The sequence below is a fragment of the Ptychodera flava genome, chromosome 4 (assembly GCF_041260155.1).
Source record: "Ptychodera flava strain L36383 chromosome 4, AS_Pfla_20210202, whole genome shotgun sequence".
In the NCBI taxonomy this organism is placed as follows: Eukaryota; Metazoa; Hemichordata; class Enteropneusta; family Ptychoderidae; genus Ptychodera; species Ptychodera flava.
Genome location: NC_091931.1, coordinates 45,841,289 through 46,129,646, shown reverse-complemented (window position 1 = coordinate 46,129,646; position 288,358 = coordinate 45,841,289). Strand labels below are relative to the sequence as shown.

Sequence of the window (288,358 nt, the reverse complement as noted above, 5' to 3'; positions counted from 1 at the left end):
GAATTTCTCTCTGTCACTTAAATATTCAAAGTTCTCAAAATGTGATTTCATACTAGTGAAAAGAGTATTTCTATTATGAACATATTTGTCACACTTAATAATATAATGAAACTCATCTTCTACAGAAGACTTACAAAAAGTACAAAATCTCTTATTTAACGGGATTCTTGGGACTGACCTGCCAATCTCAATTTGTAAATTATGATCAGAAATACGAAACTTGGTAATCAATTTCCTGCAGTTAATATTTGTAATATCCATCAAGTATTCCTCAAAAGTAAATAAAGTTTTAAATTTTCTGTACGTTCTTAGTTTATTTTTGTCCACACTCTGAGTCCTTACATCATTATGTAAATCATTAATCCATGAGACACAATATCCTTCTTTCAGTTCTCTGTGAACTGTTTTAAGGTAGCGGTAAAGGCTATTTTTGCACCAATTCTTTTCTCAGAGTTAATGTCAAGTTTCAAGTGTTAGAATCAAGATATTTAGTTCAAATTTTCAGGATAACTCCCTTAGTTAATACTTTCTCCAAAGAATATAATAATTGTATATTTGTAGCCATGATTTTGAAATATGACACCAATCAATATTAAAATTTAATTTTTCATATTTTTTTACATCTTTGAATTTAATAATAAATTAATATTACCAAATTAGTTATAAATATGTTGACACTATTAATTGTAAGATTTGTACGGCAGGATTTGTAAATAAAATTTGTTTTTATGATTTTACATGAGTTTACATATCAAAAAATTATTAAAAATTCTTTCAAATTTCAAAATGTGATTTTTCAAAAAGTACTTCAAATACAGAAAAAATGTGCCGTTCAAATCTTATCTGTAACCTTGTTAATAGGCTGTAAAAATTCCATGTCCATATCTCATTTCAAAGGTTGGATTAAATTGGTATAAAATTATGTAGGAAAACTGTTATTCTCTCAAAAATGTTGAAAACAAGCCATATTTGCACCCCTCTTTTGAAGTCACAGAGCAGTCTTTTTGGTTAATCTCAGTTTTGACACCTCTTTGACACTCAAAGAATCTAAAAATGCTTTTATAATAGCAGTCACGCATTCTGAATGCAAGCACTGCCTTGTCAAACTTTCCTGAAAAACAGTAAAAAATGACTTTCCCTTTTCAAACATTTTTTTAAAAGCTAGGGGACCTCTACCATAGTTAATACACTAAGGACTCCCCAACTTCCTCTTATTTGGTCAGTTTTTCAGAAGTTTCAACGGGCTATAACTCTGCAATGCATTTGTGCCCAAATGTCTAGTTTTTTTTATTCCACAGAGAATGTTGACTACTTTTATATTTTAATAGTTTTATTGAAGTTTATAACTGACGCTCTAGCCTTTACCGCTACCTTAACAGTGAAATTAATGTTACAGATATTTGACCAGATAGATCTACCACTATAATTATCCAGAATATACTGAATATACTCAAACCACTGGGAGTGGTGCTTAGCAGTTGTATATGCAGCACGTAGTAGAATATCATCTGATAAAACCAATCTATGCCAATATTTTATCATATGTAGTATAACAGTGAACTGAATGGGGTATCTACCCAATTCACCAACAATACCAGCTCGTGGAGCTTGTTTAGAAACACCAAGTAAAAACCTGTAAAAGGAAATACTTACATCATTCATAAAATTCTTCAAGTGATTAGTGTTCCTGCAAAGCTTATTTGTGCGCCAGTTGCGCAGTGGAATTTCATGTTTTGCGCAACTTAAGCTTCAGTCATTTTGATTGGTATTACTATTAGTTTTGGTAATAATAAACATTGAAACTCTGGCAAAAGGTGCATTCTCAGTGCTGATTTTACTTCCACGTTCTGAGTTTAAGCGCTGGTTGGTGGCGCAGTTGCTACCAACACACTTCGCATGCACGTTCAGGGTGCGTTGTGACTATGTGACTGGATTTACATAACTCAATAAAAATAGCATATATAGAGAAGATGCAACATGGCTGCCTCTGTGGCTGCCGAGCCTTTTGGGCACCAAACCGTAAGTTACTAACTCAGTCAAAAACTTAGAGGTAACACTACACCTGATAACGTAATGATATTTTTTGTACTGTATATCGATGAGATTTGTAGCTCTTATTTCCAGCCCTATTTTCATAAGCAGACTATAATTTTCTTTACCTTTTTATTTTTTTTATTTGTAAAATACCTTTATTCAGGGTATCTCAATAAGCCAGCAAACTAGATTGGTCGGCCTCTTTCCATTGAGGCCCTCACACAATAAAAACAACATACACTCCAGTCAATATACATGTACAGACAAATCACAAAAACAAACCAAACAAAATTACAAAACTGTCACAACAATAGCACCATGTTGTCAACTATTCACAAGAATCTGTGTAAGAGGTTTTAAAATGTCTCAAAGTTTTGGCCTGTTTTACATATTCTGGCAATGAGTTCCATAGGTTTCCACCTCTGTAAGTGAATTTACGTGTTGCATAATTATTATGAACTGGTTGAATGTATACACTGTTAGAATTGCTGAAACGTTTTTTGTACTTGTGAATATTGGAAACCCGTGTAAAGCAATCTAATAGTGGGGCTAGAGTATATTGTGGTAAGATTTATACACCATGGAACAGATATGAAAATTCTATCTACAAGCGAATACCAATCTAAAGTTTGCCTTACTTTACATGACGGGGTGTGTTGGTGACAATTTAGAATTAATTTACCTGCTCTATTATCTAGTATTTGAAGTTTTGACAGTAGCTTACTAGTACAGTTTGACCTGATGATATCCCCATAATCAAATATTGGCAATACCATAAATGTAACTAACATTTTGGCAGTTTTCTGGGGTAAAGCAGACCTGATTCTGCGAATTATACCAAGCCTCTGTGATATATTTTGCACTTATTTTGGCAGTGTTGCGACTCCCAGGTGAAAAGCTGGTCAAACCATGTACCAAAGTATTTAAAAGTGTCAGCCTGTGCCAATGTTTCATCACTGACTTTGATATTCAAATTATTTGTAACGCCATTCATTCTTCTCCTGGCCCCAACATCATACACTTTGTTTTCTTAACATTTAATTTCAATTTGTTTTCACTTAACCAATCACTGATTGACATGATGTCCTCTTGCAATTTAATTTCAATTTCTTTGATGTCCTTTGATGCATAGAACAGAGCTATATAAACTTATACAGTTATGGTGCGTTATGCAAAAAGGGCATTTCTCTATCTTTATATCTGTGTGTCTGTGTGTCTTACTGTCTCTTTCCCTCCATACCTACCCAGCTATCTACCTAAACCCAAACATATACTGATTACAATGTTTAATAATGTGTTTTCTTGACAGGTAAGAGATTATTCTTTGGGAACTGCATTACCAGTTTTCAAAAATGCTACACTGTTGAAAGCAAAACCATCTGATATGGAACAAGTGCCTGAGGTAATCATTATTGTAGATTAAAATAAACACAGAAATCATTTGAAGTTTTCTTAATGAATAATAATATTGCATGTTGTTATACATCTACTATGAAGAACAATATAATTTTGCATGCTAAAAAGCTGTACGTAACACCTGTTCTATAACATTTATTGTTTCCCACTTCCCATCCCCATTGTTGTATCTACACTTTCACTGTTGAATGGTTTCAAGGGATCCATTGGGCAAGTGCCAGAACGTCTTGTGCTCTGTAAGTGTAGTGCACAAACTATCCAAAAACGCGTCAATGATAGAGTTCCACACTTGTACCATAAATTGGGAAGAAAAATTGTTGACATTGCATGAAAAACTGTGAATACTTTGACAATTTGATGCCCCACACAGTACAATAAATTACCCACAATTCTCTTTGATTTGTATCGTCGAAGGTTACTCGTCTAATAATTTTTCAGTTCTGCATGTAAGCACTAATGTGCAGCATCAGAATAATTGTTAAATTATATCTAGTAAAAGTGCATTTAGATATATCAGTGAAAGTTTCAAAATAAACACTAAACAACCATAAAAGTCACATTCTTTAGGTACTACACATGCCACTCTTTTTGGGCAGCAAGCTATGAAGAACTGAAGGAGTCATTCTCTGAGAAAGTTTAGCATGCAAATTTCTTTTGTCACTTCCATTGAAAAAAATCAATATCTGTTTATTTCGTAAAACAGGTGCAACTAGTCTCCCTACTTTGCATCACATTGTTCTATATGGCTGAAGACACAATCAGTGGAAAATTTTACAAAAATGCTATCTCCTCTCGCAATTATGCATAATTTTCCAAATCATTTAAAATGAGAATTGAGAAGAATGGTGTGCTTAAAAATACGGTATTCATCTGTGAATCTGTGAATTTGTCTACACATGGGAGACATGGGAGACTTCACTGAAGAATCTCCGAGGATACTAATCATAATGAATTATGGGAAATCTACAGTACTGTGCCCCCCGTCATGAATGCAAGATAAATATGTAATAATAAGGTTATAACAAAAATACCGCAATGGATTCACTCTGAAATTGGTGCCACGCATTGCCCTCCACTTCGCATTGGACGATACACTGCCCCAGTGTCATCATGCATCGTTTGCGGTATTTTTGTAAAATTAACCTCATAATCTATCAAGCAAATATTGCCACATAAACACTTACTGGAGTTCAAGAAACATATTTCCATGATTTAAGTCTGTGATAGTAAATCCGTTTCCGCGCTTGTTATACCCTCGATGAGGAACAATGAGTTGTATAATCCAAATTAACGCCAAGCAATGTGTGTGAGACACCGTGACCGTATGTCAGTACAGCATAGCAGTGGTGATTACTTTGCCAAATTTCAGCACTGAAATCTCAAAGAAAGGTGCACACAAGTTGTGCAAAGTTGTTCTGACATGAGTAGTACCTTCATTCAAGTTCAAAGAGAAACTTTAATAATCCTGGTTGGAATGGATTTTGAAAGAATGAGCATTTACTGTAAACTGAAACAAAAGAGGTCATATAGTTTTCAGAATGCAGACCATCATAGCTCACTTTAAATATGCTCTGCATTTTTGTAAAAATAGTGAACGTACAGCTAGGACTGATGCTCTTGCATCAGACTTGATGAATAAGAATAAAACTTTAGAAAGCTGAGCCCCTATGTACAAGCGCCTTTTTTCCACACTTATTGTTATGATTGGTTCTGTTCCTACTCCATTGACAGCTTCAATTGTTGCAGTTGGACTGATTCTTTCTGGCATATTTATAAGAGTGACATTAAGTTTTGGAAGCATCTAGGACAAACCATCGTTTGGCCACCAGTTTGTTACAAATAGCTCATTCAGTCCAATTCAAGTACTTGTAATTGATGCATTATGATAGTGAAATGGAACCCAGAAGTTGAAGTAAAAGGAACAGCAAGTTTCTTGTTTTGAGATGAGAGATAAATCTTTATTGAACATTTTTTGACCAAAATATCAAATAAAGATTTCACTGTCATCCGCAAACCAGACTTCCAAAAAGAATCACAAAAGAAGTTGAAATCAAGAAGAAGTACTGGTATACCGTACTGGTGCTGTAAACATCATCAACACTGAATGAATTGTGACAAGCCCTATTATTACCTCCAATTTGCTATAGGAATATATGGCAATAGGAGCTTATCTGATCATATGGTGTCCATCTTCTGTACATACATCTATGTGTACTTATTGATGTTTATACATGTATGCGTGTGTGTACAGTGTACAATGACTGTACAAATGTGAATATGATAAAAAAGCTTCTAGTTCTACCTCCAAAACTGCAACAGATGGCCTTGATATTTGACACATGTAAAATCTTCTGTGAAATAAAACATCTGATAGGTTTGAAATTGGGTTTACAGGATCACTTGGATTATGTTTATACAGTCCAGTTTGTTAAAATTTATGACAAAATTAGTAGGATTACGTATATGAGGCAATTTTTGCAATTTTTTGTAAACAACATATTCTTCTCTGAAACCGCGAGTCAGATGTCTTTCAAATTTGCCCAACATGTCCCAATGGATATAACATGTTTGTCCAATGTGTTGCAAAATTAGCACAGCCCCCTAGGTTGTTCTAATGAACTGTAAATATGAGAGCATTAACTCAATTATGTCATAAAGCCAGCAAGTTGGTAGTGCTTGTTCCAATAGTCCTTGTCAAGTAGATACAAGTAGATAATGGATTTTAGACTACAATATGTAATTGGCTGCATTCCATCATGCACACTCATGAGGACTGTCACAGATTGTTGCAGAAGTCAAAAGATGAAATTTGTTCTTTTACTGGTAAAGGGGGTTGGACTTCCATTCAATTTGTGAACTTTGTTTGAAATTCACACTTTGATTTCAGGATCACAGGTTCTCTTCACATTGTGTATAAAATAAGCAAGAACTGTTTACTTGTACCAACAAATTTTACAGTCACTGTTTCCAACTGGTATGTGTCATGCAATTGTGTTTCCTCCCAAACACAATTTATATTGGTAACATGACATCCTAAACTTTTCTTTAATTCAAATTACAAAGATTGAAAGTATCATATATTCAATTTGCGAAGTGTCTGCCTGCTTTAACCACATATACACTTTGTCATTCATGCTCACTGTGTCAAAACAGCACTGAATACTGCAGTCTTCAAGTGGCCTTCAATTCCCAGTAAAAGTTTGTAAAAGAACACCTAAAACCTAAAAAACCCAACCCATATACATCAGGACAAATGGCAGTCCATATGGTAAGCCAGTTCCCGAGTCAAAGCCTCTCTCAAAAAATATCAAATGACCACGGAAAGTGTGGAAAGCTAACATGTTTCTACATCAGGGCAACTTATCAACAGCTGAAAAAGCACTGAGATATGAAAAGGGCAAGTAAAATTTGATAGAATTACTTGACCATGTAATATGGCCAGGGGATACTTATTCCTCAGTAGGTGTTGCAAAATTTATATTGTACTGCCCCATTTGCACCTCGAAATTATCTGTATAGAAAATAAGAATAGTTGCTTGTTTCTAGAAGTTATTATTTCTGTTGTACGTTCATCTAGATACTTGCACCATTTTATGTTGGTTTTAGAAAACATATGTCAATAAAATGTCAACAAAAAGGACTAAAGAACACTGATCTTTGATAACAGGAAATTGACATAAGTCTTGAAGTGGAATATAATGGTGGCTTTCGATTGGCAGTGGATGCAGATCTGGTTTTTGGAAGAACAGCATTTGTCAGTATTACATTGAAACATTTACAAGGGAAAGGCAGGTTACAGTTCACTAGACATCCATACACTCACTGGTCATTTGCATTCTACACGGTAAGTGATGCTTCTTGCGAATATTTTGTGTTCTTCAGAATGTTTGTTTGTTTACCTCGAAGAAACAAATATTTTTTTGTTTACATCCATGAAGCAATTTTTTTTGTCTTTACCTCTAAGGAAAATTTTTTTTGTGTGTTTGCCTCCATGAGAAATAAACGTTTTTGAGTTTACCTCCGTAAAATATATAAGTTTTTGAGTTTACCTCCATGAAAAATATAAGTTTTTGAGTTTACCTCTCAGAAATAAATGTTTCTATGTTTACGTTCATAAACAAATCTTTTTTGTTCATCACTATGAAACAAATGTTTTTGTGTTTATCTCTATGAAACAATTGCTTTTTGTTTACCTCTATGAAACAAACGTTTTTGTGTTTATCTCTAAAAGGAATCGGAATAATGAAAAAAATATTTGTTGTATGACACTTTGATTATAATCTGCTGTATTCATTTACTATGCCAGTGTGTCCTATGTCAGTAATACATTCATGCTTTTAATTATTAGCTCACATTTGGTTATACCAATGTGAGTTTATCGTATAGGCTGAAGTCGATGGCGTCTGTATGTATGTATGTGTGTATGTATGTATGTATGTATGTATGTATGTATGTATGTATGTATGTATGTATGTACAGTATGTCCGTCAACATCAAAAACATGCAAACCGCTGCACGTTTCAGCTTGATATTTGGTGTGTGGATGCATCCTGGGCTATAGATGGGATTTTGTTCAAATGAAGTCTGCATTGCCAAAATTATGCAAATGAGCTTACAAAATGTGAAAATGGTTAAGAATAAATAACTCAAGAACTGCTTTTTTGATTGCTTTGAAAATTTGTGTGCAAGTACCTTAGGTGAACCTTATACAGTTTTATGAATATTGTGAAGATATCCTTAATTTTGTATTTTTGCTGAATTTTTTGGTGATTTTTCTCATTTTCAGTAAAAATTCTTCTTCTCTGAAACCGCCAGCCCAATCGCTCTCAAATTTGGGTTGTCTCTTCACAAGGGTGTTACTCTTGTAATTTGTTGAAATTATGACAAAATTGGGAAAATTACTATTTTTATAATCTTAAACAGTATTTCCTTTTTAAAACCCCTGGACAGACAGCTTTCATATTTGGTACGCAGACGTACAGAGATGACAATAGTTAGATATGTGGAAATTCTCCTGAAATATAAAAATTTGTATTTTTAAGACAATATTGTCATTTTTGGTCAAGAAAACTTTATCTCAAAATTACTTGTTTGATAGCTTTGTAATTTGGTATGAAGTCCCTTGTTTGATAGCTTTGTAATTTGGTATAAAGTCCCGAAATATGTTATTAGATAAATTTTCTGCTCAAAGTGTTGGGAAACCCCAAAATTTGTATATTTTAGGTACTTTTCTCAGTTTGTGACCTTAAATGACCTACACCAACCCAGGATATGTTGTGAGACAATTTTGAAGGCTGTGAACATAATGTTGTCATATTTGGTATCAATTTGTAGGAAAATTTGATCCAGAAAATAAAGCTGAGGTGATTTTTTAGCTCCCATAGCCATATGTATATATGGCAATGGAAGCTATTCTTATAGGCTAGGGAAATGTCTGTATGTATGTATGTCTGTATGTCTGTATGTCTGTACGTCTGTATGTCTGTATGTCTGTATGTCTGTATGTCTGTATGTCTGTCCGTCAACATCAAAAACTCCAAAACCGCTGCACATTTCATCTTGATATTTGGTGTGTACATGGATGATGGGCTGTAGATGAGATTTTGTTCAAATGAAGTTGTCATTGCCAAAAATATGCAAATTAAGTGAAAAAATGTAAAAACAGTCAAAATTGAAAAAACTCAATAACCACTGAGCAGATTACATGAAAAATTAGTATGTAAGTACTTTGGGCTGACATGAAATGATTGTGCACATCTTGGGTCAGTATCTTGGACTTGCTATTTTTCATGAATTTTTTTGTAATTTTCTCCCATTTTTGGTCAAAAAATCTCCTGCTCTGAAACCACAAGTCTGATTGATTTGAAACTTGGTATGGAAGTGCATAGGAGTGACCTTTCCCAAATTTGGACAAATCGTGGTGAAATTTGCATATTTTTAGTTTACAGGTCCATAGACTCCCATGTATAAGGCAGATCTCCATAGACTCCCATGTATAAGGCCACGAAAAATAAAAATTTAGTTTCTCATCGTATTCATATTGCAAAAAGGATGCAGTGACACAATTTTTAGTCCCCACGGATGAAGTCCAGTGAGCTTATAGATTGGGTCATGTCCGTCTGTTGGTCCATCTGTGAGTCCATCCGTTTACGCAGATATCTCGGATATTTTGACAAAATGTCATGTGACCTTGATGACCTTTGATCTCAAATATACATATTTGTCCATAACTCAGTAACCACAAGTGCTACAACCCTTCATATATGGTATGATGGGACAGCTTATGACGCCACATATTGTACCTCATTAATTATGCACATATCTAATTTTGAGCGAGCCAATAGAGCTAGAGGTCTGATTTTTGGTATATAGGGATAACTTAGCAATACAATTTTTTTGACAAAATGTCACGTGACCTCGGTGACCTTTGACCTCAAATATACATATTTGTTCATAACTCAGTAACCACAAGTGCTACAGCCTTCATGTATGGTATGATGGGGACACCTTATGATGCCACATATTGTACCTCATTAATTATGTGCATATCTAATTTTGAGCGAGCCAATAGAGCTGGAGGTCTGATTTTTGGTATATAGGGATAACTTAGCGATACAATTTTTTTGACAAAATGTCACGTGACCTCGGTGAACTTTGACCTCAAATATACATATTTGTCCATAACTCAGTAACCACAAGTGCTACACCCTTCATGTATGGTATGATGGGACACCTTATGACGCCACATACTGTACCTCATTAATTATGCACATATCTAATTTTGAGCGAGCAAATAGAGCTAGAGGTCTGATTTTTGGTATATAGGGATAACTTAGCAAAACAATTTTTTTGACAAAATGTCATGTGACCTCGGTGACCTTTGACCTCAAATATACATATTTGTCCATAACTCAGTAACCACAAGTGCTACACCCTTCATGTTTGGTATGATTGGACACCTTATGACGCCACATATTGTACCTCATTAATTATGTGCATATCTAATTTTGAGCGAGCCAATAGAGCTGGAGGTCTGATTTTTGGTATATAGGGATAACTTAGCGATATAATTTTTTTGACAAAATGTCACGTGACCTCGGTGACCTTTGACCTCAAATATACATATTTGTCCATAACTCAGTAACCACAAGTGCTACACCCTTCACATATGGTATGATGGGACAGCTTATGACGCCACATATTGTACCTCATTAATTATGCACATATCTAATTTTGAGCGAGCCAATAGAGCTAGAGGTCTGATTTTTGGTATATAGAGATAACTTAGCAAAACAATTTTTTTGACAAAATGTCACGTGACCTCGGTGACCTTTGACCTCAAATATACATATTTTTCCATAACTCGGTAAACACAAGTGCTACATCCTTCATGTTTGGTATGATTGGACACCTTATGACGCCACATACTGTACCTCAATAATTATGCGCATATCTCATTCTGAGCGAGCCAATAGAGCTGGATGTCTGATTTTTGGTATATAGGGATAACTATAGGAAACAAATTATTTGACCAAATGTCATGTGACCTCGATGACCTTTTACCTAAAATATATGTTTATGTCAATAAATAAGTAACCACAAGTGCTATGTCCTTTGTATTTAGTAGGATGGGAGACCTTATGACAACACACGCTTTACCTCATTAATTATGTACACATCTAATTCTGGGCAAGCGAATAGAGCTAGAGATCTGATTTTTTGGCATACAGGGATTAATTAGCAATATAATTTTTTTTTTCAAAATGTCATGTAACCTCGATGACCTTTGACCTTGATTATACATATATATGCATATTTCAGTAACCACAAGTTCTATACCCTCCAATTTTGATAGGATATTAGACCTTAAGATGTCACATCTTATACCTCATTTATAATGCGCATATGTATTTCTTGGCTGGCCAATACTGCTAGAGGTCTGATCTTTTTTCCCGATTTAGAACCATAACTTAGACATGCCTCATGTGTTTCAAATTGGGAACAACAACATAGACCTATGTGCCCATAGATCTCAACATATACACTCCAGTGATACTTCTTAATGACCACATTTTCCTGCCCCATCAAGACTAATACTCCTATTACAAGTGGGGACTATGTCATTGTAAATGACTTGTTGAGTTAATGGTTGTATCACAGTATTCGATATATCTAATTCTGTATTTTTTTCCATTTTATATTCTGAATAATCACATTAAACATATTTCACTGTCTCCAGTACATTTCATTTAAGTATTTTCACTTCATGCACTTTATCCCTTTCACACATGTTCAAATATCTGACCAGAGAACAAACACTAAATAGTCCAGGATGGGAGCTACAGTGTCATTGACGCTATTTTTTCATTTTGGACCAATTTTTGCAACTTTTCTTTGTAAGACATACAAGAACTGATGAGAAATTTGGATCCAGGATAATTCCAGATGTTGTAATCACCGCCCACAGTGGAAGGCATTTCACTATCTTTAACTACCTTAAGTGCTGTTTACATTAGAATGATAACACTCATGGCATTAATTAAAAAATCTCCAAGGTTGTAAATGTACTTCCTGTCATTTGGTCTTATGTAATACCAAGGGGTGGAACATTTGATATTCAGGAGGGGGTAGGGTCTAGAAGATTGATGATGTAGCATTACTTTTTTACCAGATCCCTTGTGCATTTTTTGCCCACTCCCACCTTTTGGACACTGTGGTGCGAAGCACCAAAGGTGTCCTATGTCGCCACAATGTCTGTGTGTGTGTCCGTCTGTCCGTCCGTCCATCCGTCCGTAGACAGATTTTGTTCCACTCATAACTTAAGAACCCTTAGGTCCGATGTCATGCAATTTGGTATTTGGTATTATCATGATGAGACTTAGATCTGATTAGATTTTGGTGGGTGTGGCTTATTAATTAATTGCTCATTTGCATATTTTATGATTTTTTTCATTCACGCAGATATCTCAGAGACGCCTGGAGCGATTTCGTTCAAACTTGGTACAAAGATAGTACTCTACCTCACACAGATGCACGTTGATTTGTTTCACAATGCGATCAAATTTGGCCGTGTTAGAGGACTTTTTAGTTTTCACCTCCATAGACTCCCATGTATAAGGCAGTCCATAGACTCCCATGTTTAAGGTAGTCCATAGACTCCCATGTATAAGGCAGTCCATAGACTCCCATGTATAAGGAAGTCCATTGACTCCCATGTATAAGGCAGTCCATAGACTCCCATGTATAAGGCAGTCCATACACTCCCATGTATAAGGCAGTCCATAGACTCCCATGTATAAGGCCAAGAAAAATAAAAATTTAGTTTCTCATCGTATTCATATTGCAAAAAGGATGCAGTGACACAGTTTTTAGTCCCCACAGATAAAGTCCAGGGGGCTCATAGATTGGGTCATGTCAGTCTGTTAGTCCATCCATGTGAGTCCATCCGTTCACGCAGATATCTCAGACGCTTTGAAAAAATGTCATGTGACCTTTGACCTCAAATATACATATTTGTCCATAACTCGGTAACCACAAGTGCTAAACCTTTCATATATGGTATGATGGGACACCCTATGACGCCACATATTGTACCTCATTAATTATGTGCATATCTAATTTTGAGCGAGCCAATAGAGCTAGAGGTCTGATTTTTGGTATATAGGGATAACTTAGCAATACAATTTTTTTTGACAAAATGTCATGTGACCTTGGTGACCTTTGACCTCAAATATACATATTTGTCCATAACTCAGTAATCACTAATGCTACACCCTTCATATTTGGTATGATGGGACACCTTATGACGCCACATATTGTTCCTCATTAATTATGTGCATATCTAATTTTGAGCGAGCCAATAGAGCCAGAGGTCTGATTTTTGGTATGTACGGATAACTTAGCAATGCAATTTTTTTGACAAAATGTCACGTGACCTCAATTACCTTTGACCTCAAATATACATATTTGTGCATAACTCAGTAACCACAAGTGCTACACTCTTCATATTTGGTATGATGGGACACCTTATGACGCCACATATTGTACCTCATTAATTATGCACATATCTAATTTTGAGCGAGCCAATAGAGCTAGAGGTCTGATTTTTGGTATATAGGGATAACTTAGCAATACAATTATTTTGACAAAATGTCACGTGACCTCGGTGACCTTTGACCTCAAATATACATATTTGTCCGTAACTAAGTAACCACAAGTGCTACACCCTTCATATTTGGTATGATGGGACACCTTATGACGCCACATATTGTACCTCATTAATTATGCACATATCTAATTTTGAGCGAGCCAATAGAGCTAGAGGTCTGATTTTTGGTATATAGGGATAACTTAGCAATACAATTATTTTGACAAAATGTCACGTGACCTCGGTGACCTTTGACCTCAAATATACATATTTGTCCAAAACTCAGTATCCACAAGTGCTACACCCTTCATATTTGGTATGATGGGACACCTTATGACGCCACATATTGTACCTCATTAATTATGCACATATCTAATTTTGAGCGAGCCAATAGAGCTAGAGGTCTGATTTTTGGTATATAGGGATAACTTAGCAATACAATTATTTTGACAAAATGTCACGTGACCTCGGTGACCTTTGACCTCAAATATACATATTTGTCCAAAACTCAGTATCCACAAGTGCTACACCCTTCATATTTGGTATGATGGGACACCTTATGACGCCACATGATATTATTCCTCATTAATTATGCACATATCTAATTTTGAGCAAGCCAATAGAGCTAGAGGTCTGATTTTTGGTTTCTGTGTGTCGCTACGAGATTCAGTTCCTGCTACGTCTATCTACAGTCACATCATTGGAGCCAGTACGACATTCGGTAAGAGGTTTATTTTTGTATCTGTATTTAGAGCATGTGTTAACTTTGCGTGTACCGATAATATCTGTGAGTGAATGAGAGTTGAGAAGCTGTGTGCAGAAAGAAACGGCCTCGAAAGTTATCCAAAGCACGTCACTGATAAGTCGTGTCAAAACGTGTGGCAACATCTCACCACACATCGAGTATACAATATGGGCCCTAATTATGGTCTAGTTTATGGTTTAATTATGGTCTAATTATGGTATAGTTATGGTCAAGATCTGTTTCAAAAATTACATCTATTAAAACTTTCGATTTTTCCACATTGTATACCACAATACCACATGATAAATTGAAAGAGCGCTTGAAAAACATCATCAACCAAGCATTTTTCTACAAAAACGGTTCACGCCGTTACAAATATGTGGTATTGGGGTATAATTCTACATATTTTGTTAAAAATACAACTAACGCTAAAGTGTTTTATACCGAGAAAGACATTATCAGTATGCTTGATTTCCTCATTGACAACATATTTGTTGAATTTGGAGGACACATTTTCCAACAGTGTATAGGAATTCCCATGGGCACTAACTGTGCTCCCTTACTTGCCGACTTATTTCTGTTCTCATACGAGGCAGAATTTATCCAGAACCTTATCAAGCAGAAAAAGGTCTCTGTAGCTCGTACTTTCAACCTTACATTTAGATACATAGACGATGTTATTTCATTGAATAACTCTGAATTCAGTAAATATCTCGCTATGATTTATCCTCCAGAATTGGAGATTAAAGAGACTACAGAAACGGCCTCTTCTGCTTCATATCTGGACATTTTACTTGAATTTGACTCTAATGGTCACCTTTCTACTAGGCTATATGACAAGAGAGATGATTTCAACTTTAGTATAATTTAACCTCATCAGTAATATTCCACTCTCACCTGCTTATGGGGTATACATTTCCCAGCTTATTCGATATGCAAGAGCATGCAGTTCATATGGTGATTTTGTAGAGAGACATGGCCATCTCTCTTTCAAACTGTTAAATCAAGGTTACACCAGAGCAAGACTTGTCTCTACATTCAAACGCTTTTTTGGCAGGTATCGCAAGCTGGTTGATAAATACGATATCTCTCTTCGACAAATGATCACTGATGGCATCGGTGACATGGGGCCTTAGTTAGTGACCAATACCTATCTGACTTACAGATTGATATATGGCGGGTGCCACATGTGGGGCAGGATGCGCTTACTATTTTCGAAACACCTGACATCACTTCTTGGTCTTCTGGCCAGAGGTCAATATATCTTTCTTTCATGAATATGACTTTGTTTGTGTACCGTCTATTTACTGTCTGTTCTGTGCTGTTTTGTGTCTATGTTTACAACTATTGTCTTACAAATTTTGACCTAGTGTTATTGGATTATGGATTGGTATGATTGCGATTATTTTAAAAAGAGTATCTAAATTTAAGAGGGATCGACTGTAATTGTGTTTTCAATATTCACGGAGTTCATTCCATAAATGTTAGTCGCGTGATGACGACGCCATTGTTTTACAATTAGGGCTTGGGCGTGCATTAAAAACAACCGTTCCCCTGATTTCTACCACACTTGGGATAAAGTGTGTATGTGCGATGTATGATAGTGAGCATGCGTGCGTGAGTGCTTCACGAATTCTACAACGTGTTGAAAGGTCTCAGTCAGAAAAATGTAACAACTTAGCCGGCTATTGAACCACTCTTTTTTGGGAGTGGAGATTTAGCAGAGTGGTTCTGTCTCAGGCCTCTCAGCTAGGCGACTGATGCCGTATGTTGTGGGTTCGAATCCGATTGAAAACTATCCGTATTTTCTATCCTGGGTCGGTAACACTGCTGGTGGACAGAATTGTCCCCGAGGTTATCGTTCGCCCAGTTAAAGCGATGAAATTCGTTTCTTCGCTTCGATAAAGTGTGTATGTGCGATGTATGATAGTGAGCATGCGTGCGTGAGTGCTTCACGATTTCTACAACGTGTTGAAAGGTCTCAGTCAGAAAAATGTAACAACTTAGCCGGCTATTGAACCACTCTTTTTTGGGAGTGGAGATTTAGCCGAGTGGTTCTGTCTCAGGCCTCTCAGCTAGGCGACTGATGCCGTATGTTGTGGGTTCGAATCCGATTGAAAACTATCCATATGTTCTACCACACTTGGGATTCTTATAGTGGAAACTGAAAGTTCAATCCCGATTTGCGAGAATTTTTGGTTGTTTTTGGGCATCGTAACTTTTGTGGAGTACGAGTCGGGGGCCCCTGTAAGGTTGTGCCGTCACGGACATAGCGGAGTAAGCGAAATGTGGTGTTTACATGGTTCAAACTAGGATATATTTTCATTTTAGCATACCAAGTCTGAAAACAAATGACCCTCCTGGTTTCACTTTAGTAAATTACTATATCTTGTATTTTCACTGATATCGTGAAACTTGCCAAAATGTCCCGATAGAACTTGTAGACCACGCCGTTTTCCCATTGAACACAATTCCCCGAATGGCGTCATTTGTTATGCCCAATCAGATTGAGTGTTCTTCCGCACGCTTTCCAATACATTCGACATTACATATATACAAGATATCGTAAGACGTAATCGTTACTATGATTGGTGGAAGCGTTTTCATGCCCTTCGGCATGTCGATAGGGGCCATTAGGTAAATTTTCTCAGTAAACGCAATATCAAGAGAAATACGAGCGTGCGGAAGTGGGGCAAAGAATATGTAAAGACATTTAACACTTCTAAATAAACAACAATTATCAAACGTTTATAACCCATGTGTTGCAAAATGTAACTGGCGCATTTTTCTTTCCGACCATTGTACGGCGGTGCACGGACAGTGGGCTATCGCCACCGGAAATATTCACAATATAGCAAGGCATTTCTGTGTTCAAGATATGACGGTCCATGAATTTCATTCGGTTGTAAAAGGAATTTTAAAATTACCCCTCTGTGTCATAGTGTGGCGTTCAAATTATGGCTAAACATTTCAGTTTAAAATGTTGAAAAATAAAGTGTAGTCCACAGTTTGTTTCAACATATGCATATTTATTACTGGTATGTTATTTCATTTCAATAATTTAGCCCATCTTTAGTATGTATTTTTAGCTGCTATAGACTATAGTCTATAGAAGCATTTGGGATGGGTATCCGTCCAGCGTCCGTCGTCAGTCTGTATGTATGTATGTATGTATGTATGTATGTATGTATGTATGTATGTATGTATGTATGTCCGTTTGTGAGGCGTCCGTCCACTCAAATATCTTGAGAACCGCAGTACTTACTGATTTGATATTTGTTGTGTAGATGAAAAATATGATTTTGAGAAACTTTTTTTTTAAATTTTTTGATATTGTTGAAAATAGGCAAATTAATGCCAAAAAAGGTGTTTTTGGTAAAAAATCTTCTTCTTCATAACCGCTGGTCAGACAGCTTTGTTATTTGGTATACAGGTCCCTAGGGATAACCCAACTTAGATTTGTTCAAATTGTGATGAAATATGCAAATGTGTATTTTTAAGGAATTTTTTTGTCATTTTTGGTCAAAATTTGACTTACATTGTATGTAATTCTTGTACTGTATAAACCCTATCAATTCTCCTAGAAAAAAATAATTAATATGATTTTAAATAATTGAATTAATTAGGAAATCATCAAAGCCAAAATAATTTTAGTGTGGAATTATCAGAAAGTTCAACTTTTTTTGACAGTTCATAGCTTACCATCTTGGAGGATTAAAACATGTAAAGGCAACTTTCCTGAATCCCAACTTTGACATATTCTGAACCACCATTTATGTTATCTAAAAGAAATTGCTCATAATAGTTTGTCATGATAGGGTGGTCAAATAAATAGAGATAGAGAAAGTTCTAATTTCCATTTATGGTTGACTTGGTAAGGATAAAAAGATTACTTTTTGAGGAAAAAAATAGAGTGGTCAATTAAAAGAGTGGTCAAAGTGATAGGGTTTTTATGGTAAAGCTGGGCTGTAAGATTCCTCGTGCTATTTATAGCAATTATGCAATCTGTGTAAACAGTGCAATGAAAGTGTAACATGATTCTTTATAATGCTTTTGATGACCTTGAACTTCGTAAGTTACAAACATTTGTCTCTTCAGTGTGCTTTCTCTGAGTAGGTACAGTCTCAACTTATTAAACAGAACTTACTTACAATGTTAATTTGAAAGTTAAAATGTGCTTGGTTAATAGGATGAAAATACTGATATTAAAAGATAACCAGCTGAAGATTCTTTATAACCTGACAGATATGCTGTTTTTTCATGACGTAAATCTTTATTTAAGCAAGTCTTGTTTACTTTAATTTGAATGTAATTAACTCTCGTTTATTTGCTATTATAGACTAATATAGTCTGATGAAATATGCAAATCTGTAATTTTACAGAATTTTTTTCCATTTTTGGTCAGGCCATCCTGAAATGAGCTATCAAAGATATCCACCTTCTTCATCAATACATGTGTCACAAAAGGTTATTCTCTACATAACACAGCAGAGCTCTGTCAACTGTTGAGTCGCTTGTTTTTTTCAAAACCGCTGGTCAGACAGCTTTAATATTTGGTTTACATGTCCCTAGGATGACCTTAGTGAGATAATTTCATACAGTCAGGAAATACTTAATTTTGTATCCATGTCTATCGTAGCTTCAGGGACTTTGGCCCTATGTTTGTATTTCTTTAGTCCATATTTGTTTAGCAGTGTTCTAAAATTTCTGAACAATTTGCAAATTATTCTGATGATATTTCAGATGCATATATTTGTGGTGATGATAACATAGTTGGTACTTTGTACAAAGATTGTAAATTTTGTGCAGTCAAGCTGCAATTGAAACATCAACTGATAATGGTGTATTAGTTTCCTATTGGATTTTTATGTCAGAATTGCACAAATCTGTGCTGAATTAGAATAATGACACTGATCAAGAATCCCATCTGATTTCAGTTTTACAGTGGCTATTGGGAGAATGTTGTTCGCAGAGGAATGCATAATGTGCATTGAATGTAAAATCAAAATATTTAATATGAAATTTAAATCATTTTAGTGAATCATAGCTAGACAACCTATCTCTGACATATTTTTCTTTCTTTTGCAGTACTGGTATTCACTGTGTCTTTACTGCAGCTGCTTATTAAAAAAAGAGCCAAAATAAATCAGAATACACACACTTAGTACACAGACATTTGACAACAACATCCAACAGTGACATTGACAATACATACTAACAAGCAGAGCTTGTTAGTTCGAGAATATACAGAATATTATCTCACATAGTGAGTGTCTGAATATTATTCTGAATTGTATTCCAAAGCACATTCTGAAAGGACTCTTCTGGAATATACAGAATATTATCTCACATAGTGAGTGTCTGAATGTTATTCTGACTTGTATTCCTAAGCACATTCTGAAAGTAACTCTTCTGAAAATTTCACATTCTTTGCCACTGCACCATCTCCCTAATACATACTGATGACCCACGGTGTCCACTCAAGTCTCACTTTGATTTTTTTATCAAGCCGCCTCTGTTTTTTGTTGTTGACATTTGCTCCCATTGCTATAGAAGTTGATATGCATGTTCCTAAAGATGACCTCCAGTACCTAAGTTGGAGACTTATTTGCTTTTGTGGTTCTCGTTTTTCCTGGTTTAAATATTTCTCAAATGGACCAATTCAAACCGAATGTGAGCACATAGTGTCCTTGACGGTATTTTTTTTTAACACCAGGAACCTGAAATGGACTTTGAAGTTGAGTCACAATTTGAAGGACGCATTGTCAGTCAACTTGGATCTCTGATTGTCAATCAAGTAAGGAGATTGGTTCCTTCGTGTGAATTCTCTAATTTTATTTATTTTAACAACATCCAAGCAAGTAGGTGCTTGTAATGTGTTTGCCTCTTTAATCCTTTAACGAAATCAAACTGAAAAAATTTTCTTTCAATCATAATGAAAAGTTTTTGTTGATACTGCCTTCATACTCTTTATTTCCCATGTGCAGCATTTTGTTGTCACCAGTATTTCATATATAGCACCTGCTGTACATTGTCAAACACCACCACTGTGATGATTTTAAATGTACTAAGTACTAGCACAGTCAGGCGGTATCTTTTGTACTATGATGGGCCAAAAAAACCATGGTTGTTTCTGGTCAGTGTGCACATCACATAGAAACCTTCACGTCAACCCCTTTTTTGATGATAAAGAAAATGAAGTATTAAAGTTGCAAGACGATGTGCTTTTATATACAATCTACCTCTCACCCTGACAGTGAAAGATGTAAACTTTTGCTCAAACTTTCTTTAAGAGAACATTGAACTATTCTCTTTCAAAATCAAAAATAAACTCGGGGTCACTGTGCAAAATTTGGCACTAGAGAAATAAGCTACCTCCTAATGGCCACAATCCTCTCTCTTATTGTGAGATGTAAAAAATATATTGATTTTTTACATAAAAAGCTTCAAAATTAGCCCCACAAATGATAGCCCAAAACATATTCTAAAATTTTAGAGTCCAAATATCTGTGCATGAGGTGCACTCTACATTATAGGTAGTTCGTACCTTGAAAGTAAAAGACTTAAATTTTTGCTCAAACTTTCCTCAGTGAAACTTTCAACTATTCTCTTACCAAGTCAATAAAATCATGTGTCACCATGCAAAGTTTGTCATCAAAAAACAAATTACCTAACATTTACTGATATTTGAATGTCTAAATGGCTGCTACCTCTGTGTTAACTCCATTTCAAAAAATAAAATTCTCAATTTCCCCAAAATTAAGATGGTGAAAATTATTCTCACACTAAGAGCGTTAAAATGACCTCAACAACAACTGGTAGATCAGATAAAAATTATGAAAGTTTGAGAGTCTGAATGTCTGTCCTTTAGGTACATTCTACCTTAACACAAAAAATGAAAATCAATTGTATGTTTGGAAAGCAGTCTGACTAGAACAAAAAAATGAAAATACAAAACATTGTCATTCATATTTTGAAAGTCAGCCATCATCAGAAACAATTTTTTTTTTTCTAGGCCAAATAGTAAACGTACTTTTAATGACATCAGAAAATCTAAGATATTTCAGCTTATCTGAACTATTGGGAAATTAAGTATCACTGCATTGAAATTTGATTTCAGCACAATAAGATACGATTGACATGTTTGTACAATATTTTATTACAATACTTTAGTAATTCCTTACTCAATGAAAATTTATGCTAGATATTTGCATGTAAACATGTGAAAATGATGTTGGCTGATAAGAATTACACTTTTCTTTTTCTACATGTATAATGATGTTTTCGACAGATTCGAAGATCAATTCGTAAGAAGCACACATTGCCCAATTACAAGATCCGATACAAACCATTCTTCATAAAACCTGATCCTCCTCATCTTATTGATGATGTTTTAGTCAACGATATGAAAGTTACTGTAGGCAGATTACAGGTCACAGTTGTGGAATGTTCTAGACTTCCACCCCTGCCTGCTGAATCAGAGGTATTTTGTACAGTTGCTGTTGGTGAGTATCAAGTTTGAAAAACTAATCTAAATTTTTAATTTCTATTTGAATGCACATCCATTAATATGAATAAAGCAAGTCAACAAAATTACAGCCATGTTGCTCACCCTACAGCCTCATGAAATAGACTGTTTTGGGCCAACTGTCAGGCCTTCAAGCAACAAACGCATGCAGTTACCCTCATGGCCAGTCAATATGACAATAATTGTGTATACTGTTACGTGATACGGCTTGATGTGTTGAAAAGCTCTCTTCCCTCTTTACTACCAGTAGGATGGCAGCTTGCTTTGTTAACTATGGCTTCATAGCATATGCATGTTGTCCGCATCTATCCAAAGTCAGACTGTTTCAAGCACTGTGACTAACTCTTTGAAAATAGAAATCAAATGCGTGTAATGAGAGTCTTGTCATTCTCGAGTGTACAAGTCCATGATGGTGTTTGAAGTACTGCAAGACCCAAGATGTACTTGTACATGCAGGTGTCAAAATGACCTGAGATGTACATGCAGGTGACAAAATGACCTGAGATGTACATGCAGGTGTCAAAATGACCTGAGATGTACATGCAGGTGTCAAAATGACCTCGGATGTACATGCAGGTGTCAACATGACCTCAGATGTACATGCAGGTGTCAAAGTGTTATTTTGACGAAATTATATGGACACTTCCGTCAAAAATTTGTAAGAAGGTGCATGTAGTTCAGTAGAAGGCAATAGAAAATCTGAAACCACTTTCTGCTTAGTGTGAACCATTCATTGAAACTTTTCCTAATACCTCTCAAATTTCATTCCCAAGTTTGTAGGGATGAACTGAGTTTTGTTACATGATCATGAAATTTAAATTTCTGTTCGTTTGAGCGTAGCGAATTAGAACAGAAATGTTTTCTTATCGTTGACATGCAGTAGATTTTTCGTTCACACCTGTGATGCCTTGTATGCTAATGAGAGTATATAATAGAGAGTGAATGGAAGATTGTCACATTCTCTCGGGCGTCTACACCGTACCTAGCTTGCTTCCCCTCAATTTTTTCCGAACTAGTGATGCATATATGTTGTATTTTGTTCATTCACGAGAAGTATCATCAGAAAAGTAGATTTTGAATCAAAGAATTGACCATGTACAACAGATTTATATCAAGATAAAAGTACATATTAGATATCGTTCATCTCTTCATGAATTTTGTGTATATTATAACATGTGCGTTATGGTTGTGTAAAATTTTTCTTTACAAAGGCCATTAAATCTCGGGGGCTGTCGGGTAGACGCGCCACCCCAAGTGTAAAAAAGTGTTTTTTGTTTTCTTGGTCTTAGACCAGAATTGGCATTCACATATATTTTCAGCTCCCATATATGCATATGTATATATGCAAATGGGAGGTATTCTTATAAGGTGGCAAAATGGCGTCTGTATGTATGTATGTATGTATGTCTGTTAGTCCGTCCACATCAAAAACTCCTAAACCGTAGCACCTACTGTCTTAGTATTTGGTGTACAGGTGCACCTAGGGGTGGAGATGTGAATTTGTTCAAATGAACATGTCAGTGCCAAAAATATGCAAATGAGGGGAAAAAGGAAAAATCCTGCAAATGGCTAAAACTCAGTTAGCATTGGTCAGATTAAGTTAAAACTTAATATGCAGATTGCTTTAGGTATTCTAAATGATGCGTGAACAAATTAGGGTGAAATTTGCATGTTTGTATTTTTAAGATATTTTTTCCGTTTTAGTCAATAAATCTTGTTCTCTGAAATCCCTCGTCTGATGGCTCTGAAAGTTAATATTCATGTTCCTCAGGATGACCTTAGTTAAGTTTGTACAAATTGTATTGATATTATCATATTTGTAATTTTGGGGCAATTTTCCCAATTTTTTGTCAAAATTTTTTTTCCAAAAACTACATTTGATATTGTAAACTGTATTTGGTGTTGAAATGCAGTAAAAAATCATTAGAAAATGTAGCTGAGGTTATTTTAGCAGGTTTGGTTTCCAACAAATATATTCCAACAAATATATTCCAAAATTTTTTCAATGCTTAAGAGTATCAAGGTTGTAAATAGTTGACACACTTCCTGCCATCTGGTCATCGTATATTTCATGCAAAGATGGTCAAAACAAAGGGGAGGACCATTTGATATTCCAGGGGGATTCCTGGTAGTTTTTGAAAAAAATTCCAAACAAATGTCAATAAAAAAATCAGCCAGAGAAGGTTTGACAAAAAGAAAAGGTGGGAGAGTGGGAAAAAAGAATGTACAATGGATCGGATAAAAAAGATAATGTACCTCATCAATCTTCCAGACACCCCCTTATCAAATGGTCCACCCCTGATGTACCAGTATTTTTGCGCGCAATTAACCATGCAGTGTATTTTAGTTTGAAGATGTCAAGTTAGGTAAGGATTTGAAAGGAATAGTCAAGTTCACCACAGTTAAATTTGTTAACTTTATCTCTTGTGTCATCACCATGTGTAATTGGTTAAGTTTGTAAGTTGTTCCAGGTGTGGATGCACCAGTTGTTCTGGAAGAAAACAATGTTTACTTTTCCCTGTAGGGTTTCTGTATGTTGAAATCTCTCCATGTATCTGGTGTATGGATAAAATGTAGACATTGGTTGCATGTTATGTATTTCAGTCTATGTCATATATTGTAAATGAAAAATCAAGAACAGTTTGTTGTGTGCTTGGGAAAGATAACTTTTTTATTTGTCAATACATAAACTGCCTTGCAGATTGATTGTCTTAAAAATTATCACAGAAGTAGAAAAGGGAAAGAAACTAATCAAATTGCTGTAACATATTCACCCTTAGTGCCTGTAGGCCTATATTTAACTATTTTATCATTACATTCAGCTGTTTGTTATATCTTTATCACTCTCCATGGGCCAAGGCACACTGTGCCAGTCTGTATATGTCAGTCTGTCTGTATGTATGTCCATGTTTCATACAATTGGCTTGTTTTGATAACTAATTGGAGCGAGCAGTGACATTGTCACCATTTTTCGCTATGCTGTCAGCAACGCGGAGCTTATCAAATAGGTTGATTTTCCGTCGTCGTCCGTCGTTGTCCGTCAACAATTGCCTTCTCCTCTGAATTCGCAAGTCCAATTGCTTTGAAATTTTATATGCAGTTCACTTAGGGCGACCTCACTTCAGTATCTTCAAATCGTGGTGAAACTTGCATATTTGTATTTTTGGGGCATTTTTTGGTGTTTTTGGTAAAAAAATCTTCTTCTCTGAAACCGCTCGTCCGATTGCTTTGAAATTTGATATGCAGTTTACATAGGGTGACTTCAGTCAGATTTGTTCAAATCATGGTGAAATTTGCATATTTGTATTTTTAAGGCAATTTTTGTCATTTTTGGTAAAAAAATCTGTAAAAATGTTCTTCTTCAAAACTATTAGTCAGATAGCTTTCAAATTGATATTTGGTACATAGGTCCCCAGGGATGATCTATTTCAGATTTGTTCAAATTGTGCAGAAATATGCAAATTTGCATTTTTAATACAATTTTTGCCATTTTTGGTCAAAAAATGTATTTCTCAAAAAGAACTGGTGTGATAGTTTTGAAATTTGGTATACAGGTTTCTATAGATGAACTAAGTAATCTATATTGAATTTCTGATGAAATCTGTAATTTTGTATTTCTGGGGCAATTTTTGCCATTTTTGGTCAAAAAATGTGTACTTCCAAAACTTCTCATCTGATATTTGGTATACAGGTTCCTACAGATGAACTTAATGATATTTATTGAAATCATGATGAAATCTGCAATTTTGAATTTTTGGGCAATTTTTCCATTTTTGGTCAAAAAATGTGTTTCTCAAAAAGTACTGGTCTAACAGCTTTGAAATTGGTATACAGGTTTCAATAGATGAACTAAATTTGATCTTTAGAAATTGTGATGAAATCTGCAATTTTTATTTTTGGGGGCAATTGTTGCCATTTTTGGTCAGAAAATTTTATTCTCAAAAAACTACTCATCAGATAGCTTTGGTTGACATGTATGTTCTTAGGGATGACCCGATGTGATATATTCAAAGTATGATGAAATCTTCAGTTGTGTATTTTTGCAGCTATTTTAGCCACTTTTCTGGCCACTGCATTGAGCTATCATAGATTTCTACCTTCTTCATCAACATATGTCAAAAATAGATATTCTCTACATAAACACAGCGGAGCTATATCGGCCGCTAGGTCGCTTGTTACAGATTGTTTTTGCATCATCCTTAACTGTCCGCTGCATACAATGTGAATCTGACTTTTGGCACCCCCATTGCCTTTTGTTAGCTCCACTGTCAGCAACGCAGAGCTTATCAGATAGGCTGATTTTCTGTCGTTGTCCGTCCGTCCGTCCATCCGTTGTCTGTCAACAATTACCTTCTCGAAAACTGCAAGTCGGATTGCTTTGAAATTTGATATGCTGTTCACTTTGGGTAACCTCACTGAAGTTTGTTATTAAAATCATAGTGAATTTCGCATATTTGTATTATTGAGGTATTTTTTGCTTCTGAAACTGCATGTCCAATTGCTTTGAAATTTGATATGCAGTTTACTTAGGGTGACTTCAGTAAGATTTGTTCAGATTGTGGTGAAATTGGTATTTTTAAGGCAATTTTTGTCATTTTTGGTCAAAAAATCTTTAAAAATCTTCTTCTTCAAAATTGTAGGTTGGAGAGCTTTGATATTTGCTACATAGGTCCCTAAGGATGATCTATTTAATATTTGTTCAAGTTGTGCAGAAATCTTCAATTGTGTATTTTTGCATTAAGTTTTGCCATATTTTGTCTTGCCACTGAAATAAGCTATCAGTGATTTCCACCTTCTTCATCAACACATGTGCCAAAAATAGTTATTCTCTACATTATACAGGGGAGCTATATCAGCCGCTAGGTCGCTTTCTTTGGAACATTTTCAAAAGAGTTAATTAGGTTAGTCAAGTATAGGTTGCACCATTCTCACAATATCAGTTGTCCTAGTATATCATAATATAGGTTATCCCAGTCTCACAATATAAGTTATCCCAGTATCATAATATGTATAGGTTATCCCAGTCTCACAACATAGGTTATCCCAGTATCATAATATAGCAGTGTTGCACCCAGGAATTGTAAATCAGATGACACCGTGTCCCACTATCGTTTATTTTTGGGGACAATTTGCACATTTTTGGGACAACATGCAGCAGTTGTCAATCAAATTTTTATATCATTTTGTAACAAATTAGTTTCACACAAAAACAGGAAAGTTATCAAGACTGTGTCATTATGCTTGAATTTCAGGCAAGTATACCAAATCTGCCACAATAAGAGCTCAGTCAGACTAAAAGCAAGTTATTATATCAAGTGCAGGGTTCTAATTACTTACTTCTAATTACTTTTATCATAATATGGGATGTCCCAGTATCATACCATGCAATTAATGAGGTTCCCTTTGTCATGTATTGTTGAGCAAGCAGCTACATGACGTAATGCATAAGCATCACTGTAGTTCCCCTAGCAGTGTGCATGATGTTTCTAAAATGATAAAAAATCTTTCCAAAACTTTGCATGTCAGAGAGGTCATCTCTTTGGCGTAGGCAGTCATATCATGCATACTGGTCTAACTTGACTCCTAGGTGTTCTTTCAACTGAAAACATCAAGATTAGAGTCAATGAGGATACTACTCATGGCTTAGCAAAAATTGTATCATGATAATAAGCTTCCTTTTAGTACTTGCTCAAATTAAAACATGATACAAAACAAAAATATCCGCATCACAAAAAAAAGACAGGAAATAAAGAAAAAAAATTATTTCTTGAGTTGAGAGAAAGAAAAGCTATATATAACTAGAAAAACATTAAAAAATTTAAAAACAGTGTGGAAAAGTCTTGCTTTCAAAAGACACTTTTCCATACAACATCCATAGATAGAGCTACTTTATTCAAGGTATTTGTGCTTTTGTTCAATCTAACATAGAATTTAGAATGAACCATGCATTGTTTGCTACCAAATGTCATAATATGATTCCTCACAAAGTTCAGAAATACTTAAGCCCCAACAGTTGCAAATTTTATGCATTACTTTCATATTGTTTTCAAACCAAAGTTTGTATGTATAAATATGCTAACTTAAGGACATGTATACCGGTAGAAGTATCGCTGCTCGCTAATTTTGACCATGCCTACACATTTTAACAGGTTAAATAATAAACGGGTGCTGCACTCCTAAAATGGTAGCCCACAGAAAATTACAAGAAAAACAGTATTTTGTGCAATACACATCGTGATCATCCAAGAAACACGCATGATGCCATTTACTTGAATGCACAACACAATAGGCAACATTTTGTCGTCATAATCTTTTTCTCTGTCACATGATTAGTCTTTGAAAATGGCAGGAAATCTAAAATTATGTTAAAACATTTGAATTTACATTTTAAATATTTGACAGTGTTCTCCACTTTTCAATCTTTTGTGGGGCTTATTCAAGGAAACCTGGAAAACTGAGGATATTTTAGATCGGGTTATAGCACATTTGCAGCTCTTGTGGCTTTAAGTGATGTTTGTTATCAAGTAGGATTCTGAACAGTTATTATATGACACCTGAACATCATTCATACATTTCTGAGTACTGTATATTCACTCCACAAATGTGCACAGTGCATGGTTGTTAGTACATCAGTATGCCTTAAATAAATGAATTTTGAGAGAAAAGGAGCAGTTGTAAGACCTAGTTATTAAGGTGGCTGGAAAGGCTATTTTTGCACCAATTCTTTTCTCAGAGTTAATGTCAAGTTTCAAGTGTTAGAATCAAGACATTTAGTTCAAATTTTCAGGATAACTCCCTTAGTTAATACTTTCTGCAAAGAATATGAAAATTGTATATTTGCAGCCATGATTTTGAAATATGACACCAGTAAATATTAAAATTTAATTTTTCATATTTTTTTACATATTTGAATTTAATAATAATTGGATAGTATTAATATTACCAAATTAGTTATAAATATGTTGACACCATTAATTGTATGATTTGTACGGCAGGATTTGTAAATAAAATTTGTTTTTATGATTTTACATGGGTTTACATATCAAAAGATTATTAAAAATTCTTTCAAATTTCAAAATGTGATTTTTCAAAAAGTACTTCAAATACAGGAAAATTGTGCCATACAAATCTTTTCTGTAACCTTGTTTATAGGCTGTAAAAATTCCATGTCCATATCTCATTTCAAAGGTTGGATTAAATTGATATACAATTATGTAGGAAAACTTATTCTGTCAAAAATGTTGAAAACAAGCCATATTTGCACCACTCTTTTGAAGTCACAGAGCAGTTTTTTTGGTTAATCTCACTTTTGACACCTCTTTGACACTCAAAGAATCTAAAAATGCATTTACAATAGCAGTCACTCACTCTGAATGCCAGCACCGCCCTGTCAAACTTTCCTGAAAAACAGCAAATAATGACTTTCCCTTTTCAAACATTTTATTAAAAGCTAGGGGACCTCTACCATAGTTAATACACTAAGGACTCCCCAACTTCTTCTTATTTGGTCAGTTTTTCAGAAGTTTCAACAGGCTATAACTCTGCAATGCCTTTGTGCCCAAATGTCTAGTTTTTTTTATTCCACAGAAAATGTTGACTACTTTTATATTTTAATAGTTTTATTGAAGTTTATAACTGACGCTCTAGCCTTTCCAACCACCTTAAAGAGATTGCATTAGCATCAAAGCTGTCATTACCAAAATAAGTTATAACAAATCCGAGATGTTAGTGTTTTCTTACAAATGAAAAGGTAGAATTGTTCATAGACGTGTAGCATACAAGTTATTTTGCAGTATTTTGTTAAGTAAAGAGACACTTGGATTTGTTTGCATTGAAAACAATGTTATCAGAAAGTGTAATGACTGCAGGTTTCCAAACCTTCACAGATGATCAAATTAAGATAATATCATCAGTATAAAGAAAATGTTTAACGCATTTCCCCTGATGTGACAACCAATTTATGTTTTACTAAGCAAATCACTCAATTTATCCATACAAACACTGAATAAACAAGCCTAGGATATAAAGTTCCTCCTGTTCAAACACCATTATTAGCAGTGAAACTGTAAGAAATAATGGTACCCCATCTACACTAAATTTTTGTTTGCGATACTAAAATACTAAATCTCGAATAATATACATAGGAACACACCTGTCAATCAGCGTGTGAAGCAGAGTCCAATGATTGACCCTGTGGAATGCTAAAGTGGCATCTAAAAAGCAGATGAAAACCAGACTATTCTTACAGTTATAAAAATCAATGATTTCTTTTACCAGAAAAATACATGTTAGTCAAATGACCAGCTTTAAATCCAAACTGTTGATTGCATGAATTAAGATAATGCAAACATCTATCAAGCAGCAAAATATAACTTTGAAATGGCTGTAGCTATGGCAATATGCCGATAATGTTTGGCACTAGTTTTATGGAGCATAGATTGCCAATTTTTGAGCTGACTTGCTGAATGTTTGCAAAAACATATTTGTGTTTCTTCCAGCTGTCAAAGAGGACTGCTAATTTGAATTATATTGTCACTTTATGAGTTGTCTCACAAAGAAACGAGAACTACAAATTTGATAATTTTGTGTCATACATATTTTTAAGTATCAATTGGAAGGGAGACAGGCACGAAAACAAAGCAAAAATTATACTTTACATTTACTTTGTAATTGTAAGATTTTGCACAATATAATATATTTGTATGCAAAGAGCTCAAATTTCTTCTAAATGAAAGCATTTCACAGGGAAATATCACTTTATCACATGCACAATATATAGCAGACCCACTTTGAAAATGTTAATGCAATATCTATATTTTTACTATTGAAACAAATCTCCTTGTTCATGTATTTGTAAAGAGTATGGACATAAAACATCCTTGACAACCACCTTAACTCTACTAGTATTTCATTTTAGTACTAAAAGCATTACTTGTGTAATGTCATGATAATAGTAAGCAATAAACAAGCACACAGTGTTTTCAAACTATACATATTGTGATATTTTGTTGACAGATTCTTCTCCATACAAACAGAAGAGATCCAGCAATAAAACTATGAAAATTCCATATGATACTGTGGAAGTTGAAATTCAACGCAGTAGTCAATCACAACCTCTTGGCACTTCATTTAAACAAGATATTATAGGAGAAGACACAGATGAATTGGTTATACTTGATTCAGTGACCCAAAACTCTCCGGCCAGTTCAACTGATTTGAAGAAGGTAATTAGTAAATTATTTAGGAAGTGTAATCCACTGTTTCATCCAGATTGCTTGTGAATCATACTCCCAATAACGATGTCAAGGGCTTTTGAAAGATGTCTCATAATGTGAAAGCTGCATGATTTAGTGTCGTCCTGTCATAGGACTCATCCCCTTTCAGTGTTTGACAGGTGAGGCATGGCTTGTCAATTCTAGGAACCCTACTGCCAAAATGAAACACTGTTCATCTCAAGCTAGATCAATTTAGTGTATGAAGTAGAATCTCCATGCTTCCAAACTCTTGTATATGCTCTCCATTTACCAATATTAAGTTCTTACATCCCATTTCACCACTTCTGTTCAGATATTGAAGGATTAGGTGAGCTACAAAACATTTTAACGTAAGCAAAGTCCAGCGCCGTAGGCACACAATAGGCAACGTGGTAGTGACGTTGGTTGTTGAATGTTGGCAAACACTGGGCGGGATGGTCAAACACTTGCTTAGTCATTGACTTATCAGAGAAACATAAACTATCTGTTACACCAGGGCCTACCGATTATCACCTTTGCCTGAATATTACTGAAGTGTGCAGGGTTCACACAATTCGAGCCTAGCTTATAACTAGGGTTTGTGGGGTGGCCGAGGGCCTGCCGCGCCTGTGGTCTGGCCGACAGACCTTCCTCGACTGTGATGTCTTCGCTAGGTGACCAGATGCCGTACGTTCTGAGTTCAAATCCCATCGAAAATTTACTGAATTCAAATCACATTTGTTCGTGGTTCGATAGACAGCGATGGCCGCTATGGTATGCAATAGAAATATAGGAAGTTATGAAACAGAATGGCCACGCACATATCGCCGAGTTCGGAGACGAATTTCCCTCATACAATTTACTCAATAAAACAGCAACAATGCATGGCTTTCAATACATCTCTGAATTTCTGCTAATTTTTTCTGTCTAAGTAGGTGTGTGCATATTCTGTTGCGATTTCCAACGGCAGCCGGTTTTCAACCCCGGCTTTCGAATATGGAATGGCTACTTTCTCACAACAGCAGTGGGTGATTTGAATGTGAAGGCGCTGTGATGGAAGCCAGTTGTCGAAAATGGACATATTACGAGCTTCGGAAGGAAGATACAAAATCAAAGTCTTGACTTCATAGTTCAGGAGAGAATTTCCTCAGGCACTGTATTGAGTTCAAATCTGAGCCAGCAAATCTAGCTCTGAACGTCTCGTGTTCGATACAAGCGTGCACACTAGACATAAACAATAAGGGGAAAGGGAAAATCTAGCAAATAAATTATGGTCTCTAAGGACGGCAGCAGATTGTGATCGTAAGCAATCATGAGTTAGAACCTTCTACTGTTTGTTGCTTTATGGCTTTTTTTGTAGGCAGTGATGTAGATAATAGCCAGTCACCCGTAAAAACGCCCCAGCTTGCAATCGGCTATAAGACGCATGGAAAAAAATAACAAGAAGACATGCAAAAAACTTATGAATTTGAATAAAAAATCTTCCCCCATTCGTATTTTCAGTGTAAGTTTAGGTATTTCGAAACAAATCACAGAAAAGGGTGAAGAAATTTTGAGTAAAACTGATCTAAAACGTTTCGATCCCCAGGTAGAGCTTGGTATGCAATGGCATGACCCGAAGTATAGTAAGCACAGGCTGCATATCCGGTTACCTGGAAAACATTGACAAATGTTCGTAATATGCAAATGGCATGTGACTGAGACGCAGTGGAAAAGTTGTCCGTATTTCCATAAATGAGCATGCATATTTGAGTACCATACCGTATATGCTGCTTTTCACGATATGTAAGCCAGAAAACTTCAACAAAAGGAAACTTCTAGTAATCTGTAGCAATTGGTCAGCCAAGTATTTTTAAATACATTGGTATAGAAAGTTAATGAGGCTGATGAGTCCCCTAGGATAGCTGTGCAGGGCCGCAGTTGTCGTCGATGAATGTGGATGATCAATGAAACAACGCAATGTTGACGTAGCCGGTGACAGTGGTAACGAAGTGATCAACGCTGAAATTTCAAGTCAACTCAGCTCAACTGAATTGAATCAACTGATATAAACAATGACCAAACTTGTCACAATGCCAAAGGTAATTCCTAAAAATGTGAGAGAAAAGATTCAGTTTCGATGTCTGAAGGAAGAAATTGAATTTTGATTGCCTTCCAAACGACGTGACTCTCAATGTTCGTAACTTTTACAGGACGACATACAAAAAGGTTCTTTTCAGGACCACCAATCACTCCAAAAAGAGAATGCCGTTTCTTGTGTGTTCATTACATGTGTCTTATCTTGTACTTTGTATGTGGCTGTGTATGCGTATGTTTTATAGGTACAAAACGGTGATTTTAGTGATAAGTCAGTACACTTTGTTAGTCGTGCTCCACAGGGATCAAGATTGCCCAGGCCACAATTGGAATTTAGTAATCATGATTGGCAGCATACATTGACATTTAGAACAGAGGTCAAATGGACGTTCTGGAGCCACGCTTTGTGAAGATATGCATTCTCTGTATTAAATAAGTGTTTTTCAACAGCAGTCGCTATACATTCACTGGTGTCATGCATGAGATTGGACGAAAATTAACGCCGTTCACACATGGAATTTCTGGAAATCTCAGAGAAAATGCGTTTTACCCATAGCGTGGCTTTTTCACATTTGCAAAGTCTTACCATAATCCCCTTTTGTAGGGGACTTTGACGTTTAAGTAGCTTTGTCAAAACTACTAGTGACATGACTCTTTGTCAAGAGTGGCATGGCTCTTTTTCAAGAGTGACATGACTCAAACATTTCAACAACTCATTGAATGTAAGGAGTTGTACAGTATGATTCAAATATTTTAGGAAGTCTGGCTTTGTTTGGAGTTATGTTATTCTAATATTTTGTTAAGTATGGCTTTGTTTGGAGATGCGTGATTCAAGAGATTTATGATTTACTCATTTCCACTTTAAGGAGATCTTTACCATTGCAGGTGCTATTGATTTGACTCTGTCTTACAGTTTTTGAATAATTTAGTTGCTTTTGCCATGACTTTAAAAGTTGATCTTCCTATAAGGACTTTAACATAGCAATAATGACCATTTTTGGAAACACCTCCAATTTTACTAATTAATGACACAATCTTTTATTCTTGAAGGGTGATGTTTTGGTTTCCATTGATGGCGGCAAGGTAACATCAGTCAAACAGGCAGCTAAACTTGTTAAACAAGCTGGAGAGAAGTAAGTAAACATATTCAGGCCAAAATATAATTTATGTTACCAATAATGTAGTGAGAAAAATAGCAGTAGGCCTGATAATTAGACAATTTGTAGCACATATTTGGTATGTATATTAATACCAAAAAGAGCTTATACCATATGGTGAGTCGGTGGCGTTTGTATGTCTGTATGTATGTATGTGCGGATGTACGTCCGTCCGACGCAAAAGCTCTCAAACCACCATACTGCCATCTTAGTATTTGGAGTACAGGTAGACCCAGGGGTTGAGATGTGATGTTGTTCAAATGAACATGTCAGTGTCAAAAATATGCAAATGATCGAGGTAAGAGAAAGGGGAAATCCTGCAAATGTGCAGGAATTGTGGTAGTAACTGAAATAGCCTACACATCTGAGTCAGAGCGTCTATGATCTCTATCCAATTTGTATGCAGTTTACCTATTATGTGTAGGAGTGGTGGCAGTAACTTAAACAGCTTATGAGTCATTTCCTGTCATTGTTCATGAACTGTTACATATTGGCAGACCTACTCAAGAGGGACTGTGTTGAAGCATTCCTCTGCTATGCATGTTGCTAAAGTTTACCTGCAGTACCTAAAGTTTCAGACCTTATTTACTTTTGTCATTCTTGTCTTTCTGGTTTAAATATTTCTTGAATGGACCAATTCAAGCCAAATATGAGCACACTGTCCTTGACGGTATTTGATAGTAGATGGTATTACCATACTCGTCCGAGTATAAGCCCCTGCTCATGTATAAGCCCCCTGCTGATTTCGGAGGATTTTTGAAAGTGCATTACATCTGTGTTAAGCCCCTACCCTAGTGTAACTCAAAGACAGATAGGTTAGGATAGTATATTTGGTCATTAAACTTGGTAAAATTACTTTTAGATAATAAAGAAACTTGTAAAAGATGCTAAAATAATGGGAAACTGGAGTTCCCTTGACAGCATTGTAAGGAAAATGACATTTTTCCAGTACTTTCTTGATTCTTTGACCTTGCTCACCCTTGTCGCCTAAATAGAATAGTCTCACTCCATCCGCCATTGTTTATTTTCACGATCACGATGTTTTCATCTTCTAAACATGCAGTTTCTTTTGTTTGAAGCAATTATCCTTTCATTTGTGAAGACTTTTTCCTGGTGACTATTACAATTTTCACTACTATGTTGTTGTTTTCACAAGATGTATACAGTTTGATACTGAAATATTGAGTTGCCTTTCCGTGTAGGCAATGCATGCCAGTTGACATTACTGTTGATCAGTAGCATACATGATGTCTTTGTTTCAAGTTTGGGGTTTTTTTGATGCTGAAATTTCACCAAAATGTCACTTCTGTATTCAGAGATCGTGTAATCAATTTCTTTGGATGTGTAAGTCGATTTTGAAAGAGATAGAAAGATCGAGTGGTGTTGAAATTTTTTTGCATAAAATGAGCATAAATTAAGCGTCCATGGCAGATAACATGGATTTGCTCGAGTATAAGCCCCTCCCCGAGTTTTACTGCCATTTAGTGTTGCCGAATCTGGGGCTTATACTCTGACGAGTATGGTAATGAGACAACAGAGCAAAGGTTTATTGTTAAGGCAGCTCAATTTCATTTTACATTGGCATTAAACAAAACCTGTTCAATCATTTGAGCTCAATTCATTCCTGCCATTGCTAAAGATGCAAAATACATTTTGAAGATATTTAGGTAAAAGACCTAATGTTATTCAAATAATTCTTCTGAAGCTGTGCTGCTTTATCTAATCCTAATCCATTGAAAGGAATCCTGATGTGAATGAATATGTAGTCTGGTGTGCAATGACTTGATAATGTGAATAAAGTGCACTAATGATCAGTGATAATGAGAATGAAATGTATTGATGATCAACAACAAAATGGTCAATGAGAATGAAATTTATTTATGGGTAATGATAATGAGAATGAAGTGTATTATTGAACAATGAGAATGAAATGTATTGATTAATGATAATGAGAATGAAATGCATTGATGATTGACGACAATGAGATGTATTGATCATTAACAATAAGATAAGATACTTTATTAAAACCCTTGAGGGTAATTGAATGAGGATGCATTATTGATGATGAACTACTTTTTTCAATGAGCAGAGTTATGATGAAGGTTAGAAGACCACATGTCACTTTGCCAGATGATGGAAGTTTCTCAGAGACAATACAGAACCAAACCATGTATGCAGAGGAATCAGTAAATCTGAGATCTGATAATGATGCGAAGCAACAGGACAACAAGGAGGATGATGATTATGTAAACATCACCATCAAAAAGATTGACTCTACTTCAACTATAGATAGTCAAGCTGTAGCATCAGCTTCCATCAATGCTCCAGATATTGAAGATGGCAATGCCAAACAGAAAGCCACCAGTTCTCCTATGTTAATCAAACGAAAACTACAGACTGCAGTTGGAGCTGGAGTGCGGGCATTCAGTGGCAAAGGCGATGATGGCAAATCAACAGATTGCAAACCTGTGAAAAATGATGTTATAAAAACTGAAGATAGTGAAATAATCAAAGAAAGTAAGAGAAAATCAAGTCTTGAAGTTCCATCAGGTGATGGTAATGAGGTTATTAGTAAGAAGGAGTGTGATCAAAACAAACTGGACAGTACTCTCCAGGTGACAGATAATGCAGAAAATCTTAGTAGAAGAGGAAGTACGCAATCATTGAAAGATGTAGTTGGAGACGCTGACTGTTTGGAGTCATCAAAGGACATCGCTGATGGTGCTTCTCTGAGCTCTCTGATGACTAAGTTAGAAGACTTGAATGATATTGAAACTAGGATGACATCACATGTTCCAGCAATGCTAGTAAGTTATTTATTGACACCAAGATGAAATCACATGTTCTAGCAATGCTAGTAAGTTATACAATTATACTAAGATGACGTCACATGTCCTAGCAATACTAGTAAGTTATACATAAAATACTAAGATGACATCACATGTCCCAACAATGCTAGAAAGTTAAACATTGATATCAGAATGACATCACATGTCTCAGCAATGCTAGTAAGTTGCAGGAGGTGCAGACCATTGTTGGTTTCCTCTTAAATATTTCAAGGTCATGTTTAGAGAGGTACACTGAGACAGAAAGATTGAAAGAAAGGTACTCATAGACTGTCAGCGATTCACCAATCATAGATTGTCAGTGATTCACCAATCATAGATTGTCAGTGATTTACCAATCATAGACTGTCAGTGATTCACCAATCATAGACTGTCAGTGATTCACCAATCAGAGACTGTCAGCGATTCACCAATCATAGACTGTCAGTGATTCACCAATCATAAACTGTCAGTGATTCACCAATCATAGACTGTCAGTGATTCACCAATCATACATTGTTATTGATTCACCAATCATAGATTGTCATTGATTCACCAATCATACATTGTCATTGATTCACCAATCATAGACTGTCAGTGATTCACCAATCATAGACTGTCAGTGATTCACCAATCATAGACTGTCAGTGATTCACCAATCATAGACTGTCAGTGATTCACCAATCATAGACTGTCAGTGATTCACCAATCGTAGACTGTCAGTGATTCACCAATCGTAGACTGTCAGTGATTCACCAATCATACATTGTTATTGATTCACCAATCATAGATTGTTATCGATTCACCAATCATACATTGTCATTGATTCACCAATCATAGATTGTCAGAGATTCACCAATCATAGATTGTCAGTGATTCGCCAATCATAGATTGTCATTGATTCACCAATCATAAACTGTCAGTGATTCACCAATCATAGATTGTCAGCGATTCACCAATCATAGATTGTAAGTGATTCACCAATCATAGATTGTCATTGATTCACCAATCATAGATTGTCAGTGATTCACCAATCATAGATTGTAAGTGATTCACCAATCATAGATTGTAAGTGATTCACCAATCATAGATTGTCATTGATTCACCAATCATAGATTGTCAGTGATTCACCAATCATAGATTGTATGTGATTCACCAATCGTACACTGTCATTGATTCACCAATCATAGATTGTAAGTGATTCACCAATCATAGATTGTAAGTGATTCACCAATCGTACACTGTCATTGATTCACCAATCATAGATTGTCAGTGATTCACCAATCATAGATTGTAAGTGATTTACCAATCATACATTGTCAGTGATTCACCAATCATAGATTGTAAGTGATTCACCAATCGTACACTGTCATTGATTCACCAATCATAGATTGTCAGTGATTCACCAATCATAGATTGTATGTGATTCACCAATCGTACACTGTCATTGATTCACCAATCATAGATTGTAAGTGATTCACCAACCATAGATTGTAAGTGATTCACCAATCGTACACTGTCATTGATTCACCAATCATAGATTGTCAGTGATTCACCAATCATAGATTGTCAGTGATTCGCCAATCATAGATTGTCATTGATTCACCAATCATAGATTGTCAGTGATTCACCAATCATAGATTGTAAGTGATTCACCAATCGTACACTGTCATTGATTCACCAATCATAGATTGTCAGTGATTCACCAATCATAGATTGTAAGTGATTCACCAATCGTACACTGTCATTGATTCACCAATCATAGATCGTAGGTGATCCACCAATCGTACACTGTCATTGATTCACCAATCATAGATTGTCAGTGATTCACCAATCATAGATTGTCAGTGATTCACCAATCGTACACTGTCATTGATTCACCAATCATAGATCGTAGGTGATCCACCAATCGTACACTGTCATTGATTCACCAATCATAGATTGTCAGTGATTCACCAATCATAGATTGTAAGTGATTCACCAATCTTACACTGTCATTGATTCACCAATCATAGATTGTCAGTGATTCACCAATCGTGCATTGTCAGTGATTCACTAATCATATATTATCAATGATTCACAAATCATAAATTGTCAGTGATTCACCAATCATAAATCATTTTATTGGAGATTTACCAATCATAAACATATACTGTAATGATCCTTACAGGAATCAATAGTTTTCACAAATGGATGATCCAGAGCCTAGTGGGAATTTAATATTTATGATGACTTGTTTTCCAAACAATTTTATTAAATGCTTCGATTATAATTAGTGACAAATATTACAAGTAATATGCATTTACTGTCATGTAGACCACTGAGGATGCTTTCAATACGATTTGTTGGTAGGATCCTGCGTGGGATGAGACATTCCAATTTGATGTGTTTGAATCAGACCAGTATTTGCATGTCTGTGTTTGGTGTAAAGGCTTTATTCCTGCAAAACCAGACAAGGAAACCTTGATCAGTTTCACAAGTGTTCCACTCATGAATGTTGCACTACAATGTCTAACCACAGCATCAGGAGAACTACTGCAGACATTTCATCTTCAACCTCCAGAAAGAAGAGCAGGGTCAAGGTAGGTTTTAAAATTTTATTAAAGACCGGATAGAAATATTATTTGTTCGGTATTTGGGGCATGCCATACTGAATATAATCTCATTAACATTTCTATTACAGTCATGATTTTCATATGTAATGCATAAAGACAGAGAAGACTTTTCTTGTACGGTAGTTGTGAAGTGGTTTGAAGTTAGTGATTTTTAGCTCCATTGTGAACAATGTGTAGCTATTTAGAAAGGTTAATTGTCCATTGTCATCTGCATCTGCATCTGCAATCAACTTTGCAGTTCCTCTCCTAAATCCACTGCTCAAAAGTCTGATTTTTGTGTACAAGTCATTCAGGATGACTGAAATTTGATTTGTCTTGTCAAAATGATGAGGAAATTTCATATCCAAATCATTTTGTTTTTAGGTTTTCCCATTTTTTGTTCAAATAGCTTCTCCTTTGATACTGCTGATATTCACCCTGATTTATAACAGCACAGATTCCTGTTGTTGCTGGCTATGTCACCCATGTGTACAGAAACTCCTAGACTTTTTTAACTGTCTACTTTGAATTATTCTTTCTTATTGATTGATTGAGTGAGGAATGTAAATACAGAGGCTATATGCAGTAGATGACAGGGAAAAAAAGCAATAGCAATGTGAAGTTTAGCAAATAAAACAAAATATTGATTTTTTTCTCGAACATAACAAATATACTGGTTTATATTAACGGAGGATGACCACCTCCATTGGTCATTGCTTGTCACCTGAAAGAAGGGCATTTATAGAACCTAGAAAACTTGATTTTCAGCCATTTAGTTGCAATGTTGATGCTTTTTACTACAATCTAAACATATTTTATAGAATATTTTGCAAAATTAATGAATGGAAAAAATTATTAGAAAATTAAAAATGCAATGGTGCAAATCAAATATTGTCCTATGTTTCCTAAACAAACAAACAAACAAACAAACAAATAAACAAACAAACAATTCTTTTTGATCATCTGTGACAATATTATTCTGAGAAAGTACCTAAGGATCAGATCAATCTGGTTAAGTACATCTAAATGTGCACATTAATTGTGATATGAATAAGTTTTTAAAATGGCAAAGTCATTCCATGATTTCTACTTGATGCGTAATATGGAACAAAAGTCAATGGAAAACCAAAATAATCTGCATTTAAGCAAGCTTGCACTAACCATAAAATTTTACCGTTTTTCTTTAAGTCGACGAGGTCTACATCCCGAATTAGCAGCTCATCGTGGCTTTGATGAAAGGCTGTGTTACGGTGATGTTACCCTCCTGTTCCATCATTTGCCAGATCCAGCGTTGCAAAATCAGATCAAAGAAGAAATGGAAGTCAAGATACAAACTCATTCATCACCAGAAGTAGAACGTCAACCGAAGAAGAGCACAACCTCTGTGTCTTCATACCAGAATAAAATCACACAAGATGCATGTACTTCAACAAAGAAAATACCAGCTCCTCAAGATACATTTGAGAAGAAAGAGCAAGCAGCAAATTCAACACCTCAGGCAGCAGAAATTAGGTTAGTCAAGTTTTGTTGTTTGTTGAGCACTGTATAGTAATTTTTCAACACAGACATATTTCAAATTTAGACAACTTTTAGAAAAAAGACAGATTTTTGAAGTGCAGACAACAGGCAATTGTCTGTTGTGAAATCGGTGAAATTAGAACACACTCCCTTTTCAAATAGTGTTCATGCATATAATTAGTAGGTTAGGCACTATAGAAAACCAGATTAAGATTTTACAAATATTGCAAGACAAGAGTCATTTGCTTGAAACTATCTCATGCATTAGTGCAGTGCATTATTGAAGTACACTGTTAGCACTCAAAAGATTTCATTTCTCATGGTAATGTGTCAGATTACAGTCACAATAACACGAAATCAAAATTCGGTCAATTAATTACTATTGAACAGATCTATACGTGTTCCTGATATTACGTACACATATACTGGGTAATTTATTCTTAGTGTATTCATAAAAATGATAGTGCATGGTATTTAGAGATTTTTTAAGCAATAAAACACACCCAGCAACAGTATACCACGAAATTTTGACCTGTTGACCAGTGCATATATGAAGTGAAGTGGTTAAAACCTAGTGGTATACCGGTACCGTCACTAGGTGTTATTTATTAATCCACATGGACATCGTCCTCGGATACTTATAGGTTTGGTCATGTCCATACATGTGTGTGTGCATTCATTCAAGCAGATATCTCAGACTTCAGCAATTTCATTCAAACTTGGTACAAGGATTACTCCTTATGTCATACATATGCACATCAATTTGTTTTGTGATACGATCCAATATGGCCGCCGTACAGCCATTTTGTTACGATTTTTTCATGTCCTGAGCGATAACGCAGGCATGTCTCAACTGATTTTATTCAAATAATCACAATCATACCAATCCATAATCTGATAACACTAGGTCAGAATTCGTAATACAATAGTTGTACACATAGACACAAAACAGCACAGAACAGACAGTAAATAGATGGTACACAAACAAAGTCAAATTCATGAAAGAAAGATATATGGACCTCTGGCCAAAAGACCAAGAAGTGATGTCAGGTGTTTCAAAAATAGTAAGTGCATCCTGCCCCACATGTGGCACCCACCATATATCAATCTGTAAGTCAGATAGGTAGTGGTCACTAACTAAGGCCCTATGTCACCGATGCCATCAGCGATCATTTGTCGAAGAGAGATATTGTATTTATCTACCAGCTTGCGGTACCTGCCAAAAAAGTGTTTGAATGTAGAGACAAGTCTTGCTCTGGTGTAACCTTGATTTAACAGTTTGTTTCAAAGTTGGTACAAGGACATTGACCTATGTCATACATATGCACGTCAATTTGTTTCATGATATGATCCAATATGGCCGCATGGCCGCCATTTTGTTACAATTTTATTCTTGTTTTTCTGGTTTAAATATTTCTTGAATGGACCAATTCAAACCGAATGTAAGCACATAGTGTCCTTGACGTTATTTTTACATAAGTGCAAGCTTTGTGGTCTCTTATTCCGGAAAAGCCATTTTGCCATTTATAAATGCAATTTCTTACTAAAACGGATAAAATAGCGCCAGAAGTTGTATGTTAGGGTTTCATCAACTCCATGTAATTTGAATCATGTGTAAAAAGCGCCAAGCTTGGTGCTTTTATCAGGTGATATGGAAGGGACCATCTTCCGATGGGTATGGCATTGTGCAATCACCCACATTCACACTAGGCTGTGCAATATTCTAAAAAAAACCTGTAAAATATACCATGTCTATCACTCAGAGGGAAGTAGCTTGTCATAACATAATCGTCTTCCATGTTTATGGCATGGTAATAGACATCAAATCAGGTCCAATAATCGTTATCATTCAAGGTAAACTATGAAATTTACCAGGTCCAAGGAACATATAGATGATGACAAATTTAAAGGCAATGGGGCCATCTTGAACCACGAAATAGTGGTGGTACCAGGTGTCCGGAATGGGTAAGCGTACCCTGCCAGCTAGCCGCACTCGTCAAGATTGACCAAAAGCGACAAATTCATTGTTATTTGGTGAATTCACCAAATTACTTTTGTGAGTCAAAATTTGGTATGCTGTCACTCATCATTTGAGAAACAGACAGGTCATATTTGGATACAACATCTCCGTATCTACCGTAGAACTTCTTAAATGATTTCACTAATCTACTTTCTGAGAATCCTTGCCTCACTAACTTTTGAGCTAATAGGCTGTGTCTAACTCGAAAGTCTTCATATGAATGGCATGCTCTACTGAATCTGAGGAGTTGTGAAATATACACACCATAAGCTGGAGATGATGGTATATTGCTCGACAAAAAGGGAAAGTTTATGATTTCAAAATTGAAATCGTCTCTTTTGTCATACAGCTTAGTATATAGAGTATATGTCTAATTTCAAACAATACATCTAGGTATGATGCCGAGTCCACACTTTCAGTTGTTTCTTTATTTCTAAATCATCTGGGTAGATGTGGTGTAGATAATTGGATATACCAGGATTGTTTAAACTGATGAGATCATCAATATATCTGTGGGTGTTGTTAAATCGCTTGGCAATCCTTTTACACCCAGATTTCTGAAGTGATTGCATGAACTCTGCTTCATACGAATATAAAAATAAGTCTGCAAGAAGTGGGGCGCAGTTTGTGCCCATGGGAATGCCTATGGTTTGCCTGAATGTCATGCCAGCAAACTTGATAAATATGTTGTCAATTAGGAAATATAGCATTTGAATCACCTCAACATCACTGTATTTGAGTTTGGCATCACTGTTGTTGGTGAAATAGCCTAAGTTGCGCTTGATGGCAATGTATTCATACCTACGACTACCATTCTTGTAAAAGAAGGCTTTCTTCACGAGAGATGATAGCCTGTCTTTAAGTTTGTTATGTGGGATGGTTGTGTACAATGTTGAAAAATCAAATGTGTGGATTGAATTGTACATGTTTTTGTTATTTTGTAAAATATGTAACAATTCTTTGGAGTTCTTTAATATCCACATTTGATTGACCCCACTAGTTTCATAAATTTTGTCACAATACCGTACCAAACCAGATTTAATGGTTGATAAAATGATGGTTAAAAGTTGTGACAAGCGTTTTGTTGTACACTTACTGGAACCAGCTATGAAATGTTGTTTATAGGGATTCTTATGGATCTTAGGAATCCAATATAGATTAGGTAATACCTTGTCATCTTGTGCTAACTCGATGCCAAACTCACTCAAAACTGTTGAATGGTTCTGCAATATTTCCTCTTCAGATAAGGTTGAAAGAGAGTATGTTGTGCTACTCTCATCATCTGAGTTAATCTGAAGTTCGTTATTTAAACATTGAATGTAATATTGCTTGCAGACAAAAATGATGTTGTTTGATGCTTTGTCTGCAGGCACAACAACATATTTATCGTGTAAAGCATCTAGACATTCCCGTACAGAAGGGTCATCGAAGGCAGAAGCGTGTTTCGTTCAGTGCACTGTGTCCATATCTGTGTATGGGCGAAACTACAGACCTGATTGAATATTAATGACAACCATTTACCTGTTTACAGAAAGTTTGCATAAATTACGAGAAATTTTTATCATTAGGCTACATGATGTCATTATTTTAGTCCTTATATGGTACTAAACTGGGTTCAAAGGGTCAGGAATAGCCTTCTGGCTGAGTTCGGCAATGCATGACGGGTCAGTCACAATCAGGGTGCGCTAGAGTGTGTCACTTAGGTCAAAATTTCAAGTTCATGATTACTGTCCAGTTAAATAATATGTTGAAAGGTTATGGTATGGGGCATATCTTCCTAAAATTTGGTGAAGCAAACGTCATTAGTTTTACCACAGTGCACATGTTTTATATGGTCGACGCAGTGTCACGGACGCTACAGAAATGTTGTACATGAAACACAAATGTCATAATAAAATTTTAAACAATGATTTGTTAATGCTTTCTTATGTTATTACAATATAAAAGATGCATATTGGCATTAAAATAAGCTATACTTGGTATGATTTACTTAATTTTTCCATGAATAAACACAACCTCAAGTTTAGTGAGAAATACAACAATATTGATCATATTTTTTAATAGGACTTTCAACTTCTCTATGTCCTTCCACTGGTATGCTGTACTTAAAAAGTTTTATTGTCATGAATTAACCATGCTATAGCAACAATATTAATACCATTTAGTGTAATCAAAATGAACTTCTTTCTAAAATATTTTCTGTTTAGTATGACATGTAATTTTGTCACGGACGCTACCAAAATCAAACTTGAAAGTTAGGCAATTTGAAATATAAAAAGCAATCAACAATCTGGTTTTTTCTTTCTCTTTTCTCCAAAACCTTTCTCTATCAAACATTTAAATTGTGAAAATTGTGTCAAAACATTGACGATTTCTTTAAATTGAACAAGAAAGCTATAGCAACTACTGCAAAAATCAGTTGGAGTATGTGAAAAATGTCTATACCAGTAATAAACTTTCAATACATCAAAAAACACAGAAGTTAACATTGCTTGTGCCTTACTTAAAGTGTAAAACCAAGATAAAACTAGACACCAAGATCAGGCTAGAGCCACAGGTTGTTAAACTTTGACCTGTGGTCCCACAATAAAATTTGCTACAATGTATCTGACACACCACCCAAGAAATCCAAATGGCTGGCAGCTGTTCTAACACCTGTCAGGATGGGGCGCACACACACCTAGGTGAGGCTGGAGATCAGAGACGTAGTCTGCCAACCTTTGACCTCTGTTCTATAATATATCTGTACTCTCTGACGAGCGTAAAGTTGGCGTCATACTCATCCTCATCCTCAGCATCAGGGGTCACGCAAAAATGAGGATGAGGATGACGCTACAGCGTCAGCTCCACCGGCGTCAGATCCGATTATTCCCAAATGCGTCTGATGGAATGATAAGTGTAAAAATGTCTTTAAAAATGTGCTCCAAGTTTCATATCACTGTAAATGTTAATTAAAACACAGTGGGATTTGCATTTCATAATATTTAGTTACCTCTCCTCTCAATATCCGTTTCTCACGTTGTAGTTATAACGCAACACATTCTTAGCCCTTAATTTCCTTAAAGTTCAAAGGTTTTATGTTTAATACATTGACTTTTCAGGCCTCAAGTCATAGTTATACAAGTTAATAGTTTTATATGTCTTTTGAATAATTAGGGCTTTCATATCACCTCTCATGGTGGCGATTTTTACACATTTCGGACCATGTCTACCTTTTTTGCACCAATGTTTGGAAAATCTTAACGCAAGAATTAAGAGGATACCAACAAACACATCCGCGGATCAATGGACTGAAAATTACGAACATTTCCAAAAAACTATTCCATATGAGATATTCAAACGATAAAATATTACCTGCAAACCAGTTTTAGGATTCAAAAGAAAGTTTAGAAAGAATGGAGTTGTTATTTTCTTAAGTTATGGGCGAATTTATCATTTATCCATCATCAGGTAGCGTAACTTCGGCAATCTTTGGATACGACGCTGAAGCTGATGCTGAGTAGCGTCATTTTAGCGTCAGCTAGAAAGGTCACCTGAGGATGAGGATGAGGATGATGCCAACTTTACGTTCGTACTCTCTGCCTTCATAATATGTGAAAGTGGTGGAGACAGAGTTAACACAAATGTCATTTCTTACCCCCTTGATTTTTTAAAATTCAAAATGTAATAACAAAACAATAAAATGTGGTGGTTATTTCACATTCAGATTGGCTTATAATCTGAAAAACAATGTTTGCATTTTATTGTAGCATCCGTGACATAATGAATTGAAATGGAATACACAATAATAAATGCATATACAGCACAGAATTCATTGTTCTTTCACTAGAATTCTAATAACATATTCAATATAATTACTGCATTCTTAAAAAACACCAATCTAAGTGTTACAGTTGAGGCTCAACATAATTTTTGAGTGTTTTATTACTTTTTAAAAAATCAATTTTGTGCAAATTTACAGTTTTATGCCTTGAAGACATTTTGTAACACAACTCCATGTATGTACACCCAATACACACTAGTATTTATGTTTCAGTGGATTAACTGCTTTAAAATGTTTTAAATATAGTTATTAATTATGACTATGTAGTAAACACCGTCACGGACGCTACACCGTCACGGATGCTACATTTCCATATTTTTGGAATATTAATAGTGAATGCAAGGGACAGTAATTATATAATTTGTTTATTTAAGGTAGGCACCTATTGACACTTAGGCCTGTGACATCAGATCTTTTATACTCCTGTTGTCCTTAAGATATGAGTGAGTCACGGACGCTACAAGAAATTCCGACCACAACAATCTCCATTTTCATTTATTCACAAAACAATACAATATGCAATTTTATTTTAATTTTGGTGTATAAACTGCTTGCCATGGATGTTGAGGTTGGAATTAAATTCAATATTACAATATTTTACCCATTTTTCTACATAAAAAGTAAAGGTATATGTACTTATGGTCATAAAACACAAAAAACATAACGATGTTACAGTTTTGGTAAAAATACCACAGTTTCTGTTCCGATGCACATAATCACATGAAATAACTTGTGAAAGAAAGATTAGGTATTCTGCAATAACATATGTAAGCTAAAAATTCCACAATTTTAACACTGTGTTCCAAAAAACATTTTGAAATTAAGTACATTTTGAAGTGAAACAGCATAACGCTACTTTTTACAGTTTTTAAAGGCATTTTTGTGGATGTACAACCAAACCTGCACAATATATGCAATATTTCTTTATGTGACCAAGTTAGATACAACTATTACTATTTATTAGAAACAAATAAGCAATATAATATCAGTCTGAATAGCAGATATATGTCCATAACAAATGAAAATCATCTAGCGCACCCTGATTGTGACTGACCCGATATCTAAGTTAGGCATAATGCATAGAATGCAACCACTGTCAGTTTATATACCGACATGGCGCTGAGAGTGAGAATGCCATGTCGGTTTATAAACCGACACGGCGCTAATAGCGAAAAAAAAATCAAAAGAAATTTCCTACTTTCTTTCTTTCTCGTCGTCTTTTCCGAATTCTTTCCATCCCCTGTTGATTGAAATTTGCTGACTCTTTCTGTTTGTGAATCCAGCTCAATATTTTCTCATCAATATTCTTCCTAATTTTACAGATATTATGTTCTAAACCACATGTTACTTGTTCCTAACACACGTAGACAGATGTGCCCCATGCACTAAAAGGATTAGTTGGCGGTATCTTTTGCAAAATGCTGAAAAATAGCTGAAGAAATATAGATGTGTCGGCTAGTACGGCCGATGCAAAACCCCGGCATTTTTTCCTACTTGGGACAGAGTATTTTCATACAAAAATGAGAGTGTCAAGGAAAGGCGATGACTTATTTTTTGAAGTTGAAGAAAATGCTCATTCTGGTTGTGTTAGTGAATCAATTGAATATTTTTCTTCCCAAGTAAATCTTAGACAATGTTGACTCTTGATCTCATTGTCAGTACACATTGATCAACTGGCGTTGTGATACGATATATCAGAATGCAATGAAATTTATTTGTATCTCAAAATATCGAGAAAAACATGTACTCTAGGAAAAATAGCTTTCAGCAGTCTAGTATCAGTTGAGACTGACTTGATCGCTTTTGGTCACTTTTTACTGTGGGATCCAGTTTTAGTGTAATGTAGTTTGCACCGCTCCTCATTCAATGCAACTCTGTTCTTCAGATCATGCCAAAAACTTTCAGCAGTACAATATTAGGGGGTCGAATTAAGCCGCTAGCAGCTTATAACTACTTTTGTAGGCAAGAGAACGAAAACTCAAAAGTATATGCGTGTTGAATCCCAGTTTTTGTGGATCGCTTGGGTTGATCGCTAAGAAAAGTTGTTCTAACTTATTGCAGTCACTACCTGGCAGATTCTAACAATATTATGATATTTCAACAAATGTGCTGGCTACTTAAATCTAGCTGAAAACAGAAACCTTCATAAAACAGGCAAATTTAGTTCCAACTTCATAAAATCAATGCTCCAATTGACACTTTCTAAAGCACGATTTCCGGAAATGGTCTGGTGGGCTTGCCATCTCACTAATGTGAATATTCACTACACACTTGAACATATGTAACATGTTGCAGTTACGCGTTGATGGGCTTGTTTTCCCTGTCAGCTGTATTTTGATGACAAGTTATGCTGAGATTATGAAAGTTCAATTGAAAGTGATGTGACAGCACTAAAACTGCTTCTGATACTTGATTGGATTGTAGTAAAATTTATCATTATATTCATGGGATATTTTGACAGATGAAGACAACATCAGCAGACACATTAGCAGCACTAGGCAGTAGAGCACAGACAAGGAGTCTGTGAGTGGAGGAAACGTGTTCAAACCTTTGAGTATGTATTTATGGGTTGCGGCCCTTGGGGTTTGTGAGCACTAAGCGAGTACACATTGAATTTGATTGAGTACAGAGAAATGTCTTGATAAAAGTTCAGTAGCAAAATGCAACTAACCTAAATCCTTTAGTCGCAATCTTGTAGAATTTGGTTGCCTGTGCAACTAAAATGGTTGCAACTTTTAGCTCTGGGCTGTTGTACCAACCACTGGTGTACAAAAATAGACATCCATGTACGAACAGTCATTGTCTTTCTCAACAATGTAATGCATATAATTGCCTTACAATATTTTACGCAAGAAGTTGCCTGTGCATTTCAATATGTCCATTTGGAAGCAAAATTAAAAAGTTTAAGACATTCAATGGCGATAACTTTCACCAGGCCGTGACATGTCACCAGTTACAAACTTTACTGGCTTTCTATACGAAAGATGTGATATATTATCAGCATTGTTTGTGTTGTTTTTTGAATCTGATATGGAATATGACAGGAAAAAATGAATATTATTAGGGTGATGACAGAGAGTATACCTGATACAGGAAAGTGACACCACCGTTGCATGGAGCAGTGACCCGAACCTGTTGGATAAATGTCGACAAAATAAAACAATGATATGCCAGAGAGAGAGAGAGAGAGAGAGAGAGAGAGAGAGACGCTGTTGAGAACTGATCATAGTCTTTTGGATATGGCCATGTCAACTTACACGTTGTCCATCCAGTGGCCAGTGTCACAGATCACTCCATTTGTAATTGCGGTCACTTTGATTTTGACATGATACCCAATTGCGATTTTTCTTGTTTTTTATTCGTAACATACAGCATACAACTGTTGAATGGTGAATTTGTTGACCTACAAAATGTCATGTCCATGCTTTGAAGCAGTCTCCACATAACAAACATGTCTTGCACGAATTTCATCTTCCTTCCAATTAATTTGACCACTAAATTATTTCAGCCATGTTAATTTCCAATTATCAACGGTATCAAATCATGATTATTTTTTCCTGTCATATTGATCGAGTACTGACAACCATTTCTTCTTTTGAAGTGTTGAGAACACAGTTGAATGCATTTTGGACTCTGTATGTCTCTTTTTTCTATATTACTGAATCAGATTTTCCGTCTCTCCCTGTCTTGAGGAATCAGTAAAATGTGACATTGCTTTGTTTGATATTGCTTTGTAACTGGGCACAAAACAACAGCGCTTGACAACAGTTCAAAACTGTGACCTAAAAATTGTCGTGGCCAAATATACTAATAATAAGAAGAGATCGAGTAATCACACAGGCAAACATGCACCGAGCATTACATGTGACCTGGCTACAATTTTGAAATGAAAATGTTTTTTACTGTCCCATTTCCATAAAATTTGACCGATCCAAAATCTTTTCGCAAACTTTATAGGCAATACTACCTAGATGCTATATATGAAATTTCAAGGAAATTGACCTGGCGGTTTTTGAGAAGAAGATTTTTAAAGTATTATTTTTCTGATTTTTCAATGACCTTTGACCTCCCCTATACTTCTGCAGCTAAGCTATATCAATGGCTTATTCTGGCCTATGTAAGAGTCATATCTAATTCTCAGCAATCCAATAGAGCCAGAAAACTGATTTTTGGTATATAGGGATAACAACGGAAAACAATTTTTTTAATAAAATGTCACATGACTTCCATGACCTTTGACCTCAAACATACATATATGTCCGTAACTCAGTAACCACAAGAGCTACATCATTCATTTTTGGCCTGATGGGACACCTTATGATGACACATCATGCACCTCATTAAATATGCACATATGACCTTCATGACCTTTGACCTTGAATATAAGTATATGTCCATAACTAAGTACCCACAAGTGCTACAGCCTTCATATTTGGTATGATGGGAGACCTTATGACACCACATCCTGTACCTCATTAATTATGCGCATATCTAATTCTGAGCCAGCCAATAGAGCTAGAGGTCTGATTTTTGGTATATAGGGATAACTTAGCATTACGATTTTTTTGAAAAAATGTCACGTGACCTTCATGACCTTTGACCTTGAATATACGTATATGTCCATAACTCAGTAACCACAAGTGCTACACCCCTGATATTTGGTATGATGGGAGACCTTATGACACCACATCCTGTACCTCATTAATTACGCGCATATCTAATTCTGAGCCAGCCAATAGAGCTAAAAGTCTGATTTTTGGTATATAGGGATAACTTAGCAATACAATTTTTTTGACAAAATGTCACGTGACCTTCATGACCTTTGACCTTGAATATAAGTATATGTCCATAACTAAGTAACCACAAGTGCTACACCCTTCATATTTGGTATGATGGGAGACCTTATGACACCACATTCTGTACCTCATTAAATATGCGCATATCTAATTCTGAGCCAGCCAATAGAGCTAGAGTTCTGATTTTTGGTATATAGGGATAACTTAGCATTACAATTTTTTTGGCAAAATGTCATGTGACCCCGATGACCTTTGACTTTGAATATACGTATATGTCCATAACTCAGTAACCACAAGTGCTACATGCTTCATATTTGGTATGATGGGAGACCTTATGACACCACATCCTGTACCTCATTAATTATGCGCATATCTAATTCTGAGCCAGCCAATAGAGCTAGCGGTCTAATTTTTGGTATATAGGGATAACTTAGCATTACAATTTTTTTAACAAAATGTCATGTGACCTCGATGACCTTTGACCTTGGATATACATATTTGTCCATAACTCAGTAACCACAAGAGCTACATCATTCATTTTTGGCATGATAGGAGACCATATGATGACACATCATGCACCTCATTAAATATGCACATATCTAATTCTGAGCCAGCCAATAGAGCTAGAGGTCTGATTTTTGGTATATAGGCATAACTTAGCAATACAATTTTTTTGACAAAACGTCATGTGACCTTCATGACCTTTGCCCTTGAAAATACGTATATGTCCATAACTCAGTAACCACAAGTGCTACACCCTTCATATTTGGTATGATGGGAGACCTTATGACACCATATCCTGTACCTCATTAATTATGTGCATATCTAATTCTGAGCCAGCCAATAGAGCTAGAGGTCTGATTTTTGGTATATAGGCATAACTTAGCAATACAATTTTTTTTGACAAACGTCATGTGACCTTCATGACCTTTGACCTTGAATATACGTATATGTCCATAACTCAGTAACCACAAGTGCTACACCCTTCATATTTGGTATGATGGGAGACCTTATGACACCACATCCTGTACCTCATTAATTATGCACATATCTAATTCTGAGCCAGCCAATAGAGCTAGAGGTCTGATTTTTGGTATATAGGGATTACTTAGCAATACAATTTTTTTGACAAAATGTCACATGACATCGATGACCTTTGACCTTGAATATACGTATATGTCCATAACTCAGTAACCACAAGTGCTACAGCCTTCATATTTGGTATGATGGGAGACCTTATGACACCACATCCTGTACCTCATTAATTATGCGCATATCTAATTCTGAGCAAGCCAATAGAGCTAGAGGTCTGATTTGTGGTATATAGGGATAACTTAGCATTACAATTTTTTTGACAAAATGTAACGTGACCTCGATGACCTTTGACCTTGGATATACATATTTGTCCATAACTCAGTAACCACAAGTGCTACAGCCTTCATATTTGGTATGATGGGAGACCTTATGACACCACATCCTGTACCTCATTAATTATGCGCATATCTAATTCTGAGCCAGCCAATAGTGCTAGAGGTCTGATTTTTGGTATATAGGGATAACTTAGCATTACAATTTTTTTGACAAAATGTCACGTGACCTCGATGACCTTTGACCTTGGATATACATATTTGGCCATAACTCAGTAACCACAAGTGCTACAGCCTTCATATTTGGTATGATTGGAGACCATATGGTGCCATATCTTGTACCTCATTAAATATGCACATATCTAATTTGGGCAAGCCAACAGAGCTAGAGGCCTGATTTTTTGGTATATTGGGATGGGTATGGGTTAGAAACTTTTTGACAAAATGCCATGTGACCTCAATGACCTTTGACCTCAAATATACATATACGTCCATAACTTAGGAACCACAAGTGCTACATCCTCCATATTTAGTATGATTGGAGACCTTATGATGCCATATCCGCCTTATTGGATTTTCCAAAAAATACCAATTTCATCATGAAAAATTTTCTTCTGCAGAACTAAAACACTGATTGAGCTGAAATTTTACTCATGTCATCCTCAGAGTTATCTCTTTCAAGTTTGTGAAAGACATTTGGATCGGTCACGTGACTTGTCCGCCATTTTGGATTTGTGAAAAATACCAATTTAATCTTCAAAAATCTACTTTTCCAAAACTAAACTACCGAATGAGTCAAAATTTTACCCATGTCATTCTTGCAGTGATACATGACGAGTACTATAAGATAAAAATCTTTTCTCAAATACCCAATTTCAAGGTCAATTTTGTGTGTATATGTAATATTAGGCTTGGGCACCGCCAACGCTGCTTGCAGCTTTAATCTTCTTCTTCCTCATCTTCTTCTTCTACTGTCCCTTTTTTTGCCCCTCTTGATCTCAGGAACCGCTTAACGTTAACTTCTCAAACTTACAGGGCTAATAGGTACTAATGGGTACTAGTGCATATTATCCTTAAAATTTTGATTGGTCACGTGACCTGGCGGTCATATTGCATTTTCCAAAAACCTAAAAGTGCCTTTTCCTGCTGACCTAGGGGTCTAGTCAGCTTCAAATTTTTTATATAGCAAGCATGACCTAAGGTCATAAGAATTGGCAAATAAAATCGCGTGCGGTCACGTGACCTTGGCCGCCATATTGGATTTTCGAAAAATACCATTTTAATCTTTAAAAATCTTCTTCTCAAGAACCAACACACTGATTGAGCTGAAATTTTGCTCATGTCATCCTTAGAGTGTTCTCTTTCAAGTTTGCGAAAGGCGTTTCGATCAATCGCGTTGTTTGGCCGCCATATTGGATTTTGAGAAAATCGTGATTTAATCTTTAAAAATCTTCTTCTCCAGAACCAACATACGGATTCGACTGAAATTTGACATGTAATATCTTAAGTGTGATCTCTTTCAAGTTTGCAAAAGGTGTTTCGATCGGTCACGTGGTTTGGCCGCCATATTGGATTTTGAGAAAATCGTGATTTAATCTTTAAAATCTCCTTCTCCAGAACCAACGCACCGATTCGACTGAAATTTGACACGTAACATCTTAAGTGTGATCTCTTTCAAGTTTGCGAAAGGCGTTTTGATCGGTCTCGTGATTTGGCCGCCATATTGGATTTTCGAAAACTACCAATTTAATCTTCAAAAATCTTCTGCTCCAGAACTAACACACTGATTGAGCTGAAATTTTACTCATGTCATCCTTAGAGTGGTCTCTTTCAAGGTTGCAAAAAACATTTGGATCGGTCACGTGATTTTGCCACCATCTTGGATTTTGCGAAAATCGCAATTTAATCTTCAAACATCTTCTTCTCCAGAACGAAAACACTGATTAGGCTGAAATTTTACACATGTCTTCCTTAAAGTGATCTCTTTGAAGTTTGCACAAGACATTTGGATCGGTCACGTGATTTGGCCGCCATATTGGATTTTCAAAAAATAGCAATTTAACCTTTAAAAATCTTCTTCTCCAGAAAAAGATCACCGATTGATCTGAAATTTTACTCGTGTCATCCTTCGAGTGATTTCTTTCAAGTTTGCGAAAAACATTAAGATCGGTAACGTGATTTGGCCGCCATCTTGGATTTTGCGAATCGCAATTTAATCTTTAAAAATCTTCTTCTCAAGAACCAACACACCGATTGAACTGAAATTTCACTCGTATCTTTTTAAGTATGATCTCTTTCAAGTTTGGGAAAGACATTTAGATCGGTCACGTGGTTTGGCCGCCATATTGGATTTTGCGAAATTCGCAATTTAATCTTTAAAAATCTTCTTCTCCAGAACCAACACACCGAATAAAATGACATTTTACGTATATCTTTCTTAGTTTGAGCACTTTAAAGTTCCTGATAGGCAATTGGATCGGTGAAGTACTTTGGCCGCCATATTGGATTTTCCGTAAAACATGCAATTCCAGGTGAAATGTACAGTAACTATGACATGATGTTCAAAATCCTACTTTTCCAAGCTCGAATTTTGCACATAATATCATTAGTCCAAGAACTTTCAACCATGTTAACCGCTTGGGCCCCGCCAACGCTGCTTGCAGCTTTAATTTTATCTGTTTTTGTAAAAAAATTAGGCGAGTTATAAATAGTGAAAATGGCTTTTTCGGAATAAGCGACCACAAAGCTAGCACATGTGTAAAAATCATCCTTGGTGAACTTCCCCTTTAATAGAAGTCTGTGCATCACACTTAGGCATTCCTGATGGCACAGTGATAATTGTAGGACAGTTCAGTCACACAAATATACCAATTTGAAAGGTTGTTCCGGGAGTAAGATTTAAACATAAAATTGATTCATTCTGATCCATTCTAACAGAAGAACAGATGAGCATGATTGGATTGGAACTCAATTTTACTCACCGACCAGGTGTGATTTCTGCACTAAAAAGGTAAGCGCATTAACCTGCCAGAGGTATCACTTCCTCTTCTGCCTTGCCGGTAAAAATGATTGTGTATTATTTCATGCTACCATGTTCCATTCTGATTGGACGAGAGCGCATTCCACCGATGCTAAAATACTGTTTTAGCAATGGTTAAACAGACCCCTAAACCAGCATTTTCGAAAATTGCACAGTCAGTGCATTTGAAAGTACTGATCTAAACTTAACCTGAAACAGTCCGCTTTGTTTCAAAGACCGAAATCCGAATTTCGATACACAGATAAAAGTAACTCTCGGTGAAAATAAGTTGGGGTCAATGATGAAAGATACCTGTGAAGAGCACATTTGATTTGATGTACACAAATCATTGCATTATGGCAACGGCACACCATGCACTTTTGCTTGATTCAGCGGGAGTTGAGACGCGACATAACTCTTAAAAATGAAGCTAGCATTTGTTCATACCAAGTAAATTGACACTTCCTCACAGTAACTGTATCAGATATTCTTTGCCAAAGTTTGGGCTGTAACAGATGAGGATGTTCTGACGATGTACCGGTAGACCAAGAAGTTCGAAATAACAATAGGATTACTCCTGGTGACTGCAACGATAGTTGACATAAAATGCAACAAGCAATGTCAACGTCAGCTCTCGCTGAATTGGGCAGCACATTCTGCAAAACTGTATCACAGTTGCTGTCATTCCAAGTCTGGATTATTTCAAAACTGCTTGTATATATATTGGTACAATTAATAACGTCCAAATTATCCATCATTCAAAAAAAGCGCCTGTAACCTCAGTGTACCAAAACTGAATGTTGTGATGGTCGACGGATCGGTACAAAATGAGACAAATCTATTTTTAGTATACAAAAACAGCCAGGACTATTGTTCTTATGTAAATTTATGAAAAAAATTGTTACTGTCTCTTGTGATTTGATCTCTTGACCCATTTTCTGTGTCTGTAGCAAGTTAGTGTTTGCGTTGCAAGTGAATAAAATGCAATGTTGATGAACAATTTGTATGTTATCACAGGATACTGTGTGCACATCTGTTGTCACAGTGTCAATGTAATCCAAACTTATAAAAATGCTTGGTCTTTGGTGCTGAATGATCTCTCGTACGTCCGTTTTCTGCATTTGCGACGTAAAGTGATGAAAATATCCACTGCAAGCAAGACAACAAAGACACACAAGTTGATATAATATAATAGCAATAACCCCTGCCGCAGTTGATTATGGTACAATTCGCTCCATATAGCACTCGCCTGTCAGCTCGTGCTATGTTGCGCATTGTACCAAAATATCGTGTATACCCTCGGCTGGGGTTATTGCTTATCTATTGATAGTGTCCAATACTATAAGATATTTTTTAGTGCAACATTCCAACTTGTAGTGTATGCCACAGTGTGGTGTAAGTTTTGTTAAATCAACACAACTGCTGGTCAAGTTTTGGAACTGCTGTGAACTTAAACTTGCGCTACTGTTAAATATGGCTGGAAAGTTGTTTTGATATTAGACGTTTTTTAGAACTTCCATCTTTTTTGAGTTACACTTTGTAACATCACTGTGACGTGAACAACTTGCATTCTACAATCATGACAGTATTGATCTCTAATTTATGTTAGATAAAATTGAAATGTAATTTCCTGAAAACAATGACGCTGCAATCTTTTAATCTCGCAAATTCCATGCTTATTTATCGATCAAAAAAATTTTCAGGTTAACATTTTAGTTTTATCATACAACAATTGGGTCTATGGTATTATTTCTGTTTCACAGTCCATGTCATTCGATAGTTAAGCTAATAGCAAATTCCCTTTTAAGTTTCACTATTTACAGTGGTTTGTTTTGGCGTGTGCTCCCCGTTATCCATTGTACTGAAGGTTGTATGAAGGTTACAGGCTCACGCACTCTTCCAAACGATGATATGAAGTACCGGTAGTGTGCACATTAAGTCATTATGTGATGGGGTTCAACTATGACAGTTAATTCAAATCGCTTGGACGCCAAGGCAAACATTGAACATTGCTGTAAAGAATAAGAAGGCGCTTTCCATGAAGCCATCTGCAGTCACTATTTGGGTCCAATGTTGATTTAACTGAGGAATTTTGCTATCGAAAGAAGATGAAAGCGAACCCAGAACACTCATCCAAGAAGTAAAGGTTGCAATGACTGTTCAGTCAACCAGTACCTGAACTTCAATGACGCATTGCCTACCAAAGCAACCTACGATGGGGAATGGGAAGATCAGATCGTGCAGAATTTTCTCACCAACAAAGACAGCAAAAGCAGGGAATCAGAAGAAAAGGAAGCAGAAGAGAATGACAACTCTGAAAACATCAGCCAGAATGATGGCTCAGAGTTATCCTAGAGGGAAGTCTTGACTATACTGCAGAAGTTACAGAATTTCGCACTGAACAGAGATGCTCATTACCTCACCAAAGTCCAGAACTTGAAATTGATCACCGAACGCCATATTGTGCAGACGCGATGCTCTTTGAAGCAGTCATCACTGGACACTTTTCTGAAGCCATAGATAGGACATTTTTAAGGAAAAGCTTGTTAGGAGACACAGTTTAGATTTCGCCACACTTTAAAATCGACCGAATGAAATCACCAAACTTTCACTGCTTACACAGTTACATTTTCAAAATGGCCGCCAATTAAGCTTCGCGTCCGCGTCAAATCCACGATGTCGGATCATGTATCTTTCAATAATTGCATGTATGAACAATAGACTGAGAGACCGTATTCATTTCCCTCTGTGAACAACATTTTAATATGCGGTGATACGGTAATTTTTAGCTCCCATATATGCACATGTATATATGCAAATGGGAGGTATTCTTTCAAGGTGGCAAAATGGCGTCTTTGTGTATGTATGTATGTATGTATGTATGTATGTATGTACATGTATGTATGTCTGTTAGTCCGTCCAGATCAAAAACTCCTAAATCGCAATGGCTGCTGTCTCAGTATTTGGTGTACAGGTGCACATAGGAGTGGAGATGTTAATTTGTTCAAATGAACATGTCAGTGCCAAAAATATGCAAATGAGGGGAAAAAAGGAAAATCCTGCAAATGGCTAAAACTCAGTAAGCATTGGTCAGATTGGGTTGAAACTTAGTATGCAGATCCTTTAGGTACTCTAAATTATATATGCACAAATTGGGATGAAATTTGCATGTTTGTATTTTTAGGGTATTTTTAGCTCCGCTGTCAGCGACGCGGAGCTTATCAAATAGGTTGATTTTCCGTGGCGTCCGGCGTCGTCCGTCATCCGTCAAACAATTGCCTTCTCCCCTGAAACCACAAGTCCAATTGCTTTGAAATTTCACATGCAGTTCACTTGGGGTAACCTCACTTAAGTTTGTGCAAATCGTGGTGAAATTTGCATACTTCTATTTTTGAGGCATTTTTTGCTGTTTTTTGGTAAAAAAATCTTCTCTGAAACGGCTTGTCTGATAACTTTGAAATTTGATATGCGGTTTACTTAAGGTGACTTCAGTTAAATTTGTTCAAATCGTGGTGAAATTTGCATATTTGTATTTTTAAGGCAATTTTTTTTCGTTTTTAATAAAAAATCTTTAATAATCTTCTTCTTCAAAACTACCAGTCAGATAGCTTTGATATTTGGTACATAGATCCCTAGGAATGATCTATTTCAGATTTCTTCAAATTGTGCAGAATATGCAAATTTGCATTTTTAAGGCAATTTTTGCCATTTTTGGTCAAAAATGTGTTTCTCAAAAAGTACTGGTCTGATAGCTTTGAAATTTGGTATACAGGTTTCTATAGATGAACTTAGTAATATACGTTGAATTTCTGATGAAAGCTGTAATTTTTTGCTCACATGTTCACACACGTGAGCATATGGTTTAGCAATGTCTGTGTGTGTGTGTGTGTGTGTGTGTGTGTGTGTGTGTGTGTGTGTCCGTTTGTCTGTATCCCCATTATCTCAAAAACGGCTGAACGTATTTCAGTCAAATTTGGTAGACATCTTCAGAATTCAAATGGCTATAACTGGAAAGGTTTTGGTGGGCGTGGCTTGCATAGTAATGAAGTTATCACAGTTTTAATTTTTCTGATACATGGTAGTCTATGGGAAGCCGGTATCTGTGGTTTGAGGGCGCTATCCCCACGTTACACTCTGGCTAGACGATGCTGAAATTAGACTCGGTTTCGGATTCGGTTTCGGATTCAGTTTCGGATTCGGTTTCGGATTCGAGAGACTGAAAGAAATTTTATATTTTCAGCCAATTGTTACACTGTGGAATACTGGATTTTCCTTACTTTCCCTGGACCCTTTTTTCAGCTAAAATAATATCTAATCACACTAAAAAAAGTGAAAATAAGTATATAGGGATAACTTAGCAATACAAATTTTTTGACAAAATGTCATGTGCTCTCGATGACCTTTGACCTTAAATATGAGTATATGTCCATAACTCAGTAACCACAAGTGCTACACCCTTCATATTTGGTATGATGGGAGACCTTATGACATCACATCCTGTACCTCATTAATTATGCGCATATCTAATTCTGAGCCAGCCAATACAGGGTTTGCTCTGGCTACTCAAGCTGATTAGCCTTTTTGGCTAATACAGTGTGAACACAAGTAGCCAGATTTTTCTTTTGAGAGGTGAGGTCAAGGGTCACACACATTCATCTCAAAGGGTCAAAGGTGATATCATTTAACACTCAAGAGTAATGATAAACCAAATATTTCAGAAGTCTGCCACTTTCTCATGATCATATGTATAATCCTCAGTACTGCTTTAATAGTTCAATAAAAAAAAATACTTTGTATCAAAACTCATGCATGACTATTGATCACCACTTGAACTTTCAAACGTCAACCAAAGAAATTGTGAAGTACAAAAAAATACAGAAAAGAGTAACATCCTCAAGATCTTCATGAACGTGGCATGGCATGCCATGATCACACTAATACTGATAAACGTCCGTGCATGGCCAAAAGACAGCAAAACTCAGTAACAATTTCCGAGCTAAGTAAAGAGTGTTTTACAAAGCTGTTTCAAATCAAACTGGTTTGCACAATCCCTCGATATAAAAGTGACATTTTGGTGACATTTCAGCTTGAATCATACCTTGAAATAAAATATAAACATGAAACAAAGACATGTATGCTGCCGTTCACGTTCAAGAGCATGGTGTGAACCCGTGAACTGGCATGTGCATTGGCTGCACGTAAAAGCAACTCTACTTTCCAAGATCAAACAGTCCGTGTCTTGTGAAAACAACAGCATAACAGTGAAAATTGTAATGGTCACCGGTAAAAGCTCTTCACAGATGAAAGGATGATCGCTAAAAAAACGACTGAAATTGCATGTTTAGACTATGACAACCTCCCGGGAAAACAGGACAGCATGAACCTGAACAATGGCGGACGTCACCAGAGTGGGACTATTCTATTTAGGTAACAGGGATATTTCGGAGGGGCACAAGTACATGTACTGGGAGGGTATACGTGCCATTTTCCTCACGATACTATCACGGGAACTTCGATGTCCCATTAATCAATCAATCTTTTATTACTCAACACACACTGACAGAGAGTGTGGTATGGTACATTTCAGATGAAAGAACAACATGTCCAAAACTGAACACCATCAAATGGATATTAAAATCCAAGTAAATTGAATTGAAGTACAATTTATAACTCTGACTGTAAACAGCTAACTGTAGGTAGCTACTGGAGGGGTCAGCAAACACCAGAATTCCTTATAAATATAGCAAGGTTTAGAAAATTCTGTTCCATAATCTTTTTCATCTCTTCTACTTTTTCTTCGACACTCATAGTGATAGAAAATCTGTTCCGCTTTTCTGGCACAAAATCAATCTCTCAGAAATATGACACTTGCATGTGAATAAAAAGTGAAACTCATCATCTATTACATTACTATCACATCTCAAGCAAATTCTTTCAGTTAAAGGTAAATGAGGTTTACATTTCCTACCAATTTCAACACGCAAATTATGATCACTCAGTCTATATTTTGTTAAACTTCTACGTAACCTGAAATCTGAAATATCTCTTAAATATTTTTCAAAACCAAACTTGGTCTTGAAGATTCTATAAGTGCGCAGTTTGTTACCACTTCCATTCTTCCTTGAATCATTGAAAAGGGTTCTCTTCCAAGTTTCTAAGTATTGATTTTCATACTCATGTTTTAACTTTTTACATAACTGAGAATAAGAATTTACTCTAAATTCACTGAAAACACGACTGTGATTGTAACTTCCCAAAACGTGATGAACAAATTTTGCCCATGGAGAATTGATGTTAGTTAGTTACCATTAGTTTCTTTGATCTGAAAAGTAATTTTACCAACTTGTACGACCCATTATACTCTGAAAACAGTGGCGGGGCTTATACTTAGATGAGTACGGTAGTACTATGGCGAAAGACTTCCCAAGAAGTAAAACAAAACACCGCAATGCAACAGAACATCGTAGAACAAAGTGACCGAACGTACAAATTTTGAGTCGCCAGTCTGGCGATTGTTCTGACCGTCTGAGTCGCCAATGAGTGAATCAATTCGCCATTTTGCCGTCTGGCGAGCGGTAGCGCGAACACTGCAATAGAGCTGGAGGTCTGATTTTTGGTATGTAGAGATAACTTAGCAATAGCATTTTTTTGACAAAATGACATGTGACCTTGATGACCTTTGACCTCAAATATACATATATGGCAATAACTAAGTAACCACAAGTGCTACACCCTTCTTATTTGATATGATGGGAGACCTTACGACATCACATCCTGTACCTTATTAATTATGTGCATATCTAATTCTGAGCCAGCCAATAGAGCTGGAGGTCTGATTTTTGGTATATAGGTATAACTTAGCAATACAATTTTTTTGACAAAATGTCATGTGACCTTGATGACCTTTGACCTCAAATATACATATATGGCCATAACTAAGTAACCACAAGTGCTACACCCTTCATATTTGGTATGATGGGAGACCTTATGACATCACATCCTGTACCTCATTAATTATGTGCATATCTAATTCTGAGCCAGCCAATAGAGCTAGAGGTCTGATTTTTGGTATATAGGGATAACTTAGCAATACAATTTTTTTGACAAAATGTCATGTGACCCCGATGACCTTTGACCTCAAATATACATATATGGCCATAACTAAGTAACCACAAGTGCTACACCCTTCATATTTGGTATGATGGGAGACCTTATGACATCACATCCTGTACCTAATTAATTATGCACATATCTAATTCTGAGCCAGCCAATAGAGCTAGAGGTCTGATTTTTGGTATATAGGGATAACTTAGCAACACAATTTAACTTGATTTTAGTCATTGAAACTTGCTATATACATCAAAGATACTGTGATATAACATTATTGAAAGTCAAAAGACATTTTTATTTCAGCCAATTCCTAATTTGCATATTAAATGAATTTTCATACTTAGGGATATTCATCTGAATTGACTTGATCAAAATTGATGTAACTTGCTATGTACATTTCAGACACTGTAATACAATATTATTGAAAGTCATTAAACATTTTCTCTTCAGCAAATTCCTAATTTGCATGTTTAATGAACTTTTCTAATTAGAGATATATATCTGAATTGACTTGACCAAAGTTGACAACACTTGCTACATATATTGCAGATACCATGATACAACATTATTGACAATCATTAAGCATTTTTACTTAAGTCAATTCCTAATTTACATATTTAATGAACTTTGCTTTTTAGGGATATATACTGGGATTTACTTGATCAAAGTTGGCAAAACATGACAACATTGATGATTATACCTGGTTAAAACAATATCGAAAGTCATTTCACATTTTCATGTCAGCTAATTTACAATTTGCATATCTAATGAGCTTTCACAGCTCGGCATGTATGGCTTGAAGGACTTGGCCAACGGTAATTACACTTGCTATATAAAATGGTGATACAATGACAGCAGTCAAAGAACTTTAATATTTTTATTTCAGCTAATTACATATTTGTATACTTCATGACCTTTGAGAATTAATCGGCGGTGATTATTGTTCATTATGTTGATCATAATACTTTCAATGAAGTTGCAAACATGTGGCTAAGGTTCAAATTTACACATAACTGTATGAAACACGTGAGCATTTTCAGTTCATATCTGGTGTATATTTGGGTTAATTTTTGCCATTTTTGGTCAAAAAATGTGTATTTCCAAAACTACTCATCTGATAGCTTTGAAATTTGGTACACAGGTTCCTATAGATAAACTAAACGATATTTATTGATATTATGATGAAATCTGCAATTTGAATTTTTGAGGCAATTTTTGCCATTTTTGGTCAAAAAATGTGTTTCTCAAAAAGTACTGGTCTGATAGCTTTGAAATTCGATATGCAGGTTCCTACAGATGAACTGAATTTATTTGTTTATTTACTGGCTGGGAACAACGGGCTTTTGCCCAATTACAGTTCCAGCAAAAGAAAAAGAAACTAACAAAGAGCACAACAACGAAACAAAGACAGTAACAACATAGTTAAAAAAAATCAATCATTGGTAAAAAATACAGATCTAAAAAGAATATGACAGAACTCCATGGCCTGTAATTGCAAGCGCGCCGTACTAGCGGTATTTGCACGAGTGCTGCGGTGTATTCGGCGGCAGTCCGCTCGTGAAAGGACAGCCGAATACACCGCAGCACGAGTGCAAATACCGCTAGTACGGCGCGCTTGCACTCACAGGCCATGGGGTTCTGTTATTATTACATATGTTCTGTCTTTTATTTGCATCATTTATCGAGAGAATCAACGATTAGTCGTGCGTACTACTTGTCTGTCAAAGCTTCAGGGCGACCCTGCGGAGTTATATAACATTGACATCACTGTAATGAGGCATCAAATCAGATTTCACTTTTCATTGGTCAACGCCGCCACACCCTCCATTTTGATTGGCTAAACTATTGTTTACTTGTTTATCAAGGATGACGTAAGAGGAACATCGGAGGGCTTGAACTCTGCTTGCGATCGCTCACACATACGTAGCAACATCCATAGATAGCCAAACGAAGGTAACTTTGAACGTGGAATGCTTTTGATTTTTTCACATTTTGAGCTTGAAATTCTTCTAAATGATCGATACAAATAACAGTTCGAAGATTTTTACGGGAAGTTTAAGAGTAAGATACGGCAAACGTAACTTGTCAAACGATCAAATTTCAGTGTTCACCATGGCACACAAGCGCTCACTGAGTCTCTGTTATCAAAAGCGTGTATGACACACAAGCACAGAATAAACTGCATGCAAAAGTGACTTTCTATTGTAAACAGGGAATGTCCGGTGAGAAAACTACTGGCAAAAATGTCTCTGAAAATGTTAACTGTTTACATGTAATTGGCTCCAGTTACATGTGTTTCGATCCGTGTATCCATGGAGCTAGATGCGTGCTTCGATGCAAGTAAACTGTGGTACATATGTAATAATAAACATTATTAAATAAAAATCTGCGAAATTGCCCATAGTTACAATTAAAAATATCAAAAGTCTCATTGTTTAAAATACTATTCAAATTTTTCATAGTTCTTTGTAAAAATGCTGAAGAATGAGCAATGACTCTTGCACAGTAAGTGAGGCTACCCACAATTCTCCATGATCCGTACACACGGAGATCACTCACTGAACTGAAGCAAATTTCTTCTGTACACAGAACAACTCGGTCCATATTTCAAAATTCTGGCAACATAGTTCTGATAATCATAATTTTCTGATTTCTCACTGCGAATAATGAGGAGATCAACCCCTTTTCCGCGGAGGAGATAGCAATTTTGTAATTTTATCGACATAGATTTTTGACAGCCATACATAATATTTTCAAGGAAACTAAGGGAATAAGTTGCATCTGTGTTGGCAAAAGAAAGGGTATTGATTTTATTTAATGTTCGTAACAAAGGAAATTTGCATGTCTGACAGGTGGTATGATGAGACCATCTTAGTTGCTGATAACTTTATCTTGACAAGTGTGCAATTTTTAGCACCTCCAAACATCGACTTCTCATTCAATTTACTCTTGAATTTTAACCATAATCAATAATTTTGGAACATAGTTCTAACAAATAATCCTGAACTTAAATTGTAAGTTAAAAACTGTTAAGAAACTGATACAATTGAAAAAGCCTTTAGCAAAAAATGTCTGAGTGAACAAATCAAGGGGATTTGTGGGTTGCCTCACTTACTGTGTCTTGATACATTAGGTTTAACCCTTTCACCACCATGGTTTGTCCCAAATCCATTGTTTTCTATGGTAAAGTTGGACCTGTATACAGGGAACTGGGGGCGAAAGGGTTAAAATGTTGTTTTGAGCGCAGAGTGCGAGAAGGCACATGCAGACAGATACGTGCTAGAATTTCGGAGTTGTTATAAAAGAGAACATACATTTGTAAAGAGAACATACATTTGTAAATGTGATATTTTGAATCTATGATGAAATCTGTAATTTTCTATCTTTGGGGCAATTTTTGCCATTTTTGGTCAAAAAATTTGTTTCTCAAAAACTGCAAGTTGATAGCTTTGAAATTTGGTGTACAGGTTCCAAGGGATTATTTTAATATATGATATATTGAAATTATGGTGAAATCTGCAATTTTTATTTTTGGGGGCAATTTTTGCCATTTTTGGTAAGAAAATTTCATTCTCATAAAACTACTCGTCAGATAGCTTTGGTTGACATGTTCTTAGGGATGATCCAATGTGATATATTCTAATTAAAATGAAATCTTCAATTGTGTATTTTTGCAGCCATTTTAACCACTTTTTTTCTGGCCACTGAAATGAGCTGTCAAAGATTTCCACCTTCTTCATCAACATGTGTCAAAATAGTTATTCTCTACATAACACAGCAGAGCTATATCAGTCGTTAGGTCACTTGTTTCCCGTTTTTAGTCAAAAAATCTTGTTCTCTGAAATTGCTTGTCTGATCACTTTGAAAGTTGGTGTTCATTGTATTGATATGATCATACTTGTAATTTTGGGGCAATTTTCCCAATTTTTGGTCAACAACTTTTTATCCAAAAACTACTGATCTGATAGCTTTGATATTTGGTATACAGGTGTCTAAGATTTATCTCGATATAATGTATTGAAGTTAGGTTGAAAATGGCAGTTTTTTTTATTTTTGGGGCAATTTTTACCTTTTTTGGTAAAAAAATTTCTCCTAAATCTTCTGATCTGGAAGCTTTGATATTTGGTTTACAGGTTCCTAGGGTTTATGTTAACAAGATGTATTGAAATTAGGATGAAACCTGCAATTTTGTATTTTGGGGCAATTTTTCTCATATTTGGTCAAAAAATTTGCTTCTCAAAATGTACCAGTCTGATTGCTTTGATATTTAGTAAACAGGTTCCTAGGGTTTATGTTAATATGCTATATTGAAATTAGGTTGAAATCTGGAATTTTGAATTTTTTGGGCAATTTTTGCCATTTTTGGTCAAAAATTTGTTTCTCAAAAACCACTTGTCTGATAGCTTTGATGTTTAGTAGACATGTTCTTACAGATGATGTTACTACCCGTAACACAAAAGCGGAGCATTTCGACTGTTTGCAATAGTGGTTTCTTTTGTATGCAGTGAGTGTAAAAGTATCAACGTTTGGTTGTTTTGACGTCAGTGCAAAGGCATTGATATGCATGTTGTAACATTTTACTCCGTGCTTTGCTGTCAATCAAGTCGTTTCCCGCAAACAAAAAAATTGTCACTATCGTCTTTTACCATTCGCGGGAAAACACTTCCGACCCACTGTCCAATGAAAATTCTGTCATATTCCACTTGACCACCCGACATATTGTAATAGTCGAGACTACTGTTGGTGAAAACTTTTCTAGCTGCTGTTTTGTGGCTTTGTACGTGATTGACGGGTCTTCCGTCTTTGGATTCTACAGGAAAGTGATGTCATTTTCCAGAAGTTCCTGATGTCGTCTGACTTGTTTCTTCATGGCAGTGCAAGTTCCATTTTCTACATAGTGATCCCAGATCCTTTTTACACTGTACCTGGAAAACATGAATTTTTTGGCGGTATCCTGAATCTCCTCGGCACAGTACCATTAAATTTGTTGCCACCATTTTATCTGATGTGGTTCACAAGGAGGTTACCTACTATCTAGATCTTCACTGACAGGTTTCCCTGAGCAGTATTACCTACGCTGCAAATTTACCTGCAGCATTTTGTCGGATTATGTGTAAACGTGTTTGTTAGAACTCGAGTGAGGGGCCTTGGTATCGTGAACAGCGTTTTGATGGAAACTGTCATTGTAGCAACTTTTGTCGCCACTCACTGTGCTAACCGTCAAAACAACTAAAACGTTGATACTTTTACACTCACTGTGACTTCAAGTTATGATTGTTGCAAACAGTCAAAACGCTCCGCTTTCGTGTTATGGGTAATAATTAAATATGCTCAAAATATGATAAAATCTTTAATTACCATCGGTATTTTTGCAGCTATTTTTGCCATTTTGGTCAGGCCGACCTTTAGTGGACTTACAAAGATTCCTCCGTCATCAACACATGCGTCACAAAAAGATTTTCTCTGCATAACATAAATCAAGCTCTATCAACTGCTAGGTTGCTTATTTTAAATTTTCAAAGAAATGTCTAAAATTTTGTGTTTTGGTAAAGTTTTTAGCTCCCATAAATGAAGAATCAAGAACAGTTTGCTGTGTGCTTGTAAAAGATAACTTTTTTATCTGTCGATACATAAACTGCCTTGCAGATTGATTGTCTTAAAAATTATCACAGAAATACTAATAGAAAAGGAAAAGAAACTAATCAAATTGCTGTAACATATTCACCCTGAGTGCCTTTATCCTTACATTCAGCTTTTTGTTATATCTTTATCACTCTCCATGGGCCAAGGCACACTTGTTGAGGGCCAATGTCATCACTGTGTGCCAGTCTGTGTATGTCAGTCTGTCTGTATGTATGTATCCATGTTTCATACAATTGTTGGCTTATTTTGATAACTATATGGGAGTGAAAAGTGACATTGTCACTATATTTTTTAAAGTTTTAATCTCCATTTCAGCATTTTCCGACCATGGTTGTGGACATGATGTACAGTACACAGCATTTCCATTTTACTAAGTGCGTGGCAAGATCCGACTTTACCACCTTACTTTTTATTAGCTCACATTTGGTTATACCAATGTGAGTTTATCGTATAAGCTGAAGTCGATGGCGTCTGTATGTATGTGTGTATGTATGTATGTATGTATGTATGTATGTATGTATGTATGTATGTATGTATGTATGTATGTATGTACAGTATGTCCGTCAACATCAAAAACACACAAACTGCTACACATTTCAGCTTGATATTTGGTGTGTGGTTGCATCCTGGGGTATAGATGGGATTTTGTTCAAATGAAGTGTGCATTGCCAAAATTATGCAAATGAGCTAACAAAAGGTGAAAATGGTCAAGAATTAATGTCTCGAGAACCACTGTTTTGATTGCTTTGAAAATTTGTGTTCAAGTACCTTAGGTGAACCTTATACAGTTTTATGAATATTGTTAAGTTCTCCTTAATTTTGTATTTTTGCTGAATTTTTTTGTGATTTTTCTCATTTTCAGTAAAATTTCTTCTTCTCCGAAACCGCCTGCCCAATCGCTCTCAAATTTGGGTTGGATCTTTGCAAGGGTGTTACTTTTCTAATTTGTTAGTCCCCACGGACACCGTCCGGGGGGACTTATAGGTTTGGTCATGTCCGTGCGTGTGTGCGTGCGTCCGTGCGTGCGTGCGTCCGTGCGTCCGTCCGTCCGTTCACGCAGATATCTCAGAGATGCCTGAAGCGATTTCATTCAAACTTGGTACAAGGATTACTTCATATGTCATACAGATGCACGTCGATTTGTTTTGTGATATGATCCAATATGGCTGCCAGGCGGCCATTTTATTACGATTTTTTCATGTACAGAGCCATAATTCAGGCATGTTTCAACTGATTTTATTCAAAGTTGGTACAAGGACATTGACCAGTGTCATAGATATGCATGTCGATTCTTTTTGTGATACGATCCAATATGGCCGCCGTGCGGCCATTTTGTTACGATTTTTTCATGTACAGAGCCATAACTCAGGCATATCTCAACCAATTTCATTCAAAATTGGTACAAGGACATTGACCTATGTCATACATATGCACATCAATTTGTTTTGTGATACGATCCAATATGGCTGCCAGGCGGTTATTTTATTATGATTTTTTCATGTACAGAGCCATAACTCAGGCATGTTTCTACAGATTTTATTCAAAGTTGGTACAAGGATATTGACCAATGTCATAGCTATGCACATCAATTTGTTTTGTGATATGATCCAATATGGCCGCCAGGCGGCCATTTTGTTACGATTGTTTCATGTACAGAGCCATAACTCAGGCATATCTCAACCAATTTCATTCAAAATTGGTACAAGGACATTGACCTATGTCATACATATGCACGTCAATTTGTTTTGTGATACGATCCAATATGGCCGCCAGGCGGCCATTTTATTACGATTTTTTCATGTACAGAGCCATAACTCAGGCATGTTTCTACAGATTTTATTCAAAGTTGGTACAAGGACATTGACCAATGTCATAGCTATGCACATCAATTTGTTTTGTGATACAATCCAATATGGCCGCCAGGCGGCCATTTTGTTACGATTGTTTCATGTACAGAGCCATAACTCAGGCATATTTCAACCAATTTCATTCAAAATTGGTACAAGGACATTGACCTATGTCATACATATGCACATTGATTTGTTTTGTGATACGATCCACTATGGCCGCCAGCAGGCGGCCATTTTATTACGATTTTTTCATGTACAGAGTCATAACTCAGGCATGTTTCTACAGATTTTATTCAAAGTTGGTACAAGGACATTGACCAATGTCATAGCTAAACACATCAATTTGTTTTGTGATACGATCCAATATGGCCGCCATGCGGCCATTTTGTTACGATTTTTTCATGTGCAGAGCCATAACTCAGGCAGATCTCAACCAATTTTATTCAAACTTGGTACAAGGACATTGACCTATGTCATACATATGCACATTGATTTGTTTTGTGATTCGATCCAATATGTTTCACGATTTTTTCATCTCCTGAACTACAACTCAGACATGTATCAAGCGAATTTATTCAAAAGTATTTTTATCACAGACCTAATGAAGAGGACTCTATCCTCTCTGAGGACCTGTAATCAAAGCACCTATTAACAAGTGGGGACTGTGTCATCAACGATGACTTGTTGAAATTATGACAAAATTGGGAAAATTACTATTTTGGAGCAATTATGTCATTTTTGGTCAAAAAATCTTATACAGTATTTTCTTTTTAAAACCCCTGGACAGACAGCTTTTATATTTGGTACACAGACGTACAGAGGTGACAATAGTTAGATATGTGGAAATTGTCCTGAAATATACAAATTTGTATTTTTAAGGCAATATTGTCATTTTTGGTCCAAAAAACTTGTTCTCAAAATTACTTGTTTGATAGCTTTGTAATTTGGTATAAAGTCACGAGGAATGTTATAAGATAAATTTTCTCCTCAAAGTGTTGGGAAACCCCAAAATTTGTATATTTTAGGTAATTTTCTCAGTTTGTGACCTTAAATGACCTACAACAACCCAGGATATGTTGTGAGACAGTTTTGAAGACTGTGAACCTAATTTTGTCATATTGGGTATCAAATTGTAGGAAAATTTGATCCAGAAAACAAAGCTGAGGTGAATTTTTTCATTGTGGACCAATTTTTGCAACTTTTCTATGTAAGACATACAAGAACTGATGAGAAATTTGGATCCAGGATAATTCCAGATGTTGTAATCACCGCCCACAGTGGAAGGCATTTCACCATCTGTAACTAACTTAAGTGCTGTCTACATTAGAATGATAACACTCATCGCATTAATTAAAAACTCCCCAAGGTTGCAGTGTTCTCCCTGAATAAGGTAACAGGGGCGTGACGCCCTCTTGTAAATTCCGAGCGCCCCCTTGCCAGAAATGAAAAATATTTTATTTTTTTGAAAAATAAAACAATAAAATGTACGGGAAAAAAATGTGATTTACAAGCAAAATGCAAGCTTGAGCATTGATCCTGCAGGCTGCAAACGTAATTCTCATCCATCTTGCAAATCTCGCGAGTTTGTGATGTCATCCGAGATCATAAGCCCATGTGCAACTCATTCATTGATGCACCGTCCCTCCTCCCTCGTGGGTGGAGGGACGGTGATTGATGGCAGCCATATTTGCATGGCACAGGCCGTAACGTTCATAGCCACGGTCAGTCCCTCCATAGGGGCCGTGCATTAGGTAACCGACTTAGCTGTATAAACATGCCTAGGAACTTGAGGGTAACCAAGGACAGCATAGTACTCTGAAGTTTTTATAGGAGGGTAGAATTTCGCTTGTGTATTCCTTCCCAAAGCAAAACGACCTATTGTTAGACTCGGTCGGACGTGTACGTGTATCAGGCTGAGAACAAATAAGCGTAAGTGTTATGGTGATTATTTTGACATCGATGAATAAATGTATGTCTGTCGCTATGTTTTTGTTTTCAAAAAATATAATCTTCATTGAAATCAGTGAACTGGAATAAAAGTTATGGAACACTGTCTCAGATTTCTTTTCCTTTGAGCTTTTTTATATGAAAAAAATCTGAAAAAGTACTCCCCAAGTGCCACCAAATAACACTATTTTAATCTCTGTTTTTCAAAAGCTCCAATGGCAGGAGGGGGGACACCCCCCTCCTGACCTCCCCCCGCGACCGCTTACGCGGTCGCTTGTGGTGCTTCGCACCACATCTTCACCCTCTTTTAACAAAATCCTGGGGAGGACACTGGGTTGTAAATACATTTCCTGGCGTTATGTAATACCAAGGGATGGAACATTTGATATTCAGGAGGGGGTAAGGTCTAGAAGATTGATGAGGTAGCATTGCTTTTTACCAGATCCCTCGTACATTTTTTTACCCACTCTCACCTTTTCTTTTTATCAAACCTTCTCTGTCTATTTTTTGTTGTTGACATTTGCTTATGTATTTAGGATCTGCTTGTCCCATTGCTATAGAAGTTGATATGCATGTTCCTAAAGATGACCTCCAGTACCTAAGTTGCAGACCTTATTTGCTTTTGTCATTCTTGTTTTTCCTGGTTTAAATATTTCTCGAATGGACCAATTCAAACCGAATGTGAGCACACTGTCCTTGACGGTATTTTTTATTCTGTATTATTAATTCTCTATACTTTGTCCAACAAAATGTCACACAAAAGAAATAAAGTTTGGTTTTTACAAAGTAATTTTTTATTTGTAATAAATACCGAAAGTCTGAGATGTGTGTCATATGATCATGATGTGTGTGTGTGTGTGTTCGTGTGTGTGCATGTTTCCTGTGTGTATGGGAGTGTAAGCCAACGGGTTCATTTTAGGGCAGCCATGCCCACACTGAATAAACCGAGCCTCTGTTAAAACCGACCAAAATTTGTGGTCCGATATGAGATCAGTTTTGCCAGGTTTCACTGTATATCATACACTTTGGTTTATTATTAACTAAACATGTAATTTTTCTTTATTTTGTCTGTAAGGTTTGGACTAAGTATGCCTTTCAATGCAGGGTATGTGCTATGATATGCCATAAAAAATGTCAAGAGAAAGCTCAACTACATACCTATTGTACAAAGTAAGTCAGTCACCTTGTCTGTTGTGAATCATGTTGCATGATTTTTAGCGCACATTTGTATGTATATATACCAAAGAGAGCTTATCTTTTGTGGCGAATCAGTCTTATTTGCATGTCTGTGTGTATGTATGTATGTATGTATGTATGTATGTATGTATGTATGTATGTATGAATGTATGAATGAATGTATGTATGTATGTATGTATGTATGTATGTATGTATGTATGTATGTATGTATGTATGTATGTATGAATGTATGTATGTATGTATGTATGTATGTATGTATGTATGAATGTATGAATAAATGTATGTATGTATGTATGTATCTATATAGTTATGTGTGTATGTATGTATGTATGTATGTATGTATATATGTATGTATGAATGTATGAATAAATGTATGTATGTATGTATGTATCTATATAGTTATGTGTGTATGTTTGTTAGTCCGCCCATATCAAAAACTCAGAAACCGCAGCACCTACCATCTTAATATTTGGTGTAGAGGAGATGTGACTTTGTTCAAATGAACAGGTCAGTGTCAAAAATAAGCAAATTAGGTAAAAAAATGAAAATCCTGCAAAGTGCTAAAACTCCGTAACCGTAGGTAAGATGTAGTTGAAACTTGGTATGCAGGTTCCTTTAGGCCTTCTCAATTAAATGTACACAAAGTTTGGTGAAATCTGCATGTTTATATTTTTGGTGTAATTTTTTCAGTTTTTAGTCAAAAAATCTTTTACTCTCAAACAGCTTGTCCAATTCTTTTGAAAGTTGGTACCAATGTTCCGTGGGATATATCAGTCAGCGGACCATCCTGCTTGCATTCAGATGGTGGCATCGCTTCTGGGACAAATGCCACATAGTGGTATACACGGACAATACGACCACCATGTACATAGTGGTATACACGGACAATACGACCACCATGTACATAATTAACTCTGGCATGTCATGTAATACAACCGCCATGGAGTGGCTGCGCAAACTCTTTTGGCCGTCGGCAATCTCCAACATTCAGATTACCACCAGACACGTCAAAACCAATGATAGCGACACGGACTCCTTGTCACACCTGCACAAAACTAAACATTACTTCAGAGCTTTAGACACCTGCAAACTCGTGAGACACACCCCTTACGGGACTGGCTCGATCATATATCTGTTTCCACGCACTCCTTGTGCTCCAGGACCTTTGCAGTAAGAAGTTTACAAACCAATTAAAAAACATGGACTTACCCAGCGACAATGACGATACTTCCAGGGCACCGGAGGGCTAGTGCCTAACACTACTGTGTTTCCTCTGGCTTCTGAAAATTCTCAGTAAATTTATGAACTGAGTCTCAACATTAAGTTTTGGTAAATTTCAAAATTTGTTCGTGTACTGGGTTGCATGGTATTGTGTAAGTGTATGTAATCAACAGTTGCAAGTTGCCAACCATTTCATACTTCAATGGATGGTGCATCAAAATTTGTTCAAATGCACTTGACTATGAATATGACAAAATAACGTACAGAGAAGCTATTAAAGGGGAAATTTACCCTGAAAATTAATTTTGGAATATTAAACTGATATGGTCATTGAAAGGCTTTCGAGTCAATTTTATTCACTTTCACTCACTGGCTAACAAACAGCGGTGTACTAAAATACCGGAAGTGACGTTGTAAACTTGGTCATTGAAGCAGTCGACATGTGCAACTGTAAGCTTTTCCACTAATACAGTGTATAGGATGGCTACAGAATATAGGGGCCAAGCACTCGGTGTCGATGTTTAAGTCAAGCAGAAATAAAGTTTTCTGCGAATACCACTTTGAGAAGGGCTGCTTTTACCGAAAGTTGCAAGTCCAACTACTGAACTACTAGCCTAAAAGAAAACTGCCCGGGGCATATCCAGTCCCAAGTGTTTTGCTTGTACATATAGATAGGACTGAGCATACGCTCAGGCACTAGAAACGGAACGGCGTAGACAGGACCGCTGGTTCTAGACTAATCATGGCTTCATCAGGGTGTTCTGTAACACATTAAAAATGTTTGCACTTTTAGAATTAATGTCGGTCTCTTTAGAGCATTGGCATTACTTCGGTGTCGGCATGATTTCACAGCGATTGGGCTGACAATGACAGGCATGATTGATCGCCGCGCCAAGAGTAATTTGAACTTAGTCATCGGAGCTAGAATAGTCACTTTCCGAACTCGAGTCGCTGTAACTTTCTGACGATGTCAGTCTTGGATCATCGATTGCTGGTTCAGGTTTGAAGTTATTACCGATTATCTTCGCCATTATGATTTTCAGTCGAGCGCTGAGGTTTGCGTACCGCGTACGCGTACTCTACTTGGTGTAGAAGAGCTTGGTCATAAGTGAACCTGCTGTGACTAGCAAGTTTGATACGTCACTTCCGGTTTCCGTGCGTTCAGCTTTTGGCCACTGCCCTAATACGCGCAAGTGAAAGTGAATGAAACCAATGCTATTTTGTTTATTTTTCACTAAATAACGACCTGATTACCTAAGAAAGTCTTGGTAAATTTCCCCTTTAAATATCGTTGTATACACACATTCTGGCTTGCTGTATGTAACCAAATGTGAGCAAAGTGTCATTGAGGCTATTTTTAATGTATTCTGATATCATGGATGGATGGAAAATATTGCTGTTTTAGAGAGAGGCTTGTTGTTCATCTGGGAGCTCATCACGGTCTAGTCACATGCCATTGCTTCAAAGCTGCAGACAATACTACACATGGTCATGTGACCATGCTCTTTTCCAAATTTGGCAAAAATCCATTTTCCTAGGGCAATAGTCTGTCAAAAATACCCTCTGACATAACTTTAAAGATTCAGTTGGGACTAGACATACATGCATCTATTTTCTTGTCACGCAACACATTCTGAAATCACAAAAAAGAATGAGCATGTGGCGTGTATTAACAATTTCCATGAAACATGAACTGACCAATCTAGAATTTATATATTTTGTCATTTTTTTGTAGGCAAGGTCCACGTAGAAGTTCCACCAGTAAGCCACTTGTAGATGCTAATAAATCTTTGAAAGATGACACTTCTGTAAAAGTTGGGACAAATGCACCACCAGTGTCAACCAAACCTGCTAAATCATCAAAACTCTTACCTCGTGCTTTGCACTTGACATCTAGACTACCTCATAGAGGTCAAAGCAGTAAAGGTGCAACTATGCCGGATGTGATATCTGATACTGAAGGTAGTGACAGTGATAGTTTAACTGGAAATGCCAGGTCACTCAAAACTCAATTGCTTCAGACTTGTGGGCCACGCACTAAACCAGGTGATGCTGATGCATTGGTAGTATCTGCAGCAAAAGAGGTGAGACCATAAGATAAAATTGTGTCATATATATATCATATATTGCAACCCTATTGCAAATGATATGGCAGTGTTTCTTTTCTACGTAAACTGTAGTATATATTGCATTTGGATGAAAAACTATTCATGTAACTTTGCCATTTGCATTTTGACCATATTTTGGGTTACCATTATTTGTTCTGTAATTGATACATAATAGTAGTATATGTTTGGTCAATTTCAGATGGGCAAGGAACTCTTCAGTCACCTTGAGATTCATGAAAGGAAGGAAAAGTTGGATGCCATGGTAAGTTTTATTTGTCCCTGTGGACAAAGTCCATGGGATTTACAGATTGGGTGCCATCTGTGCGTCTTTGCATCCATGGAGATATCTCAGACAAACTCAGGCTGATTTCTTTGATACTTGGATAATACACTATGGTGTACATGTGCATCTTAAGGTGGAGCTGCATGTTGCCAACACAGATTTGTTCAAAGCAATATTTCTCATAAAAGATGACAAGGAAACCCCCTCATACTATATATTAGTCCTTTGTGCCCTGTGGGCACAAAGCACTAATGTGATGACGCGGCCTCTGTTGTTGCATACAGTGGGCCGTATGCTGTGGACGCAGGTATCTCAGAAACGCTTCAGGAACTTTTTCTGAAATTTGGTCTGGTGGTCACTTGGGCATGTATCTCATACGGTCTTTTTTCTTTCTTTGATTGAATCATTTTAAAGTCACTTTTTTAGCTTTTTTCTGAAAACCACTATTTTCAATTTTTCCTCAAAACCACTGATTTGATTATTGTGATATTTGGCATGGGTGTTCGTATAGTTGCAATGCCGTCAGAAATGTTCAAAATTTGGTGATACATGCCTTGTATTATTTTTAAACAATATTTTTATCCATTTTTATTTTATATTTACTTGATTTTGCCTCGCTTTCGTTAAAGCTACCGTCTGCGCATGCGCACAACTCTAGAACAATTCTGAGTTGAAGAATCGAATCGGACGCCATCTTGTTTCTCGTTCTGGGTACATTTTTTACGTCGTGATCGTTTCACTGTGTATTTCAACATATTCTATAGTTATGAAGTTGACAGTGATGCACTTTTGCGGCTGTCGTGTATTTTTTGGTACGAAAGGCGCTTTTGATCGACTGAAGAATGATGGCCTCCGTAGGCGATAAACACCGGTACCGGCAGGCATATCAGTTCTACTGAGGAAGCAATCCACTGGCCCGTATAGGTCAGGGGCTCACTTAGGGGAGAACCACATGATTTCCGGGGGGGGGGGGGGTTATGGAGGATTTTGAGAAAAAAAAATGTCACCAGGTGAAATAAAGAAAAAATTAAGCCTGTAATGGCTTGCGAAAAAAAAATTCTCATAACAGACAGAAATAAAAAAGGAATTGTCACAATGCAGTTGAAATGAGCAAAATTTTGGAAACTTCATCCTCATGTATTCTTTGCTGGCATGCTGCCATAGGCAGCGCAAATGTGTTTACCACAAGCAATTCTTATGTGTTTTTTTCCAGCGCTTACGATATAAGCATTCACTACTTTACACCTCAGTGCACTCGATGTTTCCCTTCCCTTTTCTGACCCAAGAAATCATATTTCAGGATTTCTGTTGCAATATCTCAATGGTATAGGCAATATCTAGATGGGACTATTTGACTTCTGTAAATTGTGAAAATTTAAAACACAAGACAGGAGTCAATAAACTAGTGTTAAAACCAATACATTATTCTCTCAATATAAATATGTTAGAAAGATTACAAGTTGACAATGAAAAATTGAGGAACAACAAATATAAAGAAATACAATGTGTGAGCCTTGTTTCTCTGACCACAAAAGATAACATCCCCCCTGAGAACTTAAAAGGAATTGACTATTTTAAAGAAAAGCAGGCATAGTAATGATCACAGTTGATTTGCCAAAAAAGTGTTCTACAATTGAAAGTTGTATATATACTAGACTTTCCATTTTGTTTTCATTTGTTGGAATGTAAAATGAATACATAAAACCATCCTGTGATATGTGAAACAGTGGCTTAAATTTGAAAATTCACTGCTACTCCATTTGAAAAAAAAATTGATGCAGGTCTGACAGTAGAAATAAAAAAAATGCTGTCTCTCTGACCAAAAAAAGTTCCCATACCCACTTCCTGCATACCCCCCCCCGAAATCAAATGGGTCTCCCCTTAATATGCGCGTGCGCATATAACAAGTTAGCATTGTTTTGCAAGTACTTACGCCATCTTGTTTCTCGCGTCTGGTGCGAATCTTGACGTTTTTTGGGGGTTTTAGCGTGTATTTGATGATGTTTTGTAAATATGGAGTTCACAGTGATGGTACTTTTGTTGCTGTCATGTATTTTTTGGCACGAAACGCTCCTTCGATAGACTGAAGAATGATGGCCTCCGTACTCGGTACTCCCCAGTACCATTGCTTCAGCGAGGCAATCCCACCGACGGCCCGTACTAATAGCTGGGTGAGAGCGAGGGAACGCTCTGTCCTTCTACCTCCATGTCATAACAAACTAGCGTCGTTTTATGTTGATGTACTGTCCTTTCGACATAGCTATAACTTTTAGTTTTCTGTTGCTTATTAGTCCCCACGGACACCGTCCGGGGGGACTTATAGGTTTGGTCATGTCCGTGCGTGCGTCCGTGCGTGCGTCCGTCCGTGCGTGCGTCCGTCCGTCCGTCCGTTCACGCAGATATCTCAGAGATGCCTGGAGCGATTTCATTCAAACTTGGTACAAGGATTACTTCATATGTCATACAGATGCACGTCGATTTGTTTTGTGATGCGATCCAATATGGCTGCCAGGCGGCCATTTTATTACGATTTTTTCATGTACAGAGCCATAACTCAGGCATGTTTCAACTGATTTTATTCAAAGTTTGTACAAGGACATTGACCAATGTCATAGATATGCACATCAATTTTTTTTGAGATACGATCGAATATGGCCGCCAGGCGGCCATTTTATCACGATTTTTTCATGTACAGAGCCATAACTCAGACACGTCCCAACCGATTTTATTCAAAGTTGGTACAAGGACATTGACCAATGCCATAGATATGCACGTCAATTTGTTTTGTGATACGATCCAATATGGCTGCAAGGCGGCCATTTTGTTACGATTTTTTCATGTACAGAGCCATAACTCAGGCATAACTCAACCGATTTTATTCAAACTTGGTACAAGGATATTGACCTATGTCATGCACATGCACATTGATTTGTTATGTGATACGATCCAATATGGCCGCCGTGTGGCCATTTTATCACATTTTTTCATGTCCAGAACCATAACTCAGACATGTATCAAGTGAATTTATTCAAAGTTGGTACAAGGAGATTCACCAATGTCATACATATGCACATTAATTTTTTTTGTGATATGATCCAATATGGCTGCTGTGCGGCCATTTTGTTATGATTTTTTCATGTACAAGCCATAACTCAGGCATATCTCAACCAATTTTAATCAAATTTGCTACAAGGACATTGACCAATGTCATACATATGCACATATATTTGTTTTGTGATACGATCCAATATGGCCACCGTGTGGCCATTTTATTACGATTTTTCCATGTCCTGAACTACAACTCACACATGTATCAAGCAAATTTATTCAAAAGTATTTTTATCACAGACCTAATGAAGAGGACTCTATCCTGTCTGAGGACCTGTAATCAAAGTACCCATTAACAAGTGGGGACTGTGTCATCAACGATGACTTGTTTTGGGTAATTTCGACAGTTGTGCATTGATTTTGACATCATTGTTGACTCCGATCGCTATTACAGTGTGTGCATGCTTATATTGACCTTGCTGCGAATCCGTAGCCTCTACCACTCGGGTAGGTTGGTCATTGGAGTGACACTCCCAGCAGAACACGTCAAGGAGTGGCAGGGCTCGTTTTCGCAGCAAATATTGACCTAGCCCTGCGTACGATGCTGTGTGTTCCGCTACAGCTAATCGCCCCGCTCACCACAGCCCTGCAAAGACCCGTACGTAGGGTGAGCGGGGCGATTAGCTGTAGCGGAACACACAGCATCGTACGCAGGGATGTTGACCGATTTACTAAGGAAGTACGCGCACTTTAGAATCACGGCATAATCCGACATGGTATAAATTTGGCATGATCATCAGATCATACATGATCCGAGATTGCACTTCAGCAAGGTCACGATAACTAATGTTGTTTGTTTCACTGTCGTTTAATACCTATATTTCCACTAAAAGACCATTAGAATTTCATCCTTGCTACTTTGAAATCGTGCACTGGCATGCATGTAGTTGTCAACATCACTATGCTTGAATGTAGTAGACTCTTACTATGAACATATCGACTGTCACTGCATATTGCATATGTGTGGAAGTCACTCCATATCATATCAAAAAATGTAGTATTGCGACGTTTGAGCTGCCAGAAGCCAGAATTTACAGTTTACGAGAAAGTTATCTTACATGTAAAACTCAGTTCTACTGTGAACAAAATGCAAGCTATGTTGTATAACTATCGTGAATAGCATAATATTTTGTACCTATCACCGTGTCAGAAAATCAGAAGGAAACAACCAGTCAGACAAACTGTGGTCAGGATGATACTGTCCAATTTTAATATTTGTCTCTCGGCACACACCAGATACTCATGACTGTAAAACAACATTTCCATATAATTGTATATTCAGTTTTTATATTTAATTTGCTTTTCACCATATTGTATGTCCTTCCCTGCACTACATAATTCAAAATTAAATATTGTCTTTGGCCTATACATACTTGAGGGGTAAGCTTATTTAGTCTCACACATTAAAGATGCACTGTTGACCTACAGAGTCCAAACTTTTTATCATTGTATTGTAGATAGGTGTACACTCCAAATACTAAGTACAAGTGTGGTGAGTGTAACAAGCAAATGTTTTTTAGTCAATGGCCCAAATTTATTTTCTATATGATGGACAGTAAATACATGTGTAATCAATGCCAACAGTCCAGTTTAAGTAATTTGGTTTAGATTAGCCATTGGCTAAATTTTCTCCCCTTCTGTATTATATAAGTTCACCGTTTCCTGTTTTAGATATTGTTGATCCTATTGAGTCCCATCTCTAATTCTTAATTCACTTTCATATCAGGGTTGTTGATACTTAGAATCCACACTTGAACTTATGCTGGAGCAGTTACCAACCAGTTCAAATAACTTTCATTTATGTCCAAACAATTTGACTTTTTGCCAAATTTCACATTTATGGCAAATAATAAACAGTAAGGAGGTACAAAGGACGTCGGTGCCCCCGGGCCCCATGTTTTTAAAAGGTAGAGACTCTATAGTTTAGTATGGTAGAAACAGTTTGCTCAATTGATGAATTGGGTGTGTATTTGGGGTAAAAACCTCAATTTTTTGTATTAATGATAAAAATTAATAAGTCAAAAACTTGATTTTATTTTCTGAAATGCAATATTTCATTTGAAAGAAGAGTATGTGTAGAAAAAATTATTTTATTTTGCATTATCTATCCTCATTCTAAAATGGCTGGGGTTGAAAGACTGACACTCCAAAAAAGTGATTAAAATCATGATTATCAAAATTAGAATGCCTACTATTCAAAATGTGAGAACTTTATCACCAAACAAAATTGTCTTTTTGTTATATAGTATTTAAAGAACATAATGTGAAAATTTCAGAAAATTTGACCCAGCCTGAGTGGAGTTATAAATTCTTTGGAAATCTTGAAATTGGGAGAAAAAAGAGGCCAGGAAATAGGGTGATTTGCATACATTTACATAAATTAACACTTTTGTATCACACAACTTACGACTGCTTGTCAACCTAAAAGGTGAATCCAACCAATATTCTAATCTTGGGTTAAAAAATTAATTAAAATGAAATGAATACTTGCAAAAAAGTGATTTTTGAGCAAAATACATTGTGTTGGGTGCAGCGCCCCTTAATGAGTTTTTTAGCTACTATAGACTATAGTCTATAGAAGCTATTGGGATGGGTATCCGTCCGGCATCTGGCGTCAGTCTGTATGTATGTATGTATGTATGTATGTATGTATGTATGTCCGTTTGTGAGGCGTCCGTCCACTCAAATATCTTGAGAACCACAGTACTTACTGATTTGATATTTGTTGTGTAGATGAAAAATATGATTTTGAGAAACTTTTTTTTTTAATTTTTTGATATTGTTGAAAATAGGCAAATTAATGCCAAAAAAGACGTTTTTGGTAAAAAATCTTCTACTTCATAACCGCTGGTCAGACAGCTTTGTTATTTGGTAGACAGGTCCCTAGGGATAACCCAACCTAGATTTGTTAAAATTGTGATGAAATATCCAAATGTGTATTTTTAGGGAATTTTTTTGTCATTTTTGGTCAAAATTTGACTTACATTGTATGTAATTCTTGTACTGTATAAACCCTATCAATTCACCCAGAAAAAAATAATTAATATGATTTTAAATAATTGAATTAATTAGGAAATCATCAAAGACAAAATAATTTTAGTGTAGAATTATCAGAAAGTTCAACTTTTTTTGACAGTTCATAGTGAAATGCTTACCATCTTGGAGGATTAAAACATGTAAAGGTAACTTTCCTGAATCCCAACTTTGACATATTCCGAACCATCATTTATTGTGCCCTGTATGTTATCTAATAGTTTGTCATGATAGGGTGGTCAAATAAATAGAGATAGAGAAAGTTCTAATTTCCATTTATGGTTGACTTAGTAAGGATAAAATAAAATTACTTTTTGAGGAAAAAAATAGAGTGGTCAATCAAAAGAGTGGTCAAAGTGATAGGGTTTTTATGGTAAAGCTGAGCTGTAAGATTCCTCATGTGCTATTTATAGCAGTTATGCAATCTGTGTAAACAGTGCAATGAAAGTGTTACATGATTCCTTACAATGCTTTTGATGACCTTGAACTTCCTAAGTTTCAAACATTTGTCTCTTCAGTGTGCTTTCTCTGAGTACGTACAGTCTCAACTTATTCAACAGAACTTACTTACAATGTTAATTTGAAAGTTAAAATGTGCTTGGCTAATAGGATGAAAATACTTTTAATATAAAGATAAGCAGCTTAAGGTAAAGGGCGACGAATTCGGACGCGCACACACTTTAGAACGTTTCTGCGCAGATTTAACTCCAGCCTGTCGCAAATGGGTTACTTTGTAGCATGTATTTAACATCACCTGTCATTGTTGAAATTGTGCTTTTACCTAATTTTTTGAGCAAGTCTCTTAGCAATACATGTGACCTATAAACTTGTCATATTTTGACCCCCTAGGAAGCTGGTTTTTATTCAATATGAGCGAAAAATTAACATTTCTCTCCCATTTACATGGCGCATATTACCCATTCACCTGGAGATATTGTAAAAAGTAGCGTGGTGACACCCTTTTATGAAAAGTGTAAACTAAAAGGTATTATGTCAGGATTTTATTCGCCAAGTTTGGTCAAAATGACACCATTCAAAGCGACAGGAAGAAAGTTCGAAAATTATGTAGCGATATAATTTCGATATCGTCATTTTGTAATCGATACTTATGTAAAAATTTCTTTACAAACATCATGAAAACTATACATTCGATAGATATGGATCTTAAGTCTTGGTATTTATTAAAATTAACTCATTTGCTAAGCTTTTTATAATTGCTTTCTTTAGTTTAAGTGAATTATATCATTTTTATTTATTTCTAACGACGCCATTTTAACGTCCGTTTCCATGGAAACGAGCGTGGTGACCCCCATTTTTTATTTTATTTTTGCACTTGCACAACTTCCAAGAATATTTGTGCAAAGTTTCAAGAAAATGACACCACAACTTAATTTTGACGTAATTCGTAGTACTTCACCTTAAGATTCTTTATAACCTGACAGATATGCTGTTTTTTCATGACGTAAATCTTGATTTAAGCAAGTCTTGTTTACTTTAATTAGAATGTAATTAACTCTCATTTATTAGCTACTATAGACGGATATAGTCTATAGAAACTATTGTGTTGGGTATCCATCCAGCGTCCACCATCAGTCTGTATGACGGTATGTATGTATGTATGTATGTATGTATGTATGTATGTATGTCCGTTTGTGAGGCGTCCGTCCACCCAAATATCTTGAAAACTGCAGTACTTACTGATTTGATATTTGTTGTGTGGATAAAATGTATGATTTTGAGAAAGTGTTTTTATTAATTTTTTGATATTGTTGAAAATATGCAAATTAGCGCCAAAAAGGTGTTTTTGATAAAAAATCGTCTTCTTCATAACCACTGGTCTGACAGCTTTGTTATTTGGTATACAGGTCCCTAGGGATAACCCAACTTAGATTTGTTAAAATTGTGATGAAATATGCAAATCTGTATTTTTACTGAATTTTTTTTTCCATTTTTGGTCAGGCCATCCTGAAATGAGCTATCAAAGATATCCACCTTCTTTATCAATACATGTGTCACAAAAGGTTATTCTCTACATAACACAGCAGAGCTCTCTCGACTGTTGAGTCGCTTGTTTTTTCAAACCGCTGGTCAGACAGCTTTAATATTTGGTTTACAAGTCCCTAGGATGACCTTAGTGAGATAATTTCATACAGTCAGGAAATACTTAATTTTGTATCCATGTCTATAGTAGCTTCAGGGACTTTGGCCCTATGTTTGATAAGATCCAATATGGCCAAAAGATGGCTGTTTTGTTTTCATTTTTTTCACATCCACAGCCATCATGCAGAAGTGTCTCAGCTGAGGTCATTCAACCTTAGCACAAGGACAACACACTATGACTGAGACTTGCATGTCAAATCATTCTGTGATATAATCCAATATGTCTATCACATGGCCATTTTGTTCTGATATTTTTCATGTCCACAGCTGTTACTCAGACTTTACTCGGCTGATTTGTTATAAATTGGCGACAAGAACAACACCTTATGACCTACATATGGATGTAAAATTATTGTATAATATGATCCAATATGCAAATTTTTTTGTCAGTCTGTTGGTGCGTCTTTCAAAGCATCTGTTTTTATGTCCAGGCATTTACATGTATCTCCCACTATCCCCGGTGAATTTCTTTCCAACTTGGCACAAAGATTAATCACTCTAGCATACATATGTTGGTCAATTTGTTTTTCGATATTACCCAATATTTCTGCCAGACAGCCATTTTGTTTTCATTTTCCTAAAGCCATTACTTGGACACATCTTGACTGATTTCTTTCAAACTTGGCATAATGACACTATACTGTGACTTAGATATGCACATAGTATTATTTCATGGTACTTTCAAATATGACTACCAGGTGGCCATTTTGTTCTGATCTTTATATGTCTCAAGCACATCAGACATGTCTTCTTTCGAATTTCCTACAAGGATATCACACCACAACATACACTTGCATGTCTAATATTTTCTGCAATAAGGTTGCCATGTAGTTCATTTTGTTCTAATTTTTCAATGTCCAAAGCCATTGCTCACACATACTGGGACCAATTTCATTTGAACTTGGCACAAGGACAACACATTATAACTTTACATATGCATGTCAAATGTCTTGAAGTTCGTGATACAATCTAATATGCTTTACCTACTCTCATTGTATATATCCACATCAATTACCCAACGATTGCACATATTTAGCTATGCTTTAATTTAATCAACAGTGCACATGCATGTAAATATAAGATCAACACTTTCTCAGCTGTTCTTCTGATATGCATCGATCAATTTAAATTCACTTCGTGATTTCCATCAATGGTCTCCAAATTTATCACCCAAGCATGCAGGCACTATGTCATTTACAATGTCTTGTTACTTCTTATATCAGCATTGTATATCTGTTTTTGGACTTCATGGGCCAGAGGCCAAAACGATGTCCCATGTTGCTGCAATGTCTATCCATGTATCTGTCTACGTGTGTCTGTCTCTCCATCCATTTGTCTATCAATTAATTTTGTTTTCATCACAACTTAAAAATTATCAGACATAAATGTCATGGAATTATTAGGTACATAGCATCATCATGGGAAGATGTATATCTGATCAGACTTTGGTTGATGTGGTCTGCATAACTAATTGATGGTCATTTGCATATTTAACAGTTGAAGCCATTATTCTTCGGTGGGGCAAGTTGGTAATTACCTAGCAATTTAGGTAGGGATATTGCAATATACCAAGGGAACTTCCTAAGCCAAACTCTGTTTTCCTATCTGGAGCAGCAAGATGAGATCTAAACAAACACAGCGGGTAATGAATTTTAAAGCCACCAATGCATGGTGATCGGATACCAGAATGAAGCATAATATACTCCACTGTCCGCTTTATGTTTCAGTAATTTAGCTGGTCAGAGGGAACTTTGGTGGTGATTTTGTATGTGGGGCTCAGTTCATTGTGTAGTAAGTTGAACACTGTTCTGATCGCCGGCTGGTTTTTCACAGTACAAGTATTCTAAAAAAGGTATTTTGTCAATATTTTACTGGCTGCTATCAAAGGTTTCTTCACCCACAAAAAATTAAGCAACTAGTTGTGCAGTTCACGTCAAACTTTTTGATTGTGGCCCTCCAGTATGTTTTGGGCAATGGTACTGAGAGTGAGATGGGCGATGACATGCTGAAGTGCCATCTGTGGTGCATTATTCTCTGATGATATGTACCAAAGTTTCAACTTCATGTAGCTTTGAACGATTATTTTCCTTGTTAAAATATCTACAGATTTTGTCATCTTGTCTCAAATTTTGATGGAGCTTTCAAGACAGACTGTAAAGTTGACTTTTTATGGGTCGTTGAGTGCTTTTGAATTAGACTCCTGTGAACCACACCATAAAGACTGGCTTTTGAAAGATCAATGCACATGGGGTGATCTCAAACTTTTGTACAAAATACCATGTTCTGTAATGATGTTACTTCATACAGCTTTTTCAAACCTAGTTGTGTGTAATATTTATCAAAAAGAAGACAAGGCACGATGTGATCTCTTAAGATCGTGTTTTATTCCTTGTAGTTTACATTCCATAATCCAGTCCCCTTATAACAAACCTACATGAAAATGGTTCATCCCAGTTATCAGATCACCGTTGCTGGCTGTAAAATCTCATTACCCGCTGTGTTTGTTTAGATATCATCTTGCCGCTCCAGATAGGAAAACAGAGTTTGGCTTAGGAAGTTCCGTTGGTATATTGGTATATGCCTAGCTAACTTGGTAGGTAATTACCAACTTGCCCCACCGAAGAATAATGGCCTCAACTGTAAGCTTATCTCAAGAATTATTCTACCAAATTTTTGATTAACAGCAAAAAACGGAGTCAGCATGGACTCTTTTGTGCTGCGCAACAATATAAACGCAGTCATTGACATTTTTAGCTCCGCTGTCAGCGACGCGGAGGTTATCAAATAGGTTGAATTTCTGTCGTCATCCGGCATCCGTCAACAATTGCCTTCTTCTCTGAAACCGCAAATCTATTGCTTTGAAATTTTATATGCAGTTCACTTGGGGTAACCTCACTTAAGTTTGTTCAAATCATGTGAAATTTGCATATTTGTATTTTTGGGGCATTTTTTACTGTTTTTGTTAAAAAAATGTTCTTCTCTGAAACTGCTCGTCTGATTGCTTTGAAATTTGATATGCAGTTTACTAAGGGTGACCTCAGTTAAATTTGTTCAAATCATGGTGAAATTTGCATATTTGTATTTTTAAGGCAATTTTTGTCGTTTTTGGTAAAAAAAAACTTTAAAAATCTTCTTCTTCAAAACTACCAGTCAGATAGCTTTGATATTTGGTACATAGGTCCCTAGGGATGATATATTTCAGATTTGTTCAAATTGTGCAGAAATATGCAAATTTGCATTTTTAAGGCAATTTTTGCCATTTTGGTCAAAAAATGTGTTTCTCAAAAAGTACTGGTCTGATAGCTTTGAAATTTGGTATACAGGTTTCTACAGATGAACTAAGTAATATATAGTGAATTTCTGATGAAATCTGTAATTTTGTATTTTGGGGGCAATTTTTGCCGAAACTACTCATCTGATAACTTTGGAATTTGGTGTACAGGTTCCTACAGATGAACTAAATGATATTTCTGGAAATTATGATGAAATCTGCAATTTTGTATTTTTGGGACAATTTTTGTCATTTTTGGTCAAGAAATGTGTATTTCCAAAATTACACATCTTATAGCTTTGCAATTTGATATACAGGTTTCTACAGATCACCTTAATGATATTTATTGAAATTATGATGAAATCTGCAAGTTTTTAATTTTGGGGCAATTTTTTCCATTTTTGGTCAAAAAATGTGTTTCTCAAAAAGTACTGGTATGATAGCTTTGAAATTTGGTATACATGTTTCTACAGATGAGCTAGGTAATATATATTGAATTTCTGATGAAATCTGTAATTTTGTATTTTTGGGGCAATTTTTGCCATTTTTGGTCAAAAAATGTTTTTCTCAAAAAGTACTGGTCTAATAGCTTTGAAATTTGGTATACAGGTTTCTATAGATGAACTAAATTTGATCTTTTGAAATTACGATGAAATCTGCAATTTTTATTTTTGGGGGCAATTGTTGCCATTTTTGGTAAGAAAATCTTATTCTCAAAAAACTACTCATCAGATAGCTTTGGTTGACATGTTCTTAGGGATGATCCGATATGATATATTCAAAGTATGATGAAATCTTCAATTGTGTATTTTTGCAGCTTATTTTGGCCACTTTTTTCTTGCCACTGCATGGAGCTATCAAAGATTTCCACCTTCTTCATCAACATGTGTCAAAAATAGTTATTCTCTACATAAACACAGCGGAGCTACCGTATATCGGCCGCTAGGTCGCTTGTTTATTTTTTGATCTTGTTGAGAATATGCAAATTAGTGTAAAAAAGGGTGTTTTTGGTAAAAATCTTCTTCTTCATAACCACTGGTCTGACAGTTTTGATATTTGATATCCAGGTCCCTAGGGATAACCGAACTTGTTCAAAATATGCAAATCTGTATTTTTTAAGGATTTTTTTGGTCATGTTTGGTCAAAACTTTATTTTATCAAAACCGCTTGTCTGACAGCTTTGATATTTGGTATACAGGTTCATAGGGATGATCAAAATATGATATATTCAATGATGATGAAATCTACAATTTTGTATTTTTGGGGCAATTTTTTGCCATTTTTAATAAAAAATATTATTTTTCAAAAAGTATACTCATCTGATGGCTTTGATATTTGGTATACAGGTTCATACAAGATGAACTAAATATGATATTTTGGAATGATGATGAAATCTGCAATTTTGTATTTTTGGCACAGTTTTTGCCATTTTTTGTCAAAAAAATTGTTTCTCAAAAACTACTTGTCTGATACCTTTGATATTTGGTTTACAGGTTCCTTGGGATTGTCTTAGTGTAATATTATAGAAATAAAAGATGACGCGCTGACCATTAATGTTTATTATGGGCAAGGGCGAGAGGAAAGCCAAAAATTAATGGGCGTGGCTTGCCGAGCCCGTTAGTTTTGGCTTTCCTCCCACCTGTGCCAATAAATAAATGTTAATGGTCAGCGCAGAGTCTGTAATTCCATTATATTATCAACGAACCCCCAGAACCATCAAAATTTACGAAAATTTCCCGCGCGAATGATAGCGGGGCCCCAGAACTTGTCAGTGAGTAGTGCACGCGCTGCAAAAATTTTGCAAATCCGGAGATTTTTTTTTAAAAAGTGTCTAAACTTGGCCCACAAGTACTCCAGTTTATTTTGTGATTGACTATGATCTTTGCACAAATCACAATTTTCATATTAGCTGTAAAGTTACAGTAACTATGTTTACAATATTCTTTTTCTTCATGGACATGTAAACAGCTAGACCATTACTGTGTAATTGTGGTCAGTCATGTGGTTTAGCTTGACCAGTAACTATGTTTACAATATTGTTCTTCTTCATGGGCATGTAAACAGCTAGACCATTACTGTGTATTTGTGGTCAGTCACGTGGTTCAGCTTGACCAATCAAAATGTGACGGGCAGGGCAATGATTGGTAATATAAATTGAAATTTCGTTAAAATCTTCTATTTTTGTATTTCTGGATCACTTTTTGCCATTTTTGGTCAAATTATTTGTTTCTCAAATGTTACTCATCTGATAGCTTTGATATTTGGTATACAGGTTCCTAGGCTTTATCTTAATGTAATATATTGAAATTATGATGAAAACTTCAATTTTGTATTTTTGCAATTAATTTTGCCATTTTTAGTCAGGCCATCCTGAAATGAGCTATCAGAGATATCCACCTTCGTCATCAACACATGTTATTCTCTACATAACACAGTGGAGACCTGTCAACTGTTATGTCGCTTGTTTTTTCAAAACCACTGGTCAGACAGCTTTAATATGTGGTATATGTCCCCTAGGATGACCTTAGTAAGATAATTTCATATAGTCTGTGAATACTTAATTTTGTATCCATGTCTATAGTAGTTTCAGGGACATTGGCCCTATGTTTTACAGAATATGAATTTTAAAATGGCATTTTTTGGGATGTGAAATATCCTAACTGGAAAGTTATGGTACAGTTACATTCAGTATTATAGTAACATTAATATCTGGTGAGAAAATTTGAAATTAAAAGGAAATTCTGAAATTAGTTTGGAATGTGTTTAAAAAAATAAGTAAAACTCTAAGAACACCCCAGGGGGAGAGCACCAAAAATTTTGAGAAATTGATGTGTGTAAATTTACAATCTGAGAGGTGTTTCAATTTATTTTGCACTCAGTAAAATTGTTCGAAAATACCATTGAACACTGATATTTTTATCCCTTTTTTTTGCATGATGAGTGTTTGAGTCACAATATTCAACAACCAAACAATGACAATACATTTTGTAAAAAACAGTTGTCAGTTTGCCAGAGACTGAAGATCAAAGAAAATGCAGCAGATGGAAAATCTGTGAATTACTTGACAATGTGTCATTTTTCCAGCTGCCAGCTTCTAATGAAAAGCCTGAATACAGGTTATTGAACTGAAGTCAATGAAATATGTTTCTTTGATAATAAAGGATGAATTCACAAAAGTTCAGTTTTGTTAGCTCACATTTGGTATACCCATGTGAGGGTATCCGTATAAGCTGAAGTTGGTGGCGTCTGTACGGTATGTATGTGTGTATGTATGTACGTACATACAGTATGTCCGTCAACATCAGAACTCACGAACCGTTGCACTTTTTAGCTTTGTATTTGATGTGTGGATGCATCCTGGGCTACAGATGGGATTTTGTTCAAATTAAGTTTGCATCGCCCAAATTATGCAAATGAGCTTAAACATATGAAAATGGTCAAATTAGTGTGCACGTATCCTAGGTTAACCTTTTACAGTTTTATGTATATCGTAAAGATATCATGAATTTTGTATTTTGCTGAATTTTTGGTTGTTTTTCGCCTTTTAAGTAAAAATTCTTCTCCAAAATCGCTGGCCTGATTGCTCTTAAATTTGGGTTGGATATTTGCAAGGGTGTCACCCTTCTAATTTATTGAAATTATGACAGTGGAAGGCATTTCACTATCTGTAACTAACTTACGTGCTGTTTACATTTGAATGACAGCACTGATAGCATTTAAAAATCCCCAATGTTTGGTTACTACCATCTGACCATTGTAACTCTTTATGGAAACATTGTCAATACCAACGGGTTGGAAAAATTTAATATCCAGGGGGGGGGGGGGGGGGGGGTGTAGAAGATTTATGAGGTAGCATTAATTGTTTTTACCTGATCCTTTGCACGTTATCTTTTCCCAACTTTCACACCTTTTCTTTTTCTCAAGCCTTCTCTGGCTGATTTTTTATTAACATTTGCCAATGTATGTAATATCTGCTTGTCCCATTGCTATAGAAGTTGATATGCATGTTTCTAAAGTTGACCCCAGTACGTAAGTTGCAGACCTTATGTGCTATTTGTAATTCTTATTTTTCTGGTTGTACTGTGTAGAAATCATTGTCATAACATTAACATAGAATTTTGCTGCCTTGAACAGATAGAAACAACATTCATTGTTGATCTTTGGTACCAATACTAGTATGTACCAATTCTGATCAAATAAGAGCAACACTGTATCATTGGCGGTATTTTTATAGATCCTGTGAAAAATTTGAGAAATTGATGCATTACGATGGTGCAGTCTAGCTGGGGCAATCTGAAATGTGTTTCTTGATTTGTCTTTTACTAGTAAAACTCAATACCCCAAGGGGGAGTTCACGAGAGAGGGGTGTCCCCCTTGCATAAAAAATTTTGAGAAATTCATTTGGGGAATGGTGCAATCTGAGAGGTGTTTCAATTTATTTCTCACAAAAAAATTGAATAACCCTATTTCTTCCTCTCCACAATTTGAGCAATCCCCCTCTAAGTTTTCAATTTTTTTTAGTGACCCCCCTCACATTACTTCAACCCCCAGGCCATAAATAATGACGGCTCTCTTAGTGCACTAGCATAGTTACAAATGACTTGCTGTATATATGCCACATATCAAAGCTGAATACTCTGAATTTTGAACAATTACAATGATAAATATTGAATGACCTAGGTTTACCTCTAACATTACAATCATGATAAGGAGCATCAAGTTTATGTATAGCATAAATATACACAAATATGTATGAACACCAATATTTTTTGTTATTTTTGCTTCTATACCGTGATTCTATTGCATTTCTTTTGGCACATAGTGTCCACATAAATTTTTACTGTGATTTTAAAAAGAAATCATTCCTTGTAATGGATGTACAATAACATTTTATTTGATAGTGCATGCAGTGATACACGCAGTGATAGTGTGTGCATATACTGGTCAAAAACTGAGTTGTATACCTGTTACCAGTGTAGTTTTTTGTTATTATATTGTAACAGCATGTTGAAATTTTGATGTGGAGCATGAACAAAGGGATTCTTCCCCAAATGAGCACTGTGTTCACTGGTCAAGTGGTATATCATGAATATGGCACTGGTAGTTTTATATCTTAGACAATGTCTTATGCATGTGTGATGATGCTAATCAAATGGAAGCACAGTATCATTAATACTATTTTTGTTAAACTGTAAATTGCAGATTAGTAAATTGCAACAAGAAATTGACCAGGAATCTGAATCCAGAACTGATTTGTTTAAAGAAGAGAAGCAATGTACTGACGTCAAAGAGAAAGCACGACTCAATACACAAATCAACAAAAGTGATGAAAGGTTACAAGCACTTGCCCTTCTTATGTTACATTACTGTGCTGGACTTCATGACTGCACTGAACAAGAAGAAAGAGAAAAACTCAAGTCAGAGCTGGCAACAAAAAGAGAAGATCAAAAAGATGTTGAGGGACAAGTCAGTCCTGAACAACATGAAGAAGAACAGATCACAGAGAGAGGGGAAATTAGTTCATTTGGAGAGGAAGCTAAAGAGAATGAAGTGGCTAATGGCAGTGAAGAAACTGTGTCACAAGACAGAAATAGAGTTAAAAATGTTGAGAGCAGTGATAGTGAATTGGATGAAGAGGACCAAGACAGAATTGACAGAACTCAAACAGATGAGGATAATATGACTGAATATAGAAATCCCATAGACAGGGAATCACCAACTGAAGGGATGCAGGATTGCATCCAAACAGCTGTGGAAACATTTTTGGATGAGGATGAGGAGGGTGTTGATGATGAGGATAGAGAAGTTGATGAAGAAGAAGACGGAGAAGAAGAAGAAGAAGAAGAAGAAAAAGAAGAAGAAGAGGAAGGAGTTGAAGATGTTTTTTCTGATGAACTTGTTGAAGAAGAAAATGAATTATCTGTATCATTAACAGAAAGAACAGCAAAAGGAGATGCAAACAGAGATGCAGATGACAAAGATGAGAATGTTGGAAAACTTTCTGATGATACAGAATTCGGAAAAAGTGAAGACTGACAAAACTGAGTGTTTCCCATTGTAGTAGTGAGAATGTGATAATGAAATATGCTTTTTGTTAGTTTAAATTCATTGCCAACTAAATCATTCAGTGAATTGATGGTGCCATTCAGGTGAAAAGATAGATTTTAGCTCACATTTGGTATACCAATGTGAGGTTATCATATCAGCTGAAGTTGGTGGCGTCTGTATGTATGTGTGTCTGTATCTATGTGTGTATGTATGTATGTACGTACGTACGTATGTACAGTATGTTCTTCAACATCAAAAACAAGCGAAATGCTGCACATTTCAGCTTGGTATTTGGTGTGTGGATGCATCCTGGGCTATAGATGGGATTTTGTTCAAATGAAGTCTGCATTGCCAAAATTATGCCAATGAGCTTACAAAATGTGAAAATGGTCAAAAATTAATAACTCAAGAACCACTTTTTTGATTGCTTTGAAAATTAGTGGGCAAGTACTTTAGGCAGATCTTATACAGTTATATGTATATTGTGAAGATATCTTGAATTTTGTATTTTTGCTGAATTTTTTGGTGATTTTTCTAATTTTAAGTAAAAATTCTTCTTCTCTGAAACCGCCAGCCCAATTGCTCTCAACTTTGGGTTGGATGTTTCCAAGGGTGTTACTCTTTTAATTTGTTGAAATTATGACAAAATTGGGAAAATTACTATTTTTGGGCAATTTTTGTCATTTTTGGTCAAAAAATCTTAAAAAGTATTTTCTTTTAAAGCCCTTGAACAGACAACTTTTATATCTGGTACACAGATATCCAGAAATGACAATAGTTAGATATGTGGAAATATGTCTTTAAATTATTACAAATTTAAATTTTTAAGACAATTTTGTCATTTTTGGTCAAGAAAACTGTTCTCAAAATTACTTGTCTGATAGCTTTGTAATTTGGTATAAAAGTCCCGAGGGATGTTATTAGATACATTTTCTGCTCAAATTGTTGGAAAACCCCTAAATTTGTATATTTTAGGTAATTTTCTCAGTTTGTGACCGTAAATGACCTACACCAACCCATGATATGTTGTGAGACAGTTTTGAAGGCTGTGAACAAAATTTTGTCATATTTGGTATCAATTTGTAGGAAAATTTGATACAGAAAACAAAGCTGAGGTGTATTTTTTCATTGCAGATCAATTTTTGCAACTTTTCCATGTAAGACACACAAAAATTGTTGAGAAATTTTCATCCAGGATAATTCCAGATGTCATAATCACCCCCACAGTGGAAGGCATTTCACTATCTGTAACTAACTTAAGTGCTGTTTACATTCAAATGATAGCACTCATAGCAATAATTAAAAAATCCCCAAGGTTGTAAATATATTTCCTGCCATCTGGCCTTATGTATTACCAAGAGGTGGAACATTTGATATTCAGGAGGGGGTAGGGTCTAGAAGATTGATGAGGTAGCATTACTTTTTTACCAGTTCCCTTGTACATTTTTCTCGACATTTGCTTAATTAGGATCTGCTTGTCCCATTGCTATAGAAGTTGATATACATGTTCCTAAAGATGACCTCAAGTACCTAAGTTGGAGACCTTATTTGCTTTTGTCATTCTTGTTTTTCTGGTTTAAATATTTCTTGAATGGACCAAACCAAGTGTGAGCACATAGTGTCCTTGATGGTATTTTTTAAAGCGCAGTGGTCGTCGCACAGCGCGTGTGCGATTGTTTTGTTGATAAACATAAATGTTTGTAAACATAAGTCTTCTAACCTGCAATGGGACTGAGATTGGAGCGGTCCCTCACTTTGTTAACACCTTTGTAAGACTCAACATCATGCAATAGTAAAATATTAAAGATCAGAAATGAACTTCAGTGGTGTATTTCTATCTATAAACTCATGTAAGGCTACGAACATTGAGACACCACACTTCCCACATTATGTCGCTGAGTTTACTGCACGCAGTCACAGTGAACAAATGGGTTTGATCGCGCGCGGCCACGCTGGTTGTACACAATGCCATGTACAGCACAGTGCAAATACATCACTAAACTGATCAACATTGTATATTAAATATATATATATATATATATATATATATATATATATATATATATATATATATATATATATATATATATATATATATATATATATATATATATATATATATATATATATATATATATATATATATATATATATATGTAGACCAGCAACAAGCACAATGCCTAACACAAAAATTACACTCAAGACCATGATCGGCAAGCCAGAGCAGGACACGGGAGATGCTGTTGCTTCGATATTCGATAAGGGAGAAGGTCACCGCGTTGACGTAAACGGATATAAGTCCCACAACTTACCAGCCCCGCGACGACTTGGCCCACGACCCACTGTTGATCACCATTTCTTACTTCTTCTACATGTAGTAATACGTGGCAAGAAATAGTCAAATGACAGGACACAATAGACAAAACGAGCAGGTTTTCGCGGCATTTGGCAGGAAAATTGCACGGCTACACATAGGGACGTAATGAGAGATCCTGTGCACGATCATGGCAGTGATCCAACGGCTAGCTAGTGTAGGCCTACCGGTGCTACGCAAACTTCGTTGTCGTACCTCCTGATTGCTGGGTAGGTCTGAATCCTCTTTCAAATGAGATAACCCCAACATAACAAGAAGACCTATGAAAGGTCCTTCACTTGACTTGATACCTGTACTCTGAATTCTCGTTTGCACCCCTCCAACGGTGTAAACTTCCTAGTGGAGTTGGATTCTCCACAGCCGAGTGTAGCGCGCCATAAGCTTATACCCTGTTCTCTTGACACCGACGTTCATGCAGACCACGGAACAGATGCTTCTTGCTGCAGCGGGCATTGCTCTGCGAGCTGTATATTCTGTAGCTTGCGTTTTTGTCAACTGTACTCCTGTTGGGCCTCTTGAAATGAAAGTTCTCATCCTCGCTAGCGATGTCGTAGACCAGAGCCCGGTCATTGATAGTCTGTTGGCATATACACTTGATGGGTAAGTGTTTAGCTCCATGGCTCGAGCAAGCCCCATTCAACTGATTCAAGAAAATCATGATCAAATGTGATCTCAATCCAGCGTGTAATTACCGTTCAATATTCAGCAAATTTTTAACTTAGATTAATTGACCTTTTATTGCGTGTTAGATTTAATAAGTTGGTATGCTTGTGACAGATCAGCCGCCATTTTAACAAGCGGCAATATTGCAAACATAATAATCAACCCGTAACCTCATGCGGCATTCTCGGATATGTTGTCAACAAGGGGCGGACCCCCTCAGGGGCATGCGCAGCGCGACGACCACTGTGCTTTAATTGTTGTTGAAAAATAGATTTGCACTAAAACTTGATGTGAAATCCATCATCTTGATTGACTTTCACTTGCTGGTTTTAGTGGCAACAACTGTTATCCAAGGTGACCAATAGGCAGAAGTGATGTTACAGTGGTAGTCTAGTACCTAAGATTGTTTGTAATTAGGTCAAAGTTCATGAAAAGCTAGTCATTGTTTGAGAGAGTACTGGAACTGTGGGCTGCCTTGTCTACCTTACATGTAATGTTGAGAATTCATGGAACAGCAATAGTAAAGTTGATTATATGCTCGAGCCTTATTATGATAGCAGGGAAATCAATTCTGACTCAACCAACAGTAATTGTGACCACCAGCCTGAGTCTGAAAGTTCTAATGTAGTATGAAAGCAAGGCTGCATGGCAGATAGCAATGGCATGCTGCCAAAAATTCATCCTGCAAAATATTCTCATTTATCATCATTACCAGGGTGCGACTGTGGTCAATGTGAAATCTTGTGGAAGCAACATTCATAAAAAGTGTTATTCACAATACATGGCAGTGAGTGCCGTTATTATTATGGGGGACTGGCAATGAGAGAGAGAAACAATAATCTGTACTCTTAGATCGGAGGTAGTGGTCACTCACTTTCAAATCTTTGAGATTTTCATCTATTATCACTCTCCTTGTGATAGGAATTTTCACATCTCTTCAGGAGAGGTTACAGGGCAGTATATTATTGATTTTAATTTTCCAACATTGAAGGGTGGTTATATTCACATTGGTTGATTGGAGTTCAAAGACCGTCCAGCTTGGCCTTAGCCAAACACGGCAGTAAAGGTGAAATGCTGATCCTTAGGACTCATTGTCCAGTTGTCACACTTTAATCAAACTCAGTACAAGAGAAGAGTAACTTTTTGTCACTTCATTAATCTAAATTCCTTCAAGGCTTGTGGTTATTGAAATGCATTTTTTTCAAACTATTCAATGAAAGTCAAAACTTTGATTGGGATTAAAATTGTGGACCATAAAAACGAAGGGAACATCAGAGTGAACCATCTCCCTGTTTTAAGTGCTTCTTCTAATCTCAACTGGTGTCACATAGGTCTCTACATCTCTTTGCTATCTATGCCTCCCAGGAACAAGCAAAACTAAGGCGCTATTGGCCAGTGAAAGTTTAGAACTCTGACACAATTGACCACGTTTTTCATAATATTATGATTGTTTAATGAACAGATATATTCATGGTGTCCTTCTCCATTCAATGCTAGACAAAAATGATAGTACAATTAAAAGCAAAACAGATAGGTGTTTACATATACATGTTCTCTTCTTCAAAGGTGTTAAGTTGAGAATATTCTTTTTGAGATGAATGTAATTTGCTGTTTTCTGAGTGTTTTCCCAACTTTGGAAATTCAAAGGGAGATCATATCTTTCAACATTCTATCACCATGTACTTCCCTGTTATTCTTGTACAAGTGCAGTGTATTTTACTGTGTTTAAAGTGAGTTGTTTTAGTCTTACCTGAACACAAACACCGCCAAGTCTATTAATAGAGCAGTAGGATTTTCAAAAGGGTCTCTTCCATAGGTTTTGGACTGGACCCTTATCAATTTCATGAATTTGTGAAATTGCCCCGTATAGGCCTAGTGGTCGTCTCATCAATGTTGCTATGTTTTTAAATAACAAGTGTTGCAAAGTATACATAACTGATCACCAATTGATCATGATGGTAATCACATGTAAAAGATCAGATGTCAACATGACAGTGATAACCTGCAGTTACACTCTTAAAAATGTAATCCAAATCTTGCTTTAAGTATTTCTTCCTTTCACACTATGTGATATATTTCAAGTGCTGATAGGAGTCAAAATGGTAACAGGACTTACCCCCGGGACATTTAGTCCCCAGACATTTGCCACCTACCATTTACCACCTGGCTATTTACCACCGGACACTTACCACACAAGACATTTACCGCCCGGACAATTACGGCTCTTAAAAATTAATTTTAAAAGACGTCTGATTCGTTATCTTTATTTTCACAAAGTTTCAACTTTGTTTTGACATGGCGTAGACACTGTCTATGATTTAAACAGCCTAATATGGAGTGTATTTTATATGTTGGTAATGAAGGAATTAGTAAATATTTATGAAACATCTAACACACATTCTACCCTTAAAACATGAAACTGAAGACGTGCAACTTGCGATGCAACCCGGTTTTGACTAAAAAAGACAAAAATGGAAAAAGAGACAAATATTATTAGTTGCCTAGTGTCAGGGTCAAGGTTAGGTTTAGTGTAAGCCACTAAAATTATTTTAGTTCATTAACACCATATAGTTTTTATTTTAATGTCATATATAGTATTCATTTCTTAATAAATGCATGGTTAGACATACAGTACTGCCAAGTTCAAGATTAAAATTTCAACTGACAGGTGCAGACAACTCCGTGTGGCATAGTAGAGAGGGGTCTTTAGTTCAGGTGTCTGGGGTTTGATTCCCTGATAAGCATTGGGAAAATTTAGAATGTGTAGTAACACTTGCAAGGCAAAGTAAAAGGTAAATCATGTGGCACCCAGCAGTGGACAGTACTAGAAAAGATGCACATGCAGTCTTCACGATTGTTTGGGAACTTTTTTTAATCATTTCCCATTTGACATCATTTTAGACAAAGCAATATTGTTTTTATATATAGTGTTAGGGGGTAAATATCCGGATGGTAAATGTCTTTGGGGGTAAATGTCTCGTTGGTAAATGGTTGGTGGTAATTAGCTGGGGGGTAAATGTGTGGTGGTGATTGTCCAGAGGGTATTTGTCTGGTTGGTAACTGTCCTAGAACTGTCAAAACAGGGTGAACACTTGAAAATGGTGTTAAAGATACCAAAATGTAAAATTTCATTTAAAATGGTATTTAAGATTATGTTGAAGACTGTTTGCATTGAATCCTATCTTTTTTTTTTCGATTGTGTATTGTCATGATCATGTTTCCACTGCATTTACTCTGTATGTACATGTATGTATTCCAAGATACATTGTATGCAGCAATACTTAAGTCAATTCCCTGTGGTCAGACTTGTTTAAAACCTTATTAAAATTGGTTGTGCTTTATGTAGTTCATGTGCTCAATAGCGGAGGTTTTAACTTCCATTTTGTGGTGACTGTGGAAGCTTTTTAGCTGGGATGTCCATCTGTGTGCCTTTGTATCTGTATATATGAGTATAATGCAGAAAGTGTTTTGCCATGACAGCTGGAGCTTATATGGTATGTCAACATAGTTAATACCTAATGTGCATGTTTGTATGTATCAGTGAAACCTTTCCTTATGGACACATCTCTAATCAGGACACCTCTTTAATAAGGACGGATTTATCAAACCAAAAGATACACTTTGAATAGAATTTCACCTGTCTATTAAGGTTCCAAGACAAGAAATTGACCTTTTTAATCTAACAATTCTCTGGTGGTAAATAAGCTCAGAACCCCCTTAAATTATACATTTTCTGAAAGCCTAGATATAGCGGAACAATTTGGTAACCACAGTGTCACCATTGTTTACATAACTATCACATGACAGGTAATTTGCATAACCTTTCAAAAATCGGTTTTCCCTATGTTTTGTCTCAATACTTCAAAATATCTGACTCAAACTTGCTGGAATACAAACTGTCACAACGCTCTTCGAAAATGTGTCTCAGATTTTTTATATCTTTCTTAGTTTTTTTTTAGCACAATTTAAGGAAAGTAACTAGGGTTAAATTCGCTGCTCTGGAAGTTTTTCTGGCATAAAAATTGTTTAAAAAGGTTTAAAAAAATTCTGAGACACACTTTTAAAGATTCTTGGGACAGCTTGCACTTACACAAATTTCATCCATATATCTCAAAGCATTGAAACAAAACATAGGGAAAACCGATTTTTGAAAGGTTATGAAAATTACCTATCACGTGATAGTTATGTAAATAATGGTGACACTATGGTAACAAAAATGTTCCCCTACATCTAGGCTTTTGAAAAATATATAATTTACTGGGGTTCAGAGGTTATTAACCATTTGAACCCTGCTCGGACATAAATGTCCGATTACATCATAGAGTACCAGGGGGTCAGGGTGCAAAGGGTTAACCAATAGAGAATCATTAGCTTTGAAAGGTCGATTTCTTGTCTGGAACCTTAAGGACACTTCTTTATTTATTTAGGACACTTTTCCATCCCTGCAGGTGTCCTTAATAGACAAGTTTCACTGTATATGCAGAAAGTGTTGTATGTGACAGTTGGACCTCATTAGCTGGTTATTTCTAACTGTGTGCCTGTGTATGAGTGTATGCACTGAGTCTTTCATTGTGACATTTTGACCTTATTAGCTGGGTATGTCTACCTATGTGCCTGTCTATATGTCTATATGTATGATTGTATGCAGAAAGTGTATACCGGTAATACTGGTATGTCAACCATTCGCAACAATGGCACTTCTTGGTACAGCTATAAAAACAAGCAATATCTTTGCAAGATGACAAAACTTATGCACCTTACATACATGCATATCTAAATATACATGTATGTAAACATGGCCTAAGGGGGTTTTAAACAAATGCAAATACCGGTATATCTCTTAAATCTCACTACTTTAAAAAAGTGAAGAACATTTTGGAAGACTTTACATTTGGTCAAGAGATTTTGATGATGTATGTTAATATTCCAATTACTATAGGTACACTGGTATCTGTGCAGGAGGTATCACTACCCATAGGCAAATCATGTTTGTTGTTCGTAGGTATCAAGAGATCTTGCTACTTAAGGTGAAGGGCGACGAATTCGGACGCGCACGCGTTTTAGATCGTTTCTGCACAGATTTAACTCCAGCCTGCCGCAAATGGGTTATTTTGTAGCGCATGTATTTAACATCACCTGTCATTGTTGAAATTGCGCTTTTACCTAATTTTTTGACCCAGTCTCTTAGAAATACCTGTGACCTATAGCCTTGTCATATTTTGACCCCCTAGGAAGCTGGTTTTTATTCAATATGAGCGAAAAATTAACATTTCTCTCCCATTTACATGGCGCATATTACCCATTCACCTGGAGATATTGTAAAAAGTAGCGTGGTGACACCCTTTTATTAAAAGTGTAAACTAAATGGTATTATGTCAGGATTTTATTCGCCAAGTTTGGTCAAAATGACACCATTAAAAGAGACAGGAAGAAAGTTCAAAAATTATGTAGTGATATAATTTCGATATCGTCATTTTGTAATCGATACTTAAAATTTCTTTACAAACATCATGAAAACTATAAATTCGATAGATATGGATCTTAAGTCTTGGTATTTATTAAAATTAACTGATTTGCTATGCGTTTAATAATTGCTTTCTTTAGTTTAAGTGAATTATATCATTTTTATTTCTAACGACGCTATTTTAACGTCCGTTACCATGGAAACGAGCATGGTGACCCCCATTTTTTATTTCATTTTTGCACTTTCACAACTTCCAAGAATATTTGTGCAAAGTTTCAAGAAAATGACACCACAACCTAATTTAGACCTCATTCGTAGTACTTCACCTTAAAAAATGTCAAACTGTACATCTAGCATCATAATAAGGCATAAAGTAAACCAGTTCATTTTTAACACAACTGACTGAAGATCAATTTGTTATTGTGGTAGGGTTGATCATGTTGGACAGTGAGAAATTTTTCCATAAACAACAAAGAGTCAAAAACCGCTGAACAGACTACCTTGATATTTGGTACAGATGTTTCGACCATGTTGAAGGCTCCAATTTTTTAAATGAGCCAAATGTAGCACTTAGATAGTTATGAGAAATTGTTAACTTATTGACTTTTAGGGGCCTTCAATTATGTATTTTTGGAAGGTACACCAATCCTGCATTTTGGACTGTTTCATGAGTTTTGGAGCAGAAATGTTTCTTTGATGAATGCTAGAAATATGCAGGACAGACTGAATGGAAGTATCAGAGATTTCCACGTTCTTTTGGCGATAAAACAACATATTTCATGTTTTAGATTTCTCCCAATCTTTGTTATGACCCGTAACATTTGTCACCTGACTTAGTCCAGGGGTACCTAAGAAATTGTAGTTTTGACAGTCAATGAGATGCCATGACTATGCACGCAGTAGTGTTGACCCAGGGTCTAGGTAGTCGCTTCGGGAAAAGTGATGCCGTGCCGGATTATCCAGAAGCCGTGACAAAAAACCAAAGGTTTTGACTAGAATCCCACCGTTGGTGGCGCTAACAACATGGCAGCTAACAAGTCAGATGCTAGCGACGGTAAGAATTTTATGCCATATCTCTACTATCTTGGTGTTGAAGATGGTTTAAAGTAGCTCATACAGTGTAGAGGATGTTAAAAAGTGTACCAGGAAAGTTTCTGTGTTCAATTTTGAATAATGGCCAAGAATTCAGTGTTCCTGCATCATAGTTGGTGCAGTGTAGGTTCACAGGGCAGGCGCTAGCTAGGCCATTCATACACATGATCATGAGACAGAATGCAGGGCACTTCAGTTTATCCAAAGTCATTTTATCAATATCTGTACTACTTCGGATAGCCTGTTTTGAAAGTGTGTAGTGTTTCACCCAGGATTGCATCAACAGGAGGATTTCCTCCTTTACCCGAAAATTACGGGGGTGGGGGCGGTTACCAATTCATGTGTTATGCTTGTGGTCAGGTCTGGCAGCAAAGAAAGTATTCTTACTGATTTCATGAATACTGATACACCGCTAGTAAAATTGTCAACTTTTTAATTTGTCCTGGGCAGGCTCTATATGTATCATATGCAATGGCTGCATGATTGTAGCTAAGACAAGGGTTTGCATATGGTTCTGAGAACACAAATTTGTGCATGTTTTGCCCAAGTGTGCATCAATGTATTGCACAGTAAGTGAGGCTACCCACAATTCTCCATGATCCGTACACACAGAGATCACTCACTGAACTGAAGCAAATTTCTTCTGTACACAGAGAAGCTCGGTCCATATTTCAAAATTCTGGGACCATAGTTTTGATAATCATAATTCTCTAATTTCTCACTGTGAATAATGAGATCAACCCCTTTTCCGCAGAGGATATAGCAATTTGTGATTTTGTCAACATAGATTTTTGACAGCCATATGCAATATTTTCAAGGAGACTAAGGGAGTAAGTTGCATCTGTGTCGGCATAACAAAGGGTATTGATTTTCTTGAATGTTTGTAACAAAGGAAATTAACATGTCTGACAGGTGGTATGATGAGACCATCTTAGTTGCTGATTACTTTACCTTGACAAGTGTACAATTTTTAGCACCTTCAAACATCGAATTCTTATTCAATTTACTGCTGAACTTTAAACAAAATCTGATTTTTGGAACACAGTTTTAACCAATAATCCTTAAACTAAATTCTAAGTTTCAAATTGTTCAGAAACTGATAAAATTGAAGAAGCCTTTAGCAAATAATGTCTGAGCACACAAATCAAGGGGAATTGTGGGTAGTCTCACTTACTGTGTATTGTCACATCTTTGATAAGAGCCAGATAAAGCTGTGGAACTTTGGCAAATTTACTGACCGTGCAATAGACCTTGTGACTCATAAGAATTATTATTATTTGTGTAAATTCCTTATATCCACATTGTCTGTTAAAGAAATTGAACCAAACTTAAATTAACATCTGGGCTGAATTAGTTATTGCGAATTACTTATTATGTAATCCTTTAAATTCATTTAGGATCATCCATTTGATACGTGTATCAGAAAATGTAAAGCTCGATGAAAGTTGCAAGGATTGACAAATCTTCATGAGCCAGCCAGGGGAGTCACTAGTGTCAGGGTATTCCATAGAGTCAATGAAGGACGGCTTAATGCCCTCATAAGACATGGGCAAAAGTGGCAAGATAGAGTAAGCAATTTTGATGACCCCAGCAAGACCATACTACCTGGTGTCATTTTGTTACTTTTTTGAGAAGTTTATAACATGTGACAAGATCAGAAAGCTTTGTCTATGATATGTATAATTTCAAATTATGTGATTGTTGGATATTCCTCTCACCATTCTATATGTATCTTGCCTAAATTGTCTGTGTTTCAGTGTGTAAAAAGAAATATGGACACAGTTAAACTGTATAGTTTTTTAACAATGTACAAATTTAGTATATAGTACACATATATATTATGTGTAATAAATAAATCGATAACTCAAAAATATTTTCACTTTGAACAAACAACAATAAATATTTACTGCCAGTGTATCGTATAAACTCTACATAACAGATGACATATGAGGTAGAGTTTTTCATAAGTGAACATTGCAACAGGAAGAAGGCTAATCTTCTCACTGGCCATTGTGCTATGTTATGATGGAGCTTTGAGGCAATCTTGTATTCAAAGGTTACAAGTGACAATGCTTTTCACACATATATGTATATGTACTCTTGAGTCAGCAGTTCTGCACTTTTTATGATTTTTAATCAACCATTTTGTTTCAGTGTCAAATACACTCTATTGATTAACTCCCCAAAGCATGTAGACACCATCTGATATAATCTGGCTTGTCAACATGAGGTGTCAATATGTGTAAACTGTACTGGGTTTTTGATTGCATTCTAGCCCAGACTAGAATTCAAATTTCAACAACAACAATACAGTCTCAGTACACACCGAGTTGAAAAGATGGATAGTGCTTGTAGGTGTTCAACATGCATTGCAGAGAAGAACTAAGAAAGTGAATTTGACATAAAAATATCAAAAGTGGTGAAATGTTACTGGAACTTTAAAACACCAAATATTGGGCATGTAAACATCCATAGCAAAAAGTTTAAGATATTTTACTCAATAAAGAGAATAGAAAAAGAAAGAAAAAACAGGATAGTGTGAATTTGAGATCCAACAGTACTCTTGAAATATCACACTGTAAAATATTGTTTATTAATCATCATGATAAATTTGAATCAAGTAATTCACGTCATTGACATACAATATTACTCAATATTCTGTTCTTCAAGTTCAAATGAAATAAACATGTATACAGTGATTCATATGCAGTGTAAAAGACAACAGTTACTGTCAGGTTGGCTAAGATTTGTATATCATTCTTATCATTGAAACAGCTTAATAAAATGTACATGTTAAGATATTGTGTCTTAAATGTTCTTTATACTGGACTTTTGAATATATCTGAAATACCTTGTCAATCAGTTCCAATAAACATATCGCCAATGACACTTGGCTCTGTTGGCTCACATCAATGGTTCAACTTGGCAAACCGGAGTGAGTATACTTAACTAAGTTTACACCTGGGAACATGCATACCAAGAGATACTCTCTTGTCTTCCCCCTCAACTCTTTCTGCCAAATTCATGTTTTCACTTGTTCCAGCAACTGCCTCATCTGAAAAAACTCCACACCGGGTCTACTTCTGAAGAGTGCACGGGGCTCCACAGCAACACCTTCAATGTCAGCAAATAATTTCATGGCATCTGATATAACATGACAAGAAAAAAACGAAAGTAATCTAATTATACAACTGAAAACAATCCTTGGAATTTTGGGTCATGTACATGTAGTGCTGCATCTTGCACTGCATATTGAGATGGAAATTTCAGTACAAAACATCAAAATATTATCAACGATTTACACAAATTTGCTAAACATGTTTGTTACACTGTAAAAAATTGACACACAATTAATGGTAGGAGAAAAGATAATAAAAGTGATAAATTGGTCAGTGATTATTGATTCACCTGCGATGGTAACGATTGTTGGCAGTAGTGAATATATAAAGTGCAAATGCAATGTGTATTACAAGTTCGCACAGGGAAATTAGCAGAGGAGTAGTGGGTTTTACACGGACTATAGACATGAAATTCCTCTTTCTCTTCAGTTCTACATGTCATCATCATTATTATTCAAAAAGTAGCCAAAGATAATGAAATTTGGAAGCAAGGTTGAGTAACATGTTGAAAAAATCATCCGCATTGTACCTTTATTGGACTACATGTACTCAGTACTGTAATGCTTGAATGCTGCACATTAGCAGTAATGCATGTAAGGTATAGGAGGTTTACCATTCAGTCATTTGTTGAAATACTGATGAAATATACATATTTGTATGTTTGGGGGCAATCTTCTTTTTTTTCGTTGTTGAAACTCATTTTTAGCTCCCATAGCCATATGTATATATGGCAATGGAAGCTATTCTTATAGGCTAGGAAATGTCTGTATGTATGTATGTCTGTCCGTCAACATCAAAAACTCCAAAACCGCTGTACATTTCATCTTGATATTTGGTGTGTACATGGATGATGGGCTGTAGATGAGATTTTGTTCAAATGAAGTTGTCATTGCCAAAAATATGCAAATTAAGTGAAAAAATGTAAAAACAGTCAAAATTGAAAAAACTCAATAACCACTGAGCAGATTACATGAAAAATTAGCATGTAAGTACTTTGGGCTGACATGAAATGATTGTGCACATCTTGGGTCAGTATCTTGGACTTGCTATTTTTCATGAATTTTTTTGTAATTTTCTCCCATTTTTGGTCAAAAAATCTTCTGCTCTGAAACCACAAGTCCGATTGATTTGAAACTTGGTATGGAAGTGCATAGGAGTGTATAAAGTGTGAAAGAGGCTGCCCACCTAACTATCCAAAATGTTTTTGTGTCGAGTTTGTGTTTAGTTCGTTTCGAAAATGTGTTCCTACATTCTTATCCGATTGTTTGTGTTAATAAAAAATGTTTGTTTCGCCTCGGATATTTGTAGGGAAGTTTGGATTAGTGTGTACGGTAATGTTTTGTTTGTGTGGGGAAAGCTTATGGCGAGACGCAGCCGGACCTATGGTGTTACAATGTTGATAGAGTGGCCCTTTGACGCTAGCGTTTCGAAACCCGAGTGTGGTTTCTCATCAGTCGCAGTGTAGATTCTTTCCTTTGTTTGGTTTGTGAAAAATTATTTTAATGGGTTTTAGTGATCTTGCTCATCGAATAGCGAGGCAAGAATATCAATGTTTGGGTCTCGTTGTGAGTCCATTTGGTGGTCTGGTTTGTTTGTTTTTTGTTTCTCCACTTCTGTGAATTTTGTTTTGACTAGTGTGTCTTTTAGGTTTTTGTTTCTCTTGTAGGCAATGATTGGTGATTCTGGAAATAGATTCCTTAGAGTTGAGTCTTTCTCAAGTTCGGCCCAATGTTTCAAAAGAATTGCTTTAAGATCTTTTGTTTTTATGTAGGGGCTGTATGTTGTACTGAAGATGAGTTTGTTTGATGTTTCTTTACGTGTAATTGTACGGTTTGTTAGTGTATTACGAATACTGTGGTTTATTTTGTTTGTTATATTCGTAATTTCGTTGTTTGTGTATTCTCTGTCGAGTAGTTTGTTTCTGAAGAGAGCGACTTTTTTTAGTAAAGTCGTCATTGTTGTTACAAGTGCGAGCGTATCGAAGGATTTCACCTTTGATAAAGCCATTAAATGTTGCTGTCGGGTGACACGATTCTCTATGTAGAAATTGGAATGTGTCTGTTGGTTTAGTATGTGTTTTGATGTCGAGGATATTTTCTTTGTGGTATCTTGCACCTTTGAAAACTACTACATCTAGGAATGTAATTTCTTGTGTTGAGTTTTCGTATGAAAACTTAAACGTTGGGTGCATTGTGTTGATTTGTTGAATGAAATTAGTGAGTTCGGTTTGTGTTCCCAGAAAGATTGCAAAGACATCATCTCTGAATCTTTTCCAGAAGTGAATGTTGTTGTTGTTGTTTACGATTATTTTCTTTTCAAGTTCATGAAAAGCAATGTCGGCAATTTCCGGCGACGCATTCGATCCCGTGCTACAGCCGCGGGTTTGACGGAAGTATTGCTTGTTGAATTCAAAACTGTTGTGTTTTAGAATTAGTGAAAGCATTTCTATTAAGTCTTCCGTTGGTGGTTTTTTGATACCGTAGTTTGTTTGAAGCGAGGTTTGTGAGTTTAATGTTTCACTGACTAGCCGAATCGCTTCGTCGTGAATTGTGTTTGTGTACATCGATACTACGTCAAGTGTTACAAGAAATGCATGTTGGGGGACATTTGTTTTTTCTATTTCTTGTATGAAATTTGTTGTGTCTTTTAAATACGTTGGTTGTTGCTGGACCAATGGTTGTATGAAGTAATCCAAGAATTCTGAGATTCTGTTAGTGGGACTGGAGCAGCCGCTAATTATTGGTCTTCCTGCAAACGTTGAGTTTTCGGGCGGCGGTTTGTGAATTTTAGGTAGTAAGTACCATTGCGGGGTACGGATTTTTATGTTTTTTGGATCGAGATACTTATAAGTATCATGGTCGATGTGTTTTTTCTCGTACATTTTGTTTAATAGTTCGTGTACTTTGTTTACTGTTTGTTCTGTGTCGTCACTGTCTATTTGTGTATAATACTGAGTGTTGCGTAATTGTCTTTCGCATTCGTGTACGTAATCTTTTGTGTTTACAATGACGATGCCTCGACCCTTGTCGAAGGATTTTATTGTAATTAGCCTATTGTTTGCAAGCTTGTTTATCGCGATTCTTTGAGCACGCGACATGTTCTGTTTCCTTGTTTGAAAGGGTATCTCTAGAAGTGCGAGTTTTGTCGCTTCCAGATAGCTTTCGAGTTTTGTGTTTTCTGTTGTTCGAGGAGTCCAGTTTGATTTTTCTTTGAATGGTTGTTGTTGCGATTGTTTGTGTCTCATGATATAGCGTAGTCTCATTATGCGACTATATTTGTTGAAATCATGGAGTAGTTTTATTCTGTTTGGTTTCGTTGGCGTCGGAATAAATTTTAGGCCTTTGCCTAGTGCTATTATTTCGGTGTTTGTTAGTTTGAGTGATGAGAGATTTTTGATGAATTTCATGTTGTTGTCGGCATTTCTTTGGATGATAGCCGATTTATTTCTGCGGCTCTTTTGTCTGTTCCGGTGTTTATTCATTTTGTTTTTAGTTTTTTTCGTGTTGTATTTCTTTCTTATGTTGTTACGGTTTTTGTTATTTCTTTTATGTGTTTGTGTGTTTTCTTGCATTTTGTTGGTTTTTTGGTAGTTCTCTTTTTGGAGTAGTTGTTGGCCCTGAAAAGGGCCGTTTGGTATGGGTTTTTTGTTTTAACGCTTAGAGCGTTTGTTGTTTCGATGTATCTTCTTTATGGTTCTCTTCGATGATTCAATGTGTTTTGTGAGTAGTTGTTTTGCTCTCTTTTTCTCCCCAGCGTCGCTGATTTCACTGATGCGTTCGTTGGCTGCCTTGATTATGTCTTCAATTCTTGTGTTATTTTCTTCTTGGTGCAGTGGGAGGTAATTGTTGATGAGTTCGACAAATTTTAACCCACTGTGTCGTTCCAGTTCGCGCCACTTTGATTTGAACGCTTGATCTGGTCTATGGCCTGGTACTTGAGCTTTCAGGTTGATTTGTAGACTACGTGGGACTACTTTGTCGTGCAGGCATCGATTGATTGAAGACTGTTGTTGTTCTATGTTGTGTTGATTGGTGTAGAGTTGTTGTAGTTGGTTTCTGGTTTTCTTCAAGTAGCCGAACACTTCGTTGCTTATGCGATCTGAACTGGGTTGAGAGGTTGAAAAAGTGAGATCTGGTGACTTACTTTTTCCGTTTCTTGAGTTAGGTTGTGTTGCTGGTATGAGAGTCGGGTCTTCGTCGTCTGATGACTGGAAAGGTCTCTCTACGAGCTTCAGTGCCATTCTATCGAATGTATGTTGGAGAAGGCAAATCATTGCCCAATTTATGGTAGATAGACAGGAAGTCTATTGTTATAGGAGTGTTTTGTGATTGGACGGTTGTCTTAAATAGACTGTCTGTGATTGGTTGTTATTTCAAACGATTTGATTGGTTCCTGTGTCGGATTCGATGATCCTGATTTTTGTTTTTTGTTCAAGGGAAAGATAGGTGACTCGGGTTTTGTAAGACCATAGCATGTTTTCCCGCCACTTTTTGTATTGTTGTAATGATGGTTTGTTATTGCGTTCGTGATGATAGATGAGGGATACTGAAGGGTATTCTCGGGTTTGCCCACTTTCGACTTAAATCTGCTAGGCAGAGATAAGTAGTAAAATCGAATGTATAAAGTGTGAAAGAGGCTGCCCACCTAACTATCCAAAATGTTTTTGTGTCGAGTTTGTGTTTAGTTCGTTTCAAAAATGTGTTCCTACATTCTTATCCGATTGTTTGTGTTAATAAAAAATGTTTGTTTCGCCTCGGATATTTGTAGGGAAGTTTGGATTAGTGTGTACGGTAATGTTTTGTTTGTGTGGGGAAAGCTTATGGCGAGACGCAGCCGGACCTATGGTGTTACAATGTTGATAGAGTGGCCCTTTGACGCTAGCGTTTCGAAACCCGAGTGTGGTTTCTCATCAGTCGCAGTGTAGATTCTTTCCTTTCCCAAATTTGGGCAAATCGTGGTGAAATTTGCATATTTTTAGTTTACAGGTCCATAGACTCCCATGTATAAGGCAGATCTCCATAGACTCCCATGTATAAGGCCACGAAAAATAAAAATTTAGTTTCTCATCGTATTCATATTGCAAAAAGGATGCAGTGACACAATTTTTAGTCCCCACGGATGAAGTCCAGTGAGCTTATAGATTGGGTCATGTCCGTCTGTTCGTCCATCCGTGAGTCCATCCGTTCACGCAGATATCTCGGATATTTGACAAAATGTCATGTGACCTTGATGACCTTTGACCTCAAATATACATATTTGTCCATAACTCAGTAACCACAAGTGCTACTGCCTTCATGTATGGTATGATGGGACACCTTATGACGCCACATATTGTACCTCATTAATTATGCGCATATCTAATTTTGAGCGAGCCAATAGAGCTAGAGGTCTGATTTTTGGTATATAGGGATGACTTAGCAAAACAATTTTTTTGACAAAATGTCACGTGACCTCGGTGACCTTTGACCTCAAATATACATATTTGTCCATAACTCAGTAACCACAAGTGCTACAGCCTTCATGTTTGGTATGATGGGACACCTCATGACACCACATATTGTACCTCATTAATTATGCGCATATCTAATTTTGAGCGAGCCAATAGAGCTAGAGGTCTGATTTTTGGTATATAGGGATAACTTAGCAATACAATTTTTTTGACACAATGTCACGTGACCTCGATGACCTTTGACCTCAAATATACATATTTGTCCATAACTCAGTAACCACAAGTGCTACAGCCTTCATGTATGGTATGATTGGACACCTTATGACGCCACATGTTGTACCTCATTAATTATGCGCATATCTAATTTTGAGCGAGCCAATAGAGCTAGAGGTCTGATTTTTGGTATAGAGGGATAACTTAGCAAAACAATTTTTTTGACAAAATGTCACGTGACCTCGGTGACCTTTGACCTCAAATATACATATTTGTCCATAACTCAGTAACCACAAGTGCTACACCCTTCATGTATGGTATGATGGGACAGCTTATGACGCCACATATTGTACCTCATAATTATGCACATATCTAATTTTGAGCGAGCCAATAGAGCTAGAGGTCTGATTTTTGGTATATAGAGATAACTTAGCAAAACATTTTTTTTGACAAAATGTCACGTGACCTCGGTGACCTTTGACCTCAAATATACATATTTTTCCATAACTCGGTAACCACAAGTGCTACACCCTTCATGTTTGGTATGATTGGACACCTTATGACGCCACATTCTGTACCTCAATAATTATGCGCATATCTCATTCTGAGCGAGCCAATAGAGCTGGATGTCTGATTTTTGGTATATAGGGATAACTATAGGAGAGAAATTTTTTGACCAAATGTCATGTGACCTCGATGACCTTTTACCTAAAATATATGTTTATGTCAATAAATAAGTAACCACAAGTGCTATGTCCTTTGTATTTAGTAGGATAGAGACCTTATGACAACACACGCTTTACCTCATTAATTATGTACACATCTAATTCTGGGCAAGCGAATAGAGCTACAGATCTGATTTTTTGGCATATAGGGATTAATTAGCAACATAATTTTTTTTTTCAAAATGTCATGTGACCTCAATGACCTTTGACCTTGATTATACATATATATGCATATTTCAGTAACCACAAGTTCTGTACCCTCCAATTTTGATAGGATATTAGACCTTAAGATGTCACATCTTGTACCTCATTTATAATGTGCATATGTATTTCTTGGCTGGCCAATACTGCTGGAGGTCTGATCTTTTTTCCCGATTTAGAACCATAACTTAGACATGCCTCATGTGTTTCAAATTGGGAACAACGACATAGACCTATGTGCCCATAGATCTCAGCATATACACTCCAGTGATACTTCTTAATGACCACATTTTCCTGCCCCATCAAGACTAATACTCCTATTACAAGTGGGGACTATGTCATTGTAAATGACTTGTTGAGTTAATGGTTGTATCACAGTATTCGATATATCTAATTCTGTATCTTTTCCATTTTATATTCTGAATAATTACATTAAACATATTTCACTGTCTCCAGTACATTTCATTTAAGTATTTTCACTTCATGCACTTTATCCCTTTCACACATGTTCAAATATCTGACCAGAGAACAAACACTAAATAGTCCAGGATGGGAGCTACAGTGTCATTGACGCTATTTTTTCTGAAACTGCTCGTTAGATTAAATTTCGTTTTGCAGTTTCCTAGGGGTAAGAGGCCTACTCCTAAGATATAAGCAAGTGGTGCAGATACATGCCAAATGTTTGTTTTGGGGCAATTTTCACCAATTTTGGTCAAAAATGTTAAAAAATATTGTTTTCTGACAAAAATCATACTAAACCTGTATGGGGTTAAATTTTGTTAAAATAGGGTTGATTGTTACAAATAGGGGTAATGTGTCAACCCTATTTGTAACAATCAACCCTATTTGTAACAAAAGTTAACCTAATTTGTAACAAAACCTAATTTTCAAAAAAAACTTGGCCGTATTTGTTGAAATATTGATGAAATATACATATTTGTATGTTTGGGGGCAATTTTCTCGTTTTTCCTTGTCGAAACTCATTTTTTCCGAAACTGCTCGTTAGATTAAATTTCGTTGAGCAGGTTCCTGGGGATAAGATAGACTTTTTTCAACAAAATTGAAATGCTCAAAAAAGGTTTGACTCCTGTGATTAATCACTCGGTTTTAACGAGACCTTTGATATGTTCATTGCCATCTTTTAATCCATCCTGTAAACGAAAATGATGTTTTAAACTTAGTAATGAAATTCTCTTCTAAATCGTGTATTTTAGATATTTTACCCACTGAAATTTTTAGCTCACATTTGGTATACCAATGTGAGGTAATCGTATAAGCTGAATCAGTTCATTTGCATCCGATTTGCATGTATGTATGTATGTATGTATGTATGTATGTATGTATGTATGTATGTATGTATGTATGTATGTATGTATGTATGTATGTATGTATGTATGTATGTATGTATGTATGTATGTATGTATGTATGTATGTATGTATGTATGTATGTATGTATGTATGTATGTATGTATGTATGTATGTATGTATGTATGTATGTATGTCCGTCCACATCAAAAACACCTAAACCACAGCATCTACTCTCTTAGTATTTGGTGTACAGGTGCACCTAGGGGTGTAGATGTGAATTTGTTCAAATGAACTTGTCAGTGTCAAAAATATGCAAATGAGGGGAAAAATGGAAAAACCCTGCAAATTGCTAAAAGTCTGTAACTGTTGGTCAGATAGGGTTGAAACCTGGTGTGCAGGTTCCTTTGGGCATTCTAAATTAGGTATTTAAAATTTGGGATGAAATTTGCATGTTGCTATTTTGGGGTATTTTTTTCAGTTTTTAGTCAAAAATTGTTTTTCTCTGAAACCACTCATCTGATTGCTTTGAAAGTTGGTATACATGTTCCTCAGGATGACGTCAGTCAAGTTTATACAAGTTGAATTGAAATTTTCATATTTGTAATTTTGGGGCAATTTTCCGAATTTTTGGTCAAAAATTTTTTTATTCAAAAACTACTAATCTGATAGCTTTGATATTTGGTATGCAGGTTCCTAAGGTTGATCAAAATCAGTTTTATGAATATCGTGAAGATATCTCAAATTTTGTATTTTTGCTGAATTTTTTGGTTAATTTTCTCATTTTAAGTAAAATTTCTTCTTCTCTGAAACCACTAGCCCAATTGCTCTCAAATTTGGATTGGGTGTTTGCAAGGGTGTTACCCTTCTAATTGTTGAAATTACGACAAAATATTACTGTTTTGGAGCAATTTTTGTCATTTTTGGTCAACAAATCTTAAAAAAATGTTTACTTTTTAAAGCCCCTGAACAGACAGCTTTTATATTTGGTGTACATATGTCCAGGGACGACAATAGCTAGATATGTGGAAATTGTCCTGAAATATAAAAATTTGTATTTTTAAGACAATTTTGTCATTTTTGGTAAAGAAAACTTGTTCTCAAAATTACTTGATAGCTTTGTAATTTGCTACAAAATGTTCTCAAAATTACTTGATAGCTTTGTAATTTGCTACAAAAGTCCCGAGGGATGTTATTAGATAGATTTTCTGCTCAAAGTGTTTGGAAACCCCCAAAGTTTTATATTTTCGGTAATTTTCTCAGTTTGTGACCTTAAATGACCTACACCAACCCAGGATATGTTGTGAGACAGTTTCAAAGGCTGTGAACATAATTTTGTCATATTTGGTATCAATTTGTCGTAAAATTTGATCCAGACAAAGCAGAGGTAAATTTTTTTAGATGCGAACCAATTTTTGCAACTTTTATATGTAAGACACTCAAGAACTGATGAGAAATTTGGATCCAGGATAATTCCAGATGTCGCAATCACACCCTACAGTGGAAGGCATTTCACTATCTGTAACTAATTTAAGTGCTGTTCACATTTGAATGGAAGCTCTCATAGCATTAATTAAAATATCCCCAAGGTTGTAAATATATTTCCTGTCAGCTGGTCTTATGTAAACATTGTCTACCAAGGGGTGGAACATTTGATATCCAGGAGGGTGTAGGGTCTAGGAGATTGATGAAGTAGCATTACTTTTTACCAGATCCCTTGTACATGTTTTTCTCACTCTTTATTTTTTCCCCACTCTCCCACCTCTTCTTTTTATCAGGCGTTCTCTGGCTAATTTTTTGTTGACATTTGCTTATGTATGTAGTATCTGCTTGTCCCATTGCTATAGAAGTTGATATGCATGTTCCTCAAGATGACCTCCAGTGCCTAAGTTGCAGACCTTATTTGCTTTTGTCATTCTTGTTTTTCTGGTTTAAATATTTCTTGATTTTACCAATTCAAACCGAATGTGATGTGAGCACACTGTCCTTGACGGTATTTTTAAATCTGGTATTCATGATCTTGTACCTTTTACACACCTTTTTAATTCTTCACTCTCGACAGGCATTGTTCCGGAGGTTTTTAAAACTGCAATTATCCGACCTTTGATAAAGAACCCTGGTCTAGATCATAATGATTAATATACTTAAGAACTACATACCTGTGTCGAATCGGTGTTTTATGTCAGAGTGTTTAGAGCGCATTGTCGCCAAACAGTTGAAAAACCATTTTGCAGACAACTATTTATGTTCAAAGTGTCAATCCGCCTATCGCCCGCACCACAGTACTGAAACAGCCCTTCTACGAGTGAATAATGATATAATGATTGCGTTCGACTCGAAAAAAGATGTAGTTATGGTTATGCTAGATTTGTCAGCTGCGCTCGATACTCTCGACCATGACATTTTGATTCACAGATTGCGATCTCGTTTCGAAGTAACAGGAGTAGTTCTGAAGTGGCTACGTTCATATCTATCAAATCGTGCACAACGTGTATCTGTCGACACAACAACTTCAAAAGATGCCGTTTATACTATGGTGTTCCACAAGGTTCGGTACTTGGACCCATCCTTTTTACACTGTACACTGCACCTCTTGATGATATAATTTCTGCTCATGGTTTGGAATACATGTTGTACGCAGATGATTCTCAGATTTATGTTGTGTTTGCAATAGCCCCGTAGATGTTAGATCAGTTCTTGAATTATGTGTTCAAAATATTCGTCAATGGATGATGTCAAATATGCTGATTCAAGTAATATTCCATCTGCACCTGCTTATGGTGTGTATGTGTCTCAACTTCTCAGATATTGTAGGGCTTGTGATTCCTACGCGGATTTTCAAATGAGACACAGCTTATTAGTATCAAAACTAGTGAGACAGAGATATACATCCAAAAGACTCGTGAGGACTTTCAAAAAGTTCTACGGTCGATATGATGACATTGTGGCCAAATATGACACCTTGGTCACTCAAATGATTAGCGACAGCCTATCGCTTCATACAATATTAGACAATTTGGGACCAATCCTGACGGGTGTAGCATGCTAGCAGGATACGCTTACCCATTCCGGACACCTGGTACCACCACTAACTATCAGTGGTTCAGGATGGTCCTTAAATTTGTAAATCTCAAATGTCCCATGGACCTGGTAATGTATTACCTTGAATGAAAATGATTATTGGACCAGTTTAATGTCATATTAATGATGGCAAGACTGAAGTCTTTCAGTTTTCATCGCGTTTCAGAAGAGGTGCGATGAAGTTGAATTCCCTAAGAATTGGCACATTTGACATCAGTCCGTCTGCATCGGTAAAAAATCTTGGAGTACGTTTAGAGTCTGATGGTTTCATGACGAATCAAGTAAATAGTATTTGCAAATCTGCTTTCTTCACTTTGTACAGAATTAGTAAAATTCTTTGTTCGATTGACAAGAAATCCACAGAAAAACTTATACATGCTTTCGTGACATCGCGCCTTTGACTATTGAAATCGTCTCCTGTGTTCAAAAATACCGACTTGAAAAATTGCAGTCTGTTCAAAATGCTGCACGCTTAATTAGTCGTACACGGAAATGTGAACACATCACGCCTGTTTTAATGGACTTGTTTTGGTTACCTGTAAAAGAAAGATTCAAATTTAAAATTCTTCTCCTCACTTTCAAAAACTTAACTGGTAAATGTCCAGAGTATTTGAAGTCACTGATAGATATTCAGGTTCAACGACGTGTTCTCCGTTCCTCCGATAAACTATTGTTAATTCGGCATGATACGAGGAACACTACTGTAAACTATGGTTAATTTCCCGTGCTTTTCCAGTTGCTGCTCCAATATTATGGAATGAACTAGCGTTTACTAATGCTATTTTAAACTGTTCGGTTCAATCTTTTAAGGGCCAGTTGAAAACTTATCTTTTTAAGGAATGTTACTGTGTTTAATGATATGTATTGATTTTCTTTCATTTGTCATTCTTATTTCATTGTTTGTGTACAGAGCACTGAGATGAAGTGTAGTACGCTTTTTAAGAAATAAATAATAATTAATATAAGTATTATATAGAAATAATAACGCGAATAATAATAGGTTCAATTTCAGTGAATATTTCACCATAAGGGTATTTTGGGTCGAAAAGACCAAATATGATATCGATTTCACTGCCCATGTTTCCATGGTAACCATTTTAGGGGTTGAAAATGTCAGTTTTTCTAATATCCCATGAAAAGTTACTTTGATTGATATGAAAATTACGTAGTGAGGGAGTTCGGGTCAGAGAACACAAAAACCAGACTTATCTTAATGTTTCGAGTTGCCATGGTAACTATTTTGGGATTGAAAATGTTACTTTTTCCCCAATACCTATTAAAGAACTATTGATTGATGTGAAAAATTGATAATAAGGGTTTTTCTTGTTAGCACACCAAAGAAATCACACTCATTTTAATGTGAGATGTTTCCATGGTAACCATTCAGGAGTAAAAATTACCAGTTTTTCAAAGATTCCACCTAAAATCCGGTAACCAACAGAATATGTTATATCAAAGGGATATTTTGGGTTAGCAAGACCAAATATCCAGTGTAAAAATCCAGTAATTAACAGAAATATTATACCAAAGGATTATTTTGGGTTAGAAAGACAAAACATGATATCCATTTTTACTGCCCTGTGTTTCCATAGTAACCTATTCGCGTTTTAAAATTTCAAAGTTTTTCCAAAGTCTATTAAAAGTAATCCCAGTTACTATGCAAATGCTCTCCTAAGTGTATTTATCACAGCATAACTCCATGTTCATTTTTGTTTCATGTTGCTATGGTAACCATTTAGGTAACCACAGTTTTTTTATTTAAAACCATGCATATTTTAGATCAGGGGTATCTTTTTTCGTTAACCTGACAAGAAAAGGCTATTTTACGAGATTCTGCCCATGAAGTGAATTTTCTAGTCTTTTGATGTGTATACTTGCACACCTTTAATACCCAAGGAAACAGGTATAATGGACGACAGTGGGGCTCAAAAGTTTTGTGACCTATTAATGACCCGTTTCACTCTCAGAGTTGTATGCAAATTTTAAAAGTCGCCATGACAACCTGACAACAGCATGGCCTTTTCAGCACTGAGACATACTGTAGCAGGGTTAAAAATTGACCATGGCCCTTCTGCCGGGAGGAGGCATAATTTCTGTGTCATTGTGATTGATATATTATTATCAAAATGCAACGAGAATGCGTCTTTATTGGCCATCGTTTCCTGTGCCTGTCATTCAAGTACGTCAGTTCAAATATTGAAACTTTGTTGCAAAGTTCCACCGCACGGCCGGTCGTCTTCGTAATTTCCAGAACAAAGTCACATTATGTGCCAAGCTGGGTTTGACTGCATTTATCTACCTCGTCCCAAAGTGACGGACGGACCTTTCAACCTTTCAGCTTGGTGAAAAACGCATTAATTGATTCGCCAAAGGCCTGTGGATTCGCTTATTTTTGCACAAGTGCTACATGGACATAGGAAAAAAGTTCGACTCACCCTAGCCCTCTCGATTGTTGAATACAACCACAGTCCATGATGAGAGTTCTCGAATCAAAAACTGTAGCCGTGCTCGAAAACAAATGTCTATTCATAAATTACGCCATTGATATAGAAGAGTTAGCATTCCAAATCTTTCACCCTGTTTTTTTCAAAGTTTGGAGAAGGGCGGCATTTCCATCTGAATGATTGAACGACGTGAAATTCCATTGCATATTCCGGCAATATGTACACTGTACAGTAGAAATACTGTATACGCTCCAGGTACGTATAACTATAAGCTTATACTCCACAAAATGGCCACAGGCGGCCTGAACTTTCTGAAAGGATTTCCTAAACGTCCTACTTGTTACCTTAGAGACTCACATGTGATGTCCTGAAAAGTATTCTCTGCAGTTATTCCAGTTTCTGTCAACATGCAAAGCTGAACGACATGATTATAGCACGAGACGTAGTGTACAGACTACACATTCACGCGCATGTTCACTCAATTGCGCATGCTCATATTGGCAGACTACACTGGCAAAAGAGTGCGCATGCGTAAAGTTATATTTGTAGCACAGATCTCGCGAAAACTCATGCCTTTGCTCTATTTCCATCCCAAAACTTCCTTGATTGCTTACATTAATGCACATGAACAAAATAAAACCAACAACATCAGCATAGGGAGAGGGTTTATGGTTTTCGCCACAACTACAAATGCCACGCTGAAGATACATTTACAAGGCCAATAACACTGGCATAGACTCTTCACAGTCGCTGTGCCTTGTTTTGTGCACGCCCAGAACTGCCACGATGGGCCTGCATTCGAAGGCTACGCTGTGCAGCTCAGCAGCTGTGAGCACGCGCTGTCAGACACAGCGACTGTCAGTTTTTGCAAGTATATGAATATTCATAAGGGTAGTGATGTCAAAAGGGACACCTAACTGGGCAGAGAGAATATACGTACGACAATTAGAAGTCACCCCTATTGACAAAATTAAAATAAACAACACCTCTTTATCAGAATTCCCTTAGCTACAATGAACTGTTATTAGATTTCTATATAATACTTATAGCCCCTAAACTTGTAATAATAATAATAATAATAATAATAATAATAATAATAATAACAAGTCATCGTTGATGACACAGTCCCCACTTGTTAATAGGTACTTTGATTACAGGTCCTCAGAGATGATAGAGTCCTCTTCATTAGGTCTGTGATAAAAATACTTTTGAATAAATTCGCTTAATACATGTCTGAGCTGTAGTTCAGGGAATGAAAAAATCGTAATAAAATGGCCACATGGCGGCCTTATTGGATCGTATCACAAAACAAATTGACGTGCATATGTATGACATAGGTCAATGTCCTTGTTACAACTTTGAATAAAATCGGTTGAGATATGCCTGACTTATGGCTCTGTACATGAAAAAATCGTAAAAAAATGGCCGCACGGTGGCCATATTGGATTGTATCACAAAACAAATTGATGTGCATAGCTATGACATTGGTCAATGTCCTTGTACCAACTTTGAATAAAATCGGTTGAAACATGCCTGAGTAATGGCTCTGTACATGAAAACATCGTAATAAAATAGCCACACGGCAGTCATATTGGATCATATCACAAAACAAATCAACATGCATCTATATGACATATGAAGTAATCCTTGTACCAAGTTTGAATGAAATCGCTTAAGGCATCTCTGAGATATCTGCGTGAACGGACGGATGGACGGACGGACACACGGACCCACACACGGACATGATCAAACCTATAAGTCCCCCCAGATGGTGTCTGTGGGGACTAAAACCATCCGCACAAAGTTTCATCAAATTTGGTACAGTTGTACCAGAAAGAGCGCTCTAATCTCGAATTATGCAAATTAGACCTAATTATGCATGCCACACTAATATAAATAGACCTGCATATGTATGCCATAGTGTAGTATCCTTGTACCAAGTTTAAAAAGAATTGGCACAGGAATATCTCAAATATCTGCATTCATGAGCCCTTATGCATGGACACAGCATTAATATTAATTTCATCCTGGAACGCCTGTGGATCATTCCTGGGGACCCTGTGGAAGGATATCAAATACAGGAAAGAAAACGGCCGTCACACAGCCATTTATGATCGAATCATTACAAAAATCGGCGTACATATATGTGATAGGGATTAATATAGGTACCAACTTTCAATGCAATCGCGCCCGGCATCGCTGAGAAATTTACGTGAACGAACGCACAGTCGTAAAATATAGGAAACAAAATTGCCGCCACACAGCCATTTAAGACCAGATCAAAACAAAAATCAATGTGCATATGTATAACATATAGAGTAATCTATGTACCAAGTTTGAATGGAATCACTCCTAGCATCACTGAGAAATTTGCGTTAACATACGCACCGATATCAAATACAGGAAACAAAATGGCTGCCAGACGGCCATATTGAATCTGATCGTAAAACAAATGGACGTGCATATGTATGGCATAGGTGATAATCCTTGTACCAAGTTTGAATGAAATCGCTTCAGGCGTCTCTGAGATACCTGCGTGAACGGACGCACGGACGCACGTACGGACATGACCAAACCTATAAGTCCCCCTGGACGGTGTCCGTGGGGACTAATAAAGAGGCCTACTCGTAAGATATAATCATGTCGTGCAGATACATGCAAAAAGTTTGTTTTGGAGCAATTTTCACCAATTGTAACAAAAGTTAACGCTATTTGTAACAGTAAAAACTAAAAATATAAAGTTTGCTCTTCCGATAACATGTTTTCAAAATAGGGCAGGTAGGTCGGCTGGGTTTTTTTCCAAAATATTTTTATTTTTAAATATGCACTTTTCAGGGGTTCAGGGCGATCAAATACTGACCACAACATTTCTAGAAAAAGTGTATCATACATATTAAAGGACTAAATACATAAAAGACGTCAATGTCCTCGTTAGAGCAAAAATCAAATATCAGGTGACGAACACGTGATTTTACAGGGTTTTTCTTTCTTTTTTTACTTCCGTGTTTACGTTGCTCTAAAAAGTTCAGGGTCGGCAGGCCAAAAAATAGGGTAGGTCGGGTTATCGGAACAGCACAACTTTTTTCTTTGACCTAACCAATCCTCCTGCAGGCCACCGAGACTTTGGTCGGCCTCTGTAAAGGATGCTTCATAGTAACTAAAATCATCATCGAACAAAATTTTAAAAACCTCGCCGCCCTGGAGTTCGATATTTCTCCTCCTTCCGTCGTATTTTTCTCTGTATTACTCCAATAACAATGCCGTTAAATCGATAATTTTATCAAGCTTCAGCAGCCGAAAACCACATGGAATTAAGGCAGAAAGGACCATCATGTAGTCAGGCTAGGCACAGATAGGTGAGACACTACACATACGGTGACCAAAGTTAGAGAGTGGAGTAGTTTATGTTTCAGATACCTTCGATCTGGTTTTTGGCCTGATGGTATCAGGCCATGTAACCGAGTGGTTCAAAACGTCGCAAAAACATAATCAAGTGCATTGTTTTAGAATTCGAGGGACAGATACTTCTCGATCTGAGTAATCATAATTTTATTGAATGTTATCGTGATCCCTGTGAACATGAAAAGGAGAGATGATACGTGATTCTGAAGAGTATTCAGAACGAAAATCTCCGAATCTAAGAAGTGGTGCGGCCAATGCAATATAAAACGAAATATGCCATGCACTTGACTCATACCTTCATCAAAGGTCATATGGTTACTTATCCATCAGCGCTCGGCAGCAACATCGAGTGGGAAATTACCCTTGCGTCTCGGTTTCCCAGTTAATTGTCAGTGAAAATCTCCCTACAGCAGGTTATACAAATTGACGAATATTCAATTTGGATATGAAAATGGTGGTAGACTTCATGACACTGTCGTGACACTGGCAAGTGACACAGCTGGGCACTGTAACCTCCTTAAATGTAATAATCTCCACAAATGTAATATCAACCACAATTGTGATAAAATCAACCACAAATGTAATAAAACAGTCAACCATTAATGTAAGAACCCGCAACCACAAATGTAATAAACAAATTAACCAGAAATGTAATAAAACTCAACCATAAATGTAATAAACTTGAACTTGTATGTGATCATTTGTTTATCAATGCCCTGAGTAAATAATAACTTTAATAAGACTAGTGTCATGTTATTGCATACTTTCATGAAACTAGGTTTCCTTTCCGAAACACAGAATAGCATACTTTGAGAACACTATGAGAAGACGGCAAGGTACCGATCAAACCGTTAGATAAAGGAAGTGGAACGCAATTCAAGACACTGATAATTACATAATAAGGAAGCGTCAAAATAACTCGTCAACCGGTGATACCACACAAAGTGTATGACAGACGACTCAGATCAAATAACAGAGAAATATACAACCTTATAACAGAAACTTACGACATAAAACATGTTGACGAGAACACATATTACATTTCAATCTAGTAAAAACAATACGAACACTACCTTGTTGAACAGAGTAGCACAAATTAGACATTATAACATCTCCAGTGAGGAACAAACTTCAAATGGGACAACATAGGAATACAGACAATCGATGGATTATTCCACACACTTTATCCCCTGAAGACGAATTTGAGGCGACTGATAAAGAAATCACCGCAAATTTTCGAAAAAACGGCGTTAAAGGATCGTTATGTTATGCAGTCTCTTCCACTCTGGAGTAGAGACTGCACTGACATTCAGATTGCAGCTGTGTCTCGCCGTGGCCAATCAGTTCGATACACAAAACAGCGAAACGTAAATACACTTTCAAATATACAAACACACTAAAACGCAAACAATCAAGATATGAATAATGTGTGTAGTTGCTTTCCTTAGTACATAGATAAATATTTAAGGGATAATTCCTCAATTCCTCAATTGCAACGACAAAAATGGTTGATTTTTGTTACATTTATGGGTGATATTACATTTATGGGTGCACTTTATTACAATTATTATATTATATTACAACCCATTTAATTAATAAGCCGGACTCAATTATCAATGAAAATGCCAATGTGCCATGTTGTAGCATAGGAAGTAAATTATTACTCTTTTCCAAAAAAAAACAAACCAGAATCTGTCAGAGCTGATCACAGAACTGTACGTAAATCCATTCATTGAATCTCTTTCTGTGTACCATTGAGGGGATCGTGAATAAAACATCCGCATTTTCTGTATGAATCATGTTGCATGGTATTTTGCAGAAGATAAGGATTGTTGTGAAATTAACGTGGACGAAGTTGATTATGTAAAGGATAAAGTCTACTTTTCTATTGATCCCGTATATTGATTGAATTTATGAAATTGGAAAAGGTGTAATTAATTACACAAGGGATGGCATGCAACTTTAATTTCGGAAAAAGATAGGCCCTGGCATCAGTGAAGGATGGCGGCGATATACGTATTGAAGCCGTCCACAATGATAAATTATTTGCTGCAGGTTTATGTTATCAGCGATGCAATAGTCTCTGTCGGGAGTAATCGACTAAAGTCGATACTGTTTTAGTTCAGGGCATGGATAGAGTATGTTGTCGGCTGTCGCCTCTGGATGGATGCGTGGTAATCGCCATATGAGTAGAGTATAGAAGATACTTTATTGTCCATTAAAAACTATCTACTGTTGATTGATCAATCAGAGTGCTCAATTCAGGGTGTTATTACTCGAAAAGCCTTGGTCACCAAATTCCAGAAACGAATGACAGCGCCGTAGTGAAGTACTGTCCAATCAAAAGTGAACATGTCATATTCTGTAGACATCTGGTACGTTTTAATATTCAAATTTGGTAACACAGCGGAAACCAGCTGCAACACAAAATCTGCTGTGCCCCAGGGCATTTATATAATGTGCCCTATGGCATTTATAGGATGTTCCATTACATTGGAAGGCTATTTCACAAATAAAAGTTTTAATTCATATCCTAAACATGTTACATTGACAAAGGGGACGGTTGACGTAAACACATTGAAAACGAAAATATATCAGTTAGGGGCGATGGTTTTTAAGTCGGATAAAACCCTCGTACTCGGGCTCTTCTGGTATATAAAATCCAACCCTACGATAAATGTGCGGCCTCGACATTTTATCTTTGGGTTGGACTTTATATACCAGAAGAGCCTTCGTACTCGGGCTTTATCCTATACTAAAAACATGGAAAATTGTCTTTAAACATCAGGACCTCTATGGAAACACCAAATACGGACAACACCATACAATACAATACAATAGTTACAGGCAAACACAGCACTAGATTAAAAGTTCCTACTTAAAATGGTGTTCTCCGGACAGACATATCCATATTTAAAACAGCAACTGCTGACGGTATAAATGACTTCTTAAAAAGATTCTTCCTAGCCCTGGGCACAAGTAGACGGCGTCTCGAAGGCAGATATTGAAACTTGTCATTCAATGGGTGAGATTTTAAATCTCACCAAGAATGGATAAACCTTCCTACGAAGGGCATGAGTGTACAGTTCTCCAAGATCTTTTAACTTTGTCCTGACAAGTCGACTAATAATAATAATAATAATAATAATAATAATAATAATAATAATTAATATAATATAAGTATTATATAGAGATAATAAGGCGGATAATAATAGGTTCAATTTCCGTGAAAATTTCACCATAAGGGTATTTTGGGTCGAAAAGACCAAATATGATATCGATTTCACTGCCCCATGTTTCTATGGTAACCATTTTAGGGGTTGAAAAATTCAGTTTTTCTAATATCCCATGAAAAGTTACTTTGATTGATATGAAAATTACCTAGTGGGGGAGTTCGGGTCAGAGAACACAACAACCAGACTTATCTTAATGTTTCGAGTTGCCATGGTAACTATTTTGAGATTGAAAATGTTACTTTTTCCCTAATTCCTATTAAAGAGCTATTGATTGATGTAAAAAATTGATAATAAGGGTTTTTCTTGTTAGCACACCAAAAAAGTCACACTCATTTTAATGTGAGATGTTTCCATAGTAACCATTCAGGAGTAAAAATTACCAGTTTTTCAAAGATTCCACCTAAAATCCAGTAACCAACAGAATATGTTATATCAAACGGATATTTTGGGTTAGAAAGACAAAATATCCAGTGTAAAAATCCAGTAATTAACAGAAATATTATACCAAAGAGTTATACTGGGTTAGAAAGACAAAACATGATATCCCTTTCTACTGCCCTGTGTTTCCATAGTAAGCTATTTGCGTTTTAAAATTTCAAAGTTTTTCCAAATTCCATTAAAGGGCCATTATTTGTAACTTTTGACCATTTTTGACCTCGGAAAATTCCATGTTTGAGGCTCATATTTGTTGCAAAATGTTATTTTACGAAGAAACAAACATGATTAGTGATGTTATAGCCACATAAAACTGCTAATTTTTGTTCAAACGTGTTGCCCTTCCGAGCTCGTTTGTTGACGTCTGGCATGCTCAGCGTGCTGGGGAGAACGCAGATGTGGTGACGCCGCGATCACGCGAGATGTACAAGTTTACGTTTATTGCGTCGTGGATTGCCAGACATCTGGCTACGCAACGTGCACGGACAATGGACTACAAGCTCGGACAATGGACTACGACGTAACTACCGGGCATAAGTAATGAATATTTATTTTGAAATTGCTGTAAATGGCTCGCGCAGGTGCAGAAGAATGCCAACGTTGCAATCCGCGTGTCAACAGAGTTTGTATTTCTGTCCGGACAAAAATTGAAATTTTCGTTGTAAAATCACATGTTATTTAGTTGTAGGGCACGTAATGTTTCCGAATAATATGCGATTCTCTGTTATTTGACAGGCTATTCAACATGAGCCAGTGATCATTTCAATCGAAACTAACGGAAAAATCGCCAAAAGATACAGCTAATGGAACTTTAAAAGTAATCCCAGTTACTATGCAAATGCTCTCCTAAGTGTATTTATCACAGCATGAACTCCATGTTCATTTTTGTTTCATGTTGCCATGGTAACCATTTAAGTAATCACAGTTTTTTTATTTAAAACCATGCATATTTTAGATGAGGGGTATCTTTTTTCGTTGACCTGACAAGAAAAGGCTATTTTACGAGATTCTGCCCATGAAGTGAATTTTCTAGTCTTTTGATGTGTATACTTGCACACCTTTAATACCCAAGGAAACAGGTATAATGGACGACAGTGGGACTCAAAGTTTTGTGACCTATTAACAACCCGTTTCACTCTCAGAGTTATATGCAAATTTTAAAAGTCGCCATGAGAACCTGACAACAACATGGCCTTTTCAGCACTGAGACATACTGTAGCAGGGCTACAATTGGCCATGGCCCTCCTGCCGGGAGGAGGCATAATTTCTGTGTCGTTGTGATTGATACATTATTATCAAAATGCACCGAGAATGCGTTTTTATTGGCCATCGTTTCCTGTGCCTGTCATTCAAGTACGTCAGTTCAGATATTGAAACTTTGTTGCAAAGTTCCACCGCACGGCGGTCGTCTTCGTAATTTCAAGAACAAAGTCACATTATGTGCCCAGCTGGGTTTTACTGCATTTATCTACCTCGTCCCAAAGTGACGAACGGATCTTTCAACCTTTCAGCTTGGTGAAAAACGCATTAATAGATTCGCCAAATGCCTGTGGATTCGCTTATTTTTGCACAAGTGCTACATGGACATAGGAAAAAGTTCGACTCACCCTAGCCCCCTCGATTGTTGAATACAACCATGGTCCATGATGAGAGTTCTCGAATCAAAAACTGTAGCCGTGCTCGAATACAAATGTCTTCTCAATAAATTACGTCATTCTTGATATACAAGAGTTAGCATTCCAAATCTTTCACCCTGTATTTTTCAAAGTTTGGAGAAGGGCGGCATTTCCATCTGAATGATTGAACGACGTGAAATGCAAAATTCCATCGCATATTATCCGGCAATATGTACACTGTACAGTAGAAATACTGTATCCGCTCCAGGTACGTATAAATAAGGAATTGTGTGTTAACACAAATCTAGTTTGTAAGTCCACGGAGCTAGGCTGCCTGCAGAACAACATGTCCTGAAGTCACTTTCTGAAAGGATTTCCTAAACGTCCTACTTGTTACCTTAGAGACTCACATGTGATGTCCTGTAAAGTATTCTCTGCAGTAATTCCAGTTTCTGTCAACATGCAAAGCTGAACGACATGATTATAGCACGAGACATAGTGTACAGACTACACATTCACGCGCACGTTCACTCACTTGCGCATACTCATATTGGCAGACTACACTGGCAAAAGAGTGCGCATGCGGAAAGTTATATTTGTAGCACAGATCTCGCAGAAACTCATGCCTTTGCTCTATTTCCATTCCAAAACTTCTTTGATTGCTGACATTTAATGCACATGAACAAAATAAAACCAACAACGTCAGCTTAGGGAGAGGGTTTATGGTTTTCGCCACAAATGCCACGCTGAAGATACGTTTACAAGGCCAATTACACTGGCATAGACTCTCCACAGTCGCTGTGCCTTGTTTTGTGCACGCCCACGACTGCCACGATGGGCCTGCATCCGAAGGCTACGCTGTGCAGCTCTGCAGCTGTGAGCACGCGCTGCCAGACACAGAGACTGTCAGTTTTTGCAAGTACATGAATATTCATAGGGGTAGTGATGTCAAAAGGAACACCTAACTGGGCGGAGAGAATATACGAACGACAATTAGAAGTCACCCCTATTGACAAAATTGAAATAAACAACACGTCTTTTTCAGAATTCCCACAGCTTAAATGAACTGTTATTAGATTTCTATTTAATACTTATAGCCCCTAAACTTGTAATAATAATAATAATAATAATAATAATAATAATAATAATAATAATCTTTATTACCCTTAATCATATTAATATTACAATTCAGTAATGAATGTACATCTGAGTTGTGCTACGATAAAGAGTAAACGGAAACGGAAAATAGCAAATGCAAGTCAAGTCCATTCCCAAAGCCATTTGATGTTAAAGCAAGAAAAAGAAGAAGAAACAAGAAAACTGGCGTATATCGTGGGTAGTGTACGCGAAAGTAGCTGGACTGCAAAGTAACCTAATAGTAACAAAGTAACTAAGTGAATAAAAGAACAACTACATATATAAATATATAACTAAATAGATACATTACGAGTAAGTAGAAATCCGTAAAAAAGAAAACCATAACAAAATAAACGTATAGAAAATATATATATATATATTAAATATAATATACATATATGTAAAGTTGAATATAACTCTTCATCACTTAAAACACTAATCGTGTAAGAATAGACTTGAAAGTGCTAAGTAACTAATAAGTGAATAAGAACAACTACATAAATAAAATATAAGCTCTTTTTTGTATTTATATATAAAACCAAATATGAGCTAATAAATATATTAGTAAATAAATACATTACGAGTAAGTAGAAAATACGTAAAATAAAACAAAACAAAACAAAACAAAAAACACAATGTATAGAGAAAAATATATATTTGTATGATATACATATTTTTTGTAAAGTTAAATATAACTCTTCATCACTTAAAACACTAACCGTGTATAAGGAGACTTGAAAGGGAGTGTCTGAACAAACTTCTACTAGTTTTTGTTTCAATTTGTTTACTAGGTAATGTATTCCATAGATGCAACCAGTATATGATATTGAGAATATACCCAAGGAAGTGTTGACACTTGGGACATAAAGGTTACCATTAATTTTATGACGTGTACTGTAGCAATGAGAAGGCAACTGACAGTATGTTGTAAGACTATGTGGCAAGTTATTATTTATAAGATCATACATGTACTGATATGTAATTTATGTAATTTGTATATATCGAGAATATTTAGTTGTTTGAACAGAGTAGCTGAGTTTGCTGTGAAGTCACTGAAAGTAATAGCTCTGACTGCCATGTTTTGTGAAAGAAAGATACTATTGAGATGTGAGGGATATGTTGAACCCCAAACTTCAAGACCATAATTGATGTGTGGTAGGATGAAAGTTTTGTATAGAAGAATAAGGATATTGCGTGGTAAAAACTGTCGTAATTTGAATAGGATGCCAACCTTTTTTCTGATAATAGAATTAATCATTTTAATGTGCCTTGACAATTTGAGATGTCTGTCCATGTGAATACCTACAAATGATGTCACTTCAACCTCATCGATAACTGTATTATTGATGTGTAGAGTACCATTCAAGAAAATATTTTTGGTATGATTTCTGAAGACAATGTAATTTGTTTTGAGGTGGTTTACAGTAATTTTGTTAGCCAACAGTATTGAGGTGAATGTCGACAGTATTTAAATTTATATTAACTTGGTTAGCAGGGAACGTATGAAATAGATTGGTATCGTCAGCAAACAATCTAAAATTGAAGTATGTGGAGGAACGGGCAATGTCATTGATAAATTGTAAAAATAGGGTAGGTCTAAGGACAGATCCTTGTGGTACTCCACATGTAACATTAAGGTATGATGAGGTATTATTATTGACAGAGACTAGTTGGGATCTATTGTGTAAGTAATTTCTAAACCAAAGTAAAGGAAGACCTCGAATACCATAATGAGCAAGCTTAGAAAGGAGAATTTCATGATTGATTGTATCAAAAGCTTTAGAGAAGTCAAGGAAAATACCAAGTGTAACTTTGCCATTATCAAGTTGTTTGATAAGATAATTGATTAGAATTACAATTGAAAGTTTTGTGCTGTATTTATGACGAAATCCATATTGATGCTCATATAAAATAGTGTTTTTTTCTATGTACTGAATTAAGCGTGCATTGACATTTTTTCTAGAATCTTACTTAACAGGGGCAATACTGATATAGGTCTGTAAATTCTGGGATCATATGTTGTGCCTTTTTTAAAGATTGGTGTGACTTTGGCTATTTTTAGAGATTGGGGGAAAATTCCAGTCTGAAATGACAGATTGAATATCTGATATTATAGCTGCCCCATCAATTATAAGTCTGGCTGGCATTTTGTCATGGCCACATGCCTTTTTTGGATTCAGGGTGCAAATTTTGTTATGAACTTCAGATTGTGTAGTGGAGGACATAAAAAGGAATGTGTTGTGGGTTCAGTGAGGTAACTATAAAGTTTTTATGAGGAAAATTGATTTTGTTGGCAAGGTCAGGTCCAATGTTGACGAAATAATTATTGAATGCATTTACTATGTCAGGTTTTGCTGACAATGTATTATGCACTCCATTTGACTCTTTTCCTCATGACTTCCGAGGACTTGTTTGATAGTTTTCCAAATAACATTGGTATTACCCTTATTTTCTATAAAAATACTGTTGTAATACATTTGTTTAGCTTTTCTAAGAACAGTAGACAACACATTTCTAAATTTCTTATATCTATCAACAACAATGACATCAAAGTTTGATTTGAGCACTTTACTATACAATTTGTGTTTTGTATTAATTGATTTTTTAATTGCCTTAGTGACCCATGGTTTTCGGTTTTTCTTTGTACTGCGAATTTGTACATTAATGGGAGCATGTCTATTGCACAATTCATCGAAAACACTCTGAAAATCATTATATGCTTCATTTGCATCCTTACAGTTATAAACTCGATCCCACGGAGCATGTTAGATCTTCACAGAAGCGAGTAGAATTGTAGAATTTGTAATTTTTACATATCTTTATATTTTTCATTAGTCGCATTCTCTCTGTAACAGAGATATGACCAAACCATGTGACAATGTTGAAAGTTAGAATGCTTTCAACCACTCTTTTTTGGGAGTGGAGATTTAGCCGAGCGGTTCTCTCTGTGGCCTCTCCGCTAGGCGACTGATGCCGTATGTTGTGGGTTCGAACCAGATTGAAAACTAGCCGTATATTCAATACAGCACTGATACACAGAAACAAGGATGTGACTAATAACATTCAAACTCTTTAGTTCCTCAGAATAAATATCCGTTGGTGAACTTTCCTATAAATTTTGTCTGCATTCCCTTTGAAACTTAACTTCTGGTCTACTATGGACCCTGATATGGATGATACTATTTCAACCTGTTGGTTGTCAATGGGAACATATTCTACTTCATGTTGCACTGATAGAGTATGAATGCAGGTAATCGACCTAGGGAACCAAAATGTTGTTTGACCTTTGACCATATCCGAAATACCGGATTATAGTTTACCTTGCCACTTCAATTCTTTCCTAGATACACATGGACACTGGCACTGTACTCTACTATCTTTTTGACAACTTAAAACCTTGGAAGCTCTACTTTTATTATTTTCTGTGAAAGTTATGTAGAAGGTTAACGGTACAAACGAATCAACAAAAGAAAATAGTAGTGTTCTTCAATTTTATTACCAAATAACAAAGTAAACAACAGCAAAAACAACATTAAAAACCAAGATTACTCTTTTCCCTGTGGCCAGCCTCGCGGCGATTATTCGGGCTGGGGCCTGCCTGAGCACGTACACTGGCGTTTGGAATACACAGAGATTAGAAAATAAGCTGAATTATCCCCAAAGGGTAGAAATAGTTTTATTTTTTTCGCAAGGTTTCTGGGGAGAGGGTGTAGGAGAAATGTTCTACAGGTCCTCTTACCGTTAATGCTAATAAGTCACAACAACGCATATAAGCAGATTATGAGTGACAACAACAAGATGTATCATACTTTGCACAATAGCGAATGTTTTGCTCAGTGCTCAAAATAAAAAAAAATGACTTGATCTTCACAACAACATTTAGGCTCAACATACATCAAAATAAAAGATAAAAAAGAAGGCCAGTCATATATTTGAAAGAACTTCAGAAGGGAGGAGCAATTGAAAACCCTTTTGCCGAACCATCCAACAGGAGCCTTCAATAAAACAAGAGTATGAATTATAGCAACGGCATTGAGGGTTCAAATGAATCCCAACAAATGCCAAGGCCGTATCCGTAACGAATTATCGGAAATTACGTAAAACGTCACCACAAGGAACCTTCATACAAAATTTCAAAGCAATTGGATGAGTAGTTTCCAAGAAGAAGATTTTTGACCTGTTTTTTAGCAAAAATGGCGAAATTGCCCAAAAAGAGTCGTGCATATATCAGCACAATTCGTTACGTCTCGCAGGAATTATCTCTAGAAACCTGTATACCAAATTTCAAAACAAACTGCCTCGCAATTTTAAAGAAAACATTTTTTTCAAAAAACGACATATTTCCCCGTGATATAAATACGCATATTTCTTCAAAATTTAAACAAATACGGCCAAGTTTTTTAAAAATACGGTTACAAATAGGGTTAACTTTTGTTACAAATTTGGTTAGTGTTACAAATAGGGTTAACTCTTGTTACAAATAGGGTTAGTGTAATTTCTGTCAGAAAACAAGATTTTTTTTCACATAAATGACAGAAATTGGTAAAAGATGCCCCAAAATAAAGTTTTGGCATGTATTTGCACAACTTGATTATCTCTTACGAGTAGGCATATTATCCCTAGGAACCTGCAAAACGAAATTTAATCTGAGGAGCAGTTACGAAAAACTGAGTTTCGACTAGAAAAAAAAAGAAAATCGTCCCTAACATACAAATATGCAGATTTCATCAAAATTGAAACAAATACGGCAAAGTTTTTTTGAGGTTTTGTTACAAATAGGGTTAACTTTTGCTACAAATAGGGTTAGTGTGATTTCTGTCAGAAGACAAGATTTTTTCACATTTTTGACCGAAATTGATGAAAGTTACCCCAAAATATACTTTTTGCATATATGTGCACAACTTGAGTATCTCTTACGAGTAGGCCTATTATGCCAAGGAATTGCAAAACGAAAGTTAATCTGACGAGCAATTTCGGAAAAAATGAGATTCGACAAGGAAGAAAAAGAAAATCGCCCCAAAACATACCATACAAATATGCATATTTTATCAAGATTTCAATAAATACAGTCAAGGTTTTATTTTAAAATTAGGTTTTGTTACAAATTGGGTTAACTTTTATTACAAATAGGGTTGATTGTTACAAATAGGGTTGATTGTTACAAAAAGGGGTTGACATGTCACCCCTATTTGTAACAATCAACCCAATTTGCAAACAAAAGCAGTTGCCGAAAAAATGAGTTTTGACAAGGAAAAAAAGAAAATTGCCCCCAAACATGCAAATATGCATATTACATCAATATTTCAACAAATACGGCCAAGTTTTTTTTTAAAATTAGGTTTTGTCACAAATTGGGTTAACGTTTGTTACAAATAGGCTTGATTGTTACAAATAGGGGTGATACAGAGGTAATGTGCGGTGTGCGGTGGTCGTCAACCCCATGAGCGTACTGTGTACCCTCGAAAAACTCACTATGTTTACTACATTTCCCCCTCTTGAGCTTACAACGTATTGTCAAAAGACAGAGGACTTACAAGACTTACAAAACTTCATTACAAGATTTAGAGAATATACACAAAAATTACAGGTGCCGACATCGTGGAGTTGAAGATAAAATAATCGCAATCATACCAATCCATAATCCAATAACACTAGGTCAAAATTTGTAAGACAATAGTTGTAAACATAGACACAAAACAGCACAGAACAGACAATAAATAGACGGTACACAAACAAAGTCAAATTCATGAAAGAAAGATATATGGACCTCTGGCCAAAAGACCAAGAAGTTATGTCAGGTGTTTCGAAAATAGTAAGCGCATCCTGCCCACATGTGGCACCCGCCATATATCAAACTGTAAGTCAGATAGGTAGTGGTCACTTACTAAGGCCCCATGTCACCGATGCCATCAGTGATCATTTGTCGAAGAGAGATATTGTATTTATCTACCAGCTTGCGATACCTGCCAAAAAAGCGTTTGAATGTAGAGACAAATCTTGCTCTGGTGTAACCTTGATTTAACAGTTTGTAAGAGAGATGGCCATGTCTATCTACAAAATCACCATATGAACTGCCATATGAAAGACATTGACACCAAAATATACGCATTCAACACTTATCATACAAACGGGGAAACTTGGCGGGCAACTCGAATTGCTCATCGGGTTTCTCATTGAGTTCTCTCGTGTAACGCCATTAAGGTGCGGAATTGTGTTTTATCGTTTCTATATAATTTTGCTAGAAGTTTGAAAATCTAAACCAAACAGATAGACAGTAGTAATTTGGTTACAGTTAGACCTGTAGCTCTGGTTTTGTCGTCCGACCCAAATACGGGCCAGGCAAAACCTCGAGCTACAGTACTGCAGCTAAGTCCCATACAACTCTCATTCGAGGCCATGTTTCCAAATACATCGTGGCATAGATATAAGGTGACTCCCTATAGCTTGCTGGAAAAGGTAGCCTTATTCAAAGTTTCGACTCCTCATCCTGCATCGCATAACCTCATGTCCGCATTCTGCATGGCATAATGGCATGTCCGCATTCTGCATCGCATAATAGCATTTGCACCTCATCATGTCATATCGTAATTATGGATGTCAAGTCTTCATGTCCAAATGATTGCATTTTGCATCTCATCATTCCATGTCGTAATTACGAAAGGCATGTCGTAATTATAAATGGCGTAGTGTAATTTTGGCTGGGATCCAACGCCATACTCTCACCAACCGGCTGTCTATTCCACATCCCCCTGAAACAAAGATTTTCGAGTATCTCAAGGGAAAAGAAAACAAAAAAGCGATAGTTTTTGTAAGAGCTTATTACTTTTTGTGCACGTGACTTCAAATAAAATACAATCTCCTTTTCTGTCAGTGGGTAAGTATGCGGGCTCTATCTACAGTAAATAAACTGTACGCCCATATATAATTGATTTCTCGCAAAATCGAAAAACAAGCACAGGACTCACACCGATATTGAACCCAACACACCTGTTTAGGGACTGTTCAGTTTCTTCGGCCTGGGGGGGGGGGGTGGATTGTTTTTGCCGACGTCAAAAAATGGCTGACACCGCCATTCAAACTTTCCAACCCCCGCGCGTAACAAAGGTAAATGTTTCTAGTTATATATATATATATATATATATATATATATATATATATATATATATATATATATATATATATATATATATATATCTCGAAGTATTCAGATGTCCTCGTTGGAAATTACAGTGCTCGATGCTATATATATATATATATATATATATATATATATATATATATATATATATATTATATATATATATATAAGGGATGCTGGAGAATTGATTTTACAATGTCATCTCTACAACGTTGTTTCGTGAGTCGCGAAACTCACTCATCAGGAGACTAGACTGGAGTGAATCTACATGGGCTAAACATCGCTGGTTACACAGGTGGTGGAATTTTGGTTGAGATTGACAGTTGTTGCATAACAATATATTGCTGCTGCTATGAATATTCATGTTTACGGAGAGGACTGATTTACTTCGATGGATATACCGGGAGTTACTAGTTGTTGCATAACAATGTCTTGCTTCTGTGACGGCATGATGACACAAGTTCATTTCTTTTATTGAGTGTGGAACATTCTGGATGGCGGATGATAATAAATTTTTCTGTTAAACAAAGGTTGCACCGCTTGTTAGTACTGTCATATGGCTTGGCTTTGGCTAGGACCTTCCATGAGATAGTGTGCGTGATATTGTTGTTCTTTAGCGTCCAAATGTGTTTACTGAGTTCGGTGGAGTTTCTGGAGCGTTCATGTCGGAATGATGTGATGTGGTTTCTGTATCTTGTCTTGAAGTTGTTCTCTGTAAGCCCAACGTACGTTTCGGAGGTGTTGTTGTCTGACCGTGTGACTGTGGCTTGGTAGACGATGGAGGCTTGAAGGCAGTTACCGTCGAGTGGGCATGTGTCTTTTTGCCGGCAGTTGCATGTCTTGCTGTTATTGGTCTCAGTGGTATTGTTGTTGCTTTGAGGCCTCAAAGTGCGTTGTTGTGGCTGTCGATAATCTGCTTCGTGTTGTCATGGTGCTGTAGCTGATCTTTATGGTGTTTCTGTTGAATATTTTTCTGAGCTTGTGATTTACCGGAAAACATTTGTCTACTAAGGAAAGGAATCTCTGTCCGATGTTGGTGCTTACATTTTTGCTAAATGGTGGGTTGTACCAGATGATGTTGTTTCTTTGCCTGTTTCTTCTTTTGTTTGTGGTTGTCGGTTCGTATCGTAGAGTGTATTGGTATCCACTCTCGTCAAGTGCTTTTTGATATGGTGGGGTAGATTGGTCGAAGGAGGCTTGGTCGGATGATAGGTTGGAGAGGCGTTTGTTGATTCCGGCTGGTATATTCCTTATAGTGCTAATAGGGTGGTTGCTTTCACGGTGAACGTACTGGAGTGTGGTATTAGGCTTCGTGTAGGGTTGATATGTATTTGCGGCTAAGTTGAATGTGACATCGAGGAAGTTGATAACTTGTTTGTTAGCTTCGATTGTGATTTTCAGCCCGTTGTTTTTGAAGATGCGGCAGATTTCTTTTTTGATGTTTTCTGTTATATATATATATATATATATATATATATATATATATATATATATATATATATATACTGAGAATCTAGGAACTTGTAGTTGTCACTCTATAGGCTGTTTCATGCGCTGAGCAATCATCAGGAGTGAGTATTTGGCGGGAATGGGACTGTTTATATTGTGTTGCAGGTGACTGTGCATATTCAAATAAGCGGTTGCGGCCAATGGCAAGTCAGTTATTGATGAGGAGGAATTTGCTGCGGTGTCTGCATTTTGAGAGGAATTCTGTTCGTTTGTTAAGAGTTGATTTGCTGTCTGAATAAATTATATGGAGTTTTTCTGTTATGCAAAGGTTGCAGCGTTTGGTTTTATTTGAATAGGGGGGAGCTCTGTCGATGATTGACCATTTGATATCGTAGTTTATGTTGTTGTCTTTGAGTTTCCATATGAATTTTGAGAGTTCTGCTATTTCTGTGCTTGGGTGTTTTGAATGTGTACTTGTGATACGTGTATCGTTGTTTGAAGGTTGAGTCCGTGAGTCCAATGTAGTATTTCTGATCGTTGTTTGTGGTTACAATGGCTTTATATACTACTGAAGAGGTGAGGCAGTTTCCTGAAAGTGGACAATCGTCTTTTTTTCGGCAGTTGCACAACTTCTCTTGTTCCCTGTCTTTATGCAGTATTTGGTTGTTGTGGGCTTTGATTATACTTCCCATGTTTCTGGAGCAACTGTAGCTTACTTTCACGTTGTTTTTGTTGAAGAGCTTGTGTAGACGGTGGCCTTCTGGAAAGTGGGTCTTAATCAAGTTCAGGAATGTTCTGCCGATGTTAGTTTTCACTGCCTTGCTGAACGGGGGGTTGTACCAAATGATTTGTCTGCTTCGTTTTCTTTTGTTTTCGTTGCTTGGTGACGGGGGCTCGAACTTCATTTTGTATGTGTGTCCATTTTGTTTCAGCGCCTTTTCGAAGTCGGGGGCTGCTTTCTTGAATGTTGCTTCACAATCTGAGATGTTTGATATTCTGCTGTTGACTGAGGTAGGTATTTGTTCCAGGATTGTCGGGGGGTGGTTGGATCGCCTGTCGACGTAGAGAAGCTGATTGTTTGGTTTGCTGTATGGCTGATAAGAAGCATTTTCCAGGTTGAATGTTACGTCAAGGAAGTTAGTGGTCTTGATGTTCGCTTGGATAGTTATGCGGAGATCGAATGCGTGGAAAATGGAAGTGAGTTCCTTTTTCAGTTTTTCGCATTGTCTTGCTGATTTACTGCTTGTGATGGCGAGCCCGTCGTCTCGGTAAGGGAGCGTTCAGTTTTTACGGCCTGGGGGGGGGGGAGCGGCAAAATCTTGTCGCCGGTGTTCAAAAAAATATAGACCCCCCCTGCATTTTTTGTGAAAAAAAGATGACCCCCCCCCTTTGTCAGACGAAAAAAATTGATGACCCCCCCCTGAAAAATAACCAAAACCCATATGTCAAATTTACCCGCATGGTTTGGATTTGAACTCCGGTACGCGGCGCACTTTATTCGATGCCAGTGCACAAACTTCTCAGCCACATCCATTGAAACGTCTGTTAATTAGGACGACTGTAAGGCAATTTTTAACTTCATTTCCATAGACAACTCATGTCCATAGACATTGTATAAAGTAAACTTTATTGGAGTGGTAAAGAGGGTCAATCATGGCCATTGCATGAAGTAAACCTAATTGGAGTGGGCCGCCAAAGGCGTCTGCCTGTTAAGAGGGTCATGGGTAATACATAATGTATATTTATTGTAGTGGGCCGCCGAAGGCGGCCCGCCGGTAAAGAGGGTCGATCATGGCCATGGCATAAAGTGAACTTTATTGTTGGTATTATGTTTTTGAAAATGTGGTGACCCCCCCTTTCCTACCAGTGAAAAAGCGATGACCCCCCCTTTGCGGATTCCAAAATTATGATGACCCCCCCTGGATTTTGCCGGCCCCCCCCGGCCGTAAAAACTGAACGGTACCTAAAGGCCGGTGTTTTCTTTGCCGGGTTTCTTGCTGAGGTGGGAGAGGATGTACGATCCGACGAGCTCACATCTCAACTCCGTCAAAACTTCCCATGGTTATGTCAAACATGTCTTCTGAGTTTCTCTTGGTCCATACGGAATCATTGTTGAACAGTACTGATTTTCTTGAGTGCATTATGATTTCTTCTTCTTCGTCGGAGATGTCGGTGTGTTTCCGTGCGTGATGGATGGCTTCTGTTAGCAATTTCTTTGTGATTGACGGGTAGAATTCTATAATGTCAAATGCGATGAAACTTTTGCTTGCTTTCCGTTGGATGCTTTTGAACCAGTTTATGGCATTTGACGTGTTTTTCCATTGATTTAGATTTGTTTTGGAGAGTACATCTTGGTTTATGCGGTCAAGAATTGTCTTGCTTATGGTGCCGATTTCTGTTTAGATGGATTGATGAGTCTGCAGGTTGGCTTGTTTATGAAATTGTCCTTGTGGTCTTTTAGGGTGATGAAGGCTTCTTTCTTTGCTATTGTTTCAACCCTGTCTTCAATGTGTAGCTTTTCGGTGATGGATTTGGCCTCCTTGTTGATTTCATAGATGCTATCATCGTTCACTTTTTTGTATGATTTAGTGATGTTGTCATGTAGGAGTTTATCGTAATGTTGCTTGGATGTTTTGTAGAAGTTTGTGGTTTTGTCGGCCGGTATGATAAGTTTATCAACATTTCTTATCGTTTTCAAGTCTTGTTGTACTTGGGCCTCAGCCCAAGTACATTTGTTTTCATTCCGTGGGAAAAAACTCTGTAAGGTATAACCATTTCTTGCTGAGACCAGGGAGGGCAAAATGTCTTGGCTTCATCTTTCTTGGCATAATAAATGGCGTAATGATGCTAACTTAATGGAAGTGCTGCTCTCAGCCAGTCATGAATAAGTGAGATGTGAATATAAATGCTTCTCTATCTGAGTTTTTGCCACAAAATCTTCTGAATATAATCAAAATGTGCATCGAAATGCAACAATTAATGCACCCTCCGTTTCCTAAGCGATGGCACGACCCTTGCTACACCCACTGGACGAGCCAAAGTGGGAGGGGTAATTTCAGTTGGTCGAACAGGAGGGCTCGAGACCAGAATTTAACATTTAAACTTGAAACATGTTTAATCACTGACAAGATGTGGACTAGTGTTAATCAAAGTGAAAGTTTGAAAAGGAAAGGTTTTATATCCCGGACACAATGAAAAACATTACGACTGGAAACTGTACCCCCAGTTGAGAATAGTAATGCCCACAGCGATGGAGAACACTTATCCTTGAGCTGAGAAAACCAGACCATCATTTCGAAATAGAGCTGCAGATTCGAGAAGCTCGTTCAAAATAGCTAGGTACACCCCATAAAGGGGTGGTTTCGAGTTTTGAGGGCAAATTTCGCCTCCTTCATATAGAAATCGTACGTTTGTTTTTCCAGGAGAACACACCATTTGACACAAAATTTGCATGTAGAGGGGTCGCCAGTAAGTACGTGGTCAAATCTGGCATAAGGGACCGTCTCAGATTGTCGCAGAAGTTCAAGAAACGAAATTTCTTCGTTTAGATCAAAACCCCCTCCCCCCTCCCCCTAAACGAAACTTCAAAAGTGCGAAATGTTCATGTCTGCCTGAGAGTGCAATGTTGCATTTTGCTATAGCTACTAAAGACGTATTCCCCTTGCCACATTACAACATTAAACAAACCGAGGCTTGGTCTGCAATGCCCTAATGCAGTAACATCCGAGTAATCGTCATACGGTTCAGGCGATTTACCCATATACGGATATCCCTCACTTGTTATAGGAAACCCTGTCCAGTTCTGGCCGTTCCAGTATGCATTGACTGTTTGATTGCGTTGTGTTCAATCATATTAAAACGACTATGACCAGGTGCATAACAAGTGAGAATAAAGACATCTAGTTTAGAGCAGACGCTTATAAATAGCACATTTTTAAAAATGATACTTTTTGTCTTTGAATAATTTGATGAATGAAAGGTTTAGGATACAATGTTACTATCGGTAAGGCCAAAGTAATTAAATTCTTTGTTTTGCGTCCCCACCCGCGTAGGTTTTTAAGGTTTTCGTGAAAAACACACACAATGTATTTGAATAGGAAATTTTAGGACATGACCGCTTAGCTTTTCTGAACTAAAATTTTGTTACAATTTTTTATTTGCTGCAATCAAATTACATTGTGTTAATTTTCTTGTGTGTGTTTTTCAGCCGCTTAGACGCGTACCTTTTCCCATTTTGAGTGGACGCAAAACAAAGATTTTAATTACTTTGGCCTAAATTGTGTTTTGGGAACGAACGAGATGGAAACAGTTACAAAGTTGTTGGCACGAGTGAGCATTTTTTCTTTAATTTAAAATAAACACACGAAAACTTGTGATCACAAAATAAAAGTGCGAAAGTGAAGTTCACTAATTGAAAGGAGGTCAAACCCCCTCCCCCCCTAAACGAATGAATTTCGCTTTTTGAACTTCTGCGACAATCTGAGACGGTCCCTTAATTACTTTGGCCTAAATTGTGTTTTGGGAACGAACGAGATGGAAACAGTTACAAAGTTGTTGGCACGAGTGAGCATTTTTTCTTTAATTTAAAATAAACACACGAAAACTTGTGATCACAAAATAAAAGTGCGAAAGTGAAGTTCACTAATTGAAAGGAGGTCAAACCCCCTCCCCCCCTAAACGAATGAATTTCGCTTTTTGAACTTCTGCGACAATCTGAGACGGTCCCTAAGAAACAATATGAAATGTTGGGTAAAGCCAGTCCAAAATAAACTGATTTGAACTTTTGTGTTTTGTAATTTATACCACTGCAGTAACACTACCTTTTTTTGACAATATCACACAATGTAATACGTTTTGAAACTGAATACTCCGACGTATTCTGTGTCTCCTTTGCTAACAAATACGGTATGCCGATTACCATGTAAGGAGATGATAACGTCAAGACAGATTTGTAGTGCATTTGGTCCTGGATGGTGCACGAAGTTTTGTCGAGGTAGCTTGTGTATTTATTTCCTAAATGGAGAGATTAGGGTCGATCTAAACGAAGGCCGAAGAATGTTATGATACTCTAAGCGAGCTGAACTCTAACGCGAATGGTTGGATAATTTGGAGGATGTCTAGAACCGGGGTCTAGAATGATCTCGTCTCATTAAGATTATTTGGCGGTCAGTATTGAATTTCAACTGCGTCACAAGTTTGCGAAATGAGTATTCCGTCGAACGGTCAACGAACGATGTGTTTTAGAAATCTGGAGACATGGCACATCGCATTTTTATTTTAGTATTTTATATTTTACAAAAGATTTAAGAAGCAATGATTTTGTCGAAAATTCTGAAAAAAATATAGGAAGATTTGATCGCGAACACATTTTCACTTGGGGTCAACTAGCCCTGCGTACGATGCTGTGTGTTCCGCTACAGCTAATCGCCCCGCTCACCACAGCCCTGCAAAGACCCGTACGTAGGGTCGGTGACTTCAAATCCATTTTGGGACTTCACGTAAAAAGCCAAATTACTGCCGAAATTCAGCGTTCTTGGGCCCAAGTCGTATCCCAGCCTACCTCAGCTACTCGATCGCTTCCAAAAATGACAGTCTTTTATTCACTTCTCGTAAATAACCGTCGATGTCGGCAACTCTCTCGCTAGCCCTGCGTACGATGCGTGTTAGCTGTAGCACATAGCATCGTACGCAGGGCTAGGCAGGGTCAACCGGATGCGCTATTTTGCGGGTTGCGGGCATGAAAAATGTGTGTTTTTGATATCATTTTCGCCCTTCTCACACTTCAGATTAGTTCAACCGCCGATAGAAGCACAATTTTCAAAATCGTTTTCAACGCCGTTTCAAATAATTTTATTGTGGTGAACACGATTATAGTCCTAGGAAACTTTTCAAAGTCACGCTGGATCAAATGCTTGAAGGGGGCATACCGGCATGGAGCGACTATCATACTGCAGGTGCAAGTCATACGTTCATGATATTAGGAGATAAATTATGAGAGCTGCAGAACACAAACTCATCCAAAAATATTCCAATTAGATCGATTCCTGAAAATAAGGCAACGCACCGGCGTGTTTTTCCCACTGAAATTCTCGCGTAAAATGTTAGCAGAATGTCGTTCTCTGAGGTCGCGACCTCGCTTGAACCGAAACGGCAAAGTAAACTAAGTCCTTTGTTGTACGTCTTTTTCTTTTTAAAGATTTCATGAAAAATTCACGGCATTTACAATACACATCACTTCTACGCTTTTTTAAGTCAAATCTTTCCTTATGCATTGCATTTAACTAGGCATTGTTTAATTTTCTGTATGAGTTGCCCTGGAACCGAATTGTGAATGGATGCATTACAGAGAATTTACTTCCTATGGCCTGATACTAGAAATGTAACAATTTTCATTCCGCGATAAGTGGCGACATTTCCGAGGCGCGATTTTTTTTGTCAGTCTGGTATTACGTATATTTCTCACTCACATCCATGGCAAGAAAGAAAAGTGATTCAGATCCCTAATTATTTGTAATGGCCAGGCAGCTCGGAATAAATAAATTGGTCCTCGGAATCGACGCTTTTAGTTTAGCAGATTTTGATTTTTTTCAGAAACATGACGTATTTTCACCCATTTGGTTTGGTCTGTTATAGCATCTTTAGTCCAAAAAATCAAGTTTACAGCATTGATGTTTTCAACAGCCTTCAAATATACACTATTACGTTAAAATACACCATATAGTAGTGTTTCATTAATTTTAACCATCTTGACCTGATGGTGAAATATGGACTTCGCAGGAAAAGGGATACTGTACGATAGACCTGATCATCATTATTGATAATAGACACATTCTAAAGGTTTTATTTCTTATATACTAACTGCCATATTACATATATTAGAAATCTAGCCATAATTCTAAAAACCCGAAGCCCGCAGCCCGCAACCCGCACTTTAGCAGATACCGGGGTCAACATGGGGTCGCAGCCATGTTAAATGTTAAAATGTTAAATCTTTATTTACTCGACACATACTAACAGAGAGTATGGTATGGTACATCAAGATGTGTTACAAATGTAAGTGAACAATACAGAGAAAGAAAAACAACCATTCATCTCTGTAATACGAAAACATGCAATAATTACATTCATTGGAGCTGCTTCAGCTCAGTATAAACATGTGCTCTTTAAGAAAACAGTAAAAGTCTGAACAACAAATGAACAACAGTTACCAGGACATTTTTCAGCCCGGAGCTGCTGGAGGGTTCAGCATACATTTGTATTCTTTAGAAATACAGCTAGATCAAGAACATTTTGTTCCATTAACTTTTTAACAACTTCTTCTTTTTCTAAGAGACTATAACATTTACAAAAATCTGTACCACTACTTTGTCCCAATAAAATTCTTTCTGAGGTATGATTTTTACATGAAAATAATAAATGAAACTCATCATCAATTTCATTATAATCACATCTCTGACAGATTCTTTCATTCAAAGGTAATCTAGGTTTACTTTTTCTTCCCATTTCAATACCCAAGTTATGGTCACTCAATCTGAATTTGGACAAATGTTTACGGAGTGTAAAGTCAGACAAGCATTCTAAGTAATTTTCGAAGACAAACTGAGTTTTGAAAATTCTATATGTACGTAATTTGTTACCATTTCCATTTTTTCTTACATCATCAAACAGATTTCTCCTCCATGAACCCAAATATTCACTTGTAAGATTTTCTTTTATTTTCTTCTTCAGTTGACAATATGATTTCACTCCCAATGAACTGAAAACATGCATATGATTACAATCCCCCAAATTGCGATTAATAAATTTCACCCAAGGAGATTGAATTTTTCTGTTTTCTGTGAGTGCCTTTTTAAGAATGTGATTTGAAGGCAAACTGTTCAGTCTACACCAATATCTTATAACAGACATATAAAGTGAGATCTTCAATGGTAGTCTACCCAACTCAGCTCTTATGCCTTCCAAAGGAGTACGTTTACTGACTCCTAGAATAAATCTGTAAAACGACATACAAAGACTTTCAGGACAATTATCAGTACTAGTGATGTCTGTTGCCCAAATTTCAGAAGCATATGAAAGAATTGGAACAATCAATGTGTCAAAAAGTTTTAAGCAAAGTCTAGGATTTAACATTCTTTCACATAAAATTGACTTTTTTATGCTGAATAAAGCTTTCATTGCTTTGTTTTTAAGATTATTCTGGTTTTGTTTGAATTTTCCATTAGGTGTAAAAAGAACACCAACATATGTAAAATGTTTCACTGTTTCAATCAAATTGTTTTCAAAGTAAAATTGCACATTGTTTATGAAATGATTACTCTTGTTAAATACCATTGTTTTTGTCTTATCTACATTAACTGTGAGACCCCATAATTTACTATAAGAAAGTAACTTATTCAGACAATTCTGTAAACCTTCTGCAGATTTTGACATAAGTATTAAGTCATCAGCATACAAAATACAACTCATTTTCAGGTCTCCAATTTCTATTGGGAAATCAGACATATCACCAAAAATACCTGGGAGATCATTCAGAAAAACATTGAATAAAGTTGGTGAAAGGTTACAACCTTGTTTAACAAGGTTGTAACCTTTCACCAACTTGTTGGCTCAAAACTTATTTCTGTCTGCACTCAAAACTCAAAAATGTCGGATATGAACCTGAAAAATCGATGCAATTTCGTCAAAATTCGGCGAAATTTCAGCCTATAGACAAAATTTCATCTAGGTAAGGTAAATTTACTGAAATTTGATCGACAAATAATCCTGAGCTTGAACGTGACAGCTCGCCTTCTCCGGGAAGTCAAGCATCCAGCTGCCCATACACAGTTGCCCATATGGCCAGGTTTATGAGATTGTTTTCAAGCGAGCGAGCCAATAGAGCTAGAGGTCTGATTTTTGGTATATAGGAATAACTTAGCAATACAATTATTTTGACAAAATGTCACGTGACCTCAATGACCTTTGACCTCAAATAGATATATTTGTCCACAACTCAGTAACCACAAGTGCTACACCCTTCATATTTGGTATGATGGGACACCTTATGACACCACATATTGTACCTCATTAATTATGCGCATATCTAATTCTGAGCAAGCCAATAGAGCTGGATGTCCGATTTTTGGTATATAGGGATAACTATAGGGTAGAAATCTAAATATGCCCATCTAAATATTAGACATCTACCATCGAGAACAAAAGAAATTTGCTGTAATTTGAATATTTAAGGAGTTTAAGCAATTTCCACTATAAATAAAGAACCCCTGCCTCAAACTCCACAAAAGTTGCTAGACATATTTTGCCGTTGTCATGCCATTGATTCGTTTAATAACCAGTTAATCAAATGCCTAATTGACAGGAGGAAATTCAAGACCATATTTGAATAGTAGTATATATTGTCCTCAAAATTACTCTATCACGGCCCAAGTACTCATTGCCTTCAGCAATACTGCCTTGTTTGAGTTGTTTTTGGAAATCACACTTGACATCACGGAATTCTACAGTTTCTATCATTTTCTGGACGTCGTCTTCAAATGCCTTCATCTCGTCGATTTGGGGTGGGTACTTACTGGTTTTGAAGCCGAATGTTTCCCTCCTCTCTTCGGTGTCTTCTGTTTTTTTGAGGAAGTGCAGTACTTTCCATCTCAGCAAATCAAGACAGCAAATCAACTCTTAACAAACGAACAGAATTCCTCTCAAAATGCAGACATCGCAGCAAATTCCTCCTCATCAATAACTGACTTGCCATTGGCCGCAACCGCTAATTTGAATATGCACAGTCACCTGCAACACAATATAAACAGTCCCATTCCCGCCAAATACTCACTCCTGATGATTGCTTAGCGCATGAAACAGCCTGTAGAGTGACAACTACAAGTTCCTAGATTCTCAGTATTACCGCCCTGCAGAAATGCATTGAGCACTATACTTTGCCTGTATTGACAAGCAAACCATTTTCGTATATATATATATATATATATATATATATATATATATATATATATATATATATATATATACACACAATATCAGACACGTACACAATATCAGACACATACACAATATCAACAAAAGATGTGGCATCTGTTATCACGAACAACATTGCAGTATGTGACAGATTTTGACTTAAAGTATCAGAGAAAGAACAAAAACTATCACTAATGTACTTGATGCCCAAGATGCATAAGAACCCATCCGGAGCTCGCTTTATTGTAGCATCAAGCACTTGCAGCACTAAACTACTCAGTAAAGCGGTTTCTAGTGTCTTTAAATTAATTTTTGAACAGGTACACAGATTCCATCTAAAAAGTAAATTTTACAGCAACATCAAAACTTTCTGGGTTGTGAAAAATTCTTTTCCAGTAATTGAAAAGTTGAACGTCATCAACACTAGGAAAAAGGCCAAATGCATCTAAACATTCGATTTCAGTACACTATACACCAAAATTGAACTTAAGGATCTACTGAAAGAATTGTACAACGTAGTTGACTTTGTATTTGAGGGTGGAACTAAACGATATATTGATTTCTTTTCTTCCAAGGCATTTTGGCGCAAAGAGAAACAAAGCCTTTGTTTTTCTCAGGCATCACTAAAATCTGTTATAAAACATCTCATAGTTGAAAGCTATTTCCAGATAGGTAACATACTCCTTTTACAAAACACAGGCATTCCTATCGGTATTGAACCAGCACCATTTTGGTCAAATTTATATCTACACAGGCATGAGTGTAGATTCATGTCAAAACTCATTCATACCGATATAGCTCGTGCTCGGAAATTTCATGGATGCGCATGATTCATCGATGACATATGTCTTCTAAATGATGGTGGAGAGTTTTGTAGATCATATGCATACGAGCAAATATATCCTGCAGAGCTCTCGTTGAAGTGTGAGCATAATGGACAAGATGCTACATTTCTCGAATTGGACATATCCATAGTAGATGGAATATTCGTCTATAAACTCTTTGACAAGCGCGATGATTTCAAGTTTTCTATAGTGCGAATGCCAGATCGCGAAAGTAACATCCCTTGGTATATTTTTTATGGCACTGTATTGTCAGAATATCTTCGCATTGCTCGCGAAACACTTCTAATAGAAGATTTTCTTCCAAGAGTTGCCAGCCTGTACAACAGGATGTTGTCTCAAGGAGGAAAACAGCCAAAAATTATCAGAAAGTTTCATAAAGCTATGTCAAGACATCCTCAACTTTTTTGAAAAATTTAATGTAACACCGAAAGACATCATATATAACATAAGACTCAGACAGAGTTCGCGTTTACGCAAAAATCGTGCGTATTTACGCATTGAAATTGACTCTCTACGCATTTTTTTCATTGTTATGCGTTTTCTATACGCAAAGGATAACACCGAAAGCACTCCCCACGACTGAGCTTTGGCGACAACCAGACGAAATTTGTTGCAACACATTTCTGTCAATCACTCATTTTGTGTGGAAAGTTTCTGATTCTCTGGGCGTTGTCTGAAAAATCGGCATCGTAGTTCATACGTTATCACGTTAGGCACGTTATCTTGTCAGCTGTGCCTATGAATTACGATGCTAATTTTCAGGCGAGCGATAGTTTCTGAAACTTATGACACAAAGTGTGATTGACAGAAATGTTGCGACAAATTATATAAATGCCAACCGTGCACGATCATCGCGTCTCCCTGTTCCCAAATTTTGATCAAGCACATATGCAGCATGGCGTCTAAGCAGACAAATTCTGTTTTCTTTCAACTTTGCTCTACGAGTCCGTGAAAAAAATGATTCATCGGTAGAGCTCGTCGGAATCCCAATAAATTTTGAACACTGCAGAAGTGTCTGGATAAGCTGCCATAACTCTAACTTTTGGGTTACCCGATGTGTTTTGACGGTCGCATGTATACCCTTCGCCGTTACGTTTCAAGATTGTTCAAGTTATTCGTTAAACTGTTTTCATTAAAATAATGTTACATCGTAAAATCCGAATATGTAGTGTAGGTTTATTCAACGGCACATTGTATTTTGCAGTCAGTTTTTCCATCAATCGAGTGCGGAAGTGAAATTACGCACTCAAATCCAGCCAATACGCAATTTTAGCAGACTAATGCGTATGCCGTACGCGATGAGAAAAAAGTCACCGCGAACACTGCTCAGAATATCTTAAGGTGTGGTGGTACCTGATCAGTACTGCTTGGGGAGCCAAGGCAGTTGACTGTATTGTTTTCAAATCCCCGAAACAGTCGTCTTGGTAAATAACTGATGAACACCTAGGAGATTTTGATGATGTTATTTATTTGCTGTATATTAATTGTTATAAACTAATCCTGCTGATGTCATATCTTCATCATTCATATGACACAATCATAGAGAACCCATAATGATCTATTGTTTGCACTTGCATGACGTTACTTTAGATTTGCTGTATTTATTTCGATCCAAGTGATTTTAAACTGTTTAACTACTTTTGACTATATATAACATATATATATATATATATATATATATATATATATATATATATATACATATATATATATATATATTGTATAGTTTGAATAGAGTATTCCACACTTTCTATCCATAACCAGATGTCTAGAACTGTTGTAAGAAAAATGTGATTGTGAAATGAAAACAGAAAAGTATCAGGAAGTTCATATGAACTGCAGATTTCATAATTAATACACTTTGCAAAAGAGACTTTCACTATACAGACATCAAGATATTTCTGACATTCATCTGTAATATATTAAATTACCGCGCCCGAAGGGCGCTTTGAAAAATGCAAGTGAATGATGAAATTTGTGGCTGGCACGATGCATTTTTAGGCAAGTATGAGTCCGTACCAAAATTCAAAAACACATGCACTGACCCCCTTCTTATTGGAAGTTCCAAAAACATTGTGACCCCCCTTCACTGAAGTCAAAAACAGGGTGACACCCTGCCCCCATTTATCCACCACCCCCGGGCCGAAGAAAGTGACCAGTCCCTTGTCTACATTATGATTTCTCCAGGGCTAACTCCTTTTCGTTTTCTACATGTTTTTGTAATTGAGACAGTTTTGTATTATCTTTTCGCTTTTTTGGGTTTATTTTGTCTCACTTTTAAATACTTTTTGCCATGTATTAACCTTTGCCCTGCTACCCACAGTGGATACCACGAGGTGACCCCGGGTGAGGTGACAACTGTTGTGACAGTAAAGTTCAAAGTTCATAGGACCGGAAGAGCGCTCTGTCTCAGGTGATTGCTTCGCGAGTGGTCCTCACCGCTCTCGCTGTAACGTTTATGGAAATCACAGCATGAATTTCTGCAACAATAGCACAGAAGGCGCTATTTTCACCACAAACAGGATTCATAGAAAGTTTTAAAACAGGAAAAATTTAACTCAACACTAGGGAGTGTTCAGAATTTACTTCCACGGGACCTTGAGGATTTTCTATTTTCCTGGTGGTTTTTTTCCATGTCCCTCCTGCTAAATTATGAAGAAAATTTATGGCCCCCCTCATATTTCCTGTTTTTTTCCATGACCCCTTTCCAATATATACATGCATGCTTGCGCACTAAAACATATAGAGTCTGACAAGTTTATTACACTTTGCAGGAACAATACAGTGGTCATTTAATCAATGATATAACAAAAATTTCCAGAGTTACAATTAAGTGGCCATAAAAAGCATATTTTGCAGGGACTGCAAGTGGCACACTTTTGGGAAGGCTAGTAATAAAGAAATCAGGTTGTAAATTTCTCAAGAAAATTTAATTATTAAACGCGAATATTTCTTTCATAATGTCCACTATAAATAATCCATTTTATCGCCCGTTTCTTGATTATTTTGACAATTACTTTATCCCAGATGTTGTTATATCAGTGGTCTACATCAAACACTATGGTTGTAAATTTTGCCAAGTTGTTTTTAACATGACATATTAGTAGCAAGTACTCTGAGGAAGAATTTGTATACTAATAATACACAAAGTAAGGTCTGTTCACTATCTACACAACTTGTCTCATTTTTTTCATAAGTACTCTCCCATAGGTGGATATGAATTGAACAACTTGCAATGGCAAATGTTTGACTGTGGCAGGTACAGACTTTTAAAGTGGGGGACTACCCAATACCAAGAATATAGCCATTTTCTAGAAATCACAAATATTGTAGCTTGTAAAATGGGTGTTCCCAATCTACTTTTTGAGATAGTTTACATCCAATCAACCATTACACCATGATTTTGAGCTCCACACATGAATTAACTGAAAATTTGACCCGTTCAAAGAAAACAATAGCCATGATGGATAAAAATATTATTTCATTACCCTCTTGATTCTTAAGTACAGTATCCTCTACAAGTAGTATTTCCGATATAAACATCATGTATGAACAGCATCATCCTGATGCTGTTAAGTGCTTGAATGATATCCATGACAAATATGTTGTCGTTCCTGCTGATAAAGCTGCCAATAACATTGTATTTGTCTGTAAGAAGTATTATTTTGAATGTCTTATAGACGAACTTGGTGTAACTAAGACCTCCACCAACTCCACTTACAGACAATCAATGTTCAGCAAATCTGAAATTTTGGCAAACCATAAGTCATTCATGGATAATTTTAATGTTGCAATAAAGGATGACCATAATAAGTTGCCTAGCTTATACTGGATACCAAAGCTCCACAAAACACCTTACAAAGCTAGGTTTATTGCAGGATCTTCAAAATGTTCAACTACAGAGTTATCGAAGATACTGACTTCTGTTCTTTGTACTGTTAAACGGGGACTTCAAGCATACTGTGATGTTGTCTTTTCTCGAAGTGGTATAAATCAAATGTGGATATTAAAAAATTCGAAGGAACTCTTGGAAAATTTGAAATCAAGATCTGTTTCAAAAATAAGATCTATTAAAACTTTCGATTTTTCCACATTGTATACCACAATACCACATAATAAATTGAAATAACGCTTGAAAAACATCATCAACCAAGCATTTTTCTACAAAAACGGTTCACGCCGTTACAAATATGTGGTATTAGGGTATAATTCTACATATTTTGTTAAAAATACAACTAACGCTAAAGTGTTTTATACCGAGAAAGACATTATCAGTATGATTGATTTCCTCATCGACAACATATTTGTAGAATTTGGAGGGCACATTTCCAACAGTGTATAGGAATTCCTATGGGCACTAACTGTGCTCCCTTGCTTGCAGACTTATTTCTGTTCTCATATGAGGCAGAATTTATCCAGAACTTAATTAAACAGAAAAAGGTCTCTGTAGCTCGAACTTTCAATCTAACATATAGATACATAGACGATGTTATTTCTATGAATAACTCTGAATTCAGTAGATATCTCGCTATGATTTATCCTCCAGAATTGGAGATTAAAGAAACTACAGAAACGGCCTTTTCTGCTTCATATCTGGATATTTTACTTGAATTTGACTCTAATGGTCACCTTTCTACTAGGCTATATGACAAGAGAGATGATTTCAACTTTAGTATCATCAATTTTCCACACCTCATAAGTAATATTCCACTCTCACCAGCTTATGGGGTATACATTTCCCAGCTTATTCGATATGCTAGAGCATGCAGTTCATATGGTGATTTTGTAGAGAGACATGGCCATCTCTCTTACAAACTATTAAAACACCAGAGCAAGACTTGTCTCTACATTCAAACGCTTTTTTGGCAGGTATCGCAAGCTGGTAGATAAATACAATATCTCTCTTCGACAAATGATCACTGATGGCATCGGTGACATTGGGCCTTAGTTAGTGACCACTACCTATCTGACTTATAGACTGATATATGGCGGGTGCCACATGTGGGGCAGGATGCGCTTACTATTTTCGAAACACCTGACATCACTTCTTGGTCTTCTGGCCAGAGGTCCATATATCTTTCTTTCATGAATATGACTTTGTTTGTGTACCGTCTATTTACTGTCTGTTCTGTGCTGTTTTGTGTCTATGTTTACAACTATTGTCTTGCGAATTCCGACCTACTGTCATTGGATTATGGATTGGTATGATTGCGATTATTTTACTTATTCAATAACAAAGATGCCACCTTGTTTAATGTAATAAAAATTGTGGAAAAATGCTGAGTCAGCATTTTTTCATCAGTGATTTTACAAAGAAAAACTTACAATATCAAGCACAGTGACGTGGTATTTGTTATATATTTTTCAATAAAGCATCTTTCAGTGAATTATTTGTAAAAGTTTCATGAAATTGACAATATTCCTAGTATGTTTTCGACATTTCTATATTGTATGCAATCCAATGCAATGACTAACTTTGCATAGCCCCTGGGTAGTCTGCTACCTTATGCCAAGAAAAATTGCTATTTGCATCAAACCTAGAATTATTTATCTCATTGCAAGGCAAAACCAGTCATGCATTCTGGAGTACCATGCAAATCATCTCTGTACTTTAACAGTGCAATATTTGTACTTAAACATGACTACAATGCAAGTTTTCTCACTGATAGGCATGATACACACAAAAACAAGCTATTAAAGCACGCATAATTCAGTTAGAAATTGTAGGAGAACATAATTGACAAAGTGATATTTATCTTTGAAGTTTAATGGTACACAATTTGTAGGTCTCTAGATATTTATGGAAAGTGAGATGTTACATGCTCGAGTCCAGCATACATTTTTATCTGATGATGCTGAATAACTTACAGACTCAGTGTGAAAATTGGGGAACCCAACTAGTTTTTACCTTCTCGTGTCTATTTATAGACAGAGAAGGTATTAGAGTTGAAAACCAGTATGCTGCTGTCAAGTACTTCCGTCTGTCAAGACTTCCGTCTGTCAAGATCCGTTGACGTCATGCCATTGTGATTGGTCATATCATAAACTGGTGGGGGTGTTCATGGCTCAGGTTGAGGTGTGGGAGAACGATTTTGAGTTATGACAAAAATCAAAAGGGACTTAGCGGCATAGCCACAGTGTTAAGCCTTTCTCTAAGGTTTCTTAGTTGACTACAATCTATTACAGACTACTGAGCTGACGTTAGGGGTACTCACTTTGTGTTTGCTCACTCTGTGAGCGCTAGTGTTTGGTACTGAGTTGCGTGGATATCCCCTCATGGCCTCACGTGATCTTGGCCTGTTGCATAATCTGCAGAGATGATCATATGCCTCCTCCGAGTCTGAAAACTGTCATTGTGTAAGCCTGTCGCTCTGTCGGCATTTTCCTTGCATTTTTTCTCATTTAATTTTGCAAAATATCGGCGAGTACCTCAATATTTCAAGATAACCCTTTCTTCCCAATCGTTTCCTGGAGTTTCAGAGTCATATGAACGAAAATGAGTGAAAGTTTTAGACAGGAAAATCGGACGTCGGCCATGTTCAATGTTTACAGTACAATCAGAAGTTTACGTGGAGGAATTAACCAACAAACACTATTCATGATGCCCGCCCTCTAGAGGCAGACCCTCCTATATGAAGTACCACATTTGATGCTTGTGGAAAGCTTGACCACACAATGGAGCATTTAAACTTTAGAAAATGACAAACTGAATAAGAAGGTATTCAGAAAATGTCAAATACTGCGGAAAAATGCGCAAATATTCAATATAAACAGGTTAACTGACTGGTCAGCTATAAAAAACAATGAAAATGTTTATGATCAAAAGTTTTTGAGATGCGCACATTTTAACAAATACAGAAATTATTAATATTATAAATATAAGACCAAACTATTTTTTCAGGGATGGGACAGGTTGGAAATGAGGGGTGAGAGACAAAGGCACTCCTATTGCTGCATGTGGATGCAGCCACACCATTTCATTTACAGCATACTTATTCACTGTGTTGTGTTCAAGTTCCATATTGTACTGACTGTCATACAAGGATAACATGAGCAAATCAAATCAAATTAGAAAAGGATCAATGCTGTTGTGTGGATTTTGCTGAACATGGCTGATTTAATATTTCGCCCTATATATTTGGTATCCAGCAAAGCATATTTTGATGTAAAGTCAAAATTAACACTACATTGCTGACAATATATTTTACCGTTTCTGCATGAACTTTTCTTTTTTAAATTATAGTATATTAGTACTTCAAACAGATTAACAGTTATCTTGATGTCAACCCATAATTTTACATCACAAAGACTGTAATTCTGCCAATTTTTTTGATTTTCGGTCATTTTATAAATTTGCACTGCACAAGATGATTGAACAAATTGCAATGTTTGAATTTGTAAACTCAAAGAATAAAAATCCTTTGGTCACAGATTAAATTATTTTTTAAAAAGAAATTTACTCTTAAACACTTTTAGCATATATTCTTTACACGGTCATGTATTTCAAGGAAAATATGCCTATTAAAAACAGTAATTTCTTCACTTTCAATTTTTTTTCAATACTATGACAATTATCAGCCATGAGGTTATACAAACACAAGACCAGATAAGCGTTTTTCATCATTTTCACAGGACTCTTTGGAAAATCCATTAAAAACAGTTAAAAGTGACTTTAAATGATCACTTGGTATACATTTAATTTACAGATGCCAGGTTGTGTATTTCACATGCACTCAGGTCAGTAAGGAAGTGCGTCATTACTATTTTGGACTGTGAATTCTTATTTCTGAATTATTTAACTTTTTCCCACATTGAACTATCTTTAGGCAGTTTATACTGTAGCTTAGAATTTTTTTGATTGATGTATTTAATCATCTTTTGGGTTCTTTGGGTCCATATCCCACCTCATGCCCCCACATCATCAACTATTTACCAACAACTCCATGCCAACAACCAATTACCTGACCTGGCCACACATTAGAGAAGGTACAGCGTCATTGACGGTATTTTTTCTTTTCTCTTATTTTCAAATTTGGTTGCCATAAAACAAAGTGGCTGCCACTGAAAGCAACTATTCTGAGAAATGTTTCAGAACCTTTGTTGAAAAGAACACCTTATCCATAACATGAATTCACATAATGTATATGTTATATTTCCGCTTGTTCCATTCACAATTTAATGTTCATAAATGCAGAGAACCCTGGATACGTCAAAGTTCACAGTTTGTCAGCAGTACATTTTTTTTCAAAGTTGTAAGGGCATGCATATTTCGATTTTTTTTCTAAACTTTAAAATAGTCATGATGCGCATGTTTTCAGATGACAGGAAACAAAACATGTTACATTATAATTTGTCTTTTGGCCTTTCCTGCCAGCTGTCACTGAGAAATCCTTGATCATACAAATCAGAATGAATGGGATTCTAAAGTATTAGTATCATTTCACAATTGTGTGAGCCTACCCACAATTCTCCGTGATTCATACATTATAACTGAGATCACTTCTTGAACAACAGCAAATTTCTTGTGTACACAGGATGCTATGGTCAATATTGCAACAATCTGGCACCTTGGTATTGATGCACACGATCTGGATGCACACACAGAAGTGTTGGAAAATCAACTTTTTTTCCACGGAGGAGCTAGCAAATTTGTAAATTTTTCGCCGGATGTTTTTGACGGCCCTGCGTAATTTTATCGATCAGGACTTCTTGATAAATAATTAATTGATGTGTTCTCTTCCTTAGCCCCCCTAAAAGATTGTGGTATTTTTGTTTGCCCCCCCCCTAATTTTTCTTGGGGAAAATGGGTGCCCCCCTCGAAGTAAACTCTAAACACTCCCCTAGGCCAAGTTGCGGTCGAGCCGCATCGTATGTTGACCTGCGCATGCGTAGTGAGTGAGCCCATTGCGCGACGTGTACTCACACGACCTATGTACTGTTGTCTGGGTATCACTGCTTGTCCTGAGTCTGTGTAAAATTGTCTGCGTACTGTTCTGTTGGTGGTTGTAACCCCTGTGTCCTGTAGTCCAGGAGCGACTGGCGGGATCGCATAATGATTGCCGTAGCTGTTCTAGCAGTGGTGGCCCTGGCCACAATCATTGTATTCTTTTATTTGAAGGCTCTGATATGGCCACAGCAGGTAAGAGCAGTCGAACCATAGAGCTGATCTTTTTTAGCTCCACCCATGGTCGAACCAAGGATTTTGTTCCGGTGTTTAATGGTACAAGGAATCTCCCGATCGGGAGAAAAATTGACCTCCTGATCCACAGGCGAACTAGACATTAAAAATATGATGTTATTTTCCTAATTAATAAAAATAATAAATCGTAATTATGAAACATTGATATCACTGTAACCGCGTTCGCGAGTTAGTATTTCATCCGGATTGAGCTTCCTTTCTGAGGAGCAGCAGTCGATAAAACGCTGTATGTCTATGGGTTGTATATGACAATATAAATACAGCGCTGTTCACAGTTACAGGTTTGTTACTAAATATAGCTGTACGTGCGCGACATCGGGCACGCAGCTTGAATTTGAATGTTGCATACATGGCTGTTTTTGCAGCTTGTACTGTCAGTCGTACGTGAAGATGCCTTTATACTACTAAAAAAGTAAATTCTTTTCCTGGTGCACGATTGTAATCTCGTTTCTTATTTTGCCCCGTTCTCACGCTATAGGTCAAAAAAACGGCGTGATTTTTGGGCTAAAGGTTCTCGACGATTTCAGGAATATGATGGTATACAAATTGTGTGATAAAAATCCCGAAATTTGACTAAAAATGCGATTCTTTAAACTCCCGTTTTAGTCTCGGGAGAGAGTTAAACGTTTATTTATTCCATCAGTCGTCGGCACCCCCGTTAGAGGTCCCGGTGGTAAATGGTTAATTAAAGTGATTTTTGCAAAAAAAAAAAATTAGAGTCGGTAACCCCTAATTTGTGTGTCATTAAATTTAGAATATTTTTATGCGCTAATTTCTTCGATTTTTGGCAGAAATTGCTCTTTTCTGTATTTTTTACTCGGTCGGTCGAGCGCGTGAGTGACGCTCTTCCATTTACTACCTGACACCATTTTCGAACGCCATTCATACGTGACCCCCGTCGCTTACCCTATGCAGTTCTGTGCTTTTATGGTGCAGAAGGAAAACAAACAAATGGCTTAGAATTGGCACATCTTGATTGATTTAACCTCTAAGGTATATTTCAAATTTATATGTTTATCGATATTTCGCAGTTTTAATGAAGAATTACCTGCGCCTAACGACGAAAAGTATAAAACTCGACATGTTACGAGTGTATCGGTGTGCGCCCCCCTGACGTGGTATTACCATAGGAGTCATCATCATAAGGTCCGTCTACTACCTTATGAGCTGCTAACGAGGTATTTGGTCAGGGCGATAAGCCCCCGCGTTGGCGATCGGCAGAACAAATTAATGAAGGGGATTAGGGAGGGCAATTAACATATATAGACTGTTTTCTTTGAAATACTATCCACAGATAGCTAGGGTAAAGTAATAGGCACACACTAGACACAGGTAAGGCTTGTATAATGAAAACAAAGTTTAATACAAGACATTTATTGATCATATTCATAATTTCTAGACAAATATTGCTCGCCAGACCCTGTGATGCGTACCTGTGGTCCCGATAACATTGATGGACAACTTTTGTTGCCAATGCCAAAGAAATGAGTCCTGAGAATGGTCGGCCGATATCGTTTTTGTAGTTTTGATATACAATCTATCAAACTTGCTTCCTGATTTAGGGACGATTCAGAATTTACTTCCAGGGGGAGGGTGGAGGATTTTCTATTTTCTCGGTGATTTTTTTCCATGGCCCCCCCCCCTAGTAAATTATAGAAAAAATGTATGGCCCCCCCTCATCTTTCCTGTTTTTTTCCATGGCCCCCCCCTAATATATACATGCATGCTTATACATTATAGACATATCCAGTCTAACAAGTTGCAGGAACTGTAGGGGACATTTAATCGATGATATAACAAATCATTTCAGGGTTATGTGACTATAAAAAGAATGATTTGCAGGGACTGCAAGTTGCACACTTTTGGAAAGGGTAGCAATAAACATATCTGGTTGTAAATTTCTGAAGAAAAGTTAATTACTAAATATGAATACTTTTTTCGGTATGTCTCACTGATACATATGATGCACACAAAGACAAGCAAAGATGTCAGTTAGAAATGGTGAACAGAAAATCAGAGGAGCAGATAATTGGCAAAGTGATATATATCTTGAAGTTTAATGGTACATCATTTGCAGATATCCAGATATTTCTGGAAAGTGAGATGTACATGTACATGCACATGTTCAGCATACATTTTCATTTGATGATGCTGAATATTTGCAGACTCACGGTGAAAGTTTTAAACATTAGGAATTAAAATTGGTGAAAGCCAACTTGTTTTTAATTTTCTCTTTTTTTCTAATTTGGTTGTCATAAAACCAAGTAGCTGCCACTGAAAGCAACAATGCTGAGGAATATTTTAGAACATTTCTTGGACAAAACACCTTATCCAAAACATGAATTCACATGTTATTCTGCTCATTCCATTCACGATCCAATGTTCATATTAAAATGCAGACAACTCTGTGTAAGTCAAAATTCACATTTTTGTCAGCAGTATTTTTCAAAATTGACAGAGCATTCATATTTCAAATTTTTTTAACAAACTTTAATTTTAAAATAGTCATGATGCGCATGTTTTCAGATGACACGAAAAAATTATACATGTTAATTTGTTTTTTTGCCTTTTCTGCCAGCCGCCACTGTGAAATCTTTGATTATACATATCAGAATTAATGGGACACAAAAGTATTAGCATCAATACACAATGTGTAAGCCTATCCACATTTCTCCTAGCCTCATACACACTGAGATCACTTCTTGGACTACAGCAAATTTCTTGTGTACACAATATTTCAACAATCCGACACCATAGCATTGGTGCAGTGCCACTTGATCTTCTGGATGCACATACAGGATTATTGGAAAATCAACCCTTTTGTAAATTTTTCACCATATATTTTTGACAGTAATACACAATATTTTTATTTTCAACATTAAAAAACTATTCGCTGAAAAGCACCTTGAAGATGGAAAGCCATAAATTTATTTTCAAAAAAGTTTATAGTAGATGTAAGCACTGTAAAAAGTTATTAGAACATTTAAAAAATTTAGAAAGGGTAAAATTGATGAGAATGAAACATAGAAAAAAGGAGCAGAAAAGAAGAGTGGCAGTAGCAGTAGTTTACTCAAAGGATGAAGTGGGTGTATATTTGGGGTAAAAAACCTCAATTTTTGTATTAATGATAAAAATTAATTTAAGTCAAAAACTAGACAGTATTTTATGAAATGTAATATTTCACTTGAAAGGAGAGTATTCATGTAGAAAAAAACAACTATTTTATTTGGCATTATCCATCCTCATTCTAATAATTGATTAAAATCATGATCAGCAAAATTAAAATGCCTCTTATTCAAAATGCCTCTTATTAAAAATGTAATAGCTTTATTGCCAAATAAAAAACATAATGTGAAATTTCAGAAAATTTGACCCAGCTGGAGTGGAGTTAAATTCTTTGGAAATTTTGAAATTGGGAGGCAAAAGAAGCCAAGAAATCGGGTGATTTGCATACATTTGCATAAATTAACACTTCTTTATCATGCAACTTTCAACTGCTTTACAAGCTACAAGGTAAACCCAACCTTAAAAAGACATTTGCTGTAATTTTTAGCATTTGTTCAATGTTCATCTCTGTGTATCAGCATTTGTTTGTTATTCTATCACTACATATAACACCCAATGCTGTATTTAGCAACATACCAGTGTGAACATAAATGACCATTGTTATTGTAGATAAATGAATTCTAGTCTGGACTTGATCTGAGATCTCTTTTCAACAAAAACAACCCTGACTGTTCACTGTATGGTTTGCATTGACATGCTAAATACTGGACATTTCATAACGCTTCAGGGAGGAGAACAAGATACTGCAGTAGATGCATAAAACAAACCACTGTGAACATTACCGAATTTGGCAGCTAAAGGAGTTTAACTAAACATGTTGAGTTTATCTGTCACCCAGGTAGCGTCTATGATCCTCTTTTGTAGAGATCAGAAATTCTGGGCAAATATTGAATTGGTGTTTTTTTTCCTTGGCCCCCCCTAAAAGATTGTGGTACTTTTGTCTGCCCCCCCCTAAATTTTCTTGGGAAAAATGGGTGGCCCCCCCCCTGAAAATCCTCCACCCCCCCTGGAAGTAAATTCTGAATCGTCCCTTAGTTCACACACTCACTGGAGGTGAAGGAAGTCAGCATAGACCACCCCGCCCATAGTCGTCAGAGGTGCTCGCAGCGCCGTGTTGCCTGGCTAAAAAGTCGATCGACGGCTGAGAGTGTGAGGCTGGAGGCCCTGTTCGAGAATTTGCATCCATATGTGCAAATCAGCTTTCGAACGATGATGACATGCACGGTACGTGAAAGTACCCATGATGCAATGCGATTTGTACACACGGAGATCGGCCTGCCCGTATCCCCATTGCGCGTATGCACCCATAGAAACACGATACACTATTGTTGAGTACATGCAGGTACAGTCATCAGCGCGTTGCGATCGCCTCGAAAATATTTAGACTGACAGTGGAAGTTTTTCTTGTATTCACGTATATGTATTTATCATCGGCCAGATATAAGGATTGAACTTTTAGCACAAATGCTGCGATGTCTGATACATTGATAGCATGCATTACCAAGTGAATGTCATGTCAGCTCTGGCTACGCGGTGACACTGACAGAAACACATTTTGGCGAACGCAAGCTGCACTGAATCGACACCCCTTCCAAACCAGCAAAGCTGTTGACGCCGGGTGTGAGGATTTAATGGACCGCAGTTTTCAACAAGCGATCGTGAAAGTTCTGTAAACATTTCAGTATCCTGTGATCGTGCAGAAACAGCGTACTGCGTAGCGCCTTTGTAGTTTTACGTACGGCCAGTGTTGTTTACATCAGCCGGTCCCCGGGAGAAGACGGCAACGCAACCCTAAAAACGCATCGTAACAAAGAGGTTTAGTCAACAGTTGGCAATGCAAAGCCACATTCCTATCTGTTCTAGTCTTTACAGTTCAAGGACCGTGCAAAAATGAACATTGATTCATATTTCGTGCGATCGAGAAATTACATGATTAATACCGGTACATAATACACAGATCCCGGGGGGTAACTCCATGGCTAATAGTACGGGGGGGCTCCGCACGAACATGGAAACCCAAACTGTTGTGATACCAGTTTTGAGCAAAAAAACCCTACCCTTTCTGATACCTAGTTGTGGAAACGCAGCTATCTCTTGGCGGGGTAGCGTGAGTTGCTATGTGAGTGGCGGGGTTGACCTTTGACCCGCATAGCAACTCACGCCACCCCGCCAACAGATAGCTGCGTTTCCACGGCTATCTGATACCATACAATACCATACGTATACAGATACGACCATAGGCGGCCCATACATATTGATAAGCTTATTATTGAGTTTTTCTAAGTTTTCTCTGTCACTGTCAGTCCCACTCCTTTTCTTCATGCTCTGACTGATCGTAGTAAATAAAATAAATGACTATATAGCCTAACCTATAGCCTCTTGACTCTTTATTCATTTTACACTCCACAAGGACGTATATCTCTCATACACACATGCTGTAATTGATTAGTCAACATAACTAATTATGCTAATCCGTGGACTTATCAGAGGTTGGTCAACATCGTCTTTCGCGATGTTGACCAACCCGTAAAATCCCTGATAAGTCCACGGATTAGCATAATTAGTTGTGTTGACTAATTAATTACAGCATGTGTGTATGAGAGATATACGTCCTTGTAATGGAGTGTAAATAAATAAAGAGTCTACAGAGGCTAGGTTAGGTTATATAAACCATTTATTTTATTTATTCCGATCATTCAGAGCATGAAGAAAGAAGAGAAAATGATAGAGAAAACAGTGTGAAAAACTCAGTAATACTTATTGGGTCGCCTGTGATACGACTCACTCGCCTTGCGTACCAGGGGTACCAACAGCCAAACCGACAGATCGGAAATATTGATGGTAAATCTGGGATGTAGATACATGGGTTTCCAGTGTTGACAGCATGATTTTTTAACAAATGTCAGTTTGTGTTTTAAACCGGACCCTTTCTCATACCAACACCTCGTGAAAAGTATACCCTTTCTGATACCAAACAGTGCAAAAAAACGACCCCTTTCGCACGGACCCTCCCCGTATAGCCATCTATGGGAGTTACCCCCCCCGGGACACAGATACAGCCAATGAGCCATGTCATTTGTATTTGTTTCAGCGCCGTGTCTCGTACGATTTTAATCCCGGCACAAGCGAGCGTAAGCCTGAGTACAGTGCATGTGCATACAAAAGCAAAATTATAACATTGCAAAGTACATTTTTCATTCCAATGTGACTGTCTGTTTTCAAACTCTATCTCCTCCCTCGATTTTGGGGTCAACATAGGCAAGCAGTATATCGTTTGAATCGTATTTAGTTGCACGACAATCTAATGTTGACCATTTCTCAAAATCCACGTTTGTAATCGAGAAATAGCCAAAATTCCGTTAAAAATCTCATTTTTTACTAAATAATTGCGCTGAAATTTCCAAATGACGGTCAAATAAAAATCTGGGAACATAATTTTACTCGGAGCAAGCATGGCAATGGCGTATGCACTCTTTCAGGCATCATTGATAAAAAACCAGAGAAGAGAAAGCTAAAAATTAAAAAAGTGAAGTTTCAGGAAAAGGAGTTTGGAAAATGGGTAGGTCGGATCACCCACTGAGTACGAGTATATGATTTTGTTACCATCAGTTATTATGACAGGACATGTCGACAAATATAAAGTCATAGGTTTTAATGAATTGATCCTTATTAAACTGATTAAACGTTGCATAAACTCACAAAAAACAAGATGATGATGAAGCAAAGATTGAATGGGGGAAATGAATGAAAGTTTCAGGATGGGTTTTGAAAATTGGAAGGTTGGATTACCTACTGAGTATACATGTAAGCTTAGATTTGTTACCATCAGTTTTTATGACAGGACATACCAACAAAAAAATATATGACAGAAAGTCATTGTCATAAAATTAGGCTTTAATGAATTGATCAGTTTTCAACTGATCAAGTATTAGGCCTATAAGCCTTACATTTATAAATATAACCCACAAAGGAAAAGAAGATAACGATGATGAAGCAAATATTGAATTAGTGAAAGTTCTGACACATTTCCACAAAACTATCTAGGATAGACCTTTTGAACTGTCGTTTGTTGACAGTTATAGTTTTCAACACTTCTGTACAGTTATAATTTCAAACACTTCTGTGTCATTTCAGGTCATAAATTCAACACTTGACTCGTTCCTTTATGAATGGCATAATTCATTCTTCAACTCAATATAGCTGTGGCACCTTCACATTCTCAAAACAATTTATGGCACCTTCAAGAACCAGAAAACGGTGTAGCAAAGAGTGTTGTTTGTTATGATAAAATTTCAAATGCTACATTTGTGAATGAATACAACTGAATGCAGACAAAATAAGTAGATATCAATAACCACTGATACCAGAAATAAACCAGTGTATCCAGAAATACCAAGTTCTACTTGAATTTTGAGGGGTGTCTAGAAACAAAATATTGATAAGCGTTGATCATTTATTGCTTGGTTTGCTTTTCACAAGAATGGAAGTAAGGTCATGTGACATTTTAGTATGATTTAGTGTAGCTGTAAATATCATGTTGCGGTATCGGGCCACAGTTTGAAATGGATAACACAGGTGGAAATTGGCAAGACTAAGTTCTATAAATTACCCTATTTTAAATGTTATCCCTCAGCTACAACATCATGTATTTACCTTGAGATTCAAGATTCTCGCCCATCTAAATCTAAATCTTCTAGTCACGAGTTACCTGAGCCCCTCCAATGGCAGAGACACATTAGACACAAGATGCCGGGGAACAAGAGTTTGATTTATTTGATCATTTTTCCTACCTCCCCTGTTTTATATTTTCTGACAATTAAATAAAGATCACCGTGGAAGGGATTGACATAATTTTGAAATCCCCAATTCTTGCTGTATATCAAAAACAAAGTAACTGTAAAAAAAGCTTATCATATCATTGTCTCCAATCAAATTCTGTAAAACATTTTTCCCAATATGATTTTTTTGTGAATATGCAACTTTGTAGTCGAGGCAACCGCTCGCAATATGTTAATGTGGGTCAAAGATCAAGCCGACAATAACAGGAAAATGTGAACATTTTTCTTAAATCATGTGTCAAAACTGCAGAATCTGATGTGAATACTTCAATAGAAGTGCCTTGGGGTGGGGTGGGGTGTGCTCTAACATATCTACTTCTCAATCATTTTGGTAGCGCATAAAGCTCAAACACAATATAATTGGGAACTATTTCATTCAGCAGGGTTCTGCGAAGCATCTTGTAGTATTATAAATTGTTACACTAGCAGTCGCCTATTAAATTAACATGTGCTTTGTCATTCTTGCATGCGTAATTTTCAGAAATGTAATCTAAAAATGCGGACAAATATTTATTCTTGCACATTAATGAGAGAACAGAGACTTAAACTGTGAATATTATAGTCCTATTAACACAGGCGTCTTGCCAGACGGGGTGTTTTGGGCCATTTTATAGGTTTCATAGCTGACAAAGGTGACAAGTTTTAGTGTGCATGCATCATATTTACATAATAATTTGCATATCACTGTCACCAGCAGACTTCTGCTGATGTGCAAGGTGCTCAGAAGGTTATATCTGATTGGTCAATTGTTAGTATTCGCAGCAACTTAGAGAGTCTAATTGTATTATTTATTTATAATTGTAAGGTTCAACCACCCAATTGGATAACAGCTTCCGAGATGCTGCACATCAGCCTGCACACTTGGCTGCTGGTTGTTTTGCATGCCGATGACATTGAAACGATGGACATGATATGTTATGCTACCATAGCCTGAATAGGAAACGGAGCTGATTGCAGCTTCTCCTTGATTCCTGTGTTGATTTACTTAAGTGTTTGGCATGACTAAAATTGCAGAATTGCAGGACTCCCATAAAATGTGAATCTGCGGGGCGTTTTTTATACCCTTTGCCCTAAAGGTGAACTTCAAATATCACACGAAGACCATGAATAACAACACAATTGTGCATTGTCTGTTTCCCCTGGGTTCCAAAATCTTGTAGCAAATTTGGCTAGAAGACCTAAAAATTTTTTCGCCAAACCAGATATTCAATTAGCCAAGCCGATACCACTGATCACAAATGATGTCATTTCTTTCTCATTAATATGCAAAAATAAATATTTGTCTGCATTTTCCGTAAGAATGACGGAAATAATCCCTGTTAGTGCTACTATGGATACTAAAAGTAACACCAATTTATGGTTCAGATTACAAGGTGCCAACATCAGCCACACATACGACATAAAATTAGTCCGAATTCCAAGCGACACTTGTCCAAAGTTAGGCTATGGATGTCCATCCACGGTTAGGCGTATGCAAAGTTATTCACTAACAAACCTGAAATCGCTATCGTGCGATACTGTACATATCGCTACAGACAACGGCACGAAACCTGGTTCACCATACTAGTTTTTTCAAACGAATTAGATATCCATTCTCGTAGCAGTTCGAAAGTAAAATACTCTCAGACTTGAGAAATATGTGCATTTTTTAGACAGCCCACAGCGTATCAATGGCGCTTGGGTCAGGGGTCAGGGGTCATCATCAAAGACGTCAGTGTGTATTCACAGCCAGCTTGAATCATGCCATGGGTCGCGGAAATCATGGATCATAAATCCAAATGTTCACGTCTATTATGTAAACAGAACCGTAAAATATCAAATATATACCCTTTTGATATGGAGAAACATCTTTTTGTTTCACTGACGATCAAGTTAAATGCTCAAATATCGCAACAAGACTTGCGTATTTATTTGCACGTTGTGAACGCGGAACTAGGCCCACTCGGCGGACGAGCGAGCGCTTCTCTGAAAGTCTGTATACGATGTCACGTCACAATACACCACGGTCCGTGATACACTGAAAATTGTCGCGAATTTATATTTAAGGGAGCCAATTCACACAAGTTTCTAACACCGGTAAAGGTATTTTCTTGTTGGCAGCAATACACCACGAACATTTTCGCTATTCAGGAGTGCCTTACTCGCTCTACGTTCTAAAAAATGCCATGCATATGCTTTTGACCATAGGCGCCTGGCACATTGCTGGGATAATAATCGTATTTAATATGTAGAATGTCTATATCGAACTTGATTATTAAATAAAAGAATCACCGTACGCGATATTGGTGTAGGCCTATAGGCCTACATGTTGACTGGCGAATGGCTATGGCCATGGCTGCCTGGCTCGGGCCCGGTGAATGCACTGCATAATCACCAATGTGTAGAATGTTTACATGACTTGATTATTTATTAAAGGATAACGGTACTGATATCAATGTACATGTCGGCTAGCTTAACCGAGCGGCTGTAGAGCTCTGCAGGGCTTTGGCCCGGCTTTGGCCCGTTGTCCACTGCTGCACAGACAGGAAGACATGTACATTGATATCACGTACCATTATTCTTTAATAAATAATCAAGTCATGTAAACATTCTACACATTGATGATTATGCAATGCGTTCGCCGGGCCCGAGCCAGGCAGCCATAGGTAGGCCTACAATGCCAGTCAACATGTAGGCCTATAGGCATACTCTAATATCACGTACGGTGATTCTTTTACTGAATAATCAAGTCGTATATAGACATTCTATATATTAAATACGATTATTATCCCAGCAATGTGCCAAGTGCCTGTGCTTTTGACCCCGGGTTTTGCCCATGCATGCCGCTACCTTCCTTTCCAAATTCACGGTCGACTTTCCTACATTGATCATCATTTTTCTTTCCATTTCATAGCTTTTATACTTGCACTTAAAATGTGTGTTGTAGGGGTGGTTCCCCCCATATTGGTGGAGCAGCCAAAGTCAAAAAGGAAAGTTTGCCGTTTTGCTTAGTTTCACCGTCACTACGATCCTTCAATTCAATTCAGTGTTGACGATGACATGGCTTGTCACTGCACGGAGTTATCTGTAGGCACACATTGCGCGTAGTCAAACCCAAAACTTCGCAACATTTTAGTCAACTAGTCATGATAAACATTCGGTACTATTGATTTGTGAGTTATTTCGTTACAATTTTATTCATACTGTATGTGTTACAAAGGTCGGGGATGCACAGAGTACGTTGTGGAGGGACCGTGGTATAAAGTATTACGTCTCAAGTTGAATGCAGGACATGTGCGCGCGGACAAAGTGATGACGTCATAGTGCAATTTTCGATTCGCAAGTTTGGCTAACTTTTGCCAAAATCTTCTCGCCAAACGCTACTTTTTTCTCGCATTTGCGATTTGGCGAGCGGGCAGCGGAAACACTGATGTGATTTTGTATTCAAGCTATGCAACAGGCTGTTATCTAAGGGAGCCTTCAGTAATTACAGGAGGGAGGGTTGGCTGGGGAGATTAGGGAGGGTCACTTTTAAGAAAAGCGTCCAAGGGGGAGGGCCACTTTTTATAAACCCATCTTTTTGGGAGGGTCACTTTTAACAGAAGATAATTTTACGGACAAACCTTTGAATGTCCATTTTAATATTTCCTGAATAGGAAATTGTCAGCGAAATTACATACACATTATCGGCAAGCTTCACAAGCAAAGAAGATGCAGTGTTATCCTATACCTCGAACAGTTAAAACTGGTGAAAGATAATTAAGAGACAAAAATATATGGGACAGATGGCAAAGTCAGATGTCCATAAATGCATAGATATTGTTAGTTTTATGTGTTATATTGGCAAAAAAATAATTGATCATAGTTCTCTCATTATAGCCTACCATCTATAGTAAATCAACATTTTGGTGAAATTCCAAAATCCAATTTCTTGCAAACAAATACATTTGTAACCACCCTAGTCTAATCAAATACAGTAAACGAATAATCAAGAGTACATAAATACACAGATTTACCTAGTTTTGTATTTGAAAAATATTATTCAGTTTCCTTATAGACTAGCACGTGTCAACCTTTTGGTGAAATTCCAAAATCCTATTTTGTGCACAAAAAGCCATTCGAAACCACCGTAGTCTAATCAAATACATTTATATCAATAATTAAGCTTACATAAATTTGGAAAAAAATTATTCAGTTTCCTCATAGACTACCATGTGTAGTAAATCAACATTTTCAATGAAATCAAAAAATCCAATTTCTTGTACACACATGCACGTTTTACTTCCCACTTCAAGCAAAGTACATTTACATATATCATCAAACATATATAAATGTACAGATAGCTTGTTGTTTGTGTGTGTGTGTGTGTGTGTGGGTGGGGGGGGGAATTGTCAATAGTTTGTCTGATAGACTCCCATATATTGACATTTTAGGGTGAAGCTATGTATCAGCCACATCTTGCTGCCTTAATAATTGTACAAAATGTGGTGACCCTCCTGCAAATGCATTGATAAATTGCAACCCTCCCTCCCAAGAGGTCAGTCCTTCCCCTGTAATTTCTGTCTGCAACCATGGATGTAAAAAATTTTTTACATCCATGCTGCAACTAACATAGCAATTAAATTAATTGTTATGTAAATTAGCTGATATTGTTTCAGTTATTCCTGGGAAGAATACTGTATTTGGTGAGGAAGAGGTGTCAAGTTTTCGAATGCCGTACAAGGGGGAGGGTCACATTTTAGATCAGATAGGGAGAGGGTCACATTTTACAGTACAGGTGCATACAAAATTCCCCCTACCCAACCCCCATGTAATTACTGAAGGCTCCCTATATATACCACAAGTCAAAAATCCCTGGTAACTGCCAAGTCTTCTTGTCTGTTGTGTGTTAATTGCTCTCTGGCCTGATCTTGTAAATAAGTTACATCATGAACAATGACTGAAACATTTCTTCAACCACATCAGAGTTGACATCTGCTGTCCTTTCTATTAAATTGTTACAATCCTTGTTACTTTTTGGGATTATTCTTGGGACTTAATGCTGATCAAGTTGCTGGTCAGTGTGTCTAGTTTAGCATAAAATTTGCATAAATTCTATGTCATATTCTTCCAGATTGCAATGTGTTTCCCGAGCGTGTTCTTGCATCTTTGACGCAAGATTGAAAACAGTGTCCCCCCAAAATAACGTTTGTGGTTCACTGGGAACGAGAGCACACTAAAATCAGGGCTCAGTATTTCACTGTAGTCCAGCGTCCACAGACAGACTTATTGTCATGTTCACATTGCAAAATTTGGGTCGGCCCTGGTTTGGGTCGGCTTAAAATTGTCAATGTGAACGGGCCGGGTTGGCCAAGGGCATGCTGGTCTTGTTTTGACCAAGCAAGAAGGGGGGTCCAGGACATGCCGTTAAAATTGGGTAGGGTCCAAATTGCATGTCTGACGATATTGTTTGGTTGATCCTAGACTCAGATGACGCCCTACTGAACCGAAAAGTTTTCATTCAAGTCTTTATCATCCCATATATGTTCTCAAAACAATATCTTCCCACCAGATTTTGCTCTGCAAGCCTGGACCATTATCATCTGATTAACATTACTTTTAAGACAGGCATTAATTAAACAAAGATGTCAGAAACACTGTGCACTGGTTTTTTCTGCACCATCTGTGAGTCAAATTCTGTCTTGTCTTGTAAGTTCATCCATACTGGAGATTTCTCTGCTGGTTCAAATGTCGGTTAGCTGTCAGATTAGCTCTTTTTGCAAGTAAAATCCACAAGAAACAATAACTCTAAACAGGTCAAAGGCCACAAGTGGCAATCCTGGGCCAGTACTAGATCCTGTACAATGTGAATGCAAACCAAATCTTTTCCCAAAAGATGATTATTTATACCCAGCCAAGGGCTGACCCAAATTTTGCAATGTGAACGTAGCATATGTATACATCTCAGGGCTTGAAATTAACATTTTTACCTGGTAGTCCACTTTGGCTACCATTTTCTAAAATTGGTAGTTTAGGGATATTTTTCCTCAACCAGGCAAGAAAAGACCTATTTCTAAAGATTCTGTACATGAAGTGAATTTTCTAGTCATTTGATGTGAACAATACCCAAATACCTATAATACCCATTTAGGAAACCAGTACGGCACCATGGACAACAGTGACAGCCAAGTCTGGTGACCCATTGACAACCAATTTGATACTCAGAGTTGTATGCAAGTTTTGATAGTTGTCATGACAATGACTTTCTCTCAGCATGTGAGACACACTGTAGCAAAGCAGGGCTAAAAGTAGAGCATAGGCTTTCTGTTCAGGGGAGGAAACATAATTTCAGTGTAACTGTGATTGATATATTATGATCAAAATGTTGTGAAAATGCATTTTCATTGGCCATAATTTCCTGTGCCTGTCATCCAAGCTTAGTACATCAATTCAGACATTGAAAACATTGTTGCAAAATTCCACTGCACTGTCATCTTTGTAATTTGCATTAAAAGTCATAGTCTGGCTTTTCTGTATCCAGCTGGGTTTGAACAGTCAACAGGTCCCTCAGATCTGTAGCTGCAAAATGATGGACATTGCATGCCAAGTACTGACTGAATTTCATGTCCCAGGCACTCCCCAGGCTTTGGTAGTCTGTTTTGGCTACCATTTCAATGATTTTGGTAGCCCAAGGGAAAAGTTGGTAGTCTGTGGACGTGGGACTACCACTAATTTCGAGCCCTGCATCTTCAGGCTGCAAATTACACACTCAGTAGCCCATACAGGTTATTGATTTTTTGAGACCCCCAGACATGTAAAATTTCGTCTATATTTTTTCATCATAATGGTTAAGTACTCCATTACAGTCAGCGATTCATGGTGATCGCGAGCAAGCCAACATGCATCCACTAGGCCATTGGATATAAAGCAATGCCACACTATTTTAAAATGTAACATTATAATAACCAGACAGTGATGTTTGAAGTGGAGGCCTCTATCATTTAAAAAGAACGACTAGGTCAGAAGTCACCTGAATGAATGCGCTACTGTTAATTACCATATGCCAGTGACATAAAGAAAGCTTCCCAAAACATTTTAACACTTTGATACTTGTGTAATACATGAAACAATGTTTCATTTTCTTTTTTGCAGAATTTACAAAGGGAATAATCATGTGTAGAAATGCTCATTTTACTAAATTGAGCATTTGTATACAAAATATTGTGCAAAAATGATTTTAAACTGATTCCCTCAGTTTTGAGTCAATGGTGGTCTTAAATGGAAGTACATAAGACTGCTCCCAACATGATATATTAATAATGGTATTCATTTCATGTTCAAAATACACCTCTCACCTGGCTTCAATAAAGACATTACAGTTTTAGCATTAGGCTAATGCTTTCAATAACATCAGCAACTTTGGCTAATGTTGCCGTAATTGAAGTAGCAAAAATTAGAAACTGATTAGCCATTTTTCCATTGCAATCTTATTGACAAATCATTTACGGGCAAACATCAGAGTTCTCCATTGCGAACACTTGTGAAATTTGTTATTAATGCACATTTGGCATTTTAGAAGTCTGTCACTGTATCTCAGCCATAACTTGCTCAAGTCTGTTGGCAAATAAATATTAATTTAAAAATATAATAAATTGAAGGAATTACTTCAGGAGACTCTGTTGTGGATTATAGGTTGTTCCATTATGAGCTGTTGTCCTTAGCTGTGGTGTTTTACAACTTTTAACCTCTCCAGGGGTTAAAAGTCATAAAGTAAAAATCAGTCTCTAAAAGGCAAGAATCCCATCTTAAAAACCACAGCTATAAACCCCCTGTTGGCTGTTGCGTAGATCGTGGGGTGAGTGTGTTTGCCCAGCCAGTAACTGCTACCGAGAAAAGCTAAGTGAATGGGGTGGGGGTGGGGGGTAGTCTATCTCAGCCACAGAAATTGTTTGAACTTACGATGCCTTCACTGTTCTTCCAATGCACTCTACTAATGTACTCCATTAATGTACTAATCTTACGAGTTGGCCATCGTTGACTCTGCGTTTCTTGTTGACTTGTTGAGACGTACTGTCTGTCATCTTCAAAATCATCTGAATGACAATGACCACTGCCAAAATGTGATAATATGTCTTGTGATATTTATGCTGTTTTCCATTTCTCTGACATCTTGAGGAAAGTTGGAAGCTAACATGAGTGGGGAATTTGACTTGCCATGTTTATTTAAATTACAGTTATGATGACAAACTCCTGAAGGTTTGTATGAGTGTCGTGAAATAATGTGACATCAAAACAATTAAAATGGCGGCTGAGTGAATGACTGTGTTATGTGGCACATTGTGAATGATCATATACCAGAAAGATTGAGCAAGAACTTTGCCACAGTGACAAACAAAGGGCATGAAATTTTCGCCAAATTGAATTCGATTTCGTCTTTGCGAATTTGGCAAAAGCTCGTGCAAACACTGCTTATCTTTTAGTTTCTGAGTAAGTATTGCTGTACAGATTTCTAGAAAAGTAGACTCATTGCCAAAAATCTGCCTTATTTCATACTCTGTTGTCTCATTGTTTGTTTGCTGGTTCACATTTAATGTTGCACATGCTACTTACACAACTGGGAAATAATTGAAATCATTGTAATTACACCCATGTCTAACATTGTAAAGTTAATGGAGCCATTGTTGATAACTTATATTGTCATCAGTTTATTTCATCATTTGAATGAGGATTTTTGTCATTAACTGCATTACATGTGTTCAACAGGAATAACAGTGTATAGGGTGGTTTCAGTCGGGTTCAAACTCACAACGTACGAAACCCAGTCACCTAGTGGTGAAGCCACAGACAAAACCGCTTGGCCAAATCCCCAATCTCAAAAAATATTGGTTCAATAACCGAGCTAAGTTGTTACAATTTTTCTGACTGCAACCCCTCCACACGCTGTACGAGATTCGTGAAGCACTCACGTTCGTACGCTTATTATCACACATCGCACACAAACTTTATTGAAGCGAAGCAATGAATAAATCGCTTAAACTGGGCAAAAGATAGCCTCAGAATGTGATTAAATTACACAAAAACTTCAAGTTTTGACCACCAAATTTTACAGTTGATCACCGAAATGGAAACTGGGTAATCAAAATGGAAAACTGCCTAAAAATTGAAAGTTCAAACTGTTTGCAAACTCAACAGCACTTAAGGGGTGCTTCATCCAACACAGCGTATTTTGCTCAAACACCACTTTTTTGCGAATATTCATACAATTTTATTGAATTTGTTAACCCAAGATTACAATATTGCTTGGGTTCACCTTTTAGCTTGTCAAGCAGTGGTAAGTGATGTGATAAAAAAGTGTTAATTTATGAAAATGTATGCAACTCACCCAATTTCCTGGCTTCTTTCTACTCTCAATTTCAAGATTTCCAAAGAATTCAACTCCAGTCTGGCTGGGTCAAATTTTCTGAAATTTTCACATTATGTTCTGTCAATGCTATATAAAAAAACGACTATTTTGTTTGGCAATAAAGTGCTTACATTTTGAATAAGAGGTATTTTAATTTTGTCTATCATGATTTCAATCACTTTTTTGAATGTCAGTCTTTCAACCCTTGCCAATTTAGAATGAGGATAAATAATTCAAAATAAAATAGTCATTTTTTTCTACATATACTCGTCTTTCAAGTGAAGTATTACGTTTCAGAAAATAGCATCAAGTTTTTGACTTAAATTAATTTTTATCATTAATACCAAAATTGAGGTTTTTTACCCCAAATATACACCCACTATTGCTACCATAATAAACTTTACAGTCTCTTCTTTTTGAAAATATATTGTATGAGGGGGTTTGCTTGTAATCTTTGATTAGGAATATTGCTTTGAAAAAAACTGTGTTGGCAACATGCAGCTCCACCTTAAAGCTGCAATTTTCAATCCCAGGTTCTCGTATTAGTGGAGTTCTCCTCCCAGTCAAACACTTGGCCAGTACGATGTTTGATTTCTATAACATTAATTACACGAACTAATCTCAACCTTTTGGCACCTTTTGCTAATCCTGCAAACAGAGTTTATTAAGCTTTTGATTGACAGTCGGTTCAAATCCAATGGTCATTGATTCCCCACCACCAACGTTAGAATATTTCCTAAAAAATTGTCTTCCACTGGCCGAGAATGATTGAGTTCCATGGTGGTAAAAACATAAAACCAATGTAGGCTGCTATTCTAATTCAAAAGGTCATTAAATGTGTCAATTAGTAATTAATCAGCAGGATGTTGCCAAACATTTTTGCATTCTATCATAACACTGACAGATTATCACCTGTATCATATTTCACAAAGTTTGATGCAGTGCTTCTTGACATTCACCCTAAAAACAAAAATTAATTGTAAATGCAAATTAGCAATTAATTTAAACGATACAGCAAAATGTTATTGAATTGTATTTACAACACTATGAGACCAACATCTGCACCGTTTCATCAAAATTGATGAAGTATTTGTGTATATATCACTCTAATTAAGAAAGTTCATTACATATACAATTACAAATTAATTAACTTGACACTGATTAATGTCTTTATTCACTGTAAAAGCAATGTGAGCTTGACATCTGTACCAAGTTTCATGAAATTTGATGCAGTATATCTTGACATATCAGCCTAATTACGAAAATCCATGAAATTGGTGCACTGCTACATATCTTGAAATAAATTGATGTGCATATGTATGACATAGGTCAATGTCATTGTACCAATTTTGAATTATATTGGTGGAAATATGTCTGAGTTATGGCTCTGTAAATAAAAAAGCGTAACAAAATGGCCAACAGGCAGCCATATTGCATTGGATTGTGAAACCAACAGACATGCATATTTATGACATAGGTCAATGTCCTTATACCAACTTTGAATAAAATCAGTTGATACATGTCTGAGTTCTGGCAGCGGACATGACAAAATTGTAACATAATGGCTGCCATGCAGCCATTTGATCTTACAATCTAAAAACCCAATGTGCATATGTATGACATAAGTCAATGTCTTTCTACCAACTTTGAATAAAATCAGTTGAGACTTGCCTGAGTTATGGCTCTGGATATGAAAAAAGACCATAACAAAATGGCTGCCATAGAGGACATATTGAAACACTGGGAAACGCTGTATATTATTTCAAAATTTAAATACCAAATTGATGATAGCAATTGATGAAGAACTGTCAGCTTGTGGAATTAAAGTTGTTACGTGCAGAGAAAACGAACAAAAGGGTGAACTCAGCAGTTTACGTGTAAAACAAAATTTATTACGGAAAATAAAACTAATTGCTAAGTCAGGTATAGAATACAAACTGTAAAAGTGTACAGATTACTTATCTCAGCTGGGACGGCAAAGCTGCAGTCTCAGAGTTGTAACAGTCAGTCGTATAAATGAACAGTTCTTTGGCTTGCAGGCTTGAAGTTGCACAAAGTCCACAGTATAAATCTAGCGTTGTAGTGAAGGTCTTGAAGTCTTGAAATCAATACTGCTGGAGTTTCCAAAGACTTGAAGTAACACGCAAGAGACACGATCCCAAACGTCTGACTGCCAGCTGTGCACGTCCCTATTTATACTCATGTGCTTACATAAGAGCATATAAGAACAATCTAGAACTTTTATTGACATGCTAATTACTGTTCTAAAATTATCTCTCTTGCACAACTCAGTAAATTTCCAGAACATTCCAAACATGACTAATTGAATTCAAGGTTGTGAGGTCATTAAGGGCAGTGACCTTGAGAATGTTCTAGACTAATTGAACTCAGGTCATGATGAATGTGGGGGAAAATGACCTACATAACAGAGCACTATTTATAGTAACTGTGAAATTTCATATATTAATGATCTGCTTTCTTCTATTAAGTACTCTTAATTAAGTGACATCTGTAATCAACGATGAAAAATGTTGAAAATGAGTATATTGATACAGTGTGTTTTAAATGATGTGATATATTTTGTATGATTTTCCCATCTTTTTTTCTCAGGAGAAAGTGACTGCATACACTACTGGGAGAATTGGTAAATCCAAAATACCAGGCATGCCAAAATCTGACCCAGAGTACGTTCATATCCTTTGATAATAACTTAAGTTACATGTCGAGTTAGGAATATATTGGGGTGTGCGCAACCATTAACATTTTAAAGGCTTTATATATGAGAGAAAAGCCAAATTAACATGCTCGACTGTGCCTCACTTGATCATTTTGTTTTTGACTTTCCTCTTGCCCTTTCTGATTATAATTAAGCAATAATGCACCCCTCCAGGGCACACCTCCCACCTTTAATGGATGAAAACAAACTGTGTAACATAAATTGTACGAGGCGAGGCCCCATACATTATGGAGTGCAAAGATTGCTTTAGTTCATTATAGGTGGGAGGGGTACATTGTTGCTATTAGTGGGAGGGGTACATTGTTGCTATTGTTTTGTAGTTTTGGCAATGCAAGTGAATTAGTAGAATTTTGTACATGGGATTTCATTGTTTGTAGCTAACAGACTTTCATTATGAAAGAATTCTGACTGATGACTACCATGAAATTCATTGCCATATCATAATTTTACTCGACTCAGACCTTAGATTCAAAGAAAGGTTGGTTGTTTTTATCTGCAGCAAATGCATGTATGTTAACTGATGCCAATAAGGTGAATACATAACTGACCTGTTTTGAATTTTTTCTGACTTTCAAGAATTGATTCAAACTTAAATTGTACTACATCGTTTGATTTAAGCCAGGGATTTTAAGCAGTTTAATTTGAAAAGCGATAAAAAATAGCATGTCAGTTAGGCTGGGAAGTCATTGCAGTTTCATCTTTGTAGGAATTGTTACCTGTTAAGGTACATACCTGTATTATACCTGTATACAACCTGTATTAAATGGTGTATGTTCAACTTTCATGACTTCCAGAGAAAAGTTAATCAAATGTTGCATATGTACATTCATGTACATTCAGACAAAAACGTTTGAAAATCTAGAGTTATACTGAATGGGCATGAACAACTGAGCATATTAAATGTTGGCTGAAAATGGCGTACCTCGATTCTAAAACCTCATTTCATAATGTTGACCCCGATAATTGGATATATATCACATGTATATGAGAAACAATTTTTTTTGTTAGTAGAAAGCTCAACCTAAGTTTTTCATTAAAAAATAAAAGAACCTTCTTCTATACATTTAACAGAAATGGCAATCTGTCTGACATAACTGCTGCGGGAAGTTTTCATGAATTTCTACTGAATCTCCATTCCAAGTATGGCCCTGTTGCATCATTCTGGTATGGCAGTCAATACTATGTCAGCCTGGCTTCTCCAAAGGCATGGAAGGATCATATCAAAATCTTTGACAGACCACGTATGTATTGTGTAGTATATGTACTATGTATTGTATAGAGAGACACGGAGGCCGTTGTTCACTAGTCTCAAGCATGAGGAGAGTATACTTCATTCTGCACATGCGCACTACAATAATACGTCACTACATGAATATATTAGCATATATTACACTGCTTCCCCTTTTAAAAGAAAAGTGTTACATGCCTGATTTCTACAAATAAACTACATCGCAAAATCTACAGATCTAATTTCACTACTGGTTTTCTAACTCTATTTGATCTTCTAACTGGTTCAGTAATTCCACTTGGTTTTACTGATGTCTCCTGACTTGGTGTTACTTTGTCAGATTTACTGGTACCATTAACTATAACTGCAGTATTTTCTTTAGGTTTTACTACATTTGGTATTTCAGTCGGATTTGCTCTAGGCATTTCTTTTACTGACTGTGGACTGAAATCCCTTACGTACACCTTTGATTCACTAGCCACTGGTACACTCATATGTTTGAACTCTGGTTCACTTTCTTCATAGGTTTTCACCATATGATCTGCATGAACCATTTTAGTCGTGGACCCAATTTTGACCATGTAATTTCTAGGTCCTTTGACTTCAATTACAGAGCCTAATAACCACTTATCTAGTTTTGACTCGGCTCTAGGATTTTTCACTCTTACAATATCACCAATTTCAAAATATCTCTCTTGTTTTCTATGACGATCAAACTGCTCTTTTTAGCTCCGCTGTCAGCGACGCGGAGCTTATCAAATAGGTTGATTATCCGTCGTCGTCCGGCGTCCGGCGTCCGTCGTCCGTCGTCGTCCGTCAACAATTGCCTTCTCCTCTGAAACCACAAGTCCAATTGCTTTGAAATATTATATGCAGTTCACTTGGGGTGACCTTACTTCAGTTTGTTCAAATCATGGTGAAATTTGCATATTTGTATTTTTGGGGCATTTTTTGGTGTTTTTGGTAAAAAAATATTCTTCTCTGAAACCGCTCGTTCGATTGCTTTGAAATTTGATATGCAGTTTGCTTAGGGTGACTTAAATCAGATTTGTTCAAATGGTGGTGAAATTTGCATATTTGTATTTTTAAGGCAATTTTTGTCATTTTTGGTAAAAAAATCTTTAAAAATCTTCTTCTTCAAAACTACTGGTCAGATAGCTTTTATATTTGGTACATATGTGCCTAGGGATGATCTTTTTCAGATTTGTTCAAATTGTGCAGAAATATGCAAATTTGCATTTTTAAGGCAATTTTTACCATTTTTGGTCAAAAAATGTATTTCTCAAAAAGTACTGGTCTGATAGTTTTGAAATTTGGTATACAGGTTTCTATAGATGAACTAAGTAATATATATTGAATTTCTGATGAAATCTGTAATTTTGTATTTTTGGGGCAATTTTTGCCATTTTTGGTCAAAAAATGTGTATTTCCAAAACTACTCATCTGATAGCTTTGAAATTTGGTATAGAGGTTTCTACAGATGAACTTAATGATATTTATGGAAATAATGATGAAATCTGCAATTTGTAATTTTGGGGCAATTTTTGCCATTTTTGGTCAAAAAATGTGTTTCTCAAAAAGTACTGGTCTGATAGCTTTGAAATTTGGTATACAGGTTTCTACAGATAAGCTTAGTAATATATATTGAATTTCTGATGAAATCTGTAATTTTGTATTTTTGGGGCAATTTTTGCCATTTTTGGTCAAAAAATGTGTATTTCCAAAACTACTTATCTGATAGCTTTGAAATTTGGTATACAGGTTTCCATAGATGAACTAAATGATATTTATTGAAATAATGATGAAATCTGCAATTATGAATTTTTGGGGCAATTTTTCCCATTTTTGGTCAAAAAATGCGTTTCTCAAAAAGTACTGGTCTAACAGCTTTGAAATTTGGTATAACTAAGTGTGATATTTTGAAATTATGATGAAATCTGCAATTTTTATTTTTGGGGGCAATTGTTGCCATTTTTGGTCAGAATATTTTATTCTCAAAAAACTACTCATCAGATAGCTTTGGTTGACATGTTCTTAGGGATGATCGGATGTGATATATTCAAAGTATGATGAAATCTTCAATTTTGTATTTTTGCAGCTAATTTTAGCCACATTTTTCTGGCCACTGCATTGAGTTATCAAAGATTTCCACCTTCTTCATCAACATGTGTCAAAAATAGTTATTCTGTACATAAACACAGCGGAGCTATATCGGCCGCTAGGTCGCTTGTTGTGCATTTTGTTTCTTTTCTACTCGCTTTGCAAGACTGGGTTTTACCAATTGCAATCTAGTACGAAACTGACGTTTGCACATTAACTCAGCTGGACTTACACCTGTTGTACTGTGAGGTGTAGTTCTGTATCTAAACAGAAATCTACCAATTCTACATTTCAGAGATAAAGACGCATCTCCTGCTAAGACTTGTTTAGTGAAGGCTTCTTTTACCAGCCTCACTGCTCTTTCAGCAGCGCCGTTTGATGCCGGGTGATATGGAGCTACTTTAACATGCTGAATGCCATTCTTTTTCATAAACAATCCAAATTCATCAGATGTGAATTGTGGACCGTTGTCTGAAACTAACTGCTCAGGTAGACCATGTTCTGCGAAGATTAATCTCAGCTCATCAATAGTACAATCAGCTGTGATTCTCTTCATAGGTTTTACATCTACCCATTTAGAATGACAATCAACAAGAACTAAGAAATAGTATTTCTTATCTTCACAAAAATCAATGTGAACTCTTTGAAAAGGTTTCATTGGCCATACCCACGGATGTAAAGGTAATTTAGCTGGCATTTGCCTTACTCTTTGACAAACTGAACATGCTTTCACTTTACTCTCAATATCCGCATCAATACTTGGCCACCATACATGACTACGGGCAAGTGCTTTCATGGCACATACTCCAGGATGTTCCCAATGAAGCTCGTCTAACAACCTTTCACGAAACTTCTTTGGAATCACCACTCGAGTACCCCATAAAATACAACCTTGTTCCGTTGACAGTTGAAATCTTCTACGATAAAATGGCTTAAATGCCTCAGACATATCTTTGAAATAACTGGGCCAACCATTCAATACAAGATCATACACTTTACTAAGAAGTGGATTAACTTTGGTTTCCTTAGCAATATCATCAGCTAAAACTGGGAAACTCTCATCTATTACGCTAACAGCAAATACACTGTCCTCAGCACCTTGTGTGCTTGGACTTGGTAGTCTTGACAACGCATCACAATTTGCGTGTGCTTGTGTGTTACGATACTCTATATCATAGTCATATGCCTGCAGAGTCAGTGCCCATCGTTGCATTCTTGCAGCTGCTATGGTAGGAATACCTGATTTTGGACCTAAGATTGCTAACAATGGCTTATGGTCCGTAACCAAAGTGAATTTCCTCCCATACAGGAAATCATGGAATTTCTTAACTCCAAATATCAATGAAAGTGCTTCCCTCTCAATTTGGGCATAGTTACGTTCACTTGGGCTTAGAGTTCTAGAGGCATACGCTATTGGTCTTTCATCACCATTTTCAAATACATGTGAGAGAACAGCTCCCACACCATAACTTGAAGCATCACAATCTAATTTCAGCTTCTTATTTGGATCATAGTGTACAAGTAAAGTTTCACTACTTAACTTTGCTTTACATTTCTCATATGCTTTTTGACATTTTTCAGACCACTTCCAGTCAACTCCTTTCTTTAACAATTCATGGAGTGGCTGTAAAGTTGTGGCTAAATTTGGCAAAAACCGATGGTAATATTGTACCATACCTAGAAATGATCGCAACTGTGCGACATTCTTTGGGATTGGAGCCTGCTTAATTGCTTGCAATGACGATTCTACTGGTCTCAATCCTTCACCGCTGTATTCTAAACCCAGATATACAGTACTTGCTTTGACAAATTCACATTTCGACAAATTGACATGAAGATTGTTATCACTTAATCTTCTGAGGACTTCCTCTAAAATATCAAGATTCTCATGAACATTATTTCCTCCAATGAGAATATCATCTTGTTTACATACACATTTCTGAATACCCTGTAAGATACAATCCATCTTACTCTGGAAAATCTTTGGTGCTGACTTCACACCATAAGGTAACTTAGTATAGGCATACAGGCCTTTGTGAGTATTACTGGTTAAGTACTTCCGACTTTCATCATCAACTGACAATTGTGCATACGCATGCGTCAAATCTAATCGTGAAAATACCTTAGACCCTGACAATTGAACATACAAATCTTGAGTAGTTGGCAGAGTACATTGCTCATCCTCAACTACCGGATTAATACTGACTTTATAGTCTCCGCATATTCTTACAGATTTATTCGATTTGGGAACGACAACAATAGGACTCGCCCATTCAGAGCGGTCTACTTTAACAATTACACCGTTTTCCTCTAACTTTTGTAACTCTGTTTCCACTGCTTCCCTGAGCGCATATGGAACTCTACGAGGTTTATGAAACACAGGCTTGGCGCCTTCTTTCACACGGATGTGAGCTTTGTGCCCACGCATACCATCGTAGCTATCAGAAAACACATTACTGTACTTACGTAAGACTGAATCTAGTTTGTCTTTCGTATTACCGGTCATACAATCACCGCTTTCTTTGCTAGCTTTTTCAGCTACACCTGTAAAAATCTTACCCCAATTTAATTTCAACTTTTGCAACCAGTTTCGCCCAAGTAATGTTGGTTTACCAGGGTGATCTACTATAATCAGTGGCAAGTTGACACGCTGACTTTCATAGCTCACTTCGACCGAAATTTCTCCACTAACGGAAATTGTATCGCCAGTGTAGCTTTTCAATTTAATTCCCGACTGTCTCAAAGGAATTTTCCGGAAATTCTTTTCATACTCTGACTTTGACATGATACTGTAGTCAGCTGCCGTGTCTACTTGCATGGACACTGATTTACCATTAACATCCAGTTTTACATAATAACCAGATTTTTCTCCACTTACATTCATATTAATGGAGGACTCAACATGATACACATTACAATTGGAATCATCACTGTCGCTATCTGCTTCAGTGACAGCCTTTACTGATTTTGACTTACCAGACTTCGGCTTTTTACCACTTTTGTTATCTTTGCCCTTTGGTTTCGGCTTACAAAATTTCGCAAAATGACCACGTTTAGAACACTTATGACACTCAACATTTTTGTGTGGGCAATCTTTAGCCAAATGATTATTTCCACACCTATAACACTGTATAGTCTTAGAAGAGTCACGTTTGCTTACTACTTTACTGATCGTCCCTTTACTTGAAGTGTCCTTCGCCATTTGATTCGACTGGTGCAGTCCCGTTTCCATCGATATCGCGATCTCGCACGCTTCGACGAAACTCAACTCTGAAATGTCTTTCATAGTCATGAAGTGCTGACGAATTTTCGAGTTGTACAGTCCCGTTACAAGTTTGTCCCGCAAAATTCTGCCTTGACAGCACTCCTTGTAGTTACAGTCCCGCAGCTTCTGCTTCAACGCGGTTATGTAGTCTTGCACCGATTCTCCTGGCTTCTGGTCCCGCTTCAGGAAATGGAAAGCTCCGGCAAGTTCCATCCGCGCTGGATCGTAGTACTTTTCCAAGCACGCCACGATCTCTGCTAGCGACTTGTCTGCTGGTTTTGCTGGCAGGAGTATATCCTCCAACTCGGAGAAAGCCGTTTGACCAATGCAATATAAAAGAGCATCTTTCTTGCTTTCTTCCTCCGTGATGCTGTTGACACGGTAGAACCTCTCCATCCTATTGTAGTAAGACTTGAAAGTACTTTTCGTCTTGTCGAAAGCTTCAGTCGTAGCACGTGTTATTTGGGCGTTGGCCATTATCGCTTGTTTACTTTATCGCTTAAGACAAAGGAATGTACTTGAAAACTTAAACTTCGGGTGACACAGTCTTAAATCTTCAGATTCGCTGAGATTTTCCCCGACTGCACTGCGTAGAACAACTGTTCAAAGTTTTTCGAGTTACTTTGAAGTTACTTCTCGCTACTGGATCGCTTCCACTGTTCCGATCCTCTGCCCCAAGTTCCGCTCGACGGCGTGGCACTCTTCCTTGCTAACTGCTTGATAGTCCGAATTGAATCTGCCGCTTTTTCTCCGTTCTCCGACCTCGATTTTGTTCGAAACAACTCACACGTTGCGCGAACAATGCACTTTGCACTCTAAGGTCACTGATGTTTTATCCTCGTCGCCACTTGTAGTATATGTACTATGTATTGTATAGAGAGACACGGAGGCCGTTGTTCACTAGTCTCAAGCATGAGGAGAGTATACTTCATTCTGCACATGCGCACTACAATAATACGTCACTACATGAATATATTAGCATATATTACACTTTGATATACATTTATGCCATTATTAGTCACTGTCTGATGAAGTATGGAAGATGGACTTATGAATTGGGCTTGGTGCATGTGTCTGTCCTTCTGTCAAGAACTGTATAATGGATATGACAGGACCAATTTGTCTTTAAACTTGGTATATAAGGACAACACACTATGGCATAAGAAAATGCACATCAATGTACTTTGTCATCCAATCTAATATGGTGTCCAGTCAACTAATTTGTGCAATGGACTATTATTTACATATGATTTAATTGATTTCATTCAAAGCAGGAGCAAAGTATACTATAGCTTATATATGCACTAAGGGCAATTAGCGGTCAATTTTAGCCAGTGGATCTAAACTAATATGTGGCTGTCCATTGTTGTATGTTGTCTGTTGTCAGTCAAGTTTTTGCATACAGCTAGGCTTCTTCTTTAAAATCACTAGATTTTTATCCCTGAAGTAGTCCTGATGGAGATGTTAGGACGGTGTGGAAATTTTGAGCTCATATGCGTCATTTCTGTAAATATGTTACTTCTGTCACACACTTCCATCAAATTCCTGAAATTCCATGGATGCTACAATGTACCGTATGGCTGGGATTTGTGTTATTGTGTTTTTTATACAGAGGAGAGTAGTCATAGCAAGACACAGCCGTAATCTGTATGTCAGTGCAGAGTCCATACTCCACTCCAGAGAGGAGAGATACCAGAAATACAGCATCAAATTTGATAGCATGTATTTCATATTTCAGATGTTGATCTCTCAATGCTGTAATAGTGTGCAAAAAAAATTAAGCATTATTTTGTCACTTATTTGCTTATGTGCATATACCGGTATAATGAATTTTCATAAGTAGGGTGGTAATATGTCAAGAAATACTGTATTAAATTAATAGCTTAATATGTATATATATGTATTCATATTGTCAGGTTTACTTTCACCATCTTATTACACACTGTACACTCAACTTCAACTACCTACAAAGCTCTCATTGGTGTGTACACTGACCCCTCCCCATAATGCAAGGGTAATATTACTCTCATTTACACCTTTTTACTTATTTACGTACTTTTTACTAATTATATGTCAACTGAGGAGATAAAGTGTCATATTGACACCACTTTGTTCCTTTTAGTAAAAAATCTCTTTAAAAGAATTACTTAAAATAAAAATCTGGTTTGAAATTCGGCACTGCATGAAGTTTCTTTTGAGTGGTATTAACATAACTTATTTGGATTAACTTGAAATGAACAAAATTATTAAATATTGTGATAAGGTCTTCTTATTTTTAGAGATTTTATTCCTACATGAAATTTGAATACATTATGGATTTGATATGTAATGGTAAACTGTATTTGATGTCAAACTGTAGTAAAAAAGCTTCACCAAACAAAGCTTAAGGTGATTTGAACAGGTTTGGTCCCCAGTGTAATGAGAAAAATAGTACCAAGTCATAATCTACATTATAGTCATAAATTCCATGGTGACAAACTTGATATAACAAGTCATCGTTGATGACACAGTCCCCACTTGTTAATGGGTACTTTGATTACATGTCCTCAGAGAGGATAGAGTCCTCTTCATTAATTAGGTCTGTGATAAAAATACTTTGATACAGATGGCGCTCAATGGCCAAGAATGAGTTCCATGGTGATGAAAACATAAAACCAATGTAGGCCACCATCCTAAAGTTCATAAAATGAGTCAACTAGGAATTAATCAACAGGATGTTGCAAAACATTTTTGCATACAATTCTAACACTTGACAGATTATCACTGGTACCATATTTCATAAAGTTTGATGCAGTATTTACAACACTATGAGATCAACATCTGTATCGAGTTTCATCACATTTGCCGTTGTATTAATTTGTGGCTATATCACCCTAATTAGGAAAGTTCATTACTTATGCAATTACAAATTAATTAAAATGACACTGATAAATGTCTTTTTCAATGTTAAAGCAATGTGAGCTTAACATCAGTTAACATCTGTATAAAATTTCATGAATTTGATGCAGTACGTATTTCTTGACATATCAGCCTACTTACGAAACTTCAATAATTGACATGTTACTGCTACATGACGTGAAACAAATTGACGAGCATATGTATGAAATAGGTCAATGTCCTTGTACCAACTTTGAATGATACTGGTGGAAATATGTCTGAGTTATGGCTCTGTACATTTGAAAATTGTAACAAAATCACCGCCATGCAGCGATATTTGATCTTACTGTTAAAAAATCAACATGTATATGTATGACGTAAGTCAATGTACATGTACCAACTTTGAATAAGATCAGTTGAGACTTGCCAGAGTTATGGCTCTCGACATGGAACAACCATAACAAAATTGCTACCATGTGGCCATATTGGACCATCTCGTGAAACCAATCGACATACATATGTATAAATAAGTCAATGTCCTTATACCAACTTTGAATAAATATGCTTGATACATGTCTGAGTTATGGTTCCGGACATGAAAAAATGGCCAAACGGAGGCCATATTGGATTGTATCATAAAACAAATCAATGTGCATATGTATGACATAGGTCAACGTCCTTGTACTAAGTTTGAATAAAATCGGTGAATAAAATTAGTTGAGACATGCCCAAGTTTTGGCTAAGGACACGAAAAAATTGTAACAAAATGGCTGCCATGCAGCCATATTGGATCATATCATGAAACAAATTGACATACATATGTATGACATAGGTTAATGTCCTTGTACCAACTTTGAATAAAATCGGTTGAGATGTGCCTGAAAGTATTATGGCTCTGTACATGAAAAATCGTAACAAAATGGCCGCAAGGCAGCCATATTAGATCGTATCACATAACAAATTGACATGCATATGTATGACATTAGTCAATCTCCTTGTACCAACTTTGAATAAAATCGGTTGAAACATGTCTGAGTTATGGCTCTGTACATGAAAACATCGTAATAAAATGGCTGCCTAGCGGCCATATTGGATCGTATCACATAACAAATCAACGTACATATGTATGACATAGGTCAATGTCCTTGTACCAACTTTGAATAAAATCGGTTGAGATATGCCTGAGTTATGCCTCTGTACATGAAAAAAATCGTAACAAAATGGCCACACAGCAGCCATATTGGATCATATCACAAAACAAATCGACGTGCATATCTATGAAATTGGTCAATGTTCTTGTACCAACGTTGAATAAAATCGGTTGAAACATGTCTGAGTTATGGCTCTGCACATGAAAAAATCGTAATAAAATGGCCGCCTGGCGGCCATATTGGATCGTATCACAAACAAATCCACGTGCATATCTATGACATTGGTCAATGTCCTTGTACCAACTTTGAATAAAATCGGTTGAAACATGTCTGAGTTATGGCTCTGTACATGAAAAAATCGTAATAAAATGGCCGCCTGGCGGCCATATTGAATCGTATCACAAAACAAATTGACGTGCATATCTATGACATTGGTCAATGTCCTTGTACCAACTTTGAATAAAGTCGGTTGAAACATGTCTGAGTTATGGCTCTGTACATCAAAAAATCGTAATAAAATGGCCGCCTGGCGGCCATATTGGATCGTATCACAAAACAAATCGACGTGCATCTGTATGACATATGTAGTAATCCTTGTACCAAGTTTGAATGAAATCGCTTCTTGCATCTCTGAGATATCTGCGTGAACGGACGGACGGACGCACACACGCACGCACGGACGCACGCACGGACATGACCAAACCTATAAGTCCCCCCGGACGGTGTCCGTGGGGACTAACAAACACAAACAGCAAATAGACCAAAAACAAGTACCGGTACATATAACAAAGCCAAATCTGTAAAGGGAAAATGTATGGACCTCTGATAAAGACAAATGAGTAGTTATGTCAGATGTTTCGAAAACAGTAAGCACATTCTCCCTCCACTTGTGGCAGCTGCCATATATCAATCTGTAGTCAAAAGAGCAAGTGATCTTAATCTACAGACAAAGGTCACCGATGCCATCAGTGATCATTTGTTTTTAGCTTATATTTGGTATGTATATAATTACAAAAAAGAGCTTATATGGTGAGTCGGTAGCGTCTGTATGTCTGTATGTCTGTCTGTCTGTATGTATGTATGTATGTGCAGATGTAGGTAAAGCAAACTATTTAGAATTGCTTTATATCTTTAAGGTCTTGTGTGCCTCTGAATGTATTTTTAAAAATGTTTAGTTTACTGAAAAAATCATGTCAAATGTCTGTGTAGCCTTTGCAATAAAAAAAGAAATGTATCTCATCTTCTACTTGTTTGTTTTGGCAAATTGGGCATGCTCTATCTATAACATTAAGGTTCTATATCTACCTGTTTCTATGTGTACTATGTGTGCACTAACTAATACGTAACTTACACAGGGCTGGTCTTTGATCTGGGTTTTTTATGACATGAAGGTATAGCTTTCAAGAGAGAAATCTTTTTTCAACTCTCTGTATGTGCGAAGTTTATTTTTATGGTGCCCTTGTCTGGTATCATCATTCATCAATTCAAATGCATATTTTTCAAATAACTGTTCAACTTTTACACTGAAATCATTTTTAAACTCTTTGTCATTTTCCATTTTTACATTCATGGTATGTCCAATATTTACGAGCAGCAATGATTGTCAATTGTCTAATACCTTACACCCAATTATCTGTACCGGTATGTGCATTGTCCAGTTGACAGCCCAGATCATATGCCTCACGAGTCAGTGTAGTATTTGCTTTCTTACTTATTTTTAGCCAATATTTGACCATTTGTGTTATGCTTGAAACAATTAGAGGATATCTACCCAGTTCCATTGTGCAAGCAATGTTGGATGCTTTGTCACTTGAAGTATGTGCTTGCAGAATTTAATGTGCAACTTTTCCATTGTGTTTGTTAGCTTTGTGAGTTTGGATTTTGCATCTTTTGCTCACGTGTTGACACACGTGAGCATATGTTGCAGCGATGTCTGTCTGTCTGTGTGTCTGTCTGTCTGTCTGTCTGCTCAATATCTCAAAAACGGCTCATCAGATCAGAATCAAATCTGGTACATAGATTCAGTTTGCATATGGCAAGAACTGATTAGTTTTTGATGGGTGTGGCTTGCTTACTTTTTGCTCATTTGCATAATTAATGATTTTAGAAAAAAACAGATATATATTGACAATGACAGCACACAATTTGATGAGATTTGCTACAAATGTTGATCACACCAAGGTATATCAGCTGTGAAAGATATTAAGGGGTGACATAAAAGGTCATGGATAATTTGCATATTTAATGAACTTTCCTAATTAGGGATATATATCTGATTTGACTTGATCAAAATTGACAAAACTTGGTATGTATATTGAAGATACTATGATTTAACATTATTAAAAGTCATTAAAGCATTTTTACTTCATCAAACTCTTAATTTGCATATTTAATGAACTTTTGAAGTCAGATTACTGCGCATGCGTTGGTAACGGACACATCACTTTGCAGGGTGCTCCTCAACAGCTGAGAAAACTCTCTGCCAAAGCTCTCTCTTTCGTCGAAAACAGTGAAAATAGTACCCGCACGGACAAACTGTAACCACCGTTTAAAAATTTGAAATGTCAACCCGTCAAATTGGCGAGAAATGCAGTCGAGAAAATCGTGGTTCGACCGGCAGTAACCAGGACAGTGAAAGCATGGCAGAGGACAATGGCCACGTCGCAGAATCAACAGGTGGGTCAGAAAAACCAAGCCAAAAACTGAGAGTTGTGCAAATTGAAGACCGCACTAGTAGAGATTCGACTATTGAAAGACTAATACAACAACAACAAGAAAATAACAACATTGTTCTGGAAAAACTTTCGACGATAGAACGCAAATTGGTAAAGCTGGATACTATCGAGCAAACGGTGAGAGAGTTAAAGAAAGAAAATGAAGAAACACAGGCAGCTATGCAGAGTTTGAACATGGACGTTGAAGAAATAAAACATATGAAAGCAGAGAAAGATGAAGTAATTGCGTTGCGACGTGAAGTTGTTGACTTGCAATCACGCCTTCGTCGAAACAATCTTGTCTTCTATAACTTTCCTGAAGGCTGTGAAAATGGTGACTGTTTCTCTTTAATCGACAAATTTATAAAGGATCATATGAAATTGAAGGAAGTAATTCGTTTTGGTATTGAGCGTGCTCATCGCACACCAACAAAACCAGCAACAGATATGAAGAACACCAACAACCCGCGACCAATACACGTGTTATTCATGAGCTACATCGACAAAAGAAATGTGCTGATAAATGCTGCAACGCAACTCAGGAAAAACCCGTACCAAGGTAAAAACATATTTATTAGTGAAGATTTTCCACGAGAGATAAGAGAAGCAAGAAAGAAACTGGTTCCGGTCCTGAGAAAACTCCGCAAAGACAAGCCGAACAGCCGTCCATTCATAGCCTTCCCTGCTGTGCTGAAATACAGAAATGAGCTTGGGCAGATCAAGGTGTACTGCGAGTGTTCAAGGTAATACATGAAATTAAATGACTGGACTGAGATGGACTTTTACAAGAACAATCAGTAAGAAATTAAACTGAAACTAAAGCAGTCTTTTCGCTTCAATAATGAAACCAAAATTGTATGTATTTGACTCCAGCATTTTAGTCATACTTGAGGAGGAGTCGCCATGCACGGTCAACTTTTTTTCCATTTTTGATGTTGCCCATGTCCCTTCCACGCTTGTGGCCGTTGTTTGTTTTAGTGCTCGTTTCCTTTTGCGCGCTTCGTTGTGCGCTCTTTCGTTGCCCTTTCTGTGTTTTGCTTTTTTCGTGTCTTTGTTCTTCAATGGTTAAAATTCTAAGAAAACACTATTTAAGTCATGACAGATAATAACTTTAAAATAATTTCTATGAATGCCCGTGGTTTACGAGAATACAAAAAACGAAAAGATGTTTTCCTTTGGTTGAGACGAAAGCAAGTTTCGATCTGTTGTTTACAAGAAACGCATTGCACCGAAGCTGATGAGAACAGGTGGCGTATCGAGTGGGGTGCACCGTGCTTTTTCAGTTCGGGATCAAGCAACAGCAGAGGTGTGGCTATTTTGTTCGGTCATAATTTTGAGTATCAGATTCACAAAACAAAAAATGACTTAGAAGGGAGATATATTTTTTTAGATATGACTATACAAGGAAAACGGTCCACTTTTGTATGTTTATACGGCCCAAATACTGACGAGCCTGCTTTTTTCACAGCTCTACATGAGCAACTAGAAATATTTGGGAATGAATCAATCATTATGGTCGGGGACTGGAATGTCGTCAGAAATCCAGTGATAGACACTTCCGGCTACAAAAACATTGTGAACCCTGGAGCAAAAGAAACTATCGATCTTATGTGCTCAGAATTTAATTTAGTTGATATTTGGCGTACACAGAACGAGGATAAAAAATACTATACTTGGCGTAGAAAAAGGCCAAAAGTGATTCAAAGTAGAATTGACTATTTTTTAGTCTCACCGGATTTTGCTTCAATGACACACCAGTGTCGAATTTCACCTGGCTATAGAACAGATCATTCTGTAATTTTTCTCAATATCTCAATTATAAACTTTAAAAGGGGCAAGGGTTTTTGGAAACTGAATACATCTTTATTACAGGATGAAAAATACATATCTCTAGTAAATCAAACTATTACAGAAGTTTTTAATGAGTATAGGGATCCAGATTCAAATGATACTGAGGACAAATTCACAATTTCAGATCAATTACTGTGGGATATGATTAAATTGAAAATAAGAGGTGCTACTATACCGTACTCTAGCAGGAAAAAACGGGAAAGAGAATCCAAAGAAAAAGAATTAGAAGCAGAAATTGAAGTTTTAGAACAAGAATGTACAGACTCTCCGACAATTTACAATTTTGAAAGGTTAGAAGAAAAGAAATCATCCATAGAAAATCTGAGACGTCACAAAGTAGAGGGGGCGATTTTGCGCTCAAAGGCGCGCTGGTCCTCAGATGGTGAAAAATCAACAAAATATTTCTGTTCTCTTGAAAAGAGACACTATGTTAATAAAACAATTTGTAAATTAAAAAAAGGTGAAAATGTTATTACGAGGCAAGAAGAAATTTTAAAAGAACAAAAACATTTTTATTCATCCCTGTACACAAGTAAGCGTAGTCAAGAAATTGTTTCTGATAACGAGTTCTTCCCCGATACAGAAAACATTCCGAAACTGACCATTGAAGAGAGGGATAGCTTGGAAGGCGCATTATCATTACAGGAGTGTGCCGTAGCGTTAAAACAAATGCCCAATGACAAAACCCCAGGAACAGACGGCTTTCCGCCGGAATTTTATAAAATGTTCTGGGCAAGTCTTGGGCCATGTGTCGTCCGGTCTTTAAATCAAGCATTCCAAGCGGGTGAATTTTCAATATCTCAGAAACAGGTGTCATCACGTGTTTACCTAAGCCGAATAAAGATAGACAGCTGTTGAAAAATTGGCGGCCAATAACATTGCTGAACACTGACTATAAATAGCTTCATCTGCCTTGGCAAATAGAATGAAAAAGATCTTGCCAAAGATTATTCACGAAAACCAGAAGGGATTTTTAAAAGGCCGTTTTATTGGAGAAAATACACGTCTTGTCCACGATATTTTATCAACTGCTAAAACGAAAGAGTTACCGGGTCTACTGCTGTTGCTTGATTTCGAAAAAGCATTTGACTCAATAGAATGGGATTACATGCTTAAAGCATTAAAATATTTTAACTTTGGAGATAATTTTTGTAAATGGATTGAAGTCAGCTATACAAATATAAGCAGCTGTGTTATAAACAACAGAAGTTTTTCTTCTTTTTTCCACTTACACAGAGGAGTACGGCAGGGAGATCCTCTCTCACCGTATCTTTTTATTACCGCAGTCGAACTGTTAGCAATAGCCTTCAGAAAATCTCGTCTTATCAAAGGAATTCAAATAAAAAGAAAGTCATTTTTATTGGGGCAGTATGCAGACGACGCCTTTCTGTTTCTAGATGGATCTGAGAGATCTTTGAAAGAAACACTACTCATATTAAATCGTTTTTCAAAAATTTCTGGGCTTTGCCCAAATTTTGATAAAACCAAAGCAGTTTGGATTGGGTCAAAAATTCACTGTGGAGAAAAAATTGAAACAGAACAAAATATACTCTGGATAGATGAACCGTTCACACTTCTGGGAATTACCTTCGATGTGGAATTAATGAGATGCGAAGAGCTAAACTACATTCCTGCGGTCAATAAAATAATTCGACTGTTAGTGTTAAATTGCTGGGCAAGAAGGCCACTAACACTGTGTGGGAAAATATGTGTAATCAAAATGCTAGCTGTGCCAATGCTCATTCACATTATGCAGATTCTACCCAAAATGTCCACAGTTTTAATGAAAAAGTTAAATGATGCATTTTCTAATTTCATATGGAATGGCAAAAGAGCAAAAGTGAACCGGCTAAGATTGTGCTGTGATATACAAAATGGAGGATTAAATATGACAGATATTTCTACGCTTGCCGATTCTCTCCACATAGCATGGATATATCGATTAAGGAATGAAAAACAATGTCAATGGAAAGAATGGTTTCAATCAGTTAGTAATTTATGCCGGAATTGTTTGCAATTTATGACTCCAACTCACATAAAATACATTGCTCAAAATTGTTTTACCCAAAATAAATTCTGGCAAGACGTTTTGATTACGTGGTCAATTTTTATTACTGGGAATCAAGAAATTAATAGTAATACACCCACACAGTGTCTGTGGCTCAATCCCAGGGTCACGGTCAACAATAAACCTGTACAGTACGTAAATTGGCATAGACAAGGTATTTGTAATTTTCAAGACTTGTTGGATGAGAATCTTAGTGTCATGAATTTTGAGCAATTTAGTGTCAAGTACGGTGTACCCCACTCTGATAAGTTAAAATACATAGGTCTAGTTGATGCCATTCCAAGACATTGGAAGTCATGTGCCAAACAATTGCAACAACAACAATTACAGATAACAACCAATCACACAGTGTTTGAGAAAACATGCAGACAGACTTACATAATGTTACTGAAGTCTCTTGTGATGAAAAAAGTTAAAATACAAAAAAGCACAGAAAAATGGATTGATTATTTTGGTATCAATAATCTCCAAGACCACTTTTCTTTAGCTTTCAAAATAACAAATGAAACAGCCCTGCGCAGTTTCCAATACAGTATCCTCACACGAACTATAGTGACAAATAAATTTCTTGAAATGGCAAAGATTTCCGAATCAGACAAATGTACTTTTTGTCGAACTTGGACCGAAAGTATTGTACATCTTTTCTATGAATGTGAATGTATTTTACAATTTTGGGCAGATGTTGAATTGTGTCTCCTAAATTACTGTGAAATATCAATCATGCTATCTCCAGAGAATATTATACTTGGTATTCCGAAATATGATGGTACTACTTCTAATATAAACAAATATAATTTTTTCTCAATCAATTACATAATAATAATGGGTAAAAAATATATCTATGATTGTAGACGGATAGAGAAAACACCAAAAATAGATCAATTTCTACTAAGTATGCAACAGAAGGTTAAAATAGAAAGATATAAAGATAAAATAATGCTCACGGGAGATACAGATACAAAGTGGAAAAATTTAAGCAAGTTCTGTAAAATTTAAAAAGTAAATTTTCCTTTCATGACTCTGTTTTAATTGATTTAAAGTGAGGTATATAACCATTGTTTCCTTTTTCTGTTTTTTTTTTGTTTTTCTCTGTGTTTTTGCCTGTCCATCTGTGTTGTGCCTTTTCTTTTTTGCAAAGCCAATAAAAATTAAAAAAAAACAAAAAAAAAAAAAAAAAAAACTTTTGAAGTTAGGGATATTTATTTGAATTGACTTGACCAAAAATGATGAAACTTGCTATGTACATTAAAGATACTATGATATAACATTGTTTAAAGTCATTAAACATTTATACCTCAGCCACTTCCTTCTTTGCATATTTAATAAACTTTCCTAATTAGATACATATATCTGAATCGACTTGACCAATGCAAAGTTGATGAATCTTGCTACATATATTGAAGATACTATAAAACAACATTATTGAAAGTCATTAAACTTTTTTACTTCAGCCAATTCCTAATTTGCATATATAATGAACTTTCCTAATTAGGGATATTTATCTTTATTGCTTAGACCAAATTTGATGAAACTTGCTATGTACATTAACACTTTCACCGCGGGAGGGTGCATTCTGCGCCAACGGTCAGACTGCGGGAGGCGCGTAAACGCGCCAAGAACGTACGCGTTTATATGCGTTCGATATACGTTGGCTTTGTCTGATCTATATCATGTTTGTTGACTATTTCCTCAAGCCTAGTGTAGCGTACGAGGTAGAGGACAAACCTAAATGAGCATGCGCGCCAAATTTGTAAACAAATGCCGCCATACTCGGTAGTTTCTCCGCCGTAATTTGTAGGATCGTGTGATCAGTTGTTATTTTTCTGTCAGAGGGTATTTAAAAATGGCGACGCGGGCACAGTTTAACACTGACTAAGCCCTTGAGCATGTTTTTCTAGACAGTGATAGTGGAATTGTCACTGATCGTGAAACTGAACTTGACGGAGATAGCGGAAGTCAAATTCCAAATTACAAGTCTAATACCCGACTTGAATATGTTCCCGAACCAGTTGAGCAAAGACAGAGATTGCAAGCAAGACAGAAAGGTAGGCCAGCTGAGCATGCAGAGAGAAAAGTGCTACAAAGGGTCGGTGGCCGACGTCACAAATGTTGATGGGGCATCCTGTGGATATTGTACGACATCAATCTATAAGTGACAATTACATATCGGACTAGCTACAAGTATATAAGCATATATATAATATATCTCTCATTTGAATGTCAGATGTACCTGTTGTTCGAAGATGAACTTATAATAAATATGCATATTAACCTCATTTATGTTGAATATGTTTTAAAGTATGTGTTCCCCCTGCTTAATTTGAGTTAATATAATGTAAGAAGTAATTTTTTAAGTGTTATGCTGGAAAAAAATACATTTATATATTTGAATAAAAAAAATGCTACAGTTTTTGAATTTTTTTTGTAAAATCCAATATGGCCGCCATTATCACGTGACCTTCCAGATGAGTCATGTGACCTTTTGTTCATTTTTATGATGCTGTCATATTGCAATACTCACTGAAAACATTGCCCCGAATACTCGTATAGTTACAAAGATACAGCTCATGCATGCAAATCAATATTTATAAGGCCATATATCCATAGAAAACTACGCACAGGAATGCACGTATAAAAATTAATAACGCAGTGAAAGTGTTAAAGATACTATCATACAACATTGAAAGTCATTAAGCATTTTTACTATAGCCAATTCCTTATTTGCAAATTTAATGAACTTTCCTAATTAGGAATATCTATCTTTATTGACTAGACCAACTTTGATGAAACTTGCTATGTACATTAAAGATACTATCATACAACATTGAAAGTCATTAAGCATTTTTACTTCAGCCAATTCCTTATTTGCAAATTTAATGAACTTTCCTAATTAAGGATATTGATCTGTCTTGACTAGACCAAAGCTGACAAATCGTTTTGTACATTAAAGATACTATGATACGATATTATTAAAAGTCATTGAACATTTTTACTTCAGCCAATTCCTAATTTGCATATTTAATAAGAACATTTCAGTCAATTCCTTATTTGCATATTTTAATGAACTTTCCTGATTGGGAATATATACTTGGATTTAGAATTAATCTGTGGTGAATATTATTCGTTATGTTGATCATAACATTTTCAATGAAATTGCAAACATGTGGCAAAGGTTCAGTTTGCATATAACTGCAATATATAATGAAACACGTGAGCATTTTCAGTTCATATCTGGTTGCATATGTCTGCAGTCCATACTTCTGTACAGTATAGCAGAATAGGTTTTATCATGGCATCAAACATCTGAAATGAACCTTAATTGGAATATTTGATTCTACAAAGGGTATATGTCTCAATTTAAATCATGCCTTAATACAGTAGCTCTTTTTTTCAAATCGATTTGTGCTCTATTTAGTTTTCCTGTAACATTTAACTTTATGCCAATATGTTGACACATTTTCCAACTCATTACCATGTATAGTAAATTTAAATTTTTTGAAAATTTTCCCTGATTTGTTGAAAACTATGATTTTTGATTTGAGAATGTTTATGCCTAAATGCCATTTTTCACAATAATGCCTTAATGAATTTATAGCATTCTGTAGCCCGTAGGTGTCTCAAATAGTAGAAGTAAGTCATCTGCATAAAGTAGACATGTACTCCGTACTAAAGTTGGTGGGTCATTGCTGACACAGTTATGCGAATCTTATATGTCATTAATGTATAGATTAAAAAGCAGTGGGCTTAAGCCATCGCCTTGCCATATTCCTCACTCAATAGGAAACTGTTCAGTGAGTCCCTCTTTCACCCTAATACAACCCTTCGAATTTAAATAAATTGACTTTATGACATTATAAAATTTCCCTGTGATACCACATTTTATAAATTTGTGTAGAATCCCCACATGTAAAATTGAATTAAAGGCTTTCTGAAAGTCTATAAAACAGCCAAAAATATATTTCCCTTTACTTAGATACTTTGTAAGTAATTGTTTTAAAACATACATATGATCAAATATACTAAACACGGGCATAAAGCCAATTTGTTCCCTAATTATAAGGTTTTCATTTTTAATATGAGTAAGTCTTTGTTTTAGAACTGAAGTAAAAAGTTTACTGATTAACAATGTTATCCCTCTGTAATTTCCCGGGTCATTTTTTTCTCCTTTATTGCGCACGTGTTCACACACGTGAGCATATGGTTTACCGATGTGTGTGTGTGTTTCTGTATACCTGATATCTCAAGAATTACTGAAGGGATGTCAACCAAATTTGCTACACAGCTTCAGGATCTAAATGGCAAGAACTGAAAAGGTTTTGATGGGCGTGGCTTGGATGTTAATGAAGTTATGAAAGTTTTAATTTTTCTTTTACATGGTTGTCTATGAGAGAGCTTTCGCTAACGCCGCGTATGACAAGTGAACACAATCGATTGATGAGATCGACTATTTGAGGGCGCTGTGAAATGAGCTAGTCCAGGTTGGCTATAGCTGGATAGCTCTGGTTTCAACCTCGTATTGAACGTTAAAAATATGATATTTTATGACTCCTTTGACTCGCTATTCAAGATAAAATATCGTTTAGCTAATTAGCTTTACCCTTGGTGATTGATCGTTTCTCTCGCTGCTCGATTATCAGACTATATACGTTCTCCACCATATACTAGCCGCATGGCATTATCACTCACCCCGATCCCTAAATATGAAAGTGCTTATGAATAATAATTTTGGGTCAAAGGTATTGAAGTGTCCAATCAGGTTCGTGCAAGAGCATTGTTGGGCCGTGACCTACTTCATGTACTTCTGCCGTGTTTTGATTTTGCCTTGCCAAGAAACATGCTCACTGTTGTCCATAAAAGTATATTTGTTCTCCTTTGTAAGCATTTTAAAATTCTAACTGTGTCAGATTAAAAAGGCGAGGTTGTTCGTGAAACATATTCCAGGATAGGCTTTGGTATGCGTACGATCGACAATTCGTGTTATGGTTAGATGTGGTGGCCATTTTATGATAATTATTACATATGTACCACAGTTTACTTGCATCGAAGCGCGCTCGTACTACCGGTATTTGCACTGCAGTGCAATACCGAATACATTATGCCATTCCTTTATGTTAATGGTTATTTACCAATTTTGACCCGGAACTATTTATGTTTGTAAACACAAAAAATGTCGTCTACAAGATATCGGTTCATTTTGGTTCGATGCTCGTTAAAGTAAAATGCATGACATTACCAATTAAAAACTGCGAAAAAGAAAATTGCATGTACTCATTATAGTGTGAGGATGATTTTTATTATCAGGAAGAGCAGTTTGTTTGTCAGCGAAGCCAAAACATTGACAACGGGCGCTTCCGTTTCTAGCTGAATGGTGGATACATTGTGGCCGCCATACCACTGCGGCCATCATACATCGAAACACACGTAACTGCGCGCGCAGCGGAGCCAATCAAACAGTTAACATTTTCAGAGACGTTTTTGCCAGTATTTTTCTCACCGGACATTCCCTGTTTACAATAGAAAGTCACTTTTGCATGCAGTTTATTCCGTGTTTGTGTGTCCTACACGCTATTGATAACAGAGACTGAGTGAGCGCATGTGTGCTACGGTGCATGAACACTGAAAATTTGATCGTTCGACAAGTTACATTTGCCGTATACTTAAATTTCCTGTAAAAATCTTCGAACTGTTATTTGTATCGATCATTTAGAAGAATTTCAAGCTCAAAATAAGAAAAAATCAAAAGCGTTCCATGTTCAAAGTTCTCTTCGTTTAGCTATCTGTGGCATGTATCTGTGAGCGATCGCAAGCAGTGTTCGAGCCCTCCGACGTTCCTCTTACGTCATACTTGATAAATAAGTAAACAATAGTTTAGCCAATCAAAATAGAGGGTGTGACAGCGTTGACCAATGAAAAGTGAAAGCTGATTCGATGCCTCATTACAGTGATGTCAATGTTATATAACTCCGCAGGCTCGCCCTGAAGCTTTGACAGACAAGTAATACGCACGACTAATTGTCGATACTCTCGATAAATTATGCAAATAAAAGATAGAATATATGTAATAATAACAGAACCCCATGGCTGGTGAGTGCAAGCGCGCCGTACTAGCGGTATTTGCACCGTCGTGCTGCGGTGTATTCGGCTGTCCTTTCACTCACTTCGCTTGTGAAAGGACTGCCGCTGAATACACCGCAGCACTCGTGCAAATACCGCGAGTACGGGGCGTTTGCACTCATAGCGTCACTATCACGTGATCGAGGTACAGCGTTTTGAACGGGATACAGAAACTCTGCAGAGGGAGAAACGATCATTGACATGAGTTACTAAGTCAGTGTACTTCAGTATGTAGTCTGCTGATGGCGGATTGAGAAAATAAACGTGTCCCAGTAAATAACAGAATATTTATGTACATTAACTCGATATTAATCAAATTTCCAGCTCATGGCCAAAAATGTATTTCAAAGATTTGTCACTGACAAATACTGCACTGTACAGAAAAAACAGTCTGTAGAATAGTTCAAGTAGTACTATCTTAGACAAACACTTGTGTTGTCAATTTTGATTTCATTTCACAAACTTCATACTTAATGGCGTATCGCGTATTTCAGCCTTTGTGAAGCCATTTCATTGATAATTTCAATTTTTGTCTTGGCTTTGTTGTGGAACATGTTGAATTGTCTTTGCAGACATGAAGGCACTAATTTGTGGTGCAAACATATATATTCAACCAAATTATCGTTTCGAAGCAAACAGTTCTTTCACAGAAACACCATAAATTCTCTCTAGCAAAGTTACGTTAAATATTCAGTAAAATGTCACATAATGTGAAAAGTGTGATGGGGTCGAAGTGATTTGGGTACCGGGGTCAAGGTGACTAAAACCAGTTTTAATTACTGGTGTCGAAGCGGACGGGTCGGGATTCCCTGTTCCCCAAGCGAGCTACCTTCAGAAGTCTGTTTCGTCGCATGTTGTTCTCAGCATCACAAACATATATGCCTCTGCTATGTATCACAGCAAATAGTTCTGTTTGAGCGCCCCGTAAGTGGGATCCTCGTTTTTTGCGAACCCGGAAGTGTGTCTTACTTAGTGCATTTCCTATCGATAGCGAGGGAAACTGCCCGCATTCCATGTACCTGTTTTCAATGCCAGTGCAACACTATCTTTGAAAAATTTGTGGCAATATGCTCCCACGTGATGGAAAACCTCTCTTATTCTAACATGGACGTAGTTGACCTTGGACTTCGATTTCGTAAATGTGATGTCGATGCAGTAAGTTGGGGTTGGCGTGCTTATAATGCAATCTTCGCCGGCCTGCGGTCTGATATCCCGCATAATGCACCAGTCAATGTAAACCCCCACCCCCCCACCTCGGGGTATAGTGGGGGATTTGGAAATTAGTCCTGTGAAATCTGCCAAATGCCCCACCCCTGGGGCAAGACAATTTGGAAAATCCCCACCTAAACCAGGTAAATCCCCCACATTTTTAAATTCGTACAGACAACCACTCTTTGGAATTTTCATGTCGTAACAACTTGCATCAATATAAAAAGTTCATGTTCAACTTTAGAACAATTTTTATTATTTAAAAAGGGTTTTGTGACATTTATGCTGTTCACAAATGTCTATCACAATTAACACAAATAGATCCATAAAAATAACATACTTTTCGCATTTGTTTTTCAGCCACTTATACTGTGACCAGATAAAAGTGTTGAGGTGTCACTGTCACGTAATTCACCTATTTTTGGAGCAAGAATTTACATTCAGTCTAGTTTGCTTGTATGTTGTCAGGCATAAACACATTTCAGGCTAGAACAAATGATTATAGATCAAAACACCAGATGTATCACACAAGACATTCACCTCAATAGACTAATTAAAGCTGATAAACAAGATACATGATGTCCAATCTCACAAGTGCAGCTGTTTTGTCTTCTCGCTCTCATGTTACAAGCACAATGACACATTCTACATCAGTCATGCACTGATTTAAAACAAGCAGAGGAATGAAAATTCACGATGGTCCGTGTTTATTCATCACAAAACACGGCAGAAAGATACTGTGTAAAACTCAACAGAACAGATGATCAGAATGATCACACTGATGAAACAGAACTGTTTCCCTAGCTATATGGGTAATCATGAATAAATTTGATAATACATTTAGCGGACATAAAAGGGAATCCCGTCGTGACTGAACATGTTTTCCAAATACACGAGCAATTTAAAGGGACAAAGTCGGCCATTTTTCATGAATTTTGTTTGATGTGAGATAATACTTATATTGTTTGACATGTCGAAAGATACCGAATGAATGGCTGACCATGCTTATATTTGATCCCGGTTTTAGACACGATACATGCAAACCATCGTGAAAAGAATTAATGGTCATGACCATTAATTCGTTTTTGCAATGGTTTTATTTAATTTGTATAAAACCTGGGTCGAATATATGTATGGTCACTCATTCATTCAGTATCTTTCAACATGTCACACAAAATAAGTAGTACCTCGCATCAAACAAAATTCATGAAAAAATGGCTGACTTTGTCCCTTAGTTTAAGTTTTATCAAAAATAGAGTTGACCCGGAGGTCTTTTTAGTGCTGGATCATGTCGATGACGCATTGTGAACATCTGAAATGTAGCGTGCAAACAAATTCCTTAAGACTCAAAATTAATTGTCTGCAACTACTTTGCAATAGTCGTCTACAGCTGATATTCCGTAATGCGTTCCCTCTTAAAGAAGACGAAGCAAATATCCGATCTAAGTTTCACGTGGTTTATTCGAATATAAGCATGTCTTCTAGACTGAGAACAACAAATTCTCTGAGTAGAATGTTGTACTACAAACGTTGAGAACGTTTGGGAACGATTAACTGAAAACAAATCAAACAAAAGGATACAGGAAGTGAGAACGAAGCTCCTCTCACACTATGACACAGGAAGTAGATACTCTCTATAACACAGGAAGTAAATACACTCTATGACACAGGAAATTGGACACAGGAAGTAACTAACAGGAAGTAATACTCCCTCTAAGATGACTCATGGGTCAAAGGTCATAATAGGTGGGGGTGGTCACGTGACCCACCTCAGTAAACGCCCTCTAACGGTGACTGAACGTTTACTTTCGTTGACAAAATCTCATTTGCATAAAAGCAGCCTCGACCTAACGAGTGAACAATTAGCTGCTTTGAAACGATCACTAACTCAAAGTTGTATAAGAATACCATCACTAAAATCTACTTTAACTAAAAGGTCTCAAAAAGTTGTACTATAACGTAATCAGAGTCCGTCGAATGTGTCCATTTTAATGTTCATTGTTCGCATACTTCAATGAGTCCTTGGCCTTTTGTTAGGCACACATGCTCCTAGAGTCTCACAATGGAATAAGGCTATTCAATGCTCCTTCAAGAATGTCTGCTTTAAAGTCACAAAAGAATCAAATGAATGGCTTACCGATTTTGTGTGGATTTTGTATAAGACTATCGCATCAACAGGTTCAAAGCTGTTCCATCAAAATGGTCTTTACAAGCAATCTTTGCGAGAACTATAGCCGGTCGCTTTCAGAGACATGTCCACTCTCTGGAGGTCTAACTTAAAGCGCCTAAAAGCACATATACAGTGTTCGTACGCTCCTGGAAAGTCCTGGAATTTAAAACCACTCCTGGAAACTCCTGGAAAATCAAAATTTACTCCTGGAAACTCCTGGAAAATTGTTAGTTACGATCCCACACGGTCAGGAATGGCTCAATCGTAAAGGCAAATGTCAAATAGTGTAATTGTAAAACGTCAGAACATCGTAGTTCCGTTTAGTTTTGCGACAATAAGGCAGTTTACGGGTAGTTTTGCGACAGGTGGGGTGCCCTCTTGAGACAAAATTTGGAGAGTGCAATTGCGTTTCTTATATGTCGTAAAATGGTACCCTCGCTCTAGCGTGAGCGAGGACATGTGGTTATGCCATTATCCGCGGAGCGTTTGCATGTTCAGTGACGAAGTAGGGGTGAAGGCATCGATCGTTTGAGCATGCTTTGTTATTGAAATTTAAAGCTTGTTCGGGTCATCAGTCACAGTAATGCCTCCTGGAAAGTGTGTATTCAACGACCTTTGGTTAAAACAGCCCGAGTACCTTGGATGGCTTGAGCGGGCACAAGATAAATCCTCGGCAAAGTGCAAACTTTGTGAAAAGACTTTCGATGTATCGAACATGGGGGAAGCAGCATTGAAGAGCCATGCTAAAGGAGTAAAACATCAAGCTCTGGTAGGACAAAAACAGAAAGCAAGTGGATTGAAAATTAAAGATTTCTTTGCCCAATCTTCATCAGATGTAAAGTCATCGACTTATTCTAAGCCATCCACGAGTTCATCAGATTTCCTGACATCACACTCGCAACTTTCTATGTCGTCAGCAATGTCATTCAAGATGCCATCTATAAAACCTGTTACATCGTCATTGACTGCATTCGTCAGCAAAAATGATGTCTTACGGGCTGAAGTTTTGTGGACACTGAAAGTTGTTAAGTCACACTACTCATTCAATTCTTGTGGGGATATTCAGCAGCTATTTTCTCGGATGTTTCCTGATTCAGAAATTGCTAAACAGTTCACATGCGGAGAACGCAAATGTGCATACTTGTGCAACTACGGTATTGCACCATACTTCAAGCAGTTATTGACAAAGAAAATAAATGATGAAGATGGATTTGTTCTCCTTTTTGATGAAAGTCTAAACCATAAGACAAGAAAGAAACAAATGGATTTCCATGCTCGAATATGGGAAGATGAAAAGGTAGAGTAAATATTTTTTGCTACTAAATTGTAACTGTTTTTGCCCACTTTGATAATCAGATTAATTTGAAGTTTCGATTGTAATGGCAAAGCAATACAGCTAAAGCAATGATTGTTTTAATATGTAATGTACTGATTTTTTTATTGTATATTTAGCTACTATAGACTATAGTCTATAGAAGCTATTGGGATGGGTATCCGTCCGGCGTCCGTCGTCAGTCTGTATGTATGTATGTATGTATGTATGTATGTATGTATGTATGTATGTCCGTTTGTGAGGCGTCCGTCCACTCAAATATCTTGAGAACCGCAGTACTTACTGATTTGATATTTGTTGTGTAGATGAAAAATACGATTTTGAGAAACTGTTTTTTTTAATTTTTTGATATTGTTGAAAATAGGCAAATTAATGCCAAAAAGGTGTTTTTGGTAAAAAATTTCTTCTTCATAACCGCTGGTCAGACAGCTTTGTTATTTGGTATACAGGTCCCTAGGGGTAACCCAACTTAGACTTGTTCAAATTGTGATGAAATATGCAAATCTGTATTTTTAAGGAATTTTTTGTCATTTTTGGTCAAAATTTGACTTACATTGTATGTAATTCTTGTACTGTATAAACCCTATCAATTCACCCAGAAAAAAATAATTAATATGATTTTAAATATTGAATTAATTAGGAAATCATCAAAGCCAAAATAATTTTAGTGTAGAATTATCAGAAAGTTCAACTTTTTTTGACAGTTCATAGTGAAATGCTTACCATCTTGGAGGATTAAAACATGTAAAGGCAACTTTCCTGAATCCCAAATTTGACATATTCTGAACCGTCATTTATTGTGCCCTGTATGTTATCTAAAAGAAATTGCTCAAAATAGTCAATAGAGATAGAGATAGAGATAGAGAAAGTTCTAATTTCCATTTATGGTTGACTTGGTAAGGATAAAATAAAATTACTTTTTGAGGAAAAAAATAGAGTGGTCAATTAAAAGAGTGGTCAAAGTGATAGGGTTTTTATGGTAAAGCTGGGCTGTATAAAGATTCCTCATGTGCTATTTATAGCAATATGCAATCTGTGTAAACAGTGCAATGAAAGTGTAACATGATTCCTTATAATGCTTTTGATGACCTTGAACTTCTTAAGTTTCAAACCTTTGTCTCTTCAGTGTGCTTTCTCTGAGTATGTACAGTCTCAACTTATTAAACAGAACTCACAATGTTAATCAAAGATATCCACCTTCTTCATCAATACATGTGTCACAAAAGGTTATTCTCTACATAACTCAACAGAGCTCTGTCAACTGTTGAGTTGCTTGTTCTTTCAAAACCGCTGGTCAGACAGCTTTAATATTTAGTTTACTTGTCCGTAGGATGACCTTAGTGAGATAATTTCATACAGTCAGGAAATACTTCATTTTGTATCCATGTCTATAGTAGCTTCAGGGACTTTGGCCCTATGTTTTATATTTTCTGCTTGTTACTTACCGAAACATCAGTTCTAAAGGTCACAAGTAGTTGAAAGTATACCCCTTTGATCAGAGACTACAGCTGATTTGAAAATGAACCATATAGCTTTTATAAATATTGCTAATGCTATGTGGATTTTTACACTGTCAAATGTTTGTCATAAACAGTGCCAATCCATCTTTCTGCAGTGTCCCAAATAAAATACTGCAATGTATTCATTTAGTTTTCCCATTTTAAAAGAGAAAGTACCTGTAACTTTGATAACATTTTGTGTCAATATATATTTTTCTATTTATCTTGTAAGAGTTTATTGTACTCCCTAAAACAAGATTTTGGAATGCCCAGTATAAGGGTCAAGTTTCACTGGCCGGACAGTCTACAGTATATGTACGTGACTTTATCTTGTGTATGTCCAGACTTAAATTCAGTTGTCAACAATAACAAGAAACTGCAATTTATGCACACCTAAAAATTGCTTTACTTTCCAAAATTACAGGTGAAGACACTTTACTATTCTTCATCGTTTATGGGCCATGCAACTGCAGAAGATATGGTTGAACATTTTGATGAATGCACTGAGGGACTTAATAAGAGGAAGATGCTGCAGATATCTATGGATGGACCGAATGTTAATTGGAAATTCCACAGACTGATGCAGAATAAACAGACATCGACAACAGATAAGTCCTTGCTCAATGTGGGTAGTTGTGGTCTCCATATAGTGCATGGGGCATTCAAAGATGGTGCTGCAGCCTCAGGGTGGCCTATTCAGGACCTTTTGAAAAGCCTTTACTACCTGTTCAAAGACACGCCAGCACGACGAGAAGATTATTTCACAGCAACTGGATCAGATGTTTTCCCAATGAAATTGAAATTTTGCAGTCACAGATGGGTTGAAAATCTTCCAGTGTCTGAGAGAGCTGTTCAGATATGGCCAAATGTTGTCAAGTATGTTAGCAAAGTTACCAAAGGGGATGTGCCAAATCCAAAGACCACATCTTATAACACTGTGGTCTCTTGTACCAAAGATAACATCCTAACTGTTAAACTTCTGTGTTTCCAGTCCATTGCTAAACTGGTAGCACCCTTTCTGCTTATGTACCAAACTGACAAACCAATGATGCCCTTCCTAGCTGATGACTTGCATAGACTGCTGACTGGACTTCTGAAGCGTTTTGTGAAGGGAGATGTCATAGAAGCATCTGGATCATTGGCCAAAATAGTGAAACTAGATTTACAGGATAAGAAAATTTATACCAGCTACTCCAAAGTTGATCTTGGGTTTTCATCAGAACTTGAGCTGAGAAAGGTGAAATCACAAAGCAGTGTCAGTGATAGGCAAGTTATGCAACTGAGAATGGAATGCAGAGACTTTTTAGTAAAGACTGCTACCAAACTGATAGAGAAGTCTCCATTGAAGTACCCCATGACAAGAGCAATGTCATGCCTTGACCCAAGACAACTTGCATCATCAAAGGATGACTGCCTGCGGAAAATGAAGAGGATTCTCACTGTATTTGTAGAAGCTGGTCAAATGACAGGAGGTGCATCTGCCTGTGATGAGGTGCTACGACAGTTTGAGGAGTTTGTTGACACAGTTGTAGCATCTAACCACTCCACCTTCCAAGAATACAACCCATATGAGAACAGGTTGGATGAATTGCTCTACCAGTCAATGGAAACAAATCCACATCTCAGCTTAGTATGGAAAGTAGTGAAGAGTTTACTACTGATTTCCCATAGGCAAGCCTCAGTGGAAAGAGGATTTTCAGTCAACAGACAGATTGAAGTAGAGAACCTGCATGAAGAATCTGTGGTTGCACAACGCCTTATATGTGACCAGGTAGACAGAGTTGGTGGAATACAAAATGTGCAAATTTCTGCACAACTTCTTACATCAGCTGGATCAGCAAGACATAGATACCAGGCCCATCTGGATGAAGAGAAAAAGAAGAGAGAAACTGCACAAGCTAAGAGAAAAAGGAAAGACCTTCTTTCAGATATTGAAGATCTCAAAGTAAAAAAGAAACGGCTTCAAAGTGATGTAACTGAACTGATGAAATCAGCAGATGAGTATGCTGACAAAGCAGAGGCCACCAGAAAGATAACTTTTATTACCAAGTCAAACAGCCTCAGGAGATAGAACAGCCAAACAAAAGGAGGAGGAAATTGAAACATTGTCTTTGGAGTTGGATGCTAAACTGGAAGAACTAAAAAACTGACATCACTTACTGAACATTGAAATTGCTTGAAACAATTAGTGTATGATGCCTTAAATTGCAAGCTTTATCATGCAAACACTCCTGGAAATGGCATTTTTCAACCACAAATACTCCTGGAAAATAGCAAAAATACTCCTGGAAAGTCCTGGAATTTTGGTTTAGTTTAAGTGTATGAACCCTGACTATAAAGTAATCAGAGTCCGTCGAATGTGTCCATTACAATGTTCATTGTTTGCATACTTCAATGAGTCCGTGGCCTTTTGTTAGGCACACGTGCTCTTAGAGTCTCACAATGGAATAAGGCTATTCAATGCTCCTTCAAGAATGTCTGCTTTAAAGTCACAAAAGAATCAAATGAATGGCTTACCGATTTTGTGTGGATTTTGTATAAGACTATCGCATCAACAGGTTCAAAGCTGTTCCATCAAAATGGTTTTTACAAGCAATCTTGGCGAGAACTATAGCTGGTCGCTTTCAGAGACATGTTCACTCTCTGGAGGTCTAACTTAAAGTGCCTAAAAGCACGCTTGGAATGGGTACATGTGCGCAGTGCGTAATACAAAAGGTAAACATCGAAGGACGGAAGTTGATGGTGACTCATGACTTTGAATTTGAACTATGGCCAAATGAGGGGATGTTGATTTTGACCGTAACATTCATTAGTACAGAAATTTGCGAGAAATTTGCGAGAAATGGACACTTTCTCGCTTTTTGCAAGAAGTAAGCGAGAATACATGACTTTCTCGCAATAACTTAGCGAGAATTTAATTTTCTTGCAATCAGCTGGCGAGAACTTTCTTTCTCGCTCAGCATCTGCGAGAAACTGAATTCTCGCAATCAGTCAGTGAGAAATTTGTTTTCTTGCTTTGCATCTGCGAGAAATTCTTCTGTGTAAGCATTTCACAAAAATTTCACAATTTCTCACAGATGCAGAGCGAGAAAACATAGTTCTCGCTGATTGGATTGCGAGAATTCAATTTCTCGCAGATGCATGCGAGGTAGCACAATTCTCGCAGCTTGATTGCAAGAAAGTATGTTTTCTCGCATACTTCTCGCAATACAGCGAGAAAGTGTCCATTTCACGCAAATTTCTCACAAATTTCTGTACTAGTGATTCCGGTCCCCTAATTGTGTAGATGTGACTCGGAACAATTATAAATCCAGTATTCTAAACTGGTCAAAATTCAATCTAACTAAACAAACATGAATAATATACTGTTCATATATCACTAATAAAAAAGATTAAGGTTCTTAGCTGTTCTTGTGTCCTTCAGACGAATCTTCAATGGCGTCGGCCTCCAGGAGCACACACAACTTATCCACCGGACGTCGTAGAGTAGTCGTTCTGGTCTTGACTTCCTCAAACCTGATGAGTCCCTTCTTGTCTTTCATCACTTCGGTGATTCTGCCAATGGACCAGGAGTTCCTCGGCGCTGTGTTGTCGACAATCAACACCACGTCTCCAAGTTGCGGTTTCTTCTGATCTCGAGCCACTTCTGTCTCTCTTGTAGCAGCGGGAGATATTCTTTCATCCATCTCTTCCAGAATATATCTGCCAGGTACTGTGCTTGTCTCCATCGACGGCGTACATAGTTGTCATTCTTCTGAAACAAGCCAGGGGGCAGGGCCTGTTTTGGTTTCAGCATTAACAGGTGGTTGGGTGTCAATGCCTCTAGATCGTTCGGATCTTCTGACAGCCTGGTGATTGGTCGGCTGTTAATTATGGCTTCCACTTCACAGAACAGCGTTTGGAGTGCTTCATCTGACATACAAAGTGGTTGTTCTTTGAGCAAGGAAAAGATGATTTTCCTTATGGTTCTGATGTGACGCTCCCATACTCCTCCAAAGGGGGAACCTGCTGGAGGGTTGAATTCCCATTTGATGTCTTGTTGGTGAAGCATCTCAGCTATCTTCTCTTGGTTCCATCTCCTGATACTCTCCTTCAGCTCTTTGTCGGCTGCGACGAAGTTAGTCCTGTTGTCTGATCTGATGGACCTAACTTGTCCTCTTCATGCTAGAAATCTTCTGATGGCGTTGATGCACGAATCTGTGTCTAATGAGCAGGCTACTTCTAAGTGTACCGCACGAGTTGCCATACATGTGAAGATCGCTCCATACCTCTTCTCAGTGACACGGCCACGTTTGACCTCCATTGGTCCGAAGTAGTCTACACCTGTGCGAGTAAATGGCGGCTCTTCAGGGGTGATGCAGTCCTTAGGTAGGTCTGACATCTTCTGCTCACAAACTTTTGCTCTATATTTTCTACAGATGACACATTTGGTTACGAGGTTGCGGATCGTAGTAGGCGCCCGTAGAATCCAATATTTCTGTCGTAGCTTCGCCAGCATCGAGTTTCTTCCAAGATGTCCGACTTCTTTGTGGGTTTCTTGAAGTATGATTGTTGACACTGGTGAGTCTTTAGGCAGCACTATTGGGTGCTTGCTGTCTGATGACACTGAGGCACCTTCCGGGCGTCTGCCAACTCGTACTATTCCTCAATCCAAAATTGGGTCCAGCTTATATAATGGGCTGTATCTCCTGACTTGCTTCTTTCGCTGTAGGAGTGCCATTTCATCTGGAAAATGCTTTTGCTGCACGTACTTCACGATTGCATCTTCTGCCCTTTGCAGATTCTCTAGTGAAACAGGTGGCACAAGACCACTAATTCATTTCCCATAGGCCACCACAGTAACGTTGAGCTCGATTTTCCTATTTTAAAACATTCAGCGGCACGAATCCTCTTAACAGGTGTTAGGTCAATGTCAGCTTGACTACTGATTAATTTTTCGTGTGGGCAAGTCCACGGAAATTTTGAGATAGCGATGAAAACAGCGCCCTCAGTGGTGTTTTTGACAAATTTCAGGCTTATTGTTATGATTTCTATTAGCCCTAGAACTCCTCATATTACCACCAAATGCTTCAGCCATTATTCACAACAGTCTGCATTTTGATTCAGGCAGAAAAATATCTTTACAAAATTCTTGACGTTAAAGTTCAAACTAAACAAGCATCCATGCAGATATCAAAACTTCAAGGTCTGCACTATTTTTCTTCCGAACTATCTTCGTGGGTAACGAACCCGGAAGTGAATTAGTGATCTTGTGCCAATATAGTGAACCTTAAATTGACAAAAGTGCACAATTTTAACACCAATCAAAGTACTGGTGGATATGACTCAAATACTAAAACAAAAGAAAATTTAACCTTACACTTCAATTGTTACACCTGCCTGAAGACATACATTCATCGGCCCTATGGCAGCAATTTGCGTCACCTCTGTACCAAGCCATATGACACCATATGACATAAAAACACTTTCCTGGCAAACAAATTTTGTGTCCCAAACACTCATATCAGAATACTTTTACAATTGCTTAGTTGTGTTCTTCCCCAAAAAGATAATGATTTCACAAATAGAATCTCTCCCCCAAATTAAACCCCAGTTTCAGGGGCTAGGCCTACTTTCATCGACTTTTTAGGGAAATTTTGAATAAGAAATTTCTCTGTAGAAAACCGCTATGGATGGATTTGCACGAATTTTTGATATAAAAGCAAGAAATTGTATGTCTAAACAATAAAAGTACTGGTTTGACAAATTAAGTTGAATTAGGAGAGAAATTGACAAAAAGCTATGCCATACCCCTATTCCTGACTGAGTCCAATATGGCCGCCAGCGGGGATTTGGGCCCCCCAAGTATATCAAAATTAGTGTCTGAGCTGGTTTCCACATACCTTTATATTTCCAAGTATTGTTCGGAGTGATAGAAAGTGCAAAAGGTGGTTATTTTTCAGCATAGGACATCATACGTACTGAAATATGTTCCCCTATAGGGCTTCCCTTGGGCCGTCAATTAGGCACAAGACCACTAATTCATTTCCCATAGGCCACCACAGTAACGTTGAGCTCGATTTTCCTATTTTAAAACATTCAGCGGCACGAATCCTCTTAACAGGTGTTAGGTCAATGTCAGCTTGACTACTGATTAATTTTTCGTGTGGGCAAGTCCACGGAGTGTAATAAAGGGAAAGTGGCTTCACACATCAGCCATCTCGTCTTGTATGTGCTTTGGTGTGTTTAGTGTCTGAGTTGTGTTTTGGCTGTTGGTGTGGAAATTAACAAGCGAGTCGTTAATTTTCAAATTAGCCATGGCGAGACGTGGGCGTAGTCAGATGTGTCCTTGACAGTGGTGACTCTTTTTTATCCCCACGTTTCGAAACCAGAGCGGTCTCTTCCTCAGTCGCCTAAGATATGTGCATATCTTTTTTGTTTTATGTCATGTCGATATTGTTGATCTCCTGTGCTTCTAGCAGTGAAGCCAGAATGCTTATGTTTGGATCGTAATGTGTTCGTTCGTTCATTGACTTGTTTCTAATGCAATGGACTTTAGCCTTAATCAGTGTGTCGCTGATGTTCGTATTTCTTTTGTAAGCGATGATCGGTTGTTTAGGAAATAAATTCCTTAATGTTTCGTCCTTTTCTATGTGATCCCAGTTTTCACACAGAGCTAGTTTTATAGCTTCTGTCTTTATGTATGGGCTATATCTTGTTGTGAACACAAGTGTGTTTTTCGTTCTGTTTTTTGTTCGCTGGTGTTGTAATTGCGTAATTCTGGTGGCGAACTTTGTTTGTGATGTGATTCTAGAGATTTCATCCTGTTTGTAGCCCCGTTCAACTAATCTTGCATTGAATGACTTGACTTTAGCACTAAAATCATTCTCATTGTTGCAAGTTCTGATGTACCTTAGTGTTTCGCCTTTGATCAGGCCTTTAAAGGTAGATTTTGGATGGCATGATGTTCTATGTAGGAATTGAAACGTATCTGTGGTTTTCGTGTGCGTTCTTATGTCCAGTATTTTCTCACTGTTATGTCGTTGACCTTTGTATACCACAAGATCGAGGTATGTTATCTCATGTGTCGAGCTTTCAAACGAAAATTTGAAAGTAGGGTGCATTTTGTTGATGCCTGATGTGAATTCGTTCAGTTCGTGTTCTGTTCCTATAAAGATCATGAAAACATCGTCTCTGAATCTAAGCCAGAGTAATATTTTCGATTTGTATTCACGTATTATTTTCATTTCCGTTTGATGAAATGTGATATCAGCGACATTCGGTGAAGACGGAGAACCCATTGATACACCCAGGGTCTGTTTATAGAATTCGTTATCGAATTCGAATGTGTTGTTTTGAGAATAAGTGTTAGCATGGCTAACATATATTCTGTTGGTGGCATTTTCATTGTTGTGCCCTGGTTGCTGTTTTGGGATCGTTCTGCGTCTAATGCTTCGCCTATAAGTTGAGTGGCTTCGTCGTGTTGTGTGTTGGTGTACATAGACACCACATCTAATGTGACTAATATTGCATTATCCGGAATTTTGATAGTTTCAATTTTCCGGATAAATTCAGTGGTGTCTTTGATGTATGTTGACTGTTTTACGACGACTTGTTTAAGGAAATGATCGACGAATTCTGACATGTGGAATGTTGGGCTTGAGCACCCGCTTATGATAGGGCGACCTGCGAATTTCGTCTTTGGTGGCGACGGTTTGTGTATCTTAGGTAATAGATACCATCGTGGTGTCCGTATTTTGAAGTTAGACGGATCAAGATATTTGAATGTATGATAATCTATATGTTTTTTATCATACATTTCTGCTGTCAGACTGTGTACTTGTTCGATAGTTCGTGGTGTGTCGTCCGCTAGCAGTTTTGTATAATATTGTATGTCGCTGAGTTGCCGTTCACACTCATTGATGTAATCTATTGTGTCAATAATTGCTGTACCTCGACCTTTGTCAAAGGGCTTAATTGTAACATTCCTGTTCCGTGATAGCGTTCTAATCGCTATTTTTTCTGCTCTTGTCATATTTTGCCCAGTTTTGTGGAAGGAGATATTTACTAGAGCTAATTTTGTAGCTTCTAGGTAATTCTCTAGATTTGTGTTTTCACTTGTGTGTGGAGTCCACGTGGACTTGATTTTAAATTCGTGATTTTCAGTTTTTTTGTGTCGCATTATGTATTGGAGTCTGATTCTCCTAATGAATTTGTTTGCGTCTTGTGCGAGATGAATTCTATGAGGACGGTTTGGTGTTGGGATGAATTTCAACCCTTTGCCAAGTGCATTGATTTCTGCGGTTGTTAACTTGTGTGATGATAGGTTCTTGATGAATCTAAGATTCTGTGTTGTTATTTATGTTTCTTCTCGTTCGGCTTTTGTACGGCGTTTAATTGTGTTTGAGATCTTATTGTGTCTCCTGTTGTACCGTGTTTTTCTGGCTTTTTTCTTTTTGTGGTATTTTCTGTTTCTGTGTTTGACACTGTTTTGTGAATGTTTGTGTTTTGCCATGATGATTATGTTACGGTAGTTCTCTTTTTGGAGAATGTGGTGGCCTTGAAAAAGGCCGTTTGGTATGGGTTTTAAAAGACGGGACCGATTATGTTCGTTTCCTGGAACGTTTGTGTTTCGGGTTTTGTTTTGCCTTCTTTTTTGCCAATTCAATATATTGGCTTAAAAGGCTCTTGGCTGTCTTTTGTGTTGCTGGATCTTGACTACTGTTGATTTCGGTTCGCAGTTCGGCGATGAAGGTCTCTATGGACTGGTTGTGCTGAGCCTGATGTTGTTGAATGTACTCTAAGTACAAGGTGACAAATAAATTACCACACTTGCGCTCGAGATGTTGCCACTTTTTAATGAAGTCAGCACTGGGTTTTGGTCCTGGCAAGTACGCTTTAAGGCGTGTTCACAACAAGATATAGCCCATACATAAAGACACAAGCTATAAAACTAGCTCTGTGTGAAAACTGGGATCACATAGAAAAGGACGAAACATTAAGGAATTTATTTCCTAAACAACCGATCATCGCTTACAAAAGAAATACGAACATCAGCGACACACTGTTTAAGGCTAAAGTCCATTGCATTAGAAACAAGTCAATGAACGAACGAACACATTACGATCCAAACATAAGCATTCTGGCTTCACTGCTAGAAGCACAGGAGATCAACAATATCGACATGACATAAAACAAAAAAGATATGCACATATCTTAGGCGACTGAGGAAGAGACCGCTCTGGTTTCGAAACGTGGGGATAAAAAAAGAGTCACCACTGTCAAGGACACATCTGACTACGCCCACGTCTCGCCATGGCTAATTTGAAAATTAACGACTCGCTTGTTAATTTCCACACCAACAGCCAAAACACAACTCAGACACTAAACACACCAAAGCACATACAAGACGAGATGGCTGATGTGTGAAGCCACTTTCCCTTTATTACAAGGCAGAAAAATATCTTTACAAAAATTCTTGACGTTAAAGTTCAAACTAAACAAGCATCCATGCAGATATCAAAACTTCAAGGTCTGCACTATTTTTCTTCCGAACTATCTTCGTGGGTAACGAACCCGGAAGTGAATTAGTGATCTTGTGCCAGGTGGGATTGCTGTTTCACAGCTCTTCTGGCTAGTATCTGCGTTGGTGTCTTCATCGCCTTGTTTTCTTTTGCGGCGTTTATCTTTGAGGTTTTTCTTTGCTAGCATGAATCATCCGACTATCTCCTTTAGCTTCATCATGCTGGAGTAGCGTAGTAAGATCTTCTCTACCCCAAACTCTTGCTCTACTAGTACTGTGCTGTACACGGATGCTTCCCGCTTGACTTCTGGGTCTTTATTACATAGTGCTCTGGAGATGTCCTGTTGTGTAGGCCATTCGCTTTCTCGTTTCCACAGGAAATCTGGTCCTCGCAGCCATCTTTTGTTTTGGAGGAACTTGTCTACCGTTAGTCCCCTAGATGCGTCATCTGCTGGGTTGGATTTTGTGTCGACGTACTTCCACTGTTTACTATCCGAACCTTCACGTATAATGTTGATCCGGTTGGCTACGAAGGTGTGGAATCGGGATGTTTCATTGGCGCAGTACTTAATCACTGATGTGCTGTCTGTCCAGAAGTATACCTTGTCGTTTTTAATGTTGAGTTCTTCCTCCAATATTCTGTTCATTCTCACGGCCACTGTAGCTGCTGTCAGTTCCAGGCGTGGGATGGTAATTTTCTTCAGTGGTGCAACCCTTGCTTTTCCCATAAGGAAGGTGCAGTGAATTCTTCTATCTTCATTTATGAGTCTAATATACGATGCGACACCGTATCCATATTCACTGGCGTCAGAAAAGTGACGTATCTCACATACTTGACTTCGCCAAAGTCTGCTGGTTTGTAGCACCTCTGAGCTGATACATTTTCTAGTTTCGGAAGATCTGATAGCCATCTCTGCCATTTCTTCTGATCGTCTTCTTTGATCTTTGCATCCCAGCCAATACCTTTACGACACAAGTCTTGAAGTAGTTCTTGCAGGTAGGATGAACGGAGCTGCAAGTCCAATGGGATCGTATACTGAGCTGATAATTGATGGAATGCCTCTTCTTGTTGCAGGCCGGTTTTCAATGTTGATCTGGAATCCTATTGTGTCTGACTCGACCGACCATGACGTACCTAGGGCACGCTCTACTGGTAGGCAGTCATATTCCAGCTTCAGGTCTTTGATTTCCTTAGCTCTTTCTTCTTTTGGTATAGTCTCCAATACTTCACGGCTGTTGCTCACCCACTTCGTTAGACGGAAACCGCCCTTCTTGCAAGCAGCAGTCAGATCTTGCATCAACTCGATTGCCTTCACATTTTCTACCGACTTGAAGCAGTCATCTACGTAGAAGTCTCTCTTTATTGTGTTGACAACTTTCTCGTTGAATTGAATAGGTGGCTGTTGTCGTCGGCCATCTTGTGTAGTGCTGTGTTGGCGCAGCTTGGGGATGATACTGCACCGAACAGGTGAACCCATCATTTTATAAACTCTTTGAGGGCTTTCTATGTTTCCATCTGGCCACCAATAGAAGCATAGACAGTCATTGTCCTCTTCTTTAACCTTTACTTGGTGGAACATAGCCTCTATGTCTGCCATTAACGCGATTGGTTCCTGTCGAAATCGTAGTAACACTCCTAGTCGATTATTCGTCAGATCCGGCCCTTGTAGTAGTAGGTTGTTCAACGACACCCCTTGGAACTTCGCTGAACAGTCAAAGACAATACGGATCTTCTCTGGTTTCTTCGGATGATATACTCCATCGTGGGGTATATACCACACCTTTCCATCGTCTCGATGTAATTCGTCGTTAGGGACTTGTATTACGTATCCCTTCTCAATTTTATGTCCGCCATGTACTTCTGGTAGTCTGCATGGAACTTTGGGTTGTTTTTCAACTTTCTTTCCAGGCCTTTAAATCGTTATAAGGCATAGAGCTGATTGTCAGGTAGTAGAACTCTTTCAGTTTTGAATGGAAGTCCCATTTTGTAGTGTCCGTCTACTAGCTCTATGGTTTCATTTACTTTCTGCATGAACTTCTTGTCTTCTTGGGAGTATTCTCTTTTGTCATTTATCATGCGCTCAGGGAAATCAAGGTCAATGGAATGTCGCACTAACCTGTCTAGTTTATCCAATTCTTCCATATCCTATACGGCCACAACTTCTGTTCTGTAGCTGGGAGTATGTTGTCCATGTTTGTTCAATCTGACTACGTGCCAGGGGATCCATCCTACGCATGTTCTGCATGCGTGAGGGGTTGAGTCCGGACCACGTATTGTTTCCAAAGGGGTAAATACTGCTGTTTCTCTGGTACCTATCATCAGTCCTATTTCAGCATCTATTCTTGGAAGCCTTATATCCTTCAAATGCGGCCATCTCATGAGATCTTCTTGACGGGGAATGTAGTCTTTAGAGACGCCTATCTCTGGTTTAGTGTATACTGTTTTCAGCTCTACATGTGGCTCTGAACAGTCTAGGTTGTAAACTTCTATCCCTGTGACTTGGTCGCAGGTGTGGCTGCCTTACCCGTTCACTGTGTTTACCGTCAGCTTTGTCTTTCTGCATATGGCTCCAAGTTTTCTCTGTAACGCTTCTGTGTAGAATGATATGACACTACCTGTGTCCAGAAAGGCATAAGTCTGTACCATTCTATTTGAGCCTTTCAACTTCACCTTGACAGGGATAATAGTTAGCAGGACCTTGCAGTTATCATCATCACCACCGGTGTCATCGTCTTGACCACCGGTCCCCATAAAGGACTGTACTTGGTCCACCTCTGCCATGGTGCAGTGTACTGCGACACTCTCCGTCTGTACCGGTCTCTTTGAATCCTCATCTTTATCAGTTGTTGGTCGACGATCCTGATGTAGTACTGTTGGGTGTTTTCCTTGGCATTTGGAGCATTTAGCTTTCTGCTTGCATTGCCTACTCCGGTGACCAGGTTTCAGACAGCCAAAACATACACCTTCAGCATGGTTTCTCAGGAAGTTAACAGTATCTTCTTGACTGGCTGCAATCAATTGTTCGCAACTGTCGAAAGAATGATTGTTATCTTGGCAGTGCAGGCATGGTTTCTGTTGAGCTTTGTGTGGTTTGGAGGTCGAAGTGTTGCTCTTCTTGCTCCCTTGGTTCGTCTTATTGTCTGTGCTTGTAACGCTACTAGTGGCAAAAGATTGTCCCACTTTGTCTGTACCTTTCTTCTTTTTCACTGGATTGTCGAGACTAGCCATTGCTTGTCTACTGTAGTCCGGGCATAACAGTCTGCTTGCTTCGGACTTCACCAGATCGACGAGGTCTTCAAATCTTACTCTTTTCTTGGCTTTGCGTATCTTCACTGTGCGTTTACTCCAAGAATCTTGAATAAAGTAAGGAAGCTTCTTGACGATCCATTTCATATTTTCTGAATGTTGTAGTATTTCTAGGCCATCAACACATCAGGTTGCTGTCTTACATCGATTTAAGAAGATGGCGAACTTGTCTAATGAGGCAACGTTATCTGGCTTGATTGGAGGCCAGTCCAAAACCTTCCTCAGGTAGGCGTTGGCTATCTTGTGTGGATCACCATAGCGCTCTTCCAGCTCCTCCATGGCACCCTGATATGCTTCACTTGCATCTATACCCGCATACCCTTGAACTATTTCATGGGCTATGCCTTCCGTAAACTGTCTCAGCAGAGTGAGTTTATCTTTATCATCTTCGGCAGTTGGCACTAGTTTGGTCTCAAACTCATCTATGAATGATCTTTACTCGATGATGTTACCGTCAAACTTCTTTATCACTGTGGACATTTTCTTTATTGCTCTGATCATGGCCCACTGTGCAGAGTCACCTGTCGTCTTACTCATGTTTAGAGATCTAGCTCTGGCATTGGCTACGGCGATCTTCATGTCAAGTTCATGTTGCTCCTCTTTGAGTTGAAGCTCATACTTGGCACGCTCAATTTCTTGCCTCTGCCTTTCTTCTTGGAGTTGAAGCTCGCACTTGGCACGCTCAATTTCTTGCTTCTTCTTGAGCTTGGCTGACATTGCCAACAGTTCAGCCTTTTCCCTTTCGTCTGCTAGTTTGGTAGCTGAGAGTGCACTGTGGTTCGTTTGGTGGCTAACTCCACTCAGTCTGCCGACTACAGACAGTTTCGGTGTGCCGACTTGAGAGACACTATCTTCTGGTTCTACATCATCTTGTGGATGAACTGGTGTTGGGTTCCCTTCATGTTCGCTCAACCATGCACTGGTGTCTTTAAAGAAGGTCCCAAAAACGTCTTCGACATCGGCCAGCCAACAAAGGCGTTTGTCTGGCACCTGATCCTTTGGGAGTAATTCTTCGTATTCATAGCCCGTGTCTACAATTCTTGCCTTGATGCAGCTCCTTCCACACTTTAAACTTCAGTTTGATTGTGAATAAGTCTGCCATATCAGCGATGAGCTCTTGTATTTTCTTGGACTTTTGGGTTAGTGAACTCGCTGTTTTCTCTAAGAAGCTAGCTTTAGTAGCTAACTCATATTCAAGTCCGATACAAAATCGTTAATGAGAAATGTAGCGCGCAAACAAATTCCTTAAGACTCAAAATTATTTGTCTGCAACTACTTTGCAATAGTCGTCTACAGCTGATATTCTGTAATGCGTTCCCTCTTAAATAAGACGAAGCAAATATCCAATCTAAGTTTCACGTGATTTATTTGAATATAAGCATGTCTTCCAGACTGAGAACAACAAATTCTCTGAGTAGAATGTTGTACTACAAACGTTGAGAACGTTTGGGCACGATTAACTGAAAACAAATCAAACAAAAGGATACAGGAAGTGGGAACGAAGCTCCTCTAACACTATGACACAGGTAGTAGATACTCTCTATAACACAGGAAGTACGGAGGCACCGTGGACCAGTGGTTAGGGTAACGGACTCACTATCGGAGGGTGGTCAGTTCGAGACCCTGTTCAAGTCCCGGTAGATCCAGAGTATCGGATTCACTGTCGGAGGATGGTGAATTCGAGACTCTCGCTCGGTGTTGTGCCCTTGAGCAAGGCACTTTACTCCTCTGTGCTCCATTGGGGTCGTGGGTTATGGGTACCTCATCCTGTAAATGGGCTAGCACCCGTTGGATGATGGACTAAATTAAATTAAATTAAATTAAATTAAATTAAATTAAATTAAATTAAATTAAATACACTCTATGACACAGGAAATTGGAAACAGGAAGTAACTAACAGGAAGTAATACTCCCTCTAAGATTACTCATGGGTCAAAGGTCATAATAGGTGGGGGTGGTCACGTGACCCACCTCAGTAAATGCCCTCTAACGGTGACTGAATGTTTACTTTCGTTGACAAAATCTCATTTGCATAAAAGCAGCCTCGACCTAACGAGTGAACAATTAGCTGCTTTGAAACGATCACTAACTCAAAGTTGTATAAGAATACCATCACTAAAATCTACTTTAACTAAAAGGTCTCAAAAAGTTGTACTATAACGTAATCAGAGTCCGTCGAATGTGTCCATTTAAATGTTCATTGTTCGCATACTTCAATGAGTCCTTGGCCTTTTGTTAGGCACACATGCTCTTAGAGTCTCACAATGGAATAAGGCTATTCAATGCTCCTTCAAGAATGTCTGCTTTAAAGTCACAAAAGAATCAAATGAATGGCTTACCGATTTTGTGTGGATTTTGTATAAGACTATCGCATCAACAGGTTCAAAGCTGTTCCATCAAAATGGTCTTTACAAGCAATCTTTGCGAGAACTATAGCCGGTCGCTTTCAGAGACATGTCCACTCTCTGGAGGTCTAACTTAAAGTGCCTAAAAGCACGCTTGGAATGGGTACATGTGCGCAGTGCGTAATACAAAAGGTAAACATCGAAGGACGGAAGTTGATGGTGACTCATGACTTTGAATTTGAACGATGGCCAAATAAGGGGATGTTGATTTTGACTGTAACACGAAATGTCACGCTCACGTGGAAAAATGTTGGAAATTTTGCGTATGGTATGGTCAATTTTCCAAAAAATGAGAATACATGGCGGATGAAAACCATTTATTTGGTTATCGATATATCAGCCATCAATCACAAATATACTGTCATACACACCTCTGAATATTACTGCATCGCGTTCATCAATAGCCTGTAGAAAAGCTGCTTACCGGCCCACATGGCCTTGACAGCCACCTTCAGCCATGCTACCGCTCTGATCAACAACATACCATTACCAGGGCCTAAAAATTTCTGTTTTTTCCCACTGGTCCCAGGACCAGTGACCTATTTTTTTTTAATGGTCCCAAGGTAAAATCCACTGGTCCTCAAAAATTTGCATAACAATACAAGAATGATTCCTTTCTCATACTCATGTTATATATGCATTTCTATCAGATTTGCTTGGGATTTACATACAGCATGAACTGCCAATCTTTGTAATGCAGACACACTGCATTATAAGCATTTACTAGGTAGTTTTCTGAAGTTCTTGTACACACACTTGACATGTTTTTTTTACTATTGCTATAAAGTTCACTTCATTTTTATAATTGCCCAACGGTTGATTCTTTTCCATTTAAATTGTAAAAAATAGGTTGAAAACACCAAATATCTGAGAAGAGCTTCCTTTTCCTTTGATAGCAATAGCGAATTGCCATAACGCTATTTTGACAAGCTAGGCGGTTCTTGTTAAGGTCAACTACAATCAAGCTATGGGGTCTTGACTATATAAGGAATGCAGCATGGTGACCTTCTAAATTCAGAAGCTTGCTTGCTACGGACGATCGGAAAGTTGTAATGAGACTCCTTCCAGAGAAGTTTACTGCAAAATACTACTTTGATAGACAGAGATATAATATTTTCTCACACTTTTGGGGTTGCTGATATTTTTAGCTGAGGCTATGGTCTGGTTTTTACCACATTACATTTTACATGTAAAATGAGTACGTGGCCCGTAATTTGATTTTTGCAGTGCCGTGGCTAGTGGACGCACATCGCCTGGCTCATATCATGAATCGCAAACTGTAATTATAAATAAGAGTAACTGATTTTCCTTTAGAGTTTACGTTGTGATGAAAGAAATAGACTAAATTTTAAATGTTTGATTGACTTAAAGACGCAATAATTATTGTAATTTTGTAGCTAGAAGACGTAGTCTCTCAGTGGGCTCTTGGTTTTAGTGTAATTCTAGGCCTGGCTTTAGTGCGTCTCTGCTACCTCCATGGTTTCAGTAACTTCGGTATTTTGGGGGGACGTAGTTTCTAATTTTTCGTCAAAAGACACTAGAACACAATCTAGGAAAAACACTGGAAATTCCCTTGCAAAATAAATTGGCTCCCGTTTGTACTGGTCCGCGGACTTTTTAGGGGTAATTTGTACTGGTTCTGGATAAAAAATCACTGGTCCGGGACCTCAGATCAGGGTAATTTTCAGGCCCTGCTACGTGCGCATGCGTAGTTATTTACGAACATCTTCTGGGCGTGTCCGTCAAAGGAATAGGGGGATCAAAATGAGGCAATTGCCCCACCCCCTCGGCCACAGTTTCATGGCACACACGGTCTAATCCCCCACATTTGTCCCGTATCACCCGAGGTGGGGGTGGGGGGTGGGGGTGGTGGTTTACATTGACTGGCGCATAAGGCGTAAGACCACTAGAAAGATTGCTAGAAACCTGTATTTCAACTCTGTTGTTGTTTTTACCTTCTCGTGTCTATTTATAGACAGAGAAGGTATTAGAGTTGAAAACCAATATGCTGCTGTCAAGAACTTCCGTCTGTCAAGACTTCCGTCTGTCAAGATCCGTTGACGTCATGCCATTGTGATGGGTCATATCATAAACTGGTGGGGGTGTTCATGGCTCAGGTTGAGGTGTGGGAGAACGATTTTGAGCTATGACAAAAATCAAAAGGGACTTAGCGGCATAGCCACAGTGTTAAGCCTTTCTCCAAGGTTTCTTAGTTGACTACAATCTATTACAGACTACTGAGCTGACGTTAGGGGTACTCACTTTGTGCATGCTCACTCTGTGAGCGCCAGTGTTTGGTACTGAGTTGCGTGGATATCCCCTCATGGCCTCACGTGATCTGGGCCTGTTGCATAATCTGCAGAGATGATCATATGCCTCCGAGTCTGAAAACTGTCATCGTGTAAGCCTGTCGGCATTTTCCTTGCATTTTTTCTCATTTAATTTTGCAAAATATCGGCGAGTACCTCAATATTTCAAGATAACCCTTTCTTCCCAATCGTTTCCTGGAGTTTCAGAGTCATATGAACGAAAATGAGTGAAAGTTTTAGGCAGGAAAATCGGACGTCGGCCATGTTCAATGTTTACAGTACAATCAGAAGTTTACGTGGAGGAATTAACCAACAAACACAGGAGTGTTCATGATGCCCGCCCTCTAGAGGCAGACCCTCCTATATGAAGCACCACATTTGATGCTTGTGGAAAGCTTGACCACACAATGGAGCATTTAAACTTTTAGAAAATGACAAACTGAATAAGAAGGTATTCAGAAAATGTCAAATACTGAGGAAAAATGCGCAAATATTCAAAATAAACAGGTTAACTGATTGGTCAGCTATAAAAAAACAATGAAAATGTTTATGATCAAAAGTTTTTGAGATGCGCACATTTTAACAAATACAGAAATTATTAACATTATAAATATAAGACCAAACTATTTTTTCAGGGATGGGACAGGTTGGAAATGAGGGGTGAGAGACAAAGGCACTCCTATTGCTGCATGTGGATGCAGCCACACCATTTCATTTACAGCATACTTATTCACTGTGTTGTGTTCAAGTTCCATATTGTACTGACTGTCATACAAGGATAACATAAGCAAATCAAATCAAATTAGAAAAGGATCAATGCTGTTGTGTGGATTTTGCTGAACATGGCTGATATTTTGCCCTATATATTTGGTATCCAGCAAAGGCATATTTTGATGTAAAGTCAAAATTAACACTACATTGCTGACAATATATTTTACCGTTTCTGCATGAATTTTTCTTTTTTAAATTATAGTATATTAGTACTTCAAACAGATTAACAGTTCTCGTGATGTCAACCCATAATTTTACATCACAAAGACTGTAATTCTGCCATTTTTTTGTTTTTCAGTCATTTTATAAATTTTGCACTGCACAAGATGATTGAACAAATTGCAATGTTTGAATTTGTAAACTCAAAGAATAAAAATCCTTTGGTCACAAATTAAATTATTTTTTGAAAAGAAATTTACTCTTAAACACTTTTAGCATATATTCTTTACACGGTCATGTATTTCAAGGAAAATATGCCTATTAAAAACAGTAATTTCTTCACTTTCAATTTTTTTTCAATACTATGACAATTATCAGCCATGAGGTTATACAAACACAAGACCAGATAAGCGTTTTTCATCATTTCCACAGGACTCTTTGGAAAATCCATTAAAAACAGTTAAAAGTGACTGGAAATGATCACTTGGTATACATTTAATTTACAGATGCCAGGTTGTGTATTTCACATGCACTCAGGTCAGTAAGGAAGTGCGTCATTACTATTTTGGACTGTTAATTCTTATTTCTGAATTGTTTAACTTTTTTCCACATTGAACTATCTTTAGGCAGTTTATACTGTAGCTTAGAATTTTTTTGATTGATGTATTTAATCATCTTTTGGGTTCTTTGGGTCCATATCCCACCTCATGCCCCTACATCATCAACTATTTACCAACAACTCCATGCCAACAACCAATTACCTGACCTGGCCACACATTAGAGAAGGTACAGCATCATTGACGGTATTTTTTAGTTGATTTCATTGCTTATCGGAGAGGTTTTTCCAGGATTGGGAGCCATGGCAATGCAAATCTATATCTTTCTCTGTACTGCGCCCTTTTTGATCGCCTCTAAAATCCTGAAAACAATGGTAGAAATCAAAACAAGGGGGTCCATTTGCAAGCCAAGGGTTCAAAGATCATTTTCTGCTTGCAGGAAAATTTGCCCACCAATGAAAGTTTTCGTCTCTGAGCGTCAAAAATTGAGTATGCGAAATTTGTATTGCTGGAAGCCTTTTTGTTTGCCAAGGACCTAAAAGCTGCCACCTGATTGGCCCAAACAATGGCATAATGTACATTGAAGATACTATGTGATATAACATTATTGAAAGTCATTAACTAGTTTTATTTCCACCAATTCCTTATTTGCATTTGTAATGAACATTTCTACTTTAATATGGATATATATCTGAATTGACTCAAGCAAAGTTGATGAATCTTGCTACATATATTTAAGATACTATAATACACGTCATTGAAATTCGTTAAGCATTTTTGCTTTAGCCAATTTCTAATTTGCATATTTGATGAACTTTATTAATTAGGGATATATATCTGTATTGACTAGACCAAGTCGACAAAACTTGCTATGTACATGAAAGATACTATGATACAACATTATTGAAAGTCATTTGACATTTTTATTTCAGCCAATTCCTAATTTGCATGTTTAATGAACTTTCCTAATTAGGGATATATATATACTGGGATTTACTTGATAAAAGTTGGCAAAACATGCTGTGTACATTGATAATTATACCAGGTTATAACAGTATTGTGAGTCATTTTGCATTTTCGTGTCAGCTAATTCATAATTTGCATAGCGAATAAGCTTTCACAGTTTGGCATAATATAGCTGAAGGACTTCACCAAAGGTATATTAAGTGGTGATACAATGACAGTACTCAAAGAAATAAATTATTTTTATTTCAGCTAATTACATATTTGAATACTTAATGACCTTTAGCATTGATCTGTGATGAATTTTGTTCACTATGTTGATGATAACACTTTCAATGAAGTTGCAAATATATATTGAAGGTTCAAATTTGCACATAAATGCAATATATAATAAAACACATGAGAATTTTCAGTTATCATTATCATTTCAGTTGTTATTTTATCCATACCTGGGGCTTTCCTGTTCTTTAAAGTACTGATAGCGTTTTGAATTTCTAATTCAGAGATGGCTTTGTCCAAAGCTGAGATCTGTGTGATATTCTCATCTATTAATGGCAAATCTACTTTTGTGTTCAGTGCCTTAAAATGGTTGTACCACCTTTGTTTTTCAATTGGTGTGTGTTCACTGCTATTATTTTGTGAATCTGATTTCAACAGATTTAATCAGCTCCCAATATTTATTTTGGTTTGAGTTCCCCAGGCTGTCTTATTCTCTTCTCTTTGTTTTAACTAGACATTTATATTGTTTCTTTAAATTGTGGCACGAGCTCCGTAGTTCAATATTATATGGGTCTCTGCTCAACTTAATTGATAATTTGTAAACATCATTTTTTAAATTACCAAGATCATTAGTATACCACTTTGGTTTCCTAGAGGTGCTTAACTTCTTGTGCTTTTGTTCCTTTTTTCCTTATAATGTGTTTATGGAGATTAGCTCCTGCTGTTTGTAGGAATATATTTGATAACATTGCACAAGCTGTTTTGACTGACTGTATCGTGGCATCAAAATGTGTTTTGTTAAAATTATTAATGAGTGATGCAATGTGTGGTTAATGTAATGCTTCATAAAAGTAATACCTAGCGTCTCTGTCCCATAAGAAAGTAAAATCATTGCTATGTCTCTCTTGATCAATTTCTATATTATTAGTATCTACATTATATAAGTGGGCGTTAGATTGTAACTGAAATTCAGTCTGGCAATGATCTGATATAGAAATGTTTAGTGGGTGAACCTTATATTTTACATTTACTGCCATCTTGCCTCTGTATCTCTTAAGTGAACATGTCAAGTACATGTACCAATGTCTTTGTGCAAAAAATTAGCAATGCATCTTAGTTAAAGATACCAAGTTGGTGCACGGTTGGACAGGTCTTAGTCATAGCCAATGTCATCACTCTTTTAGTCTATGTGTGTCAGTCAGTCTGTCTGTAGACCAAGCTTGTCGACGTCATAACCTAACCTAAATATTACAATATCAGATGTGACAAACTTTGATGGAAAGTTTAGATGGTTATCCAAACCAAACAGGAATCTCATACACGTGGATAGCACATAAGAAAAATGTGTAAAATATGTAAAATTTATATACATGAGAGAGTAACTTGGATGTATGGTACATATGTTCATAGGGACAAAGTATGTGATTGTTCAATAAAGTTATATGTAAGCAAAATATTGATTTACATGTATTTTTGAATTTTTTTCCAATTTTTTGGTCAAAATTAGATTTTCAGGAATCACCTCACAGCCACGTATCCCACTTTGATTTTAAGTTGTTAAGGATCATCTGCTTACTTTATCACCAAATGATGATGAAATTTTAATATTTCTGTATTAGTATTTAACCAGTGCAGCTAGTACACCATGTTTCACTAAAATTTTAGAAAGGAAGTATCAATATACGGTATTGTGTTTAAGAAAAGTTTTGGGGTACAGTAAATTTTTTTACTGTTTTGTTAAAAAATGCCAAATATGATATTTTTGATGCCCCTGGTCTAATTGCTGAAAATTTCATCTGTGTATTTTGTGGTAGAAGTATTGCTCAACTGTATATGGTGTATATGGATATTGTTTCAAATGGATTACTAAAACTATGCTAATGAGCAGCAAAAATGTAAACTTGAAGTGGAAATCTCAACAATTTTAGTACTTTGTGCCCTGTGGGCACAAGGTACTAATGTGATGGCGCGACCCAATATGCCCAACATAATGGGCCGTATGCTGTGGACGCAGGTATCTCAGAAACGCTTCAGTAACTTTTTTAGCTCCAATGTCAGCGATGCGGAGCTTATCAAATAGGTTGATTTTTCCATCGTCGTCGTCGTCCGTCGTCGTCGTCCGTTGTCTGTTGCCTTCTCCTCTGAAACCGCAAGTCCAATTGCTGTGAAATTTTATATGCAGTTCACTTTAGGTGACCTCACTTCAGTTTGTTCAAATTGTGGTGAAATTTGCATATTTGTATTTTTGGGGCATTTTTTGGTGTTTTTGGTAAAAAAAATCTTCTCTGAAATCGCTTGTCCGATTGCTTTGAAATTTGATATGCAGTTTGCTTAGGATGACTTCAGTCAGATTTGTTCAAATTGTGGTGAAATTTGCATATTCGTATTTTTAAGGCAATTTTTGTCATTTTTGGTAAAAAAATCTTTAAAAATCTTCTTCACAACTACCGGTCAGATAGCTTTGATATTTGGTACATAGGTCCCTAGGGATGATCTATTTCAGATTTGTTCAAATTGTGCAGAAATATGCAAATTTGCATTTTTTAGACAATTTTTGCCATTTTTGATCAAAAAATGTATTTCTCAAAAAGTACTGGTCTGATAGTTTTGAAATTTGGTATACAGGTTTCTATCGATGAACTAAGTACTATGTATTGAATTTTTGATGAAATCTGTAATTTTGTATTTTGGGGGCAATTTTTGCCATTTTCGATCAAAAAATGTATTTCTCAAAAAGTACTGGTCTGATAGCTTTGAAATTTAGTATACAGGTTTCTACAGATGAACTAAATGATATTTATTGAAATTGTGCAGAAATATGCAAATTTGCATTTTTAAGGCAATTTTTGGCATTTTTGGTCAAAAAATGTATTTCTCAAAAAGTACAGGTCTGATAGTTTTGAAATTTGGTATACAGGTTTCTATCAATGAACTAAGTAATATATATTGAATTTCTGATGAAATCTGTTATTTTGTATTTTGGGGGCAATTTTTGCCATTTTTGGTCAAAAAATGTGTATGTCCAAAACTACTCATCTGATAGCTGTGAAATTTGGTGTACAGATTTCTACAGATGAACTAAATGATAGTTATTGAAATTATGATGAAATCTGCAATTTTGTAATTTTGGGGCAATTTTTTGCCATTTTTGGTCAAAACATGTGTTTCTCAAAAAGTACAGGTCTGATAGCTTTGAAATTTGGTATACAGGTTTCTACAGATGAGGTAAGTAATATATATTGAATTTCTGATGAACTAAATGACATTTATCGAAATAATGATGAAATCTGCAATTTTGAATTTTTGGGGCAATTTTCCCCATTTTTCGTCAAAAAATGCGTTTCTCAAAAAGTACTTGTCTAACAGCTTTGAAATTTGGTATACAGGTTTCTACAGATGAAATAAATTTGATCTTATGAAATTATAATGAAATCTGCAATTTTTATCTTTGGGGGCGATGGTTGCCATTTTTGGTTAAAAAATTTATTCTCAAAAATTACTCATCAGATTGCTTTGGTTGACATGTTCTTAGGGATGATCCTATGTGATAAATTCAAAGTATGATGAAATCTTCAATTGTGTATTTTTGCAGCTTATTTTAGCCATTTTTTTTCTGGCCAATGCATTGAGCTATCAAAGATTTCCACCTTCTTCATCAACATGTGTCAAAAATAGTTATTCTCTACATAAACACAGTGGAGCTATATCGGCCGCTAGGTCGCTTGTCTGAAATTTGGTCTGGTGGTTACTTGGGCATGTATCTCAACGGTCTTTTTTCTTTTTTTGATTGAATCATTTTAAAGTCACTTTTTTAGCTTTTTTGTGAAAATCACTATTTTCAATTTTTCCTCAAAACCACCGATTTGATTATTGTGATGTTTGGCATGGGTGTTCGTATAGTTGAAATGCCGTCAGAAATGTTCAAAATTTGGTGATACATGCCTTGTATTATTTTTAACATTTTTTATCCATTTTTATTTTATATTTACTTGATTTTGACTCGCTTTCGCTAAAGCTACCGTCTGCGCATGCGCACAACTGTAGGACAGAATCTTAGTTGAAGACCGACGCCATCTTGTTTCTCAGTCTGGTGCGAATTGTGACGTTTTAAAGTTTTTAGCGTGTATTTGATGATGTTTTTGTGTATATGAAGTTCACATTGATGGTACTTTTGTTGCTGTCGTGTATTTTTTGGCACAAAACGCTCCTTCGATAGACTGAAGAATGATGGCCTCCGTACTCGGTACTCACCCGGTACCGGCGAATCCATTGCTTTAGCAAGGCAGTGCCACCGGCGGCCCGTACTAATAGCTGGGTGAGAGCGAGGGAACGCTCTTTCCTTCTACCTCCATGTCATAACAAACTAGCGTTGTTTTATGTTGATGTACTGTCCTTTCGATACAGTGATAACTTTGTTGACTTCGATCGCTAAAGACAGTGTGTGCTTATGTTGACCGATTTACATAGGAAGTACGCGCACTTCAGAATCACGGCATAATCCGACATGGCAATTTGACATAATCATCAGATTATACATGATCCAAGATTGCACTTTAGCACGGTCACGATAACTAATGTTGTTTTGTTTCACTGTTGTTTAATACCTCTTGCTGCGAATCCGTAGCCTTTGCCACTTGGGTAGCTTGGTCATTGGAGTGGCACTCCCAGAAGAACATGTCAAGGATCTAGGAGTGGCAGGGCTCGTTTTCGCAGCAACTTGAAATCGTGCACTGGCATGCATGTAGTTGTCAACATCACTATGCTTGAATGTAGTAGACTCTTACTATGAATATATATCGACTGTCACTGCATATTGCATATGTATGCAAGTCACTCCGTATCATATCAAAAAATGTAGTATTGCAACGTTTGAGCTGCCAGAAGCCAGAATTTACAGTTTACGAGAAAGTTATCTTACTTGTAAAACTCACTTTTACTGTGAACAAAATGCAGGCTATGTTGTCTAACTATCATGAATAGCATAATATTTTGTACCTATCACTGTGTCAGAAAATCAGAAGGAAACAACCAGTCAGACAAACTGTGGTCAGGTAACTGTCCAATTTTTAGCTCTGCTGTCAGAGAAGCGGAGCTTATCAAATAGGTTGATCATCCGTCGTCGTCCGTCGTTGTCGTCTGGCGTCCGTCGTCGTCCGTCAACAATTGCCTTCTCCTCTGAAACCACAAGTCCAATTGCTTTGAAAATTTATATGCAGTTCACTTGGGGTGACCTCACTTCAGTTTGTTCAAATCATGGTGAAATTTGCATATTTGAATTTTTGGGGCATTTTTTGATGTTTTTGGTAAATAAATCTTCTCTGAAACAGCTCATCCGATTGCTTTGAAATTTGATATGCAGTTTGCTTAGGGTGACTTAAATCAGATTTGTTCAAATGGTGGTGAAATTTGCATATTTGTATTTTTAAGGCAATTTTTGTCATTTTTGGTAAAAAAATCTTTAAAAATCTCCTTCAAAATTACTGGTCAGATAGCTTTTATATTTCGTACATATGTCCCTAGGGATGATCTATTTCAGATTTGTTCAAATTGTGCAGAAATATGCAAATTTGCATTTTTAAGGCAATTTTTGCCATTTTTGGTCAAAAATGTATTTCTCAAAAAGTACTGGTCTGATAGTTTTGAAATTTGGTATACAGGTTTCTATAGATGAACTAAGTAATATGTATTGCATATCTGATGAAATCTGTAATTTTGTATTTTTGGGGCAATTTTTGCCATTTTTGGTCAAAAAATGTGTATTTCCAAAACTGCTCATCTGATAGCTTTGAAATTTGGTATAGAGGTTTCTACAGATGAACTTAATGATATTTATGGAAATAATGATGAAATCTGCAATTTTGTAATTTTGGGGCAATTTTTGCCATTTTTGATCAAAAAATGTGTATTTCCAAAACTACTTATCTGATAGCTTTGAAATTTGGTATATAAGTTTCCATAGATGAACTAAATGATATTTATTGAAATAATGATGACATCTGCAATTTTGAATTTTTGGGGCAATTTTTCCCATTTTTGGTCAAAAAATGTGTTTCTCAAAAAGTACTTGTCTAACAGCTTTGAAATTTGGTATACAGGTTTCTATATATGAACTAAGTGTGATAATTTGAAATTATGATGAAATCTGCAATTTTTATTTTTGAGGGCAATTGTTGCCATTTTTGGTCAGAATATTTTATTCTCAAAAACCTACTCATCAGATAGCTTTGGTTGACATGTTCTTAGGGATGATCGGATGTGATATATTCAAAGTATGATGAAATCTTCAATTTTGTATTTTTGCAGCTTATTTTAGCCACTTTTTTCTGGCCACTGCATTGAGTTATCAAAGATTTCCACCTTCTTCATCAACATGTGTCAAAAATAGTTATTCTGTACATAAACACAGCGGAGCTATATCGGCCGCTAGGTCGCTTGTAATATTTGTCTCTTGGCACACACCAGATACTCATGACTGTAAAATCACGGATCATAAATCCAAATGTTCACGTCTATTATGTAAACAGAACCGTAAAATATCAAATATATACCCTTTTGATATGGAGAAACATCTTTTTGTTTCACGGACGATCAAGTTAAATGCTCAAATATCACGACAAGACTTGCGTATTTATTTGCACGTTGTGAACGCGGAACTAGGCCCACTCGGCGGACGAGCGAGCGCTTCTCTGAAAGTCTGTATTACGATGTCACGTCACAATACACGACGGTCCGTGATGCACTGAAAATTGTCGCGAATTTATATTTAAGGGAGCCAATTCACACAAGTTTCTAACGCCAGTAAAGTTATTTTCTTGTTGGCAGCAATACACCACGAACATTTTCGCTATTCATGAGTGCCTTACTCGCTCTACGTTCTAAAAAATGCCATGCATATGCTTTTGACCCCGGGTTTTGACCATGCATGCCGCTACCTTCCTTTCCATATTCACGGTCGACTTTCCTACATTGATCATAATTTTTCTTTCCATTTCATAGCTTTACTTGCACTTAAAATGTGTGTTGTAGGGGTGGTTCCCCCCATATTGGTGGAGCAGCCAAAGTCAAAAAGGAAAGTTTGCCGTTTTGCTTAGTTTCACCGTCACTACGATCCTTCAATTCAATTCAGTGTTGACGATGACATGGCTGTCACTGCACGGAGTTATCTGTAGGCAGACATTGCGCGTAGTCAAACCCAAAACTTCGCAACATTTTAGTCAACTAGTCATGATATACTTGCGGTACTATTGATTTGTGAGTTATTTTGTTACAATTTTATTCATACTGTATGTGTTACAAAGGTCGGGGATGCACAGAGATACGTATTACGTCTCAAGTTGAATGCAGGACATGTGCGTGCGGACAAAGTGATGACGTCATAGTGCAATTTTCGATTCGCAAGTTTGGCTAACTTTTGCCAAAATCTTCTCGCCAAACGCTACTTTTTTCTCGCATTTGCGATTTGGCGAGCGGGGAGCAGAAACACTGATTGCAGATAGGTGTACACTCCAAATACTTCGTACAAGTGTGGTGAGTGTAACAAGCAAATGTTTTTTAGTAAATGGCCCAAATTTATTTTCTATTTGATGGACAATAAATACATGTGTGTAATCAATGCCAACAATCCAGTTTAAGTAATTTGATTAAGATTAGTCATTGTCCAATAGTTTGTGGCTAAACTTTCTCCCCTTCTGTATTATATAACTTCACCGTTTCCTGTTTTAGATATTGTTGATCCTATTGAGTCCCATCTCTTATTCTTAATTCACTTTCACACATATCAAGGCTGTTGATACTTACGCTTAGATTCCACACTTGAACTTATGCTGCAGCAGTAACAAACCAGTTCAAATAACTTTCATTTATGTCCAAACAATTTGACTTTTTGACAGATTTCATATTTATGGCAAATAATAAACAGTAAGGAGGTACGAAGGACGTCAGTGCCCCCGGGCCCCATGTTTTGTTGGCCTGATTGTCTTGAAAATCTGCATCCAAGTATCTTTTAGGTAAACTTTATACATGTAGGTTACGTTATAGCGCTTATCTGGAATTGTGTTTGTATATATATATATATATATATATATATATATATATATATATATAATAAATAAACAGATTACTTCAAGTACAAAGTAATGAAATCTATTACTTAAGTTTCATGCATCTTGCAATCATGCAGATTGCAAGATGCATGAAACTTAAGTAATAGATTTCATTACTTTGTACTTGAAGTAATCTGTTTATTTATAACGCTCTGCTTTTTGCATTGAGCACTGTAATTTCCCTCGAGGACATCTGTATACTTCAGTATATATATATATATATATATATATATATATATATATATATATATCTTCGTTTACAGGGTATTTCACACGTACCAATCTGCTGGTTCAAATAGTTATTATATCTGCACAACGTTTTGTCCTAAAAGTAGGACTTCCTCAGGTGCTACAGAACAAAAAGTTTCAACACGGAGTGAGTTACAGTGGTATTTTTCATACAAAAGTTACATGTCAGAGAAAATACTAAGTCACAGTATGGTGAAAATAAAGGAGTTCTTACCTATTTGAATGGCTCAGATGTTGAATGGCAATTGAGAGAATGTTTTTATATGTATTTATCGTGTGGCTGGGAGTGTTGGAATTTGAATAAAGACAATGGGAGCAGCTGGCTGTGAATATTTAGGCCGTCAGGTGTTAATGTCTTTAATTTGGATATCCACAAGGATTCCAGCTTTTTTCGAAGTGGGTCGTCCATTTTATTGATTTTTACAGTGCCAACTATTGATACATCTTGGATTGTGTGTTGATCGGAATTGAAATGGATCGCTACTGGCATGTTTGAGTCACGACGGATGGTGGACAGATGGTTATTGAATCTTAGTCAAAACTCTGTTTTGGTCTCTCTTACATACTGTTTTATTACAGGTTATAAGATATATTATGTTTTTTGACTTGTATGTAATGTTTTGTGTAATAGTGTGAAATGTATTATTTGTGTGGCTTTGGAAACTGGTGGCATTTGTCAAATGTTTACAGATGTTGCAGCCCCTGGTTGAGCCACATTTGTAGAAACATGCTGGTGCATCGGACTGTTGTAGTTCACTGTGAACTAGTAGATCTCGCAGGTTTCTAATATATATATATATATATATATATATATATATATATATATATATATATATATATATATATATATATATATTTGTATTGAAAAAATGACAATGAACCAAGCACTGCAAACCAACGATCACATTCACAGGTAATCACTTAGTCATATATACCAGGAACACTTTATTTATTAAATTGTTGTGGTAGACATACCACAAAACAATCTGCAAACTTTATTTACTTAAATGTTGTGATAGGCATACCGCAACAAATATTACTGATTATCACGTGTGCCACTAGTGGTGACAATCGGTGCAGGGTTGATTGAGTGTTGTGGCAAACAAATTTGTGCTGCATAAGTTTACCCAGCATGCGCTGTATGTTTACCACAAAAAGTATTCTTCATACAGGGGATCACGCTGTTGATAGCAAGAAACGTACAAAATATTACAGATCAATCAATTTGGATGATATTGTTGTCCTATGGAAATTCCATGTTTGGTGGACATGTGAAAATTGTTCTTTGCCTTCGTGTACAAGATGGAACATTTACCAAGCTTGATGATCACTGCTAAAAACAATAGGTTTTATTACAGTTTCACATTTCAACCCTTCCTTGACAGCTTTCTCAGCAACATTCCCATTCCTGCAGCTAAATGCACTTAGGAGCAACTGTGTCATCATTGACGTTATTTTTGTTAATATAATTTGTTCCTTACCCTAATTTGCAGTACGCACATGTCACTGAACTGTCGTAATTATAAGTCTTTTGATTCTTGTCTGTCTCTGATTTCAGCGGAACTTTTTGAGTTTCTATTACCTTTGATTGGCCCCAGAAGCATTCAGTATATAAATGGAGCAGAAGGCAAAGAACGTCGCAGAACTTACGACCCGTCATTCAGTCATACATCGATCAAGAATTACTACTCCAGCTTTCAGTTGGTAAGAATGTATCAACATACTTTAATCTCAGGCCTCTCTGGAAAAACTGGTATGTGGGTAATGGAATGGTACAAATGCCCTAGTAGGTTTTGATAAGTTTTATCAAGTTAATCAGGATTTCTATCAAATAAGCTGAAAACAACCCTGTCTCTTGTATTTGGTAATATTTGTCATTCTTTAGATATAGCAGTGTTTGAAACCATATTTCATATTTAATAATCTTTTATTTATCCCAGGCAGTTGATTCCATGATTGAGAAGATATCCTCTCTTCCTGCTGGAGAACACATTCCACTCACTGAGTACATGTCTATGCTGACCATCAAAGCCGTTAGCAAATCTACATTTGGAGACTTTTTCAAAGAAGACGGGAAAGCAGTAAAACTTTTGCATCACTATGAAATTGTGAGTTTCCTCTTCTCAATATCATGTAATCCTATGTAGTCATCATGTAACACCTCATCTAATCCCTATCTTATCATCATGTAAACATTAACAAATTTTGTTAGTCTCCATGGACGAAGTTAACGGGGTAACTAAATTGTGCATTGGGCATCGTCAGTCCATGCAATTTTGTATCTTTTCACATGCCAGGACTGGTGTCTTTCAAACATGGCACAAGGACTATTCACTGTGGCATGCACATGCATTTTTTTAATTTCTTGTTTGACTTATACTGTCTGTATGGATGTCTCTGAAATCATGAAACACAAAATTATTAGATGTTGTTGCAATGCTGCCTGCTTAACAAACTGTGGGTTAGTTTCCTGGTTATCCATTAGCATATTAAACATTGTATGAATCTATCTGTTAATGATTGCTTGATAAATGGTACTCTTAGAGTAACCAAATGGATGATATTACAATTGTATAGATATTAGTTGATGATGACAGTGTTGGCAAACATTTTCGACAAGGAAATCAACATTTAATGCATAATAGAGTAATATCTCAAATATATGGACACCGTTATGTAGATATCAAGATAATTCAGAGTTGGAAGACACAAAACTGCAGAAATTGTGAGATAACAATTAATTTCCACTAAGACAAGCTAGTGCAAAACTGATATATCATTGTCAGGGTGATACACTTAATGATATGGTTGTTATTTTGGTACAGCTAACAAGAGAAATCATTGTACAAATCATTGTTGATCCAAGCAGAGTAACAAAACTCAGAGGTTTCATCATGACCTCATTACTAGGAAATCAAATGTCTATAAACTTGCTACTGGTATTGATCAATGTCACAATGATAGAACAGAGGTCAACACCATTTCATTGTGCAAGATATTACTTTCCGTAATATATGAACTTTCTGAGAAAACAATGATATGACATCAGTGCAATTTGTCACGCTTGTAGTCAGGAAAATTATCAGTTGAGGTACTAGTCTTTATCGTAATGCTTTCAGTAACTGAAGCTGACACACCATGGTGTAGATTGTAACTCTACTTTAGATCTTTATTTCAGATTGCAAACGTAACACACCAGGTCTCCAATTCTGATCTGTAATGTCTCTAGTGTAAATTCTCTCCAAAGTTAATACATCTGAAGCATTTTTATTTCATAAACTGATTTGAATACTGAAAAATATTTTTACATTGAGCTACTTTGTATTGCTGATAGTGTGATAATAAAACTTTTATTGAAGTTTCTAGGTCAAAATATTGTGTAGAGTAAAAGAGCAAAGTGGTTCATCCAGTCTCGAATCATCAGTAAATTTGATTAAATAATATCAATGTTTCCAGCCTAAAACTTCAGCCTTACCAAGAGTTTGTCCTGGGGAAGGGGACTTGTGTATTGCCAAAACATTGGTATTATTCAATAAAATTTATCGAAGCTTGGACACTGGTGGAACTGCCTTGATATTTACTGCTACACGTCTGCTATGGTCCAGGCGCATTCCAAAACTCCACTTGTGACTTCAAAGATTGTAGTTAGACTGACTGCTTTCACAACACTACTCAAAATTACATCAGAAAAAAGTATCAATTCACAGACAAATGCAAAATATACTTGGGCATTTTCAATTCATATCTGGTTCTTTAAAATTTCAACACAATTTCTTTAGATTTCTACGGCATTTCTGTAGGATTTTATAAAAATAGAACTTTGATACCCTTTAGATAACAGCTAGGTATTTGAAAATGAATATGCTCATCCTCATGAAAAAATGATATAGAAATTAGATTGGTATTGTTTAAATAATTCAAGAAAATGTTAAGGAATTTCTGTTAAAAAACTTTTGTAGAAATTCTAGTGAACGTTTGTAGTATTTTAATTCAGGGTTGGTCCCTTCTTATCAAATAATTTCTATAGGTTTCTATAGCATTTCTTTTATTATTATTATTTATTTATTTAGCCTTCAAAAAGAAGAGAAAAAATACATAATATACCAAAAATAACAAGATACAATACAACAAAACAACGCAGAACAGAGCTAAAATGGCATCAGCAACATGTTAAGAATGTGCCTATTATGTACACCTCTTGTCAATAAAAGATGACGTATACTGTCCGTTAATCCATCCGGTGTAGGAAAAGTCTTCATACTCTTTAATACAGAATTTGAATAATGTTTATCAAAGATGTAACAAAAGAAAGAAACATTATGTTTTGCACAAATCTTATCAACACGTGAGAGTAAATCCGTGTGACCGTTCAGATTACCACGAAAAATCATATTAAAAAGATGCAAATAAAAACAACGAGCACGTGAATTGTCAGCGAAGATTGATTTCAGTAGTTCAAGAGAACTTATCAATAGTCATAACATTGAGCGCTTTTAGGAACTGAGTGCTTCTACAAACTTTGTGAATACCAAAACCAGCTTTGAGCAACTTAGCTTGAGCCGTACCTCACTCAGAGAAGATTTGGAAACAATTGTACACAGTTAATACCGTACGTCAGAACTGGCCTAATGGCAGCATTCCATACATAGGCAAGCATATCATATTTACTATTACCATTATGGAAGCCGGCACCTTGAAAACCATAAAATGCCTTTCTGCATGCATTAATTCTATTCAAAATATGTACATTGGTATTAAGAGATGACAATGTAACACCTAGATAATTCACACTTTCACATTCAGCAAGTCTTACTCCATCCAGAGACCAAAATAGACGAGGAGTAAGACTACACCCCCCAAAAATAACGCAATCTGTCTTCTTTGGATTAAAGCGTAAAAGATGTTCTGTAATATATCTCTGAGCAGTATTAATCATATTTTGAAGACCTGTGCTGGTTAGACTAGCTAACATTATGTCATCAGCGTAACAAAAGACATTAAAAGAAACATTACTGATATTGATGCCACCAACACACGCCGTGAGTTCATCAACAAGACCTTGATAGAACAAATTAAAAAGAAAGGGTGATGATAACCCCCCTTGTTGAGTGCCTACAGATACCGTAATTGATTCGCTCAATCTAAAACCCCATTTAATTTGTACATTAAGATGCCTGTACCAGTACACCAACATCAACCAACAGTGATCAGGAATCACATCTATCGCTTTACAAAACAAAATGTCATGAGGTACGGCATCAAATGCACCTTCAGCATCAAGTGAACAGGTATAAACAGGTGAACCTCGTTTAGTACAGTATGAAATGACATCATTTGCGAGTGCAGCAGCAGTAGTGTCCTCTGCCGGGTATAAACCCAAATTGTAGATCACTAAATTTGTGATTCCCAGATACATCAAGAATATACAGTTCAAGAATCTTAGAAAAGGTATTTGACAATGATAACGGCCTATAATGGTTTGGTACAGCAGGATCTAGTGTAGGTTTCTTCAATAATGGAACAAGTAAGCCTTTCAAAAAAGACGTAGGAACAATACCATACCTAAAGCATATTGAAAACATCGCTCTTAGATGATAAATAATCTTTGAGTTAATTGCATATTTTAAGTGTTCAGACATGACACCGTCAGCACCTGGTGCACATCAACCACTCCTGAGTTTCTGAATATACCTCACCAGCATAGTCTCTGACATAACAAAATCGGGAAAAGTAACATTCGAAAGATCATTACATTTTTCAGAAACCTTTTCCGTAGCAGAAGAAATTACATCACTGATATAGTTAGACCTGCTAAATTTGCAGGTAAAGTGATCATAAAATTTCATTATATCAATACACTTATCAACATCATTCAAAGAACCATCATGTTTCAGCTTACAGATACAATTCCAAAATTTACGTAGGGAACGACAAGAATAAAGTGAATTAAGCATACCAGGTGTACGGTTCAACGTACTGTTCATAGCTGTTAGTGCAAGCGTTACGTTATGCCTTTTTGGCTGCTTTATAGCACATGTAATTGTGGCCTGTACGAGGCCTATCGCAGGATTTCCAGATATTAAACCAAAAATGTTGCCTATTACGTGATATAAGACAAACATTATTCCATCAATTATTTTTCTTGTAATGCCCTTTGTAACGCTGGTTATTATCAACAACGACCCTCTCACATGGATTATGTATGATATCAACAATCTCTTTGCACATAGAATCAACAATATCATGGGCATTATCCCTGTTGGTAACATCATCAAGGTTCACAGTTTCTAGTGTCGTTGCTGCATCAGTTACATAATTACTGTAAGCAGAGCCTAGTCTCTCATCTGACCAATTGATAACTGAAAATTTTGGTGCATATACACAATTTGTATCTGTACTACTAACATGAGGTGATCCAAAGGAAAAATTAAGAGTTGTACACAAAGGGAAATGATCACTTACATTTAAAGGAAAGTCGGACATAACTTTACAGTCAGAAATGATATTCAAAGCTGAACTAGAGCAAAAAACATGGTCAATATATGACCTCGCATTGTCATTAAAAAACGTATATATAGCAGTTTGTGGATAATTGAAATTACTTTAAATTCATTGCTACATAAGAAATCATATAAAATATAACTATGTTTAGTAAATGGATGTCGACGGTAACAATATTTACCAAGCTGATCACCAGTAGGTAGTGAAGCATTCATATCCCTACAATCATGACAGTAGATGTATCCATAGTATCGATGGATGACTGTAAAATTTTTAGTGTTTCACTCAGGAGGTCGATTTGATCAGAGCGACCACTAAAGTATGGCAGATAAACCCAAAAAATCGTTAATAAAATTTTACCATTTGAAATAATTTGTAAACCAGAAATTCTATCAGAATCGACAGACAGTGCTCTATAAGATACACCTGGGATTTTCTTTGCGATGAAACCAACGCCACCATAAGGAATCTATAGAATCTCATAGAAATTCAATTATTGTCCAAAACAGAATTTCTGTGAATTCAATAAAGTTCTATAGACTTCCAAATATTTTTTGCAGAACTTCATCGAATTTCTGCAGATTTCTATATAAATTCTGGCTACTTTGTAGAAATTCAATCTTTAAAAAATTTTTAGAATGATAAAGCAACCCTAGACATGTGAATGGCTGTAATATTACTTTTGGTACCAACTCGATGTATTAGTGCAAAACTCACATGCATGAGTCAGTCAACTTACAAAACAAGTACATTGATGAACACATAATTTCTTTCTAAAAGAATGCAGAAAAACAATTGATAAAAATAGAAATATCAATCCAACATACAGAGAATATAAAATTCAAAGCAATCTACCCACATGAACGCAAGGCTTTCCCCTCTAGCAATTTTGACTTGCCACCTCATGCTAGTGCATAAGTGAATGTAGATGATCATGATGATATGGAACTTCGTGTGATGTAATTCTTCGATAACTAACATATTTTCTATAATATTTGGTATGCATAGATTTGACTTTGTGATTATAGAAATTGCTGACACATAATTTTTGAAACATGTCTTTTTGTGCTACTGCTTCAACTATTGGTACATGTTTCATAATACACCTTGCCATCACAGCATCTCCTTTAATACCAGAACTCCACCTAAGCATCCAGGTATAGTGTCTGAACAAGTGAGATTTTCAATGAAATTGATACCCTTTATGATTGTTTGTCATTATTTAATCATTGTTATGCACCTTTATTTATGAAGTTGATTTTCAAGTGCCATTGAAAAAATTATTATATTTGTTTCATGTATTTTTGTAGGTGATGGAGGTTTTGAATCAGAAAATGGCAGATAAGGTGGAATCTCAGGAAAAATTCAACAATGGTAAATGACTTTCTTTTCGATTATTTTTGGCTCTGATGTCAGTGACATGGAGCTTATCAAATTGTTTGATGTGTGTTGTTGTGTGGTGTCTGTCAACTTTTTACATTAAAATATAGCCTTTTTTCAATTGGTTTGAACTTACAACCTAAAGTATCCAGTCACCAAGCACAGAAGCAACAGCCGGAACAACTGGGCCAAAGCTCATTCTTCAAAAACTGGTTATCTGATTCCTTTAATATATGGTATACAGGTCCCCTGAGGGATGACTTTAATCAGATTTGTTCAAATTGTGATGATTGTGATGAAGTAGGCCAATTAAAATTTTTAAGGCTATTTTTGTAACTTTTTGGCAAAAATCTTTTTCAATGGCTGGTCAAACATTTATATCCACCAGCAGAGCTATCAACCCAGGGTAGAAAATACAGTGGTTTCAATCAGGTTCAAACTCACAACTTACAGTACCCAGTCACCTAGCGGAGAAGCCACAGACAAAACCACTCAGCCAAAGCCCCAATCTCAAAAAAGATTCGTTCAATAACCGAGCTAAGTTGTGACATTTTTCTGAATGCGACCCCTCCATACGCTGTAGAGTTCGTGAGAGCTTATATGGTAGGCCAGCAGCGTTTGTATGTCTGTCTGTCTGTCTGTCTGTCTGTCTGTCTGTCTGTATGTGTGTATGTCCACATCAAAAACTCCTAAACCACAGAACCTACCATCTTAGTATTTAGTGTATAGGTATACCCAAGGGTGGAGATGTGAATTTGTTCAAAAGAACATGGCAGTGTCAAAAATATGGAAATGAGGTAAAAAAAAAGGAAACTTGTGCAAATCACTGAAAGTCTGTAGCCACTGGCCAGATTTGCTTGAAACTTTGTATGCAGGTTCTTGATGGTTACTTTAGTTACATGTGTTCAAATTGCGGTGAAAATTTGAAAATTGTATTTTGGGGGTAATTTTTCCCGTGTTTGGTCAAAAAATCTTCTTCTCTGAAAAACTCATCCCATTGCCTTGAAATTGGTATGCATGATCCTGCGGTTGGCCTCTGTCAGATTTGTACAAATTGTGGTGAAATTTTCTTATTTGTATTCTTGGGGCAATTTTCCTCATTTTTGGTCAAAAAATCATTTTCTCCCAAAGTGTTTGTTGGATTGTTTTGAAGCTTGATAATCTTGATCCTAGGGTTGTCTTCTGTCAGATATTGTGGTGAAATATGTGTATTTGTGTTTTTGAGGCAATTTTTGCATTTTTGGTCAAAAAATCATTTTCTCAAAATTAATTATTCTGATTGCATTGAAACTTGGTATGCATGTACCCAGAGGCATACTTAGTTGAGTGTCTTCAAATAGTTGTGATATTTGTTTTAGAGGGTTACAGAGATGATCAAAACATAATACTGTATATTGAAATTATGATGAAATCTGCAATTTTGTATTTTGGGGCAATTTTTACTACTTTGGGCAATTTCTTTGCCCAAAACCCAATCGTCTGATAGCTTTGATATTTGGCATGCAAGTTCATAGGAATGTTCTTAATGTGATACGTTCGAATTATAGTGAAATCTTAAATTGTGTATTTTTGCAGTTATTTTTCTCATTTTTGGTCAGACTGTCCTGAAGTGAGCTATTAAAAATTCCACCACAGACCGTATGACATAATGTGATGTCTATGCCATGTACCTTTTGTTATGTTCCTCAAGAAGCAAATCAGATTTTGGGGTGAAACTCTCTCATTTGTCTTTTTTTTTACTTTGCGCTAGAAACATGTTGGGTTGGAATGATCAAGTAGGCATTTGTTGTTTCTCTTTGAATATACAATGTTAGGGAAAGTAATTGTACCAATGTTCATAGATCAATTACCAGCCATAGCTGCAAGGCTATATATATAGCCTTGTCTGCAGGTAAATCACGCTACTAACACAATGTTCAAGAAGTCTATTTGTAATACTTCATCCATTGCATGTCTAATCTTCTCTTAATATGTGGTCTACAAAAATATTCAAAGTTATGCATTTGTTGTAGATGAAAATCATCTAAGTTCAGGGAAGCTTCCTTATACATTATCTGATTTCTCCTGTGACGGTTTTTAATCCTGCTTGCAAATGGTGCGTGTTTGTTGGAAGGCCATGTGTTTGTCAGAAAGGATGAGTCAGTAGAATTTACAGACTCAGAGTATATGAAGATGTACACTAAGGTATATTCAGATTAAAATGTCAAAATTTGTACAAAATTACCTGTCTGCAATACATCTGATTATCATCTAATGAATACCAGGACCATGAATGATTAGCAGCATATGAAATTAGAATGTGGAAAATACCAGAGCAGGCCAGTAAATCCTTTTCAGATCCATGTAATTATTTTCTTATATTTTACCATTTTGTGATTCATTTTGAATATCAGCTCTCAAAGAATGGCATGATTTTATGCTTAGTGCTGTCAATCACCGTCGCTCCAACCCTCCAAAAGAAGATGACAAGATTTTCATTGATATACTTATGGAATATTGCAAGACAGAGAAAGAGCTAACATCAGATGCCATAAGTTACTTTGTTGCTGCATTTCATACTACAGCATTCAGTAAGTCTATTTGTCTTTATTATCTATCTTCATTCTAAAATTGCATGGGTTGAAAGACTGTCACTTAATAAAAATGATTATTAATGTCATTAGCAAAATTAAAATGCTGTGTATTCAAATGTAAGAATTAATTGCCCTAGAGAAAAGTTGTTTTGTTAGGTCATTTAAAGAAAATTCTTTGTTTGCTATCTTGGATTTTTGAAAAACTAGAGCCACCCAGGGAAAAAACAAACACAGACAAAAACACAAGTGTATTAACATAAGCTCATTTCTTATTTAGTTTCTTTTTGAAAAATAATATTTTTATTTGTAATAGTGTTAAAATAATCGCAATCATACCAATCCATAATCCAATAACACTAGGTCAAAATTTGTAAGACAATAGTTGTAAACATAGACACAAAACAGCACAGAACAGACAGTAAATAGACGGTACAAACAAAGTCAAATTCATGAAAGAAAGATATATGGACCTCTGGCCAAAAGACCAAGAAGTGATGTCAGGTGTTTCGAAAATAGTAAGCGCATCCTGCCCCACATGTGGCACCCGCCATATATCAATCTGTAAGTCAGATAGGTAGTGGTCACTAACTAAGGCCCAATGTCACCGATGCCATCAGTGATCATTTGTCGAAGAGAGATATTGTATTTATCTACCAGCTTGCGATACCTGCCAAAAAAGCGTTTGAATGTAGAGACAAGTCTTGCTCTGGTGTAACCTTGATTTAACAGTTTGAAAGAGAGATGGCCATGTCTCTCTACAAAGTCACCATATGAACTGCATGCTCTTGCATATCGTATAAGCTGGGAAATGTATACCCATAAGCAGGTGAGAGTGGAATATTACTGATGAGGTGTGGAAAATTAATTATACTAAAGTTGAAATCATCTCTCTTGTCATATAGCCTAGTAGAAAGGTGACCATTGGAGTCAAATTCAAGTAAATGTCCAGATATGAAGCAGAAGAGGCCGTTTCTGTAGTTTCTTTAATCTCCATTCTGGAGGATAAATCATAGCGAGATATTTACTGAATTCAGAGTTATTCAATGAAATAACATCGTCTATGTATCTAAATGTTAGGTTGAAAGTACGAGCTACAGAGACCTTTTTCTGCTTGATAAGGTTCTGGATAAATTCTGCCTCGTATGAGAACAGAAATAAGTCGGCAAGTAAGGGAGCACAGTTAGTGCCCATGGGAATTCCTATACACTGTTGGAAAATGTGTCCTCCAAATTCAACAAATATGTTGTCAATGAGGAAATCAAGCATACTGATAATGTCTTTGTCGGTATAAAACACTTTAGCGTTAGTTGTATTTTTAACAAAATATGTAGAATTATACCCTAATACCACATATTTGTAACGGCGTGAACCGTTTTTGTAGAAAAATGCTTGGTTGATGATGTTTTTCAAGCGTTCTTTCAATTTATCATGTGGTATTGTGGTATACAATGTGGAAAAATCGAAAGTTTTAATAGATGTTATTTTTGAAACAGATCTTGATTTCAAATTTTCCAAGAGTTCCTTCGAATTTTTTAATATCCACATCTGATTTATACCACTCCGAGAAAAGACAACATCACAGTATGATTGAAGTCCCCGTTTAACAGTACAAAGAACAGAAGTCAGTATCTTCGATAACTCTGTTGTTGAACATTTTGAAGATCCTGCGATAAACCTAGCTTTGTAAGGTGTTTTGTGGAGCTTTGGTATCCAGTATAAGCTAGGCAACTTATTATGGTCATCCTTTGTTGTAATATTAAAATTATCCATGAATGACTTATGGTTTGCCAAAATTTCAGATTTGTTGAACATTGATTGTCTGTAAGTGGAGTTGGTTGAGGTCTTAGTTACACCAAGTTCGTCTATAAGACATTCAAAATAATACTTCTTACAGACAAATACAATGTTATTGGCAGCTTTATCAGCAGGGACGACAACATATTTGTCATGGATATCATTCAAACACTTAACAGCATCAGGATCTTTAAATACAGAATAGGGTCTTCTGCAAACATGTGATCTTAGTCGACCAATACGGCCACGCACTATTTTCCTCACAGATTTGACCCATTCTGACAGTGTGTCCAACTCTACATCCTCCCTTTTAGCCCATTTCCTGGCATAATCTTCAACTGAGTCCATAATGATCTTAAAATTATGGTTCCAGTTGATCCTGCGAGGTTCTCTGAACTTGGGTCCACAAGATAATATCTTATGAAGGTGGTGATGTTCAACCACGTTCAGATCACCAGTGATGACATGGCCAACTGGAGTATATTTGAAGGGAGATGTAGAGCAGTCACAGGATGCTGGTGTTTGAAGGAATTCATCAATTTTTAAGTGCCGCAATGCCTTATTGTAATTGAATATTTTATTGGAGATTGTCTTGGTGTATTGATATGACAGAATAGGTACAGACTGGTTCTTAAAGTATACAGGTATAGTTGATGTAACCTTTTTGTTGTGTAGTATATTGCTGATATTAATGGCATCAATTCCTTTGTTAGTAAATGGAAGATGTATGAAATGACGATGATCATCAGTCATAGGTTCAGCACGAACAGGCTTGTATAGTCTGTATAGTGCAATGTCAGCAATAATACTAACCAGTCTGTACGGTTGTTAACTCGTGTTTGTTTTCTCTGAAGACCTACCAGCCCATGGATGGCAAACAGAGAAGTTTATTTAAAGCATGTTATAGATAATGTGACAATTTCAGATGATTTGACCCAGCCAAAGTGGGGTTAAATTCGTTGGAAATCTTGAAATTGGGAGAAAAGGAAATCGGGTGATTTGCATACATTTGCATAAATTAACTTCTTTTTCATGCAACTTATGACTGCTTGACAAGCTTAAAGGTAAATGCAACCAATATTTTAATTTTCAGTTAAAAAATTAATTGATATTGAATGAATATTTGCAAAATAGTGATTTTGAGCAAAATACGCTGTGTGTGCAGCATCCCCTTAATGATGGTTTGTCACCTTTAAAGGGAAACCTAAGTCCAGCAAATTTCATCACTTATCCCATCTTATAGAACCCTTGAATGAAATGCAGCTCAAATTTGAAACATAATTGTACGCGCTGATGACTACAGTGCGACAAAAAGAGAAGTTTAAGTAGACGACATTTATACAGATGAACTCAGAATTCGAAGGGCATGAAAGGGATCATGGAGGAGTGTGCGTGACATCATCGACGATACAGATGATTTGAGCTTGCAGCTGGAGGAGTACTGTGAACAGTTCAGCGCATTCGTAAGATGACTATGGAGAGTTTGGCCAGCGATATTGCTGACATCGAGTATTACTTTTTCCCGACTGGAATCAAACCATACCAATTTGAACAAAGATATGTAATAATTAGAAAGCAACTCCACACATCGTTTGTATCTTGGTTTGCATTTTGTGTATGATTCCGTGGAGTTACTGTGCCTGTACAGACCCTGAACTGGATTGGAGACACTAAGTGACCCTGCGATCCTTCAACACTCAATTCTAAAACAGAGTTTTCTTCATCAGTCGCTTAAAGCTAATTTTGGTTTGTGAATGATACAGAATGACTGACTGATTATATGCGTTACCATGTCAGTTGAGCTTTGTCAGATCTTTGAGGTTGAGGTGTCCGAGAACGATTTTCCACTGTGACAAAAATCAAAAGGGACTTTAGCCACAGTTAGCCTTTCACCAAGGTTAAAGTTGACTGCGATCTATTACAGACTACTGAGCTTACATAGTGTTTGCTTGCTCTGTGTGTGCTATGGTGTGTTTGGTACTGTGTTGCCTGGCCTCACGTGATATTGGTCTGTTGCATAATCTGCAGATGGATCATACGCCTCTGCTGAAAATGGTCAATAATAATGATAATAATAATACTTTATTGCATAACAACACACTTCGGGAAGTGCGGTAGTCAAACATTACACACATGTTCAGGTAAGACTGCTGCTGGGGATGAATCTGTAGTGTAAGAAACATTAAAAGAGGCTTCTTGTCCTCAAAATTCATGATGTACAGGAATTTCTCTCTGTCACTTAAATATTCAAAGTTCTCAAAATGTGATTTCATACTAGGGAAAAGAGTATTTCTATTATGAACATATTTGTCACACTTAATAATAAAATGAAACTCATCTTCTACAGAAGACTTACAAAAAGTACAAAATCTCTCATTTAACGGGATTCTTGGGACTGACCTTCTGCCAATCTCAATTTGTAAATTATGATCAGAAATACGAAACTTGGTAATCAATTTCCTGCAGTTAATATTTGTAATATCCATCAAGTATTCCTCAAAAGTAAATAAAGTTTTAAATTTTTTGTACGTTCTTAGTTTATTTTTGTCCACACTCTGAGTCCTTACATCATCATGTAAATCATTAATCCATAAGACACGATATCTTTCTTTCAGTTCTCTGTGAACTGTTTTAACAGTGAAATTAATGTTACAGATATTTGAACAGATAGATCTTCCACTATAATTATCCAGAATATACTGAATATACTCAAACCACTGGGATTGGTGCTTAGCAGTAGTATATGCAGCACGTAGTAGAATATCATATAAAATCAATCTATGCCAATATTTTATCATATGTATAAGTATAACAGTGAACTGAATGGGGTATCTACCCAATTCACCAACAATACCAGCTCGTGGAGCTTGTTTAGAAACACCAAGTAAATACCTGTAAAAGGAAATACTTACATCATTCATAAAATTCTTCTTATCATTGATTTCGTTTCCCCAAATTTCACATCCATAAGTCATAATGGGTACGATCAAAAAGGTCTAATGCAACTTTGACAGGGAAACCATTATTGTGAGACATTCCCTTGTAAAGGCTAAATATTAAAGGCTTTTGTTGCTTTTAACTTGAGGCTGCGAAAATTGCCCTTAAATTTACCATTTGGAGTTATTACAAAGCCAAGGTAACAATATTCATTCACCAACTCAAGTGGTATACCATAATAAAGTAAGGTAATATTTTTGAGAACCCTGTTAGTTTTCTTAAAAATAATCACCTTAGTTTTCTTAGTACTAACTGTAAGCTTCCATTTTGAACAAAAATGATACAATTTATCAAGACAACTTTGTAATCCTGCTTGCGATTCAGACATTAATAGCAAGTCATCTGCATACAAGAGACAACTAATAGAGAGTGTACCAAGTTTGATAGGGCAGTCATTAACAGAGTCAAAAATCCCAGGGCAAGGTTTACATACATCTTGATTGTTAACATCAAACAAATCAGGATTCAACTCAATCCAGAAACCTATTGGGCAATGATCAGAAAGATGTGTAAAATCATACACTCTAAAATACTGAACAGAACTAAAGAAATGTTTAGCAACAATACAATAATCTACAATGCTGTGACCATTACTCTTATAGCAAGTGGGTTTTCCATTGAGATCGCCAATCGTCCTACCATTTAAAATTAATAAACTATTTTTAATACCCATTTCAATAAGTTGTCTACCGAAGTTGTTTTTACAAGAATTCCCATAGTAAACCTCTCATTAATGTTATCTTGTGTATAATCATCAGGCACAGGACTATACATGATATCATCATATTTTATAAAATCCTGCAGATTGCCTGATCTGGCATTAAAGTCTCCCAATAGGATGATATCTCCAAAACTAGAATAATACAACATTTCAGATTGGAGAGTCCCAAAATAGTCATTAGTTAAGTGCATACCAACCATTTAATATCACCTACCAAAAGGCAAGTACCCTGTGTATTAATGTGGATACCATCAGCATGATACATATGGTTGCTTGTGCTGCCCGTACGAAACAAATTTTTTGTGGTAAACATGCAGCAAGCTCTGGGTAAACATACCACGCATACATTTGTTTGCCACAACAGTCTATCCATCCTGCGCCGATAGTCACCACTAGTGGTGCACTTGTGGTGATTAGCAATCTCTCTCTTGGTATGTATGCCACAAAACTAAGGTAAACAAAGTTGCAGATTGCTTTGTGGTATATTTGCCATGAAAGGCTTACATAAATACAATGGTCACACAGTACAGACTGTACAGAATCATGTGTAAGAATTCAAGGCTGCACGGTTACAGGGCAGCCAAATGAACGTGTGTGCCCAGCTGGCTTCTGTAGATGTACCGTATATCATATGCATGAATAAAGAATATACATGTTTGCACTCTACATTTAATAACAAAATAGTATATTTATTGATTTTTCAAAACTGGGGATGTTAAAACGTGTATACACATATGTAAGACAAATCTTACTCAGTTTCCAAGAAATTAGGAAATTCACATACAAAAGTACCTGACTCTTCAAATGATATTTCTATACACAGTGACAAAATTTTGCAAATCCAGATTACATCAACAATGGGTATTCTGTTGATAACAATGTTATTTCATAGGCCTACGCAGCCACAAAAAAATCCCATGAAACCATTTTTCCCTGTCCATAGGGAAACGTTTTGAGCCAATGATTTGCACGATAATTCAGTGTTAAATTCATCAATTTCATGGCAGCAACGAAAATCTCTCGAAAATCGACCGTAATTCACGAAGGTGATAACTTGAAAGCGGACAGAGCATGTCGGTCACCACGGTCGGAGAAAACACTCATTCTATTTGTGTCTTTCGACAAATATTTTCCGAAGCCATCATATGATCAGTATATTAAGTTACTCAATCGCCGACTTAGAAAGACAAGGGATTGCCATCCACTTTACAAATGATTGACATCTCACTCAACCTGCCGTGTACACGTACGTACGTACGTACGTGTCTCCAGAGAAACGCGCCCGAACAAAAATCTAGGAAGGGTTTGCACGGTTATTAGCCCCGAGGCGCCACTGCTGTGCTAACTGCTATGTACTAGGGCCTACATAGTGTGGGGCTATGTCGGGTCATGCCTCTGATGCTCTCAATACACTTTTGCTTGGATAGTCCGTCGAAACCTGCAATTTTTCAATGAATTACTTTTGAATGAATTACTTTTAAAAAAACTTCCACTACGACTCATGCTATGTTAATGTTACGTACGGCGATCGCGATTGCAAGGACTTTGTACCGGAAGTAATAGTATCACGCCTGATGACATCATAGATCATGTGAAAACTTCATTGTGATTGGTCAGATCGCCGTGACAGCTTCATATACCCTAGCTAGGGATTTCAAATCACGTGACCCACACTAATGGACGTCCACACTGTACAGCGTATCGTCCACCCTTCACACCAATCCTCGTCGATTTTCTTCACAGATTGATGATAAATTTGATTAAATATTTTATATTTCCATCGAAATACACCGAATGCATTCAATTCTTGATGTTTTGTAAGGGTATCGTGCCAGAATTTCAAACGTTACGGTGAAATCGGCAGTGTTGACGGCTCGACATCGTGAATAGGCATGACCCCTTCATTTGACCCCCCGTATTTGGATAGTAGAGTTTGATAGGCATTTCGGAAATCGCCTCTCTGCACTTTATATGTGTAAACACGCCCATTTCTTCCATATAAGGGGGTAGGTAGATAAATTGAGCTCTAGAATCTGGATGCGCGAAATTTGCGTGTCACTGTTTACTACGGTAAGTCATACGGTTAAGATTTCGGTCATATTTTTCTCACTGAAAATGAAGTGCATTTTTTTGTGCGCCATTGCAGTTTGAAAAATGAATATTTTCTGCATCAAATGATGGTTTTATCCTGAAAAATTATGACAAACTATCTAACAGAAATGCTTTTAGAAAGTACATACTACGAACGCATGTGGACATTTTGCGGAATTCGGTCATTGGTGGCGCTATTCGTAACAATGAAAGCTTTCAAAATTTCGCCTAAAATGTGTAAATATGGCATTTTTATGTAAATTTCGTGGAATTTATGATTCAAAATAAATTATTCCATTGTATATACATGTAAATATAATCTTGCTTTAATTTGATTTGACTTATTAAGTCAAATATTTATGTAGTTCCAGTTCTTAGTTGACTACGATCTATTACAGACTACTGAGCTGACGTTAGGGGTACTCACTTTGTGTTTGCTCACTCTGTGTGCGCTAGTGTTTGGTACTGAGTTGCGTGGATATCCCCTCATGGCCTCACGTGATATGGGCCTGTTGCATAAACTGCAGATGATCATATGCCTCTGAGTCTGAAAACGGTCATTGTGTAAAGCCTGTCGGCATTTTCCTTGCATTTTTTCTCATTTAATTTTGCAAAATATCAGCGAGTACCTCAACATTTCAAGATAACTCTTTCTTTCCAATCGTTTCCTGGAGTTTCAGAGTCATATGAACGAAAATGAGTGAAAGTTTTAGACAGGAAAATCGGACGTCGGCCATGTTCATTGTTTACAGTACAATCAGAAGTTTATGTCGAGGAAATAACTAACAAACACTGTTCATGATGCCCGCCCTCTAGAGGCAGACCTTCCTATATGAAGTACCACATTTGATGCTTGTGGAAAGCTTGACCACACAAAGGAGCATTCAAACATTTAGAAAATGACAGATTGAAGGTATTCTGAAAATGTCAAATACTGAGGAAAAATGCGCAAATATTCAAAATAAACAGGTTAACTGACTAGTCAGCTATAAAAAACAATGAAAATGTTTATGATCAAAAGTTTTTGAGATGCGCACATTTTAACAAATACAGAAATTATTAACATTATAAATATAAGACCAAACTATTTTTTCAGGGATGGGATAGGTTGGAAATGAGGGGTGAGAGACAAAGGCACTTCTATTGCTGAATGTGGATGCAGCCACACACATTTCATTTACAGCATACTTATTCACTGTGTTGTGTTCAAGTTCCATATTGTACTGACTGTCATACAAGGATAACATAAGCAAATCAAATCAAATTAGAAAAGAATCAATGCTGTTGTGTGGATTTTGCTGAACATGGCTGATTTTAATATTTCGCCCTATATATTTGGTATCCGGCAAAGGCATATTTTGATGTAAAGTCAAAATTAACACTACAGTGCTGACAATATATGTTACCGTTTCTGCATGAACTTTTCTTTTTTTAATTAAAGTGTAGTAGTACTTCGAACAGATTAACAATTATCGTGATGTCAACCCATAATTTTACATCACAAAGACAGTAATTCTGCCAATTTTTTTTGTTTTACAGTCATTTTATAAATTTTGCACTGCACAAGATGATTGAACAAATTGCAAGGTGTGAATTTGTAAACTCAAAGAATAAAAATCCTTTGGTCACAGATTAAATTATTTATTTGAAAAGAAATTTACTCTTAAACATTTTTAGCATATATTCTTTACACGGTCATGTATTTCAAGGAAAATATGCCTATTAAAAACAGTAATTTCTTCACTTTCAATTTTTTTTCAATACTATGACAATTATCAGCCATCATCAACTATTTATCAACAACTTCATGCCAACAACCAATTACCTGACCTGGCCACACATTAGAGAAGGTACAGCGTCATTGACGGTATTTTTAAGACAATATTGTCATTTTTTGGTCATGAAAACTTTATCTCAAAATTACTTGTTTGATAGCTTTGTAATTTGGTATAAAGTCCCTTGTTTGATAGCTTTGTAATTTGGTATAAAGTCCCGAAAGATGTTATTTGATAAATTTTCTGCTCAAAGTGTTGGGAAAACCCCAAAATTCGTTTATTTTAGGTAATTTTCTCAGTTTGTGACCTTAAATGACCTACACCAACCCAGAATATGTTGTGAGACAATTTTGAAGGCTCAGTGAACATAATGTTGTCATATTTGGTATCAATTTGTAGGAAAATTTGATCCAGAAAACAAAGCTGAGGTGATTTTTTTCATTTTGGACCAATGTTTGCAACTTTTCTATGTAAGACATACAAGAACTGATGAGAAATTTGAATCCAGGATAATTCCAGATGTTGTAATCACTGCCAACAGTGGAAGGCATTTCACTATCTTTAACTACCTTAAGTGCTGTTTACATTAGAATGATAACACTCATGGCATTAATTAAAAAATCTCCAAGGTTGTAAATGTACTTCCTGTCATTTGGTCTTATGTAATACCAAGGGGTGGAACATTTGATATTCAGGAAGGGGTAGGGTCTAGAAGATTGATGATGTAGCATTACTTTTTTACCAGATCCCTTGTGCATTTTTTGCCCACTCCCACCTTTTCTTTTTATCAAGCCTTCTCTGTTTTTAGCTCCCATAGCCATATGTATATATGGCAATGGAAGCTATTCTTATAGGCTAGGGAAATGTCTGTATGTATGTATGTCTGTATGTCTGTATGTCTGTGTGTCTGTATGTCTGTATGTCTGTATGTCTGTATGTCTGTCCGTCAACATCAAAAACTCCAAAACTGCTGTACATTTCATCTTGATATTTGGTGTGTACATGGATGATGGGCTGTAGATGAGATTTTGTTCAAATGAAGTTGTCATTGCCAAAAATATGCAAATCAAGTGAAAAAATGTAAAAACAGTCAAAATTGAAAAAACTCAATAACCACTGAGCAGATTACATGAAAAATTAGCATGTAAGTACTTTGGGCTGACATGAAATGATTGTGCACATCTTGGGTCAGTATCTTGGACTTGCTATTTTTCATGAATTTTTTTGTAATTTTCTCCCATTTTGGTCAAAAAATCTCCTGCTCTGAAACCACAAGTCCGATTGATTTGAAACTTGGTATGGAAGTGCATAGGAGTGACCTTTCCCAAATTTGGGCAAATCGTGGTGAAATTTGCATATTTTTAGTTTACACGTCCATAGACTCCCATGTATAAGGCAGATCTCCATAGACTCCCATGTATAAGGCCACGAAAAATAAAATTTAGTTTCTCATCGTATTCATATTGCAAAAAGGATGCAGTGACACAATTTTTAGTCCCCACGGATGAAGTCCAGTGAGCTTATAGATTGGGTCATGTCCGTCTGTTCGTCCATCCGTGAGTCCATCCGTTCACGCAGATATCTTGGATATTTTGACAAAATGTCATGTGACCTTGATGACCTTTGATCTCAAATATACATATTTGTCCATAAATCAGTAACAACAAGTGCTACAGCCTTCATGTATGGTATGATGGGACACCTTATGACGCCACATATTGTACCTCATTAATTATGCACATATCTAATTTTGAGCGATCCAATAGAGCTAGGGGTCTGATTTTTGGTATATAGGGATAACTTAGCAATACAATTTTTTTGACAAAATGTCACGTGACCTCGGTGACCTTTGACCTCAAATATACATATTTGTCCATAACTCAGTAACCACAAGTGCTACAGCCTTCATGTATGGTATGATGGGACACCTTATGACGCCACATATTGTACCTCATTAATTATGTGCATATCTAATTTTGAGCGAGCCAATAGAGCTAGAGGTCTGATTTTTGGTATATAGGGATAACTTAGCAATACAATTTTTTTGACAAAATGTCACGTGACCTCGGTGACCTTTGACCTCAAATATACATATTTGTCCATAACTCAGTAACCACAAGTGCTACAGCCTTCATGTATGGTATGATGGGACACCTTATGACGCCACATATTGTACCTCATTAATTATGCACATATCTAATTCTGAGCGAGCCAATAGAGCTAGAGGTCTGATTTTTGGTATATAGGGATAACTTAGCAAAACAATTTTTTTGACAAAATGTCACGTGACCTCGGTGACCTTTGACCTCAAATATACATATTTGTCCATAGCTCAGTAACCACAAGTGTTACACCCTTCATGTTTGGTATGATTGGACACCTTATGACGCCACATACTGTACCTCAATAATTATGCGCATATCTCATTCTGAGCGAGCCAATAGAGCTGGATGTCTGATTTTTGGTATATAGGGATAACTATAGGAGAGAAATTTTTTGACCAAATGTCATGTGACCTCGATGACCTTTTACCTAAAATATATGTTTGTGTCAATAAATAAGTAACCACAAGTGCTATGTCCTTTGTATTTAGTAGGATGGGAGACCTTATGACAACACACGCTTTACCTCATTAATTATGTACACATCTAATTCTGGGCAAGCGAATAGAGCTAGAGATCTGATTTTTTGGCATATAGGGATTAATTAGCAATATAATTTTTTTTTTCAAAATGTCATGTGACCTCGATGACCTTTGACCTTGATTATATATATATATGCATATTTCAGTAACCACAAGTTCTATACCCTCCAATTTTGATAGGATATTAAACCTTAAGATGTCACATCTTGTACCTCATTTATAATGCGCATATGTATTTCTTGGCTGGCCAATACTGCTAGAGGTCTGATCTTTTTTCCCGATTTAGAACCATAACTTAGACATGCCTCATGTGTTTCAAATTGGGAACAACAACATAGACATATGTGCCCATAGATCTCAACATATACACTCCAGTGATACTTCTTAATGACTACATTTTCCTGCCCCATCAAGACTAATACTCCTATTACAAGTGGGGACTATGTCATTGTAAATGACTTGTTGAGTTAATGGTTGTATCACAGTATTCGATATATCTAATTCTGTATTTTTTCCATTTTATATTCTGAATAATTACATTAAACATATTTCACTGTCTCCAGTACATTTCATTTAAGTATTTTCACTTCATGCACTTTATCCCTTTCACACATGTTCAAATATCTGACCAGAGAACAAACACTAAATAGTCCAGGAAGGGAGCTACAGTGTCATTGACGCTATTTTTTGTTGTTGACATTTGCTCCCATTGCTATAGAAGTTGATATGCATGTTCCTAAAGATGACCTCCAGTACCTAAGTTGGAGACTTATTTGCTTTTGTCATTCTTGTTTTTCCTGGTTTAAATATTTCTCGAATGGACCAATTCAAACCGAATGTGAGCACATAGTGTCCTTGACGGTATTTTTTCTCATTTAATTTTGCAAAATATTGGCGAGTACCTCAATATTTCAGGATAACTCTTTCTTCCCAATTGTTTTCTGGAGTTTCAGAGTCATATGAACGAAAATGAGTGAAAATTTGAGACAGGAAAATCTGACGTCTACGGTAGCCATATTTAATGTTTACAGTACAACCTGCAGAAGGTAGTGTGGAGGAAATAACTGACAAACACCATTCATGATGCCCGCCCTCTAGAGGCAGACTTTCCTATATAGAGTAGGTCACATTTGATGCTTGTTTGATTTCTGCCTGTGGAAAGCTTGACCAACACAAAGAAGCATTGTAACATTTTGGAAATGACAAATTGAATAAGATATTCTGAAAATGTCAAATACTGAGGAAAAATGCACAAATATTCAGAGTAAACAGTTTAACTGATTGGTCAGTCATAATGAGGTAAAAAACAATGAAAATTTTTGTGATCAAAAGTTATTGAGATGTGCACATTTAATACAGAAATTATTAACATTATAAATATAAGACCAAACTATTTTTTCAGGGATGGGATGGGTTGGAAATGAGGGGTGAGAGACAAAGGCATTCCTATTGCGCTGCATGTGGATGCAGCCATACCATTCCATTCACAGCATACTTATTCACTGTGTTGTGTTCAAGTTCCATATTGTACTGACTGTCAAACAAGGATAACAGAAGCAAATCAAATGCTGTTGTGTGAATTTTGCTGAACATGGCTGATTTTAATATTAGACCCTGTATATTTGGTATCTGGCAAAGGCATATTTTGAAGTAAAGTCAAAATTAACACTTAATTAACATTGCTGACAATATATGTTACCTTTTCTGCATGAACTTTTCTTTTTTAAATTATAGTACTAGTACTTCAAACAGATTGACAATTATTTTTATGTCAACCCATAATTTTACATCACAAAGACTTATTCTGCCAAAATTCTTATTATTCAGTCATTTTGTAAATTTTGCACTGCATAAGGTGATTGAACAAACTGCAATGTTTGAATATGTTAAACTCAAAGAATAAAAATCCTTTCATCACAGATTAAATTATTATTGAAAAGAAATTACTTTTAAACACTTCTAGCATATATTCTTTACAGGGTCATGTATTTCAAGGAAAATATGCCTATTAAAAACAGTAATTTCATCACTTTTAATTTTTTTTCTAATACTTTGACAATTATCAGCCATGAGGTTTTACAAACACAAGACCAGATAAGCATTTTTCATCATTTTCATAGGGCTCTTTGGAAATTGCATTAATACAAATGACTTAAAATGTTTACTTGGTATACATTTAATTTACAGATGCCAGGTTGTGTTTTTCACATGCATTCAGGTCAGCAGGGAAGTGCGTCATTTCTATTTCTGGAATTGTTAATTGTTATTTCTGAATCATTTAACTTTTTCCACATTGAACTATCTTCAGGCAGTTTGTACTGTAGCTTAGAATTTTTCTGATTGATATATTTAATCATCTTTTGGGTTCTTTGGGTCCATATCCCACCTCATGCCCCTACATCATCAACTATTTGCCAACAACTCCATGCCAACAACCAATTGTGTACCTGACCTGGCCACACATTAGAGAAGCTACATGCATAGTGTCATTGATGGTTTCATGCAACTGAGCATTAAAAAGTTGTAACGTGCAGAACTGCACTACTACAGTCATAGACTCCAATGCTACTGTAAGCTGTCACACACGTACGTTCGTGTATCGCCGATGACATCACGCATGCTCCTCCCCCTAGCCCTTTCGCACCCATGGGATTCAGAGCTCATTATCATTAATGTAAAGTACTTCAACATCTCTTTTCGTCGCGCCGTAGTCGTCAGCGCGTGCAAGTATGTGGCAAATTTGAGCTGCATTTAATTCAAGGATGATCTTGGAAGGGATAAATGGTGAAATTCGCTAGATTTAGGTTTCCCACTCTTATATCAACTGTTTCTTAAGAACTCTGTATATAGACATGGAATTAATATGTATGTGCTAGGAAAATGTGGAAACCACATGGAATCAATGTGTGGAATAAATAAATGCACAACAAAAAACCTTAAAAAAGTTTCCTTTTCATGCCTGGCAATTTGAATCAGGCATAATTGGTCTCAACCTAGTGAAGATCAGCTTTGTAGCTTTCTGAGTCATTTCTTTTATAATAAAACAATTCCTGGAATTGATTTGCTATCATATTCCAAGCCCATTCATGCTTCACCTCCGGCCACTTGACTGTTGATTAAGCCCATGAGTAAGCAAGTCTGTTCGCACAAAGGCAAAACCAGCTCTTTCAAAGGTTGTAATTGAGAGTTTGCAATTATTCGTCTTTTAAAGTTGATGTTTGTGACATCTCCTTTGAAGGCATGAAACATGGTCTTCAGGGGTTAGTCAATATCTTGGTCATTTAATATCTTGTGATGACCTTAAAGATAATGAAGATATTCAGGCTCAGACTCAGTTTTTATATGTTGGTTAAGTGTCATTAATTTTTCTGTTTTTTGTCTGTGGTGTAATTTTTCTATGAAAATGTTTAAAACTGCCAGGAGAGCATAATTCTCAGATATTTCGTAAATTAATAGGTTTCAAATATAGTCATGTTCAAAGTAATACTCTATTACTTGTTAATGTCCATGTTTTAACCTTTGATGAAATACTTAGGAACAAGTGGTATAGTTTTCTGAGTAGATTGCATCGCTTTTAGACTAGCAATTTGATTGTGTCCTCTGTACTGTCCATGTCAATTTTTTTCAAATAGCTTATTGTGGAATGTTTGGTATCAAAGACTTTTAACTTGTAGTTTTTTTCTTACCTCTTATGGATTATTTTTTATCCAAAATAATAATAATTAATAATAATACTATTATAGGGCTCAGCCCGTGGTGTCGCACCAGGGCTTAATATTGGCAATGTTATTTGTATTGATTCATGATAAATAGATTAATTGTTACTTCATATACGTTTGTATGACAACTATGCCCAGTTTCCCTGTGATGAAAGCAGTTCACGTACATACACGACGTCAAACCCTGCAGCATCATGCAGGTATAGATTTTCTGTAATTTGTAAAAATGTTGGACAAAAATTGGCAATTTTTACCATGATAACAGCCTATTGTGTCAAACAAGGGACGTATTATACCATCATTATCATAGCAATGGTAACGGCACTGCCCACCTTCCACTTGCAAGCTGAAAACAATAGCTTTCTGTCCAAAAGTGGCAATTTTTGAATCTAGTTATTGACACAGGAGCGCTTTTCTAAAATTCAATCCTAGCATTCTTTGTGTATGCCCCGTTCATATGCACAAGTTTTCTCCCTTTTTTCTACTTTTATGGCTGTAAGAGAGATATATAAATGGCATGTCATAAAATAATAATTTGCAGGTTTCGTATTTGTTTATTTACGAGTACTCAAAAAAATGGCGGCACCCATGAAAGAAGGGTACACTTCCTGGTTAGTCGCATAGTATATTATGAATCTGCGCATGCGTAGTCAGTAAGCCGCTGGCGCGACTAATAATAATAATTACCCTGCATAACACCGTGTACAGCTGTCTTGTTCAGAGAACTTTAATGAATGTCATGACTACACAATAACCAAATGTAAAATCTGGTGTCATAGTAACTTACAGACTATTGTCTGTAGACAAAAATGAATTTTTTTGCGTATGTTTTTGTCCTTGTCAATGTGCCTCTTATTGTAGGTGTACAATGCTAACAGCAGTGATCCCATAAAACGTGTTGCTTCATTAATAAACCTAATTATTGAATAGAGGATTTAATGTATGGGAGAGTTGTCTTGTGTATCAATCTTGAACACAGGGTGCCAATTGTAAACTCTCATTTACAACCCTAGGCACTGCGAGTGCTCTATTTTGTCTTTATACAAGCAGAATTTCTGACTGTATCAAGGTAGGCTTTAACAACAGTTAAGTTGCCATGGGTGTAACTGATTTCGCTGCTGATTAAACTTTGTAAAAGCCTACAGCTTCTGAATGGATAATTTTTACTCTGAGGGCCTGAAGGAGAAGTGTGTATATCAGAATAAATTCATCATCATTCTACATAAGATAGTTGAGCAGTAACATTTCATATTGCAGAAATCATGAAAGGATGCACTTTTACAACAGTTGAACAGTAAAAATCAGTAATCTGTTGTGTTTAGAGTTCAGTTGTTCATTGCTGACAGAAATGTTAATTATTGAAATGTGACACTATTAAGTCAAGTTTTCTTGCATATATTTACAGTGATGGTATGGTCACTGTACTACTTATGTCAGCATCAGGAAATTCAGGAGGGAGTGCACAATGAGATTCTGGGAATTCTTGGTAAAGATGGCAAAGTTGATCATTCAAACCTAGACCAATTACCGTAAGTATTGGTTCTGGAAAACAAAATTTTTGGCTTCTTTTTTTCACCCTGTAAAGTCCTCCACAAGTAAGGTTCATCATCTACATATTACTACCAGCTATAAATTTGATAATGATAATGATTTTATTTGCGTTCCAAGGCCTCCGGCCCAAATGCAAAGAGGGTAACATTACTTGTATTTTAAGTTTGTTCACAACAAATGGTATATCTTACGTAACAAAGTGGTAATAAATAAATGCAGCATGACTTAACGATGTACTGAAGGGATAGTCTTCTTTCTGAGGTTAAATGCTTTATATACAAAAATACACATCTGAAAGATCAGTTTTGAATCAGTTGACTGTAAAAGATTGGTAAATTTACAAAAGCTTGGTTCAGTTACTACATGTTGAGGTAAATACTGTTTTCAAAGATCGACATAAAAGGAACAAATCAACAAAAAATGGTACTCATCTTCTATGTCACCCTGATTACAGTTTACATATTCTAGCTGATGTATCAATGTTATTTCTTTGCCCTTCCTCAATAGCTAGCGGGAGTGCAGAACAGCGAAAACAGGCAAAGGTTTTAATTAACTTCCAGTTACAATTCAATGAAATATACTTTTTTGGTTCAAGCTATAAATTTATCAACATTTTATCATCATTGAGTCCTGTGAAACATTTGACAATTCTCATCCAGACACTGTACAGTATTCTTGTTTTATACCTGATAAAATCTGTTACAATGGATATTGACTGTTGTTTACCAAGGTACATCAAGAGGGTATTTAATGAGAGCATGAGATGTTCTGTATTAGCGCCATTTGCTGCACGGGTCAATTATGAAGAAGATGTTGATGTTCAAGGATACACTATTCCTAAAGGGGTAAGAGTAAGATGAAGTATATATCAATTATCTAAAATTATAATATTCAAACTTCAAATAAAATGTGATTTTTCATCACAATTGTTGAAATGGTCACTTATGTTTCAGTGATTAAAACCATTATTCCTATTGGACCTCCAAATGTTTGATATGAATGACATTTTATCTGCCTGCACCAATCAGTTTTCACAGTCAGGGGCGCATTAAAGCCAACACAGGAGGTCTTTTGTAACTGATATATATCAGCTTGCATGTCTATATATGTGCTGTCAAAACAATAAACAGAAAACAGAGTTTGCACTATACACACATATCTAATTGGAAACAAGTTCAACTTTTGCAAACAAACACTGCAGAATAAAAGTTGAGATTCATGACATATTAAACTATGGTACTGGGACCTTAATACTGATCATTGCAGTAGTTACTGTGGAAAGAGAAATCACATGAAAAAGTACAAACAGTAAACATGGCATTTATACTGACAATCACTGATTGACTTGTATGACAGGGATGTTGAATTTGTTGTTTCTACATCTATCTAACTTCGGTTTACATGATAAGTAAATTTTTGTCTCAGTGAAATGCATGTGCAGTAATCATAGCTATAACTGAAGCTGACAACCGTGTTGAGAATTGAGAGCACAAAGTCAAAAATCATGAGGAAAATATTAGCTATTGTGTATATTAGCCTTGGCCTACTTCAGTTAAAAAGGCTATCATAGGAAAAATACAAAGAGTGCAAAGTCCATTACTACATTTATCTGAACTGGTGAATGAACCCATTTTTGGAGATACATGCAGCATACATGTAATACTGCATGGTTGTCCAAAGTTTAATTCAGGGCAAGTAGCCATTGAATGATGACTCAGTCATCAGCACTGATCCAACTGCATCAAACTAAGGTCTATATTACCAAGTAATAGTTATCATTGGTAAAACGCAATTATAGTATTATGTGCAGTAAGGGCTTCATTCATACACTGCCATTGGCACACTAAGCTTGCAAAATAAATGTAGGTAGATGTTCCTTGTTAGTCTTGAGTTTGTTAACTCTTCAATTGGATTCAACTCTGGCAAATACGTTAAGAAGAAAACAAGTTCTATTTCAATATATCCTCTAGCAAGTATGTTAGCAGCCATTGATTGTTGATATTATCAGATACAAAAGAGTTCCTGTGTTGACTTTTATTGGACCCCCTGACTTTTATTGGACCCCCTGACAGTGAAAACTGATTAGTGCAGGCAGATTATGTGTTGTTCGTATCAATCTTTCAGTGGTCCAATAGCAAAAATGGTTGTATAGAGTCATGTATAATAGACAAGGGATCTCTGCATAGCATACATATTTGACAAAGGAATATTGTATGGTGTATTTGAAATGAGATCTGTGTGCTGTATTGGACACAGGATCTCTGTGTATTGTATTGAACAAGGGATTTATGTGTGCTCTTTAGATAAGGGATCTCTGTGTGGTGTATTTGACAAGAGATAAGTATGTGGTGTGTAACAGGACAAGCTATACCCTTACGAAAAAATATGGCTTCTGGCACATAGTTGTGCATGCTAACCCACAATAGTTGTGGATACCAAGCTGCAACTGTTTGTGGCTTATAAGCAGGTTATTCATATTTTATCATGCAAAGATCTGTTCTGGCACAGTTTTGCGGCATACAGGCCGCTGTGATTGCAGACGATATGCCGCAAAAAAATGGGGCGGGGCTTTTAGCAGCATAGAAGCCGCTGTGATTGCAGACAATTATGCCGTTCATACACAGGCCATTGAAACGTCTCTGAAACGGTTCTGGGCCAATACTGACACAGAATATTATGTGTGGACACTCCGAAGTGGTTCTGAAGCGTTTCAGATTTGAGACGGTTTAGTCGGCCCGACCAGAGCCGTTGTAGGGATTAACTCTATCCGCAAATCGCTGTGTGGACAGACTGAGCCGCTTCAGAAGCGTTTCAAACGCCCTCACGCGACAGGTATTTGTAACATAAAACAAACAACAACCAATATACAATATTCACTTTCGCCATGGCTGCCGAACACAGTACTACATCTCGCAGTATACTGGTCCGACGAAGAGATAGGCTGGCTACCAAAAACCCTATCAATTCGACCAGAAAAAAATCATTACGATTTGAAAAACGTCGAATTAATAGGAAATTAAAACTGCCGAAATAATTTAGTGGTCGAATTTAATTTGGAACGACGAGGATGAAATTTAAGCGAGACATGTTTGCCATGTTAAGACTGCTTCAAAGCATGGACTGTGAAATTTTGTGAGGTCGACATATTAGGTAACAAAAAAAACCTCAAATTACGCACGTTGGTGTCACATCAAAATCAAAGTGGCCGCGATTACAGACGGAGCCATCTGTGACACTTTGCCACCGGCCACTCGATGGACGACGCGTAAGTTGACATCGTGTGCCAGCCCTTGGAAATATATTGTAACTCCTTGACAGGCAGATTAGATAGTCTTATGGCGTTTGATGCATTGAAAGTTTGTAAAAATAATAAAAAAATGACATCACCGATCATAAGAAACGTGGTGTTGAAGATAATAGTTTTTAAGAGAAGACTATGACGACCATATTTCTGTAAGTATTATCTAACTTTAGAAAACCAACATCTGAAGATTTACTTCAATCAACACTTTTGGATTTGTTCTATTCTTTATTATAAGATTAGTCGAATTTCTGGAAAGTAGGTGTACATTTTCGATGTCTGTGTATCGTCACGTCTACACCGAAGTCATATCCGAAAGAGTATAATCAGTTCGCGACAGCGTAAACCTCTCTCTCCCTCTCTCTCTCCGGCATTTCAATGTTTTATATTGTCGACATTTATATATCAGTCTGAAGTTTCAGGTCACTGCTCAATGCAAGTAGTTGATGTCATTTTTTCCGTATCGGGCATGGTCTCTATCGTCACTCTAATCGTTAGTGTTTTCCCGTTACATTCCATATCAAACTCAAAACACAACGTGAACAACGCTGATAATATATTGCATCTTTCGTATCGAAAACCGGTAAAGTTCGTAACTGGTGACATGTCACGGCCTGGAGAAAGTTCATCAACATCGATAGAATGTCCGTGGCGCTTTTGCTTCCAAATAGACATATTGAAATGCACAGGGAACTTCGCGGTATGGCAATTATATGAATTTTACCGTGAAGAAAGTCTGTGACTTTCAACTGGCCGTACAACCAACAATAAACATGGCGGAGCAATGATACCGATTTCAGAGACTTCGACTTTTTTTCATTGCGACCTCGACCGCTGGTGAGAGCGAGTCGTCTAATTTTTTCCCACTGGCTATTTGGTTTTCAATTGCCATCATGTGCTAAGTTAAAGCTAAAAACAAGGCGGGCGTTCTCTGTAAATCAATAAGTCTTTTGAATATGAAAAAATCGGACATCTGAACCTCAACACGCAGCTTGAAAGTTGTTCTCCGAATCAGGACAGGGACATCGGCCAGGGACATCGGTGAGGCCGGATTCCACGTAGTAGCTATGGAAACCGACGGCTTGTTCCTTGTAAGAAACCATGCGATGTACGCTCCCTTGGGCCGTGGAATTTCGCCGTATCGCCTCTACTGACTACACCGTCTATTACCTAACCATGCTATTAAACAATCACACGATAGTTCAGTAACATATATCTTCATTAATCTACCGATCATCGACCGTCGAACACTTCGAAAACAATGGTCGCGGTCACGGATTCAAGGACGTTCACAAGAAGAAACTATCAATAAATGGCGCGCAGAATTATTTTTACTGGTTTTGAGAACTTCTAAAATAACTTGTAATCTGTATATCTTCGCACATAGAACCGATATTGTATACCTATCACCGTTGAAGTTTATGTCTTTCACTGTAGAGTTCTTTTTATCCAAAACACATATTCAGAAGAGTCCCACAGAGCAATCAAATGAAAGGATAATTGCTTCAAACGAATGAAATTGCACGAAAGAATGAAAATCAACAGCACACCCTGGACGTGATTTAAAACAATAGCGCTTGTGAATAGCACTATTCTATTTGAGTAAAAGTGCCGTTTTTCTCGCAATTTTAGCAACTGTAACGACCCTTTATTCTTTAATACCTTTCCATAATTGAATTAAACTAGGTTTAGGGCTTATACACAAAGTGTACACTGATGTACAGAACTTTAAAAAGTATTCTGCTGGTAACGAGCAGGGGTTTACACTCTAATGGGCGCAGTAAAACAATGGTCACGTCCATAGGTTCAAGGACGTTCATGGGGAGACACGATGGCAAATAGTGCAGTGTCGTAAAATTGCTTAGACTAGTTTTAAGAACGGTACAATATCTGGTCATCGGTGTACCGCTACCTGTGAAACGAAACGACAAGTGTAGACCTATAGCTTCGAAATTCTATGGGAGAGACACCACGACTGAGACCGACAGTAGCACAACAAACTATTCCCAATTGTGCGTCCGTGTTTAATACAGACATCTCTGTAGGTGATTCTGGTTTCTCAATCGAATCAAAAGTCCGACATTGACAAAATTGACATAACATAAGTCCGAAAAGTTATGTTTTATTCAACTGACTGATTCATCTCCTTTGATATCCCCTAAGCTACATGTAAACAGTCCGGAAAGACTGACATCGATGTCTCCCGGGGCCCCATTTCTTCACCGTTTTGCAAAACAACTCGTCAGCCGGACGCATGGGCAATGTCTTTGTACGTTGGTCAAAACTAATGACAGTATAGGTCAGGATGTAACATCGATCAAAGTAATATTGAATATGGAGACGAAAATGCTTTCATCGATTGACAAAAATGAGAGGGAACAAGTCAGTAAATATCGAATCATAAAGGGGAGATCGAGACTGCCATCCCCCATGATTAATCAACTGGGAACAAAATATATATTTCGATCAACAGACTTACACAACCAGAGACAGCATTTTATTCAGCTTTAAAATAAGTCACCGCCTTTCCTATAATAACACCCCGTTTGCATTTCGATCTACTCTGCTCTGTCCCCAATCGGTATGGCCGTCCGGGTTTCGCCTGCTGTACTGACTGATACATGGTAATTTCTTCACATATTTTTTCATCGTTTGGCATAAAATACAGCATCTCTTTTGGTGCACAAGGCAAATCAACGTTTAGAAGGAAAGTCACAGGAGGTTAGGATATTATATACCGTAGGTGAAATTAGAATGGAATATTGAAGATGAAAAGACTTTTATCGGTCGACAAAAATTGCCATAAACCGAGAATTGAGATTGTCTATGATTTATTAATTGGGAACAAAAATATTCGATTGAGTCATTAAGTTTGTGTTTGATTCGTTTGAAAATGTGTTCCTACATTCTTATCCGATTGTTTGTGTTAATAAAAATGTTTGTTTCGCCTCGGATATTTTGTAGGGAAGTTTGGATTAGTGTGGACAGTAATGTTTTGTTTGTGTGGGGAAAGCTTATGGCGAGGCGAAACAAACATTTTTATTAACACAAACAATCGGATAAGAATGTAGGAACACATTTTAGAAAACACAAACTCGACACAAAAACATTTTGGATAGTTAGGTGGGGAGCCTCTTTCACATTCTTTACAGACAGTACGACGTCGTCCATTTCAGCCATCTTGTTACAAACAATGCTTGGCCATACACACCTTTTGAACTCGAGAGGGCGCATTAAGACGTCTTAAACATCAAAACAATGGCTTAATTTTGTGTATGTGGACGCAAGCGGACTCAATCTATTAATCCCCTGTGTTTACAAATCACAAATAGTGTTGCAGAAGCGTTTCAATTTTTCCCTGTCTGAACATAGTAAATATGCCACAAAAAATGGTGGGGTAAAAGGTTTCATGGTAAAATGCTGCTATGCATGCTTCATGTGCTACCCCCCCCCCCCTCCCCAACCATACCTGCATTTGTACCTACCAGTTTTATACTAGCCAGGAGATTACCATACACTTCACATCTTCATTTGTTTTAAGGGACAGTAGCTGTAACTTATGATGTTGTTCTTTTAACTTTTGTGTGTTGAGGTAACTTTTCACTTTACTCACTTGGCAAAATAGGCAAAAATCAAGACACATAACAGTATAAAAATACTGCATAAAAATTAAGTTACAGCTACTGCCTTTTAAACCGCCTACTCACAGATGCAAAAAAAACCCCACTTACCACATATCTTCACGATAATACCCCATTGTTTATTTTAATATGTAAAACAATGATGTTGGTACACTAGGCTGGACCACTAAGAAATTAAAATAAAATCAAAATTCAATAATCTAATGAGGTTCATGTGAAAAACATAACAGAACACGTCTAAAAGTCTGCATTTGATTTTTCACATTATCCAAAGTTGTTTTCGATGCCATCCTAATGTTTACGATCTTGTTCTGAAACTTCAGATTGAATGTTCCTGTTGATCCATTGGTCTGTTCAGCTTCATGGCCTTTGCCCATATACTGAGAATAAAAATGATAAATAACAGACAAGGATATTATTACATGTGCAAAGTGAAATTGCTTGTATTTTGTCAACTACCCTTATTATATATTAATACAAAAATTCACGGAAAACAGCATTCATGTGCTTGAAAGAAATTATAATAATTAATATTAAATAATTTACCTAATGATACAAACTCATGACATATCTATACATTATGTTTATTGTGATTACCAAATCATTGCTTTTCAGCCTCATTTTCACTATTTACTTGTGACACACCACTCCAAACTACAACTATTGACCAGCGGTGATTGGGTTTCAGCACATCTCAAACAGAAGAAATGTAAATGGAAAACTGTCTCATAAATTGTTTTAAAACAAAAAGTATCCCTTTATAATAGCGCAGTGCACGGTTACAGGTTTGTTACTAAATATAGCTGTACGCGCGCGATATCGGACACGCAGCTTGAAATGCGGACAAATTTTATCAATGTTGCATACATTGCTGTTTTTGCAGCTTGTACTCTGAGTCGTGGATATGCCTATTGGTATTCATTGTTACACTAGCAGTTAGCCCACTGAGTTGTATTTTCGTCGTTCTTGCATTCGTACTTTTCAAAAGCGTAATCTAAAAATGCGGACGATGCTGTGTGTTGGCTGCTACAGCTAACACACAGCATCGTACGCAGGGCTAGCGAGAGTTGCCAACATCGACGGTTATTTACGAGAAGTGAATAAAAGACTGGCATTTTTGGAAGCGATCGAGTAGCTGAGGTAGGCAGGGATACGACTTGGGCCCAAGAACGCTGAATTTCGGCAGTAATTTGGCTTTTTACGTCAAGTCCCAAAATGGGTTTGAAGTCACCGACCCTACCTACGCTACAGGTCTTTGCAGGGCTGTGGTGAGCGGGGCGATTAACTGTAGCGGAACACACAGCATCGTACGCAGGGCTACCAACCTCCATGATTAACTACAGGTATATTATTTTTGCCAATACCGTACGTTCATTTGGCATACTTGAACAGGGTTCGCCAAGAACAACATCAATATAGCACGACCAAAGACAGTGAAAACTGCGAAAATTATAGAGACAACTCGTGGTATTGAAAATTACTTACCGAATTTTTAAACGATCTGAAGCTCTTCGATCAAACTATGGATGTGTCCGTGACCGTTGTTCTTCGGGACGATATCGCGGTCTCAGAATCGGTCATCCAAGGGCCATCAACGCATCGCAAACGCTGTTTGTTGGTTTTAAATTCATAGCTAACCTTTACGTACCCTGAATGATAATGTCCTACGGTAATTTTACGCTAAACTGTACAAAAATCAGAGCGAAAAAAACAGCGACGATATACTCCTCGCTCAAACGTCCTAATGGCCTACCATTGCATATCAGATTTAATTTGCCGCTCAGGATTTGACCCATGACCTTTTGGCAATCTGACCAATCATAAAGAAATCTTCACATGATCTACAACAATCTGACCAATCATAAAGAAGTCTTCACATGATCTATGACATCATCAGGCGTGATTCTAGAGTTCCGGGTTCAAAGTCTGTTCTGACCCACGCATTGTCTCCCTGCTTCAGCAAGCAGCTTGATCGAGCTCGAGCTCAGCTGCATGCGAGCTTGCGTTTGAAAACCAAAACGACACAAATACATGGGAATAACCTTTCTAGATCAACACAAAACTCTACAAAAACGGCTCCGACATAGCAGTCTCGTGACTTACAAACTTTGCCCGACGATGACTTTCATCGCGCACGTCCGTATTTTGAAGCCCAGCGTGATCAATGTTGAAACTATTCGTACATTATTATACGCTGGGAAAGCTTTACCGTACGTACCTCCATACCGTACGTACGCTTTCAAGACCTACTCCGTACTTGCAGTTCATTTAAAACCCGCGTGTGGAAAGGGCGTAAGAAAACACAAAAGAACAAGATATACGTTATTTTTGAGTTGCAGTTCTTTGAAAGACTAGTCTTTTCAAGGGAGATATGCACGTGAAATAAGTTCATCATACGTCGATATTTGCCATGCGTACAATGCTACAGCTAAACGCCCCGCTCACCACAATTAGCTGTAGCGGAACACACAGCATCGTACGCAGGGCTAACGTCGATATATGGTTCGCCAGAGTTAATATTTTGCAAAGCCTTTTTTTCTGTAGAAACAGTTACGCTGTCAGTGAGAACCAATCATTTGCAAAACGTACATAAAAAGTAAGTGATTGATTTATTGCACCGATCAAAGTCAAATGGTAGTTTTTCACACAATTTGTTGAAAATCAAAGGTTTCCTGCTGTGCCAGCTGTAGTGTCACGTGATCAAGTGGAGTGTCAACTCAATGTTGTATAGTGAGCAATATCTTGCTCAAACTGTGTGTATTTAAATATTTAGCATATCTGCCACAAAAGATTTGACTGATTGTCTTTGTGTGCCTGTTAAGTGCCTCTAGTTGCACATATTGGCACATAGTGAAAAAAAAGTTCTGGCAGCCTTTTTTGTGTGTAGCTTATAAGCCGCAAGACAGTGGGACATATGCCACCAAAAAAAAATTTCGTAAGGGTAGGCAACTCCAATACACCCAACACATACCTCAGTCCCAGTCCATACATTATTATTATACTGGTACTTCTACCAATGTGGTTGTTGATATGAAATCCTGATTGCTATTTTGTCAAGATATTTGTATTTTCATTTGAAATTGTGCACATTATTTTCCTATGAGATAGTAACTGAAAGTAAATGCTCATCAAATGATTGACATTCTACCAAAGTTCTGAGAAAACATGAGTGCATGCAGGCAGAATCTACAGAAATCAGTTCGCATGATTCCAACTTGCTCTCTGAGTTGCATCTGCATCGCACAGGGGTACTTTTAGTTCACAATCAAATTTATTATTCAGTTTGTGTAAAAGTTATTTAATCTTAGGTAGTGTTACATGGAGAATTATTAATAACCAGCCGAACTTCAAATAAGTACTAACTGTAATTGCACACCTAAATTTTTATGTAAGGAATAGGTATCTTATTTGCATATTTTTTCAATTCAAAATCCACAGGATACAGCAAAAGTTGTACAAAATTTACTTTATTTTGGAAGCTAGGTCTGCATACAGAATTGACAGAATTGTTTTGTTTTCCAGTATTTTGACAATGTAACTTAATAAAGTACTGAAATTTGTCTCTTTTGTAGACCAGTGTGATTCATGCACTTGGAGTAGTTTTACAGGATGTAACCATCTGGCCAGATCCTGACAGGTATATACCTTCATACCTCTTGATATCATCATTTTCAGCTCTCATATCGTACCAGTATAACTGTTTGTCCATCTATCTGTTAACAGTGATTATTTCTCAAAAACTGATAAGATTTTACAGAAATACTATGTAATCAAATCAATATTTGAGTCACTAACTCTTCGTCCTCTAATCTTTAGCAAAATATTATCTATGACATGGTTCTAATTGTGCAATATTCAGTTCACATATAGTGCAATGATCTTGTTGCTTTTGGTCAGGATTATTATTAACATATTCAACTGCTTTTCATTTCAAGGTCTCGTTATATATACTTGTGCAATATTCCCAATTCAATGCTAACTGCAATATACCGATAGACAAGGGTAGTGAATCAACCATACTTGATATTGAAGTTACATGTACAACAATACTTCAATTCTTAGAATGTATTTCATAGAAATGCTTCATACTAATATACTTCTTTACATTGCTGTCTTTCCTTTCACAGATTTGATCCTGACAGATTTCTACCTGAAAATGTTGCAAAGCGCCACAAGTTAGCACATTCACCATTTGGGTTTGCTGGGAAGAGAATTTGTCCTGGATATCGTATTGCTTATGCTGAGGGTGCAGTCTTTTTGGCCTCTTTACTTCAACAGTTCAAGTTCAAGCTAGTTGAAGGTCAAGATATTCATCGCAAATTTGGATTTGTTACTTTACCTAGCGATGAGGTCTGGGTAACTGTGCTGAAAAGGGAATAGAGTTAGTATTTCTGTTATCTTAGCAATGTTACTAGATATTCATTCGTTTGGAAATACATTCTCTTTTATTGTTGCATGTCATATAAACAGAGCTTTTATCATGGTATATTTTTATAATGAATGTCCGTATCACACTGTTTACACTTTATCTGAGTATGTAATTGTACAACTTATGATTTAGGACAATGGCATTTGTGATCACCTGTTTTTGTTAGTTCACATTCAGTGTGTGATATATATATATATATATATATATATATATATATATATATATATATATATATATATATATATATATATATATATATATATATATATATATATATATATATAGGACAATGGCAAGTTCACATTCAGTGTGTGTCAGATGTTGGCTGAAATGAATGCAAGCCGCAATATATAGCAACATTACATTCATATGATATACTAATATAATAAAAACGAAAAAATAATAAAAAAATTGTCACCTGCTGTAAGACACATAAACCCATGTATTCAGGCAATAATGTATGGTGTACAGAGCAAGCTGTGTGGTGTATAGAGCAAGCTGTTGGTAACTACAATGCACCATACAGTGTCTGAGCCTATACTTGACTGTATTTTTAGCATAATCGTATATTATTACTAATATACTTGTACCAATTTGGCTGTCGATATGAAATCATTATTTTGTGAAAATATTTGTGATTTTCATGGAAAGCTGTGCCTCATTGTGTTACTGTGACATTGATGGTTGTGACAATTGAGAGTGAAATTGCTTGTAAAATGATTGGTATTCTGCCAAAATTGCATAAAGCCCATGCAGGCAGAATCTAAAGTGATAAGTTCACATGATTCCAACTTGCCCTGTGAGTTGCATCAGCATCACACAGGGGCATTTTTAGTTCACAAACTATTTGTTGAGCAAATTTTTGTTCAATCTGTGTAAAAGTTGTTTACTCGTAGGTATTGTTACATGGAAAATTATCAATAACCAAACTTAAAATAAGTAACTGCACACCTGAATTTTTATGTAAGCAAGGAATAGGCATCCCATTTGGATTTATATTTTTCAAATTAGACTGTAGTGTATTTTTCAATTCAAAATCCACAGGATACAGCAAAAATTGTACAAAATTTACTTTATTTTGGAAGGTCTGCATTCAGAACAGCTGACAGATTGTCTGTTTTCCAGTATTTTGACAATGTAACCTAAGTATAAAGTACTGAAATTTGTCTCAAGAAGTTAGATTAAAGCCCAACTAGCAATTTCTTTCAACATTATTTTAGCGTGAGCTAATGTCATAGCGATGTCTGTCTGTGTGTGTGTGTGTGTCTGTCTGTCTGTCTGTCCTTTTTACACGATAACTCAAAAACGCATGTACAGATTCAAGTCAGATTTGGTAGACAGGTACCATATGCTACTTGCAAGAACTGATTAGATTTTGGTTAATGTGGCTTGCATATTAATGAAGTTATGACATCATTTTTAGTCCCCACGGACACCGTCCGGGAGGGCTTATAGGTTTGGTCATGTCCACATGTCCGTCTGTCCATCCGTGCGTCTGTCTGTCTGTGTGTCTGTCTGTTCACACAGATATCTCAGAGATACCTGCAGCGATTTCATTCAAACCTGGTACAAGGATTACTTCATATGTCTTAAATATGCATGTCAATTTGTTCTGTGATACGATCCAATATGGCCACCATGGGGCCATTTTATTACGATTTTTTCATGTACAGAGCCATAACTCAGACATGTTTTAACCGATTTTATTGAAAGTTGGTATAAGGTCTTTGACCTATTTCATACATATGTACGTTGATTTGTTTCATGACATGATCCAATATGGCTGCCATGCAACCATTTTGTTACAATTTTTTCATGTACGGAGCCATAACTCAAGCATATCTCAACCGATTTTATTCAAAGTTTGAATTTTAATAAAGCTTTGTAATTAGTGATTTAACTCTGAGAGTACTATGCAAAAGTTGATGAAACCTGCTACATATGATAATATAACACATATCTTGATCTTTGCAACATCAAAGCCATGCAATTTACACACACTTTAATATCTTAGCCATGTCTATATTTTTCAAGGACTTGGGGGTCAACATCTGCTTCACCATGTACCACTGACTGATACCTCACTGCATTATACTATCACCAAACAAGGGCAATGTCTGATACTGGGCCTAAACAGATGCGTCTAAAAAGGGAGCCATTTCAATCATTTCAACTGAGTTAGGGAGTCCAAAACATTGACGCCTGTGGCTTCGCCTTGTCATCGATCTCCTATTTCATATAAGGACAAATGCCTCACTGTGCTTCAAGATCTAGCGCAATCAAGACCCAAACTGCTTTTTTACTAAGCTAGGGGGTCCCAAACAAATAGGTAGAGGGTCTAAAACATCGGCACTTGCAGTTCCTTACCCCACCTCCTGCTATAATACCCAAAACCTCACTGAATCTTTCTGAACCTCCTGCCAAATTCGCACAATGCTAATTTCAACTAAGCTAGGGGGCCCAATTTTAAACATGTCCTCCCGTTCCCTCTATCAGAGGAACCGTGGCATCAAAATCGCAGTTGAAATTCCCATCTTTGTTTTCTTAGATGACTATGAAGTGTCATGTTATTGCTGAATTTACTTATAACGGCAGTAGGAATATTCCATATCTGATTGTTCTTCAAAATAGCTAAATAACTTAGTACTATTGTTGAAAATTGATCTATTCTTTTTCTTTAAGTTGAACGACATCAATGCACACATCACAATTAATGAACTGTTTAAAATTGTAGCCTTTGTGCTTCAATGTCTTTCAGTGTCTCATGTATCAATAAAGCTTCTTCTCAATCTCTGGTTAGCTCATAGGGATGTGAAGTATTTATTCACACACATTGTCAATATTTTGGTTTCCATTGAAATATTTATCAGTCAAATACGTTTTCTGATAGACAAATCTGATACTAGGGTGTAGCCTCAAACAACTGATCCAAGTTCGTTTATGAGTTCAGCATTTTGTCACTTTCTAGCAGGTGTTTAATATATTTAAAGTAGGCTACACGCCTGTCACAGCTAAACCCTTGTCAAATATAAACATTTACAGGTGGAACCCAACTGCAAGGGTTTACTTCAATGAAAAGAAAAACATCAGCAACGAGTAATGATTTAAAACTCTTTCAAGGAACTCAAATCTTTGTGACTATTGTTACAAGAAATGTGGCAGGACTTGAATCTGTCTTATATTCTGATCCGATTGTGGTTGACTTGACTGCTCCAATTTTGTGTTGTGCAAAGGTCATACTTGTGCAAAGGTAATACTTTCTTATCGACGCTCGGCTTTGTGTTTACCCTCTGAAAGTTCATGAGTGACAGCATTATTTGGTCTGCTGAAAGTAAATTGTATCATATATTTTATATTTATTTTACATGAACTTGACAACCATTTCACACTTGGTAGGGCCTACATGCATAAATTACGGGCTATGAGACCGGAAGTCGAGCGCTTGCGAGCAAACGAACGCGCGTCGTCGGCAGAACGCAGACCGTTCTGACTGTAAACCATTCCGGCTGTATTTTTTAAAAACTTTTCTAGTCTTGTAACCAGACTCTAACCGTTACCAAACAGTGTACAGTTAATACAGTTAATATAATAATAAGCTAGATACGTATTTGACAAACAGATTTTGCCCTGAATGATCTTTCTAGTGTTAAACAGTACCCACCGCTTACGCTGAAAAGCCTCACGTTTCTACGCACAGTTTTCATCAATTTTAGGTGAACTGGTGTTCAGGACTTGTCAGAAATTCTTCAATCTGATGCCCAATATTTAACCTAGACCCAGATCGAATGAATTTTTTTAAACGCGCTAAAAATCTGACTTTTCCGGCGATTTTGTGTGAAAAATGGGACGTTTACACAAATCGTCGATTTTCTCAGTTCCGATTTTTGCTATGTATACGCACCTTCAAATGAGTATAAGTCGACGACGCGTGGGCGGATTTCCCAAATTCTTCGCATGCTAACACTTCATGATTAGACCTGAAAAACCGTGTGTTAGATTTTTGATAAACGCCCCTGAAGGGACGATAACTTGACAAACGTGAACAAAAGCCGTTAATTTATGCAAAAATCCGACAGTTCACACTTCGAAGGCTCACTGTGCAGAAACAAAAGCGAATTTCAAAAATCCAAAACACGGTTTTTCCCCAGTACTGTCTAGTGCCGTTAACAGATCACTTAGTGGTGCTGCCAATTCTTACTTATACTTTTTTAAGTGAAAAAACTCAAAATCACACGTTTTTGACTTAAACAAGCATATGAATGCATGTTTTGACAACTAAACAAAATTTTTACCTTCTTCAAATATAGACCTAACAAAAAATGTACCACATGTTGGGTGTGAGACCCCGTTTTTTTGTGAAACTTTTGATCCAAAATATGTGTCAACGAACCTGAATCACTACCTTAAACTGAACGATAACAAGACTGAGATCATCCATTTTTCATCACCAGCAAAACAATTCCGATACCATCTATCAACATTGGTGAAAGCTCTGTAAGTGCATCATCAGTTACACGTGACCTCGGTGTCATGCTTGATTCAGGACTTAAAATGACAAACCATGTAAACTACATCTGCAAAACAGCATCTCTCGCAATCAGAAAAATTGGCCAAATTCGACGATACTTGGACAATGCCAACACTGAAAAACTCGTCCACGCGTTCATTACATGTAGACTGGACTACTGCAATGCTGTTCTGTATGGGCTTCCAATAAAAGAGTTGCAAAAACTACAACGAGTCCAGAATACAGCCGCTAGACTTGTAGTCAGGAGCAGGAAATATGATCATATCTCTCCTGTATTACGAGATCTCCACTGGTTGCCCATGAAGAAGCGCATTGACTATAAAATTCTACTTACTGTCTACAAGGCTTTAAACAATTCATGTCCATCGTATATCACTGAACTCCTCTCTTTGAAAAAGGTCTCACGAAGTTTGCGATCCAACCACAATGCTACATTGACTGTTCCGCGTTTTGCAACCTCTACTTACGGTGAACGGGCTTTCTCTGTGGCAGGTCCAAAATTATGGAATTCTATTCCTTTTAAAATCAGATCTGCTGTATCAATTGGATCTTTTAAATCTCAGCTTAAAACTTTTCTTTTTACCAATTCTTAATGGTTTTTTTAATGTATTTATACTGAACTGTTTTGTTAAAGTTTAATGTACATGTATTTTACCTGGTTTTGTAAAGCGCATAGAGACTTTATGTATAATGCGCTGATAAGAACTATTTTTATTATTATTATTATTATTATTATTATTAGTATTATAAGAACAATCTAGAACTTTTATTGACATGCTAATTACTGTTCTAAAATTCTCTCTTGCACAACTCAGTAAATTTCCAGAACATTCCAAACATGACTAATTGAATTCAAAGTTGCGAGGTCATTAAGGGCAGTGACCTTGAGAATGTTCTAGACTAATTGAACTCAGGTCATGATGAGTGTGGGGGAAAATGGTCCGCCTTGACCGTAACAAAGAAACAACAGGTAAAGTCCTAGGAGGAGGAGTGTGTTTATATTTGAACCAGCGCTGGTGCTAGACTGTTGTTATCAGGGAAAAAGTATGTACCTGTGACATCGAGCTCTTGACAGTCTCCCTCCGTCCTTTCTACTTACCTCATGAATTTCAACAACTGTTTGTTACTGTAGTTTATATCCACCCAAAAGCCAATGTAAACAAGGCTGCTGATACAATATTTAACGTTATCCAGACACTGCAGACAATTTCACCTGATGCGCCAAATTTCATCCTTGGCGACTTTAACCAATGTTCTCTCAAAAAGACCTTACATACTTTTCATCAGTATGTTACCTGTTCAACACGCCACAATAAGATCTTAGATCTGTGCTACGGATTGATCCCAGGAGCTTACAAATCTTATAGAAAGCCACCTCTCGGTTCTGCTGACCACAATACAGTGTACTTAGTACCAGTCTACAAATCTGTGCTCAAGAGAGAAAAGTTGCAGACATGACAAGTTCGCGTATGGTCTGAGGACAGCATACAATCTCTACAGAGCTGTTTTGAATGCACAGACTAGGACATGTTTAAGGATACTTTCCACGACATAAATGAACTTACTGATGTTGTTAGTAGTTACATCTCCTTTTGTGAGAGTAACGTAGTACCACAGAAAGTTTGTATAATTTACCCAAATAATAAACCACGGGTCACTAAATCTCTTAAAATGTTATTAAATAAGAAGAAAAAATTGTTTAAAGAGGGTAATCTAAGTGAGTATAGGGATGTTCAGAGAGATTTTAAAATAGAAATCAGGAAAGCCAAGGGTAATTATAAAGACAAAATTGAGAATAAATTAAGCTTAGGGTCTTTGAAATCAGCCTGGGATGGGATAAAAACTATGGCAGGTCTAAAATCTAAGGGGAACAGAGATAATATTAAGTGGGAAAATAAATCTGATAAAGAGTTTGCAGATGCACTAAATAAGTTTTACTTAAGATTTGATGTCCATGATTTTGATCGGGAACAGAGGAGAATTAGGGAAACTGTTGTTACAAATGAGCAGGTTTTAATTACATTAGATGATGTGCGCAAGTCCCTGAAAAATACAAAAACTAGAAAAAGCCCTGGCCCAGACAACATTAGCGGTCATATCCTTAAATCATGTGCCAATCAGTTATGTGACATTTTTCATTTTATTTTCCAACGGTCCCTTGATCTCCAGAAAATACCTAACTTGTGGAAACAAGCTACTGTAGTACCTATTGCAAAGAAAGCATCGCCTAAGGTTCTAAATGATTTTAGACCCGTGGCCCTTACATCACTAGTAATGAAGTCCTTTGAAAAAATCATCAAACGGTATATTTTAGATAAAACCCAGAATATGTTAGATCCTTTGCAGTTTGCTTACAGAGCAGGTAGAGGAGTGGAGGATGCCTCATTGACCCTCCTTAACTTAATTTATAATCACATTGAAGGAAATAAAACACATGCCCGGGTTCTATTTGTTGATTTTTCATCTGCATTTAATACTATTCAGCCGCACATCTTAACTGGTAAATTATTGTCTCATTTTAACATTCATCCTAAGATTGTCGGTTGGGTTTTGGATTTCTTAACTGGGAGATCACAACATGTTCGAGTGAACGGCACTTTTTCTGATGTATGTATCTCATCTACTGGCTCACCGCAAGGTTGTGTACTGTCACCACTTCTGTATATTCTATATACCGATGATTGCAGAAGTCACCATGATGATAGATTTATAATTAAGTTCGCAGATGACTCTGCCATAATCAGTCTACTCCAAAATCATGAAAGAAATCATGGGCCAGTGGTTGATGACTTTGTAGAGTGGTGTAAAAGTTCTTTTCTCGAACTTAACATTGATAAGACCAAAGATTTGTGTATAGATTTCAGGAAAGACGCACCATTAGCTGATGTAACAATTATTAATGGTAAAGAAGTGGAAATTGTTGAGAAATACAACTATCTGGGTTCTATTTGGATAATAAGCTGCGATGGAGGATAACATTAATATGATTTTATGTAAATGCCAGCAGCGTCTGTTCTTCTTGAGGAAATTGAATTTCTTCAAAGTTGACAGAAGAATGCTTGTGCTTTTTTACAGATCATGTATTGAAAGTGTCTTAAGTTTTTCACTAATTTGCTGGTTCGGAAACCTCACTGTACAGTGCAAGAACAAACTTGGTAGAATAGTAAACATCTGTAGTAAAAAAATTGGAGTGCAACAAACTAATCTCAGTACATTGTATAAAAAACAAGTTTTACACAAAGCCAATTCTATAGTCAGGAATAATCACCACCCACTTTACAAGGAATTCAATATTTTACCATCTCGCCGGCGTTATAGGGTTCCAATAACTAGAACAAATAGATCAAAACATTCGTTCATTCCCACTGCAATTTCTGTACTGAATCAAAACAGAAACGACTAGTCATCTCTGCTTTTAATGTGTTTTAACGTCACTGACCTTTTTTAAATATTTTATACATGTCTTATCTGTGTAACTTTTTGACTTGTCCGCTGTCGTACAAAGAATTGCCCATGTTTTGGGATAATAAAGAGCTATTGTATTGTATTGTATTGTATTGTATTGTATAACACACCCCCTCTTCAAAAGGGAAAATTTTTCAAAGAAAAAATTTTCTTTTACAAAATTAATGTAATCTTACAAGTGTGAACAACAATAAACTCTAAATACAAGAGAGACAGTCTGCAATTAAATTGTCTCTGCCTTTGATATGTCTAATATCAAGATTAAACTCCTGTAACATTAAACTCCATCTTAACAATCTCTGATTTTTGCCTTTTAATTTCTGCAGAAAAACAATAGGGTTGTGATCAATATAAACCACTATTGGCTGATTTGAAGAAGTAACATAAACTTCGAAATGCTGTAAAGCTAATATCAAAGATAAACACTCTTTTTCAATCGTAGAGTGGAGTTTCTCTGGGCTTTGTTAAATTTGCATGAAAAATAGCAAACAGGATGATCTATCCCATCACTATCCTCTTGCAATAAAACAGCACTGGCAGCTGTATCACTAGCACCTACAGCTAATTTGAATGGCCAACTGAAATCTGGTGCAGACAAGACTGGAGCACTTTGAAGTATGGCTTTAAGTGTATCAAATGCCTGTTGGCATTGTTCAGACCAAACAAACTTTACTTTCTTTTTAAGTAAGTTAGTCAGAGGCTCAGAAATTGTAGAGAAATTTGGACATAATTTTCTGTAGTAACCAGCCATACCAAGAAAGCGCATCAGTTGTTGTTTGCAGTTTGGTATGGGATAATTTGAAATTGCACTGATTTTGGCATCAACAGGTTTTACCTCACCCTGTCCTACAGTATGTCCAAGGTAAGTCACCCTCGCCCAACCAAACTCAGATTTGGCAAGGTTGACAGTCAACATTGCTTTGCTCAGTCTCTCAAAAAACTTCTGCATGAGCTTGATGTGTTCCTCCCAGGTGTCACTATACAGGACGACGTCGTCGACGTAAGCTCTGCATCCGTCGAGCCCGGATATGACGTCGTTGATCATCCGTTGGAACGTTGCCGGAGAGTTCTTCATTCCGAATGGCATAACCTTGTACTGGAACAATCCGTCTGGTGTGACAAAGGCGGATATTTCACGAGCACGATCCGTCAGAGGAACTTGCCAAAATCCCTTCAGTAGGTCAAATTTCGTCACATACTTGGTGTTTCCCACTCGGTCGATGCAATCATCAATCCTCGGGATTGGGAAAGTGTCTGTCTTTGTTAAAGTGTTCACTTTCCTGTAGTCCGTGCACATACGATAACTGTGATCTGATTTTGGCACAAGTATGCACGGCGAACTCCAGTTACTTTTACTGGGTTCAATAAAGTCATTGTCCAGCAGGTATTTGACTTCTTCCTGGAGATATTTTGCTTTCGTTGGATTCAGTCTGTATGGATGTTGTTTTACAGGCTTACTGTCCCCAACATCAACGTCGTGATAGATGATGTTTGTCCTCATTGGAACATCTTGAAACAGGTGTTTATATTCGTGGAGTAGTTCTTTCACCTGTTGTTGTTCTGGCTGGAGGTGTGCCAATTTTGTAGACTCCCAGATTCTCCAGGATTTCTGAGTTCTGAAGCTTGACCAAGCCCAGCTTTGAATTTAGTGTATTTACACTCAAGTCAGTTTCAGTATCGCTATCTTCGTAGTGTTTTGAACTGACTGCACTGACTAGCTGTGTTATAGTAGGATTGTCCCTCTCCAAATATGGCTTAAGCATATTTATGTGACATAATCTGTCCCAGTCTGTCCTCGGTAAAAGTGAGTTCGTCTGACTTCCAAATTGACCTGTGCAAAATCGATGAAAGGCAACCCAGGATACCATTTCTGACAAATAATCAGTACATTTTTGCATGGTTTCTCTACCCCATAGAGTGACTGTGATCTTTGCACAGTTACTGTACACCATGGAGTGACTATGATCTTGGCTTAGTAACTATACCCCATAGAGTGACTTATTTAGCACAGTTGCTCTACTTCACAGAGTAACTGTAATTGTGGTATCTGAAATGGTTACAAAGCTGTAAGGTGCTAAAGAGATCGATACACAATAGCTGTAAATTTTGTTGCTATTTCTATTATTTTTGTTTAACGAAACAAGTGCATTTTCTCAGTTTTCTCCTGAAAGTATGTTCAAATACAAGGACTAGCTTGCCACTATAATGTATTGTGTATAATACACAACATTATTGTTGAAATCCAGCATTAATTCTGGTTGTGACATACATTTCAGCTGGCCAAAATACCATAATTTACATTTTAAACACAAACCAGTAAATTTGCACGGTTTTGACAAGTTTAGAGCATGGCCTTCAAAAATATTCGCAGAATCTGATTAAAATTAAATGCAGAGATGATTTTATAATTTCCAACCTTACTTATTCTCAGCTTTCCTCATAGTCTCCCGGTCACTTTGGTCTCTACACCTGATTTATCCAATTAGATTTTGGAAGAAGAAAAAGATATATTGTACGAAAAAAGGGCTAAAAAGTACATGAAAAGTTAGATCTGACAGAGATTTTAATTGACAAATGGCAACAATTTTTTGAAATGACTATGGTGATTAGGGACTGTTCAGAATTTACTTTGGGGAGGGGGGTTTCAGGGGGGGGGACCACCCATTTCCCCGAAGAAAAATTAAAGGGACCAGACCAAAATACCACAATCTTTTAGTGGGACTTAGGAAAAACCACATCACTTCAATATTTGCCCAGAAGTCCTGATCTTTAAAACAGAGAACCTTAGTAGCTACCTTAGTGACAGATAAACTCCACAAGTGTAATTAAAGGGTTTTGTTAGCACCAGATTGTCTCATTATAAAATTTATCCATCAGATTACAATTTCAAAGGAAAACAAAAGGCTATGACACCTCCATAATCCTCTTACAGACTAGAACAAAGGCGATCCCAGGGATCTCGAGCAGTGCCCATAAGCTCCTTTAGCTGCAAAATTTGGTAATATTCACAGTGGTTTGTTTTATACATCTACTACAGCATCTTGTTCTCCTCCCTCAAGCGTCAAGATATGTCCAGTATTTAGCATGTCAACACAGACCATACAGTGAACAGTCAGCGTTGTCATTGTTGAAAAGAGATCTCGGATTAAGGTAGCGGTAAAGGCTAGAGCGTCAGTTATAAACTTCAATAAAACTATTAAAACATGAAAGTAGTCAACATTCTTTGTGGAATAAAAAAAAACTAGACATTCGGGGTCATAAGCATTGCAGAGTTATAGCCCATTGAAACTTCTG

The 288,358-nt window shown here is 36.7% G+C and overlaps 3 protein-coding genes across 5 annotated transcripts in view; all 3 read left to right on the top strand.

Annotated features, from left to right (window-relative positions):
• LOC139131957 (PDZ domain-containing protein 8-like) overlaps nucleotides 1-95,405 on the top strand; it is a 105,527-nt gene extending 10,122 nt beyond the window's left edge. The window contains exons 3-16 of the mRNA XM_070698294.1: nucleotides 3,344-3,436; nucleotides 7,118-7,294; nucleotides 20,059-20,139; nucleotides 21,634-21,847; nucleotides 30,886-31,094; nucleotides 34,230-34,312; nucleotides 36,426-37,143; nucleotides 39,514-39,743; nucleotides 40,944-41,267; nucleotides 56,217-56,289; nucleotides 73,924-74,018; nucleotides 77,002-77,350; nucleotides 77,574-77,636; nucleotides 94,432-95,405. Of these exons, the coding sequence (XP_070554395.1) occupies nucleotides 3,344-3,436; nucleotides 7,118-7,294; nucleotides 20,059-20,139; nucleotides 21,634-21,847; nucleotides 30,886-31,094; nucleotides 34,230-34,312; nucleotides 36,426-37,143; nucleotides 39,514-39,743; nucleotides 40,944-41,267; nucleotides 56,217-56,289; nucleotides 73,924-74,018; nucleotides 77,002-77,350; nucleotides 77,574-77,636; nucleotides 94,432-95,265 (3,543 nt within the window). The 3' untranslated portion in view covers nucleotides 95,266-95,405. The remainder of the gene's footprint in view (nucleotides 1-3,343; nucleotides 3,437-7,117; nucleotides 7,295-20,058; nucleotides 20,140-21,633; nucleotides 21,848-30,885; nucleotides 31,095-34,229; nucleotides 34,313-36,425; nucleotides 37,144-39,513; nucleotides 39,744-40,943; nucleotides 41,268-56,216; nucleotides 56,290-73,923; nucleotides 74,019-77,001; nucleotides 77,351-77,573; nucleotides 77,637-94,431) is intronic.
• A 64,127-nt stretch (nucleotides 95,406-159,532) lies between these two features.
• Nucleotides 159,533-285,146, top strand: LOC139131955 (cytochrome P450 20A1-like). Of its 3 annotated transcripts, XM_070698291.1 has the most exons (11): nucleotides 159,533-159,770; nucleotides 179,706-179,779; nucleotides 180,904-181,073; nucleotides 239,513-239,658; nucleotides 239,895-240,062; nucleotides 245,766-245,829; nucleotides 248,229-248,405; nucleotides 265,555-265,678; nucleotides 266,431-266,545; nucleotides 276,215-276,279; nucleotides 276,770-285,146. In XM_070698291.1, exons 1-11 carry the CDS (start codon nucleotides 159,684-159,686, stop codon nucleotides 277,020-277,022), a joined length of 1,443 nt encoding a protein of 480 aa, XP_070554392.1. In that variant the 5' UTR covers nucleotides 159,533-159,683; the 3' UTR covers nucleotides 277,023-285,146. The 3 variants fall into 3 exon arrangements, with proteins under 3 accessions (XP_070554392.1, XP_070554393.1, XP_070554394.1); XM_070698292.1 differs by lacking the exon at nucleotides 248,229-248,405; XM_070698293.1 differs by lacking the exon at nucleotides 276,215-276,279 and having other exon boundaries at nucleotides 276,770-276,904.
• LOC139131953 (uncharacterized) lies at nucleotides 206,748-212,192 on the top strand. The gene is made up of 2 exons (XM_070698288.1): nucleotides 206,748-207,876; nucleotides 209,836-212,192. Exons 1-2 carry the CDS (start codon nucleotides 207,163-207,165, stop codon nucleotides 211,480-211,482), a joined length of 2,361 nt encoding a protein of 786 aa, XP_070554389.1. The 5' UTR covers nucleotides 206,748-207,162; the 3' UTR covers nucleotides 211,483-212,192.
• Nucleotides 285,147-288,358: the final 3,212 nt, after the last annotated feature.

Coding starts and splice junctions, on each gene's coding strand:
- LOC139131953 (XM_070698288.1), top strand. CDS start 207,163: ATGCCTCCTGGAAAGTGTGTATTCAACGACCTTTGGTTAAAACAGCCC. Junction 207,877..209,835: donor GAATATGGGAAGATGAAAAG/GTAGAGTAAATA, acceptor CCAAAATTACAG/GTGAAGACACTTTACTATTC.
- LOC139131955 (XM_070698291.1), top strand. CDS start 159,684: ATGATTGCCGTAGCTGTTCTAGCAGTGGTGGCCCTGGCCACAATCATT. Junction 179,780..180,903: donor ATGCCAAAATCTGACCCAGA/GTACGTTCATAT, acceptor TACATTTAACAG/AAATGGCAATCTGTCTGACA. Junction 248,406..265,554: donor ATTTCATACTACAGCATTCA/GTAAGTCTATTT, acceptor ATATATTTACAG/TGATGGTATGGTCACTGTAC.